Source organism: Solea senegalensis, linkage group LG14, assembly GCF_019176455.1.
Source record: "Solea senegalensis isolate Sse05_10M linkage group LG14, IFAPA_SoseM_1, whole genome shotgun sequence".
Classification (NCBI taxonomy): Eukaryota; Metazoa; Chordata; class Actinopteri; order Pleuronectiformes; family Soleidae; genus Solea; species Solea senegalensis.
In genome coordinates, this window is record NC_058034.1 from 9298554 (window position 1) to 9560710 (window position 262157).

The following is a 262157-nucleotide window of genomic DNA, read 5'->3' on the forward strand; positions in this document are numbered from 1 at the left end:
GCATTAAAACTACAGAGCTGAGAGTGTTTATCATTGCATTACTGGGTCAGGTGAGAACCTTGTGACTCCAATTAGTGAGGTCCTTTATGGCTGAACTCAACAACTATTTCCATTATATTGGAAAATAGAAGAACATACCGAGAAAATGCCTATTTGTTGAGTGATCGTGACCAATAATTTGGCCATGTAAATAGCTTACTTTCATATACTGTATACATACACACACACACACAATTATAATTATTTTTCAAACCATGGAGCAATTACAAGTTTTTCCAACAGGGAAAAAAAATTAAATTTGTTCAAAGCAATCAAAAATAATCCTCATTGAACAAATATATATAATAATAAAATAATACAATGTAAATAGTTTTAGCTGTTAAATGTTGATATACTGGCCACAAAAAAAGCATATAGTACTGCCATTATCTGGAAAATATCTCAATGTTCAGTAACTCGTTGACAAAACAAATGCGGTCAAACACCGTTTAAACCAGAAAGTATAATACTTTGTATTAAATAAAAGGTATTTAAAAATTGCCAAAATACTAATCCCAAAATAAACCTACGCTATTGTCAAATGTTTACAAATCGATGTTATAAAATTTTATTTAAAAAAAGTATTTCATAGGAAAATGTAATACTAAATATGAACCGTTGTAGACGCCATGTTATGCGTTTGCTGTAAACAGAAATATTTCTCAGAAAAATGTTGTTTGTCCATAAATCAGATTGGTGGGCCTTTGGAAACCCTCCATGTGGGTACAATAATAAGCCATTGTGTACAAATACATGGGTTGAAGCAGTAATCTGCAGATCTTCTCAGTTGGGGAAAAATAGATATTTGTAAAAGCACAGAAGGGATTAGGCAAGGTTTTCTACCTCCTGCCGTATGTGGCGTGACTCATGCTGAGAGAAGTTCTGTGGAAGTCTTACGAATGAAGAGGATTTGACACCGATGCTGCATGACTCTCGTATGAACCCAAACAAAGCGATCAGCGTGAGACCTTTGTACAGGGTGCCGTCTCTTAACCCGCGCTCTTCAAAAACATATAGACACAGAATTTACAAGATCTTAGTTAAATTAGGAATGAATATGAAATGGCACACGGATAGTTGACAGCTAATGTTGAAACATGAAGAATTATTTCCGTTCAGAAGACATTCTTTCTCGACCATGTTACAGATCACAAAGTGAATAAAGTAAATTCACTCTATTTTACATCATTTTGGCTACAAAATAAAAAATTGGCTCTTAGAAAATAACGTTTTTTGGTGTATATGTATCAGTCTATTGAACAGGCTTGTTAGTTCACACTGCTGATGTACATATACTGCTATTTACCCTCTTAATGATTCATAAGTTGATTCCTAATGAAAAATAAATTGAGTTGCTCCCAACACATTCATAACATTTCCTCCCAAGAATAAATGGGCTCCTTTATGAGAAAAGACACATTGTTGTTAATGATTTTATAAGCAGGGAGCCCACCTGACATCCTGTTTTCTATTACTGTTCTTTATTCAATTTGGAGCGTGCACTGCAGGTGACCTAACCTATAAAAGGGCACTTCAAACTAAATTATCTGAGCTCCTTGAAATTTTATAAATTCAGACTCGGCCTCACAGAGGGATCTCATACCAGAAACTAATGGCTTCACCTTTAGCTTTGTGTAAATCAATCACACCAAAGGTTAGGATACGTCATGCCAGGACTTATCAATGCATTTTTTCCACAACATGTTGTAATTTTGGAAGTGCAAATGGCAGGTGTATGAGGTCATATGTGAGAAACTTTGTTTACCTGTTTGTGCCTGCATGCATGCACCCATGTATGATTAATAACCTGCAACTTAAAGACTGACTTGACTAAGATGTACACTAATGTGAAATTATATCATAAGAAGAAATGGTAAAACTGTATTTAAAATGATTCATCTTGTTAAATTTACTGATACACTAAACTATGAATATCTTTGAGTACATATTTATAATTGTGAAAGTCTTTTAAATAATTAAATATCAAAAAATAAACAAATACAAGAATGTATAGTTGCAGCCCCTCTTACCCCAAAGATGGAAGAAAAAAGACTTTTCAGATGGTTTACACGTGATCTCACTCTCCTGTTTGAACACAATTGAAAACCTTGACATAAAAATAAAATACTAAAACATTTTATTGTGTGCATTTGTAAAAAAGGAAGAGTGTAAACCTTTTTTCTCTCAGCATGACCCTCCTTATCCTTGACCGAGCTGAAGCTTACTGTCATTGTGCTCCAGTTGGTTACCTAACAAGAGGCTGGTAGCACCAAAGAAGAAGAGAGAACATGGAAATTTCTATGTGAGAAAATGAAAAACACATGTCTTCTCAAGAAGTATGGAATATGGATAGGAGCAATGAACTGTATTCAGTCTGAGTCAGGACAAATGCTTTTATGAAGCAGTCGTGTGTGAAGGAAATTCGTTTGTAAATTACACCCAATCGTTGGAGGAATTGCTCTCTTTTACAAAATCAATTCAAAAAGTAGAAGTAAAAAGGAAAAAATATCTAATTTATACAGCTGCACAAGCAGTAAAGTCAGTATTTGTCAGTAGTACAATGTGAACAAAAGGCGAACAATTAAAAAAAATACAGACATGGAAAGTAACCAACCAAACCCCAAATATCACCAATAATAATTGAAACACACACCAAAGAGGATGAAATGCTCCATTTTAATCTATTTTTTTTGTTTTATTTTTACTTTAAATTGTTCAGCTGTACTTGATACACATTGTTCTTGATTTACCCAAGACCCAATCATGCCAATATTCTATGTGCCATTCCCACAAACTCAGTAAAAGTGAATTTATGACATATCATATTTTAGTAGAATCAGTGCCTATTTGTAAAATAGTGTCGCTTCAAGGAAAAATAAAGACGACAGGTTTTGGCCGACAGTTTGGTATTTAATGCTGATCCAAATGATCATAATAAATTGTATTTATATCATGCTCTTAACAAATGCTCAAAGACTATACGCAACACTAAGAGGCATTCAAAGACACATCGCCTTCAGTCACTTATCTTGTTGCCTCATTAGATAGTCTACCTCACCCACAAAATTAGACTTCACTACAAGGCATTTGCCTTGTAGTGAACGGTTAAGACGGGATACCTGGCTATTGAGCCTCCAGAATTCCCATTAACAACTTGTATACATCAGTGTCGACCCGGCGAGAAAACCGTGATGCATTGATTATTTTTTCCACTCTTAATTAAGAAGATTATGTTATTTCATTGGGAGCTCTTCCCCCATACCCACTTGAATTGCACTCTGGACTATAAATCACAGAAAGTCGAAATTTGCTTGGCTTGTTCATTGTTGGTTTCCATCAACAGTATCCAATGATAGTCCAAAATACAGACCAGCTTTGACTGGAGCTTAACAGGCTGTGTTGATAAAAATCAAGAAATATGACATATAAACAAGATATAAAAAATATGGCAATATTAAACAGGAAAGAAAAACAGAAGAAATAGTCTTTCTGTGATGAGAATCCATTTTACACAGATTTATCTAAACTACTTACTCACATAAACATCAACAGTTTAATACAGTGTTTCACATTCAACTTGGAAAGAGAGTTCATGAAGGTCAAAAATACTAAAAGCAAGTTATATAACAATCAGGCCTTTCACACTCTATATGAAATATGACAGCCATGTGGCAAACTCCCCAAGTGAGGATGAAAATGCTGTTTGCGTCTTTGTTCCTATTGTCTGGATGTGAGTGGAAGGAGTCCCTAAACCCAACACTCCTGACCGCCAGGCAGGCAGCTGCATGAACCCCAAGCCAAGTCTCTGCTTTTCAGCTCAATCTCTTAATTTATGGTAGCAATACAGTGTGTGGCTTGTACAGTAACCCATGTCCAAACATTACTTTACTTTTCAGACATGAACCTGCTGAACCTTGTGTCTGCTTTCATGTCTACAGCATTGCTAGTAAACAGGATAAGACAATGTATGCTAGTATGTCCTGCATTTTGTTATTTAAGGTGATACAATCAAGTCACACTACCTTAAAAAACATCACAAGTTGACCAAAACAAACACACACTTTAACATATAAAGAAAAGGGCAGAGGAAAAGAAACATGGACATAGAATCATAACAGACTCTGACTTAGCTAAAATCAAGGCTAAGTCATTTAGCAGAAAGGCTGCTATTAGCCTCAGGAGTTTAGCCCAGGTGGCCTGAAACATGACTTCCAATTAATCATAACGTTTCTCTGTTACGTGTGGTTGTGTAGTCGGACCACAAAGAGACATTTCTCAATATGTAGGCCTCAATGTTCTCTGAATATTAGACAAAGCTCTGACTCACCATATTCATGCAAGTCACTCGTGAGTCAGGTCCATTTCTGTCCATTAACCATTCTGACTTGTTCACCAGTGTTGCAACCGTCGGGCCGTGCTTTCCTTTGCCATGTCTGTCTGTGTATATGATGAGCTGCAGGTGTGCATGACTAACTGATTGATTTGTGTGAGATGAGGTGGATCCTGGGAGCTGGTTGGTCCCACACAGGAGGTTTCAGTATGAGGCCAGATCATCCCGACTACTGTGGTTTTATTAACCACTCACAGCCAGACCACCAGCATACGGCAAGTCTTTTCTATCACTATTTTAAATGGTTTGTTTGTTCGGTATGTTGCTGCTGTTGTGTTGGGAGGTGGGAAAATGGGCTTTGTTTGTTTTATGTTGTACCCAGGTTTAGTTTAACTGGGGTTATTTGGCAATGTGGATGGAAGTTTAATTGACTAATACAGCAACTTTAGGGCTACTAGTGCACCAGTTTTCCATCTTGTCACAGATAAATTTGCTAAATTGAAACAGGTTTTGTTTTTGCTAACAAAGCTAGCTAACTGATAGCTGCAAAGCTAGCTGGGTAATAGCTCTGCTGTACCCAACCTCTTTTTTTTTAGGTCAATATCTACTTATTTGTCAAATTGTTCCAGCTTGTGAAGAGTACCGTCTTCAAAAGTATAGTTTAAAACAACTAAGCTGAAAAAAAAATGGATATTCTGGTTAAAATTGGTCAGCCAAATAGCAATTCTTGTCATAAGTTGCCTTTTTAAGGGATTGTAAGATGTTCTTGATCCTCTAATCTTCCCTGTTCAGATTCTGACAAACAAAATGACGACTAATTTTTGACAGAAATTAAAGTTCCTGCCTTTTACACATTTTATACCTGATGGGTATTTTTTTTCTAGTTTTCCCTCTTGATGAAGTTCAGGCTGTATGACCTGATGTTTAATTGAATTTAAAGTAAATTCTACAAGGTTGTTGACACACACACGTACACCTACACACAGCAGCTGGCAGCTCTGAACCAAAGCAAAAAGCACACTTTTGCTTTGTCCACTGAAATATTCAAGAGCTCCAAGTTTATGAGACAGTTACTGCCATCTGTGCCCCGGCGCTCAGTCCTCCCATCATGGCTGAACATAAGGTCAACATCAGAACAGATATGTGTGAGAAGTGTCACATGGATGCTCCAGTGTAGTCTGTAATGCAAAACTCTATCACCTGAATAGAAAAACATTCTTCATTTGCTATCATACACTCATACATACGTACACAAACCCACACAAAATCCTCAAGTAGAGACAAAATTTCCATATCCATGAGGGAGAAAAAAGGAAACATTTACACAAGACTCCCTCCACACCGTTGAAGAGATTTCTCCTCCTAGGTGTCTTTTCTGTAATGTCATTGTGGAGCAAGCAGGCTCTTACGAGCTTTACGAATTTCTCCCTAAATGAGATATTTCCTGACACAAAAAAAGCGGAGGAGGAAGGGTGCAATCAGTCCAGGTTTGTTCCCCACAACATCACTTCCTTCCTTACCGTTAGGCAAGTATCAGAGCAGAACATTCAGATGTGGTTTTCACCACGCACTTTCCCAGGACAGTAATGGAGAGCAGTTCTAATGGTGTCATTCAAAGCAGCTGTCTTTCTTGGTGATAAACTGAACGCCCTGCCTAAGCAATTCAAACCGCCTCCACAGATGGCAATACAGTCAACAAAGAACGTATCTACCAAGTGGAACTATTCATCGATGAATGTGTTTGTGTGCCAAAAAAAAGTGGAAGGTAATTCAAAAAGATCCCAGTTACACCTGAATGGTTACGTCTCCCTTTTTTTGACTGTAGTCACAGTTTCACATTTGAATTGTTGTAAGCCTTAATAGTTAAGCTTCTTCTCATAAAATAGTTTTTTTGTGGGCTCAGTAGCCCACCAACATAAAGTGTAACAACCAGACACATTCATTTCCATCACAGGGAATGGGATCATTAGTCCATGGTAGGTGTCAGCATGCCAACAATCGAATGTTTTGTTTAATTGCTTATCTTTAAAAGACACACAGCAGCACTGCCTTACATTTCTGTTTATATTGGCCTTCTCTGCAACACAGATGCTGAAAGAAATGTGTTTTTTTAAGCCACTGTGCTTGGACATGGGAACAATAGCAAACTTTATAAAAGGCAGACTGAAAGTGAAAGACCAGAGGTTTAAAGGGAAATCAGCAGAACAAAAAAAAAGCTAAAACTAATCCTGAGTGATTGGAATATTTTCTTTCACATAGTTTTCATCTTATTTAAACAATGTGTGTTATATATAATAATTGATCATATTAGATGCACCGACACCGAGATGCAAACGTTGCACTAAAGAATCTGCATTACAACGTTCTGTGTATGAATGTAATAAACATTTGTGTCGGTAGCAGAAGTCTGAAAGAGTTATGACTTTTCAGGCCTTTGTCTGAAGAACACTGAGATAGTCAGAAGAAGATATGCAGCACTGGAATGTCTGTGTGAATCTGTGTACAGTCCTCAGTGGAAGGGAGGGGCTCCTCCTTCCACTCTGTGCTGTTATGACCTGTTTTTGCACAGCCCACATTTCGTATTCAAGGGAGAACAATGGCAGTGAGGCCTCCAACATACTTTAAGTCACAGTATCACAGCGTCACCACAAATGAAATAGTCTAATGCTACTAAAAGTAATTTCGTAATAAGTGTAAGGTGGAGCCGAATAAAAGCAAAATGCTATGGCTGCAAGTATACAGAGCTTATTGAAGGGAGCAGGTCGCCTGTTTTTGAAAGCAGATTGTAGACCAAGACAGGAAGGGCCAGGTTTAGGGAAACAGGAAAACTGATGCAAGGAAATGGACTGCGTCACCAGCCAGCCCACTACACTCTGTGCTAAAAGTAAAATCCAGACACAGGGCAAGTATGGAGTCTTCGCTCAGGTCACCAATGAAACTTGTACTTTGGACAGGTACGTGAACTTATCATGGTTACGTCGTGGCAGGTGTTGTGCTCGGACATGTCTGCTGATGTGTACTTATTTATTCGGTGTATAGGCTTTGTGATGGCGCAACTTTTTCATGATTTTAATGTGTGGCTTTTATTTTATTTCCAAAACATTTGTAATTAAGCTACTTTCTAAACATCTGTCTGCGTGCTATCTAACAGTTGAATGCTGTTAACATTTTTTTTAAAAAAGTAACTGTTTAAAGCTGCCAGATATAAAGTGAACATTTTTTACCAGAAATACACTTTGGGAAAAAAAAAGCCACAGTGACATTAAAAATGGTCTGAAATATCAATGACATGGTTCATGTTAAGCTTACACACTTTTTGTGTCTTGCACTGTTTTCTGCGCAGCATGGCTCTCCAGTGTGATGGACCCATGCCGTCTCTCTGACATTTGTGATTCTTGTCACAAAGATGCAATATGCAAGACTCTGAATGGATCAAACAATGCCTGCTTCTGTAACCGTGGATATACCGGAGATGGAACAACATTTTGCAATGGTGAATATAGACACACAAACCTACCTGACCTGTATTAGATTATATTTACACTGATGTAGGAATGAAAACTAACTTGAAAACTTGCTCATGACTAATTAGCACTTTTTTTTGTTTTCTCAAATTAGAACCTGAAATTAACTGCACAGTCTTTTTGGGTTTATCTCTTTTCCTTTTGTTTTAGTTACATAGTAAATGTAAGTTGTGCCCTGTGTAAAAACAAACATCCATGGAACGGCTCTTTTTATTAAAGTTACTGGCCGGTCAGCATTGTTACTCAGGCCATGTTTCAGGACTGTTTCCATTTCCCAGAACCCATTTTGTTTCCTCGCCAAGTCTGAACACCATCACAGTACAGTTTACATATTTCAAGAGCCAAAAGTAGATCAGAATGTGACTAATACAAACACTGTGGAGAATGATTTGAAAACAGACAAGCACAATGACACTGGGATCTGAAATGACAAGGGGGAAAAAGATTTCGAAGATGAACATTATTTTAAAGAAACTGGTCAAATTAAATATTGTAATATACATATATACAATTTGAATGTAAAATTGTAATATATTTGGGAATTTCATTTTTGCTTTAGAAAAAAAAAAAGTTTATTCATGTGAAGTAAAATGTAAAAAGCTGGCCCCTGTACTTTAGGGATTTCACGTTGCTCAAGAACAAAGAAACATGATATTTACAGAACAGAACAAGGCATCAAAGGGAATCATAAAATATCTCGGTGAAATGTTTGTTTGGCCATGATGGGTTAAGGGCCCTCCGTGTCATGGAGGTATTTCCTCTTTGAATAAAATGACTTTCCTCATCAGAGCAAAGGATTTCCCCTTCCAGGACAGCTTTTGTGCAGAAGGTACAGCAGATAGGAAGAGCAAAGCATCCATCATAACTAGACAAGTGCAAACAACTGTGGAAAGTCTGACCATCAGGTCATATCCAATAAACTGGATGAGCAGAGACAAGAGGTGTGTTTGAAAAACTGAAGCTGGAAAAGCACTTTACGTAATGAGCGGACAAAGGCAGCTGCAGCAAGCTGCTCTATATTTGGGGCATTGTGAAGCTGCAGGCAGAAATATCAAAAATATTTGAGATTTAAATCAAATGGAGGCAAACAACTGTTCAGCAATCAGAAATATGAATAATAAGAAGACAGCCAAGGCTTTAATCAAGACTAGACTAACTTAGTGGAGCCTGGGAGAAAACCACAACTGAGCTCAATCAAATTCAGATACCCCAGCCCCCAATTCTTTTTACACTCCACCTACACCAAAAACAGTGCTGTCTGTCTCTACTGTCGGTCTCTCTCTCTCTTTGAAGAATTACCCCCAAAACTCCTGGACCTAATTCCATGACATTTTTGCAGTGTTTGGGCATGATCAATGAAAGAACGCATTCACTTTTAATGTGGATCTGATTACAGACAATGGAGAGAGGTTGTCCCCATTTTCTTTAACACTGCGAGACAGAGCGATTGTCAATAACACAGATCATGGCAATCAAAAATCAGGCACCACTCAGGGTTCTGAAATCAGAAACAAATACAATTTGGTGCAAATCTGGATAATAATGTGGATGTTGTTTATCAAAACTAATACCTTTTGTATTTCCTGCACGGGAAAAAGGAAAGTGGCTGATGTTGGTGTGTGCTTTATATATGAGCACATTATCATTGCAGCATATCAGCTTACATGGTCAGCTTGCAAGGAAAAGTGACATTTTCTTCTTCTGTTATTTATCATGTAAGAGACAAAAGATTGTTGTGGCAAATAACATGATTCACTATATATTCTCATATCCTCACCACAGATGACAATGAGTGCCAGAATGTGACTAATATCTGCGGGGAAAGGGGGATATGCACCAACACAGCAGGCAGCTACTACTGTACATGTGTCTCTGGATACACATCAGGAGAGGACACGTTCCTGCCCAACGAAGGCACCGAATGCCACGGTAATGTCCAACTCAGTCACTTTCTCAGTCAAAATATTTCTATATTTTTTTTTATATTAACACAGCATGTACCACTCCTTTCAGGGAGACATATGTGCCGATTTTCTGTATATCCAGATGTGCAATTATACAGTATTAATGTAAAGACTTTATTAGATATTTGCGAGTGGCATTATTTCGTACATCTTGAGATGAAGATACTCTAAAGACAGATGTTTGTAGTTTGTCGGCCCTGGCACTTTTGTGCTCGGGCCCTATAAAGCATCGATCTAATAATGTAAATGAGTTATTTATGTAACTGCTAAATGAAGTGTTTTCTTTCAGATATTGATGAATGCTTGACAGGACAAGTCTGTGGACCAAACTCCTACTGCCACAACACCAACGGATCTTTCTATTGCACCTGTCAGCGCGATTACATCCCGACTACAGGTGCAAAGCACTTTCACCCGGAGACCGGAGCAAGATGTAAAGGTCGGTATGAGGAAGCAGGCACAGAACGGCACACTTGCGGCACAAGACTAACTCTTTTTTTTTTAACTCAAACTCATAGATATTTACACTCACCAGGCTGAACAATCATTTTTTGTAGATTTTCTCTGCACAACACATCAAGTAAACTGTGCACTCTCACTTCTTCTGATGTGTCTTTTAACTCTAATGATGGCAAAGGGAACATTATACACGTGCAGCATTCTGTAAAAATGTAGACCTTACTCTTGCGTTCTTTATTTTGGGTTTGTTCATGGAGAGACACGCGCAGCAATCAAACAGATACTTTGGGCAATTGTTGTTTTCCAGAGCATCCCCAGAAGTACTGTCATGATGACGCTGGATGCATCACAGCGACTGTTAACAAAACACTTGAACATGTAAGTACCCCTCCTTCAAATAAGGTGAAAGTAAATATTATGACACTTAAACAGAGATGAGATGGAAACAGCCTTGAAACATTTTAGCCAGTACAACAAGAGCTGGGACTAAATTTACATACCTCCATATTTATACTCGCCCTTCTCAATGCTTGATTGTACCTGGATTCAAAACAACAGCAAAATGTTAAAGGTAGAGTGACCATCAACATATTTGCACATTTTGTGAAAATGGCTGTCAAATAGGAAGACCATGTAGTAGCGGGGTGAACAATAGCAGAAAAGTAAACAGTCCTGACTGAGCAAAATAGCCAGAAAATGTTTTTGCAAGCAACAATCGCTGTTATAAGTTTACTGAACAGAATAAATATCTTATTTGAGACAAAGCAAAGCAGCAGCAATCATCACCAACAGTCCAAGCTGAGAAAGTAACACAACATCCCTACAGTGTCACCTACAGGCGAAGGGAGTAGTTGTTTTTACGTCTTTGATACACAGGCAGTGAGTAGCGTCACTGTTTAATACATACTATTCTTCAAATGGTATGTATTAAACTGTGAAGCTGCAAATCAAATCAAATAAAGGCCCAAATTTACAAATCACAGTTTGCTTAAGTGGGTTTACACGTGCAGATTGACGTCCACTGAGGCAAACTGCGACTTGTACATTTGGGCTATATAATTAAAAGAGATTTGATTTGATGTATATTGAGAAATAAAACAAGTACTGTAAAAAAAAAACAATCACTGTATACACTCATCCTTTTAAATGGGTTGTATACCAAGATATAGTTGTTTATTTTTTTGTTTGTTTGTTTTTCCGTGGCCTAGATGAGCAACCTCACGGAGCCCCAGAGTCTTCTGAAGGAAATTGCCAAGCAGACATCTGGTGACCTCACCTCGGTGGAAGTGATTACATATGTTGAGGCCCTGTGTCGCTCTGCATCAACGCTGGCTGCGGGAGAAAAGGATTACATTGTCAAACCAGAAGTCATCAACTCAACTCTTTCAGTAATCATTGTTTACCGTTCTTGTTTCTCATTAAACATTTGGAATTCTGCCTGAAATACAGTTATACTTTAAAGTGGTTTGGGGGAATTGTATCGCACACAGTCCACTTCATTCTTATCATATGCTGAACAGTCCTGTGATGGAACCTTTGGGAAACAGTACATCAGAATATAACGTCTTCAGGGTGCTGGCAAGTTTAGCACTCATTATTTTCCACTTATTACACTTTAACGCTTTGTTTGCCTCCACTTTGCACGTTGTAAAAAGCATTTTTAAAGAAAACACACCCTACAAGTTAACAGTGAGGTTACTATGTTGATAATCAACACGACCATTCCTGACACTCTGCGAAGAAGGAATGCCTCATCTCAAGTTGAGCGCACCGTGCTCTGTAATTAATGAAAGAGGCAAGGCTGTGCAAGCCACAAGGTAAAAACATTCTGCAGTACAAGTGCTTCATCATATTATTAATCACATTTCAAAACATTCTTTGTTTTCAACAGACATTCGTGAAAGCAGTAAACAACTTGGTGGAGAGAGATGAACTTGTGTCTTGGAGCAGAATGAAAGAAGAGCAGAGGGAACATGCCATCACCAAGCTGCTCCACACTGTTGAAGAGAGTGTGCTGACACTGGCCAACAACTACAAAACTCCAACTGAGCTTGAAATCAAAGCCAGTGAAATGGGTTAGTTTATCAATAGTACAGCGATGTTCTGATGAGCTCTCTAGTATGAGATTTAATTCTTGTGTGACTTGTTTCCCATCGCAGAACTAAAACTCTTCACCTTCGATGCTCATCACACGAAAACCAAGCTGTCAGCCTCTATGGGAGGAGATCACATCAGTCTGACTCCAAAACTGAGACCAGACGGGGACAAGAATGGTACGATAACCCACTGCAATTGATTGATTGATTGATTTTTTTTTAAATAACATAGATTGAAAAATGCAGACTACTGTTTTGCTATGTGTTGCTCTGTCGCCCGTCCCAAAGTCTTTGTAATTATGGCCACAATAACTGATAACAGCAACGTCTGATGCAGAAACATGTCAAGCCCCCAGAGAAAATAGTGATGCTAATTGGTTTTGTTGATAAAATTGCATATAGAATAGAATAGAAATACTTTATTCATCTCTGAGGGGAAATTGTTTCAACACAGCAGCAATACAATACAAAAAAAAATATTATTTATAATATTTGATCATTTGTGTTAATTGAATTCCATTTTTTTGCTCAACAGGAAGTGTGTCAGTGGTGTTTGTGCACTACGGCGGCATCGGTGACATCCTGAAGCCGAGCGACGACCCCGGAGTCACCGACTACTCGCGGTATTCAGGAACAGGGGAAATCACTGTCAACTCCCAAGTCATTGCGGCGGCCATCAAACCTGCTGACGTTTACCAACTTGACCACGTCACCTTCACTCTGAGGCACAATGAGGTAAAGACTGCACAGAGTGCTGAGGCTGTTTTTTTGTCTCTCTTCACAGGTATCAGCTGCTTCCTTCAGGCTGCTTCACAATGTCTGGTTTTTTTTGGTCTGGACTTTTTTATTCATTTTATACAGAGTGGGATTTGTAATGATGTGAACAATCTCTGACAGACTTCATGTTTAATAAGAGCAGCCTTTTAAAACAGCTAATTTGATTCTAGTATTATTATTATTATTCATATTAATCCTGTCATTTGACCGATCCGAGTCTGCGCTCTAAAACATTTTTCTTCACTCCCCTGCTTCTTAAATGTGATCCTGTTAAATCTGAATCACCAGTGTCCAGATATGAACGTCCCTGTGAGACTGGAGCACATTACTTCCTTCTCTTTAGCTCTTTAGAGGAGGAGTTGCGCTGTATAAAGTTTTATGATTTTATTTATTTTTTTAAGGTTTTGCCCCAAATGTATTCCTGCGGTGACCTCTTGTGTAAAGCACAGCGGCAGGGGAAAGGTGCGGAACGTGATTAATGGGGGAAATTACCCTAAATGTTAATGCCCTGGTATTTTCTCTTTGTAGATAATGAAAATGTATGAGAAGTGAAATCATTATTTTTGTTGGACTCTTGAGGCCTTGGTATAACAAAGAAGGTGTTGATTTATGTTGAGCAGTGACATTTGTTCTAAATTGCTTTTAAAGAGCAACAATCATGAGTTTGGTGCAGACGGTATTTTGGATGGTATTTTCTCATGGTGCACTCTTTTCCCCTACACCTGTTACAATATTTGTTTTCAATGCTGCGATACAAGAGAACTAAGGGGCTTACACACACACACACACACACAAACACACAGAATTAAAAGTTAAAATTTATGTTAAAGACTTCCTGATTATGACAAGAATTATAACTGCAACTGTGGTTGTTGTGGATCTTTGTCATTCAAGTAATATTGAATCATTTGTGTTGTTTTGCATTTTCAGTATATTATATATTTTATTACGTGTATGAATAATATTAACAGATACAAAAAACACTGGTTTAAGACCAAAGCTATGTTCGATATTAAATCATTAAGAAATACAACAAAACAGCACATGCCACAGAAAAACGGCACCAAATGTATAAATTTTATTCCCAATATTTCTCCGACGCACTTTCTGAAAACTTTGGATGGCCTCCAATTAACTTTCAGTGCAACTTTGGTGAGGCCTGCAAAAGCGTTTTTTTTTGTTTGTTTTTTTCAAACCCCTGGTGATGTGGTATCACAAAGCAGCGCAGCGCAATAACTAATAAAAACGGCCTCGTGCAGAGTTAACAGCACCTCTGTTCCTCTCTATCCCCTGAAGCTCATAGACACTAAAGCTGATGTGACGAAGTGCGCCTTCTGGGAGTACGAGGCGGACAGCCTGCAGGGCCACTGGGCCACTCACGGCTGCAAGACCATCCACGTCAACAGCAATACAACCACCTGCTCCTGCAGTCACCTGACACACTTCGCCCTCCTTATGTCCTCTGGGCGAGCCAATGTGAGTGAATGTGTGCCATAATGTAAACATGTGTTTGTGAATACTTTGTTTTTGTTATATCCATCATCCTATAGCTCTGAGTTGTCTACTTTTTGTTCTGCCCAGATTTGAGCATGTTGTGCTCAAGAAATTAGAAATGGTTGTGTGTTTAACTGTATCATAACTTCAACCAGCTCATATCTGATACAAAAGATCATCATTTCCTTTGTATGTCTGGTGTAACCTCAGCTTTACACCATATCCCTGTTGTATGAGGTGATTTCCAAGCGGAAAACACAGCAGATTTCAACTTTGGCATGCCCTGAACTGCGAATGAAACACCTCCCTCACCATTTGCTTTTGTCAGCTGGTGGCCCACTATACCATCCTGACCCGGATAACCCAGCTGGGGATGATCATCTCCCTCATCTGTCTGTCCATGTGCATCTTCACCTTCTGGTTCTTCAGCGAGATCCAGAGCACGAGAACCACCATCCACAAGAACCTGTGCTGCAGCCTCTTCATGGCAGAGTTTATCTTCCTGGTGGGGATCAACATGAACACACACAAGGTGACCTTCAAGTTTCACACTACAGAGCAATGTGTCTGTGTGTCAGCTATTTCATTATATTACAATGAAATGAGGTCACTCAGTTGGTATGTTAAATTTTTAGTTTTATTTTATTTTTATCTCAGTGTTACTTTTTAACCATTTATTTCCGTTTATCTGAAGCCTTTTTGACATGAGCAAACAAACCCACAGTGCACGTACGCACAAAGCAACACTAATCTTGCGCCTCCATAAAGTTGTAAAATCTCTCCCGTCTCACTTTAATGCTCCTCTTTTCTCTGTTTCTTCCTGGCAGCTTTTCTGCTCTGTTATTGCAGGGCTGCTGCACTATTTCTTCCTCGCCGCCTTCGCCTGGATGTGTATCGAGGGCATCCATCTGTACTTGATAGTGGTCGGCGTCATCTACAACAAAGGCTTCCTTCATCGTAACTTTTACATCTTCGGCTATGGAAGCCCAGCAGTGGTGGTGGTCATCTCAGTAACATTAGGTTCCAAGTATTATGGCACTGATAAAGTGTAAGTGTTTTGTTGTTTTTTTATTGTACAAAAAGGTTCAAAAGTCCTTAAAATAATTAAATCTGAATTTTAAGGGAAGACAGAAATATAAGAGATACGGAGATTCAATTTGGCCAGGAGGGACATGGTTGAAGTTGAAGTAGCTCAGACTGTCTGGGAGAAATTTAAGTGATTTAATGGATTAAAATAAAGACTGGAAAGTTTTTGGATACCATGGAAAGTCTTAATACAGTTTCACCATTACAAAAAAAGAAGTCTGGAAAAACCTGTTTGTTTGTCACTGTGAGAAGCGAAAGGTTCTCCGAACAATATTGTGTTTGTCAGGAATGGAAGGCTCTGACATTGCAATACTGTCATAATCACGAATGCAACAACAAGATCTTATGAATAAATTACTGAATAAAATAAGACTTTGTCTATTTGTGTTACAGGTGTTGGCTGAGCACGGAAAATAATTTCATATGGAGTTTCATCGGACCGGCTTGCTTGATCATTCTGGTGAGTCCAGAGTTCTGATTGTAAATGGCTGTTTGTTCAAATGACAAAGTATGGATTCTAATATAAATATTCAGTTGTTCTTGATTGTTTTTCGTGCTCGTTTTTTGGTCGCTCTCCACTGAAGGTTAATCTCTTGGCTTTTGGAGTAATCATGTACAAAGTGTACCGGCATACTGCAGTGAAAAAACCTGAAGTCAGCCACTATGAAAACATCAGGTAGGCTTTTGTCGACACGTGGCGAAGTTGAAAGTTAAACCCCGACACTCTGCTGAAGTCAGTTTGGTCACCGGCAGGTCCTGCGCTCGCGGTGCTATGGCCTTGCTGTTTGTGTTGGGAGCCACCTGGACCTTTGGAGTGCTGCACATCCTCCACGAGACCACACTCACCGCTTATCTGTTCACCATCACCAACGCCTTCCAGGGAATGTTCATCTTCATCTTCCTCTGTGTGCTGTCCAGAAAGGTAAGAGCCATGATGATAAGGGCTTCTCTTGATGTTGCATTTTAAAGGGTATTCATTTAGTTGGATAGATATTTAAAACAAAGAGCATTTTAATGTTAAAAAATTCAACAAATTGATTGAGAAATACTTACTTTTTTTATTTGAAAATGAAATGAAATTAAAAGATATTTTTTGATACGAAAAAACAAATACATGCCTTTATCTCAAGCGATTGACTATTGTAATGTACTTCTTAGTGGCGTCCCAAAGACATCCACTGACAGACTTCAGCTCATCCAAAACTCTGCTGCTCGTTTATTAACCAAAACCAGGAAGTGAAAGCATCATTAGTCCAGCTGCCCTACACTGGCTCCCTGTAACATTTACAGTTAACTTTAAGCTCCTCCTCCTCCTCGTATACCAAGCACTTCATGGGCTAGGACCAAGCGACACGGCCAACTCCCCCGTTAGCTATGTACCACAAAGAACACTTGAGGTTTCCCACAACAGTCGAAAGAAAATTGGACACAAAGGCATGCCGCCTTTGTGACTTACGCCCCGAAACTTTAGAACACACTATCCACACTATCAGGGAAGCCAGCTCACTAGATATTTTCAAAATATTTTTACTCTAGCCTTCAACAACCTTTTTATTCCACTCTGTGTTGTTTTATTCGCATTGTTTGTTTTATTTCAAAGTAAATTTTTGATTTCAGGCTTTTCCTTTTCATTCCACTCTGTTATGTTTTATTGTTGTATTTGTACTTTTAAATTGTATTATGAAGCACTTTGAGAAGGTGCTGTACAAATTATTATTATTATTATTATTATTATTATTATTATTATTATTATTATTATTATTATTATTATATTATATTTAGGTTTATATTCTTGTGTGTGTTCTTTCAGATTCAAGAGGAGTACTACAGGCTTTTTAAAAATGTGCCGTGTTGCTTTGAGTGCCTGAGATGAACAACGCAATGCGACGCAACCAAAGCCTGAACATCTGCACTTGTACAATAATAGTCAACATTAGTAGCTTTGCAGTATCCTGTGACTCATGCTTTCGTTTTCTGGAAATGCTGTGGGAGGATTTGTTTTTGTACAGATGTCCATAAAACAAGGACGTGTAGTAGCACTAACCATTTCTAAAATGTTTCTGTTTCTTAAATAGATTAATAAACAAATAATAAAAAGACCTGAGTCCTCTCCAAATTGTGTTTAGTAAAATGGAAATGTTTCACAGATGACAATGTTCTTTTTGAGGATTATACCGGGATCAAAATACATATATATATATATATATATATATATATATATATATATATATATATTTTTTTTTTATTTAATTATCAAATTGGACCTAAAATAACAGACGTTCTGCCCTTTATTACTTTTTCGTGTTTGAAATTGATTTGTAAATTATTAAACTAGACGTGACGCAGAGACACGTCTCTTCTTTCATGTGCCAAATCAATGGTGTTGTTTAATGCATTGTTTCACGCTGCCTTCCTGAACTTCTATGTGTACAATAAATTAAATATGTTAAAACTGTTGTTCAGACTGATTCCATTTTCTGCTCGGGGTGAGTTACAAGGTGGGACTATAGCGCCATCTACTGGACATAAAGAAGAGCAGCAGAAAATCGCTTGACCTCAGCTGCTTCAACTTCGTTTGCTGACAAATGTTCTTCCTTGTGCTTCTAATAATAATAATAATAATAATAATCCTTGTGTTTCATGTTTGTTTCTTACTTCATTGATGAGAGTTTTGCTGCTTTTGTTCTCAACACTCCATGTTTTGTTCTCTCCTCAGTGAAGCATTTAAGAAACATCTGTTTAGACACTACATTGAATTTTATGAAATGATATACTACCCCAACACTCTTATAATTAGTTTTAATTAATAATGATTTAAAAGGTTATATGTGTGAGTGTTGATTCAAGTCTCGTGTAAATGGGATGCTAGAGCCCTCTAGTGGTCAGTGCTGTCATGACAAACAAGAAAAAACAGATGGTCAGGTGAATTGAAGCCTGAGGATGAAAAGAGGTTTTGATGGCTGAGAGAATGCTTAAGTATGATTAGATACTGGACGCCTGTGTTGTGCATACTGAGCGCGACATTAAAGAGAGAGCGAACAGACTCGCAGGCTGATTGCTGCTCGATGTCGTCACTCTCAAACTGCACCTATGAATGCTGTTGTTTGTGGAGCCGCTGTAGGCTGAGGCCCATTTTGATAAACCTGTTGGAAGAGCAGCATTTCACTGTGGGACTGTCGTTGTCACTTTTTATAATTTTCAGGAAATAAAAGAGAAAAACATAAAACATCTTCATGTGGCTGGTATTAAGTGGTAAAAACCATGCCTTGTTTTCTAATTGGCAAAATTCCCAATTTGATCTTTACATTTATTACTAAAAAAAACACAATACTAAAGCCACACTTTAGTATTGTTCTGCATTTGTGTAGAAAAAGTTTGCCACTTTTTGTTTTTCTTTATTTTACACTAAAAGAAAATAGAGAGATTAGAGATATAGAGATTGGTGATGCAGTTATCTGTAATACTTGTGTCACTGTGACAATGTCACAGGTTTGACACAGTTTGGCTGTAAACAGTATGTGTTTGTATTTAATCCGTGGGTGCCCAATGAAAACCCGTGCTGCTAATATAAAGGACAAATCCCAGATGTTTTGCTTCCACTGCAGTTTCACCATGAGGGGGCTTCTCCTCTGCTGTTTTTTGGCCCTGGCCAGTAAGTTTTCACTACTTCATGTTATTTATTGTAATTTATAGAAGTTTTTTTCTTCCCATTATCATTATTTTTATAGATCAGCAAGTTCAAAATCATTTAATCTTACTTTCACAGATTCTGCTGGACTTTTCTGGTTTTATTTTTAACTTTGACTGTAGTATATTCACTATAGATAGTTCTTTGACGTCTTAATCTTTTGTGTACCATGTCGGAGTCATAATGTGCTGTTAATTTAACATGTTTTACATTCATGTACACTCTGCTTGCGTCTTAGGCTACTATTAGAATCATTGTTTTAGCAATACTGTAATGATCATACAGTGTAAGTGTCTCTCTTCTCAGTATATCTTTTTTGGAACAAATTCACAAAATATGGGACACATACAGTAATATGCAGTTGTAAAGTGACAACCTCCTAAACCTGGAGTGGAAGTTTAATTTATGTTAGCTGTGTTTGTCCTAATATTTCATGTCCAAAAATATTTGCACGGCACTGTATTTTAACCAAAGTTTTAACACCAGCCCTGTGTTTGACCTCTCAGCGTGCCAAAGTGTCCGTTATGGTGAGTATTTATACGTGAGAAAAAGAAATGTCTGTAATATAGAACATATTTCATTAGAAACATCCAACAACATTTGTGGAAACACATTCCAGAGCTCAGCCTGAACCCCAAGAAGACCTACGAGTACAGATATGAGGGTGTGGTGAACTTCGGACTTGGCATGCCAAACTTGGCCGAGTCTGGCGTGAGAATGACGTGCAAGGTTAACATCACTGGTGTCTCTGCACAGACGTTTGTCCTTAAGGTGAGAGCTATTTATATGTAAAAAAAAAAAAAATTGATTTCTTTATTCAAGTCATTCAAATCCAGAAGTTGTTTGCTTCCCAACAGCTGTTGAACAGTGTGTGTCTACACCCTCTGTCAGGCCCTGGTGCATTATTCAAATACCTGTTTTATTCATCTTCCAGTCGTAAACAGATGCTATGTTTAAACTCCACTGTGGTTATAGCAAAGTAAGTAATCTATAAGTAGGACAGCTCAATGGAGATCAAATACTGGATTCATACGACACGGATATATAGTCTCATTTGTCTAATTTGCAAAACACTGTAAAACTTGATCATATAATAGTCCTGGAACATTTAAATCCAAGTTAAAGGGTGTTAACATAGTAAAGTGCCACATGTTTGACTGTTGTTTTTACTGCATATATTCTGTATTTCTATGTGATTTTACTTAACTGTAACTGTTAAAGTGTCTCAAGCGACTTGTTCATTAAACAACGGTTAAATACATGCCTAAATAAACATTCCTCTCTGTTTCAAAGATTTCAAATTTAGCCTTTGCGGAGTTCAACGGCGTTCCGGGGAAGAACAGCTTCACTGCCTCGCCAAAGCTCAGCCAACGCATTGCTGCCCAGCTTGTCAAACCCATCATGTTTGACTATGCCAGTGGACACATCAGTGACATCCGTGCCTCGGCTGACGTCTCTGACACCGTTGTCAACATTGTGAGGGGGATACTGGGTTTCTTCCAAGTCACTGTCAAGACCACACAGAGGATCTATGAACTGGAGGAAGTAAGTCCCTGCGAAACAAATAAACTGCCCCATCTTCGCATGATACTGCTACAGTTATAAGACAAACGGAACAATGTCCTGCTCCGTCTCCAGGTTAGCATCCACGGCAAGTGCCAGAGCAGCTATGCTACAGAAGAAAACAAGGAAACAAAGGACATGACCATCACTCAGGTTGTGGATCTCAGCAACTGCAGGGAGAAAGCCGCCGTCTACAGGGGAATGGCCACTGCTGTGCTCGATCACGTCGCCAAGCAGGTCTGTTTTCACTCACAGCAGACTAATCTGATTCCACTGTTATGAAGTGACACCAAAATCAGTTCCTATCTGTTGTCCTTGTGTCCTCTAACCTAGAGAGGGGAATCTGTGGTTTCCTCAGTGAGATATGTTTACACTGTCAAACCCACAGCAGAGGGAGGCCTCATTACCAAGGCTCACGGTCTGGAGCGACAGTACTTCACTCCCTTCAACGTGAAGGGCGGCACGTTCAAGATGCAAGCAACGTAAGACACGAGATATACGTCTGCGCACGGCGCTCGGTCAGGCCACAGTCTCGACAAACTGGTTGTTTTTAAATTACTTCTCGTGCAGGAAGGACATAGTGCTGCTCAGTGAGAGTGACACAGAGAGGGCGGTCATGTTCGGGCCAGTGGAGAGCAAGGGCAACCTTGTTTACAAGTTTGTCGATTCCAAGGTCAATATACCAGTGTTGATGCAGAACCTGGATGACCCAGTACCAAAGGTAACCATACACTGGTAGAGTCAATCAGAGCGGCTATACATAACTCTATACACATGGAAACAACCAAGTGTAACATATAAAAATGTATGAACTCGACTCAAATATGAAGACATCCATACGTTTTGTGTTAAGAACCCATTACCAGAGTGACAGGTGTTTATTAATAAGCTCTGGAAATGAAACAATAATTGACTGACACGCGTCCACTCTCATTTTTCCAGGCTATTGCACTGATCAAACGTCTGGCTGATGTGAATAGTTATCAGATTGACGTCGCAACGTCTGATGACACACTGAAGGTTTACCAGCTCCTGCGGGTAATGCCTTATGAAGGCTTAGAGCAAATGTGGAGACAGTTTAAAGGCAATGAAGAATATCGGTAAGTTTGTAGGCGCACCGTATGAATGTGTGTGTGAACGGCACAAACTGTAGCGTAAAGCAGCTTTGAACGGTCGTCAAGAAAAAGGGAAAAGTCCTCTACGACTATGGACTCTTACTATTCAGCTGTTCTTTCATGTGGAGTCAGATGACCAAAATGGTCTTGTGCTATGTTTAAAATCTGATTCCGATCCACTTCGTGTCATTAGGTAATTGAAGATTATTGTCCCACTTACTTCCAGAAGACTCGCGTCCAGTGCATTACCTCTGATGAATGATTTATTACTTTGTGAGCCACAAGATAGAACAATGATGAATAAAAGATTTATTTCATACTCGGCAAGAACAATTAAAAACGACATTTGACCTCATCTTTTGCACCTTTTCCCTTTTATCTCTGTTGGTGTATTTGACAAAGTGTCTGATTAATCCATTTTCTCTCACTTATTGCGTCTTAAACAACAACAAGACGCTGGTTTTTAGACATGATTGTCGAGGTTGGAGATGCCAGAATCCTGAAGTTCCTGGAAGCGAGGTTTCAGGCTGCAGAGTTGTCTGCAAGTGAAGCCCTGCAAACCTTTTTGTTGTCAATGAACCATCTCGACCCCATTCCTGAGTTGGTTGAAATGGCTAAAGTGAGTAGAGATGTTCAGTTCTGGGTGATTGTCTCCCGATCATCATCATGTCAAAATATCCATGTCTGTGTTGTGCAGATGTTCCTGAACATGCCCTTCACCAAATCAAATACCTATCTGTGGCATACAGTGGTGCTCTCCTATGGTTCTCTGGTGTATAAGCACTGTGCATATTACACACCTTGTCCAGTAGATGCTGTTCAGGTAATTAAAACAAGATTCAATGCAATTCCTTCTGATGGAATGAATGAATGTGTCACAAGTCTCTTGCTGTGTGACTTGTGTGTATTAGCCTCTGCTGGACATGGCCCTGGAGGCTCTGAAGAACGGCAATGACACAGATATGGTCCTTGCAATGAAAGCTCTGGGGAACGCGGGTCATCCGGGCAGCATTAAAACCATCATGCGCTTCCTCCCTGGAGTCGCAGCCACGGCCGTCAACCTGCCGCCTCGTGTGCTGAGTGCTGCCGTGCAGTCCATGAGACTGATCGCGGCTAGAGACCCCCACAGTGTAAGAACGACACATCACATCAAGGCTAGAAGATGCTTTCTGATGTTCCTTTGGCATCATTACGTTATTTGTGGTGGTTTTAAGAGAATGGAATAATATTGTCATACTTGTTTTTAATTCCAAACTTGTTCGTGAGCTCAGAAAAGTAAAAAGGTTGTGGAATGTGTCAGCATTTCTTTTTTTTTGCCCCTCAGGTCCAAGATATCAGCATGACTCTGTTCCTGCAAAAGAACCTTCCCGCTGAGATCCGCATGTTGGCCTTCATGGTGCTGTTTGACACCAAGCCATCGATGGCTCTGGTGTCCACCGTGACCTCACATCTACAGCAGGAGGACGACCTCCACATTGTCAGTTTCACATACTCCTACCTGAAAAGCATGGCCAGATCCAGTACACCAGACAATCACTTCCTGTGAGTACGAGGACTATTTCAAGTGCATTCGAGTAGTTCACATGACAAAGTACACGGTGCGTAATCCCCGTTTTTGTGGCTTCTGCAACAGTGTGACCGCCTGCAACATGGCCGTGAAAATCCTGGCCCCTAAATATGGTCGTCTGAGCTATCACTACAGCAAAGCAGTGCGAATGGACTGGTTTAATGGTAGTGTATCATGAAATATGGAGGGCACCATTAGGAAGTTTCATAAAATCAGTTAACTTTTCTTATTTTTTTCCCCAGTGCAGATGATTTCCTAATGGGCACAGTGTCCGAAGTATTTATGCTACGAAGTGCAACAAACTTCTTTCCCACGGAAATCATGATGAAAGGGAAATTTCATTTCATTGGTAGAATTCTGCAGCTTTTGGAGGTACGGTGTGCTACAGTGTTATTGATCGTCTTTTACTTTGCTAGACACTTTGTGAACCGCGGGGTTTTTTCTGTTTGCGTGCCACAGTTGGGTATCCGTGCCGAAGGGATTCAGGAGTTGTTCCGCTCTGGCATCCCCTCGTTTAGAGGAGATCTGAGTTACAATGACCTCCAGGCCGTTCTCGACGTGGTGAGTGTGCAATAGAAACATGAAAGTGAGAGGATCACAGTACAATACGTCCCTTTGTGTGTTGACGATCATACTGTGTCATTTCCAGCTTAAAAACTGGGAAATTCTCCCCAGTGACAGGCCACTCATCTCTGCCTTTGCACGTGCTTCTGGACAAGAGTGGTTCTTCGCTGATATGAACAGAGACTTCCTTCAATATATCATCAGGGTGAGAGAATAATTGACCAAAGCCAGTATTAATGATCCATTCATGCCGAAGCCAGCGCTGACACCCGGTGCATTATGCCGTTAAATGGCCTACAAAGCCTCTACATGCCCCCCCCCCCACCCCTGCTGTTCTGTGATCTTACTTGCAGGCTGTCAGTCCCGCTGCAGGGAAGGAAAGCCCTGTGTGGGATGTGATTGAGAGTTTAAAGAAGGGCGTATCGTGGCACAAGACCAAGATGTTCTTGATATTTGAGGTTCGTTACATCCAAGCAACAACTGTGGGTCTCCCAGTGGAGATTAGCAAATATTATGGATCACTCAATGGAATCTCTGTTAATGGTGAGCAGATAAATTATTATTGTTGTTATTATTATTCTTATTATCATGATTGTTGTTTCATTCTTCTATTATTTTTGAACTGTCATCAATGTTGTTGTTTTTTGTAGCCAAAGCTGCCGTATCTCCACCTCTCACTGAACATCTTGGACAACTCCTGACTTCCGACGTCACGCTGGAGTCTGACGGTTTTGTCGGGTAAAAACGTTGAGTCTTCCCTTAATTTAAAGAACATACACCATGTCTTCTGCATGTCTGGCAGAAGACCATGTCATATGGGCTATTCACATATCTCATAAGCCAGGATGCCCTTGTGTACCATGTTATATGTTAATGTTGTTATTGTTATTATTTCATTTTTTTTATTGCAGTTACTCAAAAGATTTTTTCCTTTACTACGGGATCAACACAGAACTGTTCCAGAGTGGCACTGAGGTTAAGGCCAAAATCCCCCTCAATATTCCATGGAGGTTTTCTGCCAAGATCAATATTCCTAAAAAGAAGTTTGAACTTGACATCCCGGCATGCAAACAAGAGTTTGAAGTCCTTTCAGTCAGGTTTGTGGGAGAAAAATCAAAAACTGATTCCTGATTTTTTTGTTATTCATGAATGCATCTCTAAATAAGTAGGAAAACATGTTATTTTAGTAAAAGCACCCACACACTAACAATAACAAACCCTAGCACTTTGTTTTGAATTAAGAACCATTCTTTTAAATCATTACCTCAACTGCATGTCTATGTTACTGGTTTAAATTGAATAAATACTATTTACAAGGCAGTTTGTACAATTTGTATTCCACTTTCCAACCAACAGCTCAAATGTGTACGCAGTCTCTCGGAACATCGAAGAACCAACAATGGATAAAATGACCCCGATGATGCCCAAAGACATCGACTCAAATCATGAAATTGTCCACATGGACCCTTCAGTTGTGAGGCCTGAATCTGATCAGGTACAGCGATCACTTTTGGGGAAAGTAATGTTATGACTCTAACAACACGAGGATGTAACGCAACTTTTTTTTTTGTGATCACAATTGAACAGATGATGAAAACAAACACCTGGCATCCACTTACTAAAATGTGCGCTGAGAGCAACATCTATGGCGCTGGTCTGTGTGTGGAATCTGAGCTCAGGAGACAGTATTATCACGAGGAGTACCCCTTGTACTATTTCTTGGGATACACACACTTTGCAGTCAAAGTAGCTCCAGGTATTTTCAGCAACACCCAACTCGCTGTAAACCAGTCTCCCTGTGTATTATATTACAACATAATCTATTTAACACAATCTCTATGCTGTGACCTTCATTTAAACAAAAAAAAGCTCTGTCAAGCAGTACTATCAGACCTGACTGAGGGAGTGCTTGTGTATACACCGCAGCAGCTCAGGGGCGGGTGGGCATAAAAGTGTTTACGCTGTCAAAATGCTGAGCGACTGGGTTTTTTTTGAGCAGTAGAAGTCACTTCTGAAGCTCCTCATGGGCGCTTCTTTGTGTTTTCAGTCATACTTTCACCTGTTTGCAGCAAGGAGAGTACAGGGGCCCTCACGTGGAGCCGATTATTCCGCTTTGTGTGAACTCATTGGACAACGATTTGAATGCAAGGAATGTTTATTTATAGTTAGATATAGATAGATTTATTTACACGCTGCTGTTCTTACAGTAGATAGAGTAGAACGTTGACAGAAACAGTTAACAGTGGCTGCTGGATTGTTTTGAACTGGGTTATACTGTACATCCCATTCATGGGCGTCTCTATGGAACATTGTAAACCTCACAATGTTTTATCTCCTGCAAGGCCGTTGTATTTAAATGGCAATATGGTTTGCAGATGTTGATATTAGATGTAAAACTAAAAGGTGGTGGCCCTCAACTGTAAAAAGGTCTCCAAAGCATCTGGTCCAGCTGATCATATTAGCACTGATGTTATCGTTTTGCTCTTATTAGTCCAGGGAAAGAAACCTGTTGACAAAATCCACTTTGAGGTCAACGTCAGTCCGAGCAGACATCCAACGAGCGCATACCAAGTGCTTCAGACTCTGCGGAAGCTTTCCCAGGTATCTGGCTGCTCCATCTCTCCAGCTGCTCCGATATTCCTTTCATTTGAATTCCCCCGATCCTAAACTGTGTTTACAGGAAGCCACTCAGCAAGTGCATCTGTCCTCTGATTCTGCATCGAGCGCCAGAGGATCTAATCACAGCCGCCGTGACAGCACGGTGGAGGTAAGCTCGTGACACAAACGTGACGTGAAATCATCACGTGACGCACTCAATGTACGTGTGCTTTCTCTGTGTTATTAGTCGTTGGACTCGACACCTGAGGCTTTGTTCACCGTCAAGGCTCTGGCCATGAGTAGCAGTGAGAAGCCCGAGGGATACGACGCAGCCATGTACTACACACATGAAGCCAATGTAAAGAACAGCCAAATGATTGTGTCCCAGGTTGGAGAAGACACCAACTGGAAGATGTGCATGGACACCACTGTGAGTGGCCATGCCCGGGCGCAGGTAGGTGACTTTTGTATATTAACCGGTCTGTAGAAGTAGAAGAAAGTTAAACAATAAAACTATTCATAAGTAACAATTTTGCTGATCCCATCCTTATCTATTATTTAGCACTGATGTCCGGATTGATTGTTTCTCTGGGATCCTGCCAGTTCCCGGGTCACATCTCTGGATAATGTCCATAGTTCATGACTGAAAACCGCTATGCAGTAGATTCCTCACTCATCCATCCCAGATAACTCCATTGTTGACTTGAAGGCATAAATATATCCATTGTCATTCAATAGATTTAAGACTTTTAAGGCTATTTAATTGATTTTGGTTTTGATAACAGACACAAGTCACCAAAGTTGTGTCACACTTATGATGTGTGCAGCAAATACTTGCGTAGTCACACAATGTCACACTGGCCAGTTTTGTGTTTTACATTTTACATCAGTTACGTTTAAAGCTGTCAAACGGTTGTTTGTAGAGTCCCCCCCCCACCGCACTCCCCTCACAACAGATCTCTCGTGTTTGGTTTAGGCACACATCGCATGGGGAGCTGAATGTCAGTCATATGAAATGTCAATGACAGCTGCGACTGGACATCTGCCTGGTGCCATGCCAACGCTCAAGGCCAAAGTACATTGGACCAGGATCCCCGAGAGCCTGGCTGAGATTGGCAGGAGGTAAATATACGTGTCGTTTGTAACAAGAGAAGAAAAAAAAAAGTGATTTGGTGATTTCTGTTGTGTGTGAAATTAGCTTTTTTTTTTTGTCACCTTCCCCAGAGTTGAGAGCTACATCCCAGGTATCGGTTTCCTTCTCGGCTTCAACCAGGAACCTGAGAGAAATGCCAAGCAGGAGGTTTCTGCATCGGTTGTTGCTGCCTCAGCAGACAGCCTCGATGTGAAGATTAGACTCCCAGAGGTTGTGTTGAATGGAAATGTTCAAGACCCACATTTTTAAACGCGTCATCTCTGAGGCCTTGCTGGGCACGCGACTATTCCTGAGTGCTGTATTTACACAGATCTTGTGTCTTTATCATTAGTACACAGTCTACCGCAAGGCCATGCCATTCCCTCTGCCACCTGCCACTTCTGACGAGGTTCAACGCGGCACAACAAACACAACAAGAGATGGACTGGGACATGCGTAACAATAAATAAATGTGTGTTTAAAAAGCATTTAGTTGTTTTTTATTATTATTATTTTTATTTACATGTTTGTGTGTGTGTGTGTGTGTGTGTGGTGGTGGTGGGGGGAGAGCTGTTTTTTTTTTTATGCAAAGCCAGATGAGCAAAAACAAGCAATGAGTGCTGGCATTTTTGCTTGCTTCATGAAATGTGCTCTGTGTTGCAGGAGGACAACAAAGCCCAGTTGGGATCCAGATGTCTCTTCTCACAATGATAACATAGGAAGCTCACCACCGTGATGAAATTAAGCATCATAAACGATATCCATCATACCTTCAATGTCACCAGTTTAAAAACAACCCATAAAAAGGTCTTCATTTATTCATGTGAAGGCACGTTCATTCCCAAGTGTCGTATCTTAATAATATAATACTGGCTCACTGTGGGGAAAAAAAAACTGGATATCACATGATTCAAATAAAGACCAACGTGTTCTAAACCAACTTCTCTGAGTTACTGCATTTAAAAGAGTTTTTCGAAGATAAACAGCATTTCTTGTAGATCTTTTCATCACATTTGATTCAGAACCACATGATACAGTATATGAATGGCTACTCGACATAAATTCACTAGATTCAGATTAGCACTTTTTGCTCAAGTGTCTTTATATAGTTAGTGAAAATGAGAAAATAAAAAAACTTAGCCTTTAGGTTGTGCTCTATATTTCACAAACTTATCGCCTCGGTAAATACTGTACATTTTAACATAGTAATGGGGAAAAAAGAGTCTAAATGCTCTGTGTTCTAAGGTTTAAAATGATTTTTATTTCTACATCTGGTTATTTATGTTGTTTCCCCCTCCCTAACAAGCCCTAAGTTGTACTGATTAAATCTTAAAAGACTTGATTTATTCAAATTTAAAAACAAACTCTTTCTGCCGCAAAAAGCCGGTTTCACCCATTTTTTTCCCCACTTGGTCAAATGAAGAATAAACGTCATCATATACAGTAAAATCATTGATTTGACTTTTTGCTTTCAATCCCAACTTCCTCTGTTGTTTTATGTCTCTCAGATCCATTGATTGAATAACACATTTATCTCTGGAAATAAACTTTTTTTTTTGGTGAAGTGGCCCTTTAACTTTACTGCTGGTAAAAAAATTAAAGTTAAATTTGAGAGGCAACTGCAAAAAACAACAACTCTGTCCTCTTGATTGGCTTCAGTAAGTTAAATCATATGAGTTGTAGATGTTCTACTGAAAGAGAAGAACGTTTAAAAAGGACTAAATGACCTGCTCTATTTGTTCAAGCAACTGACGCAACAACAGGACTGTTTGTGGACATCACACTGTCACTTTAGTTCCTCTATAGAGAACTCTGCGCCCTGATGTTAAAAACAAAATGCCCACTGCTCCATAGATGGCTGAACGACAGTATTTGATTCCCATATTTTGTATGTATATACCAATTACAAGGATGAATATTAATTTGAGGGCCTGAACCCGGGCTTGGCACTGATCAGTCCTAACAAATGGGATGTATCACTTCAGCCAAAGAGAATGATTTAATCCTAACTAAAGACTGGTTGTCGTGACTTCCCCTGGCTCCGCTCCTCCTGCCGACACTGATTTAGCCAGATGGCGTTAGGATTGCAGTGAAAAGACACCCGCCATCAAACGCTGAGCAGGATGAGCACAATTATAATGGCACCATTATGTTCCATTTACATCTCTAATATCCCGCAGGCTTTCAAGTGCCGTGTGATGGGCTGGTTTGTGTATCTACTGTGCGACATGGTAAGATACACATCACCTCCTGTTGCCACGAGGATCAGGACACACTGACCCTTGTGTTGACATCAAAAGGTCAAATCAACTGGTTAGAAAGTATTGGTGAACGACCAGGTCATTTGGGGGAGGACACTTCTTTTTTTTATCGTTGCTCAGTCTATGATTGTCATGTGCCTCATTAGGCAAACTATACCCACCCAACTTATAGTATAGGATGTAATAAAATCATGTTTATGGCTGTACATTCTTTGTTGTAGAATTAAAATTGACAGCAAGTGCAGAAAATATCTGTATGCACCACAGGCCTCTGGAAACATCACCGGATGATGAATAATAATAAAAAAAAATATGTTTTTTTTAAATGTTTCTGGAATTTAGAGTGCTTTAATACAATATGCCAACATGCAATCACTTTAAAAGTCATTATTTTTGGCACTTCTGTGTGTGTGTGTGTGTTTTTGAATTTGTGGCTTTGTGAGGACCAAAAATCATATAAACCATACGGAGTGAGGACATTTTGTCTGGTCCTCACTTCTTTAAGGTGCCTGTTTGGGCCAATTCACCCAAAAAATATACAGGTTTTTTTTTTATTAATTTTCAGAGAAAAATGTGTTATTCGATCATCACACAGTGGATTTGAGACTGACTGTCTCATTCCCGCATCCAGAGAAAAAAATCAATAAAATTGACAAAAAGTCAACGTCAAAGTCACTTATTTCACAGAAAATATCTGAAAAAAAAAAAATCAAATAAATAATATCATTTAACCAAGTGGGGAAACAAATGGGTGAAACTGCCCTTTAAGACTAGGGTGAGGGGCTAGGGAATGCATTATGTCTGTGAGGGTCCTCACTGTGAATGAAGCACACACACACACACACACACACACATATGTGTGTGTGCTTTATTAAGTGAGCACTAGAGGACAGTGTTTTCCTGGCAATGTCTGGCACCAGTGTTTGTTCACTTCACGGGAATGTTGACACGCTGAGGATAAATAACATATGGCACCGGTCAAAGAGATGCAGCAGATTTACGGCTTCCAAAACAGGACACTTATGTGGTTTACTATATTTTATATATTGGGATGGTAGTCTCTTCATACTGTAGCTGCCCTCACTTCCTCCTCACTAATCCTCTGCCCTTCCCGAGGCACTATCACTCCTCCATCTGTCCTCCTCGCTCTCACTCTCTCTCTCATTTTCCTTCTCTCTCTCTCAAACATTTAGCTCATTCACTAACAGAGAAAATTGGTTTATTCCTTTGTAAGTATTGTCTGTGATGGCAAAAATCCATTCTTCAACTGAGTGAGAACATATTTGATTTTTAATTGGAACCTATGCTGCATAATGTTCTGTAACCATCCCACAATACAATCCATTCATTTTATTCCTTAAGAAAAATATAGTCCTTTTTCCCCCAAACATTACCAATATTAACACATAGTTTTAATATGATCCTTTATGTCGTTATCCTTCAGCACTAATATGAAGTCATATGCAGCTTCTTTCAGGCTTTTGTATCATGAGAACCTTCCAGTTTTTCTGCCACAGGCTTTAAGAGTGACATCCTTGCCTTGAAACACAGCGGTTGAGTTTCTCTGCAGCTGGTGCTGAATCTAATCAGCTGCAGCTCAGCACACTGTAAGCAGTATATTCACCCACTCACTCACTCATTTTCTACCACTTTATCCTCCACATGAGGTTCATGGAGGGGTGCTGGTGCCAATCCTAGCTGACATAGGGTGAAAGATAGGGCTACACCCTGAACCAGGGGTCACCAACCTTTTTGACAGTGAGAGCTACTCCAAGGGTACTGAGTAATCCGACGGGCTGCCAGTTTGATATACACTTCTGAAATAACAAAGTTGCACGGTTTACCTTTCATTATATGAATTATATTCATGTGACACTGTCTCACAATAATCATTAAAAATGACTTAACAAGTTAGGAAAGATTCACATGGTCCCTGCAGGTGACCTGATTCCCACAATTTTTCCATGTTGACTTTTGTTTATTGCATGTCATTTTGTGGGTGAGAAAACCAGGCTCAGCTCAGTGCTGTTGGGAGTGCAGGCATTCCCCCAAATCACACACTGCTGAAAATATAGCTCGTGTGAAAGCCTCCCTGATGGAGGAATGGGGAATCACTAATAAGGTGACATGTATGGTCACTGATGGTGCTCCCAATATGGTTGCGTGTGTGTGAGAGCACCATATTTGCATTGCACACACCCTTAATCTGATAGTGAAGAAGGCACTTGACCAGAACCCTGTGCTCTCTGGCATCCGGGCCAAAGCAAGGAAGCTGGTTGGCTTCTTTAGAAGCAGCACCACTGCTAAGGTATGGTCATTCCCTTTATTCCAATTCATAATAACACATAACTCATAACTCATCTGTATCTTTAAAAGGAGAAGCTTACACAAGTGCAGCTTCATCTGGGGATGGCAAAAATGAAGCTAATGCAAGAAGTGGAGACCAGATGGAACAGCACATATTTGATGCCGCAACGTTTGGTGGAGCTAAGGGAGCCAGTCGGAGTAGCGTTAGCTGGGCTACAACATGACACGCCCATGATCACTTCAGATGAGTTCAACGTTATTGGAGGGTGCCTTTCTTTGCCGTCTCCCTTTTATGATGCCACTGTAGAGCTGTCGGCCGAGGAAAATGTGTCTGCCTCCAAACTTGTCCCCCTCATGAAAATGCTGGAGCAAAACCTTCAGGAGGAAATAGCAAATCCGGCACGCAAGCCGGCAGTGGCATTGGAAATGGGAGACCAGCTCATCAGGCAACTACGGGAGAAACTTTATATTTTGCAGTCGATGAGCATCATGTCCCTTGCTACACTCCTGGACCCCCGATTTAAAGTGATTGGATTTTTCAGTCAAACAAAAGCCACCGAAGCTATAAAGCGACCGACCTCAGAGTGTGCTACCATTATAGGGGCACAACAAAGCAGAGAGGAAATCCCCCAGGCTTCTACCTCTCATGATGTCACTGGAGGTTATCTATTATTTTACATTTATCAGTTATTCCTATGAGAACACTTACTAACATGATCTGTGGTTTCCTCTTAGGCAGCAAACTGTGGCATCGTTTAGACACCAGCATCATGGAGGCAAGGAGGTCTCAAAATGTCACTGCACTGTGGAGGTCCAGCGGTACCTTTCAGAGCCAAATATAGGAAGACTGGAAAACCCTCTGGAGTACTGGGAGAGGCAAAAACTACTCTACCCAAACTTGCACTTGCCTTTTTGTGCACGCCGGCATCTTCTGTGCCTTGTGAAAGGGTCTTCTCCAAGGCCGGAGAGGTTGTGTCAAAGAAAAGAAATCATTTAAAACCAAAAACTGTTGAGAAACTATTGTTTCTGAATAAAAACATAAAGACATTTCCCCTGTCCTGTACATCATTGTCCAAGTTACACAAGCATAATCTGTGCCCTTTTCCTAGTTCCACAAGCACTTTCACTGACCTCTGCCTGATTACATTGCACAACCTGCCATTTTATGATATTACCAGTTTGGGAAGATTTACACACACAGAATACATTCAGAAAAATGTATTAGACACATATGTACAGAAATTATTTGGTCATACATTTTTTGTAATTCATAGTCATTTCTAACAGACACACAAATTCAATGCATCACACATTATGTGGTTCAGATACAGCTGCCTGTGATTATACACTTGGCCAGTAGGTGGTTTCGTGTGCACATGAAGCCTTTCTCGAACCAATTGGCTCAAGTGCTTCAAGGCCTCATGAGGCTTCATCTCACCATCACTACCACAACACCAAACAGGAGGAACTAGGGGTACAGGAAACCAAACTACAATACAAAACAATAGCAATAGCAACAAATAACTAACTAAACACAGATCACAATAAGTATATGGTGCACACATAGGTCAAACAAAACGGCCCAACCCCAATACAACGCAAACACAACCCAAGTTCCCGCTGTTTGAGCCTCGTCTGCTGGTTTATATACAGGTGTGGCTGATGAGGAGGTGAAGGAGGATTGGGCAGGTGAGCTGGAACCAAGGCAAACCAATCACGGTGGTAGAAGGGGGCGGGTCGACCAAGGGACGCACATGGTGGAAGAGAGGCAGGAAGGCAGGAAGCAGGAGCTCCAATAGGGAAGGAGGGGTGGCACACGGTGATCTGCATACACAGAGTCTTTCACACAGTAACACACACACACACCTGTGGCCAGGGCCGTGACAGAGCCAAATTTCAATTTTGTTTAGGGCAGGGGTGTCAAACTCATTGTAAGTCAGAGGCAGTCGCTTGTGTTCGAGCAGCAGTTCCATATCAGATCCTTTGGGCCTCAATTCTACAAGTAAAGTAATAGCATAATAACCTACAACAATGCACAAAGGTACAAAACATCTAGTCACAGGTACCTGGAACTAAAACTACTAGTATTTCACATATGTATATGATTAGAACATGTCACAGGGGGATGAACAGGCGGACACTCAGGTGATGTGGAAGAGTCTGAGAACACAACACATATTTACCTAATGCTAACGACTCTGAACGTACACAGGATTCTCTCTCTTCAACTTTGCCCTGGTTGTTTTGCCTAATGTTTCCCCCTCTCTCTCCTGTGTGTCTCTCTCTCTCTCTCTGCGATTGTCTCCTCCACGACGGCAGACACAGATGGAGTTCCTCTGTAACAGGGTTGTTTAAAGTTCATGAAGTTTACGGTTATTTATAATCATGCCAAACAGACTTGTTCTATTTTTTGAACACCTATAACTGCCTAGGTTTGAAAAAGAGTTCAGTGCAACAACGATGCATCACACACGTTTGAAAAAGGAAAAAAAAAAGAACATTTAGCAATTACACTACATTTTTTATGGCATACTTAACAAAGAAAAACAAATGCAACAAAACAAAAGTCGGAATTGTTTTTCCTCCGGATCACTTGACATTGTGGTTCAATTATACAAAGCAGCTAAATATGAGACTGATCAAACTCTTTGACAAAGTCGTCTTCGAATTCATTGTCAAAGCTTAAAGCTTTCTTTCTATCTTCAGCCTATTCTGATACATCCTCCTCCTCCTTTTCCTCTCCACCTTCCAATAATAGCTCTAATTTTTCTGAGCAGAGAGTTTACGCTCTCAATGCTCACATTGGGTCTGAAAGAACACATTCACTTGCATTTGTTTAATCGTTTTTATTATAATAAGATAGATGCAAAAAAAGCACACAAACAAAACATTGTTTCGATTGTTTTGAGACCTCCATTGTTGAATAAGGGATTTATTTGGAAACGATCATATGAAGCATGTGGTATTTTATTTTTTTAAAGCCTCCGAAAACATTATTACAGGGTGCACAAAATGGATATAAAGGGTTAAATCTATGTGTATGATTGTGTGGATGTTCCCTGAATCGAATCTAGATGGGCCAAATTCAAAAGCCGTTTTCACAAGGGAGCTTTTGCTTCAGTAATATTTTGGGATTACTCTCAGCTACCCAGCAAGCAAATCACAAATCCATAAACCCTGCCGCTGGCCGCTGCTGCAAAGAGGCTCCTTCCACCGAACTTGAATAAGCCCCTCGACAAGAAACAATAACGATTTAAGAGGGATATCCTACCTGAGGGAGCGCCAGTGAAGAGGAAAGCTTGATGAGCCAAAATGACTGACAACACCATGCTTTTCAGTGCAGTGTGCAGTCCAGTAACAGATATACGACAATTCTACACTGACTTCTCAGTGCCTTTATTAGAATACAGCCAGAAGGTGCAGGAAATATGGATCAAAATAACATATAAATAGCAGGAATGATGTAGAGTGAACATGTGACCTGGCACTTTTGGACAGGACTCTGCCTCTGGCAACAAAACATACTTTTAAATAAAATCAAACCTGATAATCGGAATTTTGACTTTATCTCAGAATTCTGACTTTTTCTTTCACCTCAAAATTCTGTAACTCTCCTGTAACGTTGATATTAACGAATGTGTGCAATTTTAGCTGCGGCGCTCAATAATGAATGAAGGGGAAACAAGACACACTTGAGCATTACCTACACATGTTGTGCACGTTCAACTCACTGGAAGCTCCATCGTAAATGAGACCAAATTTCAATCCCATAACTTCATTCTAAACGCCAACGATCACGGAATATGACTGACGGACACAAAATCATCATTTACACCAGCGCAGACTAAAAAGAAACGGCCTGAGGCGTTTGCACGCTGCTGTGACTGTATCCATCTAATATTTAGAAAAAAAGTTGTATTAAAAATTGAAAGTCTCACAGGGAGATGTACGAGAAACATCTTGGGCTGCACTCACACAAGTGCTGGGAATGTTTTGACTTTAGTATGCAGTTATGTGTTTAAACTCCTCTCGTGTGTCAAGTGTTCAGCTGCAGCTGCTGGGAAACGTCTTCACACACACTGTCATCTTCATATGAGCTTAAATATTGTTTCTTTTTAGAGAAAATGTTGCATTCAAAATGAAAACAATTATTTGCTTGGGTAAAACAACTTTTTCAACTTGAGTCCCTTCATTCTAACCTGTACTTCTGACAACCTTAAGAATCTCAAAAAGCTAATAAATCTGAAGTGCTCCAATTATCTTGTAATGTTGCCGTCGCCAGTATGAGTCACAATAACTTTTTTTTTTTATGAATACAATGCAACTCCTGTCAGCTTTAGTGTGTGTTTGGTTTGGTTGATTTAACGGGTCGTGAACTTGGCAAAAGCTGCTTTTTCTTTTTCCGTTTTCCAGAAAACTCCCAGCGCTCAGACGTCTATTGGCAGCAGCCGCGGGGAGTAGATTTAAAAACAACGCTATGAACGCTAACTCAGTATTGATAGACTGTAGCTGAATGCAGTTTCACTTTTTTTTTTTTCTTTTCCTGAAGATAACTTTTACATTTTTTGCCCTCATGGAAAAGTGACAGTTGAGACGCAGACAGGGAGTTTCTTTACTCCCAAACCTTAGGTACACGACATGTTGTGTCCAAAGTGTCCCCGTCCTGTTTGTGGCACCTGCACGCTGTGATTTACGTGGTCTGATCTTATTTTATTCACACTCGGGCCTGATTGGATGAACATTAACTGAGAAGACGATGCATAATCTCTTCTTGATCCCCAAACTCTGTGTGTAATTCTGTCTGACAACGCAGCAGGCAGCACACATCAAAGCTTTAAATACCCATTACTCTCAGCGGCGGCAGCACCATTGTCTGTTTGGACCATTTTAACTGATTAGACATAATCACTGTTCTTTTACACGGGGAAAAAAAACCCCAAAGGAAATTCAAGATGTTATATTCAATTTCCTCTGACACACTTCAAGACGGCACGTTTCAAATGGCCAAGAGGGGGCACTGTTGTTCTAAGCAGTTACGTAAGGAGCCTTTACTCGTGGAGCCTTCCGTTTCTATTTTTACTTCCTTTTGAAAATTTTATATCTTCCTGTACAGATCAGTGCTATTCTCCTGTTCCACCCATTTGACCCAGAAATTCACACATACACAACAGAAAAAAGTCTCATCTAAGAGCGTGATGCAAAATTTAAACCCCACTTTGCCCAGCATGTGGATTTGTCACATCTCGTATATTTCTCCCACCTTTCAGAGACACTTCAGCAAGGCCCGAGCAAACATTTCAAAATGGATATCATGATTTTGTCTCATTCATAAAGTATGTTCTGCATGAAATTCTGCTACGGTGGTGCATTAGTCAACATTTCCCTCCATGTACATAAATGACATGGGCCGTACAAAGAATAGAGGGATAGAGATTTAGAATAATAGGCGTAATTACATGATCTGGGAGGGACATCAAGCAACTTCCAGGTGTGATTTTAAGCCAGCAAATAGGACTGACTTCACATGAGAAGGAAAGAAACAGAGAGAGAGAACAAGACACTGAGACGATTGGGGAGGAAAACATCTGGAATGAGCCGATTGTCCGACATCAAAGGAGAGAAAGAGAGAGAGAGAGAGAGAGAGATACACTGGATGTCCATGAGCTTGAGGGAATAAACTGAGTCTGTAATTTAGTTCCCACTTTCTGTTCTTAAACCCAGTGATAGCTGCTGTCCAAGAGATCCTCGATAATTCAGCTTACAGAGATTGCACCGTGTCAGAGCAGCGGTGAAGTAGCCACCAAGAATTTCTGCAATTCCTCATGTGCTGTCTTATAGGATCTGTATCTATTGCAAAAAAAAAAAAAGAAAGAAAAAAAGCCCGCCTGTGAAGAGCTGTCACCATGGCAACCTCACGGTTTATCAAGGTTTGAGGCAATCGAGGGAGGGGAGCGTGTGTCAGTGACGCACACACACACATACATGTGATTTACAGTTATATATGCAAAAAATGGGGTAAATAGTGCAGTTGGTCGAGAGTGAAAATGAGCCCATATGCTCAGGGTATCTCAATAATTAGCAGGAAGCTTATATGGTCGTTGGAAAACATATACATCGCGAGGTGAGCAGGTGGTAGGACGACAGGGTGATTAGAGATTAGCTGGCTGACTGCAGGCTCGCAGCTCTGATCCCTGCGAAGACCAGAATTTACACTGTGTAATACACTGATGTTGTGGCCCATTCAGCCATAACATAACAAGATGCAATTAAGAATTTCTCACAGCTCTTACACTTAACCCATCACCAACGCGTGGCTTCAGAGTAAAGAGATGGAAAAGATTATAGATAAGTATCGAGCGGCAGCTCCAGGAGGTGTTTATCTTAAATTAGCAAAGTAGAGGAACATCGTGAAGAAGCTTCTGCAATAGTTCCTGCATAGGAGACAAGGTTTATTTTATTTTACCGAGCGTTTTTTGTTCGCAAAAAAAGATATAATGTGGTGATTATTTTGTTTATAAGCCATCAGGCTTTGATCACGACTGAAATTTTTTATTTTTATTTTATTTACTTATTTATTTGAATTAGGACAATGCATATTCATCAACATGTCAGCACAGAGCAACAACGTAAGTATGCCGGAGTTAGCACAATAGCTCATTTTCATCCGTTGTCCTAACGCAGGTTAGTACAGTTACATTCAACAGGACATGATACAAAATAATACATAAACCACAAGACATTACGTATTACAAGTAAACCATAGACACAGACCATAGACAAGTTACATGTAGGTTAAGATTAAAACTTAAGAGGCCCAAGAGAAAGAAAGAAGGAAAAGAAAAAAAAAGTGAATAATCGAACTGTGAGTGCATGTCTGGTTAGTTTCAGAGCAATTTTAAACTTTGAATAGGTGTCACAGTTTCTGATATGGGCTGGTAGCCTGTTCCATGACTGTGTGCCTCTGATAGACCCCACCATTTGGCCAAATTCAGTCCTGAGCCTTTGTACGTTGCAGTCCCCTCTGGTCTCTAAAGATGAGCCAAGCATCCATGAATAGCTGATAATTATCAAAATCCAAAATGTTATACTTACTTAAAATGTTACAATAATGATACTGTAGAGGCTTTTTGTCCAGAATTTTTATTCCAGTCATCAGCTCCAGGCTCTACTTTTTCCTAATTTTCATTTGACAAAAGAAAACTGTAATGTCACAACAGTCCCTATGAAGACCGATTTTTACATTTGGCAGAATAAATATTAAGTTTTTATTGTGTGTGTGTGTGGATGTAGCCATTATATTTTTTTTAGACAGGATATTTTGGAAGAGGACCAAGTTAAGAACACGATGACCATGCTGGTCAAAAGTATACATGTAACAGGGTCAGTTACTGCAGCATATTTGTAACATACTGCAATTACATTTTTCCTTTTCATGCGCACACGGGAGGTGTTAAGTGGTGTGCTGAGGTACGTGAGGTGTGCTCGTGTTATTTCCATATTGTTTAGCATTGTCGTCATGCACATATGGAGGATTTCATGCTAGATTCGACACACTGTGACATATGTTTATTTTATAGAGGGCTCATTGTCCAGTGGGAGTTTCTTTTATTCGTTTCTAATTCTGCCTCCAAAGCGCGGACTGCAACGTTACACCGGTTTCTCAACAAAATGATCAAGCATTATAGATTAAGATAAGAAACGATAAGAGAGTCCTTTATTAGTCCCACAGTGGGGAAATTCCCATTGTCACAGCAGCAAAGACAGTAAAGATAAATGTAATAACAAATAAACATGCATTTCCGCATGTGTGAAAGTACAATAAAGGAAGATATTAACAATAAGACAAAAACAAGTTAAACTAGAATGTACACTATAGGCCGTTATCAGAATTTAATACAGTATGTGCTTGATATTTATAAAAAAAGATGAGATATTGTATATGTATATAGCACTTGTGTAAAGTATATAATATATATACATATATGTATACACATATATACATATATTGGACAAAAAAGGAAGAAAAAAAAGAGGTTAATTTGCTTTGTAAATATGAGCCATTACACGCTATTAAAAGCATTGTGTCCGTCCAACAGTGGCTAATATCGAGTGGTTACAGGTGGAGCCTGCCAGTGTTCCAATGCAAATCGACGGAGCAGACATGATACAATGTGATTGCCATTTACAAACTGTGACAAGCCAGACGCCACGCTGTGATATGATGAAGCTACAAATGTGCTCCACCAGTCAACTTCATTTGACACACTGTTAATGAGAAGTAGCATCGTAAATTACTGTGTCACCACGTAAAATAAATGAGAAAATGTATATCCCGCAACAAGTCAAACACTTTAAAAAAAAACCCTGAAAGACGATGTCTGCAGGTGCTGCTGTCATGTCTGCTCTACTGTAGGTGAAGCAGAATGATTAAACTGTCCGTATTATGCTTTTTCACGACGTTTCTTGCTCTGTCAGTCAGGACAACAATTTGGTCCGGATTGAAAACACGACTGAATGGATTGCTGTGAAATTTGGTGCAGACATTTATGGTGACCAGAGAATAAATCCTAATGACTTTGTTGATCTTCTGACTTTTCCTCCATGAAACAAAGTCATAAATCCGGATGATTTTGTTGATCTTCTGACTCACTCTTCAATCATATTCCTCTATGATACGATGACAAATTATTTTGTGCTGCTACTAATACTGGTCTCCCCCGATAATGTGATCCAACCATTTAGGTAACCCGCATGATTAAAAGCACTGTCCTTCTGACACTGAGCACCATCAGTGACTCAAATATCATGCCTGGCATAACAAAGTCATCCCCATCAGCATCTACACAATGTTTTTTTTTTGGTCATTAGCCATAGATAATGTACTATATCTACATTCCATTTGTCCTTTTCTGCTTAGCAAGCTTGAGTGATAAAAGTGGTAATCCACAGCAATGGTGGCAACAGTGGTGACTGCATGGAGACAGCAAGGGAAGCTCAGCTTCCTCTGTAATGTCGTCAAATATGTACAAATACTAAATGTGCGCTAGAAGGCGATTAGAACGTGCCGCGAGTTCGCTCAGAATCCGTTGTTTAGCAGGCATCCTGCAAGTGTTATTTGCTCGGCGATAAAGACCATTTTCTTATAAAGTCTAAAAAAAACACTTTCATATCATTTCAGTTTTACTTAATTCTCCCGTTTCTTTCTTCCAGTTGTGAGCTTCCCCTGTTTCAGTCACCGCCACTGTAGAGCAAGTCATCTTTCAACTGCGACACGACACATTGACAGCTGTGAGTGCGTGTGAAAGATGGTGTGAAAAATGAACATGAACATGAGTGAACATGGGTGTGAATGGGTGAATGGCAAAAATGACTAGAAAAGCGTTGTATAAATACAAACCATTTACCATACAGGCTACTGTGCTACGATTCAGTTTAGGATCCAAGAGCAGGTGGGCGAGGAGACGTGGTGGTTTTTTAACAGTTTATTCAGAGGTTCAGCAAACGTGAGGGCAGTAGTTGAAGTGCCGGTAGTGGAGGTGGCCAACAAGCAGCTAGTAAAAGTTCTAGTACTAAAGTGAGCCGGGACGTTACCACGATCTGGCGATGAGTGACTGATGAGTGAATTGGGAGCATGTGTGCTCCTGCCGCAGGTGAACTGATTACATGCTGGAGGTGAAAGAAAGGAGGAGTCGAAGGAGGAGGCAAGGTGGGGCATGACATCCTGGCAGTCCAAGACTGTAGCCTCCATAAAGCAAGGCCCTCATATAAAGCACATACAAGCCATGAGATCACGTCAGCGCATTTTTCAAGACAAGGGAATTTTACCGTTTACTTTACGGGAGCTCCGTATGGATGAGAACCGCTTCTACTTTCATGTGACAAACAGGCGCTCCACAGATGGAACAAAACGCCTGTCGTTGGTATCACTGGGGGGGGAATCCTGGCCTGGCCTCGATTTGAGCTAACAAGTCGTCAAATGAGCTGCTCTCCATGCCAAAGTATTGCTCCCGAAGTAAACGGTAAAACTTGCCGCGAGTCGCCGAGTCTGGCCACGTCATCCACAGAATCTCAACACTCAACGCTCATCCCGTCAGCGCCATTCTTTGGCAAAGTTGAACATTTCAAATGGAGCAATGACGCGATGGATGTGATTGACTGTGTTGCGTTGTGCCGATCGCGTCTATCACGCCGCGCTGCACGGCCAAAGCGAAAAATCGCATCTACTGGTGTCCGTGCATTGATTTTTTGTCATTTGCGATGGTGACTTCAGACACTTTCAGTGTGGCGTTTGCACGTTAGTGATGGGAAGTTCGACTCTTCTCACTGACTCGGATCTTTTACTCTCGGACAGTTAATTGAACTAATCTTTTTTTGAGTCATTTCGTTCATTTTGTTCATTTTTACAGCGGGTGGCGCTGTATCCCTCTTGTGGGCGTTGTAAAAAAGACCGCAGTTTTCAAACACTTAACACTGTAGGCAACATCGTTTGGCTTCAGCTGACAAATTATAATAAACAAAATGCAATTCAAACCATATGAAACCCTAGGAAAGCAAATACACATCAATAAAGTGACAAGTGACTTGTGTCCCGTATCCTCTCTGCCGTTGTTGTTTAACAGCACGACAGTGACTCGGTAGCTGTCACGTGACCTGAGGACGGACGCTCGCTCAGTTGAGTGAATCCTGAACTAATCATTTCTGTTTCCTGTTCTGCTGACTGAGCTTATGCAGCTGCCTGCCGTCATGTGGCGAAGGAAGGTACTGCATGAAAATGAACCAACGAACCACTCAGTTGAGGAGTCGGTACTGAACTAATCATTTCTATTTCCTGTTCTGCTGACTGAGCTTATGCAGCTGTCTGCCATCATGTGGCGAAGGAAGGTACTGCATGAAAATGAACGAATCACTCACTGAGATGACTCATTACTCCCGCGTCATATAAAAGATGAGTTCATTTTGAACGAATCGTTCACGAACGACACATCACTATTGCACGTTCCCCTCATGTACGTGTGTGGGCGTTCTTCTTGCAGGTTTAGATGGTCTGCATGTTGTCCCTGTGAAAGGCTGCCGAACCATCCTGGGTGCACTCTGCCTTTTGCCTGATAGGAATTGGCTCCAGCTTCCCCAGTGATCCTCTGCCAGTTGGTGGGAGGATGGTTATTGAGCATTTTAACATTTTTATGTTAACATTCTGCTCAAAGCAACCCTGTGCTCAGTTACAGTCTGCGAGCACGTCGGTCTTTCTATCTGAAAACGTTTGTTTCCTCATATATGCGTAGAGAGAGGCTACTCATAGTGACACAGCGAATGCAACGGTCTGTCGTCTTATTGCCCAAACAGCACATAAGGAAAAATAACTGCTTATAAGTGGTTTGTGCCTGAAGGCAAACATCAAATACATGCACTGAATCCTGTCAGATCTTGCAAATGTGTGTTTGTAAGACTTTGCAGAATAATTGAACGTTTATCTTCTGATCCCGCTGTTCTAATCCAAGCATTTCATTGTCTGTTGTGTGTTTCCATTCAAGCTTGTGTTAATGTCGTCACAACTTTGTGGCGCGTTCTCTTGAGGTAGCATGTCGTTGGATTTATTGTGTTGACACATTCTGGAGTGCAATCTTTAGCACCAGGTTGCAAAAGAAAACAACAGAAAAACAAAACAACAACCCAGAGATGAGCACAACACTTCTAAACACTTGGCTTCAGTGTGGATCAGTCCATCGCTCATTAAGGTTTCCTCATTCTTTTTAATAATCACATCATACCGTTTGCTTTGAAGGTCAGGAAACATTTATGGTTTGAATACAACTTCAAAAACACCATGAGGCCAGGAGACTGACGTTAACTGGATTCAGAGGTAATTATTGCTCCCTATTTATAGATCTTTCTTTCCAGGGCCTGTAATGCTGTTGATCACACTGTTCTCTGACAGATATTACTTGGCACAGAGACAGTGGTTTGTAAATGATGGGTTTTTTTTTTTTTTGCTTCATAGATTTCTTTCTGTCATGAAAGGAGCTCGAAAGCGTTGTGCCTGATTCCATTCTTTTAACCTTGTGTCGATGAGTATGTGTCAAAGCTCATTTTCTGACGGTAAATTGATTATTCCGTCTCACTAATGACAATTTAAAAGGTTTAAAACGCCCCTTTACATTTTCTTAGCACTTTTCTTCTATGTATAAGATCCTCTGTTTTAGTTCCAAGTGTTTGTGCAAGCGCAATTAGCATTACCGTAATTATGTGACCGTTTGCGCCAGCGGAAAAAGGTGTTTTTATTAAGTTAATGCACTATTTTAAGTACATTGTAAATAACAGTCTGATGTTGAAAGTAATTATGGAAAATGGGTAAAAGCACTTACCCACAGGACATTTTATTGTTTAACTTTTATAGTTATGGTTAAAATAAGTCAAAATAAAGTCCAGACAGACATTTTAAAGCTTAGGTTTTAAAGGGTTAAATAGCTGAGGTATCTTATTTAGATTTTATATTTAAAAAAAAAATGCTTGCTTCCCAGATTGGATGTTCTTGAGTAGTGTATAACACCTTTAGTATTATAAGTTTCTGCATGTACTTTTATTTTGATCTATTTTAATGTTTAATATTTGAATGTGATCTGATTCTTTCTTCCAGTATATTCACTAGACTAAAATCACTTAAGTGGACATTATACAATGTGTTTTTGTATCTCTATTACAAGCAACAATATGTGTAAAAAAAAATGATTGATGAATGATTATTTATATGGCTTTAGATTCAAATATCGATCTAAAGTCCAAAGTAAAATTCCCTGGCGTTGTTTGTTCCGTGCAGTGTTCAAAATAAAACCCCACCTCAGCTTGACTGTTTATGTGACTTACACCTTTGTACTGTTGGCCCCATTTAACCCGAGGTCACTTGATAACATTGATCAAGGCCAAATGCTGAGTCAATGTGATTATAATTTGTCAATGCTGCTGTTCATCTGACTTGATTCTTTGACTTTTACAGGCTTGCACAGCTCACCGCCCCAGAAATGAAAGCAGATATATTTTTGAAGTGGTGTAATGTTTCCAACGTCTCAAATCTGAACATATGACATAAGGGATTTTGCCACGAGGTGGAGAAAACATGACATTTCTCTGTGAACTTCCTGGACACAATTTAATCACAATTAAAGTTGGAATCATTTGGTCCTGATGATCAAATTCAGCTTTGGTCAAGTTCAGTCAACTTGGAAACTGTTAAAAAAAAAGCAGGAGATTGTAAACGTGGTACCGACTAACATGGTTCTAATTTGAGGATTAACATGTGAGGCAGGAAAATAGCCGTCCATTCCAGGAAGAAGTTGTTTTGAATGGCCAAACAAATCCCAAATGTGCTGCCCCCTCCACCCACTAATGTGTTTTATACAATAGTTTAATATTAAAATGTCAAGCCAATCACATTATTGTAGAAGCCCAAAATGAAACCCTGCGCCTGTGGAAGTATAACATTTTAAATCTCATTCTGGGGTTAAGTCTCCACAGATTTGACTGGATTTGCCTGTGGATTCATTCACTCAGTTCACGTCGCAGTGGTTTTCTCTCGTTTCATTTGCGTCGGCGCTTGTTAGACGGGGTCAGCTGCTGGATGCTTTGCCCTGATGACTGCCTAGTGGCAACTGGTGAGACACTTTGCTGATAGATGGAGGCTGACGCATTACGGTCATCAAACCCTCAATCGTCAGAATCTGCATTACGTTACAATCTAACTTGATTGATTCACATCATCTCCATAAAATGTTTGAAATTCCCCTTTACTTCACCAGAATATGACTTAATCACCCTTCAGCCCTTACACACCCTCCAAACTGCTTCCCTTACTACCACACGTGACCACAAATGAAAGCTTAAATGTACAATTAGTGTACTTATGTCCTTCAACGCACTCACTTCCCATGAGGCTCAGCATTTGAAGGATAAGGAAAGGGTGAAAATGGATTAATTACCACGGCCACTTTCCGCTCACTGCCCAGGAGACCCTCCGTAGGACTCTGAGACTCACCTTGTCTCCCACCGCTCCTTCCATCTGCCGTGTCACACCTTTGGTTCACAGTCGGTGCACTGCAGCTCCTCAAGTCCACAGGGCACGGGGCAAATTGGAAATACCTGGCTTGACACAAGATGCCAGGAAACTCTGCGAGCAAAACAAAGGTGAGGGTTAAAGGAGCTTGACAGGAGCTTTGAAACCTTGTGAGTGTGTGTGTGTGTGTTCTTGTATGTGTGGTTTTGTCCTCCTCCACCTTTGAAGGGCCTTTTGGTGGTTTAGACCTGGTTTTAGGGTAAGGGTTAGGGAGCTTAGTTGTGATGGTTAGGGTAAGGGATTAGGGAATGCATTATGTCCATGAGGGTCCTCCCTACAAATGTTGTGCAAACGTGTGTGTGTGTGTGTGTGTGTGTGTCTGTGTCTGTGTGCTTGTATGTGTTGCCTCTTTAGGCAACAAATAAACACCTTGTCAGGACCATCAGTCCTCATAGAGACCAAAAGATCAAAACCTGATCCTAATGAGGCAGAACCTCATTTCTTAGTAACTGATTAAGTTTAGGGGTAAGATTTGAACTGTAGTTAGGGTTAGGGTTAGGCACTAACTGGTTATGATTATAGTTAGGCATTAACTGGTTATGGTTATAGTTAGCCATTAACTGGTTAGGGTTAGACATTAACTGGTTAGGATTAGACATTAACTGGTTAGGGTTAGACATTAACTGGTTATGATTATAGTTATGCATTAACTGGTTATGGTTTACGGTTGGTTAGGCATTGGTTAGGGTTAGGCATTAACTGGTTATGGGTTAGGTGGGCAGTTACATTAACTGGTTAGGTTAGGCATTAACTGTTAGGGTTATAGTTAGGCATTAACTGGTTGGGGTTATAGTTAGGCATTAACTGGTTATGATTAGGCATTAACGGTTATGGTTAGGCATTAACTGGTTTTGATAGTTAGGCATTAACTGGTTATGGTTATAATTAGACATTAACTGGTTATGGTTAGGCATTAGGTTAGGGTTAGGCATTAACTGGTTATGATTATAGTTAGGCATTAACTGGTCATGGTTATAGTTAGGCATTAACTGGTTATGGTTATAGTTAGCCATTAACTGGTTATGGTTATAGTTAGCCATTAACTGGTTATGTAAGACATTGCTAATGATTATAGTTAGGCATTAACTGGTTAGGGTTTAACTGGTTATGGTTATAGTTAGGCATTAACTGATTATAGTTATGACTATAGTTAGGCATTGACTGGTTAGGTTGGGGTTAGGCATTAACTGGTTAGGTTAGGCATTAACTGGTTAGGGTTAGTTAGGCTAACTAGTTAGTTAGGCATTAACTGGTTATGATTTTATGGTGGTTATAATTAGACATTAACTGGTTAGGCATTACCCGGTTAGGCATTAACTGGTCATGATTGACTGGGGGTTAGCATTACCTGGTTACGGGTTATAGTTAGGCATTAACTGGTTATAGTTTATTACTGGTTATGGTATAGCCATTAACTGGTTGTTAGACATTAACTGGTTATGATTATAGTTAGGCATTAACTGGTTATGGTTAGAGTTAGGCATTAACTGGTTATGGCTATAGTTAGGCATTGACCGGTTAGGGTTAGGCATTAACATTAACTGGTTATAGTTAGGCATTAACTGGTTAGGTTAGGCATTAACTGGTTAGGGTTATAGTTAGGCATTAACTGGTTATGGTTGGCATTAACTGGTTAGGGTTATAGTTAGCATTAACTGGTTATGATTAGGCATTAACTGGTTAGGGTTAGGCATTAACTGGTTTTGATTATAGTTAGGCATTAACTGGTTATGGTTATAATTAGACATTAACTGGTTATGGTTAGGCATTAGGTTAGGCATTAACTGGTTATGATTATAGTTAGGGTTATAGTTAGCCATTAACTAGGGTTAGGGTTATAGTTAGCCATTAACTGGTTATGGTAAGACATTGCTTGGTTATGATTATAGTTAGGCATTAACTGGTTGGTTATAGGCATTAAGTTGAGTATAGGTTAGGTTAGGATTAACTGGTTATGGTTATAATTAGACATTAACTGGTTATGGTTAGGCATTACCTGGTTAGGTTAGGCATTAACTGGTTGATTATAGTTAGGCATTAACTGGTTATAGTTAGACATTATGGTTAGGCATTACTGTCATGGTTATAGTTAGGCATTAACTGGTTATGGTTATAGTTAGCCATTAACTGGTTATGGTTAGACATTAACTGGGTAAGGGTTATAGAAACCAACTGGTTATGATTAGGCATTAACTGGTTAGGGTTATAAGACATTAACTGGTTAGGCATTCATGCATTGTTAGCATTAACTGGTTATGGTTAGGCATTACCTGGTTATAGTTAGGCATTAACTGGTTATGGTTATAGTTAACTGGTTAGGTTATAGTTAGGCATTAACTGGTTATGATTAGGCATTAACTGGTTATGATTTAACTGGTTATGGTTAGGGCATTATGGTTATTAACTGGTTAGGGTTATAGTTAGGCGTTAACTGGTTATGATTAGGCATTAACTGGTTAGGGTTATAATTAGACATTAACTGGTTATGGTTAGGCATTACCTGGTTAGGGTTAGGCATTCACTGGTTATGATTATAGTTAGGCATTAACTGGTTATGGTTATAGTTAGACATTAACTGGTTATGGTTAGGCATTACCTGGTCATGGTTATAGTTAGGCATTAACTGGTTATGGTTATAGTTAGGCATTAACTGGTTATGGTTAGGGTTAGGCATTAACTGGTTATGGTTAGGGTTAGGCATTAACTGGTTACAGTTATAATTAGGCATTAATTGGTTATGGTTAGGGATAATGCTTTGTTGAGACAGAATCAATGTTAGATCGATGCAGTGTCCTGTAAAGAATAGCTGTGCAAACCTGTATATGTGTGTGTGTATGTATGTGTGTATTACTAATGTTGTGGGGACCTAAACCTGCTTACACAGTCATATTATGGGGACTTGTCTTTCTTGTGGGGACAAAAAGACAGTCCCCATACCGTTACATTTTAAGGTGAAGATAAGTTTTAAGGTTAGGTTGAGGTTACGGTCATGGCTAGGGTTAGGCCAGAAGTAATTATGGTTAAGGTAAGTCTCCAGGAAATGAATGTAAGTCAGTGTATTGTCCCCTCAAGTCATGTATGTCGAAGCATGCTCGGGACTGCCATGCCTTTGGCAGTAAGCCATCTTTACATCCAAAAGTGAATGTCCTCTACCTCCTCCCAGGGAAGGGTGAGCCATTCACACATGCGTTCCTCCCTCAGTGACGGCCCGATTTCTATATTTTCTCTGCTTCTATGGGGGTTTTCAACATGTCTTTCCAGTGAATGAAGCACATTGACATACAAGCGTTTCGCACCAATGCCTTCACAGTGTCCCACATTGGCACTGACCTGAATTAAGAGAGGAGCACCTGGCAAAGTGACGAATGCTTTGAGAATTCAGCAGATCATGGCCTTTTCATGCTCTATAGCCACATGAAATCCTCAAAGGAACTCAGTCACTACGTCTAAAATGTGCTACCTTTGACAATACAATAACACTTCATGTAACCTGGCTGTGACTCATGACAAAAACATTTTTCATGATGTTTTATGAATTATTAAGTTGACATGGAATTTGCTGTCACTAAAAGAAAAAGTTGTAGATAAAAATGTTTTAAATACAGGATGATTCAAAAGAAAAAATACTACTATTAGTCCTACATCCGATTAAATATCTGATGTTTTTTTCATTAAGGGTTAACAGTTAAATCAGCATTCAGGCTTCGAGGGGCAGAAAGATCATCTGATTCAAACTGTGGAGGGCGACATTTAACCCTAACCCTTACCCTGTGGGTAAAGTATCAAACCTGAGCTTTGAGGGCAGAAATTAACTGACTATTAGTAACTATTTTTTACTGATTTTATGTTGTTATTTGACATGACTGTACAGCACTGTGCTCGGTTGTTTTTAAATGTGCTCTATAAATAAATTTGTCTCCAATCCCTATGACAACAAGATGACTGGAGTATGCTGTAGAAACAGGTTCTCTTCTAATCTGACATGGAAAACCAAGCGAAATCTGTTGTGAAGCTTTAAATCCTCCTTTAATATACATATAATGAAGTTTTAAAGCATTTTTCTTCTTCTTTTTGTTTCCTTTGTTTTAATATTTAAACTTTGTTTGTTCATGAATGATCATAACAATGTACTGTGATGGCGCTCGGTGGGACTTGCATAGGAACAGAGCTCAAATACAACAGCGTACTCAAAATCACCCAGATTAATATCCAGCTAAGGCTACATATGTTCGACAATGTAGCTCGGAGCCTCTGTAAATCCAGAAGAAAAAAAGAAAAAAAAACATCTTTTCTCAAAGTACATGTCAGGTAGAGTGGTCTATATAAAGATGGAGAGGCTCTTGGATAACTGAACTTTACTTTGTCATATGGGATTTAACTACTTCAAGTGTGTCACTGCCATTTCTATATTCCATTAGCACCATTTTTAAGAATGATTTGTAATGTCAAGAGTGCCACTAATATTTCACTCTCATGAAATATGTTCACTGTAATATACTATACAAAGACTTTAACTGCCTGACTTTGTTTCAAGTTATAAAAGAGTGAAGAGCGATAGATAGATAGATAGATAGATAGATAGATAGATAGATAGATAGATAGATAGATAGATAGACCACTTAATCCCATCCCATCATCATAGAAATGACATGAACACAATACCCCGATGACTTCCACGTTTGCATTTCCATTTTTAAGCGGTAACAACAAAAAAGGTGTGGATGTACTGTAGGTGATGAGATGGATGACTGACTGGATTATGGGATTTAGACAGCTGGGGGATTTCCTGTGGTGCTCTCACACTCAGGGTATGAATATAACTTAATTATACGTCATTAACCTTGTTCTTTCTCTCCCTAGTTTGTGTCTTTCCTTCCTGTCCTCTCCCCTTCTCTCTCTCTCTGTCCTAATCTTGCAGGTTGCAGGATCCAGAACTGTCTTGCCTAAACTTATAACTTGATACAACTGTAGTATATCTGCTCCTCGTCTCTTTCGTGTGTCTCTACCTCACCTCCCTTTTTGGCCTTTCTCTCCCCCCCTTTCTCTCCTCCGTCCCCCATTTTTCCTTTCACCCTTTGTTTGGCGAAAAGAATGGATTTTCCCAGAAAAGACATGGTTAGAACTAGGTCACAGTATGTCATTTAAATACTGTGCAGTGAAAAAGAAGGGACATTAGGATTCAGGTGGAAGATGGTCAGACCATAAATAAACTGTGGTAGCTTTATGACCAAACCTACAGTTTGAAGAGCAAATCTTGTTTAATATACAGCTCACGTGATTATTAACATTCATTTCAATTACTCTGTAATACAGATAATTTATATAAAATGAAAGGGTGGTAAGCCATCAAGGATTTTTGTAAATGAATAAAAATAATATTGACCTGTTGTGATATGTCATAATGTGGCGAAGCACCTTCCAAGCGATAGGATTTTCCTTTGGAAATGAGCTGCGAAAGAGCCAAAAATAGTTTGAGTGTGATAAGGATAATATTGTCTCAGCTGTTGTTGGAGTTCAGCACCTCACTTTCATATTGAACTTCAATAAAATGAAGAGAATTAGGCAGCCCAGTGTAAGTTAAGGGATGTCCTCTGCATGAAGCACATTCATGGCAATGAGGTAGAAAACCATTACACTGAGGAACACTTTGTACTGTATTAAATTACAGTTTACATTTTCCATCTCAGTTGGCAAATGTTGCTTACATTTAAGTGGTTCTAATATAGTGTTGAAAATGCTTTTACTGATGCCAAACACCAATATTTGAGCTGAAAATATCACAAACACAGGATATGACATGACAAAGACATGAGGGAGAAGGTAGGAGAAGAAAAGACCGATAAAAAGACAGTTTCTTGGAGAACACCTGTACATACACTATTAACATCCACATCATCCTTACAGTGAACCCTGAGAGATAGAATGTCACCACAGTAGAAATCACTGCTGCATAAATATGCAAATGTGAGAATACGCTGCTGTGTAGCTGCTCTCGGCAGAAACATGGGGCTGAGCAGTTGCACGCTGCTCAAAAGCCTGTGTGTGGTGATTTCAGGGAGAAGTCACTTTCTTTTGTTTTTAATGCTGCAGCTGCAAAAAAAAAAACAGGCATCTGAACCTGTATTTTCTCCCCCCGCTGCACCCCGTGGCTGTGGTAAATTCAATGTTTCCACTCTTAAACATTGTCTGGCAGGTGTGACGTTTGTTTTTCAAAGATCTGGTCATGACGGGGGAGAATCTTCACATCCCTGCTGCTTAAACAAGTGGCCGGAGCGTTTTCCCTGACAGTTCCCAAACCCTGGGTAAATGACCTCAACTGTAAGCAGCACTGTAGCATCTGCATGAACTCAGGCCCTTGTCACCCACACCTACCTTCCCAATCTAGCACATGTCAAGACACGCACAGTTTGCTTAAAACCGGTGGCGAACGCAATCGCCCTAGGGTGTTGCCTAGGGCTGCCGATCCCTGCTTCTCACCTCAGGTCAGTGTGCTTTGTTTCTCCACTGCTATACAGCTAATCTCAGCAGGACTGGAAACATAGAATTATCATATTATTTATGAAGGATGGCCTTCTGGGATGCAACTCAAGCAGGGATACCAAATGAGCTCTGCTGCCATCCAGCTCCCGTTCCTTACTCGCGGACTAAAGCATTTGCTCCCCCTGAGAGAGCGTTATCCTCAAGTTAAAGTTCAGACTCTATGTGCGTACACTGTGTAGGTGTTTTCTTTTTTTTCTTTTTTGTCAGAGCTATTACATTTGGAACATGCTAGAAACCTGATTTGTGTTTTGAAATGTCTTTCATTTGAAAAAATTCACAGTTCATTTCATCGACATGAGGATTTGGTTAATACGCCTTGGTTCCACTTTGGCTCCTCTGTGGCGACGAAAGAATATGATCTGCTGTCTGTCTCGACAACGGACAATCTGCCAATCTGTTCAGCAGCATGTGAAACACGCCGCGTTCCCCCCTGTGTTTGGACTGACAGATTAGACTGTTAGCAGAAAGTCATTATTTCCAGAAAGCACTCTAATCTGCAGTGACAGACCTCTGCCCTTTAGCCACGACACTGTTTCACAATGCGCACACATATTATTTGCGTCTATCGGCATCGGACTAAGGCAACGATCTGCAACTAAATGATTACGCTTTAGCAACATATCAGACTGCAATCACAGTTCCTCTTTTGCTCCATGTGCTGAGCCTCTTTGCACGACAGACTAGAGACAACATATTGAATCTTTTGAGAATAAAGTCATAATATTATGCGAAAAAAAATCCGTTATCATTATTTAATTACATTTGCAACAGCAATTTCCTCCAAGTCTGTGTGATTCTTTCTCCAAAGCTGACTCGGTTTGTTGCACAATCCTTTTCAAAGTCCAGACGTTAAAGAGAATGTGGTACTGATGTGTCCAAAGATGAAGTATTTCTTCATTTGTGAAGCCCAAACCAAAGTATAACTTCACAAAATGCTCCGCGTGCCTCATCTTGACTGCTGATCGTCTGAGATTTTGCTTGAATAACAATAATTGACTTTATTGTCATAATATTACGACTTTATTGTCGAAAGATTAGGAGTTGGGCTGTCGTATCTTTGAAACTCGTTAAAAATATAGCCATTAAAAAAAATAAAAAATAATAATCTTTTCTGCAAAGACATTACAGAAGCGTTCACTTTGAAACTCTCTTTGTCCGTTTCAAAGTGAAATATTTGAAATATTGACAATAAACACACAAGGAAGTATCCAAAATACACAGTGTTTCTTCTTTCTTAGAAATCATTTTTGGACTCAGCGTGTCTCCTTAAATCACTAATTTGAATTAAATTCCACTGAATAAATTCTGCTTGGCATTCACGGCCGGTGCCTCTCTACGTGACTGCACATGTACTGTGAGGAAAATAAAAAACGACAGCGAATTGGCCAAATCTTTAACACTTGCATGACTGAGCAGGGGAAGTAGAAAGGGGACTCGGGTTTCTCGCCATTATTCTCCAGCAAAAAAAAACAGGACACATTCATTTTCTTCACCAAACGTGTGCTGCGGTAAGGTCGTTGCCTTTTGCCCTGCGTTAACCAAACCTGCCTTAACTACCACGACGAGGGAAGCGTCGGCGTGCTGTAATGATTTCACCAGTCTTTACTCCATAATGATCCTCTCTGCTCTTCCCTCAGCACATTCATAACAAGCACGTACACACATCTGGGCTGTACACACATGCCGCGCAGGACTGATAAATGCATTGCAGACACATTGCACAAATTGCCTCATTCTCCAGCGAGCGTTTTTCTCTCCCACTGTCCTCGACAGCAAAACACAGGGAAGCGAAAAGGTTGCCGGGCGGGGAGCGGCATCGTGGGAACACACTGGCCCCCAGCAGCATATCGCCTTTCATGCCTCATTCATTTACTTTATCACCTCATTAGATGAACGTGGAGGTGTGGAGGAGAGGCCTCGTCACCCTGAGACAGAAAGGGAGGAGCCGTATCAATCTTCTCCTCCCTCCCATGTCCCATCTCTCTTCCCGTGTTTGTTTTTCCTGATATTAGTCGAGGGCGGTGCAAGCGGCCATATGAGTACACAAAAAATGAGGAGGCAATGTGAAAATGCAGCTAGTATTACATTAGAATCGGTGCTATCAACCTATTGCGACTCATGTACCTAACATGAATGAGTACATGTGTTAAAATATAAAATAAATCTTAGTATGGGCACTCTTCTTGTTGTACACTGTGTGGCCTGTTGGTGATTATATAAATATGAATGACTTACAACTCAAAAACTGTTGTATAAGATTGCACGTCCTTTTCATGAACCTTTTTATGTATTCACTGCCACTCCTGTTACGGACTTGTCTTTTCCCGTGATTTCATTTGCTTTGCATGTTTGCAACGTATTTGTGTAATTAAAAAGCGTAATGGATCCGCAGTACTCTCTCCACGCTGAGTACAAAGAGGCCCTCTGAGATGAACCGCAGTGGTGGGAAATGCTTAAATTAAGCCACTTAAATCAGAAGACATACAGCCTACGTTGGTCAAATTACAGTTAATGTACTTGCATGTGGTTCACGAAGCCTGCACTCGGTCTCTTAAGCACTAATCACAGCCTTCCCTCTCTACGTCAGGTGTGTATGCATCGCTTTATTGGAAACACTGATCTGCTCCTGCAATATTTCTTTAGTTTGTTTTGCTATTCAAACGTGTTTACAGCACAGCTTTTAATGTGATATAATGACAATAAAGCGTTCTATTCTAGTGAAAAGCTCATCTAAGACATCCACCAACGCTTTCACATAAGGCTTTTAATAAGCAGTGTACACATGTCGCACATATAGGTCTGAATTCATATTTTCAAACGCATCCTCTGACTTTATTTTTTTAAAGAAAATTGGGCACTGGAGGGGGAAAAATGAGTCCAGACACCAGGTGTAATATGGGGCACACTCGGTGTCTGCTGTATATTCCACTTCGGGTGTGACATCTGTTACCGCCGCAAGTTCTCACTGATGCCGCGTCACCTCTGAGTGGAAAAATAGCAATTGTGAATATCATAGAGAGTGGATAAATTGCTCCTTCTCTCTGGTTTACGAGAGAACATCGGTCAGAGTTGCCCTGGATACATAACCCAGATGAAACCGTGCACACACACACACACACACACACACACACACACATGGTTGAGCCGGAGAGAGGGAGCTGCAATTTGTCATGTTTTTGGGGGATAGAACTAAAATAAGTATGTTTGAAGCAGCTGCGTCATTCATCACAAATGTGATGTACAGTGATTTGAAGAAGGTTAGGGGACAAACTATAGCCTTCACTGTGTTACTGTTTGGCTGTACAGAATATGAATGAAGCTTTTAATTCCATGTGTCAGGGTCTCACACAGTCAGGAGAGACATTGGTGTAATGTAGGAGATTTTAGGAGCTTTATCACCGGGCTCTGCTTTTTCGTCATTGATTTTCTCTGGCCCCACACACACACACACTACAAATTGCCCTCATATTATTGGGATATGGCCCCAGCACAGGCTATTCTACAATTATTTATTAGCTCTGCACTTGCTTCAAATTGCTTTTTTGCCAAGAATAAACAATAAGTAGCTCTGATGAGAGAACATCCCCTTTGACGTTAGAGCTATTGCCTTTATGTACTGTGGGGTTTATGTACAGATAAATACATGCACCAAGCTTCTGTTCAATTTTATTATGTATTGGACTTGGAATTAACTTGTATCTGCTGAATTTGTGCTATTTTATTTAGCCAATCTATCTTTATGTCCTGCAAAGACTTGAGGTGTTTATTAACGTAGATGCAACTTGAAATTTCCTGAAAAGTGTACAGCATAAATATTTGATTTGATTGCAGAGGAAATGTTGGCTCAATGAAAGGTTCTTTGGTTGGACGCAGTTCCACTGAATCATAATTTGACGACTGTTTCATATCACAACTGTCAAACATTGAGGACTAAACCCTGATGAGGTCTAAGTTTCTTGGACATAAAATGGCATCACCTCAGAACGTGTCCTCATCAACACAGCAATAACAGACACTTCACGACACCGCGCTGTTTTTAGTGTTTTAAATCCACAAGAATGGTTTGATTATGTTCCTGTGACATTTTTTGTCAGGCGGATGGGTAGTTTTGAGGGAGCTTTCATGTTCCTGAAAGAGTTCAAGAATATCTACTAAACTGCAAATAATATTATATGATGAGGAAAAGGTGTCCAATTAAAGATATAATTGCCTTGAACAACAAAAAAGGCTGACAGAAAGGAAAAAAAAAAACAACCTTAAAATAATGCTGTCAATACGCATTCAGATCCTCTTTTAAGTAATAACTACATTTCCAGTTGAGGAAAACTAAGGCCCTTTCAGGCAGTTTTTTTCCCGAGAATAACTTTGCAGGCTCAGGTATTGCGGCATGTAACTTATTCCATTATTGTGATTTGGTGTTGCTTTGTTGTTCGGGCTGTTTGTCACGTCATGTTTGTTTATCAGGTGGTGGTGATTTGCTAGGAATTCACTTAGGACCTTAAATAGGGAGCCGCTCTACCTCGATGTCAAACCACGCAAACTATCTTTTTAAAAAAAAAAGAAGAGACCCATTAGAGCCACTCACTGCTCTTTACAACAATTTTTCATGTTATCATTAAACTTACACAGACAGTGGTGCAACTATATAATTGGTTTTATGGTTGCAGTTTGTACGATGTTAATATCCTTTTTAATGGGGCTGGTTCAATGTCCGTCCATGTGCGTGGGTGCGTGTGTGTTTTCCGGGCCTGAGCTCAGTGCAGCTAACGCACCTTAACATTCTAAAGTGAAATGAAAAGCAGCAGTGCGCATTTAAAATAAAGCCCCAACTGACCCCCTCTGATGGGTCAGTTTAGTATGAGCAATATTCAGGAGTTAGGAGGAAGATTACCGGGACTATATCATGCATTTATCTGCTCTACACTCAGCTGTTCCTGATCCTGCAGCTGTACAGTAGACACAGTACATCTAAGGCCAACTGCACACTATTCAACAAATGCCCCTTCAAACCACTGTTAAGGGAGTGAACACAATGCTGATTAAGCCTATAAGCTCCACACAACACTGTATGTATATCTCAGTATAACGGTGAGATCTAAATTTCTTGTCGCCTGTGTTTTACTGCTAAAGAAAAAAAACAAACAACTTCACTTGATGGGATAAATGCCACTTGCCCTCTGCCACACCTGCGCTCCCGCAGGTGTCAAACAAATACTCACTTAGTCTCGTCTGATTTGCTTTTGCTGAGAACTGTTTTTCACAGATAAAGGATGCAGGATACAGCTAAGGTTCTGCTCATGAACGATTACATCATAAACAACAACAACATTTTAGCCGAGAAACACAGTGCAGCTGTATGCAGTGTGTTTCTTGTGTTATGTCATAACTGTAAATGTATTACATGAAGACATAGAAACATGCCTAGTGCTGTATTTCTTTGGCTGATGCCACTACTTAGCATGAACAACAGCTAATACAAAATATGTGAAACAAACGTGAAGCATTTTGCACACTAGCATGACTTTAATGTCCACTTAAATGTGCTAATATGTTGACGTCAGCAGCTGGTCATTAATCAGTCAACAACGCACTATTCAGGAAGGATCCTTCACTTTGAGAAACACTGCACTATATTTGTCAAAGGGAATCCTGACTGTTTTTATTTATCATCTGTGTAACACAACAGTGTGCATGCAAAGCTGGGGGCGATGCAGAACATCTTTATTTCTGTGTCTTCTACGTCCCAATGGTGAGGATGGAGGACTGGAACATTAAGCTTCAGATTTGCAGTCTTGTTTTCTTTTTATTTAGAATTAAAGATGACAGGTCAGGGACAGGTCGGACATCCATGTTTTAAAAAATATCCTGAGGCTTTACATTTACGGTGAGTATCATTCACTTTATTCAATGCTTTATCCTGAAAGGCGCTTACACCCTGGACAGGACAACAACCATTCATTCATTCATTCATTCATTCATTCATTCATTCATTTATTCACACCTAGGATTAATTAACTTCTGCGTGTTTTTGGACAGTGGGAGGAAGCCTGAGAAGCCAGAGAAACCTGACGCACACGCGGGGAGAACATGTCAACTCCACACAAAAAGGCCCAAACCGGGACGCGAGCCAGCAAACGTCTCGCTGTGAGGCAACAGTGGCAACCACGTGTTCCACTGTGTGGCCCATGTAAGTATCACATCAGGAAATATTTTATATATCTGATTAAAATGAAATCTATCTTGGCTTGTTTACCCAAAGCAATGATTTCAGTCATTTAGCAACCCTATTTCATCTCACCGCCCACTCCCATCACACTTAATACTCATTTTTGGATCCGACCAAGCATGGGGCCCACACGATGCCTCACACACGGGATTAGACATCATGTACCATCAATTATCAAGATTTAGCTATTTAATCTGGTGTACAATCACACACAGAGTTTACAGATCCCGATGTGGTGACGTGATTCTACTTCACAGTTAAACGTCCATGTTTCCCCTCCTCACAAATCCATGTATCCTGAAATGTTATTTCTCCGTGAGTGGCAGGCCACAAAGAGCAGGGACCTCCTTTTGGGGATAGAGAGCGTTTCATTTCACACTGACATGTTCACCTCTCTCCTCACTGTCCCACTGAGGGTTGCTGGGGTTGTGAACCGTGGGGAAATGAAGGCGGGACTCAGGCTTCACCAGTCAAAACAATATGAAAACTACATCGTGACAATAGCTGGTAACAAAATTGCTTGCATCTCTCTAGCTGGAGAAGTTATTACTGTTGCTATACATTTCTGTTCCATCCCAGACTCAGTTTTGCAGCCAAATCGCCTCAGGAATAATAACATCCTCAAATAAAGGGTAAACACGGGGATAAATAGACAAATTTTGCTCTATAACAAGAATAAAACCACAACAACTTGTGTCGTTCTCCTTCATATTCAGACACATGGGGTAAACAATATAGTGTAGCTTTGTTTGTCTTTTTTCAAGTCAGGGTCAGCCTTCCAATAAAGTCCACATGGAGACTGGTGGCAGTCAGATAAATTGGATTTTATGTGCTTGCCGTGAAAATAAGGCTCATCCAATCTGGAGACTGCGCTGCACTTTTTTCTTTTTTTTTTTTTTTAGAGCATTCATGACGATACCCTCAGGCTTTTCATCTCCAGCAAAGCCATGGCATATTACTTCTCATTATTTTCTGTGGAATCTTCCGATCAAGCCAATTCACGGTAAAAGGCGACAGATCCAGTTTCCTCCCACGGATGAATTGATGAGATACACGGCGAGAAAAAAAAGCACAGCAGCGTGACATTTAGGTGTTGTTGGGTGTTTTTTTTTTAACCGAGCTATTCGTCCATTTCATTTGTCATTTCCTTTTTCCACTACACATTCATTCATTTGTTAATGAGTAGGAAGGTGACGGTTCTCTGTCATTACGGATTGTTTATCCAACTATCCTTTTTTTTTTTTTATGTTTATTAACATCTATTTGCCGAGGCAGTTTGTGATAATCCCCTGAAACCTTATTCCACGCCTAATTGGGGATACACTACAATGTGAAACCAAAAATAAAATCATCATCATCATCAATGGATGTCCTCTTTATATTTGAGAGCCGTCCATCTTCCATCTCATTGATGCAAATGTGAAACAAAGCAGCTGGGTCCATGCAGTAAACAACTTTGCACCCCGTGTGGTCGCAGCCCCTTTTACACATCGACGCAGCAAAGTGCCTCTGCTTATTTTCAATGGGATTAGCCATTGTGGAATTGCACACAAGCTGATCCAGTAATTAAACTGACTTGTTTCTGGAGAGTGCAGATGGACCGTATACCGTTTCTTATATTGATTAAAAAAAAATAGCTCTAATGATGTAGTAATGCAGTGACTAAAGAGGAATCAGTCAGATGTCCTTTTTGGTATGCATGAGGCAATACAGGTAGTTAGAGTGGTGGCTCAGGAGGTGTGGAAGATAATCTATTTCTCTATGCCAGAAGGTCAGGCAGATTAAACCCCCGCTATAAAGATCGCAGTTTTCCATGACAGCTGTCTGCAGGGGAGCTCTGTCGCTCTAAAACTGAACCCTGGATGAGATGTAAAATTAACTTCCTTTCATCTGGTGTGTGGGTCATGCCTTTGCACCAAAAAGAACACCTGCCCGACACTGTCACTGTAACTAATGCAGAAGACCAGTGAGGGGATAAAACACATAGATGCATGTGTGTGCACAGTATATGTATATATAATATGCTGTATCTAATGTGTCAACAAAATGTACAGTTTTGGTCATAACACACACAAATGAATATAAAGTATATACATAACCTGATCCCAGAGCTCTATAATTCTATGTTTTTCTGTCTAGTAATGAGTGAAAAAGTCAACTGCACCAGAAGGGGGGGTTTAAGTCACCCTTCTCATTTCCCAATGAAATAATCACACATTAAACTGACCCACTGACATTTATATGTATATCGTGATGGCTTTGAAAGTATACATTTGGTCAGTTTCACCATCATAATAATAACGATATTCATGAGGTGGAGGCTGTTTTGATCTTAGCCGGTCAAGATTGAAAAAGTGGCGTGATATTGACTGATTATCTTGCTTAGAAATGCCTCAAAAAGGTCACTTCTATCTGGGTGCTGAGAATAATTTCCAACTAATTAAATTTGGTGGAGGACATTAAAGCATTTTTTTTTTTGAGCAAGCTGTTATTTAAAACACACAAACACACTGGAGACAAGTTTTGGTAATATTTGAAGAACAAACTTTTTAATTTAAGGTGTTTTATGGTTCATGCTGAAACCGCTGATACAAGCATTTATGTTGATTTAAAAATAACTTGTATCCTCACAGTGAGTGACTAATAATTTGATGACGCCTACAATAAGTGACTGACACAGTATGAAAGGCAGTGTGCAAACCCTGAATAAACCAGTCCATCACAGGGCCACACATAGGGGGGGCCATCAGACTGCTAAAATGTACAGTATATACAGAGGCCGTGTAATATATAGCATCTTATATCCTATTCTCAGCACAACCAAGGCAATCTGATGAAATCTTTTTATTCATTTTCAACAACTATATAAACACACCTCAAATATTTAAAATCTGACTTCATTTGTGAAATATGGAAATACGTCACAGTTCAAGCTGGCTCCTTATTTTATTGAAGAAAAATAAAATAACATTTTGTGACTTCTACACAATTGTTGCTACTAAAAATGTGAATTAAAATGAATCAACAACACATAACATGGAAAAAAAACACTATAACACTATAAAAACACATCCCATAATGTCCAGATAAGAAGTTGTGTATTATTCCCACAGCAATTTTCCCACGGGTGCACCTGCGGCACAGTTCCGGTTAAAGGAATACTTCACCGATTTACATTTAGCTTTGCATTACTAGAATAGGGGTAGTATTTTTGAAACTGAGGGGAAGCACACTTTTTCAAAAATACTACCCGTATTCCAGTGATACAAAGCTAAATGCAAATCGGTGAAGTATTCCTTTAATGGTTGGTAAGGGTTAAATCGAAGGTACTTAAAAAAAAATATATATATATATATATATATATATATATATATATATATATATATATAAAATGCACTCTAATAACATTCCCTTCCTCTTGTTACAACCACACAATCTGTCAAACTAAAACTATGGCGCTGTTTTCAGCAACACACAACTTTTGTGTCCTGAGTCGTTTAGTCATTGGGGTGAAAATGCAGCAGTAGCAGGACGCGTGGAAGGACACAGGTACAGTATACTAGTGACCGCCTTTGCATGAAAATTGTGGTTTTGGACAGAGAATCATGCAGTTCCACTGTGCCATATATTAAGCTGTCAAAAACTCCATCCCAGAAAAACAGTGTAACAGCAAGACGTATGCTGTCAGCATTTCTTATGCTTTTGAATCAGTTTTAACACTGTAATAAGGTTAGGAAAATAGTTTTAATTTAACTTTTCTACTAAGCAACTGCAATTTCTGGATGCAACATTAACATCCACCCCATGTGTGACATGCTCCGGTCAAAGACATGTCTGGTGCAGCACAACAACAATGAGACGATTGTGTTGTTATGCTCCTGTTTTGGTCACAGACAGGGTCAGGAATGTGCCCAAATTAGAGAGGATAATGACAGATGAAGATTGAAACCCACAAGGGATTCAATTATCTTTGATATACAGCCCTTGCCACAGTCAGCCGTCTTTCTCTGCTGCACCTTAAAAGAGGGACCCACTCAAAACGGAGAGAGTTTGGAATTAAATGGAGTTGGTGCTCATTTTGCAGGCTTTCTTGTGACACAAATAGTGCACTCCTGAACATCCATTAGGTGATAATGTAGCACAGCAACCAATAGAGCGCTGAAGAGTACTTTCTATGTGATTGCTCAGTTGAAACGTCTTTCTTTCATCAAGATGTTTTGCTCAGAGAACCTTGGTAGAAATGGATCAATCCATGTACATCCGGTTGTCTCATAGCCAATTAAAAACTACTCTCATTTTTTTCCCCCAACTTTTTCCCTTTCTGGCGACAAAGATGCTGATTCACCGGCTTCCTACGACAGCGTGAAAGTGAAATTACAACCACACGTTGACGCCTCAGCTTTGAGAAACTGTCAGAAGTTTTTTTTTCCGATAGCAAAAACCGGTGCTTGATTACGGTCACGCAAAGTGCCCTCGTGCAAACGTGTCGTCTCGCGATACACTTGGTGGTTTTTTTTTAAAGAGTACGGGACCAACTAGAGAGGAGTTTTTTTTTGTTTTTTTTTTACTTTCCTATCAGTTTTATCATTTCAAGATGATAAAATTGCACTGATGCTACACTCAAGGTTTCAAGGTTACAAACTGAACTCTGCATAATATCTTATTTTTCAATGAGACAGCAGTTTAAAGAGTTTAATCACAGGCACACAGCTGCATTCACCTGGCATTACAGACACTTTCTGATAAATACAGAGAAAGACGTTTTGTCTTGCTTTGCTCGAACAATCAAAGAACTGGAGCTGCTGCTTTGCCTGTGGCTGGTGTTTGAGCAGAACAAGAAAAAAAAGAAAAGAAAAAGAAAACCTAGGGAGTAGGAAGATAGAGTTAGACGTTATTTCCCACAAAAATGATTTATACAGATATGCAAACAAAGAACTTGCTGCAAAGGATAAATCGTGTTAGACAGAATACACATATCCAAAAATATGTTAGGATGACAAAATTATATTAGAATTAATTTTTTTATTGCAACTACGCGTCTAAAATGCAAAAGTGTGTGCGTGTGTGTGGGTCAACCATGCGGACAGGAACACAGACCATGAAAACAGACATGTAACACTATGTGTGCATCCTGTTACTGAGAGTCCAGGAGCACAAGGATTTTCTTTGTAACTGGAACCACAGGGTCACCTTTAGCTTGACACTTTCATCCATGTTTCCCCCACTGCCACTCAGCTTGTTGTTTGCTGTGTCTATTTCTATTCAAGTGGAATTCAAGAACAAGTCATTCCGACATGGGAAGTCATTTACAGAAAATCCAAGCATCAGAGCTGAGGTAGTATATGACGGGGAGTCAGGCTGAGCAGTTCGTCGAAATTTTACTTTTCCAAATCGCAATGCCGTTTTCAAATCGCAGGACGCACAACATTTCTTAAAGTTAAAATGGGTGAAAAATTATAATTGTTTTAAATCTTATTTACTCACGGATCTGCAACAATAACCACATTTTATAATGCCAATAAAAAGTACCATTCCCTCTCATGTCGTGAATCGTAACGCGATGGCAATATCGCTCGAAAATAATCGCAATTTTTCACAATATCTTTTAAAAATCATTCAAATGTGTTTGTCTCATGAAGACAATAAACAACCCCAGTGTTTCAGGCAGGTCCTTAAATGCAACAGACAGACCAGGCACTAAAGCACAAGCTCAATAACAACACACAGAGGAGTGTGATGTCACTGTGCTCAAGAATTCATCTGTGTATGTATTTGTTTGTTGACATCTTGTAAGGATCAATGTTGCATATTGCACCTTTAAGTGGGTATTTTGCATAGACATTAAAGGAGGATCCCTCGCAGTGAGGATCCAATGCAGAATCATTACAACATTTAGTGGCCTTCAGCTGTTCGGAAGCTTTCAGTTCATTGTGGATCGATGTTATTTTTTTTCTTTCTAAAGCCATTCTCATCAGCGTTAATGCCCAGATAAAGCCACTACACCTCAGCAGCGGTTTATGTAAAACTAGTCACACTGCAAGTTTGACTCTCGCCTTAGAAGTGACACATGGGGACTCTCGTGTCCAGTAACTTAGCAGTTCGGTGCTTCACGTGTGACTTCATCCACGGTTGCTTCCCAGAGTCTCGTTATTATGTAGCCTGAAGCCGTGCTCGGTACACGACGGACCACTCTGCATCCGACCAACTGGCCACTCGACTGTTTTCCACAGCTGCTCCACATTTAAGTGATGCGAATGAACAAGAAACGATAAAGTTCTACAGTAGAGATGTCACTAATGTTTCGGCATAATCTTCCACTCTGTAACAAGACAGACTTCTCACTCTTCTAAGCGTCTCTGGCTGCTGTGCGGGAGCTTGATGGAGGTTCATCGTAAACACCGCCCCTGCTATATTTGAATGACCCGGGGGAGCTAATGATCGGTTCACCGTGTGTGAAATGTGGTAGGTGCTGTCTGAAAGTACAAATCAGTTATGACTCAGGAGTGGTGTAGTTTTCTATCCCACGTGTGCACTGCAGGAAAAGCAAAAGAGAGGAAAAGGCTCAGAATAAAATCATTGCTTCGGGGCAAACTTCATAGTTCCTTCAAAATGTGTTTTGTCCACTACCTCTAAGTTATAACTGTGCATTTGGACTTTGACAGTAACAGGCACAGTTTGAGAAATGTAATCCATTACTCTCCGAACACACAAGTGGAAGATGTTGAACTGTGCCATAATGGAATCCGTTATGTGAAGAACTTAGGGCAAAGCAAGAGCATTTAGTTTTTACTTGTTCTGTATTTCCGAGAAAGTCGGGTCAGCCTTTCTTAAAAGCTGAATGTCACAGACTGATGGTGGTGTTTTTGAATTTGCGGACCAACAAATGCCGTCTCGCTCTCACTGTAAGTCTCTGCTCTTCTGTTGACATTTTGCATAACAGCTTTCAGAAAGCTTCAACTCCATCACACACAATCTGACGCCTATCGTGCCATCTTTGTGCTGCAGGTGAATCTTTACACTTTGACACATTTTCTTTCTTCTTATACTTTCAAATGCCAGAAAGTTAGAATGGAAGTTCCTTACTATGAATCAAATGCATGTTACTTTTACTGGAGCTTATGCCACTGTTTCCAGAGACGTCGGCACATGAAGAGACTCACTGTGCTGCAACATACTGACCATCACGCCCTCTGTTTTATGCCTGCGAGGAGATGTTGATATTAATCGTTTCTTGCTTGTTGTAGTGTAGAAGTTGCACATCTGAAAAAATGCTGAAGATCTGAATAATTCAAGTGGTTGGTGAATTTACTGAAACGACATGCACCGTATAAATGTTTTACGTTGTCTTCCAGAAGTCAGTTAGTCCAATTTACCATGTTAAAAAAATAAATATGACAACATGGATTTTCAAAGTGGGTGCAGAGAAGTTACTCTACAGTCTACATTAAGAAGTATAACTATTTAATTGATTTACTTATATAGGAATTAGGGGGATTGTGAGAGCAAATATACTTACATTTTCCCCCGTATGGATCTTTGTGCTGTAAAACTCGGTCTGCATTCATATTTTGATGTTGTGCAAGATCGAATGGCACACTGCTGGATGTCATCCATTATCATAATAGCCAACCCAATCACTATTATAGAAAAAAAACATGCACTTAACTACTTCAAGAAACAATACCGTTCAATGGTGTGCATTAGTCATGTTTTAAATGGGACTGTAAACTGGTGCTATACTTGCGCAAAATAGCATGACGCTGTGCAATTACCTGACCCACACGCACGCGCACGTGCACACACACACACACACACAAAGCAATAAAGTTTCTTTGCTGAGGCTTTTTTAGTTCAGACTCATCATTCATCATGGAACAGTCAAAATGAGGCCGCATGCCTCAGTTGGCTTTGCCACAGAGCACACAATTAAGACAAACCCCAGAGTTGTGATGCTTCCATAACCATAGACACACAAACAAGCGTCCATTCCTCTTGATTATGGTCCACTTACAAAGACGCTGATAACTTTATGAAGTGTGATATGTTTAAATCAATCACGGGACCATGTGGTCTGAGAGAAACGGTCCGTTTGCTCGTGTCACTTCCTTCGATTTCCCTGTGTAAAGCAAATTGTTTGCATTGATTTCACCGTGTGCTCAAAAAGACAGCTGCTTATGAAAACTCTGAAGAAATGTCTAAAGTATCCATAACTCATCACACTTCAGACACCGTTGTAGTCCAATGTCTGACTTTTTTTTTTTTAATATATATAATTCCTGAGGTTATTGTGACTTGAATATTGGAGACTGTCACTCTTCTGCCCCCGCACTAACATTAAACTGAGCCATTGTAATTATAGCCTTCATGAATGGGAAGGTACATTTTCTGAGGTAATTTTTAGGGGATTAGAGAAATTTAAAAGTGAGTGACAAGACAAGGATAGAAAATATCTTATTGTTCCAGTCCAGTGCAGACAACTCTATCACCAAACCACAGTGGAGACATTTGTATTGATCGTATTATCACAGCTATTAGCAGTAGAGGGAGCTTCAGTTATGCAAATAGCATTGTGTTAATGACAAGATGAACTTTTCACTCCCGCTCTTTAATGATGCTTGTCATGGAACATTGGTTGTTGACTCATCTCCAACACGGTGAAATGTCCCTTGTAACCTCTGGAAACCAGTTTCCTGGCTCTCCTGGCCTGCAAATAGAAATGTGGCTCAACTCTTTCTCCCTCGCTGTGATAAACAATTTATCTCCTCAGGTGGATAATAACCAAAGATAAAATGGGACCTCTCACATAAGCAAGACCGACTTCGCTGAAGAGTGAGGCTCCTTTCTCGAGTGTATAGGTTTGTTTATTTTGTTGTGTAAAACTGAAAAAAACTTTCACGGACATTTTATTTCAAGGGAGAAGCTTCAGACAACACTGCAAGCTGCAATCTTGGCTCTGTAGTCTGTGAGGTAGGTTTTTTTTTAAGATTAAATATCACAAAACTGTTTTGATCGCCTCGGGAAAATTGATGAAAAAGAAAAAAAAAGAAAATCTCTTTGGGAAAGAGAAATTTTAAAAGAATCCCAAAAGAGTAGGAAACTTTATATAGGCTTTAAACTATGAAACTCACAATAAAAGAACAAATAAAAAAGAAACAATAATAGCGGCACGGATGAAACAAAAACAACGACAATTACCAACCATGGAATCTAAGAGACGTTATATTCGAAAAGATACTGACACACGCTGGCTGCTTACTCAACGTTGGATTGATGTCCACCAGGAAGCTTCACTAATGTTATATTCATAACAAGCCATGTGTCAGCAGCAATAATTCACCGCGCGCTGTTTCCACATGTCACATCAGAGAAATGTGGGCCTTCTCCGCGGCTATATGACTGTACTGTCTGTGAAGAATTGTGTAGGCTAAGTCAAAAGGCTTAGAGCAGCATAACACAGGCAGCTACGGCTCTAAAACAAACTTTGTAATTCCCCTGTGTCTCCCTCTCGAAGTGTGCATGTGTATGTGTGTGTGTGTGTGAGAAACAGAGCGACAGCAAGCTCCCACATGCCTGTTACAGACCGTCTCCCCAATGAAGTAATGTCAAATAATTGAACAGTCTCCACAGGGCCTTTAATAACGTCTTAGTTATAGTCTGTGAATGAAATGTATGATATTTTTGTTGTTGCTAGTGTTATTACTACATTATACATGACAGTGAGCTTTCGTGTGTGTATACAAGGGCGAATCACAGGACACAAATTAATATTTTGATGCACCCCTAGTATATAGAGCAGCACAGAGGCTGGCAGGGGCAAGAGGCATTTATCCCATCAAAGTGCTGAGCATACTGTGTTTTTTTGAACAGGAGAACGTTGTGTAAAGGTTGTAGAAAAGTAACTATGAGGTTAGGGGAACGTTCTGGGAACATTTGGAGAACATTCTCTAAAGGTTGTATGAAGGTTGTGGCAAAGTCATTTCCTGGGAACCAAATGTGCAACCAAAAACTGACATTAGGAGAACGATGGGGAAGTTTTCTCGTGCCAACCACAGGAGAACTAGGGGGGAACCTCCAGGGAATGTTCCCACAACCACAAGGTAACATTCTGGGAACCAAAAATTGTTAGTTGGGACTCACTTTTGAAACTTTTCGTGGTGTTGCTCTGCGTTTTCAGTCATATACTCCAACTTGTTTGCGTCTCCCTGAAACAAATCACAGAACACAGTGGTGAAATGGTGGAGCGGATAGGCTTAATCAACATTACATGAACTCATTTGACATTGACTTGGATGTAACTGACATTTGTTTGTGTCTAAAAGTTTCACACCACTGTTCCCCACAGTTGCGGTGATGACTCCATTATATGGGACTGAAATGTTTCCCAGAGTTGTCCTGTCTGTGGATTATTCCTGCGTCACCATCAATAAACTCCGTGTTCACCACGAGCTCAGTTTCTCATTCCCTTAGGGCGAATAAATAGTGGGAGGATCTCCAGTCGATATCGTTAATTGCTCCTGGGTTGTATCAATACCTACCGGTTTTACCACTCCATCTCAAGCCACTGGGAAAAGGGTTGCCCGGGAAACGGCCGCATGGCAACAGGATCAGAGCCTGGGGGTTGTCTGCTTCTAGGTCTGCTCCCATTTTACATCGCATTTCCTCACTAGATGGTGTGCGAGCCACTGGAGAGTGCACTTCCCCGCACAGTAGTGGGCTCCACATCGAGCACAACAAATCAGGGAAACTACACGGCGGACCATTTCTTTACAGGAGCTCCGAAGAGCACAAGTGTGGAGATAAAAGCGTCGTTCTCGTTCAGGTTTTCTGGGTTTTTTTTAATTTAAGCTAATCCCCCCACCACCACCACAACACCGCTTCTAGCATAAAGAAGATTTTGGCAAAAGCGACGACATAAACACGCAGCTGTGATGGACATCATGATTGCGGTGCAGGATGCTTGTGTCTCTGGTCAGTGGCTTACTGCGATCATCCTCAGCCTGTGCTGTTTTCTGCCGTCCTGTTTGCCCGCTGGACAAACCGTGGACTATTCCTCGGTGGAAAGTGTGGTGAGCAGACAAGGCGACACGGTGCTTCTGAGGTAAGACAAGCCGCCTCAACTTCACTTTTCTCCCGCTCACACTCTCCGCTCCGTGTCGGAGTTCCGGGGACCCCGACCGCACACACACTTTTAACGCCACTTTGTGGTTTTAAACACGGTTGTGAACTACTTCTGAGGACCGAAGAGGTTGCCATTCAGCGCCTGTGCTAAACACAAAATAGGTCGCTTTCCCTCCATCCCGTCCTTGTTTTCGCCTGTTGGCGGTGGGTGGGGGTGCTGGGGGCTAACAGCCGGGCACACTGGCTGCTCCTGCGTCAAGTGTACATCTGCTGCTAACAGCAAAGTTTTCTTGCGTACTTTCAAACGGCCAAGACAGATACTGGCTTTGTATGTGCGAGTATTTGATTTTTACATAGGCTTTGAATGGGACGTTGTCCTCTGAATTACCATATTAGCCTGTTCATTCCTTATGTAATGTGAGTCAGTGATTCTCTTTTATCCCCATGACTCCCCCTGTATGCATGCATGCCATGCAAGTATATATGTATCTATGTATGTATGTGTATATATATATATATATATATATATATATATATATATATATATATATATATATATATATATATATATACAATTATTATAACATTATTGGAGATATTGGGATTTAAAAAGCCCCCCCAAAAAGTCTATTATACATACTTATATATATATATCTATGTATGTATGTATGTATGTATATATGTGTATGTATATATATATATATATGTACATGTATATATATGTATGTGTTTGTGTGTGCGTGTGTGTATATATACATATGACAGTTTCTTGACCATGTGCAAACTGAACTCTCACTGATTATCGGGGACTACTAAGTCTAAACCTTCTTAAAGGTCCAGTGTCTAACATTTGGGATGGTTTATTGGAATAAATCCAATGTACCACTCACACATATCTTAAAATAGAAACAAATACTAATAATTTGTGGTTTGTTTTGGCCTTTTTAAATGTACGTAAGGCAAGAGCCTTGCATTATTGAGGCAGCCATCTTGCCTTGCCATATTTCTACAGCAACCCAAATGGACAAACCAGCCAGAAAGTGCAATTTTGAAGAGGAAGCTTACTGCACACATTGAGATGAACAGCATCCTTTCTGGTATGTGAAGGCCACCATAGTTCCCTCACATACTTGGTCTCACAGTCTCACCAATTAGATATTACTGAATCTTACACTCGAGACCTTTAACTCTACAATATCTCCCTGTAGTCCCTGTGAAGTAAATGGAGATATTCTCCTCTTCACACGTTATAGATGTTAGAAAATACCAGTGGCTAAGCACATGTGACAAAACAATGTGGAGAAAAGACTGAAAATTCCCTCCAGTGTTCTGTTCAGGATTTTTTTAGGCATGGCTTAAAAAATGGCATGATGATTTACCTGAGCCATAGCCAGCATAACTCCTCCTGGCCCAAAAGCAGGTAGACATAATTTTTCTATGTGTGTTGAACAGGAAGTTTGATACTGGTGCATTTACGTTTTATATATTATTTTTTGTATAAATGCTGACAAATGGCGATGTTCTCAGATTTTGTCGGTGTGAGTGGTGCCTCCAGCAGACATGTCCCAGCCTCTCAGAGCAGAGAATGTTGCTGAATTTTACATGAGTATGTTTAAACACTTAAATCAGAGGAGATATTATTTCTCACTTTTCAGGGACTTTAAGAATATGAAACTTTTTCTCATGATGTTAGACAGCCTTATATTTGGTGAGCATTTCTTGAAGTTGCTAGACAAGTCCAATGGAAGCGGCGGTGTGCGTGGCAGTACAGTAGACCCAGCGGCATGTTTAGTGAAGTCAGTGTTGATAATATGTCAATACCTCATACAACCACACTTCAAAGAGGGGGAATTATCCTTTAAATATTTCACATTATCAACTTGAAATTTCTTACCGACATTCAGCCTTCATGTTTTCAGTCATTACAGAAGCTCATTAAGCTGAATGAGATTCTTGTTTTTTCACATTATTATGTAGCATCTCTCACTTTGTTTCATCCGCACAGGTTCCAACCTTTTCACTTAAGAGTTAAAAAGAGTTATCGAAAAATGCCATACTTTTTATAATATAGTTTAATGCATACTTTATGTTGTAGGCAGACTAAAGTCTATCATAAATATTGATGGTTCATTTCAGTGTTTCTTTAATATTCACCTCTTTGGTGTACCAACTAAAAATGGGCTTGGATAAACTCTTGTTCCACCAGTACCAAATATCCACCTTGAGGTCTGTCCTGTTTCAATATGAATTCTGTAGATGATGACTCAGAGATTCTAGATGTGGACTTGAATACAGACAGAATGTCTAAAGTTCCTCGCAGCATGGCCGTTAGTCGTTAGGACATGTCTGTCTTTGTATGAGTATGCCTCGGTGCTCATCGTCACCTTGTCAACAGCTGAAAAATACTCAAAGTCTTTTACTGAGTTTCCTCCATGCTCATGGTTAGGTCCCATCTTTTTTTTTTTTTTTCCTCTTACTGTCTCTTTTAGAGGGGGAGTTTAATTCCCCATTGTCAATCTGTGTCAGCTGTGATCAGTGGGAGAAGGTTTGCCTGAATCCTGGTGGTTTATTGGGCCATAGATGATCCCTGTTCTATGGATTGCCTCAATAAACAAGTTGCCTCCATCCCTCTGAATAAGGCAACACTCTCTCTCCAAAAGCCGGTCATTGCCTCAGTAAATGTCATGGAGAAATCTATTCAATTCATACGAGAAAACACATTTAAGATGCTTTCATTGTCTGTCTGTAACAGTTAATTTATGGACTATTCAGCTCTCAGTATAAGCGTTCACTTGCTGTTTTCACTCATAAGAATGCTGCCAGTGCGGTGTTATCACTTGCATGCACCTGTTGACCTGATAGGAATCATAAGCCAGTAAACTGCTCTGATTCTCTGGTTTGCAACTAATTGCGAAAACACTGTGGTGACAAAGGCCTGCTCTGTCTTTGTAGACTAATTTCCTCAAACCACAATTAACCATGTTTTTTTGTTGTTTAGCGTTTTCATTGGTCTTGAAGAAAACACTTGAAAATGCCCTTGTAATTGAATAACATACAGCATGAGTTAATTCTAGTTAGGCACATTTACTGCATTTTTGTACTGCTATGAACTTCTATCGGGAGCACATCTTCCCTATCCTATTACGGGTTTCGTGTCATTTGGATACAGATGAAGAAACCTTGACTGTTACTAGTAAATGTCTCATCTGGTTACGAATTAAGGGGAGCAGCAACAAGATAAAAAGACAGTTCCCTATGTTGTCAGGAAACACATGGTATCAGCGACAGTCTCTTCCACATGGATGAGCAGCTGTAATAAGCAGAAAAGTCCAAGGAGACCGAAATTCCCAACATAGAATGGTACCCCACAGTTACAATTCTAAGTCCATCAACAGCTGTTTTATACTTTCCCAGATGGATATAATGGCGCTCATTTATCAAACTTGCGTAGAAACTGGTGCAGATTCAGGTGCAAAAATCACCGTAGGCCAAGTCTCACTTGAGATTCATGAAGCGTGCCTATGCCACCCAATCCTGGTGTATGCCGGATCAAAAAAATGTAAATGTGCCACATTCACATCTGCAGAGTTTGAATATTTTTTGATTTATTATTAACACACATCCTTAAAAATGTAGATATAGCAACATAGACATTTCTGTCTTTTTAATCAGATGAAGAGTCGTTTGCCAGCACTCAGCCGTCAGCTGTATGAACCGGCTTTGATCCAGCTGTACAAAGCCAGGTGACCACCAACTGTAAACACGACCGTGGATGTTCACTGCAGAAGTCCTGAAAAACCAGGCTGAAATGTGTCACTTAATTACTGACATACTTTGTTCCCTGTTTGCACTCAACAATCAACAATCGAATATGAACACCAACAAATAAAACAAATATTGTGCAGTCTGTTTCTCGTACTAAAAAACCTACTTGCCAAACATTAGTATTTAATACTTACATTTTACAAGTGCTGAATGATGTCCTGTCTCCTCCTCTCAGATGTGGCTGCAGTAGACAGGCCTCTGTGGGCAGAGGCTCATCTCGCTGGGCTTCACTTTCTGTTCTCATATTTTTGCAGAATCTCATAGGCCAAAATGATGTCACACACCTTTTCAAGTGTTTACAGCAGGGTTCTCCCCCGCTGCTCGCAAACACAGCCCCTCTGCCCTTCAGCAGCCCTATGCAGCTCTCCGCTGCTACCCGCATTTGGAATGCTCACTGAATTAATGTAAACTGCATGTAATTATGTCACCTGTAGTCTGGCAACAAAAAAATCCTTCACCTTTTAAAGTGTGTGCTGATAATACAGTATAGCTGTAGATTATTATTGTTAAATTCCAGCATTTTGCATGCAACAACTGTAAGTGTGGGAGCCTCTGTGTGACCAGACATTGTATTAGTATGATCTAATAACAATTACTACACTGCAAATTCACATTGATTTCAAACTTGGGTGCACCTGGTCTGAGCTGGCATGGGATTTGATCGAACGCTACTCCAATGTCCATATTTAAATGCTGATCTTAGTGTGGAAATGAGCGTACACCCTCTTTTTTTGATGTGCGCACGTTTGATAAATGAGGGCCACTGACAGCTACACCAAAGGTGCACTGGCATTTTACATGCTGCATCACCTGAAAATAGTAACAGTGCAAATAAATAGCAGCAGGGCTGTACACGGACACGAATGAGACAACGATCCTAGCTTATTTCTGTGATTTAGTTTGACAGTTGGTCCTCAGAGGCAAACTAGGGTCTGCACCACAGTCTCTGTAATGGTGCAAAATTGACCTGTCACTGGTTTGAAAGTCTGGTATTCATATAGATCTAAAATCATTGCCTCATGTCAACAGACCCGTTGATGAAAATCTTTTCTGGCTGTAGATGATTGTGCGGGAGCTGAGTTTTCTGCTTTATCAGGACAAAAACAGTGCCATGTATCATTTTCCTCAAATGTGTCATTATTACGGCTTTGAAAGGTCTTGACATTTACTATAAGCACTTGTGCCAGAGACAACATCTAGTTTAAATGGCTTGGTGTCCCCACAGAACGTAGGAATAATAAGTGGCTGGTCAAACTCCACAGGACACAATTTGAAAGTAGTTGGAATTGTCGTCTTCACATAGGCCATAAACATACAGTCGCTGACATACAGCACCAGCTCCACTTTATGCATTTCAGCACTTTTTTAATTAGGCAAGACGGTATTCTTTTAAAAGTGTAAGCATGTCTATTTCATCTCCAGCAGCTTGATTGGTGATGTTGCAGATATAGTGGACTCTGAGGTAGCTGCCAAATAGATGCACTCTCTAATGGGAAAGTCTGGTTTACCTTTTATGACACACGTGGACACAGCTCAGTCTGTCACTGTTAATGAAACACCACAATCCCCTCGCCTGTTTGCTGAACCACTCGTTTGATGTGATCATTATCAGCACATTATTGATGTCCTTCACTGTCCCTGTTGTCTCCACATCTCAGGATCAAGTGTTATAACCCTCATTTTTGGCTAGTGATTTGATGCTATCATGATGATGTTGTGTTGGAGTCATTGGGGACTAAGCAGCTTCCAGCTGTGCATGCACAGATAATACTTTGGGTGTTATGTTAAAAAAAATAAATAAAAAATCCTACTTTTTTCTTTTTTTTTTTGCAGTAGGACGCAAGCATATTGCTCATATAAGGGTCTATCTACTTTTGCTCACAGGAGGCTGGCTACACTAAAGTATTCATCAGATGCATTACTATATGGCATTAATTTGAAATCAATGTAATTTGGTTCTTATGAAAATCATTGGATAAGGTGACATCATAGTACAGTGGCTAAGAAGGCATTTATAGTAGCTGCCTCTTTAAAGGCTTCCAGAAAACCTCCACCTAAGATTCCACTTGAAAATAACTTGAAAAGCATGTTGTGAGTGTTTTGAATTGTCATTCAGGTCGTGGCTGAAAGCAGCCTAATATGTGCCTAATTTATGATGGGGAATAGTGTTTCAAAGCCTATTATAAAGGTAAGTGTTGTCAAAACCAATCCTGTAGTTAATGTAAGTCTTGCTGTAATAAAAGTTCCTGTGAAAAATCGTGACGATGAATAGAAATCACATTGGAAATTAAATTAGATCTCATTAAATCTGTCGTGTCAAACATATCTACAAATCAGATGGACACTATTCATAAGACTGGGTCTCATAATATTGTGGATGAACACGTTTGCCGTGTTTATGCAGTTAGACACGTGTTTAGGTACATCAACCTTCTGTTAGAGAAAATAATGTAGTAGTAGCGATGGGCAAAGTAGTTCTTTTTAACTGATCTACAGTTTGCCATTGTTTTAGGATTTGCTAAGGCTGATTCTGACAGTTTAAGCTTCTGAATATCACTCAGAGCACACGTTCTTGAGCACGGATTCATTCATAGTAAAGTCGGTGAACAACTCGCTTTCATTCGCAGCAGTCTGTTGTTCGCCCGCTGCCTCACTCGAGGCACAACAGCGCTCAGCTCGGCTGAAGTGTGATGATGAAGGAATCATTTCAGTTTGGTTTGTTCATTCCAACCGATCATTCTTGAACCACACGACACTAATGTAGTAAGAATGATTTATGGGACACTGACAGAGCTTTTAAGCTTTTTACATCTAAAACCACAATTAACCTCGTCAGGGTTAAGTTGTAACTGTTGTTTCTTCAGCCATCAAAAATCTAATTATTTGACACTTGCATGACATTATTGACCCATTTAACAGTCATGTTGCCCAGCCCAAGAGTAGCCGTAGAATGGAATGCTTTTTCATATCAAAACCTTTGAGCTAGATACAGTAAATGCTAGCTTTTAAAGCAGCATTCTCATATTGGGTCATATAAGGTCGGTGGGAACATGATTTGGGGTAGAAAACTTGGCTTAAACCTATTCCAAACTGTGAGCATCCATGTAATTGCAATCACACAGGAGTGTTTCTGTGTTGTGAGACAGCTATAAGCCTCAAAATGAAACTTGACAGACAGTGACTGGAGAGGCAATGACATGTTCTCTTTTGGGGAATTTTAAAGAGAAGTTAGTTGATGTTTTGTTTGTTTTTTTTAATACATCGCTGACAGCTTAAAGAATAGTTCACAGTTTAAATGAGCATCTTTGGTTTTAATTTGACCACTTGCTATCTGTGAGTGCATTCATTAAATGTGTGTGAATGCTGAGGGTGGGAATTTTATACATTACTTTCAGTTCGTTGACAGATGGTTGATGTGCAATTTGTGTTTCTGTGCATTTTTGTGTCACATTTGAGTCATTTTCTTTAGCGGTGAAGATTCGGCTATGCTCTCTGACAGATATGCCAGGCTATTTTTTTTTCCCCCACCGGCTCTTTTGTTGAACATGAAACAGCCCTTCTCTGCTCCAAGTCACTTGCCATCACTCTCCGTCTTTCATCACAGACAGCTGAAATGATTCCTCAGAGCCCCCTCAATTAAAATCCTTAATCAATCAGTTTGCATCTCCTTGTGTTTTATGATTATTAGTCGAGATACTCCGACAACACTCTCATGCGGCTCCTCAGTTAAGTCAAGCACAGTCTTGCTATGCTTCTCATGTCAGCAGGTTAGAGACAAAACTTGCTGACATCAGAGTTTCAAGCCTGAGTGATGGTGAAGCTTTGAAACAAAGAGTGCAGGCACAGGGGTGGTATGCTTTGCTTGGTATGCTGAGCATGAAAAACACCGCAACCTTTAGAAAGCTTCTGGGAAACATTACATTTCCTCCATGTACTATATTTCTCTCCAGTAGGTACCCTCAAATAATCCAAAGTGAGAGGGTGGAGCTGCCAGGTAGAGTAGAGTCAGATTTGCCTGACTGATATACCGGCATATTTATTTCACTATCAGTATTTGAATGTAAATGCTAATTCCCAGTTGCCTGAGTGGATCATCACCATGGTCGATATGCTCTCAAGACAGAGTGCTTGATTGCAGTATTTTCAGTGCATTATGTGGGAGCATAAGTTGAGGTTGGAGGGACCACAGGTAAACACGAGTTTCATCCTGTGTGAATAATAAATCAGAGGTTTCTTTTCCGTGAAAAGGAGGCTTTCTGCTGTATTGAAGGCATTGGTTTTTGTAATTTAATGAAATTCAGTATCCGTGGTCTATCTTGGGGTGACACTGTATCGACTAAAAATGACTAAAAAGGATCCGCATCGTACACGATTTATCTTGTACGACTCACACAGCATGTAGCTATTGTAACAATCAGAGAAAGTCTCTATATTAACAAAGAATGATTGACTGTAATCTCTTTTTTTTTGGCATGTGTCTCATATATTCATGACGCCTGGTCTCTCACAATTGATTAGAAAATCCAGCAGCTATACTGTCATTTGGTTCTATGCTAGCATAGCTAAAGAATTTTAATTGGAGCCACTCTGAGCAGGTTTCTTTTTTTTTCTGTTTCTCTCTTTGTGTCATCTGCATAATGATTGTGTGGGTTTCAGACTGCTGTAAATGTTAGTTGGAGCCCAGTAATTGGAGAGTCTGCATTGGTAATTATTACCAAATGGAGAAAGAAGCACTGGAGCAAATCAATATCACTGAGAGTGGTGCTACATTTTGTTTCCAGGGTGTTCAGGAGTTAAGGCAACAGAAGTGGTATGCTGAACAGAGATTAATAAAAGCCCAATTTACGAGTCAAATTCACTTATACTGTCAGATGTTATGCTCCGTATATTTTTACATAGTATATGGGGTTGCAGTCCTGATGGAGTAATAAAGCATGTTTTCTTTTTGTTTTATTCTAGGGTTGATGGCATACAAAATGCCCTTGTTTCATACAAGGGCTGCAAAAATTTGTTTTGTTGACATTGCCGACAAAAAAAAACGACAATACATTTAGTCACAGACAAATTAAATTGTCGATAATTGTCAGATACGTCATTGCACGTCGTTTTTCACACTACGGACCTGAACAACATCCTTTTTTAAGTCGTGAGTGAGACATGTCGCTTTCTACCTATCTCTGCGAGGAGTCTGCAGCGGACAGCGGGGGACGACGGGTAGACATCAGAGCGACATGGCTCTTGCCCGAAAATATGGAAGGTATGGGAGCATTTCACTCTGGATGCACGGGGGGTCACATGTTTAATTTGCAAAGCTGAATTTGCATATCGCAGGAGCACATTTGTCTAACATTATGTCACGTCATCATGTCGCTGGAACACACTGTAGAGTATACTCTGCACACAATTCATTTTTATTCATGTCACAATAAATTAATGCAATGTTAAATATGATTCCATAGTTTACAGACACATTATTTCAGCATTTTTATTTATCTTTTGTGGAGGTATCCTGAACAGCAGCAAAAAGCATTCAGTATTTTTGAAACAAGTATTTTTATTGACTTTATTGTTAGGTAACACATGCCCATCACAACCTCAAGGTAAATTGAAAAGCTAAAGAGTAATTTTGTGATTTCCTATTAGATTAGTTGACTCATCGTTTCAATAATCGATGACTATCAAAATAGAAGTTAGTTGCAGCCCTTTTTCATACTGCCTCATTGTCAATTCATGACAGTGTATTAACTCTTTGCTTTTATGGACAGATGGCACACATGGTTTGTTTGTGTAGAGTAACCCATTTGAATAGAACAAAGTCTGTTGTTGAAGTGGTGTGTTGAAATAAAAAAAAAAACTGCCCCCACAGCATTTGACTTATAATGGGAACACAGAACACTGTAATCACTCACAAAGGTTAGTGCTATGATGTTGAAAATGCTCCCAACCTTCATTGTTTCCTGATTCAGAATTCAGTCCAGAACCACAGAAAAATGATGACAGTAACGTTCTAACCACACCCTAGTACGGACTGATCAGCTGATGTGATGCCCACTGAGTAGGATTCTAATTTTAGACTGAGACTTGCTTTTCATAATGGAACTTTCACTTTTCCCCCCCCTCCGTCTGCGTCTGTAATATTTCTGCTGTATCTCTTCTCTACCTATTTTGCCCTTTCTCTCTGCAGCGCTCTGTTCTTTAAAGGTCGAGTGAGCGATTGTAATGCAAGATACTTGTTAAATTAAGTGAATATCTCCTTGTGGTCTGTCAAATGTTTCTTCTAAGTGTCGGCTGAAATCGCAGTCTGGTGTTACTATAGAGCTGCTATAAATGGCAAAAATAAACAAAGTGGCCACGCGATATTCCAGCCGCTGTGGAGTGTTCAAGCGTGTGCACATGACACCGGAATGACAAAGAGAAGAGGTAGGTGTGAGGCAGTGGGAGTAAGAGACTGTAAGTCTGACACATGCAAAAGCATTGTGTTAACTAAAGCGTTAACAGAGGAAGGTAGAGGCAAAAGAAACACACACAACCCCCTGTCTCTTTGAGATTTGAGAAAGTCCTAATTCACTTTGGTCAACAACAAAGTATGTTTTGAATACTCACCCACAAACTGTAGAACATTTATTGTGACTCCAGTGTGGATAGAGAGTGTACTGCATACATCAGTGGTCAGTAATAGGCGGACCGGGACTCTGTCCTGTCTGGACCCAGACATTAAGTTTTAATCACTTTTGGCGGAGATTACATTTTGATCGGCGACTCTCTACTGACAGTGTTTCTACCGTTGTGCACGCTACTTAGTAAAAGGGACATCCTGCCTGTCTCTGACTGGCCAGTAAGTCAGCCAGTCACAGGCAGAGGAGGGCGGCTGCCAGCAAATCAGCCTTCAGCAGGCACTCTTGACAGCGGCAACGGTGACAGCGAGAGAGAATTGCAAAAGGATCGAGAAGACGAGAGAGAGAGAAAAGGGGCGGAAGTGAGTCAATGTACCATGACTTGTCCCAAATGGCGTATGGTTGACGTTGAAAACTGGGCTTTTAATCCGGAATAGACCGAGGCGTTCATGATCATCCTACCCTTAGGAAGCTAAAAACTGCTGCGTCTCACATACAAACATACATTTGACAAACGTTACACTCTAAATTTGGCAGTTAGGGTCCAAAAAAAAACTATTGTTTAAATGGCATTGAATTACAGCTTTCTTTATTTGTCCTTGACTTCACTGCAGATATTGATACAGTGACTGTGTTACTTCAATATATATATGTGTATATATATATATATATATATATATATATGAATAAACTGTAATATATAACTACATTATAATGCATCTTGCGTGCATGAGGACATTTTCTCTATCCGGACCTCCTTAAATCATAATTGACTACCCCTGGCTTACATGTTCAGTTGGCAATCACAAGAATCAATCCCCACATTATAAGGGTACTGTTAAATTGTGGTACTTGTATAATAACAATAAATCACAAATCAAATCAAATTGGCACCCAAGTATCTTGATACAATGGAATCATGAGAAAAACATGTCTTCTTTTACATCAGGAGTGAACATCTTTTCTGTTCACAAATGCAATTATGGATTATTGCCGGTTGACCGTGAAATGGTTAATTATAAACATTTCATAGAACAACATGAAATTAACCTCAGACAAGATCTGTCTGTCGTTCTCAGCAGCGAGGTTTAGCAATCAGGTCTGGAAATGCGTGTACTGCAGATAATAGTGTATGAAGTGAGCGTACCTCTTACATGTTGAAATGTGCAAGAGTCAACACAGGAAACACCGTCTGTACTGTATTGTTTGAGCCATAGTCAGATGCAACGGTAGCACATCCCCAAGACAGTCAATCAGTTTCCTACCCCAACAGTACATTCTACAATCCCATGACACTTAAGACAACATGCAGTTGTCTTAAGTGGAAGTGTGTGGGCCTTGTCGTTCTGCCAAGAAAACATCATTCCACTGTCACTTTACAAAACCAGACCCCCGCTGCCTTCCTCCCCGTGCTGTGTGGATGCTGCTTTCATTTCAGAATATTCACTGTAGATTTTGCCAGTGCCATTATTAATGGATAGACTTTTCAAAACCTGGAAAGGATAACCTGCCACCTCAGGGCCATTCAGCAAGTTCAAAAAATAAAAATAAAACTGCAATGCAGTTTTTCTGAGGTTCATTCTCACTGTGCTTCTGCCATCACAGACAAAGCCTCATCTGGGGAACAGGTGCTGTATGAGTTCAGTGGCATGTACTGCTCACTTAAAGGAATATCTGTGCCAGGTGCTTCATTATGTTGTGTTAATGCTGATGCACGTGTTCCATAACACAACAAATGCGGAAGTAGGAGGCGTGTCTTCTGTATAGGACTGTTTTCACAAAGGGATCCTGGCTTGTTTTCCCCAGATTTCCCATCAGATGTAAAGCGACCACCTAAAAACAGCTATATTCACCGTGGCAGGGCAATGTTTCCATTCAGAGATGATCGAGTTTACAGTCTCTGTGACTGCCACTGATTTTTCTGAGTTCCAATATACAGAATTGGCTGGTTTTCTTTCTTTGCTGGGAGCAAAATGTTTCACCTTGACGGAGCGGCACAAGTTGATTTGATTGTAAGGACTGCGGGGGAAAGAAAATCTTATGCATTTTTATGATGAGGAGATATTCTCGGGTAGTGTAATACTGAACATTGGGAAAAGTTATACAGTGAGAAGTGTGATAGGAAAGCAGAGCCGGTGTTTCCTCTCTTGTCTCTTAACTTTACATTGACAGTGAAAGAAAATGTCTGCGACAACGTGATACTGAGGTTTATGATTTTGGTTGTATCTCGGCTTGCGCTTCACCATTTGAATGCAAATCTAAACTCGGATGCATACATACACATTAGTACAGCATTACACATCGGTTCCAAGTATGTTTATTTCATTGTATTAATTTATTCTGTAAATTATTGTCAAGGTGTTACATAGAACCTGTGTTTGTAGGTGACTTTCCTTACCACATGGACACTGAGATGAGAACATTTAAATCGAATAAAAATACTATCTTACGTATGTGACGTTGCGCATCAAAGTATTCCAGCCTCTTATTGTCCATGTGGTATAATCTTACCGTCAGCCCTGACACTAGACAGGCATGCATGGCATAATTTGTTCCTCTGAAATATCAAAAAGTATTGGGCCAAATCAGCCCTGATCCACAAACACTGCAAACTAGTCAGACATGTTGTGAGCAAAGAAATGCATCTCTCTACACTGGAAGGTACAGGAGCGATTCAGTGGTTATATTTAGCAGCACTGCTTTGCACATATTATTGATATAATGATTGACATCGTTGAAGTGTACATTTAACTGTACATCAGATCGGAAGGAAACATTCCCCTTGAGTAAATGCTTCAAGCACTTTGACTCCTGCCAGTTTCTGGAAATAGATTTTTATTTTCTGCATTCACCTCAAACGTGGAGTGTCATCTCAGTTTCTGCTTTACAGACTAAATTACTCCGCAGATAGATATATATATATATATATTTTATCTCGCAGTTAATAATAGGGGGAATACTGTACACAGCTGCATGAATAATTCATGCAGGCTGAGATTAAAACATAGGAACAAAGAATAATTCATGCTGTAAGCTTTGAGAAACAGCTAGTCAACTAGTTAGCCACCTAAAACTCTGAGTTTGTCCTCAGAAGTGGCTTTTTAAGTCAAGATAAGAGCAAGCTAGAAAGATAATTCAAAGGCTTTTGTCCATATCATCTCTCCCCCTCCTCCGTACTCTATATTCTTCAGATTTTCTTCTGGATGCGACGCGTTGAAGCCTCTCCTGGTTGACTCGCCACCGAGGAAGTGACAGGTTCTAATTATACTGTTCAGGGGGCCAGACACCCTTAAACATTAACAGTTGCAACCGGAAAAAAAAAAACAGAAGATGGAAGAAGTAGATAATGAGAGACGAAATGAGACCCACAGAGAAAATGATACTGCAAAGGAATTCTAAAACAAAAACAATTTGTATGGTTTGCTGAAAAAGGAAAGGAAGAGACTGTTGAAAAGGGGAGTGAGTTGAAAAGTACCAGTAATGATTATTTTGACTTGTTTCACTGTGCCGTCATCAAATTGAGTGGCACATCATGTAGATTTATTCAGTTCTTTTTTTTTTTTACATATCTCGCTTCGCTTTCACCGATTGCGTCGATCAGTCATGCATCAGTGCACAGCAACAATTCCTCATCCCAGGAGCTTAATCTTTGTCCTTCATTGAAAACCTACGAACACACAGCACACTGTTATTAGGTTACTTTCTAACCACATGGTTTGCACGCACCTGTTATTGCCTGAACGGCGGTGCGGATGATTTCACGATCTGAGCATGTCGCACTGTTGAACAGACGACTCTGAAGGACACTGGCCCTCTGTTTACTCTGCTGTAACCCTCTGAGCCCTCAATGGATTAATGATCCCGAGGTTGTCAGTTCAAATGCAGGCACAGAGGATACTGCTGATGTGTCCTTGAGTGAGGTACTTCATCTAAATTGTGTCAGTTAATATCCATCTTCATAAATGCACATATCATAGGTTATGCAAGTCACCCTCAGTGAAGTCAGGAGAAACAAACAAATGCAAGCCGCAGATAGAACCTTGGCCTGCAATCCAGTCCTGGGGAATATCAAGTGACTGTTGTCTGGAATTAATTGCTCTGTCATTGTTTGGAGTCTCTATTGTGATTTATTCTGTATGTGCATTGCAGCCTTTTTTTCCAGGGTGTATATAAATAATTCCACTGTTCCAAAGGGGTAGTCGTGCATTTTTATCTAACATCAAAATTATGCCACATAGTAAACAGAACCATGGAGCACTGTTGGCATGCTGGAGTCTTTTGGGCGGTACTTGATCAGAACAGTGAATGTCAGAATCTTCTCTTAGTAGGTGGTTTGTTTAAACCCAGACCACACACGCACACACACACACACAAAGTAAGGGGGATTTTCAGGGTTACCCAATTAGTGGTGGAAAGTGCAGCAGAGTGAGAGTGTGTCAGTAGGGAAGTGTGCACCAGAGGAGGTGTGTCATCAATCATCACTCCAGCTTGTTCCAACCTTTTCCCATATTTGGCAGAGGGAGAAAGAAGGAGAGCAGAGAATGACAGTGGCCAGCCACTTCCAGGAATGACAACAGACGACTTTGGAACTGACGGCACTGAAGCTTTGGCAAGGAAAAAGGGAGCTATTTCCTATTATTCTGATCAGAATGTGTTGTTTTCTATATCCAGAGGTATCTGCGGAGTGTTTCAAAAAAATATGCATGCAGTTTTATCTCATAGTTTGATGTTCAACTGAAACGTTATGACAAATCGGTATATAAATTAGATGCCAATGAACTGCAAACTGCTCAAATTGCAGCAGCATAACTGTACATTTATGTCACTGGAAATGAATGATTTTGGCTGAATTGCCATGTTGCAATCCAGTCCTTGAGCCTGAGGCCTAGACACAGACAGTGATTGATATATGGCTGTCAAGGCAGTTGGTTATAATCATTTTTATAGAATCAATAAACAATCAGAAATGTCTAATGTTAGCTCGCTATCTGTTTTTGATGGATGGCCAGTCGTAGTCTAATGTAGAGGCAACTCCTACAATGCAACAATTCATGAAGCACAGAGAGACATTGCATGTCTGACTCTGACTTTGTTCAATTCATTTTTTTTTTTTTTTTTTACATTTTAAACTTGTTTTACCAACAAACATGTCTTAAAATATGATTGAATAAAAGCCAACAGCATAAGCATAATGCAACACATTGCACTATTTTATCATTTGCTTTAAGTCTGACATGCATAACGTAAGACAACATATTTTATTTGACAGTTTGTCAGTAACAATACGTGTGTTTAAGCATATTATGATGTTCTTCCTCGCAATGGGTCCCCAGGACCAGGATTGAGAAACCCTGCTTTAGATACTGGTGAGTTTGTCAGATGCAATGCTCATATGCAGGCTGTGCTCCTCCTTGTTTGCACAATTTCAGAAATGGCTGTAGCTTCCTTGGCTTTTCTAGAGGACTGTCTGACTTGAATCTTGCATCTGCCGATGTGCTTTGTAGAGTTGGCTTCTGTTGCTGTTTTTCCTTGTTCGTCTCATGAGCTTTAGAAGCTAAGTGGTCAAATATCATATTTTTATGAGTCCTGTTGACCGTGTGAGTGCACTGGCAGAATTCACAGAACAACGTATCACCCACCTTTGTTCTGTTAGATTTAAATTTTTGCAACTTTTTGGACGTCTTTTTAGCATCATACAGTAGATGGCTGCTTAGACATTGTAGTGAAGGGAAGCTGCACTGGTCTCACGCGCATAAACGTCCCCTCTGTCTCTGCAAAATTTACTGACCTCTCAGAAAAAAACAGGGATTTTAGACAGATCATGTGATTAATGTGATTCAGCATTAAGAGTTGGTTCCATTTCAATGCTTAATTCAGTTTTCCACATCACACAAATCCTATGGCCCCAGGTGAAGCTCATCCTTAACTATTTTGTATAGGCCTGTCTTTATTGATAATCTTCAATATGGATTCATCTGTCTTCATTAACTGGTGAGTGTGTAAAAATTCTGTAAATGGAGAGAAATGCACCAATTACTGCCAGGATGCAACTTAATTCTCCATGTCAGATCTCAGATGTGTATATATATATATATGTATATATATGTATATATATATATATATATATATATATATGTATATATATGTATATATATATGTATATATATATATATGTACATATTTGTTTCCAAAAATGGGTACTCCGCTCTGTATCAAGGGTATCGTGATAATGACATCATTATATGAAATGCCCCTCATTTAGGCAACCTTATCACTGCTTTGTCACAGCCTTGACAGTGTCAGTACCACCAGAACGAAGCTCACATGTCTTTTCTGAATATTATCTTTGAGGTTATCATGTACAAAACCTTTTAAAAAGCCCCATACTTTCAAATTAAGATTATGGTCCTGGCATGAGATTCTTTTGTTCAATGCTTTTGTTCAATTTATGCCCACCAGTCTTTAACAGAGAGTGTCAATGTGGAAAGAGCTTTAAGGAGATCTCTCCTTTGGGAAGTGCACAGTGATAAAATACAGGCTATAACAGAAGCTGCCCTTGCATTGAGCTTTGAGCTTTGAGCGAATTTTAGTTTGATGTCATCAACATTAGCTAAATTGTGTAATTAAGGTTTTGTCCCTCCATTACAGCAATATTTCATCTCTCACAAATTATCCTCCACAACATTATCTTGATGTTAATGTCCATATGGCATTTGTGATGACTCTACTACTCTCACTGGCAGGGGCATAAAATGTTATTACACCAATGGAGCTTTCCCTTGTTTTGGGAGAGCCAGTGTCCATGATGCTGTGATATTACTGAGGCTTGCCAGTTTTTTTTTGTTTTTTTTTAACATGGCTGAGTTCAGCATCTTTGGCAATGTTTAAACAGCAGGGATGCAAAGTGTGTACTGGTGGGGAATTGAGGTCTTTTCTGTCAGGGGCAGAAGCTATTGTTGGGGTGGTAATCACAGGGTACCTCACGATACATGGTTCACGACACAAATAATATTATGATACAATGATTCTGTGTTAATCAATATATTGCAAGACAATCATATACATAACAATATCTGTCCAACTGAAATAAACAACGTTCATGACAAGTTCGATTTCTCTATTTATTCACAGCAAAGTGCATAAAGTATTGAACGTGGATGGAGCGTCTCTTAATGTAGCTTTCTCTGCCACTACCCCGTAAAATCCCTCGTCTTCAGCCAGGCAACTTCCGCTTCCGGCAGGGACTTACCTTAGAGCGCCTTAATTTGTTAATTAAAATATCAATATATGCCCTGGCATACAGATTATCGTATTGCACGAGGAAGGACGACAATATATCACCTAATCGATATTTTGTCCCACCCCTAATTGAAGCTGTAGACGAGCTCAGTAAAGCCCAGGGAAAAAAAAAAGGTTAGATAGAGAGAGAAAGCTCTGTGAGAGGGGGCCAAACTGTTTGTGCATCTGTGCACCTGTATGATGATAATGTGTATGTGGAGAAGTGCGAACATGGACGTGATAGCCTTTTGTTTTTTGTGCGCGAGTGTTGGAGAAAACAGAGGCAGGGAGAAGGGGTTGACTGACAGCCTTGTCTCCCACAACACTGTGGAGCTCCACACATCATTAATCGCTGACAAAAATGAACATTCTGCTGTATCCTTTAAGGGCTAAAAGCCCGTACTTTCAGCTTTCAGTGTGGGTGTCTCCCTGTGTGTTTGTAGGTGAGATTTTCACTATCAATTTGAGGGTTCTGATCTATGTGTTTGGTTCAGCTCCACCGTCATGGATGATGTGGTTATCAAAATATCACCTTGAGGATGGGTGGTGTCCTACCTTGTTGTCAAGGTCAGTGGTTACTAGACTTATTTCAGAGAAAATCTGTCAAATCAAATGTCACAATTAGAAGAACCAACTATGCTTAAGTGAGAACCATGCATGATTGCATCTGTGGCAAATGTAGGGATGATATACGGCTCTGTTTATGTATTTGGTAATAATGTAGCTCTGTGTGTGCAGTTGTATTTAAAAAGAAAACAAACAAAAAAACAGCTGTATATGCCAGTAAGACAGTTTTGTTATAGTTTTAGTGGGACTAATATGGAGCCTAGAAAATAGTCTCAATATATGAATGATTACAGATTGCAGGCTTTATTACCACGATGACCTTCATCAGAAATGAGAGTATATCATAGCTGAAACCAGTTTGTTTGCTGAGTGATCACTCGCTCATATGAGAGTAGACATGACATTAAGCTATCATAGTTGAAGAAATAGAAACTACTCAGTTTAATGACTACTTGGATCAAGCACACTCGTGGCCACACACATTAGCAGTTTCCAACAGTGAGTGCAAATGAGACCTGTGCCAGATTCTATTCCATTGTGTCATTTACAGTGTCCCTTCAGTGAACAACAAAAACAGTAGGGCTGCAACTAACGGTTACTTTGATGATCGGTTAATCTGTGGATTATTACTCCAACATGCTTCCTCTTCAGATGCTCATGCAGCGATGTTGTGCTGCCGTGCCGTGCGAGATCGGCTGTGCACATTTTGCACCTAACACTGTTCTTTGAACTTGTTAATGTAAAGTGCTCCCATACTTTCTCTCTGCTAATACTTTCTCTCTGCTAATGTTGTTCTCTGCTGTGTCCGCTATGTCCGCTACACAAGGCATAGCATTGGTCTCTTCTTCTTCTTTTACGGCGGTCTGCATCCAGCTTAATGTTGCTTACTCCCACGGCATTGGTTGGCTTACTGCCCCACATTAGGGGGTAGCAACTGTACGTGTAATAACATAGACCCAACTCATCAAATATTAATTAATAATTGTTTTTTAATTAATTCAATCGATTAGTTGTTGCAGCCCTAAAAAATGATAAAGTCCGTCAAAACCCTGAAGTCACAAAATGGCAAAAATAAACATTTAAAAATAACATTTTCTCTGTGGAGTAAGTGGTTAAAGTGACACAAAGACACGTTGCAGCACTGATAACAGATAAGGGATGATAACGGATGGAGGCCACAAAGCAGGGACAGATTATTGGTTTCATTTTGCACAGTTGCAAAAGATACCAAAATGGCTTGAGTTTAATTTACAGGAACACAGCTAAGGGATGCATGCAAGGAACCCTGTTACTCTCATCGCTTCCACTAACACTTGTGATCCAAAAGCTTGGAGTCACTACTAGTAATTGGCTCAGTGGAGCAGAGGAGCATTTATTAGCCGAGAGTGTTAATGCTTTGCTTTTTTCAATACTACCCTATAGGGCTTGTTGCAGACCAAGCTCATGCTTTTTTACACAATCATGCAAAGTTAACATATTCCCAAATAACCTTTTGATAACAAGTTTGATTGCCATTCGGGGGAGCTGCTACAGATGCTTTCAATCTCATGCTCCACTAAAGATTACTGTCCATAATTCAGCAGTTTCTAGTGTTTTCTTTTTCAGTCTTCCTTACCTGTTAGGGCCCTAAAAGCAATCTTAACGGGGTGGATCGTTTTATCACCAGCTCTGCATTACTTTGCCAGAAAGTGAAGGGATTATATGAAATTCAAAACATACTCATCTTCCCCACCACATGAAAATATATCCTGAATAAGGTGAACCAATTTACATTCTTACATCATAATATATTTGCAGAGTAATGCACGTTTGCTGTCACACCTGATAATGTTAATGTATTTAACTGAGTGACAGTGTTTTTGTGGACAGGAACATCACATAATAGAGTTAAAGCCTATGTTCCTCCTATGGAATAAATATTTGTAAGCAATCTTGTCTGCTTATAAAATAAGGAAGACTATTCTTGACCTGGCTCACCAAAGACAATTACAAAGACAAACTTGCCCAAGAACCCAAGGACAATCACTTGGCCAGTTGCAGAGCAGACTGCAAATCAATACAAGTGAACGACACGGGTAAAGCGGCTCTTACACGTTGCCCTCCTATCTTAAGCTGTGTCAGCACATTCAGCCCTTGAATTTGAGGGAATTGGTCCTGGAAAGTCCTTGAAAAGTCCTTGAATTTGATGTCAACTAAGGTGTGGCAACCCTGGTTATTTCTTTGCTCACCAGTATTGCCACAACACCCCACACTCACCTTACAACATTCCCTATAACTTATGCTAAAGTTAAATTATTTCAATTGTACATCAAAAATGTAAGTATAGAATATTTGATGCGTTAATGTTGGATGATTTTCAGTACACACTATATTAAGACAGCCTGGATAATAATTTATTATCACCTTTAAAAATTTCCCTATTGGTCTCTATGGGGATAACTTGTTTGGATATTTTAGTGCAGTACCGTAGGTGTCCACTGGAGCATATTGACTGCAAACTTGATTGGTTGTGGCATTTCAATAAAGCCATGATTGCATCAGTGATTACTCATTAACCACAAAGTAATTACTATAGTTAGTCTGTGAAACAATAGGAGAATGTGTTTGCAATATTTGCAAAAACTACTCACTATCGCTGTTACACGTGGAGCAGATTAAAAATAAAAACACATTTTTTTGCTACCATTATTGTGGCCTGTTTTCAAAAATGCAATTTAACGGTGGAAATGAGCTCAACCTCATTGTGTGTTTTATACTGCAGCGCTGCTTTCATGTGTTTATTGCTGGTGCACGGTGAGCTGGATTAGAAACAAGGGGTTCTGCAATCAATACCTGTGTCTTTGAGGAAGAATGTGCTATTTTTGGAATGTGTATGGATGAGAGTTGCACTCTTATTAAATTGAGGAGTATTACAGTACCTTGTAATGGGCAGTGCACCTCTAGGTACAGTCACTGTAAAGACATCTGTGCTGTAGAGCCTCATTCAGCATGAAATCAAGCCCTTGGATGATGGAAGCAAAAAAGCTACCAGGGTTCTGTTCAGCCATGCTATGCTAAGCTGTGTTTAAAAATAGATTCCATTAAGCCCTGATTTTCATGGTGTTGATATAATTTGCTTTCCAATGTATAGGGTGAGTGCTTGCAATAACTCTTCAAATGTTATCTCCAGTGATACCGTAAAAGGGAGGTTTGCTGGATTGCCTTCAGGCTTCCAAGACGCTTGCTTTCAGTTGTTTTTCATAAAATAAATAATCAGCATGCATGTTTTCAGTATGGTTTTCAGAAAATAAGGAATATAAGACCTTCTATCCATCTCAATGTGGTTCAAGGCCTGGATTACAAACTAGCCAAGCATTCTCTTCCTTCAAACAGAAAACATGTCAGTGGAAAAACCCATTACATTTGCCCTCAGGCACTCTCCTATTTAACACTCTTCTTTTTAATGGGGTTATTCAGTAAACCTTGCGGCCATCCTCAACTAATTGCTTGTTTCATAAACTGATAAGGAAAAATCACAAAGATTACAGGCCGCAGTCCACATATCTTACTTAGATTCCTGCACTTCTATAACCATCCAATTTAGGAGCTTAGATGACTTAGCTATAGTCTTATCAGCCATTTTACCCTTCCCGTTTTTGAAGAGTTAGATTCGGTGTATAAAGCTCACTTCAGTGTTGTGATCCCAGTCCTATGCATGATGACCAGGGATAAGCCCGAATCACAAAATCAGTTTAGTTGTGTGTCTCTTGTCTGTGTTTGATGAGGTGAGTTTGTTTGTCTTGTGTGGAATCATCAGTCCATCCCTTCAAACCCCACAGCATGCATATTGTGTGTTTGTGACCATGCTCATTTGCTATTGACTCATTTGAATGTGTGCAGTGTCAGTAATGAGCAGCTTGAGCTGGTGAGGCATAATAATACACACGCAAGGGATGGGATGGATCCTCTGCTGGGTGTTTTCTTTTTTACCATTATTATTTTGGTTGCCAGGATGCCAAAGTCCTGTATACTGCTGTAATTTACATGGGCTTAATGAACCTGCTCGCTTAAACATGCATTATTGTGCTATTGTTATATACTACTGGCACACTGGCAGAAAGAAATAAGACCCAAATCCGTCATTTAATAGGCTTTAGATAACAACATCATGGTGATTAATATGTTTTTGTGCCAATCTGGTGCTGCCTTTGGAGCTATTCCATTGCCCCTGAACATGTTTCAGTGACATATTGCAATAGATTGGATGTGCTAAGCAAGAGGAGGCATTTTCTCCAAGACTTTTGATTGGTTTTGTCATTGAAGAGATTAAGGGGTAGAATAACACTTGATTATGGCTCTGGTTGGTTATTGAATGAAACCAAATTGTGTTTGTTGCTGTGCAATCCTTATTGTTTTATTGTGCTATAAATCAGAAGATAGTTGTCAATTGTTAAACATTTGTTCTTTCTTTTGTTTTCTCACTACTCATTGCCTTGTTTTTTTTTTCCTCAATCCAGACACTGGTACTTGTTTCCAGAACATTTCCAGATAATAAATCCCCTCATTTAGCTCCAACTAATCATGCCTAACGAGGTAATTTCTTGTTAGGTAAATCTTACAACGGTGACAATGCAAGTTTTGGGAAAGGTACGATTCAATGTCGGCTTAAGTTGTATAGCTTCAAGTCAATACCTATCGTTAACACCGTGCCTTCACTTCCTCTTAAGACAAAACACTCGACAAGCGAATGCTGAGAAAACCTGTGAGGAAGCAGGAACCTTTAAAGCTGTCATCTATTCATCATTTAACTTAAATTGTGTGGTCAAGCTTACCTTGCACATACTGGCCAGGGTTTTAGATTGTATGACTGCCTCTTTAAATCTGTGTACCATTGTGGGTACTCCTAGAGGAATTGGATTGTTTTTCACCCTGCTGACCACCACTTCACTGAGTAAAGTGCAGCAGGCTCTGAGCCTAGGTGGACTAAGGTAAATAAGTGCCTCTCCAAACCATGTCATGCCTCCTATTGGCTGCCATTAGGACGTAATGCTTAGACCTTGAGCCTGCTGACCCTTCCTTACTTATACTCATTTCACTGTGTCCTCATGTCAACCCATGTAGAGCCCACACACACACAAATCATTGATATCTGGGATTGCTGTAAAAGTATTTTCCTCTAACCAATGCCTTCATTCATGTGCATACCTAACAGTGATTAAAGCAGAATTGTTAGAGCATTCTCCCTATTAATAAAATTACTTAGTCATATCACTTGCACAAATCAGAGACTCTGTTCATGGGATGAACCTTAAGCTGAGCAAAATCCTTGCCAAATGGACTGGCGATTAGCTTAACTAAGGACTTTTTGGTCCCTGCCAACACACAGGCTCTGCATTTTAAGCAGAGGGGTATTCACTGAATTTCTGTATTCAGCAGCCCTCTGTCTCCCAAACAAACAGGATAGCAAAGGTGTACACATAGAACAAAATATGATTGCCATTTTCTTGATACATTCCTTTTGTGTAATATATAGCAACGTTCAACATGATGCATTACTATGTCCTGGCATTAATAAATCTGCTGAGTTCTGTTATGATAATGAACAGGCTTGCAGAACAGGCTTCAGGCATTCCCAAAGAAGACCTTGTCTTGGAGTTTTGCATGAACTGTTTCCTAATGTTTCATGGTAAAAGCAGGATGGTGAAACTCTTCATGCTGTACAACCCGGTTCTTTTATGCTTTCTGTAAGCTGGGAGGGCAGACTGAAAATGTACTGCAAAGATGTGTGTGAAACACTTTAAGACCGATTTAAAAGGGACTGTACCTAAAGCAAAAAAAGTAAGCACAAATAGGCCAAGTAGAATATGGCTTTGCCCAGAGGGGCCTCGTCTATGCTCCATGTATTTATTCCAATATTTGCAGATGTCTGAAACCAGTTACTTGCTGTGGCAATTGCTTATTTCCCTTTTGTCAGGATGATGAATGTGGTCTCACCTATCGGACTGTGCAGGGCCCCCAATGTCCTGTGACAATGAAGGATCGTTCTTTTGTGCCATGGATGGAACACATCAAAAACGGTGGATAAAGCTCTGTAGGAAAGCAATAACAAACACCACCGTGTTACTGTCATTGTTTTTCGTGATATTGATGATTGACATTTTCAATGTCATGTGCATACATTTACGACTTGACACACCCTATAGATCTGATAGGCACACAAAACAATACCATACATATTTTAACTCATTAATATGAGCTTGTACGTTAATAGATGGTGTGGCAAAAACAAAACAAAACAATAAAATATAACTATAAACAATTTTGTACACAAACTTTAGAATCCAGATTTACGGTTTAAAAAGTGTTGTTGGCTAAGTGGTAGTTAAAGTCCAGTATACTTTATATATAAAATGTGCATCAGTGTCTGTGTGCAGTCAACAACAAATTAGTATAATTAATACTGTCTTTTCTAATGACAGGTGAAAACAGGTCTATAAAACAAAAAGATAAAAGCACTTTGGATGCACAAATTAAAAAGAAATCTTTAACTTTCCTCAAGTCCAGTTGCCTACAGTTAAGTACTGAGAACCTTCACAGACATATAAAAAGGATTTACTTGCAGATGAAAAAAGGCTTACTTTTTTTAAGTGCTGTACCATTTGGCGTTGAATTTATACCAAATGTCAACGCTTATCTCTGTGTTCAAAAGGCTTAGTCACTGTTTCACTTGCTGCTATTGGCTATACAGATACCAGAGCTGCGTTTTTGGCATCACCAGTGCGTTTGCTCATTCTTGGTAATCCACTATGATGGAAGTGGGCACAGTTTCCAGGTGTCACGTCAACTTATGATATTGCAGCACCAGATTCACCACACAATTGGAGCAGATAATGTATAGCCGCATAATAAGGGTGGACTAACATCAAGTAGGAATACATACAATGATATGTAAATCCAATATAGATGAAGGGATAAAATAGGTCATTTAAGAATTAGTTGCATTCCCTTTTGTGCTTTAAACAGTCAGAATTTTAAATACTTTTATGGTGAACGAGAATCAGATAAGAGAAAATTGTATCAGCGAGAAATTAAGTAGATGTTGGAAGGATCCACAAACACTTTGCAGGTGGCAGAGTGTACATAACATATGTATCACAACTTATGCTGTTGATTGTGTGGTGTTGTGTGAAGGTGTGGGGGAGGCAATGTCATTTGCAGTGACATTTAAAATGACTTAAAGTGAAGTCTTCACACATTCTAGGGCTCACACATTGTAGACACTACACAAACAGGCTTGTTGGGGATTTGTCTGATCTAACTTGGTCTGTTATTGAGGACTGTAAACTCATCTGTAAGCCCCAGTGGTCCCAGGCTAGCAGGTGGTGAGTGACTCAACCACACACTCAGTCGTGACCTATTCCTCTGACTCCACTTCCCCCGCTCTGCCTGGCACTCTGCCAAACCTGATCTGTCAGTCGGGCGGGTGAGTGGTGTGGGTAAAAAGTCCGGCTGGAGATTAGCCACCCAGACGCGTAATGATGAAAGGAATCACCTTACATGCACACTTCAGAGCACAAGCAAGGTAGACGACAGCCCTAGAATAAGGATCAATTCTCTTGAGGAGCAAGGGAAAAGGACGGACACGAGTAAGAGAAGCTGAAAAGAAGAACACTTCAAGAATGCTCCATGACTGATACTTTGAACTGCCATAAAACACCAGAGAAAATCAGTCCTAAAAACATAGATTGAGACATCGATTGCAGATTACTATGACTATTATACTTAAATGACCTGATTTTGAAGTCTACATGGTAATTGTTTTTGTCAGTAGTAACCTCGTAGTCACCTAATAAATCACATTAGTCATTTTTAACTGATGTGAAGGTCTGTCGCTTTCATCATGAATTGAAGATGATTATGACTCTTAACACTGAATGTACAATATGTGCCAATGTGTGTATATTTTTTAAGTAATGAATGTACAAACCAGAGAGTGTTGAGCGAGAAATGGGAGGGAAAGGTTGATGGGGTGGTGGGGTGGCGGGTGGTGATAGAATTAGGAAGATCTAGGTACAGATGGCTTTGGAAGACAGATGTCCCTGCGAGGGTTCTCAGCACAGTCCATGCCAGTATCAGACATACGCAGTGCAAAGACATATTCGAGAAAGCAGATGTTCAAAAGTGCACGCCATGCTTTAAAATGCCACGAGAAGCTGTACAATGTCGGTAAAACAGCAACACTCACACAATTCACAAGAAAGGACATTATAAACATTTTTAGTTTCTTGGCTGCCTGCAAAAAAAAAATGCAGACATTTGTGGAACCATTTAGTTTTTCCAATGATCTGAAAGGGAAAAATGTTGTCATATCCATATCGGCTTTCTTTTATAATCACAGATTAGTCACATTCAGTCCGACCAAGTGAAGAAGCCTTTGTGGTCTGAGCAGCTTTTCTATTAATCTGATCGTAAAGGAGCAGGTGGGTGTTGTTGTGTTGCCCTACATTACTCTGAAGCATATGCATTACACTGTAAACATGTGTATGGTCATTAATCTGTTGCCCTCTGCATTGATGAAACTGAAGGATTAGCAAAGACAAAACTGGCATACATTCTCTTGTTTCTTCGTTCATTACCTTATCATATATCATAATAAAAGTAGCTGTATGTATAATCATGCAGCAAAGCATTTTTTAACCATTTCTGGTGGACAATTAAATGATTAATTGTCAAAATAAATGTGCAATGCAAAAAGGAAAAAAAAACAAAACAAAGAGAAGATCTTGCAGTCTTGATGAATGGCCTCAGTCACAAAGGACTAATAGGTTTTCTTCTGCACTGTTTTTTGTCCACACTTAATACGACATTTGAAATGAAATGGAGCATAATTAAAAGGTTCCCAGGGACCAGGCAATATTACAGCATCCTGAACTCCAGTGTGCTCATCTGCAGTTTGTCAACCACCCACTGTTTGCCACAATTTGATTTCTAGGTCTTTAATATGCACCGGAAACCTATTTAATTTTTTCTGCCATTTTAATAATTTCCTCTCTTTCCCAGCTATTGCGTCTAATCCCCTCTCTCTCAGTTCCATAAGAGACACAGACACATTCATCGTGAATGCCAAATGCCAGTCAGTCATTTCAATTGGTGCATTAATAATAAAGTGCACAAACATGCTGCTGTGAATGCCTCTGACTGTTTTCTCTCAACTGCAGCTACGTTTCAAAGATGACCCAAAAGTGCCTTTTTGTGAGAATGATTTTTTATTACTTTCCTAGAAAGCATTTACTTAAGTGTCCCTCCTCATGCTGGAACCGCAGCAATGTGGCTGTATACAGTGTTGAGATATTGGTTTTGAAGCGGAGGGTAATTTGATTTGGGAGACTCATTGTCTGCGATCTCTGCAATTACAGTCACCCGACATGAAATCTAAAGGGACAAAGCGGTGAACGTGAGTTCCTCTCGCCTCATGTCATGTTAGTGATGTAGTGAAAACATACTAACATACAATAGTTCTCCAGCTGGAGTCTTTGGAGGGATACTATGCAGGGTGTGAAGAGTTAACACACTACTCAGAGCTGTCCCCTTCAAGAGGCATTGACAGAGAAGAGGAGAGCGGGCAAAAGCAGTGGCGGTGGATCAAGATAGATAATTAATTGAGTGTGAGTGAATGATTAAAAAGCAGTGAATAAGAAACAAAACATAATTAGGCAGTTATTTTATCTTAAGTACAAAGACTACCTCTACACACTCCTGTGGGAAAGTGCCTATTGCATGATTATGTGCTGTCCAATTTGCTGTGGCCTCTGTGTTTTACACATTTTTAGGAGAAAAAAAACTGTCTCCATGGTAGAAGTGAATTAGACATTAGACTTCTTCAGAAAATAGGTGTAAATCAATGCAATTTCCCCTGAACTCATGGGGACACCAGGGCTGCAACGACAAGTCGACTAATATTCGTCAGCAGAATTCGTCGACAACTAATTTAGTAGTTAGGGTAGTTCTTATTTTGTGGAAAAAGTGACAGCCCTAATGTAATGTACAAGTCGTTAGAGTAGTCGATGACTAGTCGACTAATGAAATAGTCATTAGTTGTAGCCCTCGGGGACACAAATATGGCTACGTCCATATTGACAAGTTTCTCTTTGCGATGCCTCTTCTGCTGCTTCACTTGGGTGGAGCTTACAGCTAAGCCAACTGCTGATTCCACAGCTTTGTTCCTTTTTAAGGTCTAATCTGCAGTGCAGTACCCAAAATACTTCCACATGCCACTTTTCAGATGTTTTGGTGTCGCGATAGTCTGTTCTGGAAGGTTTAGTTTACTTGTGTCCTCCTTTTAACAGCAAAATAAGTCTTGTTTTTCTGTTAGATTCAGATTTGATTTGAGGCCGAGCCATGCTCCCTGTGCCCATTGCTGGACAATGTTGTAATTACTTTAGAAAGTCTGATGTGCTTTTACCCTACACCCCAACCAAAAGCTCAAACAGATATTTGAACTTCTGATCAACATAACCACTCTAATACTAACACATGAGAATGCATGTCAAATAACCTTTTAGAAGGTTCGTTGCAGAGAATTCCTCATATGCCTGAAAACTAAGAGCAGGGGTTTCTTGGACTGAAGACAATGTGGAACTGGTACTGACCATAGTTGTTAGCAACACTTATAACTCACCACTGGTAGTTGAGTCACGACTCATAAGAACCAATTGGGAGTGTGGATAACTACATCATTGCAGCCCTTTAGGCGCTCAACATCTCTGTAGTACTGTGGGCAGATGGGTTTGAAGCCTAAGTCTGAGAAACTCCGGGTGGCAAGGTGTAAGCTTCACGCCCACCACCCAAAGGTTGTGTCTTAGAAACATCTTTAACAGTGAAAGAACGAAAAATAAGAAAACACAGGCAAACTCCAAGTTCTCTACACGCAACTGGTGATTTAATGGAGTTACCTTTGTGTAAATTTCATTGTAGAAAGAAGGATGATCTCAGAAAACATTGTTGAAAGGCATCGATACTCATTCCTGGCTCATCTGCCTGGATATTGAGTACATAATGGATAACATCACGTCGCTCACGCTCACCTGGAATCCGAGTTACTGTAGACCATATTACGTTTTCCGATTTTTTTTTTATTTTTTTTTTAAATGATGAAGTGTATTGTGCTGTTCACTTAGGTAAACTGAGCCTGTTTTACACTGCGCGGCACCTGGAGCGAGCTAAAATAACTGATGTGATTTAAAATGTGTTTCATGAGAGAAATACACACTCATTCATTCATTTATCACTGTAAGTCATTGCTAGTGGGAGTTCAAATGAGAACTGTTGACCAATAAATCAGGTTTGATTGTGTGCTTTGTCTTCAGTTTTGATGTTTTTTAAGAAAAGTTGTGTGAATGTAAGCCTGGTCAAAGTTGAACATCAAACAGGACAAAGATGATTCGCCCTCAAGACAGCCTTTGTTTATCAACCCGTTAGTCTTCTCTTGAAGAACTTGCCCATCATAAAACATTAAAAAACACACAGTTAGAAACACGAAAACATCACATACTTGCAAAATTCAAACAGAGCTTGTTCGATGATGTTATACTCAGAAGTACAACTGATTTTTTTTCAGTGTAGTTATATTTAAAGTGAGATATGTGTGTCTCTCTCTGTGAGCTTACATTGTAAGTGCTGTAGTAAAGGCTAACATATCCACTTACCATCTTAGTTATTTGTATAAACATGACATTTCTTCTCTTTGCATTGTGTTTAGAACAAGAACTCTTACAGTATGTCTTTCATATCCCTTTCAGCAGAGCAGCACTAAACGCGACAGAAGTTTATTCCCTTCCGTTGTTAAAATAGCAAATGTTCTTGGGCCCATCTGAGTGCCCGTCAGTGTGTTGCTATGCAAATGTGATGTGGGTAATGTGGAGGAGCATTCTTTCTTACGACTTTGGCAAATCCACCATTATAATGATTATCCAACAAGGTGCAAGTAGCATGCCTTCAAACAGAATGAGAGATGGCCCTCTGATTGTTTTCTGCTTTATATGTCCACAACACATCCATTATATATTAAGAGCCATGTATTTTAAATGAGTTTGTCTGTTTTTCTCAACAAGACGTCACACTTTGTATGAGAGTAGACCAGGGGTCGGCAACCTTGTGCCAGTTTGAAATTTTCTTCTCATCTAGTGTGCCATTATCAGTAATAACACAAAGTTAAATTATATTGCTCTGTCTGGGAAGTTAGGTCAAACCAAAACTGAGACTACAGTACCTTGTCTTAAAGCCTGTATCTGCCGTGGCTACAGCGCTGTGGTGGGAGCTGTCACTCAAACCCATGAAATCAGGACACACATAAAGTGAGGAACACTGAGGGGCCAGCATGCCAGTGTTTATGCCACAGAGTGCCACCTGTGGCACGAGTGCCAAAGGTTGCATACCCCTGGAATAGACTGTGGAAACAAAAGGGGAGTGACTTATCGCCCAATCCAAGTCCAAGCTCCACCCTGTACCATTTTACTCTGGAAGGGTGCCAAAAATTAAAAGGATGGGGCTGGTTATTTTGGTACTCTTCCTAATGTAAATGCAATAAAAATACGAACCGTAGTGTACCAAACCAAACCGTTCCACTCAATGGAAATAATACATAACGTATTTGTAAGGATGATCTGGTGGTAAAACTTAACGGTTAAGGCCCTGGTAGGATTGCATCTTATTCCCGGCATCCAGACTTGTACCGTCACCCGATGGTGAAGTCAGATACTACAGGAGCCTGACGTGCGAGTATACCGGGGTCTGTGCTATGCGACGCTCAAGTATACCAGGACCTTTGCGCTTCAGTAATGGCCTCTCTCTGAATTTTGTCTTTCAACTCTTCTGTTCAACCACTAATTCCTCCAAAGTCATGTTCCGGTGGAAAGTGTTGACTTCGACTTAGGTAGCTTTTAAAATCCTGCGTCTCTTTGCAGTTTGAAACCAGAGAATCAAGAAACTATATAGTGTGGAGTGTTTTGACCCAGCTGCTGCCATGCATGTGAAACAAGACACAACCATTCAACCAAGGCCATGTGAGCATGGGTAACATTTGTATGCACTGGCAGGGGTGGGGTGGGGGGTAGATGCACCTTGAGGGGACCCAAAGATGGACAAGGCAAGGTGATCCTGTACAGGTAGCAGCAGCATTGATGTCAGAGTGTGAACAACACTCTGGTGGAAGCAATTTAGTATGTAGTCCATTATTTTAGCTGCATTAACATACACATGGAGATACACACAATAAGGATAAAACACAAAAAACATCAAATCATCACAGTTAAGAAGTGATTACAATATAATAGCAATATAATAGCAGTCTTTTAGTTTTATTGCCATTCCAGTATTTGATGCTGAAAACAAATTACATACATACATATTTCAGGGTTCTAAGGGCAGTACTCAAAAGAAGCTTTTACTACTGTATGTTGCCTTAGTGCAAAGTGATTTTTTAAACATTCATCGTTATGGATTTCCACCTATGCATTTAGTTGATTTTTTTTATGTTTTTTTTATTTTCATTCTACCATAACAGAGCTGTAATAAACTGTTGCAGCAATTGAATTTGTGTTATGCGGCATATTAAACTTGTGATATTGCTATTTGAGAAAATTATATTTTCTATCACCCCATGTTATTCACTTATAGAAGTGATATTACAAGATCACTTACACAGACTTACACGTGTTCTACCTAAAAACGACCATTTTCTAACAAAAACATGAAGTATAGCCTTGACCCACTGAGAGGTTTCCACGCCTTATTTTCTTTCACTGGTGCCTCAACATCCAGTCAATGAAACAGAAATGTGTTTTCATTTGAAGATTTATCAATTGCAAAACTCCGGGGTATACGGGACCTTGAGATGTAAAGGTTTTAGAGCCCACGGTGCAGGCAGAGTCATCATCACAGCATTGCTCTTAATGTGTGAAATGGCTAAAATGGAATTAAATATCCATCCCACGCTTCATCATTAAGGGCTTTCCTCATTCATTTTTATGTCTGCAAACACACTGTCATTATGCTCTTGAAAACACTTGCTTTATTCAAGTGGGTGCTACTTTTAACAGGAACACGAAAGCATTGTCTTAAAGCAGACGTTCCACTACAGTGAGTGCGCCGCTGACATTCTCACTTTCCCTAGTTCAACACAGACAGGAAAACCAAACATGCCAGGCGGTCTCCTCAGTTTAATTCAGACTTCAGTGACTAACTGTCATTGAAACTGTCAGAAGACACTGGTGATACAGAGTTAGTTTCTCCAATAGCTTTGCGCGTTGAGTGTTTGCTGTTTGTATTTAAATGTTAGATGTAATCAAGTGTCAGGCGAGTTGTGATTGGAAATGGATTTTCTTCTTTTTGCCTCGCTCCTCGTCTCGCTCAACAAAATACAAGACACAAAAGAGGTACACAGGAGTTTACAAACATGGGATACATCGAGTATGCAATGACCATTTATTGTCGATAGCAAGTGTTTTCAATTCAGTGTTTTAAACTCATGATAGCTATTGTTACTCCATGTTGGTATAGCAACAACAGCAAATAGGTAAGAGCCTCCTGTTGGATAATACTGTACAAGTCTATGGGGGCAGTGCTGTGATCTGGGGTTTGCTGCAGTTGGTCAGGTCTAGGTTCAACAACATTATGTGCCCAAAGAATGAGGTCAACTGACTACCTAAATATACTGAATGACCAGATTATTCCATCAATGGATTTTTTTTTTATTCCCTGATGGCACGGGCATATTCCAAGATGAGAATGCCAGGATTCATTGGGCTCAAATTGTGAAAGAGTGGTTCAGGGAGCATGAGACATTATTTTCACACATGGATTGGTCACCACAGAGTCCAGACCTTAGCCCTATTGAGAATCTTTGGGATGTGCTGGAGAAGGCTTTGCGCAGTGGTCCGACTCTCCCATCATCAATACAAGATCTTGGTGAAAAATGAATGCAACACTGGACGGTGTCTTGTGACATTGCAGAAGCGAATGAGTGGCGTAAACAAAGCTAAAGGTGGTGCAACAAAGTATAAGTGTGTGACCCTTTTTTTTTAGGTGGCAACTCATTTTTTGGCCAGTGTTGCAGGGGTTATTCTGTTATTCGATAAGTCAGTTCAATTGCAAATTTGAATGTTAATCTTAATTTTTATTCTCGATGAAAAAAGTAGAGCCAAAATGTCAAATATTTTCCCTCAGGTTCTAACATGCATCTCTCATAGTAAATTAAATATGTTGGGCTTTTAACAAAACCTAATCTCATGATCTAATCTTATTTAATTAATTATAAGTCTTTTTTAAATCATTTGATGAGAAAACTATGAATGGATTAATTTGGGTTCATTTCAACGATCTCAACTTATTGGGTGATAAGATAAGCTAAGATAATAAGGTAGACCTTTATTAGTCCCACTATGGGGAAAGTTATTATGTCAGTGCTGGCCAACTTACCTTTAGGGTGGTTGTAGGCTTAGTTTAAATTGACTTTAATGTGAAAAGTATTCAACGTGGCATATTGGCAATTAACTTGGCCTGAAATATATAATGATCTACTTGACTAAGTGGATTCTCTTTTAAACAGAGTTATGTCAAACATTAGCGATACATGGCTTAGCATTGGAACATCCTGTGTGTATCTATCTTATGTCTATATCTATCTCTGTGACGACCAAACTATGAAACACTCAAATATTGTATCATATCAACACTAGGTGAATACCAGGAGGAATATTTACATTTGAGGAACATACAGTAGAAACCAGTTTTATAAAGCCAAGGAATCTGGGTCAGAATCATGCCCAGTGTTAAGTATGGCCTCCAATCAATGAGCTTCAATGAGTGAATGGGTTGTAATCTGCCACTTTTTTTCCATCTGCCATACTGTAGTTAATGGCGCGTCATCACTCTCCATTCACATGAAGCACTTGCAACGCCATCTAATCACATTCCTTTTTCCACACATAATCACTTGGTTTTGTTAAAATCTCTTATTTTTGAGACAAAAAAAACCCTGATAATGAGCCTTGTGCTTCTGCAGTTACTTCTCTGAAGCAGGGATAAATAAAAGTATCAATTAGCACAAGTTTTAACTCCCAAAGGTGATTCAGAGTGATTGATTCTGAAGTATGCGGAATAATTACCTCAGCTTTGCTTTTATGTCCGTGTCCTAGGGAATATGGACCCGGTAACAGCAAAGGTCATGCTCGTTGTGATGTCACTTTTTTTTTGCTGGTTGGCTTGACTGATGAAATGGACATGGGAGATGGCAGAAGAATGACGCGGCTGTCATTGTAATGTTTTATTCAAGGTTGTCTAAAGTAATGTAGGTTGTGGGATGTTTTTAATGGGAAGTATCCTCATAAAATAGTGCTGAACAGTTTGGGGAAATACTGTGTTTTAGATTGAATGTGTGTTGGTACAATACATCATGAGTTACCATGAACATACTACCAAGATATGTATTGTTTCTAACATGTACTGTATGTATTACATGTTTAATTGGGATAACACATAGAAAACAACATAGAATCCCCAAAAGCTAATTGCTTTGTTTTAATATGCCATTTGTTGAACTTCACCACTTCCCTTTGTCCAGCAAAACACAAAGTGCAAAAGGACACCTTCACATTTCCCATTGTGGGAATAAAAAATACAACTTTTTTGAGGACATTTCAGTTGCGTGTGGATCCACCCGAGGAAGATCCTCCTCAGATCAAAGCAATAATCAATAAAATAACAAGATGAACACAATATTTTAAAGTTCAAAAACACAAAGGTTTGTTACCACTGAAAACATCTCCTCCGATCTGTGTCTATCTGTAAGGGTGACTGGCAGGGCAAAAGTCCAGGCTAAATTATACCATCGATGACAACCCTTTCTGTTTAGTGAAACCAAACAGAGTGATAACGGATTTAAAGTGAAATAAATGTTACTGTGAAACAGAGCTATAAAGCAGGTTGAGCAATTTAGTGCTCCCTTAGGTAAGTCCCATTGATTTTTATGTATTTTTTTTTACCAAAGACAAAGTTACGTGACTCACAGATGGAGCACTTGGAACAGAGTTAAAACTCCCCTTGTTCAATCATCAGTTAAAATAATGAACAACACAATGATGGCTCTTTGATAAAACATTCAAAGCACTGATGATTTCATGTTTTGTTAAAAAACTGAAATGACAAAAATGTTTCTAATTTCCTGTTGCTCTTATTTGGGCCCTTGCGGGATCTCGTCTTCATGGTTTTGGGCCTGAGACTCACTGCATTGGGTATTTTAGACCAGACCAGTCCACTTTGTACGAATGACAATGCATAATTCAGACAGGAACACTCTCATCATAATTGAATCATATATTGCACCAAATGGAAAAAGGGGGGTGCAATGCAGGAAACTAGTGCTGCAACTAATAACTATTTTAAGTCGTCAAGTAAGCCAATTAACATTTCATTTTTCTGAGCAGTCGATTGCCACGTTTATTTGATTCTGAATAAACACTGTCGTAAGCTTATTAACCCTAACATGCACCCTGCATGTAAGGTTTCCCACCATATCATATGACAGTGCCAGTCGCAGCAGCAGCAGCAGCATGTCGCAGATGCAAGCCCATTTGTACAATGTAGAATGTACTTGTACTATTCTGCAAATAGCAAGCACCCCCCTGCTTTGGTGGAGCAACACCAACAACACACCAACACACATCAACTCTCTGTGGGGAGGTTGGAAGTTGGCACCAGCATTGTGCACGGTGAGCCGTCTGTCAGGCTTTTTCGGCTTACCGTTTGCCTTGATTTTCTCTGTTTGCTGTCAAAATGTCTCTCCTCTGCTGGTTTATGATCACAAATCACTTCTTAGTATCTGTGCAGCTCAAGTTAAAGTGAGATCAAATAAACTCTGTCCTCCTCCTTTGTTTCTATTGGCCGTGCTGGTATTTCTGTACCACCTTTCCCAATGCCGGTGACCATAGGAAACACCCCAGGAAACAAGGCAACAAGGTGGCAATGGCCAAGGCCTTCACAACAGGTGCCTTCTCCCTCCGGCGAATTATCAGCCGTGGAATTTCAGAATGCAGTGGATTCTACTAGTCATTCCCAGTCCTTACCTGTGAGCCGGCTGTACACACCGGTGGAGGCTTCTCCTCGCTGGTGACCTCGGGTCCACCGACGTGCTGTTAATAAAGCAAACCAACGGCAGCTGAAACTGGCAAAATTGCCAGAAAGCAAGGAACTCACTCTTAGCCTGGCACTTATCAACAGGAGTTGAATGTTCATCTTAAGTTCAACAAGTAATTTATTCTGGACTTCTCAAACTTTGTGTTGGAGAGCATCCTGAAATGTGATCCTTTTTTAATTGTTGGTGGTTTTAATATTCATGTGTCCTGTCCCTCCAAACCGCTCGTCAAGGACTTTTTACAAACTCTAAACTCTTTTAATCGCACAGTCGGCGTCTGTCCCCACACATGAAAGCGTCACTGGCACGCATTTAATCCACAATTAGAATTGCAGTTTTCTGTTTTTTTCAATGACTCTGTGCTTCCTAGTGTGGTTGACTTTTCTCACTTCAGTGCTAATGAGATTATTAACCTTTTTAATTCCACATTCTGATTCGATTGCTATGTTCACAATCTGAAGCCCTAAACCTGCATAAGAACTGTGGCTGAACCGAGAAACGCTGTTCATTTCTAACCTGGTACTGACTTTTTAACAGTCTTAATTGCCTTATTATTATTTTTTTTTTTTAAATCTCCACCATCAAATCTGTGGCTGTGTCTGAAGTGTTTTTAAACATGCATTCATTAAGATGCACAATTTACAGTAGATCCCTCCATTCTCTCTAACTTAAGACCTGTTTCTAAGCTTCCTTTTATGTTGTAGAAAAAAGGTTGTGTGCATTGGCAACTTCAATCTTACTTGGAATGTAATGCCGTTTTAGTAAAATTTCAGTCTCATCAAAGTACAGAAAAAGCATTTTATGTTATGTATTAATGAACTTTGCGGACTCTGGAAACGCTGCTGTGCTGGTACTTTTAGATTTAACTGCAGCATTTAATACTGTCAAGACCATCACATTCTTGTCTCAAGCCTTGAGTGCTGTGTGGGCTTGGAAGACACTGTTCTGAAATGGTTTAATCATACTTGTTAGCCCCTTTAGGCTGTGGGGTCCCACAAGGCAACATTTTAGGCCCTCTCTTTTTTTCCCTTTGTATGTTGCCATTGGGATCTACCTTGAAAAAAACGTGAAGTATTTTCCACTGTTTTGCTGATGATGTTCAGATCTACTTTCCTCTAACAAGTTCTCGATTCAATCCTCGATTAAAACGGAATTGAGTTGAGATTTAATTTTTTTGAAGTCAAAAAATATTGATGCTTTTCAAATGGACAAACAGATAAAAGCATGTTTTCCCCTACATGAGGCTACTATGGGAGATTAAACCTTTTCTCCCCCCCAAAGGAAGAATTGCAGCAACACATATGCTGACGGGGAAGAGACAATGTGATCCCATCACCATTGTTCTGGATTCACTACATCATCTTCCCGCCATCTGCAGGATCCTGTTCAAAATGTTTTTGCTTGTTTTTTAAATCCTTGTTTTTAAACGTGCTATATAAATACATTTGAACTTGACCTCGGCCTGTGGAAGCTGGCTCATAAATATCTCTGTGTGCCAGGGACATCTGTTGTCATCAGTATGTAATATTGTAAATAAAAAGAAAGGCCCCACTTGACTTGTGTTTATGGGAGTGGAATGATACTTCCTAATCCCTAATTTATCCTTGAAACGTTGCCGTTTCCCCCCAAAGAGCAGCAGTCGTGAGTATTTGGAACAGACCATCGCAATCATGCCGCATATGTGATTTGGAACCTTTTGAAAAAAAAGTCGATTTATAAAAATCCCACTGAAGTGGATTCTAACTGGCATGTATTCAAACTAATCACAGCTTCTGAACGATTTCACAAGCAAATCCCCTTTTAAACCTATGTTTGAAGGGACAGTTATTTGAGACATTAACAGCAAACTCCACGTAGGACCTGGATTTACGGTTACCTTGTTTTTAACGGAAAGAAAAAAAAAGTCTTGCAATTTGCAGCTCCATCACAACGGTGGTTGTGAGCTGCCCACAGGTGCATTAACGCTCAGGACTTAAAGTGTCACACTCAGCAGTGCCACAAATGTGTGTTAAATTATTTCTTGCTTAAGGCCTGCAATCATAGAGGATCACTTCAAAGCTTTTTCTCTCACCGGTAGTAAGAGTATTCCAAATGTGTTGAATCCTATGGTCACTGTCGAGGTCATTGTCACAGAGCTTCTAAATGCTCAGTAGGACGTTTGGATTAGTGATTGAATAAAAAACAGATAAAAATCAGTACTTCAGTTACTTGCTCCCTGAAATTCTGACAAATGTATTTTTGTTTTATTGATGAAAAAAAGCAAACAAGCGTAACATCATGGCTCAAGTGACTAACTGTTCCTTTTGTGTGGGCTTATCGGAATACCTGGACTTGTTTTTTTTTCTCCATTGTTTGCCAGTAATTTGTCACAATGTCTCGTGGGTAGTGTGTTCTCTCTTGGGAAAGACCAGTTTGGACTATGCCATTGTCTCCTGCCCACTTTCCTGACAGACACTTTCTTGGCATGGAGGGTAAAGAGCTTTGTGGTTTGTGCCAGGCTGATTTCCTCAGTGGCTTTGGTGTTGGCTGTCAGCATGGCATGTCTACAACAGTGAGACAGCCAAACTTGATTTGCCTCTTTTCCTTCTCATTATTACAGTATTTGTCACTGAATATAATGTGATGTCTTTTGTCCAAACACTTCTGCGAGGTTAGCTTTCTAAGGGAAATTGTGAGTCTGGTACTCCGAGTCAGGGATGTTTGAGAATGTTTTAGTTGTTTTTTTCAGTATTTCCAGTAATGCTCATGTTGAAAAGCGATGTGCAAAACAGATGGGGAGTTGTAATTGTGAGGTTAAAAGAAGACAAGTGACCATGTGTTTACAGAGGAAAATATGCTGTATTTGATTTGCAACGTTGGTCTCTTTTATCCTTTGTTCATATCCTTCATAGTGCAAAAGTAATTCATGACCTCTGGGAAGTCAACTTATTTGAATAATATGAAACTTGACACACATACAGTTGCCTGATTGTTACTCTGCAGTAGCCATACAAGGAGGCACATTGATTGTATTAGCTGATTAATACGAACTGCTCTGCGTTGGACCAGCTCCAGTGTGTAACTTCTGTCGCCAAAACACTACCACTGTGTCACGACACACCTCGACTGACCCCACACCACAGGTGAGCCTGCAGAGCTCTCTGAAAGAACATCTCTACTTCCATAGTCCAGCTGTTCTCTTTCAACATTTGTTTCAGTATCTCCCTGCCTCACACATGTTTCAGAGACCTGGGGATAATACCTTAACCTTTAAGTTTGCTGCCATCTCACTTTTCCAGTGTACCTGCTATGCTTCCCACTGTTTGCCCCGATGTAAAACACAAAAACAAAACACAGCTCTACCGAGAAAAGACAGAGAGAGTTGTGTGGACATGATCAGCTTTATCAGCATTGTCTGAAGTCATTCGACAATGGCCTGAATGTACCAGATATTTGTTTATAGTGACACACTACGGTGCACCTTTACCAAAGGATTTGTCATATAAGGTTTATAATTAAGTCGTGTCATATTCTCAAATTGCCATATGCTCATGATATTATAAGCCCTGGGACAGAGACAAATCTGCTCAGGCTTTAAAATGTCATTTCGACAGCAAACACGATGACTTTTACTTCAAAAAAGGATGATCCCCCCCCCTGTTTTTCATCCAGAAAGCAAGCATTTCCCCACATCTAACAAGGTGTCTCCTGTCATTGTAGGTGCTACCTATTGGACGGGATCTCAAAAGGAGCCTGGCTGAACCGCTCGAGCATCATATTCGCAGGGAACGACAAGTGGTCCGTGGACCCTCGAGTGTCCATTGTGTCAAGTGTTGGTGACAAACACGAGTACAGCCTTCAGATACAGAGAGTGGATGTAACTGACGACGGCCAGTACACGTGTTCCATTCAGAGTGAGCGCAACCCACGGCCAAAGCTCCTCAACCTTATTGTGAAAGGTATGTGATCTCGGTTCATAAGATAATTCACTTTTGTGCAACTGTGTTGTGTCGTTTCAGTGCTGGGTGAAGTAATTGAATGGATAATAGCTGCTTTTTCTGCTTATATCTATCTCACCACTTATTGGTGAGTCATTTCAAAGATGTTTTAGCCAACAAAATGCCCAGAGCAAATCTAACAATAATTTGAGTGGTCATATATTCCCCAGGACTATATGTACTGAGGACTGTAGTACTTGTTTAGCTTTAGTTCTGTATCCTTCTCCACTCCAGGTGTGTTGGTTGAACACAGATGCATACATCTTCTCTCCTTTAATGTCCTTTATTTGAGCAGACAGGTGTGTGAATGTGTATGAAATATGAATGTGCTTGTGCTGTGGGGTTTTGTGTGGGAATATGAATCTATGTTGCCAGTTTGGTTCAGCAACAAGAAATAATTAGGAAAACTTTAATTGTCTGTGCTCTAAAACATATAGTTTATACAGTGTACGCGCATATGATACACATATGTATATATATATGTACATGTATGTATATATATATATATATGTATAATTAGGTCTCTCAATGTAACAATTAAACAATAACTATATAGAGAGATCCTTATATGGTGTAACTGAATGAAGGAATAATAAAGCAACTTTAACACCTTCACTCTCTGCTCATGCTGCACTCACCTCCTCTCTCTAGAAATGTCTCCATCTTTAAGCACAAGAGCTTGCGTCACGTTGCGTTGCGTAGACCGATATGATACAATCTCTTTACGCAAAGTTCACCCGACATGAGCGAATAGTGACAGCATACTACGTCTTTCGTTGTAGTTTAATTTCACTGATATGTCATAATAAAACATGTGGTCGCAAAAACACAATATGAGAATGGACTCCTGTGGGAGCGTCTGCGATCTTAAATGTGTTTTTCTTTCTCGTCTTCCCTTTGAAGAAATGCTGTGGTATGCCTTCTTGAGTGTTAACCGCAGATCAAATTTCCAGCATGCTCGAAATGAGATCGGGGTCTGTGATGCATCGGGGAGGCATCGGCAGTCTCTGCGGGCCCTGTCTTTAAATATTTCACACTTAGCGACTGCCGACGAGGCCAATTAGGGGCAATTAGTAGAGACTTGCGAAACTCGCCGGTGAGCACGTTATCGGGGCTAGAAATCATGTAGTGTGAACTAAGTTTCAGTTGACGGCATTGGTTGTATTTTGAGCCTGTAGCTGATGAAAGAGAATGTAAGCTTGTTGGTTTAAATGTCAGGAGGCAGAAAGTGTAGCTTTGATCAAAGCTTCCTGGCTTCAGGTACAGCAGGTAGTAGGTGTTTTTACAGGTCTGTACTGCACTGTAGTGCTGGGGGGTATTCTGGTATATACTGAAAAATTGCTATGTATTTTTTTTTTTTGATGATACGGATGATATGATACAGGGCCGCACGATTCTGGCAGAAATCTGCATCACAAATCGTGTTTCTTGCACTCATGAACAAGTGCCAAACAGTGTATGGCAAACCTGCATAATGGCGAGCCGAATGCGATGTATCGTGCAGCCGTAATGTGATATGAACTTACGTTTCTTTGAACAAGGGAACGAGCTGCAACGCGCACTGTTTCACTGCTGCACTACGCATGCTTAGGGCTTAGCCGATGAAGTAACGGTGGTTTTAAATGCAGCAATGAGCCATTTACTCCACCAACTTAGCAAAAAGAACACGTATTAGAGTACCAATAATATATGCAGTTATCAGTGGCGGTTGCTGGTCTTTAAAACAGGGGAAGCTAATTTCAGGCCCAAGTTATTTATTATGTAAAACTGAAATGCTGTAATAGTGTTTTTATTTACAGTGTATATGTACTAATGAAAATGGTCTGTATCGCCAAGTAAATTATACACAACGACCAGCTGTTTGTCTACAGACTTCCAGGACTGAGGCAGAAAAGGCTCCGCTGTCGTGGAGCTGTCAATCGAAAACCGGTTCCGCCTTTCAGACAGTTCCCCCAATCATCATGCAGAAGCCCGGCTCTCGCTGGAGCGCTCGTTCATGCTGGTGCATAAAAGAAATACCATTGTTTGCCATGAAACTGTTGAAAAATACCGTTTTATATGTTTTCGGGCAGCTAACCAGTTCAGTATGTGCATTGGCTTGCTTAGTCTTGCTTAGTGGAGTGATATGGTGGTGGCTTGTGGGGTTTAGATGTTGCTGCGTTGTTGAGTGTGGGCAAGCCGCTAAACAGGAAAACAGCCCCATTTCCTGAAAACCATTTTCCAAATGCCATGTTGTATTTCTTCAATAGGTTGTTGCAAAGGCTTACAGCATGTGCGGTCCATTCTGAATATGTTCAGAGAGGGGACAAGCTGTCAGAAGAAAAATTGTTACATTTTGCTCTTCTGCTCTTAATGTATTCTTTTATTTCACAATAGTTTTATGGCCTGCATTTAGTGCCCACTTTTCCCACCTTCATGTTCACCTAAGGCAGGAAACAAATGGGTTGTTTTCAAGCCAAGCCGAGGTAATGACTAATTACAATGGAACATAATGTCGCAATATGCACACCACAGAATTTAATAGAAGAGTTAAAGGGTTTTGAACACACTGGTGGAGATGTGCGAGCTGTGCTAAGTGAAATTAAGAAATGTCTCTCCGGCTGACAGTGGTTTATAACATATGACTCTGTGGACTGAGAAAATATACCTGTGTGAATACACTTGTTTGTTCTAAACCATCATTTCAAGTATTTTTTTTGTTTGTCTTTATCCGGAAGGCTGGATCGTGTCTTTATAAACTAGCCTCCTCTGAGGTGACAGACACTTTAGAACATCAGCTTCTCAGGCGGTTGCATAAACAAATAGTAGACCACGAGTATGCGTGTGCATGCAATTTAGAGCAGCGATTCGTTAAAGGTGAGCCATGAAAGGCCATGAAATATAAATGGATATGTTCTTAATTCTCAGTTTTGTAATGAAGTTTGAAGTTGCTGTAAAATATGTACGATAGAAATACCTATCAGGAATGAAACAGAGCCAATCGCGGTTATAGTAAGTGTTGTTTTTCATTTATCTGACCCAGTAAAGCAGGAAAATATACATATACAGCAATAGTGTGACGTTTTATGTGCAAGTATTCCGTGTCCGCAGGTCAGCATACAGGCCTAATATTTCAGTGTGTGCACTCGATGTTAATTAGTTCATTTTAATTCGTACATTGTTATTTATGTTGACGGGTAATTACGCACTTGGAGAGTGAGTCCTTAATTCAAATATTACCTGGAGCCAGCGGTAAGTGTTTGTATCCCCATGTTTGCATGAAAACAATAATATATATGATAATTATTTTTGTAATTTTCTTACTATATTTTATTTTATTTTATTTTATTCTCATTTCTTAACTGAGCTGTTGTGAATGTGTGTTTCCCCCCTGGGGGAGGAATAAAGTCATTCAATCTTCAATCTTCATTCAATCTTCAATTATCGATCCTAGTGATACAAGTGTCCATACTCTGCAACTCGTCAGAGCACCTTTGCATTTAAAGAGACTGTCCCATTGTTGCAATGTCACAGGGGCAGTCTCTGCCTCTGCCAGTGTGTCCATCAACAGCCTTGTATGTTGTCACAACCATACAATTTTTTCCTCTGCTGTGCACTTCTTTTATTCTCTCTTCTCGGGGAATTTGCTCCCCTTAAAGCTGCCCGTCCATCCTGACCTGTTTCTTTTAGAGATTGGCTGATAAATCTTTCTAGCCGATTTGATGATTGATAGGAGATTTGGCCACCTATTGGCAATGGTGGACCCTCGCTCCGATAGTGGCCGATGGCTGCGCTGCCTCCACCCGTCATGTGGAAATGCAGATCACCACTCTCGTAGCAAGTCTAGCACAAATGATGGGTCATTGGCTTCATTTGCTTATTTAAATGCCACTTTTGCTTTGTGTATACACACATTTCTCCTGATATTTAATCAGAAAAGCAATGTTTTAAAGAGTAAATGAAACAAAATGATACAGACCGCTGCTGGATCTGCTTATGAGAGTTAGTGAGAGTAGCGGAGTCCACAGCACGTTGAGTTTAGAGGTATATTCTTTTAACCTCAGACATTTCAGCACTTACACATTACACAATACAAAACACTGCTGATGATGCATTCAAGGATGCATTAAACAAACACTTGCCGCTGCATCCTTGTGGTAATACATGCAGAACTAATTAGTATTTATAAGACATTGTTCTCTTTTATATCTTTTTAATAGTGTGATGAATATTGTTATTGCAAATCTTTGGAATATATGACCAGGGGTGGGTATTGCGGCTGTAAACCAATATATTCCGATTTTCACTGTCTCAATTCAATTTATTATATTTATGTTCCAATTTTGCCTTCTTATGAAAGTGATTTTCACAGAACTAATGCTGCAAATTGTCTAAAATGTGGATCTCTCTAACTGGGTGAATGTTTAAATATATTAATGTTTCCATTAAAAAGTTAATTATAGTGCACATTTACAATATAGTCATAGGTGATCATTCAAACTTGAACACTAAAAAAACCTGTTCAAGTTCAAAATATCCAGCCTCCAAACACCCTCAGGTAATTCAAAGTAATTAATAGGTTGTCCAGCAGTGGGTGCTGTGAGCACAGCTTACCCTCTTTGTTCATTAGAAGAAGACAACAGTGGTGCGCCGCTCATGTCCTCCTCTCACGACTCTCATTTTTAAGCCGTGTTGAATCTCTCAGGGCTAACTACTGAACGACAATGTAAGGTTTTTAGTCGATCTCGGAAGATTTAATCACTAATGATAGAGTTCAAAAGTTTTTCCCTTAGTGAAAACTGACTGGAAGTTGAGGAGGTTTTTCAACCCAGACCTAATCTTGACACTGACTGACATTTTTCACTTATTCTCTTATGAGTGGGGGAATTATAATCGACTCAGCTCTCTCATGCTTCAAACCACCATTATTGTCCTTTTAAAAGCTCCACCATTTGTCGACTTTATAGAACAAGTCCTGCCCTCGACATTGACTTCATTAAGTTGATTTGGTATTGACCAAATGTGACTGATCTACAGTAAATACTGGAATAGACTGTGTTGAGCTCATTTGTATGTGTTTAATCAATACATCTCTTCCAAGTCGATGTATTGATGCCATCTGAAGTTATCTAACCTTAGAAAGAGTAGAAATTCTCAAATAACAAGGTCTAAACTAAGACTTATTTGCATTAAGGAAGCAGAATACATATATTACATGTGAGTAAAAGGAGCACTGGTGTTAGATCAATCCATAGAATTGGCTGGTAATATAAACGTATGTACTCTATGAGGAGAGAATAAAAAGTTTGTGCATCCCAATAATTTATGGCTAATACCAACATGGTCTAAAATTTAGTGGAGATTAAAGGCCACATAGACAGGAAGCTCCAATTTATGCTGCGTTTGTGTGTGTGTATCTGCGTCATTACCTCGTTTATGAAACCCTAAAGTTTCAGAACAAACAGTTCAGCCACTGCTGAGAAAATAGTGTTGTATTGTTTTCCTGGGCTCTGCGAAGCGGATCGGCACTTCCTTAATTTGATGTCGTCATCAGAAATCCTCACCACTCCTCTCACCACTGTAGCGCCTCCTGGTGCGGGCACTAGTCCGGGCACATCCGGTTGCGTACATTCAACCGCAGAAGAAGAAGAACTACTCTCGTTGTAGCTGCTGAGATGCAGAGCATCCACCGTGCCAGAGGGGGAGCTGTGTATCTGAGAGCTGGCCTATCTATTACGTCACTTCCAGGCACCTGGCCAATCACAGGACAGTAGGAAAGCTCTCGTTGGCTGGCCAATCACAACACAGTCCACACTCTGGGGGTGTGGTTTTGGTCTGAAAAATGAGGAGATATTTTGATCAGCTCGTTTGCAGCGATTAGGAGGTTTTTAATCATGAAAACAAGTTAATACATGTAAGTAGACCTCCATAACCTCCAGATGAATTCACCACAAAGCCCCATCCGTACCCACTCGGCTGAAGCGACGACACACAGTTGCTCCCCTGTGTGTCCATTAAAACACATGACTGATGCAGTGAATGAGTGAATGGTCAGCGCTTGGGTTACAGGTGAGCCATGTCTCAAATAAACCTGTGATGAACTGTCGTCAGCTGCTTAGCGGGCATTAATAGCCTCCACAGGACGGTTGTGTTTTGTAGATGTTTGCTTTCTGAAGAACACTCTGTAATGGGAATTTTACCAGGGGTGTATCGGGTCATGGCAGCCCCTAGCCACCGGCCATATGGCCACTATCAAACCAAAGCTAATGTGCCAGCTGTTGTGCTGTATAATTTGTTTTGCAATGTCCAGATTTCTTGATGGATGTGACCTAGTGGCTAGAATTTGGCAACAGTTTGACCTACAAATACCAACTGTTATTTCACACTTCACAGATGCTTATAATTTTAGTCTGCGATGAAAATCACTTACACATTTGAGTCGTTTTTTAATGGAGCAACAATGAATGGGTTGAACAAACTTTTCCGCCTTTCCCAAGCGTAAAAAAAACTTTTCTGTGATATGTCAAGATTTTTCTGATTTTCTGTTTCCATTCAGAGTTGTTTTTTTTTTTTATCCCTCGCGGGCTGATTGTAAGCCACCTATAGACCTAAAGAGTTCTGTAGCCATCTTTTTTTTTAACTTGAAGATCAGCTATTCTTAAAGCTGTGTGTGTTATCTATACTTGCTCTCGCTGAATCCTCATGCCAGCTGTTGAAGCACAGCTGTGTATTATAGAGTAAATTGCAGCCGGGAAGTATGCTGAGATACGGATAAATGCCTTTGGTTATGTTCCTGACAGGTTTCTTAGAGTAGTTAAATATTTGGAGCATTATATTGCGTCATTTAATTTCTTTCACGTAGGGCTGTAACACATGAAGTACATCATACTGCACTTTTGTTTGTTTTTTTTCTCTATTTTTTGTTCTGTTTTGTTTAGTTTGTGCTTCGACTATAACCCGGCGTGTTGTGAATCACTACCTGTCACCGTGCTGCACTTGTGTGTACATGCTTAAGTCCACTGGTGGAGAACACGGGGGGTTTCTTTACATATGAAATGTAGCAGGGGAACTGCTCTGTCATGTTGCGCAGGCTTCTGGGATCATGCTGTCTGTGTATATGCTGAAAGGGAAAGGGGGGGAAAAAAAAGGGCTTTTCAGTCCAAGCATACAAACATTTATTAATCCTCCAATGCCAATGTTACAGCTGAAGTAAAGGGATTTCATGGCACTGGATTTCTCTTCTTTTTTTTTGGCAGTTTTGCTTTGCTTGACTGAGTGCACCATGAGGAGTAACACAGAATCAGTACATTTGTATGAAATACATGCAATGATCTCAACTCATTCCAGGGTCCTCGATCCATGTCTATATGCTGCACCTTAACACTAAATTATCTCTTTTTTTTCTTTATTTATTGAAAAAACATACTTTCTTTGCCTGGTAATGTAGATGGAAATGAATGAAATTGCTAATATTCTACAATTAATGATCAGTAAAGCCTATTTGCATGTATTATGCTCTCTTAATTGTCTAAAAAATAAAATAATTAAAATGACTAATTACCTTCCATTAAGCCATACCTGAACATTATGGGCGTTGTATGGCAACGCGAGTGTGTATTGACTCTCCCACTTCACAACACGTGACACACACAGTGCTGCATCACAGCGAGGGCAGGGTTAGGTAAGGCTGTGGCTGCTCCCTCATCATTCACAATCATCTGCGTGACATTTTGTCCCCCTCGGAGACCTCGTGTCACCGCAACAAATTAGACGTTTGCATCTGTGCCTCTGCCCACCGTTGCATCATTGCCATTAAACGGGGCCTGCGAGAACTGAGGGAATTGTGTATTTTAAAACACAGCGGCACTATTGCACCAATGTTACAGCTCACGCGAAGCAAAGGGCACAGCCTCTGTTTTGCTCTCCGTTGCAAAGGATGATGGGGAGAGATAACCGAACGTACAACAGGAGCCTCGGGTACCCCCCAAAAACCTTTGAGAATATTCATTTTCTGCACAGTGATGAAAAGATATAATTCCACGCATGGGTGTTATTGCAGCAGTGTTGTTCCACTAGTACAAATATTTATCACTACACAAATTGACCAATGGCCAAATGTGTTTCTCACACAATCTCTGCCAAAAACAGTAATTATCAAGGTCATCTGGATTTGCCTGAATGACTAAAAAGGTCCATGTTTTCCTCAAGATACATTTGGCTCAGGTAACTGCCGAGCAGTTAAACCCTTCCTTTAAATAATCGACTTAACTTAAGATTAAATGGAATGAGTTGCGCCCTGTGGCTGTGCACTGATTATGGAACGATGCTGGAATAATAACAACAGCAGCATCTGCGACATCCTGAACTATAACCACTGGTCTGCTGCTCCTGGTCCTCAGCGTTCTGTTTTACTGTACCGCTGGTCCTCATCTGCACACACACACACACATACTCGTACACTGACCTATTTACCGTCTATCCTGACCGCTATCACGTGTAGCACGGAGGAATGAGAGATGGTATCGGGAGCAACCTGCCCTTTTACCACATCACACGATTACCCGCCTCCGCCACTGTCGCTCTTTTCCTCCCTCTCTGTTAATTAAGATTGTAGATGTGATAATGTATTAAATATGCACAGCACCTCTCATCTAAGAATATGTTGTCACACCAAGGAGGGGCAGCAGAGGCACACTCCCCCCCTCACCCACGTTGGCTCGCATGGGTATTGCTAATGTGTTTCGAGCTATCATCATTGAAAACAGAAAACTGTAGGCAAAGGTGTTGAGCTCAGAGATTTATTCAACTGCATCCCGCCGAGGTATTGCACTCGCAATCAGTTTCCCTGAATCCTTCATTAAATGTGCCACCGAGTACATCACAGGGTTAAGAAAAAAAAAAAATATGAGGCATAATCCTGATGAAAGTTCTTTTGACATTAATATGGAACAGAGCAGATTCACCAAACTCATCGCCCACGCCCACCGAGAGAGTCGGTATGGGTACCGTTTCTCAGCAAGAAGCGAAATAGAGGTTTGAAAGCTCTTGGTTGTTGCTCCTCTCTTTGATGTCAGGGCAGAGATAGAGTATAATTACAGGCTGCAGAATGAAAACCCCCCGGGCCAAACAGTTAGTCAGTTTATTCATAATGCGCTGTGATTCCGTCACTGTCATTAATTGCTGGTTGCGTTTAAAATAGATATCGGCGCAACAGTGCAGTCCTGTTACGAACACGCTACCAAGTCCACACCCTCTCAATTGTCTCGTCTCACTGTGTGGACATAGTGCTTAAACAATTTCCTGTATAACCTGATGTTAAATTCACCATTTTATTGACACATAGCGGCACTTGTATGGCGGCGTTTACTGCCAAATAGTGAAAGTGGATGTTGCTGTGAGTTCTCTATTATAGGCTGTAAAAGTAATTACAATGCACGATACAATGCATTCTCCTAAGCTCGCAGACATTTTAGTATATTAAGGATACACCCACTGGTGTTCAGGCTTTATTTCTTAACACCAGCATTAAATGATTATTGTAGCTTATAAAGTGAGTTTTTTTGGTGTAATCCAAAAAGTCTAAAATCAACCCAACAGTTCTGTCTGCCATTATGTAACCTATCTGCAGTTCATGCATTTTAAGTGTTTTTGCAAGGACTTGCAGACCCATTTGGTGAATCTATTTTAATAGACAGTGGTGGATGAAACACTTATCTTTCAATGGAGTAAAAAAAATAAGTAAAAAAAAGCATTACCGCTCTGTAAAACTAACAATACATGAATGTACTATCAACAGAATTAACATCATGTTTTGAACAGAGTGTGAATTTTCTAGCCACAAGATCATTTCCGTGCTGAACTTGTGTGCATTCACATCCGTCTTGTCTAATGCATTTGTTTTCCCTCCATCGTGAACTCACAGAGCCTTGACGACGTCAGTCAGAGAATCTCAACGCTTTGTTTATTTGTTCCGTCATTGTATGAGGCGAAGTTTTCTCCAAAGTTGACATTCTTTAACTCAAGTCAATAGAGGAAATGACGTGAAATTGCCACGTCCACTGTGACTGCAGCATGAGTCATTGATGCTGATGCTACAGCTCTTCGAGGTACAGCTACTTACGTCGATAGAGACTCTTAGGATTGGCTTGTCAAGTCAGCAGAGTAACGGTCAGCTAAACGCTGTGTAGTAAAACTAAAAATAAAAAAAGCACACTGTTTCTCTCTAATGACACTGTTCCTCTGTACAGTTGTGGCACGGCTTGACGTCGACAGGCGAGTCATGAGCACGACATTTAACACAGGAATCAAACCAAACAATGACATTTAAAATGCATTTAAAAAGACTTCAAAATCCTGAAAACATCAGTCAACATTTACCAAGGATTTAGGAGTCTAAAATCTCTATATTTAACGGAGGAGTCTGGTGTAGTACCGGTGTAGTACACAGATTCAGTACACCGAAAATGACTGCTTTGTCCCTCCCTAGTTTGTGTGTTTGTGTCGCTTGTAAGAGAATGTTAAGACAGTTTTGCGCAGTCGTGCTGTTCCGACCTCATCCTCATTGAGGAGAGGGACTATAGATTATAGTATATATATAGTATATATATATATATAGTATATATGCCTGGTACACCAATCCTGAAAACATACAACTAAGCTAAATAAACTAATTCCTTTAGTACAATCATCTTGTAAATGTTTTCATGATAATAATATATACTCTCAATTTTAGCCTCCTTCTATGCTTCTGGTACTGCCACAGTTGAAGTGTTTTTGCTCAGAGGTCTGAGGTTATGAAGCCTTTTAATTTGACCCTATTATATATCAATGGATTGTTCCTTTTTTTCCCTATGAATGTCATCGTTTACTTCAGTCCTTAACATACATTACCGATGGTAATTATTTTCAGATTTATAACCCCTTAAATTCCAGATTTTGTGATTAAACAGGGGTTCACTCGAGTCGAGGAGTTTCCAAAATGTTGTTATTATTTTAAGACACAAAAAATGCTTATGTATGAATTCATTTTTCCAATGTTTTTTCACTTCAGTCCTCACCATATACAACAAATATTCATATTTGAAATATTCCTGTCAGGGGTAGATTTACAGTACAAAAAAAATAATAATAATGACTTCACCTCATGGAACACAACAAAACATGACATTTTGAAAGGGTTTCAAAAAAATGCCTCAGTTTGTTTCCACGGTGTATTAAAGACTTGAAGATAAAACAAAGAAATATCAAAATACAAATAAAACACAAATAAATATTAAGCAATTTGCATCAAAACAACACTCAACAGAAAGATGTCCACAAATAAAACACACACAAAAATGTCTTAAGTATTAAATACTGTATATATGTATTATGTCATGTATTGTAAACAAAAAAACAAAAAAGCTCTGTTATCTGGATGACGCAGGAGAGTCTTATGACTGAAGATAACTGTGATCCAACTGTGCATCAGTTGCACCTGGAGTCAGGAATAATATATTAAAACAACTTGGCATGCCAATGATTTGGCAGTGAAACGGTGTGAGAGAATATGAGTGTGTCTAAAGGAACAGATTAACCATCGTGGCCCCCGACATTTAGTTAGCCGCTAATCACTGATGTGTATCTGAATCTCTCCATCTTTCGCACATAATATTAAATGCTGCGCTCCATTTTGTTTGCACTTTGAGGCTCATATGTGTGCATGCCCTTGCACATGTGTGCGTCAGTGAATGGTGTGCGTGTGTGTGTGCGCAGTAATTTGACTCCTCATCACAGAAATAGCTGATATTAGCTATGGTTAATTAAAATGATAAGGACAAAGGTCAGCCACTCAGCTCTCACATCTCTCTTCTCTAGAGGGGGAATAGATACAACATGAGTGGAAAGTAACATAGGCATTTTTAATTTGCTCACGTAGGATGGTCTTTACAGGTAAAACATCCCAACATAAAGGTTGAATTCACTTTCTCACACCTGTAATTTATTCAGTCTTCATTTTGCTTCAACCGTCTTTGGCAGAAAGGCTTTTTTTTTCCTCGTGTTTTTTTTTCTTTTTCTTAATATGGTGGAAAGCGTGATGGTTCTGGACCTACTTTACCGTCAGTGAATGACAAATTCATTTTTCATCTATTTGTCATTCAAAATGCATGTTTACTATTGCCCATCAAATTGAGCTTTGGATTATCGTAATGGACGGAAGCTCCCCGAAATGTTCTTGCATGCGACAATTATCCTCAATTTGCCGACGTAGTCTCTGCACTCTTATGTCCGTGGGCAGCATTAGATTAACAGACAGGGCATATGTTGACAGAGCTATTCCTCCTGTAAGTATGTTGTAGAAAGGTTGTTTTTGAATGCTCTTGCCTTATATTATCATATATTATTTGTGTCATAAGTAATACAAATGCACTCATGCAGTTCCTATGTGCCATCGATTCTGCAAACATTGCAGAATGTGTCCTAATTCAGCTTTATCTGGTTATTGTGACCTAGTTTATCGATTGGATCCAAAAACACGCATGACACATCACATGATCGTGTGTTAAGGATTAACAATAGTAATTGTCATTTCCCCTCTAACCATGTGGAAGTAAAGTTTGAACAGTGGTGATGATAATCATGTCAATTTTTTATTCTCTACAATAAAAAAAAAAACACTTCCTGTTGACCTCTTGCCATGACAAGTTCAGCATCTTGCACATGTCCACATTGTTATTTAACCTGATAATTAAACCTAATGCCTCTGTTTTGTCTCTTCATTTTCTATTTGACATGTTGTTAAAACATGTGTATGACACTGTCAAACAGAACCACACTTTATTTATTTCCACTTACTAATCTCAGTTTGGGTTTTTGTTTGTTTTAAATGTTTTTTTTAATGGCTTAAATGACAGGTGATTTGAGCAACTGTAATGAAGACAGGCTAATTTAGTAGTCACCATATTTACGCTGATGATTCCTTTATCCACAAAGTTTTAGTTATCAATCAACTCTGGATTCCTTTCATTTGCTCCACGTCACTTAAACTTTACCATTACCATTCATTTTCCCACTACACGTTGTCATCATGTGGGCACACCATGAAAAGAGTATTATAGGATAGCGTACACAAATGTATTCTTTTTCTCCAAAACAATCATGGTCTCATTATTAAAATCATATTCTTGCCTTTCCTAGTCACTGCTACATATCAGTTGAAACAGACATACACTGGCTGGTGGAAGAGTCCCAAATTAGGCTGAGACATATGATAAGAAGGATTTAGGACTACACAATATTTATCGATGATGGATGATAGTTTGTCTCTATCTGTTGACTCTGTGATGGACTGGCCATTTCGCCCTGTGTCATTTGGGATTGGCGCCAGCGCCCCCAGTGATGTTTATTTTCTCCAAAGCAGCAGTTAAACACCTTACCTTACCTAGTCCCGTCCTCATTTGCTTGAGGGTCGGGGACGATGGTCACTTCCAGCACTTCCTGTTTCGAGCTCTGCGTGTGCGTTTGGTTATTGAGTTATTGAATGATCAAGTCAATCATTTGGTACAATAATGGCAACAGTCTAAATTCAGAATTGTCATGTCTTGTGGCTTGTGCTGGTGGTGTTACACAGACGTGTAAATCACAGCAGACACATGGGTCATTTCCGTTGTGTGTTCCACACACAGTCGGCCCTCGAGGCAATATTTGTCATAGCATACAGCCCTCGTCAACAGTGGGATAGCTGTGAAACAGATTTGCTTTGGGGTGAAGCATTGACAGATGTCTCAGAGATACACTGGTCTTAATTGGGCAGATAAATATCACAGGCTGTGCTGTCCATGGCCCTGCAGCTCTGTTGCATACATCACCCTGAATTCACACTGACCATTAGCAGTGGGGAGCTGCCCGCCTGTTTGATCCCCGATAGTCATCTGCTGCACAAAGTACAATTGAAGAGTCTGCTTCCTTCACTGACGCTATGTTGTGGAAACCAGTGGTCATCATTATGACGAGACAGGAACCGGCGCACGAAGGATGTTTTATCAAAGTCTCCAAAAAACAGGCATTCAAGGAATTTAAAATGATCATAGTCACTGATGTTCGGTATTAACATCATTATTTGAACAATCGGCACTCCAGAGTAAACAGGCAACCTCTGTTGACATCTGTATTCTGCAAAGTACATGCTCAGGGTTTTTAATCATGTGCCATTTATTGAATATTCATGACTTTGGCCTTTCCAAAGCCCTCACAGGGCACGAATCACCTACGTGTTGTGTGGTCCCAATCTTCCCCTACCAGGCCAGGGGGAAGAGCGATGAAAAATGAAAAAAGCAGACAGTAGTGGGCACTGTCAGAGAATAAATGTAGCAGCTGACACATTCATTCTCTGCTCATGCGCACACCGTCATTTTCTTTTTCTTTTTTTAACACACGCACGCATGCACTTTGAGAATAATCACTAATCCTCTTCAGGACTTGAACCCTGAATTGTTTGGCAGCCAGCGTTAGTGATCATGGACTTACATGACTCAGCAGTGAGAGAAATAAATCGGGACAGAAAGAGATGAAGAGTGGAAGAGAGCTTTTGACAAACAAAAAAAACAACAAACAAACATAAATTTGACTCTTATGTCATCAGACTATGAAGGTGAGACAAGAAAAGAGAATATGTGTGCAGTTAATGGTTTAGTTGACGCAGGGATTGGTCGAGCAGATTGTTTCAGCGTCAGTGTAGAAACAGCCACAATGGCAATGGAAAATAAAATGTATTAAAATGATTTTATCATAACTTACGTACAGATCCTTTAAAAAAAGAATGGCATTTGATGGCTTTAAACTAGGGCTGATTAAAAAAAACAAAAACAAAAAAAAAAACAACAACTAATAATTAACCTGACATTTTGAAGTGCGTTAATCTTGAATAATTGCAAATTCAAAGTTTGCGTTTCTTCTAATGACTTAATTAATGAGTAATCAGACAGTGTGCATTTCAGACACCGTTGTGTAATTGTGTCTCTCTTTTTGAAACACAGAACTACACATGGAACCGTGTGGTTTCAAAGAGACTCGGGCCTATCAAGTGCCGACCAGGTCATGTCAAAATAAAAGCTCAACATTACATGTCATTTAGCAGACGCTTTTATCCAAAGCGACTTACAATGGAATCAAGTACAATTAGCCAGGGGTGGAATCGAACTTGCGACCATGATGTCTTTGGTACACAAGGTAGGGTCTTAACCACTGAGCCACTCCACCCCAACATGGATGACTGTCATCCATGTTCTATGCAACGAGAACATGTGTTAACGTCACAACAAAAGAAAATTCCACCTGAGAGTGTCTTTAGAAATGCAGACGTTCACATGTTTCATGATAACACAGTCAGCTACGCAGGCAAGGTGTCCAAATGGAAGTCGCCGGGCAGCTGCCAGCAGATTACGGACACTCTCGGTGCCTAGAGTCGTTCATTTGCCGCTTACTTTCCACTCGCTGGCGATGTGGAGGAATTCCTCTTTAGCAATTAGTCACGCATCTGTATTTTGTCAATAAATTGTGCCGTGACACCCAGGTAGTTGTCATATTGCATAAGAATATTGTTGTATCGCTGGTTCCCGTCGCTCAGCTTCTTAAAATGAAACCCTGCGCCCAACAATCCCTCACCGCTCTCCATCTTCAGCTACTATCTCTCAGTCTCTCCTATCTGACTGACTGCAGGCGCGGGGATAATTCCCGGCTTTCATTTCATTCCGTTGCGTTAACTGCGTCAAATTTATTTTTGCCCGTTAATCTCGGCTGTATTGATCGCGGCGATCACCGCGGTAACTTTGACAGCCCCTACTTCAAGCGTCTTTGAGAGATGCAAATCATTTATTGCTCAGTGGGGGACAACACGTGAACTCTGATCATATGCACTTATTCTGGCGGGATTCTGCACTCATTCTGATGAAAGATGAGTGAAGATCGGAAATAGAGCAGGTCACCACCCCCACTGAGCCATTCTCTTTTCCTATGACCGGGTGAAGTGAAGCTCTGTTAGCTGCCAAATGCTCTCTCCCCATTAATCATGATCTTGGTTCTGAAGTTTCAACTATGACCTTTTGCACTGCATCAAGGCCCAGTGGCAGATGGAGACAGAGCTTTGTGTCCTCACATCAGATCATCCATTACACACACACACACACACACACGCGTATATATATATATGCACGTACATATGCACGCACACACAGGCAGAGAACTGAGATGCATACAGGATAGTCATTGTCATCTGGGCACGAGCTGATAGTTGCCCTCTGACATTCCCAGTGCTTTGTAATGCATAGACTATTTGAAACTAGCTTTGTGCGTATAGCCGTGCTCATCAAAGAGACTTAGTAACCACATAACTAATTGAAAAATCAGCGATCCTCCCCGCAACTGAGCGCAAGAGTGAACCACGCCGAGGAATATTGTGTCCTATCACAAGGAAGATGCTGAGGCTGAAAGACACTGATTAGCATGAATAAATTAGAAACAGTTTCAACAAGTGAGCTACAGCTTATCTTTGAATTGCATGCCCAGTGCAGCTCTCTCATTGAAGATTTATTACCTCTCACAAGGTATTTCCAAAAGTTCATTTTAATCAATTGATTTCCCTTAATTCATGAATTACTCTGACGTGCACAAAATTGGTAATACGCTCTCCATAATCATGATTTCAGCATCATTAACCTCATTGGCACCATAATACGCACTGGGCATGATATTTTGGTAAAGTATTATTAGTATACTATATAGTATATATATTATTATATACTATATTTTATTATTATTATATATATATTTTTTTATATATAGTTATTATTGTATAATTAGTTCACGACAGAAACGGTTTACAGTTTCTATTACATGTCTGTTAGAACCAAAGCTTGTTTTCAGCATATTTGGAATTAAAACTTTTTTTAGGGCTGTCAATCGAAAACACAAAACAAATGAATGGTACAATTTGCTGTAATTAATTGTAAAAATAAACCTGAAGCTTATAACTCATGGAATGAATGTAGAATCAACACAAAAAGTATATTTAAATTCAAAGACTGTTTCAATTAGTGCTGTCAAACGATTAAAATATTGAATCACATTGATGTCATCGTTCGCACATTTTTATCTATTCTAAATTTCCCTTGATTTCTTTTTGTCCCATTATTTTCTCTCATGTCATCTGGGATTGGCACCAATGATTTTTTCTTATCAACATAGAAAAGGGGATCCGGTCTAGCTAGATCCGGTGTGGTGTTGTAGTTTTTCTAACGTTACTAGTTGTTGCAAAAGCATGTAAAAAAAAAAACTACAAAGTTTGCTGCGTTAAAAAAATTGACGCCATTAAAATGGGTTTGTGTTAACGCCATTAATATACACGTTTAACTGACAGCACTAGTTTTAGTGGCTTTCTTTAAACTTTAAACACAGTTTCTTTCCTGTGAAATACCAATTTGGCACAATTTTTTCTTTATATTCTCAAATAGAAATAATAACAGAACCCAGGCCCACGTTTAGAGTGCAGGATGAAGAGTTGAGTGGGCCGTGCAAGACAGGTGCTAAAATGGAAGGAGCTTCGCGGATGCAACCATGTTACTGCCAAGTGTCATTTTTGTCTTGATTTTCCATTCGTTTGCAACATCCAGAAAATGGTTAGCTCATGCCTCGGCATAGTGTCGCTCCGATGTTTTACTCACAGTTAGTGCAAACGACTGCAGAGTCTAGTCTTTATCATTGAAATGCGCAAATGACTTCTTTCATCCTCTATGGGGTCAGTCGCCACGAGACGTAAACAAACAACGATATCTGCATCCATTTTTTTAACAGGTTAAATTATTTAAATGAATCGCCAAAATGAACGCATTAGCGTTGACAGCTGTAGAAATGTTATTATTTGATTATCAGCCTGATCAACTTGCTTGTGTGCCGCTGTAATAACATAGCAGCACTGAATTTGACCCGTGGGTAGGTTGCATACACTGCATCAGAAACCGTGAACATTTAACTCGGACACAGTGAAAACTGTTTATGCTCCTGGCAATAGTTGTACGTTGCAAAGAAACAAAAAAAAAAAAAACATTTCGGAGGCCCGAGGTAGAATTTTTACAACGTTTCCTCTTTGTTCAAGGCTGTCATCATCACCTTGTCAGTGCATTATTGTTGCTTCAATATTAGTGTCATAGCTGCTTCCATCACACACAGGAAGGCTGCCTTGAAGCAAAAAGAAGGGAGCCACTGAAATAAATCTAGAGAAGAATATCACTGCAGGGTTACAGGTGAAGTAATAGGAATAGACTGTAGTGTAAAAATGTATGCCACATACATTTACAGCATTACAGTGACGTGTAACATCTTGGTCACATCTGCACAAAAAAGGAAATCCTCGTTGAAAGCAACAATTTGCAGTTGTTGTTTTTTTTTTGTTTTTGATATCTTAAAATCTGTATTTGATCTGTTTCAGTAAAAGCGTGTGCAGTTTCTTATATATATCACTAAACTGCACTGTTCCCAAACAGTCACTGTACCCCGAGGCAAATCCCTGCACTACACTAATGGGGTAAATCAGTGGATTCATCATACATAATGATATCATTATGGAATAATGTTGATCAGCTAATGTGCACTTGCTGGGTATCTATTTGTGTCTGTAGCAGGTTGGTATCTACTTCAACTAATCACATCTCTACTTATTTTCAACCTACATATCGTTGTAGCCAGGAGGAGATCTAAAGATATGAAGAGATGCCAAAAACAGACAAGCAATAAGAGCTGATGAGGTTTTATGTCCACCCCCGTCTACTGCTGCTGGGCTCGGATATATGGGAAGAAAATGAAAACACTTTTTTCCTACCAAAAATTGTTATTACTTTTTATTATTGGCCCATGGATGTGTGTGTGTGTTTTTCTGTGATGATATGAGAGTCCAGAAAGCGATATCGATAGAAAACTCATGTGCATGCCCCCATGTGTGTAACTAGACTTGGGATGTTACAATGAAGCGGCATAATGAACACTGATAAGAGAAGTCAATGCTGAGTTTACTCTTTTGCTCTTTGTAAGTAACCCAAAATGTAATTTGTAGCTGCAGCGCGTGACAGGAAGTACTTTTTATTATAGTATAACTACTAAGCAAAGGGAAGTGAACCAGGTTGTCACTAATCTTAAAACAAAAAGACAGTTGCAGCCCTCACTCTATTTGAGTAATGGTAAAATAGTCGCTAATCAATGCATTTGATGTGAGATTAATTGAAACATTTGTTGAGTCATATACTCAAAAAACAAATAAGATAGATGAATTGTTTAAAAAAAGAAAAAAAAAAAACTTAATGTTACTATAATGACTTTGTCAAAGAAAGAAAAGGAAATAAGCAGCCAGTAATGACGTGACTTCTTTACTTGAACTTTTTTTCCGAGTTAAGCGCTACAAATGACCTGTCCCTGCTTTGTGACTCTGTCAATGAGGGGTAATCTCTTTTAGGAACATAATCTCTCACTGTTTATGTTTAGTTTCCGTGTCTGACACCTATTAAGTGACTGGAGGTTGGTTTTCTTTGTGCCTGCAGTGATGGAATAGAAAAGCTGTGGCAGAACTGACTTGGTGAGGAGTTAATCACATTGTACGAGAAGGTATAATTTACAGATATATTACAATCCATCATTTTTGACATCCTGCCGTTTAGAAAAGCTTGTAGTCGTGGGTAGTTTTTTTTTGTTTTTTTTAGATCTCATTGAGATTTATTTTCCACAATTGGGGAAGTTGAAGTTGACAGCCCCTCACATCAGTAAACATAGGCCATAAAGTGCAATGATTTATGTAGTGTCTCATCAATATGTATATGATGATGATGGTGGACAAATGGAGGATTTTATTTATTTATTTTTTTTAAAAAGGAGAAGAAGCTGTAGCAGGAGGCCTCTTTCTCGCTCTTTTTTATGCGTATGTCCCTCCCTCCCTCTAGGCTCTACCTGACTCCTCCCCCAGCGCCCATGCTGCTGTTCATTACAAGTGGCCAGGCTTCCCCTCTGTGCTCTAATTGGGAAGCTGGATAGAAGTGGATTTAGTCAGTAATGGGTGCTGCAATTTAGCGGCACAAGTCATCCTGGAAAGGCCTGTCAGAATTCATACAAGAGCCCAGCTGTGTGCTTCCCCTTTTTTGCAGCCCCCTCAAAGAAAATCCCTGCATTTTAATAGCACAGCTGTAAGCGTTTCTGTAATTCAAGGTGACGTCATTAGAGGTCTATTTATTCACCCACGGTGCGTGGGGGTGATGACAATCACTGCATCAGCTGAGGCAGTGCACTCTTAGCACCTCCTGCAGAGCTGGAGAAGGGAAATTAGGGAAATAGGCAAACATGGCAATCATCACATTGTTTATGAATTAACATGTAAAGAAAACAACAAGCAGCGTTGTGTATGGGATGAAAGATTGCGGCGCTATTTTGCTGAAGTGCCATGTATTCCTAATGTCTCGAGAGGAGGAGGGAGGATTTGAGAGCAGCGCTAATATGAACACACATCATGTACTCTGTCATGATGAGGTTTTGTCTAATCTAAGCTGGAAATATATATTTGGGATTTTGTGTAACAGAGCTGGTGGCTACAAGGATTCTGCCTTTGACACACGAAATAGCGAGAGTGCCTATTATTATCCTGCATTAGCTGTTATGCTATACAATTCAAGGGGAATAAAAGAGATAACAATATGCACCTGAGGCAAACTGTGTTTAGGGCAGGTCAAGGACCCCTCTGTGTTGTCCTCTGCAGTGTGGGGGGAATAACATTTCCACAACGACCTTAAACTGCCATTGACTTACTGCCTAAAGATTGTTCTGGTGTCATGTTAGCTCCATTGGGAACACAGTTATTGCTGACACACAGATCCAGCTCCCTATCTGAATAAACACCAGTGCTATTAACTGTTATAATGAAGCCAGAAAATTGAGGGTAATAAGTTTCAACTTTAACGGCCGACACGTGTGAAGTAAATGTGAGCTGAAGACGTAGCATTATGAAACCTCTTGGTAACTGGATTTTCTCATTAGCAGGTGCAGAATTTTAAATAGATTTAAGTCTTCTGCTAAATGGAAATCTCCTTCAGCCCTCAATGTCAAGTGTCCATCCTATATGCCCCTCAGCAGCTACCAGTGTATCTGCACAGTAACCGAGCAACAGGAACCTCACTGAAATAACATCTCATTTAGGATGCTTTATTTCTTTCTTTTCCTTTCTCTAATGTGGGGCAGCGGATGACAGGATATTGTTTTGCTGGCGCATTTGATTGATTTTTGGCTTTTGTATTCATTATTAATGATTTATGGACCATTATCATAGCACTTATAAAAACACAGGACTCACTGATGCGAGTTGATTCATTTCTCACTTCCTTCGCAGAATTGTTTTCTCAGTTTTAGACTCGCCTTTTTTTAGCTCATCATTTGTGACAGCTGTAACGATCGGCTGCTAAACAGCGACATGGTCAAGCCGCAGAAAAATAGCATGCACTATCTCAGAAATAGTTAATGTTATTATGGGAATATCACTGTGAAATGAGGGTAGGACAAAGTGGACTGTGGCATACTGCCACCACTAGGTCATTAATGGTAATAAAAAACACTTCATGAAATGTCTCTGTAATGATAGGTAAAAGAAAAATATTGCAAATAATTACAACGCGAACCGCAACTGACAGTGAAATAATCACCCTATAGTGCCAAAGGTTTAGCATGCACATTTTTAATAGGTAGCTTTATTGTATACACTATGCACTGGAGAAAAAGCATGGAACAAAAGCATGGGTTATTATCCGGCGAATACATTGCTGTTCTTCAAAGATATCTCACTTCCACAGATGATAAAAGTTGCTATTGTAGCGTCTAAAGTTTGACTATATTGAGTGTATTGATGTTTTATTCTGTTTCTCTGGCTGTGTTGTTATTCTCCCATGGAGTAAAGCAACTTAGGCACCGTGGCTGTGTGCTGAAATACTGAGAGCTCTTCATGTGAACCTTTGAAACCTCTCAGTCCCCGCCAAGGAGAGATAGGATCAGTAGACAACCCCAACATTTTCAATTTTGTGCTATCAGACACTGAGGAGACGTGTCAACAGTAGGGTCCTACAGCAAGCAAACACAGGAGTCTGACAAGCAATAACCCAGATTCAGCGCCACCTCCGGTCGTCTCCCAGTGAACGTCCACTGCGTTCAACTCATTTGGATCCAGATCTTTTTGTTTCTTCAAAAAAGAACGGCTCTCAGAAAACACGTTTCCCGTGCTGTGCTGAGAGTATTTTTTGTGGGCACTTCCTTGTCTCATTGAGTATGCTCAGTATGCTCATCGTGTGTCAATCATATCTGTTTCAGTTGTTGCAACCCTGTGTTACCAATCCTGTCAAGTATGCATCCTTGGCATGCATACTTTTTATTACCGTAGCTCTTAGACCGTTTGTGATATCTAGAACGTTTAAAAACCATGGACTGGCGATCTGGCCAGGGTGTGACCCCGCCTTCTGCCCTATGTCAGCTGAGATTGGCACAGCACCCACATGTGGAGGATCAAGTGGTAGAAGATGGATACGGGAAAGCAGAGAAATAGAGTTGTGCGCCCATATATTTTTCATTACGTTAGCCCCTCAGGACTTCCGCAGAACGACCGTCCGGTCACGGACCGCGTTCACCAGCGTGTCACACATTTGTGACGTCACTTTCTCAGTACCGGAACTCCTAAACGGTTGAATAACTGCCAGATATCGAAAGTGAAAGTTGGGCATCGGACATTTTTTTGACAATTCTACAGCCATGAAATCAAAAATAAATCCAGGCGGCCTGATTATCATGAGAGTAACACAAACACACAGAGTTTTAAATTATGGTTTCGAAGACAGACAAAGCGCAGTCGCCACCATCTAAAGCCAGCCCCAACAGAAGCCTCCCAGGCGTCTTTCTGCTGCAAAGCTGGCATGCGTCAGGCTGTTGATTGGCTGATTGCTTTCCACCCAGTGATGGCAGACCGTCCACACCTGGGCAAGAGGACCTGCAGCAGTCCTGAACAAAACACACACCCAGACGCACGGCCGTACTAACAACTTATATTATCTTGTAGAGTATTGTGGCAGTGGGGCTTGGTTAGAGCGACGGCTGCTGGAGGAAAGGAAGGAGTGGCTCAGCCGGTGATCAGACAGCTGGACAGAATCAGGTAATTAGTCAGCTATATAAGCATGTTTGTAACCTGGTTCTGGTCTCTTGCAGTAGGCTGGGGCCTCACACGGACACACAGAGAGAGAGAGAGAGAGACGGAGAGACACCGAGACACAGAGACACACAGAGAGACACAGAGAGTCAGAACAGCGCAGCGCAGGAGAGCGCTGACACACCAGCCACAGCTGACTTCTTATGTTTTGTTTGGTTGATTATTTTCAGTTACAATAAACCGGTATATTTGCTCCCTCAACGCCGCCTCCTCGTCCTTCCCGAACCCCAGTGAGTGGGAAAAGCTCACAGTGGCACCTGAACAGGGACACATGGAAGGACAATCTCCGCTGTCGCTGGCCCTTCAGCACCTCGCTGCGATGCAGGAGAGCACCATCACGCTGCAGCAGCAGCAGTCCCAGCTCCTCGCGGACATGGCGGCGTCACAGCGGGACGATCGTGCTCTCCTGCGGGAGCTGCGGCAACGCCCGGCTGCCCACGGCGCCGACCCGGAGCCCGGTCGAGGACGGTCTCCGCCCGTCGCCCTGCAGCGGATGACCGCGGAAGATGACCCGGAGGCATACCTAGACATCTTCGAGGGCACGGCGGAGGCGTGTGGGTGGCCGGAGGAGGAGAGAGCGCTTCGGCTTCTTCCCCTGCTCACTGGCGTGGCGCAGCTGGCCGCGCACAGCCTGCCGGCGGCGGCGCGCCACGACTACACACAGCTGAGGAGAGTCATCCTGGACCGGCTGGGCAGTACGTCGGAGGGCCACCGGCGGCGGTTCAGGGGGCTCTCCTTTGAAGAAGCCGGGCGCCCCTTTGCATACGCGCAGCAGCTCCTGGACGCAGCGAGGCGCTGGCTCCAGCCGGGGACCCACTCCGCGGAGGACGTCGTTGGACAGGTGGCGCTGGAGCAGTTCATCGCTGGGTTACCATCGTCCACAGCCAATTGGGTCCAGTGCCACCGCCCGGCCAACATCGAGGCAGCGATCGTCCTCGCGGAGGACCATCTCTCTCTTCCCCGGCGGAGCATGAGGGAGGAGACCAGGCCAGCGACGATCCCTGCCAGCGGTCCCACTCCAGCCCCGAGGAGGAGGTTCCCAGCGGCATCGGCTCCTGCACCACACCCACACACACACACCCACACAGCCGGAGCATGCATCGCTCCGGTCGTCTAATTACCCTCTGCCATCTTTCCCTCAGGGCCCAGCCTACGCGTCTGATCACCTGGCACCCCGGGGGGCTCCTCAGACGCCAGGGCAGGTGTGCTGGCGGTGTGGGCAGCCCGGCCACATCAGAGCGGAGTGCCCGCTCATGGAAGTGGGGCAAGTGGTTCGGGTTGCCGGGCCGCTGGCCCCCTCCCCCGGTTCGGAAGGGACGTACCGTATACCGGTATGTATACAAGGGGGTACACATCAAGCTCTGCTGGATTCTGGTTGTGAACAGACCATGATCCATCAGCGCTTGGTTCGACCGGGGGCATTGTTAGAGGCATCGTGGGTGAGGGTGAGGTGTGTGCATGGGGATATTCACGATTATCCGGTGGTGGCCCTGGAAATTTGTTTTAAAGGGAAAAAACATAGAGTAAAGGTTGGAGTTAGTACTCGCCTCACGCACCCTCTAATTTTGGGAACAAACTGGCCAGGGTTTACGAGCTTAGCAGGGGAAACCATGAGGGTGCGGTCACGTAAGTCAGGGAAATGTGAGTTATGTGCTGTCCTTAGTGGTGAGGCGGAGGTGCCGCATCCCGACGCTGCTGGGGGGGGGGCACAGATGGCGCCCATGGAAGATTTTCCCCTAGCACAGTCTCGGGATGAGCCCCTCCGCCACGCCTTTGACCAAGTGATGGAAATTGATGGTTGTCCGGTTCACCCTAACACAGCACTCTCTCACCCCTACTTTGTTGTCGTTAAAGACCGTTTATACAGAGTGAGTCGTGACGCTCGAACAGGGGAAGAGCTCTCCCAGTTGTTAGTCCCAAAAAGCCGCCGAGAAACGATTTTCCAGGCGGCTCACCACAACCCCATGGCGGGGCACCTCGGATATGATAAGACACTGAACCGGATCATGGCCCGATTTTACTGGCCGGGCATTCGGGCGGATGTAAGTCGGTGGTGTGCATCCTGCCGCGAATGTCAATTAGTCAACCCTCCGGCCACCCCAAAAGCGCCTTTGCGCCCATTACCATTAATGGAGGTCCCTTTTGATAGGCTTGCCATGGACCTCATCGGGCCATTAGACCGGAGCGCACGGGGATATCGCTTTGTGTTAGTTCTAGTGGACTATGCAACACGATATCCCGAGGCAGTACCCTTGCGCAACATCTCGGCGAAGAGTGTTGCACAGGCACTGTTTCAGGTCATCTCCCGAGTTGGGATCCCGAAAGAGCTCCTGACTGACCAGGGCACATCGTTTATGTCACGTACACTACGCGAGCTATACGAATTACTGGGCGTCCGCTCAATCCGGACTAGTGTGTACCATCCCCAGACTGATGGCCTGGTGGAGCGGTTTAACAAGACGCTAAAGAACATGATTCGTAAGTTCGTACACGAAGATAGTCGTAATTGGGATAAATGGTTGGACCCTCTGTTGTTTGCAGTGCGGGAGGTGCCCCAGGCCTCCACGGGTTTTTCGCCCTTTGAACTCCTGTTCGGCAGGAAACCTCGGGGTGTCTTGGACCTGGTTAAGGAAAACTGGGAGGCAGGTCCAAGCACCAGTAAAAATGAGGTACAGCACGTACTGGACCTGCGAGCAAAACTCCATTCACTGGGTCAGTTATCACGGCAGAATTTGCTCCAGGCCCAGGAACGCCAACAGCGGCTGTACAACAGAGGGGCTAAACTTAGACAGTTTTCACCGGGAGATAAAGTGCTTCTATTACTACCATCGTCTAGCTCCAAATTACTCGCCAAGTGGCAAGGGCCCTTTGTGGTCACACGGCGAGTGGGGGATGTTGACTATGAGGTTGTGCGTTCTGACAGGGGTGGAGCAACACAGATTTACCACCTTAACCTCCTCAAAGCCTGGAGGGAGGTGGCGTCTGTTTCTCTGGCCACCACGGTGATTGAGAGAGATGAGCTGGGACCGGAGGTGACTAAATTAAACAGGTCGGCGCCGGTCCCCGTTGACGATCATCTCTCGCCGGGCCAGAGAGCAGACGTGGCCTCGTTGCAGCGGCAGGTTGCCGACGTGTTCTCTCCCCTGCCGGGACGCACAAACCTCATACACCACCACATAGAAACTTCCCCCGGGTGTGACAGTGCGTTAACGACCCTATCGCCTGCCGGAACATAAGAGGAAAACTGTTCAGGCAGAACTTCAGGCTATGTTAGAGATGGGAGTAATAGAAGAGTCCAACAGTGACTGGTGTTGCCCCATTGTTCTTGTTCGCAAGTCTGATGGGTCAATACGGTTCTGTGTGGACTACCGTAGAGTCAACGAGGTGTCCAAATTTGATGCCTATCCAATGCCCCGGGTCGACGAACTCCTGGATCGGCTGGGCACGGCTCGCTTTTTTACGACACTGGATTTGACCAAGGGCTACTGGCAGATTCCCTTGTCGCTAGAGTCCAGGGAAAAAAACGGCCTTCTCCACTCCGTATGGTTTGTACCAATTTGTCACGCTTCCATTTGGGTTGTTCGGGGCCCCAGCCACGTTCCAGCGCCTCATGGACCGGGTGCTGCGGCCTCACTCTGCATATGCTGCGGCCTACTTGGATGATGTCATCATTCATAGTGAGACCTGGGAGCAGCATATGCAGCAGGTGGGAGCAGTGCTGGAGTCCCTGAGGAGGGCGGGGCTCCCGGCCAATCCAGGGAAGTGTGCAGTTGGACGGAGGGAGGTACGGTATTTGGGGTACCACTTGGGGGGAGGGCAGGTGCGGCCACAGATACAAAAGACCGCAGCGGTGGCAGCCTGCCCAAGACCCAAGACCAAAAAAGAGGTTAGGAGGTTTCTGGGGCTGGCCGGTTACTATAGGAGGTTCATCCCGGCCTTCTCGGAGCTGACCAGCCCCCTAACCGACCTGACCCGAAAAGGTGCCTCAGATCCGGTCCAGTGGACAGAGCCGTGTCAGCTGGCGTTTGAGAGGGTTAAGCAAGCCCTCTGTGGGGAGCCACTTTTATACACACCTAACTTTTCTCTCCCTTTCATCCTGCAGACCGACGCCTCGAACAGCGGGCTGGGGGCCGTTTTGTCCCAGGAGGTGGAGGGCGTCGACCGCCCCGTACTGTACATTAGCCGGAAGCTAGCTCAGCGGGAGGTGAGCTACAGTACGGTGGAGAAAGAGTGCCTCGCCATACGGTGGGCGGTCGGTGCCCTCCGCTACTATCTCCTGGGGCGCCCATTCACCCTCTGGTCGGACCATGCCCCGCTCCAATGGCTCCACCGCATGAAAGATGCCAACGCGCGGATCACTCGCTGGTATCTGGCTTTACAGCCTTTCCGGTTCAAGGTGATCCATAGGCCGGGGAACCGCATGGCCGTGGCCGACTTTCTCTCCCGCTCTGCGGAGGGGGGGGGAGTGGGCTAGCGGCCGGCGGGATCCCGGCCTAAGTCGGGCGGTGGGGGTATGTGGCAGTGGGGCTTGGTTAGAGCGACGGCTGCTGGAGGAAAGGAAGGAGTGGCTCAGCCGGTGATCAGACAGCTGGACAGAATCAGGTAATTAGTCAGCTATATAAGCATGTTTGTAACCTGGTTCTGGTCTCTTGCAGTAGGCTGGGGCCTCACACGGACACACAGAGAGAGAGAGAGAGACGGAGAGACACCGAGACACACAGAGACACAGAGACACAGAGAGTCAGAACAGCGCAGCGCAGGAGAGCGCTGACACACCAGCCACAGCTGACTTATTATGTTTTGTTTGGTTGATTATTTTCAGTTACAATAAACCGGTATATTTGCTCCCTCAACGCCGCCTCCTCGTCCTTCCCGAACCCCAGTGAGTGGGAAAAGCTCACAAGTATCTTTGCTCTTTGTAAATAATTATTGCTTATAAGAGGACACTGACTATAGCAAAGTGATAATAACCTTCATGATGGATGATAATCTGGCTCTCTGGTACGTACCACAAAATAGTTGTTTTTACTACAGCCCTTATTTTCTGTGTTTGGATTACGTGAGGAGGGAGGACGAGAGCATTTAAGAGAATTGTATTTGTAAATAGTTTGTAAATAGTTGTAATTGAGTGTTGGCGGCAGATTCAGTGGACAGAGCTCATCAGCTCCAGGAAGCATTTGGTAAAGTGGAACACCGTCAAATCAACATTTTCATTTATTTTAGTAAAAGGATGTGGAATGTTGTGAATGCCATGCAGGTTCTCTGCAGGTCACACAGCGTTGCAGTGATTTATATAACTCTGCTTTTTTTTTTTTTTACAGCTTTTTCTTTTTTTTGTCAAATCCAACGACTAATGCACTTAAAGTGGCTTTAGACTTATGAATCACAGCCCACATCAATTCATCTTGAGTCATACAAAAAGACTCATGGTTTTGAGCTTAAAAGCTGTTTCATAACCGGAACAATTGAAGCTTTTGTGGGCGGACACAACCTACTATGCCAAGCTCTGTCAGGAAACATTTAATGCACAGTACTTGTGGTCAACAGCTCAATCACTGCTCATGATATATTCAACCAATATCGAATAAATATCATCACAAAGACTGCAAACCAAACATCTACTACATAATATAAATATTTAGGCTTGTGTGTGTTTTAGCTCAGAGAGTTAAAAAAAAACAGGATCTTTACTGAGGCATTTTACATAACCTAAATATGAAGTGTTATTGTCTGGTGGAGACCACAATTAAGAGCCTCGTGTGAAGCAGCATTTAACCAAGTGTCAAGTTGTCTTTGTGCACACTTACACTCAGGTATAATATCATTAGTTGTCATGACAGTCAGGTTCACTCGTCTCCCTGAGGAGAAGTGACTCTGTTTGCCATGTGATTTAGGAGCGATAGAAGCAGTTCATTCCTTGTTTTATTGCTTGTTTAATATTGATTTAAGAGCCAGACTTCTGAGTGAATCGTCCTTCATTTCTGATGAGCTTTTGTGCATGACTGATTTTATTTGCGAAATCTAGGACGGGACAAACTAATTGGTTCGGAGTATTATGTAAGGAGTTGTGTTGATAACGTTTTGCTTGTATGAACATGACACACTTAGGGGTTTTGACGTTTACCAGTAAGTTACATAGACATTTCAATATATTTCTTATTTGTTCTATTGTCCTTCGTACTTATCATGAGATGTTATGATAGAATTATCGTCATATATTTTGGAATAAATCCCGATAATGTCACAAATACTCAGTCAATACTGGAAAACAGGCCACTTTCTCACTGTAAATGTATTCTTCTCACCTTGTTTTTCCTTTGTAATATTATATACAATGTCGATGATACCGGTGGACAGAACCGAGGCTGCAGATTTGAAATGTTAATCTTGTTCCTGTGTTTTGTCTGCCTTTCTAGTTCCTCCCAAGATATACGACATTTCGTCTGACATCACGGTAAACGAGGGCAGCAACGTGTCGCTCATCTGTACAGCCAGCGGGAAACCTGAGCCATCCATTTCCTGGAGACACATAACCCCATTAGGTGAGTTCACTTCACCTCTCATTGTAGTTATGCTAATGAACGGGTGGATGGCTAAATGGACTGACGGACGCAGGTGGAAGGATGAGTAGAGGGAGGAAATAAGGGTAGGAAACGATCAATAGGGAGTTGGAGGAGAAAGCACTGTTAGTTGTCTTGAAAATGACGAGATTTACTGGGGGGACAGAGTGAGACTTGACCCGGCTGCGGGGTGGTGAGTGGGGACTCCATGGAGATTCACGTGAGTATAGAGTATAATGGAGGTATTACAATGTAATTACTGCCTGAATCCCTGTAATGTTTTTCTCTACCACTCTTTATGGAACAACTGTGATGTAGAAAGCAGAGATAATGACGATATGAGGGTATTACTTGTCTGCTTGCTTAAAACTCATTATCAGGTACACTGTAGAGCTGAAACTATTACTCGATTAATAATAGATTGCTAAATGAATCGTCAACTATTTTGATAACTGATTCATCGGTTTGAGGCTTTTTTCATGATTGTAACAAGATTTCTGATTGTTTCAGCTTCTTAAAGGTGAATATTTTCTTATTTGTTTTGCTCCATATAACAAGGAAATCATTAAAAGTGAATCATCTGACACTTTATGGACCAAGCGATTACTCGATTGAAAAAATGCCACCCACTATGGGCGCTGCAGTCTAATCTGCCTTTGCGTACCTTGGTTATTACGAGTGGTTGTTTGAGTGACTGTTGCCTTTCTATCTTTTCAAACCAGTTTGGTCATTTTCCTCTGACTGCTAACATCAACACAGCATTTTTTGCCCAGAGCACTGCTGCTCATTGGCTTGTTTTCTTTGTTTCAAACTCCCTCAACTCAAAATCCCTGTAGATCAGTACTCAAACAAGCCCATCTGTCGCCAACAATCAAAGTCACATTCTACTACTAGATGTGATCTCCGTCAAGCCATCTTGGCCACGTCTACATGTCTAAATGCACAGAACTTTTCATTTTATTGTGTGTTGTAATTTGCATAAATGTCCATGCAGCCCACATATAAAGAAGCATCATATCTTCCACAAACAAATTATTAGCATTTTCTATTGCTGTATATATACATATATACATATATACATATAAAATCCCTCCAGGTAGCTTTGACTGTAATCATTGAAGAGGTATTATCAAAAATACTGTTATCAACATAATATATTAAGGGCCTATTTAAATCCATTACATTCCATTTGACAAATAATTCCAAAGCGTTTAACCGTTGCCGCAAAACTCCCACCCAGCCACTTCTAGTCCACCCTCATTTTCATATTAATGGATTAGAGCATGCTGTGGCTTATCTGATAGCTGTGAGGATGGTTGCATTTATCTTATGGCTGTCAAAACCTCCTCTCTGGCATGCTTGTCCTGATTGCGTCGGGGGAGTTTTTCAGAAGATGATCAAAAGGGCTATCCGCAGAGTCCAAATGGCAGTCACTCGTTCTACTTTGAAGTGTCCACACTTTGAAGTGTGCCAGGGAAGAAATGATATGCTGGTCAAATGAAAGGATCCGGGACTAAATGTAATCACAGTCTGTCTCACAGTACATCAGAGAAGAACCCACTTTCAAGTGAGATCTTTGAGTCATTATTGTCGTTACTGTGAGTGTGGGTGATTTGTACTAAAGAATGTGATAGAACTGAAAAGTTGTAATAAGCTAATTACCTACTGATGGAATTCTTTGCAGCAAGAAGACCCGGGTTCACAAGCCGGTTTGCGTGGTCTCCCCGTGTGTGTGTGGGGGGGGGTTTTCTCCGGGTTCTCCGGTTTCCTCCCACGGTATCAAAACAGGCATTTTTGGGGATTAGACACAATGGACACTCTAAATTGACCGTAGGTGTGAATGAGAGAGTGAATAGTTGTTTGTCTCTATGTGTGTCTGTGATGGGCTGGCCAAATGTCCAGGGTGTGCCACGCCTTTTGCCCTATGTCAGCTGGGATTGGCACCAATGCGTCTAAAAAATGCGGAATTAGCGTTGCAGTTTCAAGCCTCGGACCAAGTGTCACTGGTGGGCACGTAACAAAAAATAGATTGAAGATATTTCTTGACCCAGGGGAAACTGAGGTTGGGAAGTAAATTTTTTCAAAAAAACGACCCCTATTCTAGTAAAACAAAGCTAAATGCAAATCGGTGAAGTATTCCTTTAAGAATGACACATCAAATAGTGGTACACTCAAACCTAAACCTATACCTATTATAAGGGAGGGTTGTTCCTGAAGTAACGCCTACAAACTACTATCAACATGTAAAAGTACCATCGATCTTTCTCATGAGGGTCGTGGTGGGCACTGGTGCCAATCCCAGCTGACATAGGGCGAAAGGCGCTCACACCTATGGTCAATTTAGAGTGTCCAATTTACCTTATCCCCAAATCTGCATGTTTTTGGACCATGGGAGGAAACTGGAGAACCCGGAGAAAACCCACGCACACACTGATCGGGTCACGTAACCGAGTGTGCTTGCTGCAAAGGCAAGAGCACTAATAGTTGAGTCATTCTAATTTTTAAATAAATTAAATGACTTAAAAAATAGAAAGTTGTTCTTTTGAGTAATTTATGAAATTAACTGTCACACATGGGAATAAGTAAAATAAATATTATCTCTGCTGCTGCTTTGAAAAGTCATACCACTCACAGCATTTGCTTTTGAAACTATTTTTTCTTACAAACTAAAAATACCTGGAGGTTGTTAGTCAAATCAAGATTACAGTTTGTTTTTGTTTTTTGTTTTTTTTTCATTTGGCAGCCAGTTAACGTTTCTTCAGTAAATGGAAATTCAGTAATTCCAACATAATGGGAAATCACTGACTAATGTTGTCAGATTGGCAAATGCATTTTCTTAATTGAATTGTGTTGTAATCTGTTTGCAGCATTTTTTTGTCTAGATGCTGTTTATTGGGCTGTCAAATTGGTGACGATATTTTACCTCCTTTGTGTTTAAAATATTTACCATTGACCACCGTAGAGAATACAATTAAAATGAGATCGTAAAACACTGTGATGTGATGATTCATTTAATTTCAAATGTGGATCTCCAGTACAACCCACAGGGAAATCTACATTATTACAAACAAGAAAAACACATTTCCGACTTTCATCGTGTATTAAACCGTGGCTTGTAGAGAAAGCACCTTTTGCTGTGAGATTTTGTCAATATGTATTTCTTGGTTCGTAAGGACTCTGACTGACAGACGGCCAAGCAGGTGAAATGGCTGTGAAGTGACAAACATGGCAGGCTTTATTTGCCTGCCTTACTCTTGTCAACTCTCAGCCATATTTTGGGGGTGTGGGATTTTCACATTGTTGATGGTTCTGCTGCAGCAGTCCGTAAAGTTTGACAGAATGATAAATTGCCCCAAATGAGTGTCAAGATTCCGTTCCCTCTCTTGACTGTTTTGAGTTTGCATTTTTCCATCCCTCTCCTCCCCACCAACCACCAAACTGCCGGCTAATAATAAACTGTGTGTATCTAGTGAAGTAAGCTGTTTATTGAGTAGGTCATTTGGCTCCATATGTGTGCATATAAAGTTAATGCATGTTTTTATATATATATATATATATATATATATATATATATATATATATATATAAAATAGGGCAAAGTGAAGTTTATAGTGATAACACAGATCATCTGTACTGACAGAGGAGGAATAATGTCTGTAGCTCACTGTCCTTAAGGGAAATTCTGTTTTTGTTAACACTTTGACTACTCGTATTAAAAAAAAATGACATATGCTTGAGTGTAACATTTTAAATTTCTGAGAGTGTGCTAGTTATATCTCCATGATATGGACACATGATGGGGAAACCAGAGTCCCATTATTAGCTGGTGAAATCTGGAACTTGATGTTTCATGCTCTCTTTCACCTTATTTGGTGCTCTTCCATCACACAGTTCTGGCACTAATTGTCTCGACTCTACTCGTTTTTTTTTCGTTTTTTTTTTGCTTTTCCTTTAGTGATAGTACCTGGTGCTTTTTTTAGTACCTGCTCTGGCAAGGTTCCAAGCGAGCCGAGCCGATACTAAAATGTGACGTCGACAGACTGCCGGCCACTGAGAGTGTGAGAGGAATCAAAGCGAACACTGCCGAACTGTAGATCAGTTTAAAAGACTTAAAAACCCTTAAAAACCTGCGTTAATCTCCAACATATAGCAAGGACATTTCTAAAATCTCTAATATTCTGTTGAGTCTGGTGTATTTTAGCGACAGCACGGCTGAAAGCCTGCAATCGTGAGCCGAATCACAACCCGTTCATCCGTATTTCAGTTCAGCGACAATATGGTGAGCAAATCTTTTTAATTAACTGATTCTAATGATTCAGGGCACCGTAAAGAGCGGCAATTCACTGCTGCTAATGTGCTCTTGAGCAAGGATTCTCCCTCCTGGCTGTTCCATTGCTGCAGCTCAGTCACAGGTTGAAAACAGATGCTGAGAAACGGTGTAGCTGGTTTTTTTGTGAATCATTGCAATCATACTAACCCCCCCCAGCTCCTCAGCCAGGCTTTTGATGTTGTAAAAAAAAAAAAAAGAAGCTACTGAATAAAAGCTGAATATAAATGAGAAACTCCATTAAACAAAGTATCTTGGTAACTCTCCCAGAAACCACTCTATTATTATTAATTTAACTGTTGACAATCTGAAAGCTTACATAGCTCTGGTGACATGTCACTTTTATTGGTTTCTGCCCATATACTTTTCTTTTCCCAGCACTGTCATAGGTCACTGAAATGAGTCTAAATCCACATTAACATAATATGTTTAGATTTCTTTTCTTTCCCATTGACATTCGAATCCATGGGATAGAAGTGAGACTTTTGAAAAGGCTGACTAGAATACCAGAACAGATATTTGATTATTTCCTGTTATGGGACTCAGCGGAGACACATTTGTTTTATCTCTCTGTCCAAGCAGCTACTGTAACATTTATCAAGGCTGATAATGGTGACATTCTGTTTTGCCCTTTCATTCCTGTGCACATCTTGCTCAAAAGACAGAAACAGGCAGCGCGATGCATCTCACCAGAACTCCCTACTTTATGTATCTTTGCTGGATCCGACACCACTTCCTTAGCCTTTAAGTAACAACAGCAAGCGTGTAAGTACAGTAGCTCAGTGAGTTGCTTATGTGAAGAGTGCATGCATTATTCAAACATGACTTTATATCACTGTTACAAAACCTTGAGCTGTTTCTGCCATGTCACACTTTAAAAGACACTAAGCAAGTTTGTTCACAGTCTCTTCACCGGAGAAGTCTCCCTCAGCACTCAGTGGGTTCCATTTTTTTCATGGTTTCCTGTAACTGGTGTGCACTTTAAAGGCCCCACACGTGAATATGCTTCACACACAATGGCGAGGTACAAGATAAGGAATTACTTTCATTTCAGGATTTAAATTTGAAATATCAGCGGCAGTCGAGTCGTGTATAACACAGGCCCATTCAGCGATTGAGTTGTGGTGGACTGGTAATTCAAGAGGTGCTCGATGGGTACATGATTTACTCGAGTGTCTTTTTAACAAGATAAATAGAACCCCTTTATTTTCTTTAGCTAAAAAGTGAAAATGAGTTAGTGCCACACTTCACATGTTTAATGGCAGTTGACAGCCATAGAAGGATCCTTCCCACGCATTACATTTCTTTTAAACCCTAAAACACCCAAGGTGCTTCAAATTTAAAACAATCAACTTTTGGCTGATGTAAGCGTGTTGCACGCTCACAAGATACTGTACACTGAAGTCAAATACATTATTGCACTATTCACAAAAACCCCCTGCAGTGTGTTCTATCATTCATATCTAGGCAGATACAATATATTCCGCACACAGTGTTTGCCAAGTAAAGCATTCAACACATCTCAGATGTGGTGTGAAGTCACAAGGTTAAGTGAGAAGTATTTCTTATATTTTTACTTAAATCATGTGAGCAGGAGGGATTTATCCTCCACTGCTTCAGAAACAGCTCTTATTAACCCAGTTATTCCCACCCACAAATGTAATCTTCTTATTTGTATGTACAGTATATTAAAGGTGCTAAAATCTGTGATTATAATGACTTTGTCAAATTGATTTTTTTTTTTTTTTTATCACACAGAGACAGAAATCTCTGAGCAAAGTTGTGTTTCAAATACCCACACTGCATTTGGCTAAATAGGTCATCACAGAGAAGTAAAAGTAAGGTAATACCTTAGGTCACAGAGGTGGCAGCACATGCAGTCAAATATGACTCAGTGCTCATTTGGCCCAGTTCCACTCTCTGGATTTCAGCAGCCTCAGATTGACAGCGAGAGAGGAGGACATGTGTTTTGTATCAAAGCAGACTAACACTCTGGTTTTTCAGACAGGCCCTGCACACACTGTAATTTTACCCGTAGCTTGAGCCCACACTTTGAGTTGGGGCCAGAAGTCAGTGGCGCACATTGTGGCAGCGTGGGTTATTCTCCATTTTCAGGTGTTAAGAGGAAAAAAATTGATGTAGAGAACACTGCTCTATGCTATAATTGATTCTTGTGTGATGCCTGTCTATCTGTGTATTGCAGCCCTGAAGGAAATTCATTCACAGCTTCTCTATACATCGTGGGAAATTGCACACTGGCTTTGAGCCAGTGTTTGCGCTTAGTGTGCAATTGTCCTTGCTTTGATTTGCTTAATTTGCTCGGAGTGACATCTCCCAGCACGTCAGACCGGCTTCGGTCAGTCTTTCAAATATCTCAGCATAGACTCGCACCCAAAAGTCAGGTTAGGTCTCCTGGTGATTGTACATCACATCAGCAATGGACTTTAAATGTGTTCATGTTCAGATTACATATGACCTCGTCCATTTAAGTTGAGTGTAATGTCAAAGTTTAGCGCTCAATATATAATGTTCTCCAAAATATAATATCAAGGATGTGATCCTGTTGTTAAATGGCCTCACTGACCTTTTGCAAACTCTCCTTTCTGCTGGAATCGATAGGAATTACATTTGTAGCCAAGGCAGGATAATGCAACGAGATCCTGCATGTGGGGGGGGACTGCTTGGTAATTTGATTATTTAACACAATTTATTTTAGAAGGGTCTGTATTAATGTATATGGAATATTCATATATATATATATATATATATCCATTGTTGTGAGAAGTCACCCAAGCAACCCAGCTTACAACTAACAATTTGAAACTGGGTCAGGGGAGATGAACAACCTGCATTTTTTATCCTAACAACACAGTGCCATATCTTTAACAAACAATCACAATCCCATGATCCTTTGCAAAATGTTAATGTTATCTGCCAACATCTTAGCAGTGCTGCTCTCCTCGGGAGATTATGACTCTGGTTGAGGGAAGATCCACCGGCCTGGTCGTCGTCTTATAGCTTAACACGAACCAACTTTTTGGTTTCACATTTATTCAGCACTATTCACTTGTTCGAGGAATGAGTATGCAACAAGACAGCCAATCATGAGCACCGTACTGGCTCTCTGATAGTGATGAGATTAACTGTTCAGGTATTGAAATTTGTTATCAAACAGCAACACATACATGTATTTCCATAGTAGGTAATACAGAGGATGTTTGGTAGATACCGCGAAGGTCAGTGGTTTGTATTTATATAGTCATGGTGACCACTCAAAGCTGCTTTACACTACAGTTTTGCCATTCACCCATTCACGCACATTTTCATACAGCGCATCCACGTGCAGCACATTTCCTGTCGCTCATCTTTCATACCCATTCACGCGCTGCCGTCAGGAGAAGCGTGAGGTTAAGTGTCTTGCCCAAGGACACATCGGCATGTACTAGCGAAGCCGTGAATCAAACCCACAGCCTTCAAGTGGAAAGACGACTCGCTCTAACTCTGAGCTACCATAGGTAGAAGTTTCAATACCCAGCCCTATAGTAGTGCGTTATGCTGCACACCTGAATGTTTCTCTTGTGTGCTTATTTAAAGCCAAAAGCATTGAAAGCACAGCTTAGAAGAACCAAAGTGCTTTAAAAGCAGTGTTAGATGACTGGAACAGAGATGGAATGCACATTGACAGGCAAGAGTGATATAAACATAACAGTGATGAGACACCATAGCACCAGTGTGACTAGGTTTGAAGGCTTAACTCATTTTTGACCAAAATGTCAGGAGATCTTTGTTTTTAGTGCCGTATCATCAGCACAGAGCTCCACAGTGTGTATTAGTAAGACAATGCAGAACAGAACACTTAGCTCCATCGGTTTAATTAGAAGGCTGCATGCCACCTGTGAATATCACTAATGGGAACTGTTGAATGTGGGAGTCATAATTACTCACACCAGTGTCTGACAGTTGTGCCAGTTACATGGAGTCATGGATTTATAGCGCGGGGATGTGAAAGAAACGGTGCAGGCTGTATTCACAGCCGAGATTTGGACGGTATGGGAGAAAATGCACAGAAAGAACATAAAGCATTTTCACTGGCTATAATCCTTTTGAAAATACTAGTTCTAACACTGCTACTGTACACACACCTGTGTTTGCACAGGCTTGTGGTTTAACTGTCTTTATTCACAAAGGTCTTTTTTTGGAATTCAGGAAGATTTGCTCAACCCGTGCTTGCATGAGTTGTTTTTTCATGTCAAGAATTAAAAAAACACAACATATTTACATTTTGTATGGTTGACTCTAGGGCTGGGTCAAGATATTGATTTGCTGATATACCGTTGCCCTTCCTTGGTTGGAAGTTACCTGGTTGAAGAAGAGGGAGTTTACTGCGGGATAATAGTGGAGAAGATGCTCCATCCATGTTCAATACATAGACTTTATACACTTTGTCCTCTATGTTGTGAATTAATAGAGAAATCCTGCACTTTTAACTTTGTTTTCTTCAGTTAGACAGATAGCGTGATGTATTGCAATAAACTGATTGTCACAGAATCCTGATACTATTGGTATCATGCACCATGTATCACGTATTATCGTATTGTGAGGTACCGTGTAATTGCCACTCCGAGTTCACTCTTTTGCCAGTTTCCATAATTATGGTCGAAACTAAATTGTCATGTTTTAAGAATACACTGACATGATGTATCGTTACTTTTCTGAATGCTTACCTTTCATTCTGTTAGCCAGCTCTCTGGTGCATGTTTATATAAACTAGTGTTTAAGGCCATTTAAACCTATGTATGACCTGGCCAACAAAACTGAGATCACTAATTCTGCATTTACTTCATTTCAGATCAAAATGAATGAATGCCACGAGCAGAAACAGTTAGAGTCCAGTAGAGTGATTGTTTTGTTACAGAAGCAAGAATGACATTTTCAAATGGGTACCCTTCAAAGTACAGGGTGCAGATGTGTATCTGAGCAGATCTTATTTATAGTTATGTCATAACAATATTGATTAATACGTGGGCCAAATGTAAGCGAGCTATGCTTCTGGGCAGTTTGCGGCACTTCTGCAGCTAATGTGCCCCTGCCACAATGCTCAGTCAATCTTAATATTCTGTACCAAGTTGTAAAATGATCCAGTGTTTTGATTCAGTAGACATTTTTACCTCAACTGCATTAAGTGATTACACTCTTTCAGTGTGTACTACTGTATATGAACCATTGTGTTGCAATAGTAGAGATGGGCTCAAAATCCAATAAGTAACTTAATAATAAGTAATAAGTTAGGTGAGTTGTGTTGTCCAATATCAAGAAAATTATTCTTTGCACTTTACTTAAGCAAGTCACCTGAGCACATTAAGACACCTCTGAATATTGAGTACAAAATTAAAGGCTCCATTCCCATCTTTTGTAACTTGGATTGCTCAAAGATTAGTCTGACTGTATAAATCATTATTATTTCATGAAAAGCGGTTGCTCTACATGCCCTACAATACACAACCAACTTCCCCGAGTTGCAAATAATGGATTGGTTGTGTTTCCCAGGAGGTAACAAAGTCCCCCATGCCTTTGCAAAATGCCACAGCATTTGATCCAGCCATTTAGTAAATGGTATATAAAAGCATCAAACATACTTGGCTTCATGGTGCAGTGCTTTTAAATTCATTGCCCCAGTAAAAGTCACAAGTGCACATCGTGGATTTTCACATACCATACTGGGTTTCACAATTCCCCATTAGCATGAAATACAATGGAGCTGTGCATCAAGGGCAGTGTGTAGGTCAACCGTGTAACTGCAGGACACTAAGACCTGCTAAATTCTGCAGTTTTATTTTGTTTTTTGGGAGGGGGATATTATAAGTAAGTAAAGTTGATTTATAAAGTACTTTTTCAGGAGCTGACATCAAAAATGGTTTCACTATAAAAGGTAAAAAGGAAGAGCCATAACCTTGATGTGTGCGCTGTGATTCCTATCATTGATCACTGCATGTTATAAACAAGCCACACGCTGTATACAGCAGCACTGCACCACTAATGGTTTACAAAACTCCGTCAAAGCTTTGCTGTTGCATGTCATTAAAATAACTGCAGCTAATTTTAGCTCTTTCATGTACAGTGAACAGTTGCAGACTTATTAACTTAATGTGTATACATCCATGAATCAGTGGTGCATTAGGAAACACACAGTCAGTGGTATATATGGTGCTGATAAACATGGCCATAATTTTGGTCGTTTCATTTCATTCAGTACAACCATTAAACAGTTACAGTCTTACTCTTATGTTATGGTAGTATTTATTTATCTGCAACCAAACAAATCAGCAAAAATACCATTCTTATTGTTAGAGTGAACCACTGCCGGAGGGGAAATTGTACAGTCAAATTTGCAAATGTGAACGATAAGATGTCCATCCATCCATCTTCTACCGCTTTATCCTCCACGTGAGGGTTGCACAATCTCAGCTGACATAGGGCGATAGGCAGGGTACATTCTGGACAGTTTGCCAGTCCATCACAGAGCCACATAGAGACAAACAACCATTCACTCTCACACTGACACCTACTGTCAACTTAGAGTGCCCAATCTACCTAATCCCCATATTGCATGTTTTTGGACTGTGGGAGGAACCCAGAGAACCTGGAGAAAACAAACACACACACACACTCACATGGGGAGATCATGCAAACTCCATGCAGAAAGTTGAACTCCATGTTGTTTTGGCAGCTCATACATACATTATCTGTTCATGTACAAAGGACTAACTGTATTGCACCTTGTTAACCTAGTTTGTTATTGTGTCACTGAAAATGCACAGCACCACTTGACTGCTATAACGCCACAGTGCACACACTGCACATCCTCTCTCACATCTGTGAGATTAAGCTCGAAAACTAACTGTGCACAATCAACAACAGCTTCTTTAAAGGTGCCGTGCCCCGTCACAAAAATAAAACCGCTTGTGTTAAGTCTTCGTCCGTGTGCAATCATATTAATGGGCCTGCTTTTGGAAAACATCCAGTGTTTGTTTATGGATCATTTTTAAAAAAAACACAAAAAAAAAAAAAACATGTTCTCTCCTATGCTGTTATCTGTGTAACCACCAATGCTGAATCTTTGCCAAGAATCTTGGACTCCATTGTTGCCACAACAACAGTGGGAAAAGACGAGAGCAGAGAGCTCATTATCGACAATGCCTTGAGTTTTAAGCGTTTTGACATCGTAGTTAGCAGATAAAAAGAATTAGACGGTGACACGATGTGACAATTCAGTTCACTTTCAGAGGAGATTGGCAGCACAAAAGGCAGTGTTCCATTGCTGAAGCTGTCTTGACTCTTGCTCTTGTAGGAGATAGTTAGGAGAGAGTTAGCATTGGGCCTCCATGGCTTTCTCCACAGTATGTTGACTTTTGCCCACTTCATCTCTCTGTTACCTTATCCTCCATATCCATCCATACATCTTCTCTCCAAAAACACCATGACTGTCATGAAAAGTCATTTATAAATAGATTCCCTGTTGAGAACCACTGGGTTGGAAATCAATTCTGGTCAGGTGGAAATTTGCGCTTGTCTACATAAACTGTACTTCCTGCTGGGATAATATAACCATTTTTTTGCACAAGTAAATCATTATGTCGGGTGAATATTATTGCCCAATAAGTAATTACAAAGCACTGGACTTTGAGCTTCACATAATCAAACGTCATGTCGTTAGTTTAGTTGGAAAAATGGATTCCAATTGATTATTTTCAATGTTGATTATTCCTTTTTTTTATTTTCAAAGCACAAGATTGTGTACTCTAAGAGCGAGTAAAAGTCTTATACCACAGATTGTGTTTCACACTCGATGTGAGGTGGCGCCCAGCGATGCACGTTTGCTAGTTTCAGACTGATGCAGTGGTCATGTCCCCGTCCTGTGTCCATGCTATTTACATTACAAATCCATTCGAGTGGCCACAGACATGGTGGTGTTAAAATGGCGTGAGGTCCGGTACATCCTTGGTATCCTCAGGCAGTATAATATAAAGTGGCTGCTCTTTTAAACAAACAAAAACCTAATCTGAAGCGAATGACAGCATTTTCCTGTTATTGCAAGGGTTCACTTTCAATGTGGTAAGATTTCTCTATGCAGGTGGATGAAAAACACGCAACACTCTGAGGCATTTTCCCTCACCATCTGCCAAATATGCCAATTTAATAGCAATCTGTCAAGGTGTATCGACCCCTGTCATTTAAATGGAATGTGACATGACACTCTTATTGGTTTATTGCATGTGGCATGCAGCGGTTACCGTTTTTGTTGTTGTTCTTAACGTAATGCTGTAAATGCACTTTAGAACATTTTCAGGCATATTCAGTTCACCATTGTTCAACATATTTCTCACATACAGGTTGTCCGCAAAACATGTATTTATTCGACCACCACCCAAAGCTACAGGTAACCTAAATAAACAGCAAAATACTAAAGCACATCATTATTTCTCAATTAAAATGTCAAATTATAGTTATTTACTTCCATATCTGAACCGAAAAATGAGTGTTTTTGCTTGATTAATGTCTGACCTCTCAGAGAAGAACCCCAGTGAGCCGTCTCAAATTTGGTTATAAAAAAGAAAGGTGAATTCAGTTTGTTATTTGCCAAATAAATAACTAATAACGTTTTACAAATTTACAAGTTTTACACAGGTTTTTGAAAGATTTGGATAATATGACAGGTGGTCTAATAAATGTGTTAAGCACTGTACATGTGTGATATATAAACACTGCTGATTTACACCGATTTAAATATGCCGTCATTCCGTCTAAACTATACTACTTAAGTTCATAAAATACATATATTTGCACAGCAGGGCTTGAATTCTGGATCTGTTACCCGTGTTTTATTTATTTATTTCGTTTCTGTGCATTGGAGTGGACATGTTTGTGTCGGCTTCTGCTCCCGCCAACTATTTAGGTGCACTGTGCCCCTGCCGATATGCCAATCATGGTGCTATTCCCGCTTCTGGATTTGGCACCGTTATTTAAGGGTAAAGCACTGACATGTGCATTGAGCCCTCAAATTTGTCCGTCTTCCAGGGGGTAGCTGCAACTTTGTGATGAGTGGATGACTGGGAAAAAAAACACCATTATTTCATTTACTGCCATAAAATCAATCTGAATGGTCCGATGCACTGCTAATCCGCTGCTATTTTAGTTTACACGGAAGGTAATCAGGGGGTCAGTATACCACCGAATTTGCATCGCATCCTCCAGTTTTAGGCACATTCATATTATTGTGTCTGTGTGCTGAGTTTGTATCCTTTGCAGACACACTGTGAGTACTCTGTCTCCATTTTTCTATTTCCAGCCAAGAAGTATGACAGTGGCGAATATCTTAACATCACCAGCATCACAAGGGACCAGGCTGGAGACTATGAATGCAGCGCTTTAAATGACATCGCCTCTCCTGACACCAAAACAGTAAAAGTCACAGTCAACTGTAAGTATATCTCTTTCTTCTTCCTCTTGCAAGTTCCTTTCCCCCACTACGGCCTTGCAGACACATGAGAGACACCTTGCCCGTCTACAGTGACACCGCTGCCGTGTCCCTGACTGTGCACCTCACCAAAGTGTACCTTTTAGAAGTTTGAAGAAGGTACAACGCCAGGATGTGGACATTTGTAAATATTTAATGGGAGAATTCCCGCTTTTCTGTCCGTGTGGGTGATTAATTCACACGGAGGAAAGGTCTGTCTGTTCTTAGCACAATTCCATTATGCAGGTAATGAGTCTTTCAAATGTGTGAGGAGACTATAATGAGGAGCCTGGGCATTTAATGAATGATACTGTGCTTTAGCTGTCGTGGTCACATGGAAATCACCACATGTGCAGGAAACTTAGTGCCATTCCCCCTTACCTAAGTGTTCCTTTACTCCACTTTTAATCGAGGGGATTCTTACTTTTGACAAAGCACATCAGGGTGTCCAAGTATTTGTTTCCTCACTGTGGCGGGTTCCGTTGGTCTCGTGGCCATTATTTCTATGAGACTCCCGGTTCTAATGAGCTGAGCATGAATGAAGATTTAGAACCCGGTTATTTATACCTCTACTGAGACATGTAGGTTCAAGGATAGAGAATTTTGACAGCTGGCTGTGACAGAACCAAGGACATTTTCATAACATAATATCACAATCACATGCCAACTTCATAAGCAAGACAGCAGGACTGTGTGGGTTTAATATCTACACTGCATTGATTAGGAAGACTTTCCTCTGCCATCAGAGTCACATAGCTTTAACACCAAAGCAGTGCAGAGCGAGAGGGAGCATGCTAAAGCTGGTCAAGTGTTAAAGCAGTATTTGCCGCCTGCACAGACTAATCTGAAGCTTCCACAGCTACAGTGCTCTACCTGTCATTGACCGGTTAGTCACTCTTGGTTACTTCTCAGTGTTACACTAAAGCATTATCCAGATACCTTGTTTTGGAGATTCATGTCATGATTTGTTTTCATTGGTTTCTCACAACTATACAATGATTTATGTCTAGCAGAATATTTTACACGGTATCTTAACATAAGTAGATAATTATATAGGTTGTAAAACAGACGTTCTGTGTTGCATCCAGCAATACTAACAGATCACAGGCCATAGTTTCTAAAAGTTAAACATCTATCTATCTTCTTGTGTCTCTTTTTTTGTGATTGAAAAAAAGACTGAGACGCCAACTGTTAAATTAGATGTAAATTGATTGACAGTTGAAAGAAAACCATGATTTTCAAAAAACAAATTATTTTAGGAACAAAATGAAACAGAGAATCAGTGCCACATCATTTCATAAATGATCAATATGTTCTAATATGTTTTTATAAACACAAGCTGTGGAAGAACTATCAGAATCTGTATAGCGTTTTGTTTTTTTTTAAATGATGATCTTTAAATGATTATGTGTGCTATAATCAGACACTGTTGATGGGTATAGCTCCAGAACACATAAAACATACTCCATTCTCTCAGACTGTGTCAAATCTGTATTCTAAATCTGCCTGCAGTGTTAATTGTAGCCTCGATGATGGGACAGCCCGTCTCTGTGCAAAGTGTTTATCTTTGTGCTCTCCCCCTTTAGTTATCGATATTTCATCATCTTTGACGTCCTAATCGAGCTAACTTCACAGAGTCTGACTTTTCTTGCTTCACAAGCGCCTAATACATGAAAGGTCCTGTGTTTTATTGTGGCTGTTAAGCATTCAAACCGCTGCGTGACCATAAGTCTTGGATAAACAAAAAGCAGTCGCAGACATTACAGCAGCAAAACAACACACATTCTTTGTTGACACCTTCAAACAGCAGCAAAAAAAAAGAAGAAAGAAAGCCATTGTTTTAGCTCCCAAATACATTTGCAAAAATGCTTGTATTTCTTCATGAAAGTAACCTCCTCCCTCGTCCTGTGTGGTGATCACGGACACGTTTATTTACAAAGATGGGCGGGGCTGAATGAATGACTTACAGTTGTCCACTGGAGCGGCTGATATGGCCACAGCAGGCAGAGCCTGAGCCAGCTGGTGGTGGCTCTTTGCTGCCTCCTCTCCAACCAAACGCTTCAATCCGTGAAAGAAAAAGAGAAGCGATTGCACCTTATCCCCTCAGACCACATTACTAATGCATTTAAAGGAATACTTCACCAGTTTGCATTTAGCTTTGTATTAATAGAATAGTGGTAGTTTTAAATTGTGCTTCTCAACCTCAGTTTCCCCTGAGTTGAGAACCATGTTCCTTCTTTTCTTTGTTACGTGCCCACCAGTGACACTTGGTCCTGCTAGCGTAACTGTTAGCAAAGATGGCGGTCACTGTTTACACACACGGGATGTTTCAAGGCTCGGACCAAGTGGCACTGGTCGTATAAGGGACGGGACCTCATTCCCAGAATGTAAACAGTGTCCGCCATATTTGCTAACAACTTCGCTAACAGGACCAAGTGTCACTGTTGGGCACGTAACAAAAAAAAGAATGAAGATATTTCGCGATTCAGGGGAAACTGAGGTTGGAAAGCACAATTTATCAAAAATGCTACCCCTATTCTAGTAATACAAAGCTAAATGAAATTGGTAAAGTATTCCTTTAAGTGTATAGATACATGCTCATATGTTGTTTAACTTGGGTCACAGAATGTACTTTGCACATTCCATGATAACATATTGTGCAGTTATGAAATCTTTGTGGTCATGGTTCTGCGTTGACTCTGTCAGAGTGTCCTTTTTGGTTGAAAGCAGTTCAGTTAAATGGAGTCACAAACAACAATCAGTCATAACTGCGAGACAATATTTATCTTCTATCGTTCTAATGAGGGAGTGCAAGAGTGAGTGACACTGACATTTCATGGGTTAACAGTCTAATTAATTGTGTGTTCAAACAGATTCTCGCTGCATTCAAAACAATTCCTTTATACGCTAAGAATATAGTTGACCTCTGGGATAATTGCAGATTAAGGGCACTAATTAAAATAAGCAAACCAGAGTAATGAAAACAAAATTAAGCTCTTGCATATTTGGAGGTTTAATAACATTAGACCCTCCATAACACTAAGCCTGCCATTTGGTTTTAAATTATATTAGGAGGCACTGTAGTCATACACTTTTTTCCAAGAGTTAAGTCCAGTACATTTAACCTCTGCCTGAATGTTTCTGAGACTGCTGTAATCAGACAACATTAAGCAAATTATTGCCAAGTGCCTCTTGTCTTTGTACAGCCACTGATGAATGAACGGTGATACTTTTATCAGCCAGACCTCAATAATGGCGCGTAGAAGGTCGTGTGAGAGTCAGATTGCCTCAAAATCCCTGCTTAGTGGAAGGATATTTGAGGAGTGATTTTTTTACCTGATGAAATTTGATCTCTGACCCATTTTTCAGATTTACATATTCATCTTCACTGCAGGTGGGTGCAGCTATTGGCTGAAATCCTCACTTCACACTGAGACTCAAAGGCATAAATATCACATCGAGGTGACTGAGTCGGAGGGAAGAGCGAGAAATAAACCTCAGTGAAAAACCAACGCCTGAGATAAAAAGGCAGTGATTGATCAGTTAATGAAGCAACCTCGTCAAATCAATGTGTGCCATACTAAATACATACATATATGCTATATCCATAGGAACAATAAGAAGGAAGCTTTTCAAGCTAAGAAATCAATTGCATTGCAGTTTAGAAACCTCACACCCTCCGGCGACTGCAGTCAGCGCAAACTCCTCATGGAATTAATGACACAACAGAGTTGTAAGGTGAGACTTGATGGTTTTCACACAATTACACTCACATTTAAGGAAAGGACACCGAAATGTCTCGTTGATACCACAACAGATGTTCCCGACCATCTCTCTCCCTCCACGTAAAGCTGCCACAGGCCCATTTTCAGAATGTGTCAAATCAGTTGATGCCAAGTTAGCAGCAAAAACTCTTGAATAATTGATGTGGAGAAAGAATGTCCTGCTGTTATTCTTCTATTTCTTCTTTTTTTTGGTTTCTTCGGCGGTATCTCCACCTGTCCCTTTTTTTTATTTGATGCAAAATCTTTTGACGTAAAGTTACTGGTGATGTTAGTGTCACCTTTCTTGGAAAGTTTGAGCAAAATACGCTGTCTCCCCCAAACCTCTCCTTAAAGCCCTGCAGTCACTGGACACATAGTTCTTTTTTTTTCCATCCCCTCCTATGTGGGTTGAACAGGTTCCGCTGTCTCTCGCTCTTTAACGTCACATGTTTTTTTTTCACATGCTTTGCAGGGGAAAGCTGTGCCCTTTGTGCTTCCGACTCTCCCAGTCATTTGTACGCCTCCTTCCTCCTCCAGTACCCTACAGCTGTGAATTCTGCTCACATACTCACCACGGCTGTGTTCACAATAACAAGACCGCCTTGCTTTCTTTCCTGCTTACAGTAATTGGCTAACAACGCTGTGATCATTTTCAATTAATTATGAGTGTGGACATTAGAAGCAGAATAAGCAATTAGAGCCATATTGATGTGTTTCTGAGTACTATTGAGATGCAGGAACGTACCAAAATACTGCTAATTCTTTACATCGCCTTGCCTTTTATTTGGAATGCAGACCCTGCCCTGGTAGATACACCCACAACATGCTCCTCTGACTTCCTTGACACAGTTGTGCGGGGTTTTCGTAATCATAAATATGAGGCAACGCTTGTTTACTTGTGGCCAGGAGACACTTCATGACCACCCAAAATTACAATGTCAAGTGATGACATGAATATAAACAACTATTACTGGAGTGTGGGCATGTTTCCAAAGTATTAACTTTTGTTTACATAATTAAACACTGCGGCATGTATTCACAGCATTCACGGGTTAAATGCGTGTCCTGCATATAGTGTGTGTGCCCATGTTTTGAGTGTTTGTGTGTGGTTGTGAGGACATTTTTGACTTTTCCTCACAATTTATTTTGAAGGTCTTCTTGAGTGTTAAAAGTGGTTAGGCATTAATTGGTTATCGTCCTAACAAGAATAGCCAAATAGTTTAGGGTTAGTTAACATCAGACTTTTAAGTCTCAGCAGAGCATTTGTGAGGGACAGTTTGCCGTAGCCATTGAAATTGTTTGGCTTCCACTTTAAAAGAGAAGGCTTCCTGCAATTGGATTCTGATCCAGTCTTAAGTACTTCTAAAACCAGTACCCTCACGCTGTTAGGATGTAAATCTCTCTCTCTACATCTCTCCAAAGCTCTCATCTTGATTGCAGTTTGGATTCCTCTCTGAATGCGGGGCATAGATAAGCAAGCAAAATTGTGATCTTCCGCAGAATAAACTTGCTTGCAAGGACGACTTCAGAACAGGTTGATGTCGAAGGTCTTTGTTCATCTGCATTTATTTAAGTGTCCGACCGAAATGCATTCGTATCGTTGCGGAAATGAACTTTGTATAGGTTTCCATAGTTGCTGTCTTACTGTGCCGTGCATTCAATCCTACATATTTTGGTCGTTGACTTGACCTCAGCAGAACACACTGCAAGCTTGTATTGTGCATGTGGTAATATAGGTAGGATTCAGTCTTCCTTGAACTGCTTAGTATTAAACAGAAGCAATAGCTTGAATCCCTGTTGCTGTAGACCAACATAACCCTGCACGCTAAGCTGATTATTTATATGCTCTGCATTGTATGGAAAGATGGAGCACAATGTTCCACAGCTGTTCTGAATAGAAATCTTAATGAATTAATAAATCTTGGCAGCAGAACCATTCCTGACTGACAAAAAAACAGGACAACGAAGTCCACAGATGGCGGTGGGGAACAATGTCTCTGTGTGTAAGCTGCTAAGTCATGCACTGATGAGTCCATTTCTTAATTGCAATGAAAACTCATTTTCAAATCTGGCTGAAGAGGTATGGTTATTAATTGATCTTTTAATTAAAAATCCTGTGTACTCTGGGTTCTCTTGGCAAACAATAGTTTGTAGCTAGTAAAAATCATATTCCATCTTGAAGCACACCAATTAATGCTTAATAACCACATTAGGATTGCTTAAGGCAAGCAGCTAAGTAAAGCCACGTTCACTGAGGTAAATAAAGAAAGTCCAGGTCATACAGAAGCCATTAACATGCTTGTATTCATGCACTTTCAAAGCCAAACACCACATGATGCAGATGTGATTGAAGTCAGTCATGTGGTTGACCCTCAACTGCCCATTTTTTAGCCTCATCTGTGCTATTCCTGGACCCAACCACTCACCTCCATCTGGTGGAGTCACCATGACTCCAGGCATGATTAACAGCACCACTAGTGCATTCTCCAGGCACTAAATTACCTGGATTATTGAGCTTTCATGATGTTTAGTGCACTGCTTTGCATTATTCTACCAATCCCGGTGGTGCCTTGCACAATATATGATGATTTAGGACACGTCAGTGTGTTTGAATTGGGAAAATAGGATTGGACTGGATTTTATGGCTGTGATCTGTCTTAAGAGATCCGAGTGCCAAGTTCTGAATTAGAGAGACTTTGTATTATTGATATGCATCTAACATTTTAGCACATTGAACCACACGCAAATCTAAGGGGGCTGTTTTTTTCTTGGTTTTGCAACACCTGAGTGACTGGAAAAAAGAAAAAAAACTACTTTTAATTAGTTCACCTTTGCAGAACTTTTGCCTGGTGAACTTGTATGTGAGAGCTGCATTGGATAAGATAGATGATGATATGCTTGGACCTACAATGACTCATTATAAAAGAGGGGTCGTTCGTTTTGTCTTCCCTTTTATTACAGTACCACAAGGGATAGCCATTCAAACGATATATCAAATCTAATACTGCTTGCCAATACCTAAACCAACGTTTGATATAGGGCAGGCATCCATGTTCTATCTTTGAAAGAAGGCTTAGTGTTTATTTGGCAAATAGATGCAGTTGGTAATAAATACAATGGAAGTCATCAAAATGTTCCCTCTCCCAAAAAATGTTTTACAAGCAATTTTACAGTGGTTTTGTGTTTTCAAAAACAACACCAGCTCCATTTTTGTTTTGTTCATGTTTTTCTAATTCAACCTTCATCTCAGGCTTCAACAAGTAGCTCAGACCTATGTTGGTGGATATGGTGGAGCCTTGTAACTTTTTGAAGTTACTCTCTTTTTCTTTTTTCTTGAAAGTCACATTGAGATTAAAATCTCCTTTACAAGTGAGAACAAAATAAGAACTTCAAGTATTGACATACCTGGCTCGGCCACCATGTCCACTATCCAAGTAAGTGGATACAGGGCGACAGTCGGGTCACCCCTGGTGCATTCAGGGGCTTCAGAAAATCACTGGTGCTGCACAGTGACACCAGTGAAGGATTATGAGGATTCACTAAGCCTACGTCGGTCAGCATTATGCATCGATTTTGTCTCTTGTTATTGTTTACTTATATTTCTATGATACAGAGATCTGTTTTTTTCCCCCTTCCTTTTTCATTGTGTCTTTAATCGTGTGATTTTGCAATCCTCTTATAGGTTTTGTTGCACGTTGTTAAAGGTCTTCTGTAAGTAAAATCTGATAAAGCCATGTTACTGCTCTATAAGCTTTTTTTTTTTTTTATTGGATGGGATGGTGACATTAAGGCTGGCTGTGATTTAAATGGACACAGATCTAATCCGAGAAGTTTTCTTTGGATATTTCATAAACACACACCCACAGGTTTTCACCACGCATGTACTCAGACGGAGCAAACACAGCCAGTTAAGGAATAATAATACCCTGCAGTGTGGCGTCCAATTGCATATACACTGAAACATCTACTGGAGAAACTTTGCCATATCTCCCTTGCTTGGTTCAGTGTTTCAAGTCATTCACTTTGTTCAGCCTGGCCACAGAAAAAAAGGGGGAAATAACTATATAATTGGCACACGTACGCAGGGACAGAAAATCAACATACACTAGTCGTGTCAATGTGCTCATGAGGATGCAGAGGAAGGTTTGTCGGAAAGGTTTATCCATCATCACAGAGCACGCCGTCACCTTACTTTGCTTCTCCTACATGGCCAGATGTCACATGTGCATGTAATGCTCACCCTTTCTTTTTTCCATCACACAAAGATCTGTTACATCCCACCTCATCTGTCTATGCACTCTCTCACAGAAAGAGACTGTTCACACAGGGGGCCCATGCTGCTTTCTCTTCATTGAAATGGGACTCAGATGTTTCGCGGCACCCGTGTCCCTAGAGTAGTGCAGATATTTCCTTTAATTAAACATGTTGTCAGACCTAGCATAGGCCATCCAGACAGTAAGAGAGTTTGATGGCAGTTAATACCTTGGGAGTTCCGTTTGCTGTGGCAGCTTCAGCTGCTGTACTGAGGTCATCCTTAGCAACATCTCCAAGAGCAGCTGTATGTAGGCCCTTAGCCAAGCTATTACGCGGGGGATACAGGTTAGAGGTCTGAGAGACTGAAAGGCTCATTGTCTGCTATTTAATTTAAGGTTATTAGGATTATTAATGTTCAATTTCTCTCTTAACTTACATATATTGACTATATATATATATCTGTACGAGTAAATATTAGAAAATTAAAGGCCACATCAGAGAATATTACTCACAGCATTTATCCATCCATCCATCCATCCATTGTCTAAAACTGTATCCTCCACATGAAGGTCGCGGGTCACTGGAGCCAATTCACACATTCATTGAATATTAAAATTCTAAAGTGGCTACACTGTTGAAAATGATTTTCGGTTCATCAGAACCAGCTCCTCTATGGTCACTGGTCTACTTTCTCCAGTTTAAGGGGCTAAGCTGAATTTAAACTGGACACACAGGTAGTACTGACCAGCAGCTAAATAATGTGATTTCCTGATATTGTATAGCAAACTTTCCGTAGCAGCTAAAAGCAACTGCTGTCAAGTGATTGAAAATCATGTGAAAACATGCCTGTTAACTTTAGATTTTAATGTTAGCTAAGCAAACCTCCTTTACTTTGTTTCTTGAGGGTCTGCAGTGATTAGTAAAAGACAAATTTCAGCTCATGTGCTCTACATTTACTGTTAAACTGTCGTACAAACTACTTAATGTGAACTATGTTCTCTGCTCTGCTGTCACTCACTGCATTCACATGCAGCAGGAGGGAGAGTGTGGAGCAGTTGCTCATTTGTTACGCACTGTGCTGTTCCCTAAAGCAGCTCTGTTAACGTTCCGTCTTCCTTAGAATGTGGAGAGGAACCGGCGCGACTTGATGGTGGGTGTTGTGTGCAAGTTGTGAGTGATAATCATTAGTAACATGTTGATTTGAAATGATCGTGCGATATTTTAGCAGCAGCACTGAATGACTGCTGGTGAAACACTAGCCAATAATTCCAAATGTAACCAGTGTTTTAATGGTCGCTTTGTGACGGGAACAGAAAGGCAAAATAGGTTTTGTCCATTGTTCTAAGTCCATATAAATTCTTTTAATTAATTTTGTTTCTTTCAAAGCTGTGTTACTATGTGCAGGGTAAATATTTGAAGTACAAAAGGACTTGGATGCTTTAGAATCCGTCCATATGTAAAGCTTCTTTGAGGACATTCGCTAAGACATTTACAGTGCATTACAGGACATGAAAGGATGCCCCATTCTTCATTCACAGAACCTCCCTCTGCTATTGAGTCTTTGATTTTTCACTAAGCCATTTATCACCATGCAGTGCACTTCTTTTCTTTTTCTCAACAATGGGAATGGCTGCTGCCCCCTCTCCTCCCCAGCTCCACCTCTGTAGATGGTTGAATGTTGGGTTTATATTGTGTAATGTGTTCACTGACCACAAAGTTGGATCTTGTCATTTTCAGGTTCAATTCCCAGTGTTTGTGTCTGACTCTCACTTAAACCTGTTTCCTTTTTTTTCCCCTAGTTGCTCCAACTATCCATGAAGTAAAAACCAATGAAGTTGGACTGGGACGCACAGCTCTGCTAAGGTGTGAGGCGGCTGCTGTGCCTTTTCCAACGTTTGAGTGGTACAAGGGTGAGAAAAGGTGAGCCCAGGTGTTTGTAAGTGATACGTGGCTGTTTTTACTGTACACATTTTATAACTAGCATTTTGTATTTGTATATAAAAGGTACAGTGTATAGTACAATGCAGTTTTCTATGTGATCCATCAAAACTCACAGAACTATTTCATGTGTGCCTCGGCCCGTTCTAAATAAAATCTTTGCCTGCAACTGGCTTAAATCATTCTCGGCACATGCATCAATCAGTCTCGATTCAAGTGTCAGTTCTTGAATTTAAAAACCAAATTACCCCCATTACCCACCATTTACTCACTCCTGGTGAGCACAATTTCAATCAACTCACACTGTGCTAATTGTAATTATGGGGTGGTTTCAATTAATTCAAATTGCCAAGGAGGCAAGTTGTCATGAGTCTTCTTTACTTAATTCAATGACTTTTTTTATGGCTTGAAGGCGATTTCTTTACCTTCTCCTCATCATGGATAGGACAAGCACAGAACACGTGAAAATGTATCAAATCAGTTTTCCATCCATCCTTCTATATTCTACCGCTTTATCCTCCACACGAGAGTCACAGCGGGCGCTGGTGCCAATCCCAGCTGACATATGGTGACAGTCGAGGTACACTCTGGACAGGTCACCAGTCCATCACAGGGTCACATAGAAACAAACGACCATCCACTCTCACACCTACAGTCAATTTAGAATATCTAATATGCCTAATCTACAAATCTGCATGTTTTTGGACTGTCAAAACCCAGGTCTTCTCGCTGCAAAGGAAAGAGTGCTAACCACTACTCATGACTATTTCATAAAATTGAAATCTTACCCATATTGTGGTTTGACTTACGCCATCTGTTTCCGCCCTTTAGTTTTATCTCATTTGCATTTGCAACATTTGCAACATAAACCTTTAATGTTAAAATGTGTGACTGCCATTTCCCCTTGTCTGCCAGTGCAAACAGTGGTTGTCATTTGACGTCCTCTTCTCATCATGGTCGGCAGAGGCTAATGTGAGGAGAGAAAAAATAGATAACTCATCTCTAATGTCAACCAAACCTATGGAAAAGCACATTTTCACAAGCTATATGTAGGCTCAAGTAGATCCGTTGCTTGTTAATCATGCATTTCAACCTTTTTAGTTAACTGTCTACATACCCTATATCACCATGCACAATGCCATAACTTATAACTTAATAAACAAGCGTGATAGTTACAAGCATTATCCTAGTCTTGGCGGCGCTACTGTACTGTATTTTTTTCATAAATGACGCAGTTTGACACCCAGCCCTTAGTGTGACAGTGATATCTCATATGTAATGTAACTGTGACTTTGTTTGCATGTGCAGCAATATTCTAATTTTAACCTGATTAAGACAAAAGTCTGTTTAAGACACTGCTAATGCTCTTATTACCCGAGCTTCCATAGGGAAATACTTGCAATAACCAGAGTATATGATTTTGCAAGATATCTGCCAAGATAACGAGTGTGTGTTTATCTAACATTTATTAAGTCCTTTTGGTCGGAGAGCAAACAGAGCAACAGATTTGTTTGTGTATATTTGCTGGACATTAGGTTATGCATAATATCTCAACTCTGAGTGAAACTCGGTGCTATCAGAGCCAAATTAAAGATCATGACCCGCATAGTAAGGCCAAGAGACATAAACAAATCTGCTCCCCTGGGTTTGTTCTGTTTATAAAGAGAATAATCCCACATTCAGGATGCACAGCGTATGCCATTACAGAGGGAATTTTAATCTCTCTGCGCTGTTGAAGATCATCATGACTGCCAATGTAAACAATCAGACATTTATCAGTTTCACAACTGGAATAAGAGTGATTGTAATCCCCTCGCAACAAAACAATGAACATCATGTCAAGTGGCACCCAGCTGGTTCACCCCCGGCTCATCTCTCTCTCTCTCCTCTCAGTCCTTCACATTGACTCTTCATGTCAGATGGCGCACACACCCAAACGTTAAATAGATCTGTTGAAGGAGGCAGTGAAGCACTGGAAAATGTGTAGATCCAATAATGGATGACAGACATGTGTACCGTATTGTTTCTCTGTGAAATGGATACAAGCTTCATGTGCATTGATTCTATTCTCTTTTTTTAGGATTATCAAGGGTCAAGGCATCGACATCAAGAGCCTCAGCTCCAGATCAGTCCTCACAGTGACCAACATGACAGAGGATCGTTACGGGAACTACACATGCGTCGCCTCCAACAAGCTAGGGACTGCTAATGCCAGTCTGACTCTCATCCGTAAGTTGCCATTTTATCTGCTTGTGACTAACTGGAGTTGTGATAAGTCCGATCTGAGTGCCTCAGGAATCAGTGGGAGTTTTTGCTCTCAGAAGTGTTCAATTTTGCTGCAGCAATCTTTTTAGAACATGATTAAAGCCAATCAGTCTGTGGAAGTTGTTTAATGTTTCCTAGTTATCTTTTTCTTTTGTTTTAAAGAATTGTTGTCTAATACGGTTGCAAAGTCTGTATGCCTGTGGGTGGGTGTGTTGAACATCTGCCTTTAAAGGTGCATGTGTAGTAGAGGGAAAAAAAAAAACACTCTTGAGAACAAATGTTTCTTTGAGGTAAGAGCATGGTAATTAAAGAGACACCAACACAGGTCAGTTATGTTGCAGTTTCATTCAGATTTTCATAGTTTCATAGTTTTGAAATCAAGTCTAAGTTTCCGAGCAGGCAGATAATCAGACGCCAAGCTGCAGCTGCAACTTTGACAGTGCAGTCTTGTTTAATATGGTTTGGGGAAACTATATATCTGCATTTATCATTACTTTTGTGTTCACTTTCAAAATACTGAACAGATAAATATATAAAAAGAAAAGCATATACATTAATTAATTAGCTTTACTGTTTGTCCTTTGATGGCTACAGGGAAAAAGATGTTGTTTAATTAAAACAATAATCACCCACAACATAACAGAGACATTTTGAAATATTCACTACTTCGAAAGATGCTCATGAACTGTGCTTTTGCAGATATACTTTTCCATTTAACGTGCAAGATATTTGTGTAAGAAACAGTGGCATCCTGTTGTATTTCATTGTAGAAAAAAAAAAATCACTCAGGATAGTTTGGATGCTGAGCTTAATAACGTGATGACTGTGAACTGTCTTCTCTGCCCTCATTCACTTCTCCATCGTCTCCTACCTGCTTGTTAGGCACTGTGTTATTCCCAGAAGGAGCCGTCCTCCTCTCATGTTAGGACTTAGAATGAGTCGATGTACTGGGGAGGATTTGATGGCGGTTGCCGCACTCACACAGTGAGCAAGTCGTGATAATCATTAGTTGCACGTTGATATTAATGATCTTGGGAAATTCTATCAGTGATCTAGCAACAGCTGTGTGCATCTGCTGAATGGATGCAGGGGAAACACTGGGCTGTGCCGGTGAACACATGCATTTGAACGCTCAACCAATAGCAAAACACGATGTATGTCTTTCAAAGATAGCACACAAATGCCCTAGAAGACGTCATGGTTTTTTCCAGTGGTAAAGTTTGAGTGGTTGAAAGAAAGAGAGTTTGTCTTAAAGAAGCCTTGAATACAAATGATACGCTGTCATGGTCTATTTTTATGATATGATGGACAGTGGGCTGAGTTTATTGTCGATAACAGGCTGAAATAAATGACTGAAGCTTAAACACACTGGTAAAAAGGCACAATATGCACAGGTCAGGATGAGTCATTGGTCTATTACAAGGCTAATTGCTAATCCCAATAGCTGGCTGAAGTTCTTTATTCATCATTAAACTATGATATAGGCCTATTATGTGAAGGGTGTTCAAAAGACCATGAAGATTCCCTTAGGCATATTCCCATTGTTGTGCTTACCTACCAAGGTCTATCAACTGCTGAATTAGTGAGTGGGAGTACAAGGCTTTTTCATCCCTTTGCAAAATCAGGGTCACATCATTTTATTTTTCTATCAAATATAAATTCTTCACTTTAAACCGATATTACACTTGTTTGATGAGTCTGTAGTCAATGCGGGCTGTTTTCATGTCAAAGCTCACTCCCTCAAAAAAGAGGCTTTAAACTGCTTTCATTCCGCAAATAAGTTTTTATGTCTTGACATATTTGTGTACATTCACAACCTTGTTGACAAGAACTCCACTTCTTATGCAGCGCCTCGTGTTGCACTTCTTGGTAGGACTTTGATAATCCTACACTGTATTCTTACACATTTTCATCATTTTGTCCGCTGCTTCACTTGCCAAGCGCACACAAAAGCAATGACAACAGGGAGCAGGGAAAGCACTTTTCCCTCAACGTTTTAGAGTATGGTTGACAATTCCGCTTTAATGTATTCGGTGATGAAATATGAACAGGTGAATTAAATTATTCACCAGTTTGCACTGCACGCTCTGATGATAACATTGTCCCTAGCAGGCCACAGAATACGAGAAGATATTTCCGTGTAGTTGGCAATTGTCAAAGGAAAAAACTCCACTCACCTGTTTGTGTATGCACAAAGAACTTCAAAAGCTTGTCTGGGGTCCTCAAATGGATGATCTTAATGTGACACAAGCGAGGCCTCAAAGGCAGAGCGGCAAAGAACCCCTCAGAACAGACAGAGGAGGCAGCTTCCTGTACTGCCACCTCCAGCTTATCTCCTCTTCTCTCACTCTCTCTTCTCCCCATCTCGCTGCCCTGTCATGGCTTTGTTTATCGGATTCTCTAATCTCACTTTCTTGCTCTCTCACTCTTTCATCCTCGCCGTTTCCAGCCTTGGTGGTGATAAATGAACGATGAAAACCTTTCTTTGTATCATTCTGTTCACTCTTTCTCTCTTTTTTGTGATCTCCGCTAATGGCAGAGAGGGCAATTCTGCTGTTGCTCTTGATGAGAAATGGCAAGCAATCATTCCAGTGCATTCTAACGGGTATGCTGATGCAAATAGCCGTACCCAGAGGTTGGATATCACCACGGGTGACTTTAGATTGCTGTTTTAGAATTAGTCAATAGCTATTGATAAACAAGATGGGGAAAGGGGAATGGTACATGCATGTTTGATCGAGCATGGCATATGGCGGTGAATTGTAAGTGTTAAAAGATGAGGATGGTTAGTATGTGAATGTATGTGCAGTAGTTTCTATAGCTGTTGTCATTGTAGTAAGAGGTTAATTACATGCACGTGGCTTGAAAAGGTCAGGCAAATGTCATCCCTATTGAAATGTACAGTTTTTTGGAATCTGAAGGTGAAAAGTTGTAGTCCTTGAGCTGCATAAATTCTTAATCATAAGGCCCTGGTATACTTCCTGGTATTACCTGGTGTCAGTGCATAGCTCCAACCAATAACTAACCATAATAAATGTCTGCTTCATTAGTTGCTTGGCTGTATCCCCACTGTATGACACATACAGTGTAGTGTGTAATATCGTGGTAGGGACACTAGATCTGCCTGTGGGGTTCGACAAACACGTGGTGTTTTGTTCTGTTTAACCATTAGTCAGTGATTGTTTTCTCTTTCAGATAAGTACCACTGTAAGCTGTGTGTCAAAAGCTGTGGTAAAACAAACTGGTTTCTCTCCAGCAGAAAGAAAGTGTAAAGCCTCTTTGTCGCCATTGTTGGAGTGCTCTGTGTGCTCTGTGTGCACAAGCGCTTTTATACTCGACCGTTTATTGACTAGCACAAGACCCAGTTTCATCAGTGAATGAATCACTTCTGAAATGGGAATGCTCTTGTCATAAATGTCTAGGCGTCTAAAGAATTGTTAAGTCACAAAAGGTATAATGACTTATGTAATAAAGTGGGTTTTTTTAAGCGTGTGTATGTGTTTGCAGATGGAATATTTGTATTCAGCTGAAAACAACTTCAAAAAAATTACTTTCACATGTGGGGCCCATGCTGTGATTCAGTTATTTTTATTGTATTGGTCTTTCACTTTTCACTCAACAGAATCGCAATTAATGACATATCAGTTAGAGCAACTTTAAGTGTTATCTATCTTTGTTGACGCTAACTATTTTGGATACTTCAAATGACAACACTCTAAAAAGATCGCAAAGACATAAAGCTAACTTACCTGTCCAGTAGAAACAGCGCCACCATGGCATCACTTTGCAGCCCTTTCTGGGCTTTTAGTTGTTGCCACCGTTCAAACGCAGGTTTGGTTGTAGATCGCTCTGCATCACAGGAAGAGCTTTGTTTTGGTGACATATTTTAAATAAGTGGTACTGCCGAGACAAGGCCAATGTGTGCCAATAATGTGTTACCACATGAGTGTCATATTTCAAGATTGTTAGACAATACTGTGGTCGTAGCTGTGGAAGGGAGAGACGCTCTCATGTTTGTGGTCAGCAGATCCCACTCTGCATGTCTTTCTTGATAACATGCGCCGACCGTGTCTGTCTACCTGCAAGGACACTTAAAGCTTTAACGACAGGATTTCACCCAGTTCACCCAGAGAGTGAGAGAGACGGATGGTAAAACGCAAGCCAGGCAAAATGTGTAAAACACACAGGGACAAAAATAATGGCTTATTAGGAAACTGTGGGACAAATTAGACGGTGGTAGGCTGCATGAGCAAGTTATTTTCAAATTTGACCATTCAGACATCAGTTTGAGGGGAACAAAATGTGTTACTACCTTATCCCAAAAGCATGAAAGCCACAGATATTAATGTGGTGAAGTAATATTGTCACTTGTATTGTTGTATCTGTTTTGTACATACACGTGCAGCTCTTCTTCTTCAGTCAATGCACTGGCCTCATTTGGACAGCCTAAACAAAGCATTCTCCCTCATCTTAACATGACCAGGTAATACCTAAACCTAGCCTCAACCTAACCACAATTCAAATGTTAGCCCTAAACTTGACCAGATCCTCAGAAATTAGGTTCTTCTTGGCCCCCATGATAATCCTGGTCCCAGCAAGGTCAGTGTTTATGCCAGAAAATGTTCCTAAAATACAAATACACACACAACATATGGTTTCAGCTGCAGTATAACAATCACCAAACTGGCAATCCCTATTTCTACTTCCAATTTCATGTGCTAGATGGACGTGAACTACCACAAAAAGACTGAGGCTGTTCACTCCAATTTTCTGAGGAGTTCTCCAGCTTAATTGGTCAAGCTCTTATCCCCCAGCCCACCTCGGCTTAGCCCTGAAGAAGATTTCCTTCACCTATACTTGTGCCTTCATTTCCTCCCTTCTCCTCTCCTCTCATCCCCCCCTCAGTGGTAATCAGAGGAGACTGATGGCCGAGAAAGAAAAAGAGTTTCTCTCTTTCTATCACTGCCCTTCCTCCCCCCCCAGACAAAAGATACACCGCTGGCTCGTCGGTTAATGAACGTCGCGTTTCGTCTGTCGCGCTTATCAATCATTGCATTTGCAGGTGTCATTTCGACACGTGTCCTCATCGGTCACCGTTGTTGAGGATGTTTGTTTCCACGCCACGTGATTGTACCTGACTCAGGGAGCACAGATGACAGATGGAGGTGCAACCTCGATTGTGGATGTGTGATAACGGCTTAAATGCGGGGAAATGATGTTGACTTCATGCACATTCAGGCAGTCATACTCGTGTCGAACCTCTTCAGTTTATTTGCCTGCGTGGGTCATAAAACAGTTTGGGTCCTGGTGATAGCGAACTGTTGTTGCAGTGATGAAATTGTTAAGATGAACAAAATGGATCGTTTATGTCATAGTTTTTCGGTCTTTTCATTTTCAAATACTCACCTATCAAAATACGCTGAATGAATTGAACATAGGGAAGTTGCGGCGTCCTTTATTATACCCAAAAGCACCCTTATAGTGTTTGCGCCATTTACATATCATTTGACTGCCACATTTCCATATTTAGGCAATCAGAAGGGCCATTAACATTTTCCAGTCGCACTGCAATGAGGGAATGTTTTGTGCTGTGGCAGAGTGTTCATCCTGCAGCCCAGCAGGCAATGGACTGTTATACCCACCCACACCCAACCCACCCTCACCGACTCCCATAGGAGTCCAGATGAACTGCGAGGGACGTTTGTCCCTGGATGACTGAGCCCAGCAGTTGCCAACAGGATGATGCATTCTCTGGGCAGGCAGCATTAAAAAATGACACGAGATGAATAAATGATTAGCTCGGGTTTTAAATTAGCGCAGTCTCCAAAGGCCACATATATGACACACACTGTGACTAGCACATGCAAACAAATTCAGTCATTTAATGCATTCCTCCTCACTGCCGTACTCCCTCCTGTGGGCATTGCTTCACACTGACACACATCACACTTAAGAACACATGAGTGGAAGCTCATGTGCAAGCAGAGCTGGAGCCATCTTGAGTTATACTGTTTGAACATTTCACACAAACAGTGTGTCGTTGCATGAAAGCAAGTTTCTAACTCCATCAAAAGCAGCAGTGGAGATGATACTGGACACCTCAGTCGGAAAGTTTCGTACTTTCTCCTTACTCTTTCACTGAGATTTGTTTTACTAGGCTACAGCAAAAGATACCGTCTTTTTATCTGTTTGATCATATGCTAGTAAAATATTCAACTACTTACATAAATGCATTTTAAATGTGACAAAATGTCTTAACTGCTGTGAAATATAACTCCAAACCCACCTTATGTTTGTGAAAAACAAGTCCACATACTGAAGATGACCGGAGTCCATAAACCTTCTTTAATTTGATATTAACGTGTGCAACTTTATTATTAATGTAGAGATCGTAGGGAGCTAAACTCTGATCAGGGCTGAGTTGTTTCATACAATATCCTGCCAACAGAGAGCCAAGAGGAAACGCATTCAATCAAATGAAATAGCCGTGAAAACAAATGTGTTTTATCTCACAAGTGAGCAGGCTGTGCAAGGGGTCAACTGTCACGTATAGAATGTGAATCGATGCATTGCTCCACTGAATGAGAAAGAGTCCAAGTCAGTTTGGAGCTATGAGGAAGATATTGCATGTCAAAAGATATGTTCCACAGTAACGGAGAAGTGTCGAGGAGCTCATGAAATGATTCGCTGGTGAATTCATGCTCAAATATTAATCAGATTACACCCAGCTGCCTGTTCGAAGAAAGAGATTAAAAAAAAAAGAAAATCATGAGTAGTCAAAGTGGAAAACTTTGTGGAACAAAAGATAAATTTGACCATCAATATAGCAGTGAAAAAGCACGTCCGTACATTGTATATCACTCATGATTCCTACATAGTTTGCCTGACAGATGAAATGACAGTAAATATTCACCGGCAACACAGTCATCGCACAGTTCACACATCACAGCAGTGACACAGTGATCACAGATTGAAAGCGTTGGTCTTGATGGTGTGAATCTTTTATAATGTCCATTTTGAGTTTTGCTTTTTGAGGGGGGGGAAAAAAAGGCTCCACCTGCCCTCTGTGGAGGAAGGTGGTTTATACGATTATGGGAAGTATAAAAAGTTTTATTTACTATTATTACCTACCATTATCATCTTTGGAGTTGCACTGTTGGTGTGCCAAGAAAAAAAAAAAAAAACAGGAATCAAACCACTGTGTCACTTTGAGCTGAGCTCTAGTGGTAAAGAACAGCTTTGGTTTGACACGTCACACAGATCCAGCATCCAAGTGAGTCAGTGCACAAAGCTGGCGACAGCTTATCTTGACTTAAGCGGGTTGTTTACCAAACTGAAAGTTGGGCTCGTTATTTATTTATCACAAACTTCGGCTCAAATGTGTTATTATGTGTACACTACAGGGATATTTTTTTATACCAAACTAGTATTGATAAATGTATGCTGCACAATAGTGTGTGTTCAACTGTAAGTTTTGTAAGATAGACATGAATGAAATTTGCAATCGTTCATCCAAAGATTCCTTAAGATCAACATGAAGTCATGTTCGTGTTATTTCCCGGTCCTCCCTGGGATCAGTTAATTAGCGGTTGTCGTTAGCAACCAAAAAGCATATTTGCTTTTCACATCTTTGTTTGTTTGCTGTCCCTCTTGATGGAAACACATAGCTCTTAATGTTTGAATCTTTCACACTTTTTCATCTCCAAACGACACATTCTCTTTTTTTTTGTCAGTCGAAATGATGGACACGCTGTGGAAAATGTTTGTGTTCTGTGGGCACTTAAAATAAAACTAAAGTGGAGTTTAAAGAACAAAGCCCGCAGGTCCAGATAAAACTATAGGAGCTAAGTGAGCATGTTTTGGTATTGGAATCTTTTAGGGGAAGACATAACCAGTCGTTGAGCACACCAGAAGAACAATGGAGGTTTTTGTCTGATCACAAAACCCCACTTGGTGCTTTTGACCAACACCACTCCCCAGGTTTCTTAGAAGTAACCCATGCAAATCCGAAGCAGCTTGTGTGATATAAAAACAAAAATATCACTGACGAGCATGTGGAGGTTGCATCTTGTCACAAAAACTCCAGTCCTTAATGCATGGAGAGGATTTGTCTCATCCCCTGTCCTTCGGTCCTTGCATGCATTTTTTTCTTTTTTCTTTCATTTACGTCTCCATTCTGTTAATAATACATGAATGTCCTCTTTCCCTCCCCCTCCCTCTCCCCCTCTCGTCCCCTGTAGCGATTATTGAACCCACCACCACTAGTGCTGTCTCAAGCCCAGGTCAGTATATGTCACCATGCTGTACACCAAATCAGCCAAGAGGTCCGCTGCCTCACACTAACCTGAGCCAAGTCCTCTCCTTCATCTCGATTTATTTCAATTGGCTGGCTGGAATGACTTCTGGGTGTACAGCTTTATCGTATGTCCTGTATTTCTTTTATTTGCTTATTTTTGGGCTTCTACAGCCTGGCTACATGTACTTCTTGCAGGCCTGTAATCATTGCAACACCCAGCCCCCCTCTCCCCCTCTCCCCTCCTTTCATTAAGCCCCCACCACCACCACCACCACCACCACCACCTCCTCATGGAGCAAAGAGTAGTAGTCATCAAAGTGGCTGTTTCATATGCCTCTGGGTCTGATGCTTTTCATAATGCTAATGGCTTCTTCCTCTCTTTCTGGCTTTCTCACCGCCGACTCTACCACTCGTCTGCTCCTCAGTGCTAGCTAAATGCAGTGTACATCAAAGGCAGGATGCTGTTGGTGGCAAAGACCCTTGGTTTGTTGTTTGCAAGATGGAATCTGTGCTGCTCTTCTGTACTTTTATTACTTCCTTTCTGCTCCTGTCTTTCTTCCAGTGTCTTATCCTTCCAGTGTCCTATATCCATCTCTCCTTTCTCTGTTCTTTCCTCTTTCTAGAACAATGACTTGGCACTCTGCCACCCAGTTTAACCCGATCCCCTGCTAGTGCTGTTGTCAGTGCCTCACTGTCAGTGTTGCCCTTGTTTCCCCCTTCCACATTCCAGCCCAGAGTAATCCCCTCTGCTTGGTTGGTCGTTCTCCCCTCCTCTTTAATGGTTTTAAGCAAGTCACTGAATGTAATCTCCCATGCTGGTTACATTATTTTTGTGCACACTCTAAAAATCGTTCACTGGTGCAAATGCCACACAACAGTCACTCAAATGAAAATATTCTAACATGCTCCAGTGCGCGTGCACTTACACTGCAAAACATAATCACATGTGAGGATTTTGCATTGCTTGGTGAATCTAGTAAGAGTTTGGGGGATTTTTCATCCCGTTCTGTAGCTTGACACTATCCATTTTTTTACGAAAGTGTAGCGCCAAATTGCCACGTGCTCGCCGACATTCTCCACAGGCAAACATAATTATTCACGGAGATACCGTCAGATAACACGTTAAAATAAGCTTAGCTGCAGCGAGCAGTCCTGGCAAGGCTCTGAACTCTGATTTGATGTAATGCTTGCAGAACAAATGACAATTTCATGGTCCAAAGGAACACTGGTGGTTTCAATCATGTAGATAAACTCACTCAGCGACCCACTGTTGTTCTTTTGTTCCAACTTGTTTTGTAAGTTAATTTTTTGAGGGTGCCCATAAGTGGCTTTGCACAGGGAATTGTTTAAGATCCCTGTAAATGACCCTTTGTTCCAAGCACTGTTTCACCGTGTTTAATCGTACATTTTAAATTATTATCTACATTTTATTTCCCTTGTTAATTTGTTTGGGAAGATGTCCCCCCTAAATAAGGAGTGGAATTCTAGTCTGTAAGCTAAGCAGTTTAGGAACTCTGAAATAGAGCAATTGTTCACCCACAATACCTGCAGTGCATGTTTCATTCCATTGATCCTAGACAAATCACAAAAATCAAATTACACAGAGTTAATAGCAACATCAGTCATTGTGCTTTATTTTGCAGTACTGCTGTAATAAAAAAAAAAAGCCTAATGGTTCAAAGTGTTGTGCAGGTTAAATGGATCCAACTTGAATGTCCGATATAAGATCACTCACCGCTTATATATTCTGGTGTTTCAAAGACAAAAACACTGGACATCCTTGTGTCATCCCAGAAAAAAATCAAGCCATACTGTACATTTCTGCATTGAAATGACACATAAGGAATGGCTGAGGTACGGTATTGGTCCCTGCACTGTCGTTTTCTTTTCTACTGTGTTTCGCTCTAGAAGTGAAGCTACACGTCAACGTGACGGAGACCATGACAAAGTTGACTGCTCCACTTAGTAGGATATCTCAGCCATGACTCTCTGTGCACGGACAAGCACACAAGACTTTACTGGTTTAACACATCAGCTCCCCAGACATTTTCTCTCCTTCTTCTCTCCAGTTTAAGTAAATGTCCAAGTCTGACATCGTCCATATAGTTCCAATTCTTTGAGATACAGTCAGTCAGAGCGACCTGACCTGACCTGACACACAACAGCGTTGGCTATGTCATTAGATGTGCTTTTCACAAGAAAATCTCCTAAAATAGCTGATTCCAATCTTTAACAGGGGTGTCAAACTCATTTTAGTTCAGCGGCCACATACTGCACAATTTGATCTTTGAAGTGTGCAGGACCAGTCAAATAATAGCAAAATAGCAACAAGCACTCAAAACCTTTACCTTTATTTTACATTAGGTGATAATTACATTAGTATCTTTTTACAAAACACATTATGAACAGCCTTAAATGTCTTGAGAAAAAAAAGTGCAATTTCATTCATGCCGAAGTTAACCATTTATAGGAGTCTGTAACTGAAAAATGTAATATTTAACAAATTCATCCTGGAGGCCGGATTGGACCGACGAGTGGGCTGGTTCCGGCCCACGGGCCATACGTTGGACACCCTTGATTTACACAGTTATGGCGAGACAGAACCAGTACAACCATTGTAAAAAGGACTCCCGCTTTTTATTTTTTTTATCCACACACGGCACTGCTCCAGTCAAAGCATAGTTGAACTAAGGCGTGATACCTTTGGTCTATGTACGTCTATGTTATGAAGGTTGCACACGTTCACATTCAAATAGTGTGAACTATGCATGTACTGAGCTCCATTTTAACCAGTACACTGTACTGTGTTGTACACATATACAATGACATAAAGGATCTTGAATCTTTTAATAACCAAACCCCAATCTTCCTTGGTTTGAAGGAAGGAAGCTGGAGTGCTGCCAGTCACACTGGTGTCCACTCATTTGTGCTGTACTTTATCCCTTTTTATTCAAAATGGGAACATATTTAAAAAAAATCTGCATCGTGCTATTGAAGAAGACACACGAAACTAGCGACTGAGATGATTAACTCCTCAGGGAAATGTTTTGAGACTATAGGCCAACTGAGAATTGGGCTCATTTTCCCCTAGACTTCCATTCAAACAGTTATGTTTGCTACCAGCAGACTTCCCCCTGATGGCTATTTATTATGTTTTCACTTCTTGGTTGACTTCACAAACCAGAAGAGCTGTCCATTTGTTATATAGTGTCTATACGGAAAACAGACGACAGAAACAACTTGGTCTAACCAGGATTTGCCCTTGCTGGGAGGCACTGATCTTAACCACTAGATGTTTTTTTGTTTTAATTTGATTTTGACACTTTCCTGAAGATCAGTTGTATCTTCTACATACCAATTTGTCAGGGACAGAAACAATTGGACGCCACAATAAACCATATATTTACCTTGCCTAAGTAGAGAATGGTTTCTGCAGTTTATTGACAGTAAAGGTGTTTAGCTAATATTCGGGATTTGTAGGTATTTACCTTAACAGTACTCCAAAGCAGTTGGCTTGGTGTCACCCTGTCACCCCCAATGAAATGTAGACGGGTGATAAAAGCACATGCTCTCGCAGACTTTCGCTTCTGTTTATATCCGCACATAAGTTGACAGAAAAACAATGCGCTTTACACTGTCTGAGTCACATTTCTTGTCGTTGCGAGGCTCAGTGTACAGTGTTACTGCTTCAAGGAATATCACATGCATTATAGATATTCTGTGACTCTGTCGGATTCCCATGTGTCATGTTAACTTCCAAAATAAACCAAATTTAGACAGGAGTGGAGCTAAGTGGAGACGATCGGCGCACAGTTTCACTTTCACTTTGTTTTCTCGTTACGATGACATGATCTTTAAAAGAAGTGTTGCCCAATATCTTGCACGATCAGAACTAATTACAGACGATGATATTTTAATGCTGCCATGTATCTTGTAAGCGTGGCATGCGAAGCTTTTAGTTGACCCTCCCCTTGACCCAGTGCGAAGCAGTAAAAGAAAGGAAGATGAGATTAATGAGTCAATGAAGGTTTATGTTTCTTATTAATAGTGTGGAGTAGGTCATAAAATGAGGCTCTGCTCTTTATTGAGAGAATCCATGATAGAAAATGTTGTTTACTTTCAATATAGATTTCTTTTGTATGCATTTACAACACACAGCAAAATAACAGTTTCTTTGTAAAACATTAATAACAAAGACCATTTTTTTGTATCGTTTAAAGCAAAGGAAGGTCATATATTATCCGTCTTCATTTTCGGTTCAGAGAACAACATCAAAGGTATAATGGCACCTTTTTAAGTATTCTTTCATAATACTCCGAAATTCTCCTAAAGTCACGCACTGAGCTCCCTAAGGCTCAGGTAGGAGTGATAATCAAATTATTTCAGCAAGCATATAAAAGCTTTAATCAAAGGATAGCTGGCCAATTTAAAACTTAAAATTGGGTAGTGTCTTCTTTGGAAGGTTATGCTTTTTCACTTTCATTTCTGTAGTTTCTTAGCTGATGGTACGACGTGTTGGACCCAAAGTCACGCTTTGCTAATATTTACACTGTGCTCAATAAATAAAAAAACAACATTTTGTTCTGCATTTTTCAAGTTCTATATTAGTGTTCTCTCTTGGTAAATATTAGACGATCTATTACTGGGAAAAAGCTTATAAGCACGTTTAGTCTGTCTTTGCAACTGTGTAATGCGTTACCTTGGTGATTAACTCTGCAGCTGTTTTTCAACATTTTCAAACTTGAGCCCTAGAAATCCTACATTTTTTAGCTGCGTTAATTAAAATTTAAAGACTTTTGGACTTTTTTGGGGTCATTTTTTATGCATTATCTCAGAGGGAATTAATATTGATAATAGAGAAATAGTTTAAAGGACATGTTGAATTAAGTATTCACCCTGCTCAGCTTAGTATGTCCATTTTAAATGGAGAATGTTTCGATTTCTCCTGAGCCTGTTTTTAGTCACTATTAGCTACTGGCTCGTAATGAAGACAAAGTGGCCACACGGTTCTTTGTATTGTGTTTTGTCTTCGTATTAACTTTGTGTGTGATGCAAACCAAACCAAACCTCTATCTGTAGTTGTGATTCAGCATCAAAAAGAATGTTTTCTTCAACAACTAACACTACAAAGTCCACATGGACTGGATTACTGACAACGAAAATACTGGGTCATGCTGAAAGACAATAAAAAGAAAATATAAAATAATACTTAACTTTTGTTTTCGACAGTGATTAGATTTCGCTGCCACAATATGTGCTTCATTTCTATCAGGATTATTTCTGACTGTACATATAAATACTGATACTGATGTCAGTTAAAGAGCTGCATAGGTCTGCCTGTCTTTTGTTTTACCGTAGACACAATCAATCAGAGTCAATCACTGTCAATCAATCCAGATTAAGTCTATACTTGTTCTGTAGTTCACATCCTGTATGTTATATTGTCAGACACGTTTATCTTGGCCGGCGCAAAGTCTGACAGAGGTCAACAGGGTTTGAGTTATAAAATAGAATAGAAAATATGAGATTTTAGAAAGGGAATTCTTCCACCTTTGGCTCCAACATCACACAAAGGACTGGCTGTGCCACCTTTCCCCTCCTCCTATAGATCAGTCAGCCCTGAACTTGCACTAAAAACATACCATGGTGTTCTGTTATTGTGAGGGGGTTGTGCAGTTGCTGGGATGTAGGCATTGTATAGAAAAAAATGCATCATTGTGTGGTGAATCATCAGCACAACACAAGTTCCCCAAAGCACAGCTGAAAATGACCTCAGTGTTGGGCTGATGTATTATTGTTCCTTTGCACCTCTGTATCTATAAGTATTAACCAGGTGTGCTGAAGTTGAAACCGCATCACGTCGCCGTTGCACTGATGTGACTACTGTGACTCAGGTGTGTGAGTCACCCTCCCGTAATGGCAGCATAAATACACTGCACTTATGAAATATTCAGCAGGATGGAATATCTCCCACTGATAAGCTTGTCTGGATCAGACTGGTGCTATAAATTCTCGAGGACTGTTCCTGTTCAAACTACAGTGTTCAACTGCTCAAAAGGCTTCAACAGTAAACATCCCTGCCACTTTTTTTTTTTTACCCAGCATGCCTGGTGTTTGACACACTGAGCTACCCACAGGTAATCCTATTTAGAAGTGCATTTCCCACCAGCCTTATCAGTGATATGGTGGAAAGATCAAGAGCAATATGAACCCCCGTTCACACCCTCCTCTCACCACCCCACGCACCACCAACCAGACTCTTGTTCCATATGGCTTGTTTTGAGGTGATATGCCGACCTTCATTTTTACGGTGCTAACTCACCCAATCATCTCTGCAAGGTCCTGATAAGTCGATGGTGTGTCATTTGTCATACTTGACCCCGAGATCCCTGCTGCAGCATAAATAGACTTTATGTATTTTGCCCTTAGAAACCTTCGTGTTTCCCCAGTCAAACCGATTAAAGCCACAAAAATGAAAAAAAAGAAGCAAATTATGCATTGTTTTAATTAAGTAAACATAATAATAAGAAAAAAGCTTCCAGTGACTGCAATTAAGAAGTCTTTATCATATGTTACACATTATACAGGATATACCCAGCATTGAGTGAAAGAGTTTCCACTGTCCTTTTTCTTTTTTGTGCTGCTTGGCTAATGGTTACTCTGTTGTTTGTGTCACATCATTATTATTATTATGGGTTACGGTCTCTTTTGCTGTTGCTGCCTGGGCTTTTTTATTACAGTGCCCCAGAACAGATTTTGAGTGCTGATGCTGATTAGTTAAATGTCGGAGATACAGACAATGAAATTGATTTTGTGTTTTTTATTGTGCTGGGATGGTGGCTTTAAAACAGAACGATGTCTCTTCCCCCTTTTTTCTTTTTTGCTTTGGTTAATTAATAATGGAACACTTAGCGTGGGCTTCAAGTAAGGGAGGTTTTTAAAAGCAGACAGAAGTATTGATTGTACAGATATTGCAATCCACATATCACAAGATGATGGAAGGACTCACTCATATGGATGTGCACATCAGACAGTACGGATTCATGTCTCATGTAAGAAATTGAAATTGTGTACAAGTGTACAATCATTTTACTAAAAAAATGTTTAGATTTAGTTGGGGATGATAGGCATGATACCCAATATACCTATAAATACGTCTTTATTTTTTGCACATCTGCAGAAGTCATTCTCTTCTGTTGTGAAATTAATATCATATTTTTCATACATATGTCGCAGCAGATTTGGATACAAAATATCTTAAATAAGGATCAAAAAAATAATCGCTGTAGGGGGCGCTAACATAGGAGTCAAAGTGGTAGCTTTTCCAGCCTACACTATTTTAGTCATTAGTCATATCGGCGGATCTTGCCATGTTTGCCGATATCAGATAATAGATTTTAAAGCTCAAAGATACCGATATTGTGCCTATAATATCACACATCCCTAGTGTTTGTAACACCTAGAATAATCATCTTTCATCTTTGTGAAAGCCGCCGTCCTGCGTATCAAAGGTTAACAAATGCATTTACTCAGTAAATCAAATTGTCTAAATGAGAAACATGGGGATACTGTAGAAAACAAGCGTTTACACCCCATGTTGAAACTTAAATGGTGCCTCATATGAATTCAGAAAACATGTTGGACCCACTTAACTGTTTCTCCTCTGATCGAAACTGCATAAAGAGATTATTGTTCATATTTGGCAGACCCTTTTCCCCCCTCAAAGACACATTTTTGACCTACTTTTCACCTGCTTGTCAGTCGTTGATATAAACGTCCCCACCCCCCCATTTGCAGATTATTCCACTTACACATCTCTGCCTCCCACATTCCCTCATGTATCATTCTTCTCTCTGCCTCTGATTATCTCTCTCACTTCTCATTGCCTCAAGAGCGCCAGCAATTAAATGTAAACCTGGCCGCGCTGTCAGTCCGACGCAGACACAGAGCGAATGCAGCAATGTGCTCCATAATCGAAAATTAACGGACTCTCTTTTTTTCTGTGTTTGTCTTTTATGGATATTTCTCCCAGTTTGGGAGGATAATATTGGTGCGTATTATATAGAGGGTAGTAAAAACTCTCCTGAAAACTCTTCTTCTGTGTGTGTTTTTTCCCCCCCACTTATTGTCTGTGCTCGTGTTGCAGTGCCTTTATGCCTGTCACTCTTTCAGAGTTCACAGATCACTCAATCTCACACATGCATCGCTGTACCCAGTAGATCAAAGCGCATTATGTACTGAAGCTCTTTCACGTCTGTGACATCTTTCACCTGTTTTGATGTTGTGTTTATACGTCGCGTTATATTCACTCTTCCACTTAATTTTACAGCTCTGCAAATATGAAGAGGGGAAAAAAAGGAGAGTCATTGTTAAAGGGACAAGGAAACATTTTTTTTTGTCAATTTAAATCTTCTTCCCACCTTTAATTGGCACTCTCACCGCAGCAGTCAGAGTGATTCATTGGACAATAGTTTCGGAAAGACGCGTTTTTGTGGTTGCAACAGTAGAGCGGACTGTACGGTTGCTGTGTGGTTGCTATGTGGGACCTGGAGCAGAAAATGAATAGTCATTTACTTTTATGGCCACAAAAGGCTGTAGAGATTCAGTCTTGGACCGTAATTGAGACACCAGGGTATATTCTCTTTCAGGACAGACTCTAATGGTTAGTGCATTAAGGAGGATGATTGAAGCTGGCCACACACTTACAGTAGGGGCCACAGTAAATCAGAAAAGATGGCTTTTTGGCCAATTTGTAGATTGCAGTGAGTTCACACTGTGCAGTGCTTTCGGTCCTCACTCTTTTACACATCTGTGGTGAGAGCACTCTTCATCAGAGTTAAATGGGTGTAATTTTGAGGTAGAAGAGCGAACACATTCAGTAGTAATAGAGAGAAGGCTTTGGACATGTTGTTGTTGCTGCCCTTAGAAATGCATTCAGTGCACTGTTTGGGCCTCGCTCAGTTGTTAGGAATCTGCTTTCAGCATCACTCTTGGTTTTTGTATTCTGCTCATGAAAAAGAAAATGCTGAGATGGGAGCTTGAATTAAGACGTCAGGTGGACTCTGCATTTCCCTAGAGCTGCAGACTCATGGTGCCTAGTCCTGCTCGATCAGACAAAGCTGCTTCGTAGCACGGGTTTGAATTTTGATAGTTTCATATTCATGTATCTCTTTTTTTGTTATTATTATGATTATGACCATTAGTTGAAAATAAAAATATTGTTTTTATATTGAATTATTGTATTTATAACGTATTATAGACATAATACACCCTGCAGTCTTGCTCCTTAAATACAGTTGTCATTCCTAAACTCTTGCTGTTTGAACATTGATGTTATAGTTGTATATTATTAAGTCTTTAAAAGTGTGACCACTTAGCAGTTGAAATAGTTGCAAAGCTTTTCGTACCAGCCAGAACAGCCAACTCCAGGTGGCTACTGTATCATATTCTTTTAGTACAATCCTTTTGAGTCACACGTTGCATTTGGCTTTGCATGTGCGTTCTTCAACCTGTAGTCTCGGGCTTCAAAATGAAAAGAAATGTGTCAGCCTGTCTGTTTGAATCCTTCCTCTGCATGGTGTATGTGATGTGTGTCTTTGTGCACAGCTGAGAGGTCAGGGAGGCTGTGTTGGTTTAGAACACTGGAGGAGAAGTAGAGTAAGTTGAAGGTTTGTCTAAAGGCTGTGACACTGAATAAATGAGTGAATAACTTTAGTTACTGTGGGTGAGAGTATCCATTTAGATTCCCGAGTCTAGATGGAGTTTAGAGAATGTGCTGACAAAGAAGCGGACGGGAGTCTAAGCTGATAAGTCGATGGTGCCCCCGGTGTGTAGGCGAGGTAGATGATCAGGAATCCAGGCGTTGTGTAAACTCCATTTCCACTGTGTGACGATTCATATCAAAATAAGTGACAACAAAACACATTAAGAATTGACATTGATTGCACAGACAAGGCACATCGTCATTAGTAGGACGGCTTCCGAAAACACAGGTTGCGGCAACTTGGCGACACAGTGAGCATTAAAAAGTCCATCGAAAGCACTGAACTTTTCATACACCACTCAGACAAAATTGGGCCTAATGAATAAACAAATTATCTTTGTTTACATTGAGCTTTTTACAGAGGAGCCATCCCTAATACACACTGCAAACACACATTAAGCCACTTAGAGTGTCCTCAAAGCCTCCGGCTTCTGTCATATCACAATATGTAGACATTTTTAACTATAAATTTGCATTTTTAAAAAGTACTACAGGGTTTTTGTATATACTGAGATTGACCAGGAGGCAGGTTCATGGGAAAAATAGTCGGTTGCTGAGAGTCAACCACAGGTTTGGGACTTTGGGATTGTGTCTTCTTGTCTCGAGCTCCTCTAATCAAATGAGCACAGACAGATGTGCTCATTCCATATGTGACAGACGACCCCAGGCAAGCTTTCCATCTCTGAAACCCTCTACATATGTTGACAATTGTCAAATTAGGTTTATTTTTCAATTGCTTTTTTCTCCTGTTTTTTTTTTGTTTTTTTTTCTTTTGTTTTTTTACAGCATATAAATGTGTTGTTGAAATAGAATCATTCATAAAATACCCTGTGGTCTAACTGGTCAAACCCTCCCATGACATGACAGTAAGGCTATAAATAGGCAAGTGTCAGGATCACTTGATATACACTATGCTGAAAGGTTATTAATTAACTATTAATTACACAAAGCAAGTCCTGCCCACTCCTATCCATAGCCATAATGTCAGATGCCCAAAAATGTGTTAAAATGCATGCCATACAATGTTTACATGTCATTATTGGGTATTTTCCTCTGCTCTGTGTGTAAGTGAATGTTCACTTTTAAATCCAACCAGCTTACTGCCCCTATGTGTGAGTTATATGAAGAGGACTAGGTTAAAAGAAAAACTGTATTCCGTTTCATGTCAGACTTCATTTGAAAGATCCTCCGATCGATCTTTTCATTTTCTGTCATTTCCTGTATTCTCTGCACGAATCTCGCAAGACCGCTGTGGCCACGCTAGACTGTGACAGTTTTTAAGATTGAAGTTTGAATTTTCACCTATATTGTTACTGAGTTGCACTCTGTGGTTCAGTAATACACTTTGAATGATGCCAAAGGTTAGAAAGTTACAAAATGTTGTACGCATGTGCAGCATTAGTGCTAAATCTCTGTAAATCTCTTTCATGAACAAGCCAATTTGGTGTGGAAACTGAAAAATCTCTAAATGAATCGATATCGATTTAAATCTAATCAGTCTGTACCCATGTTAATTAATACAATTAATACGTACACTAAAACATGGGACATTCACTGTACTTTACTGCTTCTGATTAGCAAACTTACATTTCCAAGCACTTCTTATTACTTACTTATTACTTGAAGTGTCAGAACGAGGCGGCGGCTTGTTGTGTGGTTTCATAAATTCATGTATGACGCCTGGCTGGCAGCAGATTACTGGTCTTTGATGTGATTTTGCCAGGGGGGGTTGAGTCAATGTTGCTAACTCCTGATAATGCTTAAAACTCAGGAATTCTACCCACCCATGCCCTGTCTTCTCCCCATGTTTTTTGAATCTTAGAGGGATGGGGTGCCTATATGTCACTCCATGATAAGTGCTGGGAATTACACAGTAATTAGTTTCCCTATACACTGACAGTGGAAGACGCCTGAGGAGTAAAGATACTGTCCCCACTGGCTCCAAAAGTAGCTAAACCCCTGCCTCCCAAATTTGCATTACATTCTAGGATTTATTCTATCATTTGTTTCACTTGTATAAATCAAACTCACTGACAACATGATATGGAGATGCTGTCAAGCTGCTGTTTTATTGTTTACGTCTGTTGCTGACTCGTTTTTTTTTCCCCCCTTTGCTTCTTTTTCTCTAACCACTCAAGTGACAGTCGGTTTAAACAGGATTCACATTATTCACTTATACACTGAATTAAACCCTATAAGTTACAGTATGTCTTTATATTAATGCAGGGTAAAAACCATAATAGGTCTGTGAGTAACGTCATGATACATTGTTATAATAATGGTATTTATACGGTATAAATGGTGTGCGGTTAAAAAAAAGATATCGAATAGAGATTTGATTGTATTGGTGCATCTAACATTTCCAGAGTTTCCCATACATTGATCAATGTGTGGCGACAGAATCAACGTGACTGACAATATACTAACTGCTGTGGATCGCACTACACCACAGTATAATAAAGTAGTATTCATTAAGTAGTGTAGTAGTGTAACATTTTCAATAGTAGTTTAATGTTTAGAAAAATAATATATAGAAAATGACAAAAAAGACAACCCTTTAAAGATGAGACACGTCTTTCTGGCCATGATTTAAACTCTTGATCAGAGATATGTGTTGCATAGCCACAAGCACTTCTGCTGGAAATGCCTGAATCGTACGCCCACAAGTGGTTCAGCCCTAATTAACAATATGTCATAGCAGACTTTTTAATTGTTGACACTAATAAACATTTCATTTTTTAACTGCTTTACAAACTGTGTTTTACCAACTATCAATTTAGTGTTCTGCTTATGAATAAAAAGGATGACCTTACGTCGTGTTAATTACAAATTCAAATGAAATGTTTTGATGAGGACACTTGACAGCTCGTGGGTGTATTTTTCTTTTCTTTTCTTTTTTTGTTTCACCTGAATCGTTCGCTGTGTTCTCACCTCACTTCATCAGCCGAACTTTAACTGTCATTGATAATACTCGCGTGTAAATGCCTGGAAGTCATCAAAGATGTACAGTAATTGGTTGCTGCATTTTGCTCGTCATCCAGTGTCTACATCACAGCAGTATATGGATAAACAACACAAGTCTAAACCCATATTGTCTCCGCTCTCCACTTTCTAAATAAACCTGTTTGACATCCTGCACTAAATTAACCTTCTAAAATACTGTATTATCGATTATGTGGCGCCTCATGTTTCATCCTTATTACACAGTGAGGATTTTCTCAAATCACACTCCAGACTCATTTCCCTTCCTTTCCCTTCCTTTGTTAAATATTGATGTCATCTGGGTCACTTGGCGGATGAAAGCCGCTTGGTGCTGCTGCACATTTTTGTTTTACTCAGGTAGACAATTATCTCAGAGAGACCTATTCAAAGAGAGCTGCTCCTCACAACACTGTCCGCCTACCTTTGAATCAGTCCACACAGCCCATTACCCACTAACTATTGTTGCTGCATAAACAAATACACAGAGCGATCCCCTCAAAGCATGTTCTCTTTTTTTAGTTTCTCTTGTATTTAGGCTGCTAAAGCTGTGCAAATTAAAGTGGAATAAAGTTAATGTATCACATGCACAATGAGACAGACACACACAGTGCTTCAATCACTGTCACAAGCCTCGGGACAGAGTATTCACCCTATAGCGAATAGCAGTATCTACAATAAACCAGGCCCTGGAAGCTGAGCATATGCATCGCCTTTCTCTCTGTTTACTGTGAGTTATCAAACATTTTTTATTGACAAACCACACCTTGAAGACCTTGGAGGTTTTTAAGCGCAGTTAGAAAAGGTCATGACATTCAGGAATGGCATTCTCTTTGGGGAAATTGCTTGGATGTCTGGCCATTAAATAAGGTTAGTTCTATCGACTTGATTTCCGAGCTCTTTGGCATCCGCGGCATCGCCTTAGAGCAGCTGGCCTTCTGAATACTACAGACTCAAGCTGGGGTGGTGTCATCCTGTCTGATACACTCTTCCACTGACTAATGAAGAGAGCAGAACAGACTCTTGCACGGACACATGCAGATCTACATAATAGTTTAAGCACCTATGTGCGGTTTGAGACGATACTAAATATGATGTCGACAGACTGCCGGCCACTGATTGGCAGAGTTCAATTAAATTCAATTCAAAAAGCCGAGTGTCGGCACTAGAAGAGTCAGGAGCACGGCGTCTGACACAAGAATCAAACCGGACAATGCCGAACCGTAGCTCAGTTAGAAAGACTACCTGAGTCAGAGTGGGAAAATAGTGGAAAAGCGCCATTAGTGGTGGATGGCTAGAGTTGTTAATGACAGTTAATGACATGCTTCTTCATGTACATGCATGCACACACACAGAAGTGACTCAAACTCCCTGCATACACACAAACACATGTATGCATCTTTGCATACATCCCTCCTCAGTCTCATGCAGAGAAATTCAAATGCAGTTACTTATGGTTGCAGAACTTTACAGCAGGCAAAACTATGACTCTTGTATTATTATATGTGATAGATGTTATGATTAAGATGACCTCCAGTCTGTGAGTTTGGAGCATGCGTAGTTCGTAATCAGAGCACAGTTGTTATCAAAGTGCAGTTTTGTCATCAAAGCTTTGCTATCAAAGCACTTTTTGTTAAATGTTAACCTTCATATGTGTTTCTGTCTAACTTCTAATCATCAGAACCCGTACGTGTTGTTGGTTTACAAACCTAACTACCTAACTACTAACTAACTACCCAGCGTGTGAAATAAAACTTCCTAAAGACACTCGAGTTGTTCCCGCTGTACTTGTTCTGGTTGCCCTTTCCAAAGGGGTTTATTGAGCTGAAACGATCAGTTTAGTAAAAGTCTGGACATTTGCTTTGATTACGAACTACGCATGCTCCAAACACACAGACTGGACTGGAGGTCATCTTAATCATAACATCTATCACATGCAATAATATAAGAGTAATAGTTTAAAGTTCTACAATGGGTAACACCTCGAACAGCCCCGCACAACAAACCATTAACCCTTTACTATTCCCCTGGCCTTGTAGTTGATGAGTTATTCAATGTCTTTGACAGGGATCCACCTGATTTACATTCACTAATGATGGTGAAAGGTCAGTGAACACACTGAAAGATGCCTTTGGCAAAATAATCTTGGGTCTCAATACACCAAGGCTGCACTGCCCTCTGAAGTGATAAACGGTCCTTTTTCATCCATTCTCTCCCTCCTCCCCTTACTTCCTGTTGAATTACTGTAACATGTTTGAAACAATCAATGGGCTGAGCCAGAGTTCTGTCACCATTGACACTGTTAATTAGCACCAAAGAATCCCAGGCGCTTTTGTCTGAGCACATTTAAAAGGAGTGGATTAGACCCTTTTGCATTACATTTGTTATTCCTAATGCCATGCAGCATGCAGCGATCTTAGTGATGGTGGGTGGTTCCCAGTGGGCTCCAGCCACAGATCTGCATCTAAATATTAAACAGCAGAAATGATGACTGGAAAGAGGCCTGAGTCCCTTTCACCGGTATGCAATCTCAGCACAGATGAGAATCAGAGGGACATTCCCCTGTCCCGTGATTTTTCATTTGCATTGCGTGTCTGCCAGAGTGACTTTTGTGTTGTTTGTTGACATTTGGCAGCTTGATGTGGTTTTTGAGATTACTGCTCAGCGCTTACCCTCGTCTTTGCTCCAAATCAAACTAAACCATAATGTATTCTGAGCCACAGTAAAGAGAAGATGGATAAACAACCACCCAACTATATTCTTATGTGCTTCAAGGCAATCCGAAGAGTTGGTATTGGAACTGAGCAGGGCATATTTTGAACAGCTGGTGTCAGTTAAAATACAGTTCATCAAAATCAGAGCCTTTCTTTACCACTTTAGTTTTCCACCTCAGTCTCGTTAAATTTCAGTCTGCAAAAGTGACCTGTGCTATTGTGTGAGCAACTCTCAAGAACCTCTCATCCACTCACAGCAGGAGTACTGTTGGTGAAGGGGAGCAAGTGCCTTTCGCTCTATGCCAGCTGGGATTAGCACCAGTTTTCCCCGTGAACCTCATGTGGAGGATAAAGCGGTAGTAGATGAGTGAGTGAATGAGCGGCTACATGACACATTGCTTATTAATACATGTTACATAAACAAGAAATGTGCTCAGTTCTGCAGCAGCACAGCCGGGATTACAGTTGTACTGCAGTCAGAGAAAGGGGATTTTTATTTTTAAAGTTTAAAGTGATGCACAATGTAGGATTTCATCTTTCAAATAACAAGATTATTTTGATGGTACATCAACTGACAACAGGGTGAACGGTGGCCCCTGTCAAACCCTGAGCAGGTCTCCATCACCTGCATTGGCACCATGGAACGTCTGTTTATTGGGTCCATGCCACTAAAAGAACTACAAAACTCTACTTGACAGCATACTCTACGTGACAGTACCCTGTGCTACAACATGTAACTTTGTGTTACATTCATTTTAATTGAATTGAATGGAGAAAAATAAACATGAATATTTATTTCCTCTGTGGTAGGTGTTTTACATGAGCACTCTCATCTGCAACTAAACAAGAAGTAAAGAAAGAGTTTTTTTTCTGGTACTTTGGGGTGGGTCACATTAGCTTTGAGGGTCTTAATATTGTTTTGGGAAAATATTGTTATTCTAGAGCCATAGTGTCCCCCATTTGACAAAATCTTTCAAAAACACAAATTCATGGTAAATCAAAATAGTTTTATGGTGATTATATTAGCACAAGGGAGTTTAACAGAACAAGAAACGTGTAAAATCCTCAGACAGGCTGGGGAGACTAAAAGAATTGTGAGTGGGACTAACATGATTGCTGATGGTCTTTTTAATGTATTTGTTGATAGAGAATAGAATCATCCTTAATCTGTGATGTCTGGAACTTTTATTCAAGGAGAACTGAGATGCACTAACTGAAAAGTACCGGATTTACAAATGATGTTTTCCAGTCGAAGAGTTGTTCAATTTCTCTGTACATGTAGATTAGCGCTGTTAGACTCAAGTGAGACAGCCGTCATGAATCACACAAGAGAGGGTGAGGGTGTTAGAGGGCTATTTGTTACAGATACAATTGAAACTCTCTTGTTTTAGCAGTTGTGCAATTAAACCTTGAAAACTTCTTCAAAAGGTGATGGGTGTGTATTGTTTCAACGCCATGTTTCTAGCTTATCACAGTGTGTCTGTGTCGCATCCTTATAGAAATTAAGCAACAGAACAGCATTTTTGCGATTGCTTTTTCTACTTGGTTATTTTCCAGACAGATAGAAGTTCCTCTATTTATGGTGATGTGACCCTTAACATTTTGTCATAATTACCTTTAATGGCATGATTGCAGTAAAACTGAGGTGACATTTCCTGTACGCACGCTCACTGTCACATGAGCAGTGAGTCACCTAGATGACAAAAAATATGTAAATATGAAACTCTGTTTTCAACTTCAAATGCAGGTACCGAATGTGTCTTTCACCAGATGTATTGATATTCGCTGCTCCTCCTACCGAGCTGAGTTGAACTAGAGGTCAATCCTCCACCACCAATTTGTTGGTAAATGCAGACTCATTCCCTTCAGTGATTCTAGTCAATAATGTTTGACCTCATGTGAAAAACAGGATCACAAAGGCACAGAGGGAGTGGAACTCACAGAACTTGCGAAGGAGTCTGCAATCAAAGCAGCACATCAAAGGGAGCGAGCATGTGTCACCATCACAAGTCTTGGTATTTATGCAAGCGTGAGTTGCACATTGATAGTGTCACTGTTGCAAAGAGGATAAACCTTCAGAGGAAAGGTTAAAGTGGATTTAGAGTAGAGGCTATTATGTGGAAGAGCAAATAAGAGTCAAAGGCTTTTTTTTTTTTTAGGATCAGTCCGGTGACAGTGTCTTTCTTTTATTCATACAACCTACACACCTATGTGTGTTCCACTGTTCATGTCATTGTATGTGGAACACACAATTCAGCACCTCCGAATAGTCATATAAAGCCTGGAAAGCTCTCACAGCAAATTGGATGTGTGACACACTTAACTTTGAAGTGAATGCCCTGTTTTTATTTGGCGGTATATTTTTCCCACCTTGACACGTCTGCTCTTAAACTGTTTTGATATTCTGAAGCCGTTCAAGAGCAGCCAAACTAATGCAGAAAAAATATGAGCCACACTCAGCCACATAAGTGGCTAAACCTAAACACAATGGTGAGTTTTGTCTGAACACTGCTTACATTGTCCAGCTCACAGAAACCATTTGATCCTTTTATTTAAGTTCATGCACTGTAAAAAAAAAAAGAAAAGACCATGATACTAAAATACTGCAATGTCTATTTAAGTCATTTTTATTTGTATAGCGCCAAATCACAACATACATCATCTCATGGCAGTGTACATAGTAAAGCAAAAACCTACGATATTATAGCGAGAAGAGAAACCCAACAGTTCACACAATGAGCAAACACTAGGCATGAGTGGAAAGAAAAAAACTGCCTTTTAACAAGAAGAAAGAACCATACTCAAAAATGTGCAGCCTCAACGGGCTGGGGTGAAAGGAAAAATGGGGGACAGAAAGAAGGAAGGAAGAGAAAGTGAAAGAGGGATGCAAGGCAGAGACAGGAGCAGACAAATAACATATAGATATATGTATTTAAACCGTCTATATCCATCTTCTACCACTTTATCCTCCACATGAGGGTTGCAGGGGGCGCTGTGTCAATCTCCGCTGACATAGGGCTATAGGCGGAGTACACCTTGGACAGTTGGCCAGTCCATCACAGGGCCACATAGAGACAAACAACCATCCACTCTCACGCCTAGTGTCTAATTAGCCTGATCCCCATGTTGCATGCAGAAAGGCTTTTGTTCTGACCGGGTCTTGAACCCAGGTCTTCTTGCTGCAAAGGCAAGAGTGCTGACCACTACGTTTATCTTAACCATTTATGAAATTGAATAATACCAATGAACACTTTAATAAAACATGCATGTATTTCCATTAGGCAACATCAACCGCCTCCATCTGTCTCTTTCTCCACACAGCCCTGCAATCCTGGTTCACTCTCTGGTCACCTCACACATTGATTACTGCTACTCACTCCTCTATGGTCGACCACACAAGCTTCTCCATAAACTATAAACAACTGGTCCAGGACACGACTGCTAGAATCATCACTCGAACAAATCACACTTATCAAACAGCGCGTAGACTCTCCCACGAACCCCTTGTGACATTGACTTTCTTCCCACCTTCAAAACTCACCTTTTTAAATCTGCTTATACAATTTGACCATTTCAATTCCCACCAATTTTCTCACTTAATATTTTGTTGTCAATTTATTGTCGTTGCTGTTTTGTTATTTTGCCTCTGGAAGGTGTCCTTGAGTGTCTTGAAAGGCACACGTAAATAAAATGCATTATTATTACTTTGCGTAGTAAGGACCTTTTTGACAGCAGACTGAACAGGACAACAGAACTATACTTTATTATGTGTTGTTTGTTTTATGGTTCGTCGCAGCTGGAGCATGCATTATGATGAAAGGTGGTGTAGTTTTAAGACCTTGAACTGCCAGAGCTGTGTAACGGTGTGAATCAGAAAGATGAATTCACACATGCACACACACAGAGACACACTCCTACAAAGACCAGGCTGAGTTTGGTATGGCGCGCCTGTACTGCCTCAAAGTGCTGTATAAAATACCCTTCTGAATCAATGGCGCTGAGTTCAGGAGACTATATCTTTTATCTGAACCTCCCGCAGGCAGTCAGCAAGAAGGTGGGGAGTAGAGACTAGAGAGCATTCCCCGCCTAAGGTTCTGTCTTGGCATAATAAAGTGATTTTTCATGTGTGACACTCACAGCCTATGGCTTACACTAGCTAAAGCAAACTTTAAGCCAGCAATAATTAAAGTAAACATATGGCGCGTGCCTCAATTGAATTGTTCTTCTCCATCATACAGACTCAAGTCTTTCGCAGCTAGAAATAATCCACTGCACATGCTAATCACTTGGCAATTGATTTGGCCCTTTTTGTTCCAACAATTTCTGTAAACCCCTGAATTGAAGTAGAAGTCAAGAAAAATCAATTAACAGCTCAGAAAATTATGGATCGGTCTGCATACAGTATGACCATCTGAGCGAAGTCTGGCTGCAGCCCGTGTGCTCGTGCAGCGACGCTCCGTGCAAGCGAATTCCAGTCAGGTTCGACTAGCCCCAGGTGAACTGTGATAACCAGGCAGTCCACAGTGATAAAGTTATCTTATATCCATCAAGACGAAAATGCACTTAACCCTCAACACTTGGCACTGCTGTGTTATCAGCACCCGTAATGGAAATTGATAAAAGAGAGCTGTGTTATCATAATCCCAAATACATAACAGCGGGATATTGCTATTTTAGGAGGCTACTGGCTCGGGAAAATGCAAAACTGGAGAGGGCAGCAGGAGTGGGTTGCCTCTTGGATGGATGGAGATCAGATGTAATCGGGTTGTATTGATAGGGCTGCTCAGGGAGATGCAAGTATAGTGCAAGTTTGTCGGGAGACATTCTTCATAACTGCCGAGATTGTTGCCGTCGGTTAGCAAAGCAGTGGCTGACTCAGCAAACACCCGAGGCCTGCAGGAGGATAGAAATAAACCCTGATAAGCATTAAACAGTGAATCGGGGGATGGGATGGCGGCGGTGGTGGTGGTGGGGGCTAATGATTACAGTGAGAGACCCAAATATGTGGGTGTGAGACGCAAATATGAATGAGTGATTATTATAGAGACTGTTAGAGGAGGTGAGAGGTAGAGAGAGGAAAAGGAACGCTGTAGAAACGTGTTATATGCTGATACCGTTTGTTTGTGTCCTTGTGCATTTTATAAAGTGTCTAACGTCACACAGATTTAACAGGAGCAGTCAAAGTGGTGGATTCATTGAGCCTTTGGAAATGCTGATTAAAAACCCTGGTTGTTTTTTCTAACATCAGTAAACGCTGATGTGGATTTACCCTCCAGATTTTTGGGGGATTTTTTTTTTTTGCACATAAGCTCATTGAAAAGTATGTCCTTGAATTGATGTGGTCAACAAACACACTGGTTTCCTCTCAATGCTACTTCTTGCTTGCTCCAGAATAAGCAGAATGAGAGAAAGGGAGACTGTCAGACAGAAAGAGAGAAGTTGATCAGCAATGAAGAGGAACAGTCTCCATGGAAAATGCTGGAAACATTGCACTTTGTTGTTGCAGTTTTCCTCCAGCCCACACTGTTTCTCTTTTATGTGGCCAGATATCACACTGAGGTGTTGATTAAGTCAAGCTGAAGGCAAAACCCTGCCCAAAATCAAGAGCCCCAGCTCACTGAGTAAGCTATCAGGTAACACATCTCTCTCACTTATTCAGTCTCCAGTCAGATACTGTTGCTGAGAGCGGCTATTAGAGCCTGGGCTTGAGCCCTTAAAGGCACTCAGATGGGTGTTGATAAAAGGCAGGTACCAGGATGTGCAGCGAGAGAAGGTGTATTGGGAAAGGAGTGAGGATATGGCAGTACTGGGAGGCGGAGGAGGGTAAATGATCTCTGAAGGCCATCTTATTAATGGAGGCTATTCATTTGCACTAATGCAAATGATTGGTGCGGTTAATGGAGCTCAAAAGATCCACGTGAACATGGGCTCTGTGGAGCAGCAGCGTGTGATGATCACAGTGGGAGACAAAGGTGATGAGTTTTGAACATCATGTCTGGTCATGATAAACATTTGACTCATAAGAGAACAGGAGGAATAGAGTGAGAAGTGTGTGAGCCGACGGGTTGATGAGTCAATTGTGCACCAACTCAGTGTGGCAAGCCGCTACAGGCAATAGAGCCCGAGATGAATGGTGGAGGCGACGGATGTATTTCATTGTCAATGGACTGATGTGAGGTAAAGCATGGAGAGTGTCTTCATTACCTTCTCTAAAGTGCTAGCCCACTCCCTGTGTGTAAGCACTTAGATTAGAAGATGATGAAGTGCAGCACACTCCATGAGGGCTTGGCATCCCATTATCAGATGTTATGAGCTTTGTATGATATTCCAGTATTCACTTTGAAGAAAAGCAGAACTGACTGCTTTAAAAAAAAAAAAAACTGTGTTAAATGCTGCAAACCTTGCATGTTGAGGGGTTTAGCCCAGTTTGCACCGTGGTGTGTTCTGGATCAGTTCTAGCTTTGGACTGTCTCATGTGGGCTCTGTCAGAAGAGCTGCTGAGGGAGGACCACAGGCCACTGATTGATGGTCAAGGACAATGAACGCCTCCCCCCACCCCAGCCCATCTCTGAAGCCACATCCTCAGGAGGATTTGGCTGCTGCCTGGCTGACTGCTTTCGATGTGTGCCGCTGGCAGCCTGCATGGAGGGTGCTGCCCACTCATGAATCATCTGCAAAAAGACAAATTGGAAATATAATATTAACAAACGTTTTGCCTGTTACATATGTTAAAAGGCTCAGATGAGACCCTACATATTAAATGGGCCACACAGTGTCTGATGCAAAACAATAATCAAATGTCCACTTTAATATATACGACAATATTCATAATAAAATAAAGCAAATAAAAGGGGATGGGGATCATGGCCAAAAAAAACAAGAGGAAAAGTCCCACATCAGTGGGGCTTTCTGTAAAGGCCCTGGTATGATTCCGTGTACTGCGGCATATCACGGACCCTGGTACACTCGCGTGTCAGGGTCCTGTAGTATCTGACTTCAACATCGGGTGGCGGTACAAGTCTGGACGCTTGGATTCCTACCAAAGAAGAAGAGGACGATGCTGCAGCTCCCTCGGACACATCTGGTTCAAGCGGCTCACAGTTGAAAGGCCCGTCGAGCTGGGGAGTTGGGGTGTCAGCCAAGGGTCGCCAGGTCGAGGCTTGGATGACTATCCTTGGCGGCTACTTCTAATTCAGTTCGCACATGTACTTGTGACATGAGCAAATCGTAAATTGCAAACAGTCGTATTGGTTGATCGTAACAGACTAAGCCTGAAACAAGACAAAAAATAAAACAGGACGACCGGTGATCTAACATTACAAAGAGCCTGACATAAGTCACAAACTAGAGAGGCAGGGACGTGTGCTGCATGGGCTCTGCTGCTACAGAGAGAAAGGAGAGTCTCTTGCTCAGGTAGACACCCCTGTGAAAGAATAAAGGAGGAGACCAGAGAGGGAGGCAAAGAGGAAGAGGGGGAAAAAACACCAAGCTGTGCCCATATGGGTATACCACGGCTTCCACAATATATAGGATTTCTGGATTGGTGTTTTCACAAACCCGGTGTGTGATGATTCAAAAAGACAAAAAGGGAAGGAGCTGGTGCAATTACATGATGAATGATGTTCCGTGCATAATACCCAAGGTGATGCTCAATGGAAGCCCTGCATGGAGCTTCACTCTTGCATATTTCACTGTGATTCATTGTCTCTGTCAACAATGACTGAGGTTCAGGGCCTTAGCATTTTTTTGTACATATGATATGTGGGTGACACGAATGCTGTCTATGGAGATTTGGGAGGGAAGAGGCATGAGAGCGAGATATCGGCTCATTCTCTCTCCCAGCACACTATTTAAAGCAGATGGCTCCAGTCCAGAGTCGGAGAAGTAACTCACGGATTGTTGTTTTCATACAACGCTGCCTGGTGCTGGGGAGGTTTTTTTTTTCTTCATTTCAATTCTGTTGTAAAACAGTAATTGAAGTGTAGCTCTTTTATCTGCACTTATCTCCTCTGCTCCTCTCCCTTTGGAGCGCCACTTGTCTTCCCACCACTTCCACATCTTGACACTGTTGGTTTCTCTATGATATATTGTCTTGGATTCTCTTACTTCATTGTGGCTCACTGCTGATGTGCATTGCAATTAAATTCAAACTCCAGAGAGGAAGAGCTCTGTCAGCTCACACACACACACACACACACTCTTGTGCTGTCCATGGCTCCTACAGCCTCATGCTCGCACCCCTTTCAATCACTGTCTTTTTCTCCCTCTTCCTTTGATTGCCTCTTCTTCTTCGCTGTCCTTCTTTTTCACGCACTTTCTGCGCGTCTCTGACTGTTTCTCCCCTTCTATTCCCTTCATGTTAATAAGCAGAGTAATGGGGTTGCAGGCAGTTCCTGCTTGGGGAGTTAATTAAAATGGCAAAATTACAACCCACACAGTCAAAACAATGGAGGCCCCTGTTTCTTTACAGTGACGTGGAGATATTAAACAAGTGCAGAGTCTAACACTGTGAGGAGGCAAGAGCCCAATAATGTGACTAAACCCTGACTCGAGATGACATTTCCCGTTGTCAAGGACTAAAGTGTTCATCTTTATAGTAATTACATTTAAAAGCTTACTGACCTGCCACATGATATGACAAGTTATAACATATCATCACTCATTTTTTCCCCGTTTCCAAAACACTACCCCTCACACACGCACACACACACGCACACACACACACACACACCGGTCAAATGATTTCGCTAGCGTGGCTAGCACAATGCAGCTCACTCAGGCTTCAGCAACACTGGGCCGGCTGAGCAAGACAGGAGCTGTTGCCATGGTTACATCTCCCGGTTCGCTCTCACAGCCCAGGAAAACTGTGTCATTATCCTGTACTTTAGATAGGAGGAGAGAGAGAGAGCGAGAGAGAGAAAGAAGAGACAAAGATAGAAAACGGAGGGGGATTTGCGAGGAGGGCGGGGGGTTGGGTGTTTCACGCAGGCCAACCATGCATCTAACACACACATCATCAAAATTTGCTCCCATTTGTGTCCCTCTATTCACTTCTCCCTCTACCCCCTGCTTCTCTTTCTGTCAGTGCAGCTACAGTTTTCACTTTAATGGGTAAACAACGTCAATCCTGACAAACGCTGCTCGGAAATATCAGGTAAAGCAGTGTCGTGTCAGGTGATAATAGTTTATTTCACATTCTCTCTGGCATCTGGCGTAAAAGTTGTCACCAACAAGCTGTTGGGGGGGAAAAAAAGAAAAGCATCCGTCTCTTTATCATTGTATTTAGTTCATCTACCACTCCAATGACAACCAGCGCACATTGTGAGTGTGTGTCCCAGTAACAATGGCACAGTGGAATCCTCATCTGCAAAATGTTCAAACATTTTGAAGTTAAAATATACACAAAGATTGACAATGTGTTATAATTGCATCTGTATGGGTGCCGTGTGTGTGTATAGTTATGTTGTTGCTTCGCTCGGCATGTTTGTGAAACGTGAGGTCCACATGAGAGGAGTTACATTGTGAACTAATTACATGGCCGTGTAAATAGAGGCACCCTGCTGATATGGACTGTGCACCACATGATTTCCCTTGGTGGAGCAAAGCCTGTTTGCGTTGCCCTGCTCTGTGTGTGTGTGTGTGTGTGTCCTTGTATGGCTCTCTTTGTAAGGACCAAAAAAAAACCTATAAACCATAAGGAGTGCAGACATTTTTCGGGAAAGTGAGGACATTTTTGGCAGGTCACCCTGCCTGTCACCTAGGGCTGAATGATTTTTGATAAATATCTAATTGCGGTTGATTTGACAGGAATTGCAATCGTGACATGATCGGCTATCTCAGAGGGAACGGTAATTTATATAAAAGACAGATTTAAAATGATTAGTGTGTGATATTTGTGCAAGTCTGTCAGAGACAAAGATGTTGATGTGTGTGGATCAGGATGATAATTAAACTAAAATAATGTTTACACACACATTTTGCCGTATAGGCAATTGTTCAGCCCTACTGTCACCCCTTAAATAGGCTTTTTGAAGGTTAAGACTTGGTTTTAGGTTAAGGTTAGGGTAAAGGGATAGGGTTCTGTTATAGCATTTTGTTTTTTTTTTTAATTTAAGGAAAGGGAAAATGCATATTAATAAACGGTGTAAATATGCCAGGTTGTATTTCTGCCTATAGTCCCTTGGCTGGTGGATGTTGTATAGCGATAAAAATAAAAATACATTCAGGAAAACAAGAACATGAGGGCATGAGAGCTCACAAACAATACAAACGTTACATATAAAGAGGAAACAGTACATACATACATACACATACAAAAACAGCTGTTAACAAAGAGCCAATGGCATTGGTAGTAAAGTGCTCATGTTTACGGGTGTCCTCACTACAAATGCTGTGTAAATGTCTGCGTGTATGATTTGTACGTGTATTTACATTAAAACTATGTGTCTGTGTTTTTCAAGTGCTGATGGGAAACGTGTTTTTGTAACCCGCGAGCTGAGCGTTATTGAGCCGCAAACTATAAAAGAGTGTCTGTTTTCTACACGGCTCTCCAGAGAGCCTCGTTCATATTACTGTGGCCGTCTGCTGGTCAGGGAAACACAAACACCACAAAACAAAGTCACCATCCAGTCCAAGTGCAGCCCTCATCTATCTTCTCTCCGGTGATGACTTTTTTTTTTCAACCTCTAAAATAAAAGACAGGAAGAATCAGTGGTGCAAAGTAAAGAGGAAGTGAATTGCACCAAGTAAACTGCCTTTATTTCAGTTGAGTGTTTCAATACACTAAGCTTAGTGTTAGTTTTCAGATTAAAAGTCCCGCCCACTCACACAGGTGTTTTCAATTATTCCAGCCGATTAGACCGTTCATCTAAAGTTATGGTTCAAATGACACAAAGTTACAAGTCAGTGTTCCAAAAAGAACAATTATAGGGTCAATTGTCCCACATTTACACTTGCAACACGAGAATGAGGGAGTGAAGTGTGGATCGTACGAACCTCAAATCACCTTTGAGAAGAGGATTCATGAAGCAACTCAAGTGAAAACACCTTTGCTTATAGAGTAGTTAAAGCAATATGATCATCTAATAAAAGACACTTTTCAAGATTAAACCACCTATTTTCCCTCTTCTTTAAATAAAGCAGTGATTTTGGCCTGTCAGTGACTCATCTCTAATTCTCTCACGTGGTTTTATTGTGATTATTTTTCGGCCCCAGCAGGAACATGTATCACAGAAAGCAGTAATATTACGACTTTATTATCGTAATATTATTAGATTCAGTATCATTATTTCATTTAATTTTTCTCTTCGAACAGAACGCAGATGTAACCTGCGGTAGCCTGGCGGTCGACCACTATCAGCCATTTCCTCCTCCACATTTCTTTTCTGTCTTTGAAACAGAGTCAGTTTCTTGCACAGTCTTTCCACAGTCCTGATGTTAATGATAATGTGGTGCTGATGTGCCAAAAGATGAAGTATTTCCTTATTTTTGAATCCCAAATCAAAGAGGCAGTGGCTACACCTGCAAGTTTCATTTCGCCAGACTAAGAAGGAGTATATTTACTTTTAAAATGTCAGCTCAGATTGGCGCAGCACCCCCCGAGACGAGAGGTTAAAGCGGTAGAAGATGAATGGTTGGATGGATGGAGGTGAATACGTCACCCACCGCTGCTCAGAATGTACAGTGCACAAGTGTTGGAGGTCCCAGCTCAAATCAGCAACAGTTTAACAGTAATTGCAGGTTACACGATGTCATGTAGAAGCACCACACCAAGCTGACTGCGCATTTGCAAATATGCAATTACAGCTAATCAGAGCTCCTTTTGTTTCCTTCCTGCAGCGCCCAACACTGCACCCTATGGGAGCAAAGGACACGCAGACGTCCCGCTGGCCTGCCGATACCTGGTCCTGGCTCTCTCGTCCTTCATCAGCGTGTACTAGGTCAGCCTGGACCTGGACACAATGACTGTCGAGCATTTAGGAATCCTTTTTGACACTGCTGATGGCCGGAATCCAATCTGGTACAGTTTCTTGAAAAGCCGTGAGGGGAAAAATAATAAGTTTACTTATCACTTTATGTGGGGATTTATTTTTTTCTTCTGCTTCTTAGTAAAAGTTCTGTCATGTAAATACTATGATTTTTTTTAATTATTGCTATTATTATTATTATTATAATAATATTGTTATTATTTCCTCCTGTTTTTTTAATTTCCTGATTGATTGCCCCCCCCCCTCGCGCTAGTGAATCAGTGCTCACCCCCCATCCCTGTTCCACCTCCAATCATATCAGAATCCTGCATAACCTCCCAAATGTGATACTTTCATGCCTCTCTCTCTCTCTTGGAGGCAACGGCGCAAAATTGACATTTCCCTTTTTGTACATGGCTAAAAGAGAAGCAATTGTGCCAGTATGAAGAATTACCATACCAATGTTGTATTGAATGTATTATGGGTTGTTCAACAAAGGGAAGACATTTAGAGTCCTAACAATACAAATTCTGATTATGGAGTGTGCTTAAAAAATACAGGGGAAAAAAAAAACGGAAGGGGGAAAAAAAGCAATGTAACTTTAAAGGCAGGGCTTTTTCAGGGCCTGGGTTGTCATGATTACTCGATAGATGGATAAACAGTGTTAAAGGTGTGTTTTGTTGTGTTCTGAAATGGGTCCTTCAGTTACGATGCCTGCCCAGCAGCTTTGATCAGGCAGCCATTCAAGTAGCAAAGTATCCTGTATTGTATCTTTATATTTGAATATAGTATAGGCTTTTGTTTTCAAGTGGGACCAGCTTTTCTGATTTGACCAAGAACAGGAACACAGTTCATGACTTTGTACAGTGTAAAGGGAGGAACATCGCTGCCCTATGTTTACATTTTTCTCGATAATATAAGTGTTCAAGTTTATTCTCCATCCCCCTTTTCTTTTCTTACCAGTGAGTCCACATACAGGATGTGAATGTCCAGACAAACTGTCGCAGCTGAGAAGAAAAAACAAACAAACAAACAAACAAAAAAAGCAGAGCCCCGGTTCACCCGTTTCAAGCTTTCCTCTTTAAGACGCACTTCTATGAAACAAGCCACCTCGAGAAGGCATTTGAGAAAGTGCTTTTCTTGTCTCTGAAATTGCGGCGCGCCGACCGATCACCTTTTGGCTCAGAACCCACAGCTGCACACTGTAGGTTTGCACTCAGTTTTTTCGGCTTCGACATTTGGTATGACATGTAGATCACTTCACGCTGAATCTCTACAGCGCAGTATTTCATGTCTGTCATTGCATAATCTTAAATATATTATATATAGTCTGTGGTACAGTAAATATCCAATATATACATTGTACTTTTTCAACAAATAATGGAAATTTGATTATTCAATTATTTCAGCCCCTCGACGTTAATCTAACTCCTTCTTGTGTCAATTGCAAAAGCAAACTGTTTACACAAGTGTCTAAAATAGGGAGTTGAGAATAAACTGAACCATGAGGTTGTCTTAACAGGAGAAACTTTTCCATCAAGTATTAAAGAAACAAAACTGTGTTATTGTTTACTTGACGACACGACATTCAGCACATTCATCCTCAAGTATCTTCTTCAGTCCATGGTGTAAACAGAGACACTGTACTGTAATGCCTTAATAGTACCACAGACATTAAAAAAAACAACCTCCTCGAGAAGAAAACTTCCAGATGCTCTTAAAAAAAATATGTACAACATTTATCTGAACCGTTCCAATTTGGTATGCTGGTCATCTTTTAATCTACGGCTCTGGAAGTTTCAAATAAGCCAGTATTGCAGTATTAGCTGTGCAGGCTAACCTGTTTGCAAGACTTCTTTGGATTTGGATTGCTTTGCATTTCGCCCCCCAATCGCGGGACTTAACCGTACCTGAGCTCACGCAGTATTTTCACATGACCTTGTAACTGCAAACCTGAAGAGAAATAGCCATCGCAGTTAAAAGACTTAAAGCACAAACACTGTTATTACACTGTTATTACACTGTTATTACTTTTACCTTTTTGTGGTGCTTTGTTTTTTGTTTTGTTTTTTTAGGTCTGCTAAACATTTCTCTCTTCTTTTTTTTTTCTTTTTCTTTTATTGTTTGTACTGAAATTGTACTGGGAAAAAAAGAAAATACTGCACCATATGATCTTGTTTAAATGTTAAAGTATAATGAAAAATGGGTCAGAAATATATTTATTCTCTTCCTTTATGAAATCAATGTATAAAAGCTACATTTGAAACATGTAAAACTGAATATGTGACATTTATTTGAATGAGGCTCAGTATGGCATAGTTTATAATGTTGTTGGGTTCATTTTAGATGCCATAACTGTTGTTACAGATTTTTTTGATTTTTTGATTTTTTTTTGTGTCAGAGTACATAAAAAAAAGAAAAAACGATGTTTGCAATCAAATTACCTTTTTTTTTTTTTGAAACAGAGAGAGTGTGAACCAATATAACAGTATTATAGAACAGAATCAATGTGTGTATATTTGGAGAAAATAGGATACCTTTTGATCTTTAGAGCCAGTGTGTAGTCATAGTTTTCACACACTTGCGTGTTTGACGGTGTGCAGAGTATGATTGTGCTGCATGTCAAAGTTAACCTGTGTTTTTGAGGTGGCCATTTATAGTTTTATTTTTGAATGGAACCACTTTTTTTCCAAAAGGCTTTTTTCTTTTTGTTCTCGAACCGCTCTCAAATACAGTACACACCTCCCACAGATCACCACGCCATGTTTGTTTGTTCCATCTGAAACTACAACTCCTGATCATTATTGTGGCACATTCGTGACAGTCTGGAGTTTTGTTGGTTGCTCGTCTTAAGCAGTTCCGACCACGCTAGTATTCCTTATCAAATGTGTTGGATGTTGATTCTTTTTTGAATAATGGTTTGAACGGATCCCTTTTATCCAATCACTGTTATTTATAATAAAAGTGTTCATGTTACAATAACTCATAACCCACATCTGAGTTTAATAAACGCTCAAAGAGGTTTGTCCGTATCGCTGCAGGAGCGTTTGAGCCGTGGCGCGCAGGTTTAACACTGTAACACTATAACATATAACGTTCTGAACGCTTTTACGCAGAAGACTCTTTGCAATTATAACATCCACAGATTCACCGTCTTACCGCTGGATAACTAAACATGTGTTTCCACGACTCACAAGCTCACAAGTTTCATTTAAAGACAAAATGGATTACATATAACAATTATAATTCGAATTGTATCCAGAAGTACAAAGATGGCAATCAGAACAAACCCAAAAAAACATCATTTATTTGTGAAGACATCTGGGTTTAGTATCAAAAGATTATAAGACCAGACGTCACATCGTATTGGAGCTTACATTTAAAAACTCACTTTTGTAAGTCAGATCACTTTAAGATGAACAGAATACATTTAAGTAAATCTAGTTTTCCCACCTTGTTTTGTTATTATTGTTAATTATCTTTCTCTTGATTTGTGTCTCAATTCAGTTCAGCATTTTAACCCTTTCACACCATCAAGACCCTTGCTTATTTTAACCACAAAACGGGCCAGAAAAGGCCCTGTGAGTGTGTGATTTTGCCCATTTTTCCAGAATAACTTTCAATATCTGGCAGTTAAAATACTGCGTTGACAATTTAGAATGAGGAAAAAAAAAGTTTATTGTCTCAATGTCCAAAAACAGGAAAGAAGAAATTATTAAAGAAGAAATCAGTTAACTGTTGTTTTTTTTTTATGATGACAACAATAACATTGACATTTTAATAATGTTCCTGATCAAAAAAGCCGCTATTATGTGGCGAGTGATTTCTCCTCAGTGCACCTGTATTTTTTTCCAGGACATCCCAAATTGTCATATCGATTATGACCAATGTTTGTACACGGCTCTGGTCGATTTTTTTTTTTTTTTCTTTCACCCTCTCTTCTCTCAGATTCAAAAAGAGCACTACTTTTCTCCCGTCGTTCTCCGCGTCGGTTTATCCTTTTAACCAACAAGTTCAGTCTTCACAGGAGAAACTCAAGGCTAAATCCTAGAATGGACTTTCAGAGATATTTTCATCTGTAAACAATCAATGTGGAATGTAAGAAACACCTGTAGTTACAGTCTGTGGACCAATAGTTTTGTCCACTTGCAAAAATAATACAAAAAAAAAAGTATGAGTTATAACTATTTTATCCGAAACTCAAATGTCTTGAACAAACAACAAAAACAAAGGGATTAGTCTCACTTTTTAGTTCTTATGGAGAGTCTAATCCCAGTTTTGATTGTAATGTGACTTTGGGTGGGTTTATGTGATCACTTGTACCTTTTTAAGTACTAATCGTCAAGAAAAAGTTATGTGAAATGATCTCTACACCTATTTTCACATTTTAATCTGATGTTTATTGCTCCTCTTGAGAAGGACGCGCTGGGCTCATTTAAAGACAACTTGCAAACAATGCTGGGATTACACTGCAGGATTAGGGACTCAGTGGGTATGCTGAGTCTGTTTGAACAGTCCAGCTTGAGTTATCGAGTCGTCTTAATTGTGTTGTATTCTGAATATCTAATCCCCACCCCCCCTCTGCCCTCACACGCTGCATAAATCCTCCGGAGCCCAGATGGCCAGATGCCACAGTACATACTGTAGGATTAATCACAGTTTGCACTGCATCGTAATCATTGACTGAAGTGTGTCACTTAGTACTCGTGATCTGGACTCGTCTACTAGGCACTGTAATGCTGCTGGGGCAGATTATACAGTTGATGCAGCAGCAGCAGCAGCAGCAGCAGCAGCAGCTCTGGGCCTGAGAGTAACCTTTAGCCCTGAACACACTCAAGACTAAAGCATCTAAGGCGGCGTGACCTTCCTCGTGAAAGTTCAGCGGAAAAAGTCATGTAGTCACGTATACGAGCTGAAAACACACACACACACACACACCTGCAGAGCTCACTCACTCACCACGGAGACTTCTGCTTTTAAATTTATATTTAAGACGATTTTGAATTTTCATGCCGTCACCTTTGACCTTTCAATCAACCATTTCAAAGTCTTGTCTTTGAGTGCACTGAGCACACGTTCGGATGTTTCACCTGAGTCTGGGAGGAGTTTGCGTACTGTACTGAATGTGCCTTTAAAGTATTCCGTCAAACATATCCAACCTTTTATCCACAACTGAAGCTAAAACTCATGGGTTCGTATTCTTTTTTGCCTGCTTTGCCATTGGCTGTGAATAACAAGAGAACAGTCGGCACGGAAACAAACAACAGAACTCTACATTGGTCACAGATAATAAATAACTACTGTACATTTATTTGTGCTTGTTTTAAAGTGGGTCATGAAACAGTTTGGTTTTACAGTGATTGTGACACCTAAGCATATAATACAAATAAAATACTGACTTAAACATATAGTCATGTGTCATCATAATTCAATAGCAATCATTGGTGAATATTTGTAGGATACTTTTCAATGTAGCCGCATGGATTTATCGCGCAGGGAATCGCAAACAGGGTTCAAATCACTGTCGCCCCGGATCGTGTGACGTCACTCTCGGCACACGAAACTGTTTTTTTGTTTTTTTTTAAGGTTCATATGTGAAAGGCACTTTTATTCATATGTACCTGTGACTGACATACTCTACCTAACACTGGCTTCAAATTTCCTGCTACAGTGAGACGGAAAAAAAAGAAAAAAATGACGTCAGTGTTGAAAACAAATAACAAAGTCAGAGACAGTTGTGACAGCGTGCTATCGCTGCACTCGCGCTGTGCTGCCAATAGGAGCCAATGCGGCGAGGTGAGATAACACATATTATTTATTGTGACATTTGTAAAAAAAAACTTAACATCATGGAATGCAAAAATATATATATATACTAATTTCACATGCCTAACAGTGAAATGTTTTTGCATTGCACATATGGTTTCAGCACATTAGAGCATTAGAGTTTCTGAATCCTGGTGGTGGGGACCCACTGCCCTGCATGTTTGAGGTCATTTTCACACCTACTCGTCCACTAGACTTGTTCATTTGGGGTTTGCAACCTTCAGCCACACGGCGCTGTTTCCGCCACATAAGAGCGAAACATGGAGCTGCATGAAATACTATCGGTCTGAGGTTGTTTATTTCGTTTTATGTGAACATTCACACCAGCCCTTCTTAATCAAACCCTGGTTCATTTGCTTGGAAAGTCCGGTTTGGTCTGGTGTGAACCAAATGCAGGACGTGGACTACACCGCAGGGCATTGTGGGTAAACACAACCAAAACATATGCACGTGTAGATCGAAAGCCGCGAGAAATGGCTGAGCCTTTGTTGCAGCGTATATGTGTCGTATTTTCATATAAAACGATAGGATTTGTCGTATTTTATCTTGTTCATCGTTTGTCCCGTCTTCTTCTTCAGTCCTTCTTGATGCCTCAAGGAGGGGAATTTGTTATTCAAACATTCACTAAAGTGTGAAAGCAAACTCCGACCGGCTGAATGTTGCAACCCCCAAATGAACCGAGTCTCGCAGACTATTCGGTGTGAAAACAACCTCAGATGTTTCCCTGCTGCAACACTCCTGATTCACATCAATGCTTCATCACCAGGTGTTTTCTTCAGAGCTCGTTGACGAGCTGACCATTTGAATCCGGTGTGTTGGAGCAGGGAAACATCCACAACACGCAGAGCAGTGGGTCCACACCACCAGGATTAGAGTTTGTTTTCCTTTGACCTCAGAAAAGTGGGAGCCTGCAGTTTGTATTAATCAAACAAACAGATCAGAAACAGCATCACGCTGCAAACCTGAAACTCGTGGTGTGAGTGTGCTTTTCACAAAGGTGTCTGTGGAGAGAGAGAGAGGCAGCAGGAGCTGTGAGAGAGGGAATCCTCCTGACCCTGTGGTTAATGAAAGCCGTCCCGTGCCTTTGACAGTTTTAACTGGAAGACTGTGTCACACTCCTCACTGGAGCCTCTGCCTGGCTCCTGAGTCACCGTACAACTCCCCTGAGCAGCATTCTGAGTTGTCAGTATCAAATAAATCTGTTCTGTTTGAGTGTTAGCTTTCAGTCTGCTAGATATGTTTGTTGCACAGCGGGGAAAAGCAATCCCTCCTGTCACAGAAAAGAACCGCACACCACACAAACAGTCTATGGGCAAGTTTGATTCAGCTCTAAATTGAAAAAAGAAAAAAAGAAAAAGAAGTTTCAAGGCTTTTTTTTTTTATATTTAGAGGTTCTTCTTTCGTAATTTCTGACTGGTTCGACTCTCCATTTTTGATGGAATCTGATAGTGTGGCAGCTGCCAGTGTAGGGGAGGCGGGGGATGTGTTAAATTGAAAAAAAGAAAAAAAGAAGCTGCATCAAGTATTTGTCAACCTGTCCCTCATTATTTCCACTGGACTGGAAAATAAGTTGCCGGTCAATGATGCAGAGCCTGAGATAATGCCGGGGTTTTAAAGCAAGCTATCTAAGCCAGGTGTCTCCACAACGCCAATAACTGAGTCTCAAACTGCAGAGAGTTTTCACGTGACGCTCCCCAGCAACTGTGAGCATTCATGAAAGATTGAACAAAAATGCCACAGTTTCACTTTTTTTGTTGTTGTCATCGCCGCCGCCGCGCCTCAAAAGGCAGATTACGCATTGTTCTATAAACACCGGACGGGGCAGCAAATCAGTTTTGCTTTTGTAACACCTTCACCATAAAGTACGTGTCTTCGGTGTCGTATTTGTTTAAATGGAGTAACCTTTACACACACAAGGCGCAGCAATTCTGTTTTTGGTTGTAAAAAAAAAAAATGAATACGGTATATCCACTCACATTTTTGTTTTCCTTTGACAAAAAAAAAAGAAAACTGAGAGGACCATATTGAGAGCTCTGTGTGTCAGCTTTTGTTTTATTTTATTTCTTTCTTTTTTCAAATGTTTATGCTGAAAAACAATGTGGTGAGAAGTCTGGAAATGAAATGTTTACTTAATTGTGTACGAGGGTCCTTTAGCCGCCAGGGATATAGCTGTGCTTGTATAGGCTCTAGATCACTGGAATGACATACAGTATATGGCTTTAAGTGGCATTGATATATCCTAATATAATAAATATGAATATATATTGATATTTTGTCCACAAAGAAGAAGAAAACTCATGTACTTCGATTACGTTGTATAGCACGTATGCAAGTCCATTTTCATCCTGTTTGGTGTGATTTTGTAGCAGTGGTTTGATACTAATAAATGGCAATTGATGACGGAATTACCGAGTGTGTTGAACTGATGTGGCCTTTACAGAAGCGGCGCTCGGTGTTGTCGTGCACAAGAGGAGGTGTCAGCGAGCTCGCTCCCTCTGCAGCCGCACGCCACAATAATTTATTCATAACACATCGCCGACTAAAAATATCCGAGTCGTCCATTTAATGAGCAGATACATTATGATTTTCCCGTGAGTGGTTTGTAACCAGCAGTGAGAGAGACTAAAATTGGATTTACTAGTTTTTAACAGCAGGTTTTATGTCCACAGACAACTTTAATGTGTTTTTATATAGACAGTCATGCTCCTGCCATTTAAAGGTAAGTACAAATCATGCGTGGGTTTTACTGAACACAAGGCAAACTGGTAGATTAAATGGTCTTTTAGAGACTGTCCTCACCATGACGACAGAAAGTCTATATTTGTGATGCAGCTACAGATGACAAGATAACATTATCATATCACCATGGCCATTCATTTAAAGGAACTATATGTAAATATTTGCTATGGCGACACTGCTAACATTAACATTAATTGTTAGAAATGAACCCTCTTATGACCATCATGATAATCAAGCTGACTGGATTGATTGGAAATGTTCAATGAATGAGTGCTTCTTTCTGCCCATTTCTCCAAGATAACTTTCACTTTCAATAACTGGGAGTTTCATTTAGGAGTTACGGTACTGAGAAGGTGATGTCACAAAGCTACCGTAATGACAAGTATATGGGCGCAAAGCTCTATTTCTCTGCTTTCCGGTATCCATCCACCTGCTTTATCCTCCACATGAGGGTCGCGTGGGGTGCTGTGCCAATCTCCGCTGACGTAGGCGGAGTACACCCTGGACAGATTGCCAGTCCATAGTTTTTGACGACAGGATGGTAACAGAAGGGTTAAAGACCTAATATTGTGTGTCAAACTTCTTTCCTTTTTTCATGAAGAGCTTTCTGCAGTGGTAAAAAACAATGCAAAGTTTTGTTGTTTATTTTTCTGTCACTTCTGTTCTACTGAGAATGGTTTGCTGCTCTGTCTTTTTGTCCTCTTATGTGGGACTGAAGACAGAATGGACACTTCACCTCTGCAAATACAAAGTTATGACAAGTGTTAAGCATGCTAGCCTTGGTTGACAACAATACACAGTGCTATTATATTTTAGTTTAAATAATGATGCTGACGGCAATGTCTATGGACTCTATGGAGTCAAAGTTGTGACCGAAGTCGTTTTGGAATTGACTGACAGGACATTAATATCAGTCTCACATTTCTCAGCAATCCATTTTGTAGTCCATTTTTATTTTAAATCACAAACGTCAGCCTCTCCAGTGAAAGAGAAAAATGTTTGTAAAAGTCCGTTTTTTGATGCGCTGTTACCATGTAATGGCAAAGCAGCCGATGGATGCATCTCACCTGTGTATTTACCCAAATCAACATGTCTCACAGATCGTCGTGAACTTTATTTTATTTGTTATTGATATTATTACAAAAAACCAAGCCAGACAAGTGACAGAGGAGGGGGAGGAAGAGAAGAGTAAGAGAAGAAAGGAAAAGGGAGGACGAGAGGAGTAATCGCAGTTTGAAACAACAAATGGACAGTAACTCAGGAAAAACATTAGTACGTTATGTAACGGCATGAATTATTTAAATATTGGGTTTAAATAAATACCCTGCACATGTTTGTGTGACTGTGTGTCACTCAGGAACAATAAAGAACAACTTTACCTGATTTTTCTTTTCCACAGAAAATATCACATCCACATTAAGCCCAACATGGCAAACCATCCGTCCACAGACTCTTCATTTACTATCATGACAAGTCATCAAATTAACAATAAAAATAATTCAAAAGTTATAGAACATTTTTCACACTTTTTCGATAAGTTATGGACTGACGTAACTGACTGCAACACCTAATATTCATTTGAATATTATTTGCTAAATATTTGATGTCTTTGTGCAGTGTTCTCATTTCAAACAGCATTGTTGGCCCCCGATTACAATTCTTTGCAGCATTAAAATGATTTTGAAGCTGTTATTTGAAGGTAAAATGCTTAATGTTGCCTTAATACTCAAAAATGCACAAAATTACAGCAAGAAATTCTAGAATTTCTTTGGTTCTGTATAAGCTGACGTGAACGCACTCTGCCACCCTGACACCCCGTTTTCCAGCCACTTTGATAATGAGGAGTTTCATAAGATGAAAAATGGTTAAATCCAGTGGCTGAATTATTGACTGGAACCAAAATGTGAGGACAGAATTCCAGTGGGACAAGAGTTGAGTGGAAGCTGCTCTCCACTCTAATTGCCCTCCCTGCCTCCACCGACTTGTTCCTTTCTTGGCAGCCTTGTGTTTGAGTGTATTGAAGCACTGATGAACTCTACAACACTCTTAAAGTGTTCCAGTAATTAAGGACCATGGAGATTGTCAAGATAATGCACAGCACAACAAAACACTACATTAATTCAAGAGACGTGAACAACAGGTATGGCCACATTGCATAGTTTGCAGTGACCTTGCAATTGGCAGACTGACTGAAGACTGACACACTTTTGTTGTGGTCTAACTTCTCACTTGATGAGAGGCAGAATAACTGTGATCTAGTTTAGTTTGGTTTATTTATTTCATTTTATTCACAATTTTTTTTAAATATAAACACAACATTGTCTAAATCTTGAATGAAAAGGAGCAGAAAGAAGAAGAATCTTTTTTACTCTGCCCTTTTATCCCAAAATTACAGTAATATACACAAAATAAAACAAGTAAATAAAATAGTCATAGTCCAACACAGGCACTCACTTTCATGTTGTTAAGACAAACAAGGGGGAAAAAAACCCAAAACATCCATGTGTTAATATGCAAGTTATTCAAATGTAAGACATGTCATTGTATTTCCTGGATATACTAGTTTTAATTGAATTTTTAAATGTAATGTTTGATGTAGATTCTCTAGTTTCTTGTGATTCCTTTCATAGAAATGCAACGTTCCATTAGTTTAGTCTTGTATCTTGTCTTTTTTTTAAAAAAGATCTCTGTTCTTTTTAAGTTATTTGCCTTCTCTCTTTTTCACATCTTTTTGCGAATGTTGATTGGCAAGGTTTTTTTTTTATGAGCTTTAAACATAATTTGGAAAATACTCTAATCTACTACTACTCATTCATAAAATTCAAAAAATCGAGAATTACTGAGAGATAAAAATAAATGAATTGATTCATAAGTAAGAGAAAGTGAAGCCAGGAAGAAATCATTTGTGAAATATCTGTGAAAAGAAAGTTATAATAATGAGACATATGTGCTCTCACACAGCAATTAGGACGATCATGACAAACTCAGATGTTTGTCCAAAACACATCTACATATACTTTCCTGCTAATAACATCCAAAAAAAGATTACACACACACATATATATATGTATATATACGACTAATTATCCACAGAAAACACATAATGGTGCCCTGATTCTGTGGATGAAATGGGTGATCACTGGTACGTTCTGCAACTTGGACAAACGTCAGAGACAGATCACCCCCAGCTGTGTCGTCCAGGTGACGCTGGATCAAGATTTAAGACCCGAGACGTCCAATTAACCTCGGTCCATCACTCAAGATGTGGGCAAGTTGCACCAACAGGTGTTTGAACTGAACAATTAACATCCGTATATGTCATCACCCAGCAGTGAACACACTTAGGGCATAAATGCTGAAATCCCTTAAATGTCATTATGGAGTGACTGATGAATAATGCCAAAAATATGTTGCCTTCCTCAGATTTAACAACCATCATTACAGAGTTCAGTGTAATATTGCAATACTACACTGTGTTTTTTCAGAATATATTGAGAACTTTTATACATATTCATTTAAAGCAATGTAACTCAAAGTGCTTCACAGGACAAGTAACGAGGACCAATAACCCCACCCATCATACCACAATCATCCTCATCTTTACTGATGTCACTCCGGCAGCTTTTTTTGTTCCACGTTCATAGTTCCGCAACGTCTCTCTTGTAGAGCGTTGCGCTCGCAAATTGCTGTAGGTTTTCATAGCCACGCTGTTGTTTTTCCTCAGCAAAGAGGACCTGCCTTGAGAGTTGTTAAGAGTGTCAATAAAGACTATTAAAAGACCTCTGCGTCTGAGTCCTCGCTGTTCCGTCTTGTCAACTGACACATAACACAATCATGAGAAAAACACCAGAGACTAATGGATGACCAAATCCCTGCAGGACTAAAAGATGCATAAGTATGTGAATAATGACAAATAATTTAAAAAAATATATAATTAATACTTTAAACAACGTTTATCTAGTATCTCTCTAGCCTCAGAGTTTAAATACGTGGTTCTTCCCACTTGTAGAACTCAATCAAGCAAGCAAGTCCAGTTGCCCACAGCTAACTGAAGAAAAGTTGATCTAATAAAGCTAATAAAAAGGGTATAGTGATGAGGTACAATTTTAGTCAAATGTAAGAATGTAACAATAAAGAAGAAGCCAAAATGATCAAATGTGATTTGTAGACTTGAGAATTCACTCACTGTGCTCTTTGGCTCTTTCTAGATTCTTATTTTCAACCCGAAAAAAACAGTTTACATTGTATGTCTTATTTTCCTTTGCAGTTCAATCCATCTCGATGAAATAATATGAGTGCATTATTTTCGTGTTCATTATGCGTGTAGCACAACTATACTCTCCGTCTCCGTGTCTCTGAAGTAAAGCAATCATACCAGCACATGGACATATTGCTCTGTTCTAACCCGCTGAGAACCAGGCAATCAGCATGCACATTTGCTGTTTCGTCGAGATGTAGTAAATTTCTAATGCACACAGTCAGGGTGTCTTACATAACCATAAAGTAAGCCTGGCAGGTCCTGTCATCAAAAGTGTGCCTGCAGCCACCTTCCCAAGATGAAAAACAAATGAAACACTTTGAGGCTGAGCTGAGTCGCCCTCTCCCCCCGTTCTGTAACTCCATCTGTCACTCCCAGCGACTTATTCTAAGCAAGAGTGCTTTCCTGTATGACCTCCATCACAGCGAGTAAGATGAACGAGGTGGGTCTGGTCTCTGTCCTCTGTCTTCTCTTTGCCAAGGCAGCAGGGGCAATGAAGCAGCGAGAACACCTGCAAACTGAGAGTAATGAGGCAGCGGGCCGCACGACCGCCCATCCTCCCTGCACTAATCAATCCAGCCACGCATTAACCAAAGAGAGCTGCAGCTCGCAGTATAGTCGCCCTTTTTATTCCTCCAAAAATACCTTTGTCTGAGTTCTGAGAGTGCTTAAGCGGAGCTCCTGTATGATGGTTACTAGTTTTATGTTATTCCATTGCACATGCCACTGACCACCTTCTTGGTTTTTAGATTTTTCTTTTTTATAATAAATCTGACAAAGTTGCTGCCTTTTGCAGCCCAATTAACTTCCCTTTTCCTTCTTTTTATTTAAAAGCAGAGGAGTGACTGCTCACTGTGGACATTCACTCAATTACTTGTTTCAAATACAGCAGTGATTCCCAAAGGGTGGGGCATGGCTCCCTAATTGGCCGTGATGGCACTGCAAGTGGGCAGTGTAAGGTCATTAAATGTAAATAAATGAATAAATAGGTTTTTAATTGTAATTAGCGTCCTCCGTACCTTGTGTGCTCGGACCCTATTGAAGTGCAAGGAGTTCGTCCTCTTCTTCTTATTACTACTATTGGTTTTTCTCGACATAAATCACATTTTTGAAGACCTGAACATGCCCCAAAACTGAAAAAAATTGGAAGTGGGAGGGGCTAACGAAAAGTGATTTAAAAAAAAAAAAATGTTTTACGTACATGAACAAAAATTGGTGCACATGTCAGTCATGTCAGGACAGTCCACAAGGTCAATGACAACTTTGCCATGAGTCCTACAGGAAGTCTGACGTCTTGGTTTGAACGGCCACTTTTGGCGATTTCAACACCAATATTATTAGTATTTGAACAAACTTGTCCAAGTTAAGTTTTGAATTGCTGTAAAATAAGTATAATAGATTTTAAGAAATACTCATTGTAACACCCTGAGTAGTCTTGTGATCTGTTTCCTGTTTTATTTTGAAATAATTAACGCTGCCTGTCTGTTTCAGAGTCCGCTTCCTGTAAAGTTTCCCTCCTCTGTGATTACCTGCCCTGATGGGTTTCACCTGTTCATTGTTAACCTGTGTATTTAGTCTGCATGTTTCCTGTGTCTGTTGCCAGTTTGTCTTGTCTGCTGACCAGTAAGCGTCCTTGCCCTTAACTAAAGACCAGTTACTAGTAGCCTTTTGACCTCTTTTGTAATTTTGTATCTTTCATTGCCTTGTGCTTTTGGAAACCTGTGTTTTTTCTTCACACTGAGACTGTTGTCGAGTCGTGCTTTTGAGTCCACATCCAGTGTTTGTTCAGCCTGATACTTGTAATCCAATCCAATTTCATTTATAAAGCACATTTAAAAAACAACAGCAATTGAGCAAAGTGCTGTACAGTAGTATTAAAAAAAAATAAACAAATAACAATAATAATAATAATACATGCAATCAAATAGAGTAAAATAACTAAACAGATCTGAAAACACACAAAAAAATAAAAAATAAAAACATAAATGACACGACATCTCACCCTCATTTGTAAATTGTTATTTATGTTGATGGATAATTACACACTTGTGTATTATAAAGAGTGAGCTCTTTGTTGTGAAGTGAAACCTTTCAAATATGACATGGAGCCCAGTTGTAATAACCGCATGCATGTGTTTAAAGATACTGTATGCGGGGTCAGGAATAAAGTGGACTGATTATTAATCTGCACTGACATTTTGTTTCCTGTGTTCACATGAAAAGAATAATATATGGGAATTATTGATGCTGGTCTCATGTGTTATTCTGCCTTCACGTGCTATAGGAATCATGTTATATACAAGTTCCTGACGTGCAAAATGCACATGAATGTGTCATCATGTCGTGATTTCTAGTGGAAATTGAGAGATTTTTTTGCTGCGTTCCAGTGTGGAGATAAACTTTGAAAAATTGTTTGTTGTCATGCTTCGCCTGCGTCATCCTCCGTTCTTTCCTGCATTCAATGCAATCGGTTCACCTGCGGTGGGAGCACACCTGCTCCCAAAATAATCATCAAACACCTCTACTTATTTCCTGGTTCTCCAGTCACTCGTGGCCACATTGTCACAGGCCTCTGTGTGGTTAACGTGGATCTAACTGAAGATATCTTAGTTTAGTCATTTGCTTGTACTCTGCTTTTGTTAACTCTTGTGCTCAGACCTTCCTTTGCGTGCACGCTGCCACTGACGCTCACCTTCTCCGCCGTCTGGATCAGATCTCCGCCTTCACCCCCGGTTCCTGCATTAGTTCCTGCATGAGTTAACTCATCCGTTCAATAAACCGCCATCTGTCTTTGCCTAGAACTACAATGTCATTTATACAGACAGCAGCAGAGCTTGTTGATAGACTGATATCAACTTTATTTATAGCATAATAAAAATGGTGATGATATGATATGAATGATAATGATAAGAACAGTCTTGAAACTGGATCTGGATCCTGCAGCCTGCAAGATGAGGACACAGAGAGAGAGAGAGAGGACAGTAATGAGGTCCTCTCTCTGTATATACTACTGTATATTCATTCCTACTGATATACAGTATATATATATATATGTGCGACACTATGACTAACACATTTCAGCAAAATGAGTTCATGTCAAATAAAGGTCACACAGCTTTAACGGAAGGTTCACAGATTTTAGTAAATGATATTAAGACAAAAAAACACAAGAAATGAATACTGAACAAAACTAACAAAAGCTAAATAAGAATGAATGTGTTGCCGGAGCACGGATGATACACAGTGGGGGGGACAGGTCAGGTGTGCCCAGCTGTGTTAATTACTCTGTCCACAGACCTGCACGACAAACTCAAAAACACAGCAGGCCCTGATCGTGCACTAGAGACCTCACAATAACTACATTTGACTTGAACTGAACCAACATGTACAGTCTCTGAGACTATTATGGGTTATTATTTTAATCACACTAGAGCTGAGACTTTTCTTTTAGTGGATTTTCTTGTTCATGTTTCAATGCAAATACAGAGCTTAGTCTTCAGTCGTACACACACACGTCCTGAGAGATTATTCCCCCCCCCAAACGCCCTCACACTTTGCTTTTTCATCTTATTACATGAATGGTGTATGCAAAAAAAGATGTTTTCATTTCCACTGAAACGTCTTATCTTACCCACTTTTTCACCACTTCAATCTCCCGAAATCGTCTTTCCCCTCTCCTCCTGCCAGCATCTAAGACGGCAGCAGCAGAAAAGCACAGGAAAAGACACGCTGTCACACACTGAACCCCCACCCCTCCCCTTTAAAAAATCACAACACTGTGCCATTACCCAGCCTTGACGCTCTCAGAGCAGTCACATTCAAAGACCATTTTTCAGGAGCACCCTCCCCGGCACGACTATGGCTAATGGAAATTTAATCAGCAATGAGAGAGGACAGCAGCCATAAAGCAACACATGATAAATAGAAGAAAGATGCAAATGGTGTTTATTTTAGACAGGCCATGCTGACAAGCCTGATAATTCCCCCCTCATGCAATTTCTCCCCGAAGCTGCTTTTTGATTGCTCCAAAGTTGTATGCACCATATTTCACAGCCTATATCGTTCAAGCAATGAATTGTTTTATTCATAGAAATGTTTGAATTGTAATCCCTGAAAGTAAGTCTCTTGCTCACGGTGCTGAGCGCCATGACAGTAAATTAATAAAGAGCAACGTAAATTGCTGCAGTCATTACATACCAGCGGCACTTCACAACTGGAAACACAAGCTATACTCCTCCTCCAACCTTCCCAGTGTGTCCACATGTTTTAGGGCTGAAACTAAACTCTCTGTAGCGCTGTCGCTCCAAATAAAAGCATTCAATTGACAAGAGAGTGACATTTATTTGAACCCTTTAACACCTAAGCCTCAACATTTTCTTCTGGACTTTCTTGCTTATTTTTAACCAGAAAAGGGCCAGAAATTGCTGAAATTTCTCCAGAAGAACTTTCAATATCTTCAAAAGAGCCATGTTAAAATAGTGTGTAAACAATTTAAAATGAAGAAAAACTAAATGTTTTATTGAGAAAAAAACACTGTAGTTGTACATGAGCCCCTTGCGATTTGGTCTGTTAAATTTGAAATTTGAACAGTGCAAAACATTTAAAATAAGAGTTGTGTTTTTCTAACCCTCTCCTCTCACCGGCTTCCTGCAACAGCGTGCGTGCCATTACCGTAATAACCACGTGTTTTCTTTGACGTGCAACAGCTTTCAGAAACCGGTGGAATGTTTCCAATATCACAAACCGCAATTCACGTAATTACGGTAATGCAATAATAAAAAGCGCGCTTGTGCAAACATGTCGCGTGCCATGCGTTTGGTGTTAAAGGGTTGATTGCAAATGTTGTGATGACACATTTATCAGCACGGTTCACTTTGTGCGGGCAGCCCACACATGATGCAGATTCTGTATTTCATCTCATCACAAGATCCCAAACACTTGATTTTAGCAAAAATGTTTCGTGAATCTATTGAAAGTCGTTTCCACCGGTTGGTGACATTTGCAGTTTAATCACATAATCACATTTTCAGGTGGAAGTGAAATACAAATATCAAATTTTATTCTGGCAACATCATCTAGAGCTGAAATCACACTGATAAATAAAACTACGCTGCTCTAAATAACATATCATCTTCATCGGTTGCTGGGGTTTTATTATGCAGTTAGAGATCTCGCATTTACATTCACTTATGAAACTTACGTCAATAAATAAAATGATTTGTGCCACAGCAAACACACATGAGGCAGCTTGCACAAAGCATTGTGCTGGAGCGGAACAGTGTTCTAAGTGTATAATCTGCTCCAACTGTGCGGCTGCTGGCAGTGAAGGATGGGAAATCTAGGGCCCACCCTGACCTGGTTGTAGAAAATGTATGTTGTTTATTGAGGGTTGAAAAAAAGGTTTTTTTATATAATATTTATGTGGGTTCGTGGACACTCAGGAGTTGAAGGAAATGAAATGTCTGATAAACTGTGGCGAGACAGTGGCAGGAGGCGTGGGAGATGAAACGGAAGGGTCGGCATTATCACTCTCTGCAGCCGTCTGTTCGAAGTAAGTGGCTTTCAATGAAGTTAAAGAAAATGGATGAGGCTGCTGTAACTGAGATTGGGTGCATTGTGGATTAGTCAGCTATCTGAAAATTACAGGAAAACAGCAGGGTGCCAGTGTGGACATTCAGAGACAAAAAAATAATCCAAACGTAATTAAACACACTGTCATAGGGTCAGCTCCTGTCCTTTATTCTGTTAAAGATTTTAGTTTCCTGTGTAGTGTGTTCTGCTTTTTGTTTCAGGAGGCGGAGCTTCTGAGCCACTCACCTGAATCTCATCTCCTTGTTTACTTCTGTTATTTAGACTCTGGTTACTGCTTCATGTCTTCTCCGTGTGATAACGGCCCAATTTCTGTGATTCATCGAGACTCCTGCTTCTTGTATTTTTGTTCCTTCGACACTTTTTTCAGTGCCTAGGACTCTGCCAGCAAGTCGGCCAGCCTCTGCCCTCTTAGTTGTGTTTTTTCCTTTGGCTTTGGGTCTGTTTTTACGATATATATATATATATACATATATATGTATATATACATTTTTTTGCTCCTCAACACGTCAAACTGAAGCTGGTTGCAATACACTTCTGTAGACGAGAAGCTCCAGGTGGATCATGTAGCCCACGAGCCGTCTGACCCCGTAAGGTGCTAACGTAAGTAAATAGTTCCACGTGACATGTTGACATAACTACCTTCTTCTCTAGGTTCGCTATTCAATTACGTATTTTTGGGCTAAATTACCCGACGTAAACATGTCTGTGAGACTGCTGTCACAACAACCACCATTTGTTTCGATCATGTTGGACGAGGAATTGGATATCAAACTGAAAAACTGGGACACCTTTGCTTTCAATTCAGCGATCAAGACGGGAAGCTTCTCCGCTATATCTCGAAAAACTGATTCTCCTGCCCACAAAAAATATTGTTAAAACAGACCTGAAAAAAGTCATTTTAGGTGAGCGCAATATGCTTCTGTAGTTAGTTAGTTAGTTCCTCCTTTTATTCCGAAAACAATATGGATTTCCGCTCATTTTTGGGTTCAGTCACTTTATCCTTTTTATAAATCATCGCACGCATTATTTCCATGCGCTCAAATCAAAATAGCTGAGAGGAATCTGTTGCAAAAAAGCCAAGTCTGAAAGCATTATTACCACATCATTTACCTGTGTAAGGGCTTCATTGTGCCTCCTGATTCCAGAATGTTTCTACAGCAGTTATTCTGTTCTGTATACAGGTGCATCTGAGCCACACAGGAGTGCAGCCTGTCATTAGCACTAATATAGCTGTCAAGGAAGGCGCGGGGGTTGTTGCTTGCACTTGAGTGCAGCTGAGGTGGTTTGCTTGTTATACCCGTCCTTCTCTTAAGTTTCTGGATTTTCCACAGTGGCTTAAAACTGGCCAACGCCTTTCTGTCAGTGCGACTGCACAGCTGCACCAGGGAGCATCGCTCTCCACTGTCGCCAGCACTACAGTATGTGTTCACAACATCTATTCTCTGTGTAATATGATCTGAAATATAAAAGTGCCGGTGATCATGTGACCCTTTTCTGGATGACCGTACACCTTAATAGTCGCCGACAGTTTCTTTAGACAATGTTTCACAAGCAGCTTCCAACATTAATGCCGTGGATTGTTATAATCTCAAATAGGCACCCAGGGCTCAATTTTAAACAATCTAGTGCATTAAGGGCATGACTAAATCCACGCGGACTATATTTACAGTGTGAAAAATGTTTCCTACACCAGTATCTGAATTAATTATGGGTGTGATTACAAGCAATAGACCAGAGTCCATTCTCCGTTTGCCCCAAAAGCCAGGTGTTTATGCACCTTGGCGAATTGTGATGATCAGGACACTTTTCCCAGGTAGAAAGAGGAAAAAGTCTGTAAAAGAATCTGTTAATGTGTATGTATAGATGTGTGAGCAGACTATCTGTGTGCATAACACCCAATTTCAGCACCACTGACTTCAGACCAGACTTTTTTTCATCACACTTTGTGGTGACTGTAAGATACAGGGCCCCTTAGAAACAAAAACAATAAAACACCATCCGCATTCAGGCTTAGAAATACTTTGTCTTCAGCTGGCACTCAAACTTTCAAATAAAAATGAACTAAGTGAAATCTACTGAGCATATTGGTTTGCAAACAAACACAAAGCGGGAAGTTGCTACGCGATCTCCTGCTGAGATAACACAAGTGTCGCTGTCATTATTTCTCTTCTTTCATCAGAAGAATAAAACGTGAGAACAATCACAGCGCTGCATTTCCCAATCACGACACTGGTCAAAACAAGCTGTTTCACATCATTAGACTTTTTATATTTTTAACATTGTGCTCTAAATTTGTAAAAAAAAAAATAAAGAAAGAAACAATGCGATATGAAATAGTGTGGACTGAGATTGGCTCTAAGGAAAACAATAGTGATAATTGTGTTTGTTGGATGATTAACAGGGTTTCAGAGAACAACTTGTGCCTTTGTGGCTTCTTGTTGATGAGAAAACCATCAATTTTAATGCCCTTTTTTCCCTCTCTTTGTTATCCAGCCACCGCTTTATACTAGAAAATGGCACCCAAATGAATGGCATGCGATTAAAGGGGAAATAATGGCTCAAAGTAGCAAATTAAAGGAAGGGGAAAGGAAAATGTTAGGGTAAGTTGGTGATATGAAGACTTGTGCTCTTCTCAAGAGCATTGTATGAACTCGAGGTGGTTCTAGATTTTAGATAATATCAATATAACAGAACAATTTAAATGAAGCTTCCTTTTGTTCTCTCCTTTAGTGCTCTACTACTCTGTGTCACGCAGTGTTACATCCAGAGCACTGAACAGAGGCATCACACAGACAGAGGTGGTCAGAGTGCAGTGGTCAGGAAGCGATTATGCCGGAAGTGAATGTGACAAAATTGCTTTTCTTCTCCGTGTGACCCGAGTCAACACTGTTGTAACACATCCTGTTGCCTTATCCCGACCGAAGCGGCCTGTCAGGGCACGAGTAAAGGCCCCACTGAAATAAATGGTACACATGCAAATGCTTAAAAAAATCTATTTCAAACAGTGCCCCTGAGTAACGGCCTGCGAGTGTGTCGGCTTCGTTTTGCTGAAGCGGTGCAAGGAATCGATTTTTCTCAACGAATCAATTAAGCGGTTTTATCAAAGCAAATGGGCCCCTTGGTGTAAGAGCTGTCGTTGTGACTTAACCAATATTCAGCAAAGCCATTTGGCGAAAGATGTGCGGAGATTTCTAAGGTGTCAGAGCGCTGATATTTAAAACGTTACATCCAAACCATTGTCAAATGAGTTCACTCAATGCTGATTAGACCTATCAGCTCCACACGTCTCTCTCTCTCTCAGGAGAGTGGTGTTTGGAACAGAAATATGATCAAAATTATTTGTTTTATCATTAAAGTAAAGCAAGACGGCTGCAAACAGGTTGGAGAGTGACTGAAAACACAAAGAAGCTTCTACAAAACAACAGTGAATTCTACTGACGAGAAAAAAGTGGGTTTTTGTTTGTCACTTTTCACGGGATAGTTGCTTCTTGCCCCGTTTGGCTTTTGTGACCAAATAATAACAACAATAATGATAGGAGTAATAAAATCACCACAGATTCCACAGTGCAGCTTCAAATTTAGCAGGATAACGTTGTGGTTGTCGTGGTGATTTAGTTTTAAAGTTTGCTAACTGGATTGTGATACATGAAATCAGTTTGAGAAACTTGTGAGCTCCTTGCTAGAGTGGAGTGATTAGTATTAACATTATTTATTGGGTGACGCTACAACTCAAAGGTTGTGGGTTTGATTCCCGGCTCTGCTAGTCTACATGTCGATGTCGCCCCTGACGGCGTGAGTGGGGGTTATGGGCTGTATGTGAATGGGTGAATGGTAAATCCAACACGTATGTGGCTGCAAATCATTAATAGCCCCAACAAAGGTTAGGTTGGTATTAAGAAGAAAATGAGACCATTTTCCCATCCCATCTTCCTTCTTCACTAAGACAACAATGTTTTCCTGAACCTGTAATGTATAGATCTTCAGCTCCCCATTCGAATAATTGAAGCTCAAACACACTGTCCAAATGAGAAAATGGCAAAAATCCCATTGCCGTCACTTTAGCACACACTGGATATTATGTATGAATCTGTCCAGAGCTTGTTAGTACAGTACAGAATATGTCTCACATTCACAGAGTTTGAGCTCAACTGTGATGTAATGTAATGAACGATGGCGTGTATCTCATCTAACCTTCTAAAATCTGTCATTTCAGATACAGTCTTGTAAGTGACAGGGGACTAATTATGTCTGTCGTACCTGTGTGATGTTTGTAAATGGATGCCTTTGTCTTAAAACATGGACCTATGTTGTCTTTTATGAGGACTACTTACCACTGAAAAAAGAAAGTTTCAAGGCCCAATTATAATAACCGGCGTTATCTCAGGCTTTACAGGGTTACGTGTTCTGATCTCTGACATTTTGCGGACAGCATTTGATCCTGTGGAAATGTGTGGAGTCGGTGGGTTGAAGCTGCCATTAGAGAGACAGAACATCACACGGGGGAATAGCGTGTCCTCCCCCTCTGTCGCTTCCATCTTAGAACTCGGCCAGATGTCCCTGAGGAGCGACTTCAACAGAAAAACAAGGCGATTAGAAAAGCAATACAAAATGACTCACCGTGCAGACATGAGCCTTTATACAAGCAACACATATGCTTGCTTACTTTGTGTAAGAGGCTGACACTTCTAAATAATTACAGGTGCTTCTCATTATTGGCTGACGGAAATTAGGCTATTTTCTCTTGACACGGGCATATGTTTAAGGATAAAGAATTATTTAATTACTCTGATGTGGGGTTTGCATGGATTAGCTTGCGAATAAACTTCCAACCGGGACATATGGTTAGCTGTGTTGCTCATGTGCGGTGTTTGCTCTCACAACACCAGGAGCTTTTTACAGCAAACACATCTCACCTGGTGCAGATTAGCGATGGTGAATTAAAGATGAACCTCCGCTAACTCTCATCTCTGCTCAGGCAACAAGGAACCACAGTTTCCATGTTTTAATCTACCTTCTTAAGATAGACAGATAACAGTGTCTGTGATCACGTGTTGAGGATGGGGTCTTCACGTCTCCAGTGTCTCTACGTTAAAGGAATAGTTCCAGTTTGTTTTTTTATGAGAGAATGACATGATGTTGACACTTCATGTCCGCCGCCGTTTCCACAGTTCACCTGGAAGGTCACTGACTGAAGAGCTCCCCAGCTCCACTAAATGGAGGAAACACTAAAGTTATTCTGGCTATCTTTTATTTGCAGCTGCATTTATTGGAGGATGAGTGCTGGCCTGGGGCACAGGGGCCCGGAGCTCCAGGGAGCAAGTGCCATGCACGGGCGGGCTAAGCTGCCAGAGGCACGGGGGGGAGCCAAGGAGCACCGGGGAAAGAACACTCTTGTGAGGGAACGCAAAAAGTATTGTGAGGTAACGCGAAAGTTTGATGACAATGACACGGGAGCTGCTGTTCGGTTTATCGTTGTCTCATTTGCTGCGTTTATCACAAGAAGTCACAAGATAACATCTTTGAACTTACAGATTAATGCAAAAGTGGAACAAAAGCTCCTGTATGCACAATGTAAATATACAAGTCTTATATACGGTGAATACACCAGTATGTAGAAGCTCTTTAACCGAAATGATATCCATGAATTTTCAAATTTACTGTTTTACAAAAAAAAATAGTAAAGCGCATTATTATTTCTTGACGTGAAATTATAGTTATTTACTTGCATGTCAGATGGTCTAATGAGTTTGTTAAGCACTGTATACGAGAGGATTACAAACTTCAGCTTCCAAAGGATGTGTAAATAACATGTCAATATCACATTCAAGCGCGCTTCAAAGATCTCGAACCTTCCCTCTAAGTGTCTTTGCAGACATGTCGCCGATGTGACAGGTGATCATTTACAGTGGCAGCTGCAGGACAGAGGAAAGAGCTCGGACACAATTTCCAGTTAATATGTGCATCTCTTTATGGCAGAGAGAAAAACAGGACGGTGTTTATTTTAACAGCGTGGTGGTACGTGGTGTTAAAGCTGATATCTGCTTGACAACCTGTTATGAGTTCCCTCCAAACGCGTCATTGTCTCCTTGAACTGACAATAAATGACAGCATAAATTATTTATACCACCCAAAAGTCCTCTCATTGAGTCACGGTCTGCTGCATGTAGGTGGCATTAAATGCATAAATAGCTGAGCTAATGTGGTCAGACAGGGGTTTAAACTCCACGTGAGACCATGCATGTATGCACCTGTGTGCTTTCAAATGAGCAGCTCTCCCTGGCATTAGAGGTGTGATGTCGCTGCAGCCGGTGCAGGCTACACTTACACGAGCCTGCTGTCAGCTTCTATCATACATACTTGACTTGAAATCTGTGTTTTACAAATGTGCATTTGCATAGAGAAATGGTTCAGGTTGATATGTTCCAGTTGTTAGGGCAGCACAAACACAAACTGACACAGAAACAAATATTATGTCAGTTGCAGTCTACTCGTGCGGCTTATTCGCCATGAAATGGAAAAAAAAAAAGAAATGTCTGTGCTGTAGCGAAGTATATAAGTATAATTATTGATTTTAAACAATATACAATTTTCTAGGTCATCTCACTTAGTCTGCTTCCCTTGTACAAACTGAAACTGTAAACCTTGAAATGTGGTCGTAGGTGCCAAAGCTTAGCTATTTCTTAATCACAACATAATTGAAGGCTAATGTTTATTAGCAGGCAGGAGAATTGTTGTTTTGTGGTGCAGTAGCATGAAAAGGAGCAGCAAAATGTGTCTATGCTTGAGCAGCTACACTTATTATTTCATTAGACCTTGGGATACTTGTGATGCTTCGATTTGGGCACACAGCTATCAGCCTCGAAAATCACACACAGAGATTGTGTTTACAAGGCAAAGGTGCACGGCTCATGATCAGGAGAATTCATCTAATTACCATCATCATTATTTTATTATCTGATGGATAATAAACCGTGGAGTCACATGTGGAAATAGTTTAAATTCTCTGAGAGTAAAGTTGTTCCGCCGAAGTGATCAAATTAAAACTACCTTGTCAGTCATGCCTGGATGTGCACATATGACAATAATGTGGAATTAATGGTACAGTGTAAGGTCAAGAGATGACACTACAGTGCTTTGTCAGTTGGTAAGTCATGTGATATTACTCAGTTTAAGATTTCATTAATGCTGTATTAAGCATGATTGCAGAGAATAAATAGTTAAGGCCCAAGCACAGAGTTTATTATTAATATTGTTCTTCTCTCCAAAGTATCACATTTTGGAGGCTTTATAATTCATAAAAACAAATGGATTTTTGCTTAAAATTCTGAAATAATGTTTGTGCCTCTGGCGCTTCTTTGACCTTGATGTACCAAATTTGTTAGATACATGTATCAGCTCAATACAAGCAAACAAAAAGTCTCTGGAGCCATTTCCTAAACCCATTATGAATTCTGTGGTCATTTTCGGCAATTTAGTACCACACAGAATGCACATGTATGCAGAGCAAAATAAACTGCTTTTCTCGTGCCAAGGCAGATTTAGCTGTACCACTCTCCCCCAGATGACTTGATTTATATGAACATAAAAGAAAAAAAGTATTCTGTAAAAAAAAAGCTACTGTACCTTTAAGTGGTCACTAAAAATGGTGCTCATGACCATTTCTTTGAGAAAAGAGCTGCAGGTTTTCTTCCATCAAATGACAGTTGCAGTCAATGCAATAGGAAATGAATTTGGATCCAGTCAGAGTGCAGAGTTTGAAAGTGGAACAGAAACCACTCTGACCGGCTCAGCCCTCTTTATCTGGAGTGAGCCATGTGTGTGTGTGTGTGCGTGTGTGTGGGCATGTGACTTCAAAAACATCTGTAATATTGAAACAGACACAACCCCTGGATAATTTTCCAGGTCACTTTTAGTTGAACATTTTGAGCTTTTGTTTTCGTTACCTTGAGTTCCTGGTTTCCTGTTTTATTTTGAAGTGTACCTTGTGTGTAATTTTGCTTCCAGTCCTGTCTTCCCTGATTGTCTGCTCCGCCCTAATGTGTTTCACCTGTGTCTCGTTTGTCACACCTGTGTTTTATTGTCCCCGCCTCCCGAGTGCATTTAGCCTCTGTGCTCCGGTGTCTGTGTTGGGCTGTTTAGTTTGCTGCTTTGTGTGGTTGGTTGGGTTGGTTGGGTTTGGTTTGGTTTGGTTTGGTTTGCTGGATCGTCCTTGGTTACAATTCAGTCCTGTGTGTTACTCCAGTTTTTTTTTAATGCACTGTTTTTCACATGTTCCTTGTCATCTCTCATTTTTGCTCTATTAAAGACTCTGATTGTTTGTTTTTGTACACACCCGTGACAGAAACATTAACAGTTATGTCAACTGTTACTTAGAGACAAGGAAATAATCATAAAATAAAATAAAATAAAAACAAGCTTTGATCTTTGTCCTATATTTTCACTGACTAATATAATCCCCTCATTTTTATAAAAGAAGGTCATTATCACCGCATTACTTCAAACTCATTTATTTGAAGGAACTGTTGTACAGTTGATCCATAATTACAATATGACACAGGTTCTTGATTTGGCGTTTAAAGTAGTTCCACAAACATTTCAGGTTGATATGAAGACAACACCACTGGCAGTGTTTGGAGGCCAGGCCGTGGAATTCTCGAGGCAGCAAAACAAATTATTGTCAAGCTATTTTAATTAAGAAGTGAGTCTTTTTCTCTCCGTGAAGATCCCTGATCTGATTTCATGCTGCACGCAGCGGGAGCCTGTGACAGTGAGACGTGGTGGTTAACTCATTCATCTAACAGCTCACTGAATGTTACACCACTGCAAAATATTGAACTGATCTGCTGTCCAGAAAATGAAGACGGTGACCACTGCTCGTAATGAATTTATTTATTTTGCCATTTCACAGTGTCTTTTTGTCAGGAGCAAATAAATTAAGCATCTTTTGGCACTGGATAATGATGACATTTATTTTGGGCAGTCTGTGGCCAAGAGGAAAAGGAATTGGGCTTGTAACGGGAGGTTGCCAGTTCAAATCCTGGGACAGGCCACCGAGGACGGCATGTGTATGTTCACTACTGGTGTGTAAAAGGGTTGGTTAAATGCAGAGGTGAAATTCAACATTGCTGACTGGTGACTGTGTGCAAAAAGACTGCATTCTAATTTAAATCAAAATCATACATCTTATTACAAGTGACATGAATTATTTATTATCGTTTACAGCTTTTTTCCATCAAGAGACAAATGAACATTAAACATGGCAAAAGTAATTGAACACAATAAAATAAGCAATAAAAGTTAAAAAGAAAAACAACAAGGAAACATGGGAACAATACAAACAATGGATAAGGAAACACACACTAAAGGAAGCAGTCATTAAACAATGTTTATTATGGATTGTGTTGTATTATCAATGCAAATAATCCACAGATGAGTGAACATCAGCCAACAAACTTTAATCTTTATTTGTATCCCTATGTGAATGATTTTTGACAAACAAATCATTTTAAGGTTTCAAAACCTGCTCAATATAGTAAATTATAATGCATAGCACACATCTGCATAATCTAAGGGCCTTTCGTAATGAAAAGAAAAATAAAGAAATGGTGACAAATGAATCACATGTTCGTCATACTTAGAGGTTGGACGAGCTTGTGCCACATACAGTAGATATTTACTGGCCATTTCACGTTGACAGACACATTTACATAAAGCTACTTAGCTAAAAAATGGACACAGACTTGCTGTTTATCACTCATTTTAGGATTATTATTTAATTTTTCTCTCTGCCTGTGGAGCTTGGGGCTGGTTAATGACTTCAGGGCAGATGTGTGAAATAAATGGTGACCTCTTGGCCTCACCTTAGCCCCTCCACAGCGTTTTAACATAATAAGCAGTTAATCTCAGCCCAACACTCTCTTTCATTTGCTCTCTTCTACAGTATTTTAACCCCAGGCTGGGCTGACCTCTGGCTCCAGGCAGAGAGCTGCTGACTTGCAGCATATTTCTTAGTTGGTCTATAATAATTGGTTTAGTACTGGCCACTGTAGAACACAGAGGATAACTTGACTGAAAACAATTACAGCACTTTCACACGATGGACAGGAACATTTTCATCCCGTGCAACGACCCATGCAAGTTTTCCAGATGCTTTCATGGAATTAAGGCATTCGTCTGCTATCGAGCCCCATGTTCCGTCCTCATAGCTGCACAGTCACGTAGATATATTGTTTGTTTGTGTGCTTTTATGCACAAAGCATTTGCCGTGCTCCCACATGAATTCACCTCGCTCACTCTTTAGTAAATAAAGCATGCGCAGTGCTCAATCTTGATTTAGGTAGACTCTTGTCGTACCATCGTCCTTCTTACTTATTTCCTGCGCAGCTATAAAAACATTTACAACACCTCACCCAAATACTCACATGCAGAACACAAACTAGAGTTAAACTTGAGATATGAAACAAAGTGAGTTGCCGGGTGTGTATTATTCAAGCTTCTCATTGCTTTTCAATTAAAGAACGAGAAGCTGTAAATGATCTGCTGGCCCCTGGTGCTTTTAAAGCTACCTGCCTCAAACAGTAAATAATCAGGGTGAATAATACACTGTAGTTTGCTCTGCATGTGAATGGTGATATAAGAAGAAAAGCCAAACAACAGTGTATCAGGGTGTGTCTTCCACGTTACTTGACTTTTTCATCACTTATATGACGTGCTATAGCTTCCATATTTGCATTTTTTTTTTTTACATTGGCTTGACATGTGTAAACGCTTTTGTATTAAAAAAAATCTTCAATGGAACATATTGTCAATTTTGTAAATTATCCCGTTGACACCGAACGTATCGCAGACAACACATTTGTGCAAGTTCACTTTGCATTACTGTCAGTACGCAACGGTTTGTGCGATCAGAATAATTCCGCTTCTGAAAGCTGAGAAGTTGCACGTCAAAGTCGACGTTACAGTAATTTCACTTGTGCTGTTGCAGAAAGCCGGCAAATCAGTGTCTTTGTCACCAGAAAAGGAAAAACGCCTGTACATAGTTTCCATTTTTTTGGCCTGTTTTTGGACATTGAAACAAAAACTCAAATATTTTTATGTTAAATATATTTTATACTCTTCAAATCTCAAATGTACTAAACTACATTGTTTTTCTTAATTTTAAACTGTTCATACATCATTTTAACATGCAGTAAATGATAAATAACTGCCAGATAATGAAAGTTATTCTGGAAAAATGGGAAAAAGCACTTACTCACAGGACATTTTCTGGCCCTTTTATGGTTAAAATAAGCAAAAAATAAAAGTCCACACGGACATTTTGAGGTCATCTGTGCATCACTAGTTGCAAAAACGTTCATGGTGCTGGGCAAAACTCCAGGCTTCAATGCGGGAGCTGGTTTGCAACCACAGTGTTCTATATATAGTTTATGGTTCTATACATAGTGGTTAAAGAGATTTAGTGATGCTACATATACTTTTAAATGCTTTCTCCTCTGCAGGTGTGTGGTGTCTCAAGTGCTATGGTCTCCTTGGAGTCAACAGAGACACTGGACCATGAGTGGAACAGATGAAAAATGCCAGTGAGTCTGTTGAACTGAGGACAGTCACCTGGAGACAAAACAATCAGCTATATGGTGAAGCTTTTTACAACAGCATTACTTGAAGACATCCATTACAGAGCTTGGGCTTTATGTCCAACTGGCTGCAATCATCCAGGAAATGTCCACAGGAATAGCAGCTTCTTGCACTATGAACGGATGAATGAGATGAGCTTAACCTCCCCAATCCTAAAGGCCTGAACATCCTCTACAGGAACAGAGACATGTCTTCTCTCTCCCAGGGCTGTGAGGAAAGAACGACGTCATTATTTTCTTGCACAAGTTTTTGCAGCGTTCTTGACAAATCATCTGGGCAGAACTTTTTTTCTTATGTGGTGTCTGACAGCTATTGTGTGATTGGCCAATAATTTGAAGGGGGGCGTGGTTAATGTGTAAATGTTGTTGTTCCCTATGAGGACTTCCCCAGGAGTTTTGCACTTGTGTAGTATGTTGTATAGTAGTATCCTGTGTATGAAGTATGAAATGTCCTGGCCAGAATTAACTTTGTGCTTTTTTTTTTTGCTACCGCCAGAAAAATAACAAATATCTTTGTTCTTGCAGAACATGTACAGGCCTTAACTTTCCACTTTGCCATATAAATGGCCAATGCTTTGGCACAGAACATAGACAGTGGACATAAATTGTAAGGTGGGACATTGTCCAATGTGCACATCAAAATACTGGGTTGTTCTATGAATGAACACATACAATATCTATTTTGCAAAAAAACAAAAAAACAATTGTTTCATCTGGAGTAATCCAAATATAGTTGAGATAATTATACATTGCTTGCACAGGATGACATGACTTTCATTATCCCTCAAGCCTCCCCATTGAAGTGCTTGAAGAAGGAAGAGAAGATGAGCTCAATGTGTCCTCGCGCTGTAATAAAAATCCCACATGAGGGCAGATAGCGTACCTCTGCTGGTGTAATCAGGGTATTCAGAAAATCACAAAAGAGCCACAATTGAAGCAGCCACGTGTAGCAATAGATGTGAGCGAGTTCGGCTCCTCAATTTTCTTGGCAAAGCAATCATTTGTGCCTTGTTCCGCCGAGGGGGACTTCGCCTTAAGCAATGACATGTTAGCTGAATAGAATTGTGGGTATTGTAGTTCAAACCCACAAAAGTACTCCTCCTCTGTGCCCGCTTAGTTGCTTAGTTTCCCAGAATATCAACACAATAATTGTCACGCAGTTGATAATTATTAAAATAAATAAATAAATACCCTGAATCCGGATCTGTAGCCGAATTACCGCTGCTCACAGACAGAGGTACAGACAGAGCCTCCTTTTGCTGAGGTAATTAAGTCACACTGAGTCGCAGCATATACTGCAAAACACAAGGTTTGATGATAATCTTCTGAAAAGATACGCTTTATGATGTGTATGATGTGTGAATGACAGAAGCAGTAGGTTGGAATTATTGGAGGCTTGGTTTGTTATTCACATGGTGCTACAGAGAGGAGGAAGCAGGAACCAGAGTGTCAGGTTGTGATGACAGTTTGGGCTTTTGATCAGCACATCTCAGTGTGGCATGTTGTGACCAGTGGATGATGAGGGACTGGAGTGACAGCAAGAGATCTATGCATACAGCGACAGCAAGGAAAGGCTTTGTCACATCTGCTATGTGTGTGTGTCCCCCCACCTCACCACCACACCAAACACACACACACACACCCACCCATGAGAATGTACACTGGCTGTCCACTGGTGCATGAATACATTGGAAACGTCGCATTATGTTTTCAACACAGTTTTCAGGATCATATGCTGTGCATTGCTGGAGATTACAGATACTTACCGACTCTTATTTCTGAACAACATCACATGTAAGTGGCTACGGGGGAGCCAGGGAGGTCTCAGCCTCCCTTAATGAGACACGAGCTCCCCTGGAAACATGACTTGTGAGATTTTGGGGGGGTCTCTTTTGTTGATTAATTTGATTCAGATTTGATGTGTGTGTGGAGGTTGGATATGTGGCAATATGTACTGACTTAAGGCAAGTAGACATACAGGCTTGTAATAATGGATGTGTTGAGTTGAGTAGGTACTTTTTTTGTAGTGGAGATGCAACTTCAACAGTGTTGTGACGGGGCTGAAGCTTTGTCTGCTCCATAACCTGCATAAAATACAACACGAGTGAAAGTTAATCACTGGCCACACACTTATTTAGCCTCGCTATGAACACTGGTTATAACACTGTCAGGTACTACTATTACACTATTGTGTTTAGTCATTTACACCGTGTGATGAGCCATACTAAGTTAGCATGGAAAGCTAAGCTATACAGTCTTGGAAAAGTGGAGTGAGGTTCGTGTATGCAAATGGATTATGCTTTTTGTGATTTTGATTATTTTGAGACGCATTCATGTTTCATAAACATTCATATTGATGTTTTGAATGAAAAGGTTGGCATGTAACATTGTACATTTGAAGATAAAATATTGCATTTTGATATTAATTATGTCCATTATAATTATATTAAATGCTATTTGGAATTTTTAGTTCCATGGTGCAGTATGTACTTGACTGCACTATTACATTCCACGTGTCTACAGACTTACAATATGTCAGTGATTTAACTGATGCGGTGCTTTGGGTGTAAATGAAGAAATTATGCACCTAGTTACCTGGTTATTATTGTGGTAAGTCTTTAAATGCACCCAGATTATCTCCATAAAATCATACTGGAAAGGCCTCATAACACTGTGACAATCCACAACAAATCCTAAACTGGTCTCAACAGACAGTGATCTGCTGCTTTGTGGACATGAACATGACACTATTACCCAATTGTGTTTGGTCGGCAGTCGCTACCAAGTCAAATGCATGTGAGTTTTTATTGGCTTCAGCTCCGATAGCCGTCTATCTATAAATTGCAAGGAACATACTGTATGTCTGCCTGTTAATCCTATAACTGTCCAACGGGTCTCTTGACAGACTTCGAAGGTGACGTTCTAAGTGCCACCAGTGTGTGCACTGCCAACTATATTAGAGTTTAGATGACAAATACAAGCAATATCAGTTGAAATTGCTAAAAGCTGATATGACACATGTGAAACATATGCCCAGATGTCACATTCAAAATCTTTATTCCGTACAGAATGTGCCATATACCAACGTGTCCAGATATCAGGCTCTTTTAGACACGTGCTGCTGACCCTATTACACCTCCAAACGGTGTCTGACACCTTCATTATCAAACACAAAAGACTCGTGTGACAATGTAATAGAAAACAGATGAACAACCTGAGATGCCTGGAACAGTCATGTCATTCTTTACTTATCTTTGTGAAAAGTGTCCTACCAAAATAAGACACTATTAGCTGTCAAATAAATAGTATGAATGATGGATGGAGAGCATGAAGTGGTGTTTCATTACCAGTTCAATTTTTGTCTTGAGAATGGAGAATGGTCAGAATCACAAGATCCTTACTGATGGTTATCAAACTTCAGGAGTCTTATTATTATTATTATTATTATTTTGTTTTTTTAAATAACGTGTTGTGATGCAACATAAAGTTGTCTATTCCACTGATGAAGAGATGATGATAACACAGAACAAAACAATGCACCAACCAAGGCAGGGAAGAGAAAACCTATTAAATACGGATGTACGCAATGGTTGATTTAAATTCCGAGAAAACACCCAATGTATTCTGGTGTCCAACAACTGTGTCAGAAATGTAAGACTAAAATCCCACATCCAATGTGCTGCTGTAATAACCAAAAAATATCTTTGCTTTTCATCCATGGCTGAAACAGATGCTCGCACCCTTTTCCTGTTTTATTTATTCGTTATGATGCTCATTTTTATGCACCCACAGTATCAGCTCTATGACCAAGGCTTGTTCATTCTTTTCAATCATTTTCAAAAGATGCATTACATTGACCCATGATGCACAGTGTGACATGCACATCCTAATACTGTTATTATGGCACTGTCTATAGATTTATTCAAGAAAAACATTGACTGAAATGAAAAAGATAAGATATGAGGAAGGAAATGATTTTAAAACATTGGTCACACAATTATCTCTGAAACTATTGCTGTACATAATCATTTCACTCTGATGTTAAATCACTGTCAAGGAGAAATTTGACAAGCTCTTCGCTTAAAGCCCACATAGACCGGAAGCTCCAATTAACGCTGCGTTTGTGTGTTTCAGAACAAACAGTTCAGCCACTGCTGAGAAAATAGTGTTGTATTGTTTTCCTGGGCTCTGCGAAGCAGATCGGCACTTCCTTAATTTAATGTCGTCATCAGAAATCCTCACCACTCCTCTCACCACCGTAGCGCCTCCTGGTGCGGCACTAGTCCGGGCACATCCGGTTGTGTACATTCAACCGCAGAAGAAGAAGAACTACTCTTGTTGTAGCTGCTGAGATGCAGAGCATCCACCCTGCCAGAGGGGGAGCTGTGTATCTGAGAGCTGGCCTATCTATTACATCACTTCCAGGTACCTGGCCAATCACAGGACAGTGGGAAAGCTCTCGTTGGCTGGCCAATCACAACACAGTCCACATTCTAGGGGTGTGGTTTTGGTCTGAAACAGCGTGGCTGACGAGAGCGTCAGTGAGGAGATATTTTGATCTCCTATTTTGATAGGAGGTTTTTAATCATGAAAACAAGTTCATATATGTAAGTAGACCTCCATAACTAACATATATGTGTGATACAAGCATTCTGTCACCTTTAAGATGTGTTGGTAGTGAAAGACAAAGTGAGACATGTAGAAGACAGTTTTAATTTTATATCTGTGTCGTCGGAGCCAGAAGCATCAGACTGTGTCGCAACTGCACAACATCCGAAATTGCTTCATTATGTGACAAACAATGTATTTCAAGGAAAAAAATAAACTAGAAGCCACACCTGATGTCAAGGTAAATACCGCAGTAGATCCAAGTCTGCTGAAACATTCAAATGTCTACAGAGTATGATTCCTAAATGAAAGAAACCTGTAGAAAAACACTTATTGTCTGGTGTGACAGGATAAGAAATCATCCTCTCCCACTGGCCTGGTAATCCTCAGGTGGATAATTAAAAAGTATATGCCAAAGACAAAATGGAAGAAAAGATAAAGATAAATAAATGAGTGAAGAGATGGGAAGAGGCTCTGCACAGACCCTGAGGGAATCTATTAAAGAATGTTTTCTTGAATTGAGGTTAGATGCATTGATCTCTGTCGAAGCTGGCACAGCTGAGAGTTAATGCTCTGCCTGCGACTCCGACTCATTTCATTCATTTTTCCAATCAAATCTTTGTGGCCTGCCTCTGTGTTCTCTAGGAAAGCCACAATTGGCATCTGCCACACATCAGTGTCATTGACTGTGACTTAACTAGAGACAAACTGCTGTGGATGTTGGAGGACAAAAAAAAACAAAAACAACAAACAACAATAAATGTCTAACTAAGGTGATGCTTCATCTACAGCAGCAGAGGCAATGACTGAATGTCTACCATGATAGATTAGACATATTAGGTGCATGCTAATAGGAGCATTGTCCTGTACAGTAGGCCTACGTGTCATTGTATGATATATTGACTGGTGGTGGTGGTGTGAGCCACAGCCATCGTTTCTGTTGCCATTTGGAGAGAAAGTACAAGGAAAGCCCTTTTCTTTTGCTGCTTCGGAGTTTGTTTGTTGTCATTTACAGGCACTTACGAGGGAAATTCAGAGTTTGTAGTTCATTAACTTTGACACTCACTGCTTTCAAAAAACTTATATTGTCCAATTCATAGTTTTTCAATTCAATTCACGTCTCACATACACGCACTCTGAATTTGGCGGGCTATTTAAGCTGCAAATGTATCCCTCCATCTCTCCCTCTGCTCGTCTGTGCTACAGCTGCCCTGTGCTGGTGTTGCTGCTCATGCGTTAAGCCACACCACCACCCAAGCATCCACCTGCAGGCTCCACAGGGGGAGGGGTTAAGATGTTTGCTCATCACTCAGACAGATATGTCAGTGCAACATTATCTGTAGGGAGTGATTAAGTCAGAGCCTGGATGCCAAGCGTTTGTATTCTGATGCAATAAACAGTCTAACATTCATACGTGGGCTGTCTGACTGTATGTTTACAGTGTGTAAAATGAAAATCATTTGTTTTTTCGTAGCTTTACAAGGTGCCATCTTGCACTGCCACGTTTCTGCAGCAGCCACAACAAACAAACAAGCCAGAGCATACTCTTTGCATTCTTAAGTGGTATGGCTGACAAAACAAATGGAAAAGAACATCTTTTCTGGCATTCAAAGGCCACCATAGTTCCCTGACAGCCTTCGGAAAGGATAAGCGAGAGGAGGAGCCTTCCATTTGTTACAATTAACAAATGGATGAAAAAAAGGAAAAAAAAGAACAGTGAGAAACTACAGTTCCAGTTGACAATTCAGTCAGTGATTCCAAACAATTTTCATCATGCTGGAAACACATGCACTGCAAGTACATGCAACACAAAATACACTCTGCGTGAAAACACAAAAAAACTTTTAATACACTGACATGTAGCGGACTTCAACTCTAGTACACCGAGAACACAAACCTTTGCCAAAACACTCAAATCTGGATAATTGTCTGGATACATACCACATTTTCTCTCTTCATAGACTGTGTAGCTATGTCTGATTTTCTTCTTCTTCTTCTTCTTCTTTAGGGATTCACAAAAAGTATGAAAAGTGAAAACTTATTCTGTTTGGACTTTTTTGTTTTTCTGTCTTCTTTACACAAGGTTTTTAGTTCTTGTTTTCTGTCTTATTTTGAAGGCTTTTCTTGTGTCCACTTTTGCTTCCTGTCTTCCCTGATTGTCTGCCCCGCCCTGATGTGTTTCACCTGTGTCTTGTTTGTCACACCTGTGCTGTGTCTGATTGCCTCTATTTAGTCTCTGTGCTCCTCAGTGTCTGTGTTTGTTTCAGTCTTGTCTGTTGCGCTCATCCTCTGGTGTCATGTGTTCCTGATCAGCTCCTCCTGTTCTTTTGGTTTATGTTTTATTCTTATCAATTTGTTCTTTTTGTTTATTTTTCAACCTAAAAACAAACCTTGTCGTTCCAACAGTCGATTCTGCAATTTATAAAATGAAATATTATAAGTCAAATGAGGAGCAGACTTATTGGGATTCATGCTCCAGATGCCAAATTTGATGGTGATCTATTGATTGATGTATTCCAGTCTGTGGAAAAAGTAGACCGACCACACCCAACATTTGTCCATCTGAAACTATGTTGATCTTGCTTTGATGGTTTTTATCCTGTATTGTGTTGTAACTGTTTGTCCTATTTTATTTGCAATCTTCTTTTGATCCTGTATTTTAGTATGAAGCACTGTTGTCAATTTATCATCATGTACTGTGTGGTATGGAACTTGACACCACCATATCAATACTATGGGGCTGTCCACATGAAAATTAGTTGTTAAAGTATTAAATCGTCTCAGCATTTTATCCACATGGAAACAGCGTTTCGGGAGCTCTTAGGGGGGGAAACAACTTTTGGAAATGGGTCCCAGAGTGGGAACATTTCAAAACGCCACCCTTGCATTTTCGTGTAGACAACCAATATTCTACTTTGGGGAAAATGATGATGTCATAGTCCCAGTTCTCGTCATCTTCCTTTTCATGAGTTTGGAGATTGTTTGGTTTATTTGCTTTATTATAACTTCTATTTTCTTTCCTTAGTTTCTCTGGCTTATACTTATTTAAATAAAGCTTGCCATCCGCGCATGCTCAATGCTGTCTTCTGTAGTTTTTTGGTGTAGCAATGCCTGGCATAATGTTATGTACTAAAGCATTTAGAGTCGCTTTGGGGGCGGTTTTGTTTGGATTAAGACATTTCCTGGAACAATGCAGAGAACTTTGCAGAATGCAGAAAAATATTGTTTTTGTTTGTTGGTTGTCAGTCAAGGTTCAGAAACTGACCACTGGTGAGTGTAGCAACTTTATGTAGTACTGAAAATAAAAAGCCTTTTGAGCCTTGTAGTTCTGCATGTTGTATGGATAAAATTACCTCAATCAACCACCTGTTGTTCAGCTGCCACAAATAAATTTTGGAGTCGAAGTGGCAGAGAAATTGAGGCATTACAGCCACTGCTCAATAACACAAAAACAAATTGTTTCAGTTGTTTCCCAGAGGAGCAATATGCATGACGCTAACTGATGGTGGGATAAAATTGCTTTTTTCAGTTTGTTCCTTTCACCTCACTACACTCATCCAATGTGCACAAACAATGGCATAAAATACCCTAGTGCAATCAGACCAAGCTATGTGATTACAAGCAGAACATTTATTTTTGTTTTCTGTCAGACTGTGGGATGCTACGAGGATCGGCAAGTGCCAAGAGTCTGATGAAGCTCAGGTCACTAAACCAAGCTGTTGTAAGCCTGGAAAAAAAGGCTTAGATAAATGTTATTCATCAGGCAGCTTTTACAGATATGACTTCAGTGGCCCAGTGAGCAGTGACTGGACACAAGACCCACATCAAACATCTTCTGTTCTCGAGCACAGGGATTACATGAAACGCAGGAAGGGTGTGTTTGAAGGCAGCATACCATAAGTGATTATTTGGTTAATATTTCATAAGGAACATCAAAACATGAAAGGAAGGAAATCGCTTTGTGATTATTATATTTGATATTTCTCTGGATGGATGTTAATACCTGGTATGCATTGTATGATTTTGGGTCGTCCCAGATGAAAAGTGACCTTCATAAATCATTTGTGGTGTTTTCTTTGGTTGTAGCTTCTAAATGGTGCCACTTCACTGTACTGTGAGAGGTTTAAAGTGGCTGTCATTTATCAAATGTGCTCATTTCCATGCAAAGATCAGCATTTATCAATATGGATGTTGGTGTGGTCTACGATCAAATCTCACGACTGCTCTGACCTGTGTATGCAAGTTGAAATCAATCGAAACGAAGACAAAAAAAAACAAAAGCAAAAAAACACTTGCTTATACATCGCACTTATCACTAGCACTAGCATAGTTTGGCTTACTTGAAGCTCTTACGTACTTCTACCTCTTGTTTGTACCCAAATGTTTAAACGCACTTATTGTAAGTCGCTTTGGATAAAAGCATTTGCTAAATGACATGTAATGTAAAAAAATCAGCCATTAACTGTCACAGTTGTGCCTAATTGTCCAGGACTTCTGCAGTAAAGATCCAGGGTTGTGGTGGATTAGTGGTCGCCTGGCTCTGTGGTGCTACCGGCCGGTTTGTACAGCTGAGCCCAGGCACATAATTCTTCATCTGATTAAAAATAATCTGAAAGAGAGGAGGACAATCCCCCCTTCCAGTGCTGTCTCAGTCAGAGTCAGTTCCCTAAAGAAACAAATTGGTTTTAGTATGGATGGGCTCCCAAACCTTTAAAAACAATAACCCAGTCACCCACATTCATTTAAATATCCTCATCTGGATTAGTGGAAAAATGACGTCAACAAAAAAAATCATTGGAGCTATTCTTTTCTGAGAACCAGGGAACTAGAATGAAAAATCTTTCAAGCCTTTTCAACTCCTCCCCTCCGGAGCCTGATGCCACAAAACAAGAACACAGAAGTTTCTCTCTACTACATCATTGCCCTTAAACTGTAGGTAGCAGACAAGTATCAGTACCCACCTATACCACTGTCGACAGACAGACAGACAAACAGACAGACAGACAGACAGATAAAATGTTAACAATATGTGTGAGTTTAATTCTGAAATGAACGCGAAACAATGCAGAGGGAACATGAGGACAATATTGAATATCAGTGGAGGAGGACAAAGGAGTGGAACGATTGACTAACACACAGTTTTCAATGCACTTTGCTGTTGTCTCAGTAAAAGTGTGACCTCTCCTGGTCCCATACGTCTATCGATCCCATGTGTCCAATGGGGATGTCAAGGAAAGAGGGGACGGACAAGTCAAATAGATCGTAATTGTCAGAATGAGGGGACAAGGGGTGAGTAATAGTGGGTGGAGAGGGAGGCAGTGGTGGCTGTCTTTCAGACATAAAGTAAACCAAAGACTGAGGGCAAAGACTGTATGTAATGAATACACACGTAGATGCATGCTGAAGCATTTACTGGAGGACAACACAGCTCACTGTCTCCTAATGGGAAGAGGTTGCGTTTTCTCCCCAGTGCTGTGAGAGGATGTAGTCTCAAACTCTGTGTGTGTGTGTGTGTGTGTGCGTGTGTGCATGTGTGCGCACGCACGCACGTACATTCGTTAATGTGAGGATAGAGCATGTTAAGTTGCATGTAATTTGTGTGTTTCTATTTGTGGCCATGAAAGCTCAGCTTCAATTAATGTGTAAAACAATGTTCTTATGCAAATGGTTTCTTTTGATACTTGTTTTTATACTATATATTATGTATTGGCTTTATCAGCCTGCATAGAATAAACCAGCCCAAAGCCTCAATGACATACATTAAATAACATAGATTTTCTTTCATGGATGCTTATACACCATTGACTCAACTGTAATCATATTACAGGCAATGTAGTGAGTCATTTAACCTTCTCTGTATTCATAATGGAGACCGAGCTGTAATCTCATATTAGGCCATGTAATCTATTGTATGACATAATTACATCTATTACTGACTAGACAACACAAAGCCTGCAATGATCATATCTCATAGAAGAAAACAAAATTTGATACTAAAATCAAATCAGGGTTTTGAGTGTAATTTATTTTTCAACTAAACCCAACAAGTACAGTATGTCCTCTGCATGAGCAGCTTCATTTACACTCCCTGACAAGTATTTTTGAATATTCATATATGAAAAAAGGAGGAAAAACTATTATTATACTATAAATCAAGGATTTTCTTGTATCCCTGCTTTCAGTCTCCATCTGCAAAAGTTCTGTTCTTACTAATGGAAAATGCATGCAGGGTTTCAACAGAGGCTCCAATCCATTTTAATCCTGAAGGCAATTACGGTGTGGGGTTCCAGGGTCAGTTTTGCTGTTGATTGATGGTGAGAAAAAGTCACTTTAACAAACTGCTATGAACTTCAACCACCTGGCTGCAGCGTAAAAGATGCTGTGTGATGCTTTAAGACAAATAATATAGAGGAAAATAGAGGAATCACGACCGTGCTTTTGATAGGCAAGATGTGACAATATTACTGATGCTTTTTTAATTATAATTGAATTTCTTAATTTCTATGGATCATTTGTTCCTCTTGCTTGACGTGAACCATGTAATACCACCAGCCGCATTAATGACACACATTTTAAAATGGATGGCATCATTAATCAGTGACGTGTTGGAAATGCCCAGAAAGCCAGGTTTGTTTGTGGGAATCATTCGCTTTACTGTTTTCATCTTGCTCCCTTTTAAGAGCCGGGCTCCGTATCCTAGCAACAGGACTCACTCTCCTCCCTTCTGTCTGTAGAGTCTGTGACTCGAGAAAGGGTGAGAGCACAGGACCACCACTGTCTCCCATCACTGTCACCACACACTGGTGAGATTCAGCTCACACGTTCTATGGAGATAAGGGTATTTCATGTCACAGTCTTAATTCAGGAAAGTAAGATATTTTTTCCTGTATCTGTTGTGTATTGTGCATAAGTCGAGCGTGCAGGACTCATCGTAGAAATAATATAACACACATACCTTCATAACACACACCTGCTTTCATTAGTATATAAGCATTTGAAACTTGGAGTTGTCATGCATTTTGGTGCCCTATGCAAGATTGGGATTCAGTGCCAGAGCCCATGATGAACTTGGAATGTTTCTGTAAGAAATTGACAAATTAACTATTATGACTAAATTATTTAGCAGTAATTAACATATTTAACTAATTGAATGCAAACAAATATAGGAATAGATGTGGCCACCTCAGTTCCATATATAATCCAATGACATTTCTGATTTGGCTATGTGTTTAAATCTTTCTGTACATTTGTTTTTGGTCCCACACTGTTGCATACTGTTTGGCTTTACTTGTGCAGTGTACTTCTTTCTCCTTGCCTGATCAACGGTGATGTAATATCACTCTGTGTGCTATGCAGGAATTTTTTATTTTAGATACTTTATTAATCCTTTATTAGGGGGATTATTCTCTGCATTTTGACCCATCCTAGAATTAGGAGCAGTGGGCTGCCACACTGAGTAGCGCCCGGGGAGCAATGGGGGTTGGGTGCCTTGCTCAGGGGTACCCCAGCCCTTTCGACTTGGCCAGCCCTATCGACTTGGGTACTTGAACCTGCGACCTTCCGGTTACAAGCCAAGTTCCCTTCCAAGTTCTCTTCCAACTTGGCCACAGGCTGCCCTGTGTTGCCACAGAAGATGACATGTTAGTACATGTTGCCACAAAAAGAGTCATGTAGCTTTAACAGACTTGTGTGAACTTTTAATGTAACAGACACTTGTTTCTATTTAAAAGTTCTATTTAAACTACAGCTAAGTAAAATTACAAAAGGATAATCAGTTTGTGTGACAGTGCACTCAACTTCACACAGCAGCACAGCTAAAAGAAACCCCAATGAAAAGTGGAAACTGGATTCTACCGTCAAAGTTAAACTTGGACATTCAGTAGGACTTCACAATCGTATTTTTATCATGATCACTATTTAAGCAGTAAAATGCATCCTCTGCCAACAGTGTTCCCCTAAATAACTGCCTGTGTCTGCACCTCACACTTCTAAGTTTCCCGCTTGCAGTTTGGCATACCATGATGACTTTCTCTCATATGATTCCTGGACGGCTCCTTCCCACCTCACTGTCAGCTGTTAGAAATCGGACTAACTGCTTCTGCCAGCATTGGGCTTGACTGCTTTGACTCTCATCTCAGTGAGAATCAACTCGGTGATTTCCGTCAACTTCATTAATACCATTTCATAGCATAAACGGCCCTGTGCCAAGCCAATATTGTAGCCACAGTGCATGTAGTTGAGTGTGGCCCCAACCGTTCCACACAGGCCACATCTGATCCAAACCATCGGGCCACGTTCGCTGGACTTGGAAGGCTGTTGTATATGGCTCTGATTGAAAAGTTCAACCTTGCCTTGGGGATCCTTCACATGTTACTACATCCCATTGTTCTGGGGAGAATGCCCTCCCACACTGTTCACTGTCTTTGCTGGGATTGGCTGATTGACTTGACCACAAACCTGTCTTCCTCCATCCTCATCACTTCAGTCACCACGTCTTTCTTTCCTTCACAGACGCTTTTGACCAAAGCCTGTCTGTCTGTTCTTCTCTAGCCTGTACCAAAGAGAGATGTTCTTTACATATTCTTTTCAGATAAAGTAGCATCTCAAAGGTCCGAGCCACATTCTGATGTAATGGTTGGCTGTGGCATCCAGTTTTGGAACTGTTGTTGATGTTATCTCACTCTTCTTCAGTGGTCACATTACATTGTGGAAGAGTGTAACCTGGCCGGTCAAGACCAAAAGCAAAGCCTAACAAACATTATAACCAACCTATTGTATATTATATTTGTGTGTTGCTCTGAATAGGTTACAGCTACACTGTAACTGCAACATTAGAACTGGTGTCTGGTTTCACTGCTGTGGCAGATCTGTGTCACAGTGATTAATTGAACCTATGAATTTAAAATCATGTGATTGATGTTCAGACTTTTCAGTTAAAAAAAATGTTTAAACAGGCCACAGATATTCAATGCTGACCAGGCAACTGCATGTCAACCATGTTAATAAATATCTCTTTTATGTGAAAAAAAGACTGTATCACTGCATATTCCTCTGTTACGCTTGAAAACCACCTGCAGTCATCAACAAATGCCCAATGCAGCACAAAAAAAATCCCACGGGTATGAAAAGGTGTAATTTTTGTAGCTTCAGGTGAAGTTGTGAGTTTTAGCCTTTCGGTGATTGTGCCTTGCTCCAGTCAGTGAACATGACAGGAAATTGTATGCACATGGCTACAAAACAAGATGTGAAGAGCTGGTGAAGGAGCGCAGTCTACTGTAATCCACTGTTTGAGCTCTGCCTCTGTGTTGTACGTAATGACCTCTACGCATACGAAGCAAGTCCTTTCAGCAGACTTTTCCTCTATTCCACACCAAGTCTCAGTAGTCATGCATATTATCATACAAAAAAGATCAATGTGATACCAGTCTGCCAAGCTGCAGCACAAAGCCGGTGTGATTTCCTTGAATGATTCACAACACACTTCACACATGCTCTGCATTCAAAACCATCGTGGTGTCAAACCTCTGTCCCTTCCTTTCAAGTCTTCCATTAACATACAGACCATCACATTTGCTGCTGAACAGGCTCTCGGAAAAGGATACAAACAAAAGGGTGGAGCAATCTAAGTTGAAGAAGGTTTTCATGATGGCCCAGTAATGAATGGATTCTCCTGAAACTGGGGCTCATTGGGACACAGAGTCCAATCACACTGAGGCTTATTTGCCTCTAGCAGCCTCAGAGTGGTCCTGCAGCGATCATACTGCAACAAACACTGGTAATTCAGCTGTAATGTTTACTGATTCTGATTACAGTTTTTGCCAAGACAATCAAATGCACTGTATCAAGACACATTTTGAGTCCCATTTATTTCCTCAGGTTAGATGATCATTAGACTGCTTTTGACTCTGGTCGGTTTCTCATCTACAGCCTCAAGACTCTTGATTTTGTTTGTTAACTACGGATCGGAAATAAAGTTAAATTGAGCACACCATATGAAGCATGTGCCCCCGGCTTGTCAGTTTCCTTTACTGTGCTGGCATGTTGTTCAGGTCACTATGCAAGTATAGGACTCTGCAATTCGTGGAAGGGTACAAAGTGGAATTATCCCAGTAGTCACAACAGCAATTAGGAAAACAGAATAAACATAAACAGCGACGACGACAACAGTACACTAGTAAGTTTTCCTGTACCTTGTTAACAAGTTTGGGCGTGTATCTTCCACCTTCCTCAAAACTATCAGTTTACAATTGTCTAAAGAACTAACCAAAAAACTAAGTTCAATCAGAAGACATAATGAACTTTCACATTATAAGTATGGAAGAATCGACATAACTGTGCTCACTCTTTCAGTACTTACTCATGCTGTATCATGAAAAAGTCAGAAAAAAACAAGAATTAATATTATTTTCTTATTTTACGATGAAAATCTATTAATTATAATGGGATTTGTTTCGGAGAATACTGCCACAAGGCTCTGGCAGACTTTTTTGTCTTCAATTCAGTGAAGGCCACCAGCTCAACTGAAAATCTGTCACATTTTTTCTCATATCTAGCATCATTGTTTAGGCTATTTGTTTAGGTTCTCACTAATTCATAGTATTTTCTGTTTTATTTATGTGTTACTGACATCCCCTTCATCCATGCATCCATCTAAATAAGTTCAAGAATTTACACCACAGAGGGTACATACCAAGTGTACATAGTCTTCAGCATTGCCGGTTGAAGTTCACAGGAAGTATGAATATACAGAAGGGGACAACCCAAAAAAAACTCCATCTGAATGGTAGTCCACAAGAAAATGAGTGCATGTGGTCTGTTTGCTCTCTTACTTCTGTGCCAGTTGAAGTTTGCTCTTTGTAATAGTGTCCTGGACATCCCGTGTGTTAGTCCAGTGTTTTTGACTTTCTGTAGTTTTTTTTGACCCTGCCTTTGTCTTGCCCTCTTTGCCTGTCTGTCTAATCTCCTGTGTCCCAAACCTTTTTGTGTCAGTAAAGACTTATTATTTTTTGCTTTGGGCATTTAAATCCCTAACCTCTGTCATCCATCACAACCTTCACCTCCAACAGTCCTCTCTGTATTTAAGGTTAGACATAGAACCTTCATTTCTGATAAAGCGTATAGCTTTATCAAAGCTGTCTTATGGGAACCAGAACCATCCCTAAGTTATGCAGCTTTGGCCAAGACTCACTACCCAGGGAACTCCTTTGGTATTCTGATTACTCATTTTCTCACTCTCTTTTATAACTATTATTTTTAGTATTCAATGTATTATTATTGTTATTGTTATAATCATTATTAATACTAATAATAATGATGATGATAATAATGATAATAATAATAACCTCTCTCACTCTGCAGGTACTCGTTATTCCTGGGCTGCAATATCTGGATCCAGTTGCGAGGTTATTGTTATTATTAGTAGCAGTATTTTCATCATTCTCATTGTGTTAATATGAAAATTGATATCAATGCTACTACTTGCATTAATGCCATTATAATACAATAAATATAGTGTGACTGTGTTTAGAACTATCCTGACAGTGTTGAACACTGTTATGCATTTGCTCCTGGTCTCTCTCTTCTGTCTCTGCCAAGGCAGATGGCTGCACATCTTTGAGTCTGCTTCTGTTCAAAGATTTCTTCCTGTTAAAAGCAAGTTGTTGTTTTTTTCTCTCTCCACTGACGCCAAGTGCTTGTTTATTGTGTGAAGTGTTGGGTTTCTCTCCTCTTCTGCTCTCTTTATCGTATTGTAAGGTTACTGCCATGCTATATAAAGTGTCTAGAGATAATGCATGCTGTGATTTTGCACTATAAAAATTTGATCTGTTAAATGTAGTTTGCCACTGGGCTCCATCGAACCTCTATCACAGTATTTCAAATAACACAATAATAATCACATAATCTAATCTATCTATGTGCATTTCTCCTCTTGGCATTACATTTGATATATAACATTCTTTTTCTGCAATCCCTGCACATCTATGTTGTTTTCATGTAGACTAATAAGGAAAGTGACAGCCTGTTTGAGATGTTTATGTGCATTAGATTGTGCAAAGCTTTGTCAGTCTTTGTCAAATTTGAGTGTTGTGACAATGTATGTGTAGATGGCACAAAAGCCGTCCATGGTCTTTTTGTTTTTGTTTCAAAAGTTAAAGAGAACCTTTTGCCAACCATATAAGTATGCTGTTCTCTATGGATGAGGACACTGCTAAAAGTTGTATGACTATTCGGTTCTTTGAAGGCATAGTTGAAATTATTTCCTCAAACATGAGAATGAAACCGATTTAAAGCAAATAACAGACTTGTTTTAATGGAATATGGAGTATGGCATGTCTTATATCATGCATCATGTGGTTAATAAAATGTTTTTGTCTCCCAGGCTGCAATTCGAAGCCTTTTCATTTGAAGGTATAGTATAAGCCCGTTGAGTTAATTCTGGTCTCCTGTCTCAGACATTTTTCAAATTATGCTGTTTTCCTATTACCACCCATGTGTGACATAAGCTCCTGATAAACTCCTCCTAGGCTTTCGACGTGTTGTTTATAGTTGGTGCTTACTTCGCCTTCACAAAACAGTTGGCGTTCTGTCTGTTTTGTTTGCCGCCAAACCACCCCGCAACTCACAGTCCTTATTATTTTCTAATAGCAGATAGGAGTTATCAGTTCAGTGACAGACGATACAATCAACATAATAGAGTTAGCAATTAGCAGTAAAACTTTCACTTCATTTGCATGAGGTAATACATTATGCTGGGGAACTGGGATGAACTGTTGCCACACAATTACATGCAGCTAAACTGAGAATCAATACAATAGAATCAATCTGTAACTATTATGCTCTGCTGTTTTACTACACAAATGACACATGACATATAAACACAAAGGCAATGTATCTGCTTATCTGCTGTGTCATGTAAAATATTAATAGATAACCCTAATGTTTACCCAAAGTAGTGTGAGTGTTTGTGTCCAATCGACTACAAAGTGTACTGACATTGAATGTCGCTCAAAATCCACAAAATCCATTGTCCATCCATATTCAATTCTTTTCATCGCATCATTAGCAGACAAAATTGACATTCTAGTGGCCAGTGGCCAATCAACATCATAATTACAAGCTTCATTGCTAATTGTAAGCATTAAATTGTGTGCAATGGGCAGGATACAGTGGTTGTAGTTCGTAATTGGATGATGTCAAAACATCCCTCTTAAGTTTCTGCACTGTGAAAGTAAACAACAAGTAATGAATCTCCTGTGGCAGTTAATCAAGTTGCATCATGTTGTATGGAAACTGCTCTATTGTCCCTCTAAGAATGAAGTGCAACGTGATGTATTTCTAACCACAGTGGTTGTTTTGTTTCCATTGGGTTTTGGCCCTCAGGAATAAACATACATGCTGTTTTACAAATCTGGGTTAGTGACCCAAACCAATTAAATGCCCTATATTTATGACAGTGACCCAGATTTCATGTTAATAATGTCACGTAACAAAAGCAGAATCACAATTCTCCAAAAATAGTGTTCACTACTGACCTGGGTTTTTTTTATAAAAATATATTCATATATATCATATTTTCTTAAATTCCTGGGTGGCGGGGCTCTTCATCCAAGTACCAAAATACGTTTTTGTAATGAGGATTTATTGGGACACTTGGGACCTTTTCTTATTTTTGCCCTTGGTCAATTCTCATTCCTCTATGTACAGCTCTTGTTCATGACTAAATGTCCCTCTGGCTGAGCTATGGGTGCCCCACAGTGCTCTACTGCGACTGTCATGTGACCATAGGACAAAAACAACCAACAATTCCCCTTTTCCCTATCCTTAAGAGCTAAACTGCAATGTTATATTCGATGAAATTAAATTAGGTCACATTAACTCCTCCCAATGATGTATTTAGTGTGATCACTGATAACAGACACTGTAATGAAAATGGAAGGGCGTCTGTGCAGAATTGCTTCTCACTTGAGCAAGTTTGCTGTGAAACAACAAAGACATCAAACAGAGAGAATGTATAAGAGTTGCTGCTTGTTAAAGTTTCACAGGAACTGCTCAGTGTTTCCCGTGCAGGCTGCATTACCATTCCCATTAACATAATGAGTAAATACTGTTAATTAGTGTACGCTGCTGTGTCAACAAATGTTGATTCTAAATGCTTCAGAAAAGCTTTAATAGACAATGTATTTTGTTTATTTTATGCTATGATTGTGGATGTCATGTTACAATATAATGTCCACTAATATTATTCTAACCTTTGGTTGATGTTAGCAAAGAGCTGTGATCTGGTTTAATTCACTGGCTACAAAATACAGCATGATTATCAACATTTAACCAAAACCGCAATCTTTCCCTAACTGCCACACACACTGGAGCCAATCCAAGCTGACATAAGGTGAAAGGTGAACTTCATTATGTCTCTCCCAGACTCTGATGTGTTGACATGCATGTTCACATGATGGTTGTGAGGCTGTAATTTCTCTCTTCATGTGTTATGAATTGAACAGTTTTTGATAGAATAAGTCAGGCAGTTCAACTATCTCTGCATCTCTGTTGCCAGAAAAAGGGAAGGAAGGAGAGGAAGTCAAAGAGAGGACCTTTTGGTTGCCCTCAATAGAGTTCTGGCAACACAAAGACATCTCAGAGGATACTGTGCTGTTATTTTTTTTCACCCAGACTGTCTGGTGAGATGGATTTTCATTTGTCAAGTTGATGGATTCTGGTCATAATGTCTTAGTTGTAATATATATTGAGGTGTATGGATGTTTTTCTTTTTTCTAAAGCACTTTGTGTTGCATTTGTTTATGCATGAAAAGTGCTATATTAATAAAGACTGATTGATTGATTCTTCTTTTACATTACCAGGTGCTCTTATGCAAATATGCCATCCATGTGAGACAGCATGAAGAAGCAGGCATTCCAATATCATTGCCACCTTTTTGTTTTATCCATGGTAGACAATTGTACAGGCAAAGCTAAAGCATAAATAAAGAAGAAGAAGTGTTAACTAGTATACTGTAACAGTGAGTAGTCTCTGTTTGTTAGTAATATGTTCTGTTTCCTGTTTTATTTTGAAATAAATACCATTGCCTCTCATTTCAGTGTCTGCTTCCTGTAAAGTTTCCCTCCACTGTGATTGCCTGATGTGTTTCACCTGTTTATCATTATCCCTCCACCTGTGTATTTAGCCTGCATGTTTCCTGTGTCTGTTGCCAGTTTGTCTTGTCTATCAACCAGTGTCCTTGTCTGTATTTAAGATGAGTCACTGGTAGCCTTTTGACCTAATTTGTATTTGTTGTTGCCTTGTGCTTTTTGGAAACCTGCTTTGGTTCAATACCAGTAAAAGGTGTTTTTCTCTTCAAACTGAGACTGTTGTCAAGTCGTGCATTTGAGTCCACATGAAGTGTTGTTCAGCCTGTTATATATGAAATATGCATCATGGGGAGAGAGACATGAGGCAGAATATTATTATTTCTTATTTACAAAGAAATGCAAATAAACCTTTGCCTTAGTGTCAATAATTGCAGTAATATAGGGTGGTCAGTTCCCATCCAGTGGCATGGAGGATATAGGAAATGCTATGGTAAATTAAGCATGTTGAAATATTCATAATGTAAACAAATATATATAGAGAGAGAAATCAAAGAAATCCATAAAATCTGTTAAACATAATTTCTTGTGACATTCAGTGAAACTCAAATAAAAAAAAAAAAATATGACAACTTTTGGCTCTTTTGTATTCAAGCTACAGTGTTTCAACCTTTTCCTTGTTGGAAAAGCTTTAAAGACTAAAAAAAAGCCCCTTCATACACACACACACACACACACATCCACACCAGGCTACAGTAGTGCAGCTTTAAATAATCACAGTATTTGTTTTTCTGAGAGCACAGGTCATGCTGACTCCACACTCAAACCACAGGCACGCCACTGAATATGTGAACAGCTCGTCAGTGTTCATCTCTCCGGCATTAGAAACCTTGTAGCGTACATCAATAGGATGAACAATATAAATGAAAATGTGCAGCAACATCCTGACAGTGCTTTAAGGGCTTACATGTTTATAAAATGTTTAATGTAGCTGTTGCGATATGTAGATACATGCATTTCCATTTGTTGAATTCTGGCTTGAATTAAGAATCCTGAAGAAATGGAGAGCATCTAATGATTCTCTGAGGGCATTATCAGCCAGCGCACTAACAAGGCTGCCAAGGAGTGGATTTGGCAGGCATCCTGTGATTTTTGCTTTGTAAATAGATTTTGACTTTCAGGTGAGTGGATCAAAAGGCCTGGCTAAGTCGATGGAAGATGGCAATTGATGTTTGTTTATTTTTTTCAAATTTCAATAATTACACAAAACAATGAAGCACGTTTTTTTGTGCAGTAAGTCTATTAGTAACTAGATTTTATGTGAGTTAATAATGTAAGCAGGCAGAGAGAAGAAGCTCCACATTAAAGCACTGTTTACACTGCTGGCAGATCAGTGCAGTGATGTGGAATAAATCTCCCGACTGAATGTCAATCTAGCTTTGTTAACAGGCCAGATGTGCCCACTGAGCGTTCAAACTGTGTCTGAAACCCCCTCTGTGTCTGAAGTCTCCTCGATGACTATTCAACATCAGGATATGAGGCGACGACTGTGTCTGACAATGTATTTAACTTTCCAAAACCAACAACCTGACTTCTGCACCAGTTTTGCATATCAACAAACCTCATCTGTGGAGCAGAGAACATAAGCAGCGCTGAAAGCGTTAACTCTCCCTTTTCATTCTTCACACAGCTACTTCTGTTTCACTTAACAAACAGATGCAGTGTTGTGAAATGTGCGCCTTAATGCTAATTTGAACAATTTTCCTCTTTCTGGTGATTTGGCGCTTGTCTCGGTATGGAACAGTTATAAACACATTTGCCTTTATTTAATCGCACACTGCTACACGCACGGCACAATAACTCAAGATCACCATGTACATTAAAGTGTACAAATGTAGCTGTGTTGCAATCATAACGTAATTATAAAGTAGAAAATGCTGATTGCAGTGATTATACGGTGCAGGTTGCTGCATAATGTTCAATAATGTCAGTAAATAAATGAATGTTCCACTTAAATGACACCACTTATTCTACACTTTCTGCCATATTGTCAGTAAATGCATTGAGTGAGACTTTGTTCTCATATGACCAGATATGTGCAGGTTTAATACTGTATTTATTTTTTTACCAAGCACTTACTTTACTCAGGCAGTGTTGTTAGGCAGATGCTTCTGTCCTCAGACAGGTGCACTAGGATTATTAGATTTATGAGGAAATGTTGCCACATGTTGCTCGGAAATAACCGGTTTGTTGATGAATGCTTTTTTTCCCTGAAATTAAAAATGATTTAACTGTGTGCTGTCAGCAGTAAATATCATTCATCTCTTAAGTAAACATAAAAAAAAAAATAAAAAAAATCGAGCTCTGTATCCAAAGCTCCGGCAGTGAGATAGCCAGCGACTGAGCTGATTCAATCTGTTTGACTTTATCCACTGGGCACATCCCGCCCCGAGCAGGCAACAAAGGTCCTTGGGCTTGGCCCACATTGATCTGAAAATTCAGCGTTGGACTGCTGGCCAGCTCTTAAATATTTGGTTTTAATTACTGCCACAACCTTTACTCTGGCAGGTTACTGCTGAAACATAATCCCCATGGGGCTCAAGCAGCCGCAGCAAGGGCATCACACCATTATTCAACCATAGAGGGGATGGCAGCCATTCCCTTACCCAGGCATTTTTTATCTGGGAAATGGGACACAGCCACAGCAGACTATATAGGCTGCCTCTGACAAAGAGCAATAGAAAATAGTGAGATGAGAGACACTCCATAACCCTTAATTATACAGCAGCTAAGTTCGACTGAGGAGCGCAGCTTATCTCTCTGGTGGGGCTGGAGGATTTTTAAACTTCTCACTTGATTACTTGCCCTGTTCACCTGTCTGCTTCAACAGCTCACAGCTGCACTAATGAAGGTGCACACTTCCCCTCATAGATCGAGAGATGACTTTATAATTCTGCCTCTTATTGTCCATGATAAGATGGGGGAGCAGAGAAAAAAATCTGATTGTAGATCAGTCGCCCATGGGTAAACATCTGCCTGTGTGTGTGTCTTCTCCTTACTTGGGTCCAGAGAATGACTTATAAATGACTTTTCTCCCGTTCGCCCAATGAGCCATTATTACTGCAGTAAAACAACAACAACAATGAAATACATATTCCATTTGGGATTTATTTACCCTTCTCCTGAGATTGTTTGTTATTCTTCCTGAGGCTGCGTTATGATCCCCTGATACAAAAAAAAAACATTTTATTGTGAGGGCCAGGATAATTTGCCTTCAGCACACGCACTTTTCGAAAAATGCCAATGGGATGTGACAAATGTTTTGGCACAAATGGATACAGTATGTTAAGTGAGAGGAAAACATTCCTCATCATCTTCCCAACACTGTCTTAAATACTTGCATAAACAAGTTTGAGGCGTGATTAAAATATAACATTTAAATATTTATCACCATCCATCCAGTAACAGCCTTTCTTTTTCACTGCATAGGAAAATCATTACCTCCCTTGGTGTAAGATTAAGAAAGCATGAAAGAGTGGGGAAGTGCAAAGTGTGTTTTACACACCGGCCTCTAATCCTGACACTCCAATAATTGGACTCCATCACATGAATCCTTTGATGTATTTCTATCTTGGCAACCACAAAGCCATGTCTAGTACACGGGCTGTGCAGAGACAAAAAGCATTTGTTTCTGTCAGTTTCTCAAACCAGTGTATACCACTTTGATGAACAATGATGCCCACAAATCACCCTCCGAGGTAAGCCTTGAGTACAGGGAGTGCATCTGCTAAGGGGGTAAATATCGTCTATACGTGTGATCCTAACACTTTCTGATTAAAGATGTCAGTGAGGCCCTGGAGGTGACAGATTGCAGGGTTGCTGGCATCCCTGGGTATTTTTGGTGCAGGGACAGGTGCAGTGTGCCTAGGAGACTTGGAGGAGGAGTGTGCAGGAAGGATAGAGAGAGAAAGAGCGTGAGAGAGAGTGAGGGAATGGAAAGGGGGGTGAACTGAAAGCAGAAGCCGCTCATCGATGGCCTGTGGCTAGCCTACATCATCCACTACCTGGGCTCAGCTCCAGACCTCATTTGTGTCAGGCAGACATTTCTGATACTCTCTGTGTGATTGTAAAAGGCCTGTCGCAAACGGGTTCACGACAAGCCGCAGACAACACCAATCACAGTGACAGAACCAATACAGGTCAGACTGTTTAGTACTGTTGGGAATCAGGTGGACCTGCAGTCACATTGACACCTCTTAACGCCACACGGAACTGATGACGCACATTGATCAAACGCCAAAGGACTGTACCAGTGTGAGGGACGAAGACACAGTAGGAGTTCATCAGGGGCCCTGCTAAACCCGATCCATCTGTTCCCAATGGTCACTTGACTCTGTCTTGTCATGCGGGGCAGTATTAACAGTTGGCTCTGTCTGTCCGCTTATCGTGCCACATGGAAAGATTCTGTTTGATATTAGAAGACACATTTTCAATAGATGCAATTGGACATTTTGTTAGAACTAGATGTTTTTTTTTTTTAGTAGACAGCTGCTCAGTAGAAAAATACAAACATTTCCAGGATGCATTAAAACCGTTTGAGTCTCTGTGGAATGAAACAGGTTTGCAAAATATTGAATGGGAGTTTCATTCAGCACACAGTAATAGCATTCCATTTTTTTTTTCTTTTCAAATCAGAGACTGTGAGGTACAGGAATCCCTCAAGCAGTGGCAGTTTTACACTCAGCACTTCACCACACGACATTTGATCAAATGTGCACGTACAGTATATGTTATGTTAATGTTAATAACATTAACTAACAGTACTAACTACTAAATATTATTCCCATGTTTTTGGCCTTTTGCGGTTCTCCTCGGATCCACGCACACACCGTATCATAAAGACATTGACCATCAGGTGCTGTAGTCTCAATTCCTTCACTCTGATTTTCTGTGTCAGCTCCCATGGGCCATGCCCCCTTTAGCAAAAGCTTGCATTGTTTAGTCACCATGAAACCTTTACAGTAAATGTGTAATGGCAATAAAAATAGAAAACATTAAATATGTGATTGCCTCATTGGCGTTTACTTATTGGGTGAACGTCTGTGAATGCTCTAGCCCAGTGGTAGGTTTCTGCTTCAGTACCTTTAAACGTATTGTGTTTGTGAAATAAAAGCAATTTAATTGGTGTAGTCGTGATCAATAAGAATTTAAGTCAGTGCCAACATTCCACAGTGTTACACACCCATTGAAGCTGCAACAACAGAGTTGCTGACTGGCAATATCATTGTGCGGGGGATGCTGGCAGAATTTGGATTTATGTTGAGGCTTTGTGATTAAGATACCCTCCACCCACAGTGTGTGCCCTTTGGCAGCTAACCCTCTGAGGTCTCACACATGGACATGATGATATGCCATGGAGACTGGCGCAGCGCCACTGTCCATCGCCTCTGGTCATGAAAGACAGGGAAAATCATCAAGGGGCCTCACTGGCACAGTCCAATCCTCTGAGATCTCCCTCACATATGGACAAAAATGGCATCACAGATGAGAAACACAGCAGTCTCTGCAGTCCGTGGCCATGTGTGTGTTAATGTCTTGGGGAAATCAATTGCAGAGATGTGGGGGGGATAAGCATGGCAACAGGATAATCCTAGATTATTTCACTGAGAAAGGTTTGGTACACTGCAATCAAGTGACCCAGATTGAAATGTGTCAAAGACCACACCAGCTTTCTGGACTTCAAGACCGATGTGTTGCATTAACAAAGAACTATCACCAAAATCTTACCATCTAAAAATGGCCCCAACATGGAGAACAAGAAGCAGATTCAGTTGCAGAAGTTCACAATATATTCCATTCCATTTAATTTCCTTAGAAAAGTTACATTATTTTTACATCTTGGTTTTAAAGAAAAATACTCTGCTTTCTCTCTCCAGCCTGGCAAATAAAATCTACTATAGTTCAGGAAGCACAACCTTAATAAAAAAAATATCCACCCAAAAGAAATCAGCACAGCAAATATGCTATTACGTGTATAAAGGTTGGATTCCAAATCACTCAGGACAAAACCAAAGGTTGGTTAACATAAAGCTATCAAACCAAATAAATCTAAGGCATCACTGCAGAGGAATAACAGGCTTTTATTGTTGCAAAGCCAGAGCAAAGCAGACACTTGCCTTGCCATCTCATTAGGCAATCCTGACATGATGAACTCATCAAAGGCATTGTGATGAATGAGAATTGTAAGAAGCCAGTACTCTCTGCCGTTCAGTGTCCCTATATAACCAACAGGATGTGGAGTTAGGCAATGAGGTAATCAGAATTAATTGTTAGTGGATATTTCAAAGTGAGAGTGTGTCAGAATCGGACACGGCATAACAGCTGTGAATGTTTAGATGCCGCTTCCAGCGCCTGGGCTATGTTGACAGCCACATGTGTTGTCCTGTACTGCGCACACACACACACACACACACACACACACATATATATATCTTCTGCATGCTGAGGAGGCAATCAGGGTCAGCCTGTATTCTTGGGAATGTGCTGTGTGATGAAAAGAAAAGCAGCTTGGTGCTCCAGAGGAAAGTGGATTGAGGGCATTTTACAGAGGTTAGGGAGCAGGCGTGTAACACATTCCACTATTTTACCTTGGTGGAGACAGCAATAGATATGTGTTCAGTTTTGACATTTCATTTCAAGAACATCATTCCTATGAATGGAGGCTGATGGATATACAGAGAGCACAGAGTCTCAGTCGGATTGGTTGGTGAACCATAGTGGCATAGTACAGCTTTAGAAGTCCATTACAGCCCGTTTTCCATCTGTATGTAATGGACGTTAACAGGAATGTAAGGAGTTTGTACAGATGTAATGTCATACACAGGGCTTTAGAGGTTTCTGTTTGTATGCATTGTTTATGACAAGATAGTGCATAAAGGAAAAGGAGTGTCTTGCAGCCTCTGAAGGAGATCATATAAATAGCCATGTGTCATACTCGCTGAATCTTGTGAAGCAAATGAAAAGGCCTGACATCTTTTCTGTTATGCAAAAGTCTGACATGCTTAGGAAATGGAGGGGTGAGCAGAAGAATCCTCTGTTACAATCTGCAGTCTCACATTAGATGGCACTAATTCTTACATAGTTGACATTGAAGCAATTTGGCAAAATTAACTAATCAATTTTTTTTTTTGGTTAAAGTTTGTTTTTTAAGAGGGTTATGCGTTGGACCCTTTCTTAGATGGATGTATTACATGTATTAGCTCTTGTCATTCATGATTCATGAATTGTGGCAGTGACAGTGATGTACGTACAGCACTGCTGTGCTAAAACATTGGATGTACTGTATGCACATCACTGTCGTGCTAAAACAGTGATGCACAGTACATACATTTGTGATGTACAGATAGCATGCTATAACTGCACCGTATAGAAATGGTATATGAACAAAAATATAACAAAAATTAATGTTTTCAATAATGATTTAACTGTGCAGAGGAAAAAAGAAACAAAGTAAATCACATATTGTGACCACCCCATTGTCTGGTGCACTTTGTTGCACATCTTTTCAAGGTTCTCTTCAAGTATTGATCCAAGCCTCTTGGAGAACACGCTGCAGTTCCTCTGTGGATTTATTCCTTCTCAGTTTCTTGTGTCTCTTCATATAATTCTTGACTGACTGCATAATATTATGATCAGGGCTCTGTGGGAGGGCTTCACCATTGGTTGCAAAAAATACTTGCTACATCTTACTGTCTTTTTCTTTATGACTACGTGTTTGGATTCATGCTTTCTATGCTGCAGACTCTATTTGGGACCTGACACCTCCCTCACGCAGCTCGATGAATGTGTCTTGCTTGCAACTCTTGGACAGTACATTATGAGTACAATATATTGTATGCACACCTGTCCATACTGATACACCAACACAAACATATTTTTGCATCAACATGAATAGCATTTCACAAAAATATAGGCACCCATCCACCAATACCTTACCTTGTACCTTAATATATCTGTGTGCTCTTTCCTTTTGTTGTGACCTGGGGTGCGCATCACTAATGATACATCCTCATGGACATCCATGCTGCATGATTGAGTGTGAATATGACTTGGTTATTTATGGGTATGAGAAACTAATGCACCATAGTGTTTGCAGAGAAATTAGGCATCCATATTTATGATTCACCACACCCATGGACTCCAACTAAACCTGTATCTGTATCAACGTGACAGGAAGTCATTTGGGAAACAGCCTAGCATAGGCTATCTATTGTGTCAGGCTGTTACTGTGTGAAAATAATAGGGCTTGACTCAATGGATAGATTTCCATATTCATAATTGGCCATGTCCTGTGTCTGTGTAGTTTTCTTTGCATGCTTATCACAATAACACAGAGTGATAATCGACTGTTATCTCAATCCCCAAAACTCTCATTTCAACAGAGGTTATTAGAGAGTGAAATAGCTAGCCATATAGCCTCTCACTGTATTCCTCACACACACACACACACACACACTCCTTCTCAGATAGAGTATGAAATAAGAGGCCTCTCAACTATTTAATAACCCAATTTACCAATCATGATGAAAACATATTCCCACTTATCTTTTCATCTAGAACATGTTACATTAAACTCAAGAATGAATGGATTTTTTTTTAAAGGTGGGGGTATCAATATTAATAGACAGAGTGGCATTATGAGCCAGTACATCAACAGTGTCCTCTTGCGGTGGCAGCAGTTTAGAAGATGTCCGTCTGATTTGTGTTGCATTGCCAGGATGCCTTGACATTTGCCAGACACAATTGAGCCCAGCTGTCACAAAGGGTGGCAGCAAAGCCACCCTTTGTGGCACAAGCTACGAATGTAGCTACGAATGTAGCTTGTGCCACATTCGTTTTGCACAAGCTATACCAGTTAGATTATACCTATATAAGAAATATTGTATTGAGACATGGACACATTTGTTGATACCCTTGCAGCATATTGAAACTAATTCTCATTCTTTCTGAAAAGTTATTGAAATTAAAAGTCATTAGTCTTGAATTTGCTATGACAGAAATAATGCATGTTGACAAGCTGCAAAGCTTCGAGGAGAATATTATTTGGACTGATGAGATAAAACTGGAGCATTTTAGCATCGCCTCATCAGCTCTATGTTCATGGACAGAAAAATAAAAATCTTAAAGAAAAGAACACCACACCTTCTGCGAAACACTGAGGGCATTTTGGGACCACTTTGCTACGACTGGCATGGGGTGCCGTGAATCTGTGCAGGGCACAATAAAATCTCAAGACTATCTAGGCATCCTGGAGCGAAACATAATGCTCAGTGTTCGAAAGCTCAGTCTCAGTCACAGTTCATGGATCCTCCAACAGGATAATGTCCAAAAACACATAACTAAAAGCAACCAAGGGTGGCTCATAAAAACAATGGACTATTCTGAAATGACCCACTATGAGCCTGATCTTCTATGCACAGATCTGAAAAATACACTGTGGAAATGGCACCTTTCACACCTGTGAAAGCTTCAGGAAGAGTGGACCGACTATTTGTTGTAGTGACAGAGGTCACTAGTTTTGTAGTACTTACACTGTGCAATAAAATATTAAGATTGGCGTGTTTGTGCCATTTCTATTAGTTTTTATTTAAAATATTTAGTTGAACGAAAAGCAAAGCCTGATTAGTGTTAACCATGGAATAAACAGTGATGGCAGGTCAATTACCTCTGTCAGCTTTAAGGTATTTCAGAGACAGTTTCGGGTTCTTGTTTTTTGTGTCCATGTGAAACTCATTATGTTTATGTAGCACAGTACTCAACACATAATCACCCATGCTCCAATGCATGCTTCATGAGTCATAAACAGTTGCTAAGC

General features: G+C 40.4%; 3 protein-coding genes across 3 annotated transcripts; all 3 read left to right on the plus strand.

The window, feature by feature from the left end:
* The first annotated feature begins 7239 nt into the window (after positions 1-7239).
* Positions 7240-18221, plus strand: adgrl4 (adhesion G protein-coupled receptor L4). The gene is made up of 16 exons (XM_044044122.1): positions 7240-7323; positions 7713-7862; positions 9676-9822; positions 10147-10296; positions 10624-10694; positions 11525-11704; positions 12208-12391; positions 12476-12589; positions 12948-13147; positions 14486-14665; positions 15012-15215; positions 15511-15731; positions 16163-16229; positions 16354-16445; positions 16523-16691; positions 17580-18221. The coding sequence occupies exons 1-16, from the start codon at positions 7278-7280 to the stop codon at positions 17640-17642; spliced, it is 2238 nt and encodes a 745-aa protein (XP_043900057.1). The 5' UTR covers positions 7240-7277; the 3' UTR covers positions 17643-18221.
* A 1160-nt stretch (positions 18222-19381) lies between these two features.
* vtg3 (vitellogenin 3, phosvitinless) lies at positions 19382-28934 on the plus strand. Its single transcript, XM_044044449.1, has 28 exons — positions 19382-19421; positions 19964-19984; positions 20077-20228; positions 20751-21002; positions 21096-21257; positions 21354-21502; positions 21591-21741; positions 21963-22120; positions 22589-22754; positions 22833-22958; positions 23047-23265; positions 23460-23677; positions 23769-23866; positions 23950-24074; positions 24162-24263; positions 24352-24471; positions 24620-24809; positions 24917-25004; positions 25178-25363; positions 25623-25761; positions 25854-26022; positions 26758-26867; positions 26947-27033; positions 27112-27318; positions 27841-27986; positions 28089-28227; positions 28349-28468; positions 28660-28934. The coding sequence occupies exons 1-27, from the start codon at positions 19382-19384 to the stop codon at positions 28454-28456; spliced, it is 3828 nt and encodes a 1275-aa protein (XP_043900384.1). The 3' UTR covers positions 28457-28468; positions 28660-28934.
* Positions 28935-70120: 41186 nt separating this feature from the next.
* Positions 70121-202756, plus strand: negr1 (neuronal growth regulator 1). The gene is made up of 7 exons (XM_044044474.1): positions 70121-70532; positions 110702-110940; positions 140620-140745; positions 154437-154568; positions 164422-164542; positions 166641-166789; positions 202416-202756. The coding sequence occupies exons 1-7, from the start codon at positions 70363-70365 to the stop codon at positions 202514-202516; spliced, it is 1038 nt and encodes a 345-aa protein (XP_043900409.1). The 5' UTR covers positions 70121-70362; the 3' UTR covers positions 202517-202756.
* The last annotated feature ends 59401 nt before the right edge of the window (positions 202757-262157 follow it).

What these genes read in the sequence shown, in the direction of transcription:
- negr1 (XM_044044474.1), top strand. Translation starts at nt 70,363, where the DNA reads ATGGACATCATGATTGCGGTGCAGGATGCTTGTGTCTCTGGTCAGTGG. An exon ending in AGTAAAAGTCACAGTCAACT is followed by an intron (nt 154,569 to 164,421) that starts GTAAGTATATCT and finishes TTTTTCCCCTAG; the next exon opens with TTGCTCCAACTATCCATGAA. An exon ending in TGGTACAAGGGTGAGAAAAG is followed by an intron (nt 164,543 to 166,640) that starts GTGAGCCCAGGT and finishes CTCTTTTTTTAG; the next exon opens with GATTATCAAGGGTCAAGGCA.
- vtg3 (XM_044044449.1), top strand. Translation starts at nt 19,382, where the DNA reads ATGAGGGGGCTTCTCCTCTGCTGTTTTTTGGCCCTGGCCA. An exon ending in TCCTTCAATATATCATCAGG is followed by an intron (nt 24,472 to 24,619) that starts GTGAGAGAATAA and finishes TCTTACTTGCAG; the next exon opens with GCTGTCAGTCCCGCTGCAGG. An exon ending in TTTGAAGTCCTTTCAGTCAG is followed by an intron (nt 25,364 to 25,622) that starts GTTTGTGGGAGA and finishes TCCAACCAACAG; the next exon opens with CTCAAATGTGTACGCAGTCT.
- adgrl4 (XM_044044122.1), top strand. Translation starts at nt 7,278, where the DNA reads ATGGAGTCTTCGCTCAGGTCACCAATGAAACTTGTACTTTGGACAG. An exon ending in GACCGGAGCAAGATGTAAAG is followed by an intron (nt 10,297 to 10,623) that starts GTCGGTATGAGG and finishes GTTGTTTTCCAG; the next exon opens with AGCATCCCCAGAAGTACTGT. An exon ending in AGCCACTATGAAAACATCAG is followed by an intron (nt 16,446 to 16,522) that starts GTAGGCTTTTGT and finishes GGTCACCGGCAG; the next exon opens with GTCCTGCGCTCGCGGTGCTA.